A 249,153-nucleotide genomic window follows, 5' to 3' on the forward strand; every position below is an offset into this window, starting at 1 on the left:
ATCAGGAAACTGTAGCAGGGAAAAAAGGAATGAAATAGTGCTGCTCTGGACCAATAAGGACTTGAGGCACTTACGTTCCTTCTCAGTTGACCTCACTTCTCTACTCCCAAGTAACATGCCTTGAAAAGATCATGTACGTGTCTTTACCTCCAATTCCCTCTCAGCCCTTTCCCACTCCCACCACTCTGCTGAAACCGCTTTTACAGGATTGTTAAATGCACTGGACACTGTTCTCACTACACACACCTCTCAGCATTTGACCAACTGATCATTCCTTCCGTCCTTGAAATACTCTCCTTTCTTGGCTTCTATGACATACACTCTTGGTTTTCTTAGCTTAGACTCCTCAAGAGACATCTTCCCAGACCACCTTACTTAAAGTGGCATCTGCCAGTAATCCTTTACCCCATCATTCTGTTTGTTGCTGCACAACAACTACCATAATCTCTAATTATCTTGTATATGTATTTGTATGCTGTTTATTATTGGCCCTGTGCACTCTTTTATTTGCCACCAGGTTTCTTGTCTGCTTCCTGTCTTTTCATGTGAACATAAACTTGGTCTTGCTCACTGCTGGAATAGTGCCTGGCACATAGTAGGCCCACAATAAATACTTGCTAAATGAAAGGCACTGTGGGTGCATGTTCAGCACTTACTCTCTTCCTTCCACATTTCAGCAACACGATGACCTTCCGTGACATCTCTTTCCTTTTTGTTTTCCCACTAAGATTTCCCTTGATGCTCAACTTAGCCAGATTTCAATCTGAATTAAAATGTCAGGCAACAGGGTAACATTTAAATCATGATTTGATTCAGATCTCATGAACTCCCTCAGGGAATGTCCCTTGAATCAAGCTCCTTATTCATCATTATCAATCAGACTGGCAGCCTCTAAACACTTCTTCATCCAGACCAAACCTGTGTTGGCTCCAGTGGAGTACATTTGCAGTGAGCAGAAAGACCACATAGGCTCTGACTTCGGCAGAGATCTGGACTCCGGCAGAGGATCTTAGTACATCTTCACTTCTGCTTTATGATCCAGTTAGCCATGCTATCACAATGTCTATAGAGTACTACTAAAATATATGATCTTTTAAAAGATTTTATTTATTTATTTTTAGAGAGAGGGGAAGAAAGGGAGAAAGGGAGAGAAACAGCAATGTGTGGTTGCCTCTCACGTGGCCCCCACTGGGGACCCGGCCTGCAACCCGGGCATGTACGCTGACCAGGAATCAAACCGGCAACCCCTTGGTTCATAGCCTGTGGACAATCCACTGAGCCACACCAGCCAGGGCTAAAATATATGATTTTTGAAAAATCTTCAACAACAGTTATCTGTCTAGGAGAACCTCCCCAAACTGCAGGCAGTATCACTCACCTAGGGTACTTAACTCTTCTTCATGACCTTTGAACCCAATCATCATGGGAAGGTGATCTACCTACACTCACTTCACTTTTCAGGAGTGTAAGAATATACAAACCAGATAGGTATGTCTGTGCTGATGTAACTCTATGTGTGTAACTGTAAATGAATTCTAAAGATCATTTGGTCAGAATTACAGAGGAAAAAAATTGAGATGCAGAGAAATCAAGCAATTTTCTCAAGATAACATAGTAACAGCCTGTATTAAAATTCAGTTCCATTAACTCTTAGTGCAGTGTTTTCTCCAGTGTAACTCACTGACTCATTCAGTCTGTTTCCTGCTCTGCTCTCGAAATCACTTTCCTTAGTAGAAATCTCTTTATGTTAGTGTGTAAATCTATGTGCCTGTGCCAGTGAGCATGCTTGTGAATGTCTACGTGCCTATCTGCAAGTATTTATAAAGCATATCACTGGGCGTTTATGCCCTTTCTCCTAGGGAAAGCTCTAGGTAATTACAGTTTCTTGTGTTGGCACCAGCAATGGTCAGGGAAGACCTTCTGAGTCAATCGTTAACAAGCAAACTTGGTCCTCTATCCAGTCAGCTCTATTCCTGGGTCTTCAGGAAATGAGGCAAAATAATTAGGGTGGAACCAGACTCTCCCAGGGTCAAACTCGGTTCCAGGGCAGAGAAAACACCTGGAGACAAAGCTGTAAGGGACTGTCTCTTCAAGGAGCACATGCTCAAGCTAACATGGATACCATCTTGGTTTTCAGCCTGATTATTACATCCTATGATGCCAACAAGAAAGGTAAGTGCTTCTCTAGTTTAATATCCTGGAAAATCCACAGAGAGGCCTAGAAAATGTTTGGAGTCTATTCTGGCAGATAGAGGTATAGCCAATACTCAGTAGGCAATGCTTTCCAGTCACCCGAAGTATCTCCTGGCAGGCCTGCAACTTTTTCACCCCAGAGAGACAGCTGTCTGTTTCATGGTGCGAAGTCTTCAGAGAATGTGGTGACTTCTATCTTGTTTATATAACTAACATTCAGAGTCCTTTCCCTATTAGATGGCTTTCTTCCCTGGAGCATGTTGTCACAGTTCCAGTATTATCATCTCCTAAGCCCCCAAGTTCATAGCCTTTCATAAGATGCCATCTTCCTTTTTAAGGTGTTACATCCAAATACATGGGGATGCTCTTGGGAGGGGAGAGCTAAGAAATGCGTGGTGTGGAGGTGAAATGGCACCATTTTCTACTCTTTGATACCTGTTAATTTAAAACATGATTTTTCAAAGTGTTCTAAACATTTTGTCTCTATAATTGGCTCACCAAAGTAAAGGTCAAACACTATAATGTGCAGCAGTGACAAATTGAGCAAATGAAACAAATTCACAACACCCTGTGAGTTAGGTGCCCAAAAGCATGAAAAACTATGACCTATGGTTCCATGAAAAACTGGAAAGATACCTTGTCCAAGGTTACATTTAATAAATTTTCAAAAGTTTTAAAAGAAGAAGACAGAGGAAACAGGAAAGGGAAGAGACAATAATCAGTGTTTGAAGGAAAAGGTTGGCTAGTCTTTCACTGACCTCACTTCTACTTCACTTCCCTCCCTAAAGATAATAGATTGGCACTCAGTTTTCTTTATACTAGTCTGACTCCTCCTGGCCTATACTTTAAAGTCCTCTGGGGGGATTTTTTTTTTTAGTTTATTGTTTCTTATTTTTTTTTATTTTTTTAAAGATTTTATTTACTTATTTTTAGAGAGGGAAGGGAGGGAGATAGAGAGAGAGAGAAACATCAATGTGCGGTTGCTGGGGGTCATGGCCTGCAACCCAGGCATGTACCCTGGCTGGGAATCGAACCTGGGACACTTTGGTTCCCAGCCCACGCTCAATCCACTGAGCTATGCCAGCAAGGGCTTATTTTTTTAATTTAATCTTTATTATATTTGAGGGGAATTTTTATCTTACCAATTGCAAGTTTTATGAGAATGAACTGCATTCTTTTGTATCTCCCTTTCCAGTGCTTGGAATTCTAAGCAGTAAATAGCCAGAAAATCCTGACCTTTTTCTTCCCCCCTACCCCAGAACCCAGAGGTAGCAGTTGCCAAGTAGAAGAGCTCCCTGGGCTCTTTCCAAAGGATGTGAGAAGCAACAGGGGTATGCTAATGCCAGGTAAGGAATGGGCTCTCCCTTCCTCAGAAAATTCCAGAATACTTTTAAAAGAAGCTTGTCTCCCTCATTTCTAGCCTAGATCTCAAATACCCTATCTTAAAGATATGTATCCCCTCAAGAGGCTTTCTGGAAAGCAATTATTGAATTAACTGTTATTACCTAAGGCATGACTATAAAATCATAGAAGGGTATGAAGGAAGAGAAGGAGGCTGCACTCAACATTGAAGAAGATGACCTATGAACATTTCTCTGGGCTGAATTTACTGCAGTCACCTGTATTCATGGGACCCGTGGAGGAAGGAAGAAAGGCAGGGCGTGTATGTTAAGTGCCATAAGCACACGCTGATGATTAAATGAACTAAAAAGGAAAAAAAGTACAGCAGTGGAGTTTAACAAGTCAGTAAAGTGGTTTAGCCATTCAGATTAAGAACCAGCTTCCTTTATTCTCTCTGGCTTTTCTCTCTCCAGAAGCTCAGGCAGAAGCCAACAGATCCACCTTCATTCAAAATCTGACTGTGGCTACCCTGCAGTGCCTTAGCTCTGGGAGGAAAGTGAGACTCAACCTTGTGCATTCAGAGGAAAGGCCAAAGGTCAAGCACACTCTAAAGAACCTGAGAGTCATCGCTGCTCCTCACAGGAACAGCTCTGCCTTCCCCAGCTGTCACCTAACCCTCACATCCAAGTCTCAGACTGGATCCCTTCTAACGGGCAAAGGTGAGATTGGAAAAGGAGACGGAGGTACTTGTGACTTCTGTTTCATAGCCCTGAATTCAGGTAGAGTTTAGTAGCAGCTAATGCCTGAAGGAAATGGATTATCCTCTACGTGGGCAAATCTGTGTCCTCTCTGAGACTCAGTTTTCTAACCTCTTAGGGCCCTTCTACTCCTGACATGCTGCAGTTTTTTAAAAGATTTTATTTATCTATTTTTAGAGAGAGGGGAAGGGACAGAGAAAGAGAGGGACAGAAACATCAATGTGTGGTTGCCTCTTATGCACCCCTGACCTGCAACCCAGGCATGTGACCTGACTGGGATTCGAACCACGACCCTTTGGTTCGCAGGCCCACATTCAATCCACTGAGCTATACCAGTCAGGCTGCAATTTTTGTATGATCTCCATTTTTTGATGGGTCTTCCTCTGACAATGCTTGTTTGAATTTGATTTACTTTGAAAGCACATAGTAAACTATTCAAACCACATAGACTTACAGTTAAAAGTAAATCTTCCTTGTACTCCCACTCTCTCAATCCTCCATTTCTCTATCCCTGAGGGAACCACTTACTGAATTTCCTTCCAGAGATACTCTAAGCATGTATGGATATATATATTTTAAAAACATAATTGGTAGCATACCATACACGCTAGTCAATACCTTGCCTTTTTCCATATCAATCTGTATAAATTTTTCTCATTCCTTGTGACAGTTGTATAGTATTACATTTTACGGCTGTACTATCATCAGTTCCCTATTGATCCAACACCTATCACCAACACCTACTTGGGTGTTTCCAGTCTTTTGTGAATACAAACAATGCTGCAAACAATGATCTTACACATTCATCTTTGTATACCTGCAATTTATCAAAAGAATAAATTTCAAGAAGTAGGAGTGCTGCATCAAAAAGTTTGATGGATACTGCTAAATTACCCCCCACAGGGCTGTTCCGTTTTGCACTCCCACCCACACTGAGGATGCCTATTCCCCCGCAGCTGCTGAGCAAGGGCTCTTGACCTCAGCCTTAAGTTTCCCCGCCTCTGCCCTGCATTCTTTCTCCCACCAGTTCCTTCTGTCGAGTGGTCTGTGAACAGTAAGTTGGTACTGGCAGTTCCCCCTTACGTGCAAGCAATTCCCTAGATGCTACTGCTGCACTGCTGGAAAAATAAAACATGACACTTAAAGAGAAACTGGGGGTTCACAAGTAGAATAATGGGAAAAAAACTTTTAAAATTATAATCTGTTTAGACACTAGAGACTGGGAAATAAGTGGATAGGTTCTTGGGATGTGGCCCAGGTAGAGTACATCATATATCCTTACATGACATGGATGTTTTCACTCCTTTATTATATTTTCTAAAAGTTCACATAGTGAGCATCTTTGTGTGAAAAAAACTCTTAAAAACTTAAAATCCTCTCACAGTATTTGAGGACTTTCAGTCACTCAATGTTAATGTAAATTAATTCAACCAGATTGTTCTCTTCCTAACCTGAGACACCCCCCTTGAGTCAATGGCAGGTGTGACCGGTAATAGTGAACTTAAGTCATTTGGGAGGCTAGAACAATTTGTACAGGGTGAATCTTTCTTGATGTAGTGCTATGCAGTGTTGGACTCAGCAGTTAAGGACACTAGCTCTTAGAGATTTTGGACAAGGAAAACTGGGAGATTAAGTAGGAAGAGAGATGCCAAACATCAATCTGACCTAATTCAACAATTTGCTTTGGGCTAGCCTAGAACCCAGAGAAGGAGGAAGAGTTAAGCCAGTGATATTTTCAACCAGTGTGCCACAAGAATTTTTAAAACATGCAATACCTAATTATTTAGCCTGTGGCACTGACCTCTTTTCCCTTAGAGTGCAGAATAAAAAAATTACAACAATCAACATAACAATAGCAGTCTGCCATAAATGAATCACCATCATATCTATTTTTTGTCAGATCGACAAAAATTACATTTACTGGTATATTGCTAATTTCAGTAATTAGTTTATATGTGCCATGAGATAAAAAATGTTGAAAATTGCTGGTTTAAGCTAATACCTTGACAGGGTGTTCAACCCTTTGGCATCTCTGGGCCACACTGGAAGAAGAAGAGCTGTCTTGGGCCACACATTAACCACACAAACACTGATGAAAACTGATGAGCAAAAAAAAAGTTTTTCAGTAAATTTACGATTTTGTGTTGGGCCGCATTCATAGCCATCTTGGGCCCCATGCAGCCCGCAGGCCAGGAGTTGGACACCCCTGTATTTGAGCTATGCAAGGAGATTAAATGGATGTAGGATTAGTTTGGGGACCTAACCATCAGTCAGGATACATTTCTATGGAACAATGATAAATTGCAAACAACCAGTTTATGAATGGACTTTTGAAATATCTCCCTGTTTATAAGTTTGAAACTGCCTATCCTGAGTTTTAACTTACACTGAGTACCAAGATGTGCCAGACTCCATGTAGGGAGGAAATAAACATTAGGCAAATGGTTAAATTTATGAGGTCCTAAAAGAGATGCCCACTATAGGTAACATCAGTCTGCACCAGAGGCTGTCCCGGAAACAGAAGACAGTTCATGGAAATGTTCCCAGGGCAAAGTAGGAATTTGAAATTGTAGGGATAAAAATGTACTGCAACACAGTCGGTCATCAGAAGATGTCGGTCAACACATAATGCAGAAAAATGTAAGATGGAGACTATTTGCTTCTGTTTATGGGATTTGGCCAAGGAAAAAATCCTCTCTCATAAATATTCTGATATTTCCTTCTGGTGAAAGAGGACTCACACGTCTTCCTATGGTCTCTTTGCCCCATGTGAAACTATGGGAATAGGAGAAATACTAAATAAATATTGACTCTGATAGTTATGGTCACCTTTAACAAGTTACCTGATTTCTCCAGTGCTCGGTTTCTGTAACAACAAATGAGGGATTTGACCTGATGGTCTAATTTCTATGTATGTAAAGTGCAAGTCTAGATCTGAAGGCAAACCCAAGAGCAATATATAAGGCCTCTCAAATCGTTCTTTTGACCTTCTAATATTAATACAGAACAATCTCTAAAAGAGACTTCCATTTAAATGCACCCTAAAGTAAATTATTTTGCAATAAAGCAAAAGCATCTGCTAAATTATCCATTTCATAAATTTGGATTTTTGTATATCTTCTCAAAGTGGGGCGCTCTTGCTCGAATATAATTAGAGAAAAGCTAGTATTGCAATTCCATCATCACCGGGAGTGGAGAGCTGTACTTACGAATGTGCCCCACCTTAACGCTCATTTACCTAGCAGGTGGGATCTAAAGGAGATGGACTGCCAACATGGATGGACACTAACTCAGAAACTATGCAGAAGTGAAAATACACTGACAGATGAAGCCAATTAAAGTAGACTGAAACAGGAGCCCCCAGGACGTAGAGACATGTCAGAGGGAAACACCATCATCCCTGTTGAGGGCTCAGTTCTACTTAGAGGACCACTAGGTTTTTCCTCCTCTTCCAGTCATAGCACTCAGTCTGCACACCTGCTTTCTCATCTTTGTTTGTTTCTCACCTTCATATCACCCCTGTGAAATAGACAGGCCAAGAATTATTTCACTATAACCACCTTACAGACGAGGAGACCAAAACTCAGAGGACTGATGTGACTTGCCCCAAGTGAGATTTGCTTATCTTCATCCCATCTGTCTTACAAACACTTAAGCTGTTGCTCTGGTGAACTGACTGGCACTATGCTGAAAACACTTCACAGAATTCCCTTGTTGTTGTTGTTTTTCCTTTGAACCTGTGGCTCTTTGTCTCTGCCTATCTTTGCCAACACTGTCTTCCTGATTAAAGTGAAATCAAGAATGACTTCTTACCCCGTCATTTCATGTTTAGGGCCTGGTGCTGTGGCCCCTGGCTTCTGAAGTAAAGAACTATCATTTTCACATGGACTTAATCAAGACATGGGAGAGTAATTTAGAAATGTGAAGTAGGACTTACAGACTTTAATAAACAAGAGACCATTAAAAATGGAATAGGAACCACTGTCTGAATAGGATTAGGTCAATTCTGGAGGCAGACTACAGCCAGAATCTGCTTGCATCTCATCACTTCCACAGCTGGTTTGAGTCACCATCCTCTACCATCTGGATTTCAGCAGTAATCTCCTAACAGGTGACTCTGCTTCTGCCCTTGTGCCTCTACACTGCAGGGCCTACAGTCTATTTCAGTGACCATTTAAAAACAAAGAGATTCATCCTCAAAACCTTGTAATGGATCCCCATTTCCATAAGAATAAAAACCAGAGTCCTTAAACTAGCTTACAAGGCCCTCAGCGATGTGGGCCCATTTCCTTTAGGTCCTCACCTCCTACTCCTGTCCCCTGGCATACTCCTCGCCAATCCCACTGGCTTCCTTGCTCTTCCTCTGAAACTGTAACATGCCAGCCATTCTCGGCCTTGGGGCCTTTACTCTAGCTGTGAATCTGCCTAGGTCACTACAGCAGGCCCTTGAATAATGTTTTTTCATTCAACATCATTTCATTGTAACACTGATGAGAAAAAATTGGTTTCCACTGGGGCCACTGTGTGTAGTTTGCATGTTCTTCCCATGTCTGCATGGGTTTTCCTCTGCACTCTCGTTTCCTTGCACACCCCAAAGATGTGCACATTACGTGCAGTGGTGTGTCTACACTGCTCTGGTTTGAGTGAGTACGGGTGTGTGAGAGTGTGCCCTGCAATGGAAGACCTTCCTGCACAAGATGGGGTTGGTATAGACTCTGGCCACCCTCAGTCCTGAACTGGAATAAGCAGGTTAGAAAAGAATTATCTGTCTTGTTTTTATTAACCTTTATTAAATGTATGTGGAGCTCACATTTATTTCAATGTTTAACATTAGAAATGTTTGGGGTCTTTAGAAATTTGGTGATATTTTTGTGAGCAGAAATATGCTGTAGGAACTTAATTCTTGTTTGCATCAAGTAACCTATGGTAAAATTGGTTTTATTACATGTCATTTTGCCTTAAAGTCACAGTTTCCAAGAACCTATCAACATTAGTGAGGACTATACTTTCCCAGGCATCTGCTATGCTATTCCCCTCACCTCCTCTAAGTCTTGGCTCAGTCCTCACCTTCTCAATAAAACCAGCCTATATTGCATGTTGCCAAAACACTGCCCACCCCCACTCCCCAGACTGCTCCCTTACCTTCCTCTACTTTTCTTTCTTTATTTTTGGGGTGGCACTTATTTCCTTCCAACATACCATAAATTGACTGTACTTATTGTTGTCTGCTATCCCCTGCTGCGCCCTCAACCCTCCCTCCTCTTTACTTGTTCCCTTGCTAGCATGTATGCAACTGATGCATCCGAAGTGCTGGAGCAGTCCCTAGCACATAACGGATACTCATTTTTAATTATTCTTTAGACGAATGAATTGAGCTGGGTGGTCTTTCCTTCTTCTCCCAGCTCACCCTGCTTTTCCCAGCCCCTTCTCAAAGTCATTGATTTAGACTCCACCAGACAGACTTGCAGCAGTCATTAAGGCAAATTATTATATTTCATGTTCTTCCTTGGACTTTGTAACCACCTTTTTGAAGACAGAAACTTTGAACAGAGTTACACCCTCCATCCTTATTATTATTATGGCCTTAAGAATGATAAGTAAACAAGGTATGGCCTACTCCTCCATTCTGATCTTACATTAGTCAAAGGCCTCATGGGAATTTTAATCCCTATCTCTTATTAGTATCTCTGTTCTCATTTACTCTTGGCATTATTTGATGCTCACACCCTAAACCTAGGGACAGGTCAACGAGGCCACAATTAGAAGCTCAGTATCACCTCGGTAGAGCTAGGGGTTTTTTGTCAGGTAAAATCATGGGCAGAATAAAGTGTTCTCAGTTGACCTTTCATTCTTTCTTTTTTGTTTTATAGCTTTTTTACCAGGGACCTCCAAATGTAAGGTCTATCCAGCGATGAGGGCTTCGTCAGAGATCTTTCCCACTGCTACCACCTCCATAACTCCAGGGAACAAAGGAGAGAAAACTACAAGTTTTGATGATTTGTCTAGCTCTTTGACACAAGGTACAGGATAAGTAGGGGTGAGACAAGAACAGGAAGAAAAGCATTTTTAGTCCCAACACTAGTCTGGGTCTCCTAGGATTTTCCTGGAAGTTGTGAAGTTATACAAAGTTTCCATTAGAAAATCACTCTCTTATGGAAAGAAGTCACTTTCTGTATAAAGAAGGTCCCAGAAATGTTTGTAGTTTGACATCACCATCAGGTGCTGTGTTAACTACATTTTGGTCAATGATGGACCTACTGTATGAACAACAGTTGTCCCACAGGAGTATAATGGGGTTAAGAAATTCCTGCCATCACATTGTAACGTCAGGGCGTGAGGCATTACTCACACGTTTGTGGTGATGCCGGTGCAAACGAACCTACTGCACTGCCAGCTGTGTAAAAGTGCAGCACATGCAATTACGTACAGTACACAATACTTGGCAATGATAGTAAATGATTGTTACTGCTTTATGTGTTTACTATACTATACCTTTTATTGTTATTTTAGAGTTATTAAGAGTAAAACAGTTTGCTATAACACAGTATGCCATGTTAAGCCAGCAGCCATCTCATACATCCCGTGTTTACTGTGTCTTCTGATTGCATCCTTACCTCTTGTGCTCGATTTAATCTCATATTGCTTTACAAATTTTGTGGAGACTGAGTGTACAGTGTTTACAAAGTCTACACTAGTGTACAGTACTGTCCCAGGCCTTCACATTCACTCACCACTCACTCACTGACTCACCCAGGGCAACTTCCAGTCCTGCAAGCCCCACTCACAGTAAGTGCCCCATACAGGTGTACCAGGTTTTTTTCAGGTGTATCACTTTTTATCTTTTACCTTATATTTTTACTGTACCTTTTCTATGTTTAGACATGTTTTTAATTTTCATTTATTGATCTTAAATATAAATAAGGACATGTTTATATTTAATTATGAGAAAGGGAAGGAGGGAGAAAGATAGAGAGAGACATCAATTTGTTGTTCTGCTTATTTATGCATTATGGGTTGATTCTTGCATGTGTCCTAACTAGGGATTGAACCCCCAACCTTGGTATATCTGGACAATGCTCTAACCAACTGAGTTACCCAGCCAGGGTCTAGATATGTTTAGATGCACAAATGCCAATGTGTTACAACTGCCTACAGTATTCAGTACAGTGACATGCTATACAGGTTTGCAGCCTAAGAATGATATGCTATACAATATAGCCTAGGTGTCTAGCAGGCTACAGCATCTAGGTTACAGTAAGTGCACATTATCATTTACGCACAATGACAGAATTGCCTAATGATGCATTTCTCAGAACATATCCCTGGGGTTAAGAGGCACATTACTGCATTAATAATGCTTTACCTCCAAACAAGTGAGCTCATCTTGTAGCCAAACACGGGGACAGAATAAAATGTATTCATGTGGTCGGCAATTCCAGCCATTGCATTTGTAAACAGCATTTACACACCAATCATTACAGTGATGACAACAACCAAGTGCATGTTTTGTCTGCACTATCTTTAGAAACAGCCTTCCCTAAATTGGCCAGGACTCAAATTCTAAGTTCTGGATGTAACTCAGTTGGGTTACATCTAGTTCCTACCAGGGGAAAGATAAGAGATTAGTAATAACAGGATGTGTATAAGCCATATTCCCCCAAATTTGGCTTATGACCCAGAAGCAATGCCAACTCACCTTTGTTCTTCCTATGGCCCACTGATACCACGAGGATGATTTTCCAGGTAGAGACCCAGACAGGGCTGCTGGCGTAAGATGAGTCTGGAACTCATTGTGCACCCCCATCCCTTTCCCTCCCTCAAGAGGAGTGCAAGATCAGTCCTATTGATCATGGAAAACCCCAAATCGCAGGGAAGGTGACTCACTGGGAAGAGGCCGCCAAGGAGATTAGAGCAAGGCCCGAGATGCCCACCCCACCCCTGACTCTGAGTCTGAACTGGAAATCCAGCCTCTGAGTCAAGCTGGACCCTTTCAGAGCAGAGGGTGGATCTCTTTCCTCTCTCAAATTCTCTTTCTCCCTCTCCTACTGCTCTCTCTCCTTTTAGACACAGACAAGGACCTAGAGAAGAGGTGGAAATGGAGCATTGTGGTCAAATTTCTGATTGCTGTCACTCTGTTGCTCAGTGCATTTGCCATTACAGTGTTTGTCATTTTTGAAGTCCCATGTCCTGTAAGTTTGCTGATGTATTGGGTCCTTGGGCTTGATCTCTATAAACCTCCTTTTCCAGAGGCGGGTTGGCATAGTAATAAAAGCATACACTTTGGAGTTTGGACAGACCTGCAACTCACACTCACTAGCTGAGTGGCTTTGAGAAAGTTGCTTGACTTGTCCAACCTGTTGCCTCATCTTTAAAATGGGACAACGATAGCTGCCTCTTATGGTGGTTATGAAGGCTAATGGAGATCCTGTGTGACAGGTGCCTAGCACATAGCAGGTCCTTGCTAAATGCAAGTTCTTCTGCTGTACTCATACATTCTCTGGGGAGGATAGAGCTAACAGAACAGAATATTTTCTTCAGAAGACATGGTTTTCTTTGAATGGCTTGACATGAAGTTTGGAACACGACCAAATGCATACCAGCCCCCTGAGGTTAATACCAGTCATTTTCTCCCCTCAGAGTCAATGCCTGAGAGCCAGAGAGCTATGCCAATGCCCGCGCTTGCGGAGAAAGCAGAGGGAGGAAGGCCAACAACCTGAGGCAGCTGAATCCCAGCCTGCCTCTCAGCCGGAGAAGGAAAGTGCTCTCTGTGTGGTTTGTGTCCTTTGCTTGGAGAAAATGGGGCTGACATATAAGTTCTGGGGGACAAGGAGCTGATTCAATTATGAAGCAAATGTGGGTAATTCTTTTATGTGTCAGGAAATAGGTAGGTATTTATTTGTACTGTTGTTTTCTTAACAACAGTGCAGCCACAACACAGGTGGAACTTACTGAAAATACAGATTTCTGGGCCCCAGATATAATGAATCAGAATAGCTGGGGCCAGGAACTTTGTTTTTAAGATTTTGAACACACTCCCTAAATAAGAGGTGAATTTACTGTAAAATTAATGAAGCTTACGCTTCAGGACCATGGGACCTTATATTTGATTTTGTATTTTTAAAATTTGTATTACTTTTCTTTAAAAAAAAAAAGCCCCTCTAAAACTGTAAGTGCTCCAGAGCCCACACTTAGGTGTCCATCCCTGTCCCTAAGTAACTTCTACACACACCGCAGTTTAGGAGCCACCGCACTTGAACACAGTCTGACACTTGGCAAAACAGCATCTTTCCTCCCTACCCTTGGGTTTCGTGATGGGATTCTAAATCCATATTGCCCTTCGGTGTCTAGGACAGACACTACCCCACTGGTTGAGCACAGCTGCTTTACATCAAGTTTCCCCAGGAGGAGTGGACTCAGCCTTGGAATACCAGAAATTGATGAGTGCCTTCTCTACAACATCTATAAAGCCCACTAAGGCAAAGAGACAAGGTCTCCAATACTTTTTAAATTAGAGAAGGTGTCCACTTTTGTAGAGTTGCAGCATTGAGAATGGGTCTCAAATATTAGAGTGTATAGGATGGTACACATGCTGCCACCCTTTAATTCTTTTTTTTAAAGATTTTATTTATTTTTTAGAGAGAGGGGAAGGGAGGGAGAAAGAGAGGGAGAGAAACATCAATGTGTGGCTGCCTCTTGCACGCCCCCTACTGGGGACCTGACCTGCAGCCCAGGCATGTGTCCTGACTGGGAATCAAACCAGCGACCCTTTGCATCACAGTCCTGCATTCAATCCACTGAGCCACACCAGCTAGGGCTGCCACCCTTTAATTCTGTTTCAGCTGCACATAACAATAATCAAGCACAGTACAACTAGAAGATATTCAAATAAGTTCTGGAGATCTAATGCATAGCATAGTGGCTAAGCCAATAATACTTTACAATATACAGATCTGAAATGTTCTCACCCCAAAAAAGAAATGATAATTACGTGCCATGATAGAGGTGTTAGCTAAAGCTGCAATAGTAATCATACTACAATATATAATCAACATGTTGCAAACTTAGAACTTACACAATATGTCAATTATATCTCAATTTTTTTAAAGATTTTATTAATTTTAGAGACAGGGGAAGGGAGAAAGAGAGGGAGAGAAACATCAGTGTGTGGTTGCCTCTCATGCGACCCCCACTAGGGAAATGGCCTGCAACCCAGCCATGTGCCCTGACTGGGAATGGAACCAGCGACCCTTTGGTTCGCAGCCTGCGCTTAATCCACTGAGCTACGCCAGCCAGGGCTATATCTCAATTTTTCAAAAACTGAAGCACTCTTTCCACCCATGAATGACATCAGAATCTTTGTTACCATAAAGCCTCAGGTACCCAAATGCCAGCTTATCTGCATCTCTGGTCTAGGACAATACTTTTCATAACTCCATTTTTTCTAATATGGGATGGTGTGCTCAGGTAAATTAGTGTGATTTTATCATGTGGTGTATTTTTAGTTCTTTACTCCAATCTACATTTTCATTTCTGTTGATCATTGGAAGAACAGGCCTGAAGAATAGGACCATAAAGTTTAGTTCAGAATTAGAGGTAGCCATGAAGCAGCAACTCTGAATTTTTCCCATGAACAAAATAAGCTGCTAACCAATAAGGAAAGTAATAGAAATAGTAATTATAAGCAATTTTATACATATACCTTGTTTGAGCCTCATAAAAAACCCTGTGAGGTAGCTAGGGCAGGTATCTACATTTTACTGATACTTAAACTAAAACTCAGAGAAGTTATGTGATTTTACCAAGTCACACAGCTGGTAGAAACAGAACTAAAGTGCAGGTCTTTTAATTCCTATACTGGATTTTTTAAAAAGATTTTATTTATTTATTTTTAGAGAAAGGGGAAGGAAGAGAGGGAGAGAAACATCAGTGTGTGGTTGCCTCTCACGTGCCCCCTATGGGGGCCTGGCCTATAACCCAAGCATGTGCCCTGACTGGGAATCCAATCGGAGACCTTTTGGTTAGCAGGCCAGTGCTCACCTATACTGGATTTATTGGCTCATTCATCCATAAAACTTTACTAAAAGTGACAATTTTACTTCTAGGTACCAAGTTTCCTGACTTCCAGAGGCTTACAATCAATATATTCATAACTGGTTAGCATTTAGAAAGTACATACAAAATCAGATAGGGCTTGGAGTTGGGTGCAGGGAGAGTGGAGTGGAATTAGAAAAAAATCTTTGGGCCAGTGGGACCCAGATCTCTGCTGCTTTTCCAACAGAGCAAGATTGTTTGGTCCTGACTCAAGGAATGAAGTAGAATCCTTGTGCATCTGAGATCCAAAGTAGCTGCAGACTCAGGGCCTTTTCCATTCAAGGCAAAGAGGTCAAGCAAGGGGTAGCTGGCTTCTTTGCTGGTAGGTCCAGCAAACTGTAGATTTCATACGAAGCGCACCTTGCTGACACTTTCTCAGTGTAAGCATAATAACCTTCCCTGGAATCACTGGGTAGCAAAGAGGCAAAACGGTGTGTACTTGGAATTATGTAGGGTTTTATACTTAGCTGTCTGCTTGTTGGTACATAAAGAAATACCCATTTGCATCCTTCTTTATCTCTCCTTTTTCCTTTCAATCCCTAGGTTGGACAAAATGCTCCCAACTCAAGCTCAAAGAAAGCTGCAGGGATCACTGTTATCCACCAGACATACTTCTGAAAAGTTCTGCTTTGCCTCATACTCTACATTCTCCTCATTATTAATCAAGATAGGCAGATTCTTGCCAATTCTACACTCGTATCTTCAGCAAGAACATTACAATAAAAAAGTAATGCCAGGCCAACGAAGGGGGAGCCTGGGCTTAGCAGTCACAAGCCTCTGGGATTTACTCTGGACCTCCACAAAAATGGGTGTCTTCTCATCCCATCAAATGGAAACAGGAAGTCTCCCCTCTAAGCACTGTGAATGGGCCTATTGCTCCCTTTGACAAAAGGTTTAAACACAGCCTCCAACGAACAGGGCAAAGCAGCCACAAGTGTGGCACGGATCACCAGCTGCTCTGTTATCTTCCCTGCTGACTCCGTGCTCACTGGCTCTCAGCTTGGCTTAGGGGGGTTTTCGGTTTTCTCAAGGCTGACAGTCAGTCATAAGGTTTTATGATTTAGCCTCTGCTAAATCACAAGTAACTAGCAACACACTGGTGAAGGGAATGTGAATTTAAGCAGTCTGAATGGCCTCCTCAGAAATCTCTAAAGGCTTAGACACTGCATACTAATAGGACCCAGATGAGGTCTCCTGATGACCCGGAGCTCCTGAAGTGGGTCTGACACTGTACCCTACCATAACAGTGGGCTGCATGCACTTTGAAGAGGATGCCAGAGCAAAAGGATTATGACGATCTTTCTCATGGAGGCACAGGTGCAAGTAAAGTCTGAGCTGCTTAAGTAAGAGCTTGACCAAAAAAAAATAATAATAAAAGTATAAAGAGCTGATGTTAAAGCAGGATTTAGGTTAAAGAGAGAGAGAGAGAGAGAGAATGGTAGGAGGGACAAAATTGTTGTTCTGCCTCTTTTCATAAGGAGCTAAAACCATTCCATTTTGTTCGGGTGAGATGTGCCTGTTTCTAAGTAATTGTTTTCTTAGTTCTCTGGTAAAAACCATATACAACTTGTACCCTTCTTTCATTCACTTCAAGTATTTCCAAAAAATAAAAATAGTGGTTCTCAAAGCTGTACCAACAAAGCAATATATCTTGCCATAAGCCCTGAATTAACATTCAAGCCAAGCCTGGAAGAGATGGAACAGATTCAAAGCATGGATGATAGTAGTTTTCACGGAAGCCCTAGAAATCCTCTAGGCATCCTAAAGTTCTATAGAGCCTGGGAAACATAGCAGGTAAAAATGACAAAGCACTGGCCTTGCACTTGGATAAATGAGTATATTATATGGACCCTTCCACTGATTCACATGACCTCCAGCTTAGCCTGCCACCTGTGGTTCATTCTGGCTATGAAGTAGAAAAAAGAGAATAAAGTTTGTTGCTCCCCAAACCATGAGGGAGGATGATTAGAAGCATTCTATATTCAGAAGCTCGTGGTCCAGGATTGATGTCTATACTCATCCACACCTTCCCCAGCTTCGTCTACCACAGAATGTCCTTCAATCCAGAACAGATTTCTCAGGAGATGAAACCTGGGGCAAAGTCGACATTTATTAAGTCTTCTGCAAGAGTATAATTTGTATAACACTTATAGTGACTTTACAGGAACTCACTGATGGGATCAAAATTATTTATCTTGTTTTGGGGACAACTTGTTTCCGCTGACAAGGCAAGGAGCCGCTGAGGATTCTCTGACTCCCTAATCAGTTAATCACTTTGAACCCCATATTCTCTTAAAGTGAAGACCTTTGGAAACCAAGGGATGGATGGGACACAGAGCAGAAGGGAAGGGAAAACTCCCATGTGGACTTTGGGATGGGTACCTCTGTCTGCAGATCACTTCATGGCAGGACACAGTTCTCCCTGTCACCACTAGAGTGAGTTATAGTCTGGACTTGATGAAACACTGTTTCGATGGAGTGTCAACTATTCCTCTGAGAAGTGACTAGTTAGCAAGGTTTTTATTGCAAATTCTTTCTCATTAAGTTGCCACCCTTTGTTTTTCAATTATTAAAGTACATTCTTGTTATAACGATTTTCAGAAAATACTGAAAAATATAAAGAATAAAAGAAAAAATATCATACCTAATCCCTCCTCCCAGAGGTAATCACTGACACTTTAACTTATAACTCTTTGCCTTATATATCCTTGTATAACTCTTTGACACACATATCCTTATATATAAAAAGACACGTATGTTACACAAATAACATCATATTCTTCATACCATTTTAAAGCTGTCTGCCCTTTTTGGCTAATGTATTAGTACTACCTGCCCAGTTAGCACAAGTATTAAGTTGTGTTTTTTTCAAGCCTTAGAGAGGACTGAAAGTCATTCTACCTTTTCTAAGGGTCTAAATCACCCCAATACGTTTTCATAGATGCAAATATTAAGGTAAGAAGTTGCTTAGGGCAGAGAAGCCACACTCACAGAAAATTCCAATTTAAACTTTTGAAGGTATTGTCAAATGACATTAATAGTTGTGTGTGTTGTGTGTTCAAGCACGACTTGTTCAGTGTAAGGACTGATGTCAATACTCATCCACAATACTCATCCTTTAGATAGACCTGTGTTCTCAAAAGTCAACATGACCTGGGACTCTCTGGACCTCTGAAAGGTCTGAGCAGGCCATTAGCATCCCTCCTTTCCTACAGCCAGGCTAGTGCAAGAGGCCACTGACCACAGAGGGGCTTAAAGGTGGCTCAGGCCCTGATTGTTCTTCTCCTCCCCCTTATGACTAGGGGCTAGGAACTGCCCTCCTCTTTTTTTTTGCCCTGTACAGGTTGACAGTCTTACGGCCCCTCCTCCCTGAACACTTGGATCCTCCACACCCTCTGCCCCTCTCTCAGAAGGGATTCCATTTCTGAGTTCATGGAATGGCCCTCATCTTCCTTGAGTTGCCACTTAGCTTTTTATATATACTTCCGAATAGTTCTTATGCTTGGAGGTTGCAGTGTGTGCTCTACATCTACATCTGTATATCTCTGTATTACTTTGTATCCAACAAAGTACTATGCTCACAGTAGACATTAAAAAAATGTGTTGGTAACATCACACTACTAAATGGATAGCTGAGGATGTCACACTGACTTTCTAGGAGAAAATGAAGTAACTTTAATTTTCACCTCCAAGCTGCTATTGGTTAACTGGATGGATGCAAAGCAGTGAAGGACCATCTGTAACTTAACTGTTGGTAAACACCTGAATTCGCCTCTCCAGACTTGTACGCCTTTCTCTAATATTTCTCTTCTTGTTCCATTTTCCAACACTTTTCTTTTTCCTTCCCTTCCTTTTCTTTCCCTTATTCAGTGACCTGACTTGCCAGTCACCTAATACTAAAAATTTCCCTTAATTTTCATTCCCAGAGGATTTAGATCCATGTTTATACTTGAAGTTCAGGTGCAAAAAGCCTTTTTTCTTCTACTTAACTCGCCTTCACATGGTGCAGTGTAGCAACAGGTGCATGTTGGTCTGTAATTAATGAACTTCCACCAGACTCTTGTGAATTTGCGCCACCCAGTGGTTGAAGTTGCTAACTTCATCCTCTGAAAAAAGCAGTGGGCAAAAATAATTAAATGTAAAATAAACAAATGAGAAGGCTATGTAACTGCCCCAAAGGAAGAAAACTCAATCACAACAGCCAAATTTTATCCTATTTTAAGTTATTTTATAAAACTTAAAATAGGATGAAAAAGGATATGTTCAAAGGTATAGCGTCATTGTCTCCACAGAATAACATGATGTCCAGAAGACTCTTAGGATTTATTCAGGTCACTACCGCTCCCTGCTGCACTAAAAAAGAATAATAAACAGTGCACACGAAAGGGTAAAGTCCTAATTGCTCTCTAGAAGAATCAAACATTCAACAGAAGACACACTAATTTTGAAGACATAAGCTAGACACACAATGATATTAGATGGCAGTTTAACTTATTTATTCCACAATAAATTTTCTTGGACATATCTATGTCTATGACACATGCCAAGGAGTAGAACTCATTGTTCAACTCTGTCAGATCTCATGTGGTTCTCCAAAGAGACTGTAGTAAATACATTCGCCAGCAGTAGCGAGAGTCTATTATTCCACACCCTCCCTAACTTGGGAATCTCAGACTAAAATGTTTGCCAATCTGATGGCTATATAGTCATATGTCATTGTTGCTCTTATGTGTATTGTCCTGCTTAATAGTAAAGTTGAACATCTTTCCACATATGTATTTGCTTCAGGTATTCTCTTGCTTATAACCTCTGCCTTCTTTTAAATCGGGTTGTTAGTCTTTTTAATTGAGTTGTACAGTCTTATATTCCCGCCTATACAGTTGGCCCTCTGTATCTGTGGGTTATGCATCCACAGATTCAAGCAACTGTGGATAGAAAATATTTTTTTAAAGGTTTTATTTATTTATTTTTAGAGAGGGGAGGGAGGGAGGGAGGGGGAGAGAGAGAAAGAGAGAGAGACATCAATGTGCGGTTGCTGGGGGTTATGGCCTGCAACCCAGGAATGTACCCTGGCTGGGAATCGAACCTGGGACACTTTGGTTCCCAGTTCGCGCTCAATCCACTGAGCTACACCAGCCAGGGCTAAAGATTTTATTTATTTATTTTTAGAGAGGGAAGGGAGGGAGGGAGATGGAGAGAGAGAGAGAGAGAGAGAGAGAGAGAGAGAGAGAGAGAAACATCAATGTGCGGTTGCTGGGGGTTATGGCCTGCAACCCAGGCATGTACCCTGGCTGGGAATCGAACCTGGGACACTTTGGTTCCCAGCCCAAGCTCAATCCACTGAGCTACGCCAGCCAGGGGCAGAAAATATTTTTAAAAAAAATACTACATTGTTGTTGACGTGTACAATGTAGTTAGGCCTGCAATGGTTACATCTGTAGTGAACATGTACAGACTCTTTTTCTTGTCATTATTCCATTAGCAATACAGTATAAACAACTATTTACATGATACTGCATTGTATTAGGTATTACAAGTAATCCAGAAATGACCTGAAGTACAAGGGAGTTATTTGCATAAGCTATATGCAAATAGTACACCATTTTGTACAAGTGACTTGAGCCTCTTTGAATTTTGGTAACCAAGGGGTGTTCTGGAACCAATCCCCCATGGATACCAAGAGACACCTGCATTATTATCTACAGTTAGAGATAAAAGTCTTAAAATTAATCCACCATGAAGAATGAACAGGTTAGACTGACAGGATTTCATTGAAAGTATCGATATAGGAATCAGATTCCTTTCTAGTTAGGAAGGAGGGAACTGGAAGGGTGAGCAGTGATACAGGGTAGAGAGGAGGTCAGACGGACTTCCCTAATGTGATGTTGGCACACCAACTGTTGGTTCTGCCAAAATGTCTCTCCCCTGTGCTTAGACAAATAAAAATGTTGTGCAAAGGTACTTTACGGCTTACCTTAGAAAGCTCAGTGATTTCCAGTGGAAAACACACCCAATTTAGAGAGTGCTGCCTGTTGCAATTCTTTTCAACACTATGGAGTCATTAAAAATGCCTAGAAAAACAATACTGAATAACTCATTCTGAAATTGAACCTGTGCGTTACTCAGCTGGTTTAATTTCAGAATAAGACAATGACAGATATCGGTAGTTTTGATATTAGCTGTTTTTTTCTCTTCCTGCTGTTAAGGCCTGAATAGGGTTGGAACATGCTGACAACCTGACTGCATCGTTCTGTCACGTATACGCTGGTAAAGCACAGTCCTTCAAAATGGGAGCCTCTGAAGTCCTTTTAAGAAATATGGTCTGGTTTGTGGGACTTTTAGATGTAAGTGTCAATAGCTTTTTAAATGCAGCCATAGAAGGCAATATGAACATAGATTCTTGGAGGCAGTGAGAGTCCCAGAGTTTGAGAGCCTGACAGTTGCTTATTTATGGGTAAATCTGCATGTTGAAGAATATATTAGAAACACACTGTAGACCACAGTGTGTTTCGCACAGGACTAGTGTTCAGGAACACAGCAGTCCCCCTTATCCATGGAGGATGTGTTCTAAGACCCCCAGTGGGTGTCTGAAACCACAGAGAGTACCGAAACCTACATACACACTATGTTTTTTTATACACGTACACACTGATGGTCAAGTTTAACTTACAAATTAGGTATACTAAGAGATTAACAATAACTAATAATAAAATAGAACAATTATAAAATAGAGTGTAATGCAGGTTATATAAATGTGATACCCCACTGCCCTCACCCTCCCCAACCTGGGATATGCTGGACAAAGGGTCGACTCATGTCCCAGGATGGACAGAGTGAAATGGGGTGAGATTTTACATGGCATGCAATTTAAAACTTGTGAATTGTTTATTTCTGGAATTTTCCATTTAATATATTGGGCCATGATTGATCACCAATAACTGAAATCGTGGAAAGCAAAACTGCAAATAACAGGGAACTAATATACATAATCTCTATTTCTCAGGAGCCCTTGGATTCCCTAAAAAAAACCTGACATATTTTGGCTTTAATCCATTACCTTCTGAAGTTGCATAAAGCGTGGTTAGAGGCTGGGAATGGAAGTTCAAATCTCTACTATGCTGCCTGCTTACACTCTCTGGCCATCAGTTTCTGCATCAGCAAAATGGGAGTAACAATACCTCCCTAAAAAGGTTTTTAAGGACTAAAATGAGAATATACAAACACAGAGCCTTGAACAGTAGCTATTTTTAGTACCAAGTAGGGAGGGAAAACCTGCTGTGCCATTTTGAAGAGTGTCAACCCTAAGAAATAACACATCTGCCAAGGACTCCTTGTGGTTAACTGGTCCCAAATTCATAGCCAGACTGTCACATTCATTGTTACAGAGTCCTCTTGTGCATACTGCATGTCAAAGCCACCCATGAGCTGCCAAGCCTCCTGCACTGTGCTCCTGCCGGCACTGCGCTGCTGTTGGAGCCAACCTTGATAAACTCCTGGTATTGTACTTTTACTAATGGCACTAATACTTTCCCCATCCGGAGTTGTACAGGTATATCCTCATTTGCACATTTATTGAGATATCAGAGCAGCTCCTCAATAACTAATCAGACCACGTGAGACGGCCAAACAGCCACAATGCGGTTTGGACCAATCAAACTGTGTAAATTTGGAGTCCTCATTTGCATAGAAATGGAGTAATCAGCAATGGGGGCAGGAACTTCCTTCTCCATAAGCCAGCTTCCCCTATTTCCATGGAGTGCACTTTCTGCTGCTTGGGGACTGTAACACTTGAGCTGCAACACTAAGCTATAACAAGGGCTACTTTGCCTGAGCTGCTTCACTTGAGTTGTTTCAATGAAGCCATTTCACTCCAAGGTTCTCCACCCACCACACCCCAGGTTGAGAACTCCCACTGGCACTGAATTGGTAGCAGTGAATTTTGGTTGACACGTGTGTCCAGCCCTGGCTGGTGTGGCTCACTGGGTTGAGCACCCACCTGTGAATTGAAAGGTCACTGGTTCGATTCCCAGCCAGGGCACAAGCCTGGGTAGTGGGCCAGGTCCCAGACTGGGGGCATGTGAGAGGCAACCAATGTTTCTCTCCTCTTTCTCCTTCCTTTCCTCCTCTCTAGAAATGAATGAATAAAATCTTTTTCAAAATAATGCTTAAAAAATTGTGTCTGTGAGTGCACGAGTAAAGGCTTTCAGAGAAAACTGTTGTCCTTGGTATAATTATAAATTCCAGAAAATTAATAAAGTGAGTAGACAAACACTAAAAAATGTGTTTGGCTGTGTGTAAAAATAACCAATTACAGTCATCTATGTAAACAGCTTAGCATTTAAGGTCTAATTATCACATAGCCCAATTACATATATCATTAAATACGTACCATATCAACCTTGTTTTTAGTTTTATTACAATTTTAAAGTATTTGCTCTATTCTGTAAGGAATGGTCTTTTTTGTCTTTGTTTTGTTTTTATTTTTAAAAATAATTTACATTTTTTTCCATTACCATTTCGTTCCCTTATATCCCCCACCCCCAGCAACCACCACACTGATGAAGGAATGGTCTTATAGTTAACTGTTCATAATACGTAAGTCTGTTAACCATTTACATTAATCAAATGGGACAGAGCTCCCGGGTTTGTTCTGCATTTGAGGTAAGTCTGGATTAATCACCCCCGACTGCAGCTATGCATCTGCCCTGTGAGACAATGTGCGCTCCCTTCAGTTCTGTGGTGAGGAAGGTGCTAAAGAAGTAGGCAGCAAAAAGGTTCTGTTTCATCACTTGGTGTTCTGGGAGTCCACAGATTTCCAGTAGGCAATTTTTTTATTTCAATAATGACAAAATTCTAATGCTAAGCACTAGCCAACCTGACCTAGAACAACTTCTAAACAAGGCCCAGGGTTATCCTATGGAGCGCTTATAGAATTATAATTACAATTTATTTGACTCCCACCATGAACTAGGACTATGCATACATCATCACAGAACCCTTATTAGGTATTACATATTTTTTATTTTATATATGAGGAAAAAAGAGGCACAGATGATAACTTGCTTAAATTCTTTTAAAAAGAATTTAAAAAGTACTTTTTCCATTATTGCCAAAATGCTTGAAGGTAGTAAAGGGTGCAGACAGGATTCAAATTCAGGAAAGCTGTAAAGTCCATACTTTTTAAATTATATTAAACTGTGCCTGGTTCCTTACAAGTCATATTTCAAACATTAAGCATTTGCTGGCTGCAAAAGAATATAGGCTGCCTATCATTGAATGATGCGAAACATTTTCGGAGGTTGTCTGACAACCAAAAGGTGGATACCCTGTATATCGGGCTGAAATGGACACTGCTAGGCTGCCTAGTGGGCATTTGCAAGTTTTTTGATTAAACAGAGTCCCTCAGCAACAATATACTCCTAGTTCACCTAACTTTTTGGATTCTACCCAAAACCTGGTGACTCATTAGACAGATATCCTGTACTTTTTGCAGATCAAAAAGAAGTCAAATGAGTTGAGGAAGAGGCAGAAGAGATGAGTAGCAAAGGTTCACATTCATGAAAACTCTGCTTAATTGCCATAGCATTATGTGAATCCTTGATTCCTGCTACCTCCTCCATTTTAAATAGTCAGAGGCAGTTTATTAGCTATATTTGGACAGATGTGGTTTTAATTCTGGCTGTGCTACCTAGTAACTGAATGACTTTGGGCAAGTGATTTTACCTGAGACTTATTTTTCCCTGTCTGTAGAGTGGGATGCAACAGGGCAATGCAGCAGAAAATTTCCTCGCTCTTGTTCACCTTTGAGACCTTTAGCTTCCTCCTACTTATGCAGAAGCACTCGGAGCCAAGCCTCACTGGATGGAGAAATGGTTCTGGGTAACCTTACATTTCTTACTCTGCAGACTGATCATAGTTTGGGTGGATCAATTTAAAGAAGCCCTTTAGGAACTTCCTTGAAGGAAAGGGACTGACTCCCTAACTCTTTTGACCAGGATGGCCACAAAGAGAGAAAGACAGAGAGGTGTGGAGTGAAGGGGAGGAGGAAGGAGGAAGGCAACGTTCCTGATGCCAGAGGCAGCAGCAGAGGCCACGGAGGCTAGAACCAGTCCCGAGCTAGGCCTTGAAAACTTAAACCCTTGAGGCATAGGCCTTTGGTGGGGTGAAGCCCTCCCTAGCGAGCACATCATAGGAAGACTCCTTGCCTTGAAGAGCCCTTGTAAGTGGTAAAGGGCTCTACTCCAGGACCAGAACCTCTGGCTAATTCACACTGGGTATATTTTGCAGTTTAAAGGGGAGGAAATTGAAACCTAGAAGGCATAGCTAGACTTTTAAACTTTCTATTTTTATCTATTTGTATACCAAACTACCAAAAGCCACTTTAGTCTGTAAGAAAAATAAATATTAGATGAGATAAAGTTTATAAATTCTTTCAGCACTCTGGACATAGTAAATATCTAAAAATGGCAGAGAATCAGTTCCATAGAGAGGGAGGCTCAGAAACTGCACTTTTGATTCTAATGAACGAAGCTTAGTAGTGGAAAAGGAGTTGCTGGGATATTTTGAACTTAGTCAATGGCAGCCACATCACAGAGCCTGATAGTATAACACAATTTTCCTTGTTGTGTTTCAAGTTCAAAAGTCAACCTCCTAAGTTAACTATGGATGAAAGGGCTTGGAGTGTATTGTATTAATCCGTCCTGAAGTTCTGTCTTCAAAAATATTAGCCTAAGGCCTGGCTGGGTGGCTCAGTTGGTTGGAGCATTGTCCCATACGCCAAAAGGTCACAGGTTTGATTCCCAGTCAGGACACACACCTAGGTTGTGGGTTTGACCCACGGTCAGAGCATGTACGGAAGGCAACTGATCAATGTTTTTCTCTCACATTTTTTTTCTCTTCTCTCCCTCCCTCTCTCTCTAAAATCAGTAAACATATCCTTGGGTGAGAATTTAAAAAATTAGCCCTAACGTAAATTTGTGACTAAAAGCAATAAAAAGTTTTTTTTCAGGTTCCTTTATAGAGGGGAGCAAGACGACATCTCTGCTCTGACAAGTTACATACAGGTTTCACGGGAAGCATGTAAAAATCCACTTAACCCAGACTTGGGGGCCAGGAGAGACGTTCCTGAGGGAGGGATGTCTAAGTTGAAGTTGAGGTACCTCGGCAAAGGGAGCCCGGAAGGAACAGAGAACATAAGGGAAAACCGAGGCCTTTCTATTTGGCTGGAGAATGAAGTGTGAGCTGGGGCAGTGATGACCAGGAAACAGGAGCACACCAGACCCTGAAGGGCCTTCTAAAAGAGGGACCACATAATTTATTGCACAAACTGAGACACTTCTGAGAGTGAAATGAGACAATATGACTAATTATGTGGGGACAACAGGAATGAATCAGGACTGTCCTGAGCAAACTGGAGCTTATGGTCACCCTAGTTATAAGTCATGTTCTGGTGCTTGAACTTCAGTGAAAGCATAGACTGGGTATCTTCTCTGTTTACCTTATACATTTTGCCTGAGTGACTTCATCCATACCTTTGCCTTTACTTGCTCATTTCACAAATATTCGTCCAGGACGCACTTCTGGGCACTGAGGTTACAAAGAAGAAAAGACACAGTGTCTGTCCTCAAGCTCTGTCAAAAGACACACATCCAAAGAAACAATTCTAATACATTCATACAATTTTAGCCCTGGTCTCTCCTCTCAGCTCTAAACTCATTCATATGTTATTTTTATTTAGATTGCAAAATATGGATCTGAAACAGAACTTTTATTTTCCTACAAATCTCTTTTCCTTCAGCTGGTCTTATCATTGATACCACTCTCCACTACATACTGAAGGCAAAAACCCAGAAAAGTGCTACCTGAATCAGTGCTACCCTTCTTACTGGGCCTTTTCATTTCTTCACATCTTTCTTAAGCACAATGACTAAACTGGGGCTTAGAATTCTAAAGCGGGCCTAACATCGGTTAAAGTGGAAGGGTAATTTCAGGGCCTTGAACACAATGTTTGCAATGAATGGATTGTTGTAGTACGTGGGACTGTTTTCTCCACAATACTATATTGATAACGCATATCCAGTTTGTTGACAACTATGATGTCCAGATCTGGATATATGCCCTAGACAGTTTTGAAAAATTCAGTTTAGCCCTGGCCAATAAGGTTCAGTTGGTTGAAGTGTGGTCCCATAGACCAAATGGTTGCAGGTTCGATTCCAAGTCAGGGTACATATCCAAGTTGCAGATTTGTCCCCCAGTTGGGGCCAGTAGGAGAAGGCAACCAAGTCAGTGTTTCTCTCTCACATCGACACCCCCTCCCCCAGTCTCCCTCCCTTCCTTTCTCTACAAAAGCAGTGAAAAATGTCCTAGAGTGAGGATAAAAACAAAAATTCAGTTCAGGTGAAAAAGACATGAAGGTAAGATCTATGTTTGACCCTATCTCCTCTTTGTGGAGGATGTGAAAGCGGTTGCACAGGTGTAAAGGTGTAGGTGAAACACTGATGTTAATAAACTATCTGTTGAACAATTGCTATGTAAAAGGACAATTTATGCTTCAAAGGGCACTTTTAATGTTTTATTGTCTATTCTCCACACAGCTTCCAGAGTAATCACTCTAAAGTAAATCAGATTACTTCTTGTCTCTCAATCCTTCCAAGGCATCACATCATTTTCCAATAAAATAAAAAATCCAACCATGGCTTATCAGAGGATACATGATCTGGATTCTGCCTGTTTCCCAACTCATTTCTCTAACTGGCTGTGCTGCAACCACACTGGTCTCATTGCTTCATCTGCAACATGGCAACCAAGTCCCCATCTTAGGGCCACTGCAATTGCCATTTCTCTTCTAGAATAGATTCCCTCTAGAAAGCCACACAGCTGCCTCCCTCATTTAATTAGAATTTCTGCCTATGTGTCTTCCCTTAAGAGGCCTTCCTTGTCTATCTTCTCTAAAAGAGCATCTTCACATCACTCTTAGCCCTTTAGCCTGATTTTCCCCCTAAAACTTACTACATTACTGGGATTTACCAGAATATATTTAGTAATATATTCTGTTATTCCTTGTTGTCAACCTCCTCCACTAAGAGGCAGACTTTGTTTTGTTCACTGCTGAATTCCCAGCACCTAGAACAATGTCGCTCATAAAATATTTGTTGAATGAATAAACAGATTTTCAGGATACATCAAATATAAAACTACTCCATATTTATTTATGCAGAGGAGAATGTGTGTATATACTTATAGCAAAAAAAAAGTCACATAAGCAGAAAGTGTAAATAAATTTTAAAAGTTGGATAAATTTATGAACGAGACTTTGAAACATAGGTAACAGCATGGTTAAGGTGGACCGGTTTGAATCCCCTTCATCAACACTTCCTAGCAGTGTGATCCCAAGTTATTTGTAAGCCAGAATCTAAATGTCTTCAGCTGGAAAATGGGAATAATAATGGTGCCTATCTCATAAGGTTGTTTTTGAAGATTAAATGAGACCATATATGTAACCTCCTTTGTACAATGCCTGGCATGCAATAAACAATCGACATAGAGTTGCTATTATAATTAGTAGTAATAAGAGTTGGGACATACCTAGCCCTCAAGATTGACATCAGAGTGGGCCACCACATCGTCTCATCATTGCGCCTCAATTTGGGTCTCTGAAGCCCAAAGAGGGGATGGTTCTTTCCAAAGGAGATAATTTCGACGGCCCAGAAGCATCTCAATGAAACGCACCCTGTTCACCCTTACACCATTCAGTCTGGTTAATCCATGAGCAGCACTTCAAGACCCAGATTCCAGAAACGGCCAGAGTCCCTTGGCTTCAATTTCCTTTGCTGCAACAGGGGTGAGAATGTTAAATACACAAAAGCAGACCAGAACAGGCCCGCCCCGCCTCACGGCACTCCGGAGGGGGATCAAACAGCACCACAGGCCGGCACCAGGCGACCCGCAACGCACTTTACGGGACATGTGATTATTGGTCTGACTCAAAGTCGGGCAAGTTGCTCACCCGCATCCTCCCAGGCCTCTGCCATAGGTCGGGAGCGGCACAAGGCGAGGACCCGGCGGGACCGAGGGGATTGTGGCAAGCGAGCCGCACACGGCAGGGCCCAAAGGGCACCGGAGGGAAAAGGGTGGAGACGACCGGCGCGTGGTACGCGGCAGGGAAGGGGCGATCTCGCGCTTGCGCTGCTCGGGAGCGAGCACGCAAACCCAGGAACGCGCACGTGTCTGGCTGCTTCTCGGCGCGGAGGTGGGGGCACGGTGAAGTGAGGCTCCAGGAGCTGCAGGGCGGACGGCGGGGCACGAGCTTCTCTAAAGGCACGAGGAAGAGGTGGAGACCACGAAGTGCGGCGGGGATCGAGGTCAGGCTGCGAGCCTGGGCGGCGGGGAACACGCGGCAGGGGGGCGGGCAGGCGGCGTCGGCCACGTCGCGCTTTGAGGGAAGGCGGGGCTTGACCCCTCGGCCCCGCCCCGCGGCGTCGGGTGCTTGGTGCGGCTCCGAGTTGTCCCAGGTTAGGCATTCCTGTTAGCGCTATGCTGCGCGTAACTGTGCTAGCGACAGCCACTGTGTCGTGCCACTACAGATGTTTCCCATTGAGTTTTCCAGTAGCCTTCCACAGTAGGCATTTAAGCTCCCAGCTAGAGCTGAAGCTGATGGAGGCTCAGGCAAAGTGACTTACCCAAGGTCTTGCAGCTAATAAGGAACTAAAGGAGGATTTGAACCTTGTCAAAAATTGCACAGCCTGCACCTGTCCTCCACACCACACTGAATGCTGTTCTTCACGTACCTTCCGCCCTACCAGTAACATCTTTGAATTTGGTAAATGTTAATTTTGGAGCTAGCATCTATCCTTTCATGGATGTTATTACAATTTTGTGCTTACGATGTGGAGTGTTATCAGATTGTTTAAACATCTTTTACTTAGCCCTATCTAGTAACATCTGTTGAACATGGCGCTGCTATTCACTACCTGTAAGACATTGTGCAGCCCTGGCTGTTGTGGTTTGCTGGATGGAGCGCCGCCAGCAAACCAAAGGGGAACCAAAGAGTCACCGATTCAATGCGCAGTCAGGGCACATGCCCGGGCAGTGGGAGGCACTCGAGAGGCAACCACACATTGATGTTTCTCTCCCTCTCTTTCTCCCAGATTTTTTGACTAATGAATGACCGAGCTCTAACTGCCTTCTATCCTTGTATATCTTATTGCCGGTTCAGATTTCTCTAAGAGATCTGGTTGCTTTAGCTGCTGTGGGGGTTGTAGTTGGAGCATCACAATTGGCAACCCCTCTGAACCGTGTGAAATGTCTGAGAGTCAGTTTCCCAAAGAAGGAGAGAAGTGCTGCTAGACAGAGGAAACCAGTAGTTGTTATTAGAGCTATGTAGCTTTTTGTAGAGGGCTTACCATGGGCCAGGCACCATGGTACATTATTTATATGGATTTTGATATTTAATCCTCAAAACACCTCTGGGAGTTAGATACTATTATAACCATGCTCATTTTAGAGAGGAGGACACAGACTTATAGAGATAAAATACTTGCTTAATGCTACAAAGTTCGGATGTAGTAGAGTTTAGTACATTGCACTGTCTTCTCTTTATCTTGTTCCTTTGAATGATTTCCTGATCTGTGTGCCACTGTTGTTTGTTCATAGGGGATCATCGAGCTTTGGCATTTGTGTCAGCCAGCTCTGAAATCTCCTTGAAGGGGCACTGCACTGAGGAAGATCAAAGCCGCAGTCTTTGCTAATTCAGGAATGGACCGCTTGGGTTCCTTTAGCAGTAAGTACTGTGTGAGCAAGTCTCAGGTGAATAGTAACAGCAAACCGAAGTGGAATTTGCTCAAAGAAGAAAAATAAGCACTTTGAAGTTAAAGCCCTATGAATCGGATCCTAAAGAAATAAGAGTATCAACTCAACATAAAATCAGTCAATATTTATTGATTGCCCACTGAACACATAACACAAACACATCACCCTAGGTGTCATAAGAAAACTAAGGTCAGATGCATAGTATGATTAACCTGCATTTAAATTTTAAAAAGCAATCGTATTTCTCTTTAAAATGAGTAACATATTTGTGATGCCTTCATAAATAATATCAGTGGTAGAATTAAGAAAATGCCCTTCTCCCTCTTTTAGGTAGAACTTAGAGGTAAACCACATATAATAATAACACAGAGAATTGCAATATGTGTGAAATAAACTCAGGCAGCCACACTATGGAGATATATATATATATACACACATACTGCTTTTTCTCTAATTCTGAAGATAAGAGACTTGGCAGAAATAGAAATCCATTGTTAGATGTTAGCTGTGTCCCAATGAGAAGAATCAAAGTGGTACTTTTGGGTGTGTTTCCTCTAGAGCAGTTTCTTTTTTTTTTTTTTTTTTTTTTAATTAAAAAATAAAAAATGACTTTATTTTTTTTTTATTTCAATCATTGTTCAAGTACAGTTTTCTCCCCCCTACTCCGTTCCAGCCATCCACCCAAACCCTCCCCCCTTCCCCCCCATTACCCCCCACCCTAGTTTTTGTCCATGTGTCCTCCAATTTGTTCCTGTAATCCTACCCATTCCCCCCTGAAATTCCCTCTTCTCTCCCTCTGGTCACTGTCAGGACTATCCCCTATTTCAGTGTCTTTGGTTATATTTTGCTAGTTTTTTGTTTTGTTTTGTTTTGTTGTTTAGATTCCTGTTAAAGGTGATATCATGTGGTATTTGTCTTTCACTGCCTGGCTTGTTTCACTTAGCATAATGCTTTCCAGCTCCATCCATGCTGTTGCAAAGGGTATGAGCTCCTTCTTTCTTTCTGCTGCATAGAATTCCATTGTGTAAATGTACCATAGTTTTTTGATCCATTCATTTACTGATGGGCATCTAGGTTGCTTCCAGCACCTAGCTATTGTAATTGTGCTGCTATGAACATCGGGGTGCAAAGGTTCTTTTGTATTGGTGTTTTAGTGTTCTTAGGATAGAGTCCCAGCAATGGAATTAGAGCAGTTTCTTAAAGGGGCTCTGACTGACTCTCATCACACTCTCTACACACATTTAGCACAGAATAGTCTTCAAACATCAGTTTAGATCTCATTTTGCACATGGAGAAAGAACCTAAAAGAATTGTCCCAATGGTGGGAGTGAAAATTGAAACCGCTTCCTCTCCCTTTTAAAAATAACTTTTTAAAAAATATATTTTATTGATTATGCTATTAGTTGTCCCATTCCCTCCTTCACTCCCCTCCACCCTGTACACCCTCTCCCACCCACATCCCCCCTTTAGTTCATGTCCATGTGTCATACTTATAAGTTCTTTAGCTTCTACATTTCTCATACTATTCTTACCCTCCCCCTGTCTATTTTCTACCTACAATCTGTGCTACTTATTCTCTGTACCTTTTCCCCCTCTCTCCTCCTCCCATACCCCTGTTGCTAACCCTCCATGTGATCTCCATTTCTGTGGTTCTGTTCCTGTTCAAGTTGTTTGCTTAGTTTCTTTTGGTTTTGCTTTAAGTGTGGTTGTTAATAATTGTGAGTTTGCTGTCCTTTTACTATACATGTGTTTTTTTAATCTTCTTTTCTTAGATAAGTCCCTTTAACATTTCATAAATTAAGAGCTTGGTGGTGATGAACTCCTTTAATTTGACCTTATCTGAGAAGCACTTTATCTGCCCTTTCATTCTAAATGAAAGCTTTGCTGGATAGAGTAATCTGGGTTATAGGTCCTTGTCTTTCATGACTTGGAATACTTCTTTCCAGCCCTTTCTTGCCTGTAAGGTCTCTTTTGAGAAATCAGCTGACAGTCTGACGGTAACTCCTTTGTAGGTGACTGTCCCCTTATCTCTTGCTGCTTCTAGGATTCTCTCCTTCATTTTTACCTTGGCTAATGTAATTATGATGTGCCTTTGTGTGTTTCTTCTTGGGTCCAACTTCTTTGGGACTCTCTGAGCTTCCTGGACTTCCTGGAAGTCTATTTCCTTTGCCAGAATGGGGAAGTTCTCCTTTATTATTTGTTCAAATACGTTTTTATCTGTTGCTCTTCCTCTTCCTCTTCTGGTACCCCTATTATTCGGATGTTGGAATGTTTAAAGATGTCCTGGAGGTTCCTAAGCTTCTCCTCGTTTTTTTTTTAATTCTTATTTCTCCATTCTTTCCTGTTTGGTTGTTTTTTTCTTCCTTCTGGTCCACTCTATTGTTTTGAGTCCCAGTTTCCTTCCCATCACTATTGGTTCCCTGTGCATTTTCCTTCATTTCCTTTATGGTAACCTGCATTTTTTCATCTGATTTGCGACCAAAATCAACCAATTCTGTGAGCTTCCTGATCACCAGTGTTTTGAACTGTGCATCTGATAGGTTAGCTATCTCTTGGTCCCTCAAAAGGATGAGTTCTGGGGCACTGATTTGTTTTTCTGTTTGAGCCATCTCTCTCTCTCTCTCTTTTTTTTTTTTTTTTTGGTCTGGTCACTCCTATTATGGTGAGGAGCGGAGCCTTAGGTGTTCACCGGGGCTGGGCACCCCAGTCGCTGAGTTGTGATGTTGTATGTGGGGGCGGGGCCGAGAGGGAACAATGGCAGTAGCTCCGTTCTCCTCCGTGGGACCTCAGTCCCTTCCCTGGGATCCTGGGTTGCGCGATCTGCCCTGCTCCACAATCGCAGCCTCACTGGGTCCGCCAGCTGCCCCTTGTGTACTCAGGGGCCACCCGCTGCGATCTTGTGCACCCCAGATGCCTTACGCGCTCCTGGTTGCCTTAGGCGTCCAACTCTCCCTGTTCTCTGTGCTGCTACCTGCGCTGTGACCTGTGCCCGGCTGCTTGTCTTGGCTCCTCCTACCAGTCCAGATGAATGGGTCTATTTCAACTTCTTGGCTATCCAACTTCCATTCAGATAAATTTTCTGTTAGTTCTGGGTATTATTCTGCCTCTAAATTGTTGTTGTTCCAGTCTTGGCTGTGCATGGAGGTACAGTGCGTCCATCTATGCCTCCAACTTGGCTGGAAGTCCTAAAAATAACTTTTAAACTTTTTATTTGGAAATAATTTCAAACTTACAAGAAAGTTGGAAGGTAGTCTTAAGAGTACAAAAAATAACCCATACACCTTTTGTTAACTTTTTACTCTATTTGTGTGCATTTTCTCTCTCCCTCTTCTTCCCTATTAATAGAGATATATAATACATTGATATATTTATATATATATTTATAGATAGACACATACACCCCATATATTTTTTTGAATCATTTGAGGGTAAGAGACATATAGTAAGTCTTCAATGTTGTTGATAGATTCTTGGAAACTGCAACTTTAAACAAAATGAAATAAAACAAAACCAATGTTACCACAGGCTAGTTGATATAAACAAGAGTTAAGTTCCTATGGCATATTTCTGGCCACAAAAACATCACCAAACTTCAAACTAAAGACCCCAGATACTTCTAATATTAAACATTGAAACAGATGTAAGCTATACATACATTTAAGAAAGATGGATAAAAACAAGACAATTGTTTTCCAACCCACTTATTCCAGTTCATGGTCAAGGGTGGCCAGAGCCCATCCCAGCAGCTCAGGGTAGAAGGTGGGAACTGACCCTGGACAGAACACCATTCTGTTGAAGAGCATACTCACTCATATGGGAGAATTTAGACATACAGTGTGCCTGACGTATACATCTTTGGCATGTGGGAGGAAACTGGAGCCTCTAGGGAAAAACCCCTGCAGACACAGGGAGCGTGTGCAAACTCTTTACAGACACGGGCCCCGACTGGGAATCAGTTTTTTTTCATTGACATCATAACAAAATGACATTGAACAAATGAACAGAACATTGTACAAGGGTGTGCTGAATATCATGGCCCTTTACTCCTAAGTACTTAAGTGTTTATTTCCTAATAGGGATATTTTATTACATAACCTCAGTAGAGTTATCAACTTCAGTAAATTTAACATTGATAAAATACTTTTATCTGACCTATTGTCTGTATTCCAGTTTTGTCAGCTGACTCAATAATGTCCTTTATGGTGTTTTCCTTCCTGTACAAGAAACAGGTCAGGTCTTGTATTAAGTTGCTATGTCTCTTTGGCCTCCTTTAAACTGAAACATTTGCACAGCCTTTGTTTTGGTGACTTTGACACATTTGAAAAATACAGGCTCCCCCCTACCCTTTTTTAAAATAGAGGTTTCTCATTTGGGGTTTGCCTCATTTTGCCAATCTCATTGGTGATGTGATTTTCTTTAACTGTTTATTTTTAGAGTTGGGGAGGGGGAGAAAGAAAGGGAGAGAAACAATAGTGTGTGAGAGAAACATCAGTCAGTTGCCTCTCACCTGCCCCCAACTGGGGATCTGGTGCACAACCCAGACATGTGTCCTGACTGAGAATCGAACTGGCCACTTTTTCAGTCTGCAGGCCAGCACTCAATCCACTGAGCCACACCAGCCAGGGCTGGTGATGTGAATTCTGAAAATCCAGGCAAGGTGTCTCAGTTCTCCACTGTATAATCTGTTTTTTCCCTTGCATATATACTAAGTAACCCATAGGGAGATGCTTTCAGGTGATAAAATACTCTGCTCATCAAAATTTTTTCCTAGATTTAACATTCATTGATGATTTTTGCCTGATCTAGTCTTGACTGTGAAGGTTGAAAAAATGATTCTCTGCACCCCGCCATTCGGCACTCTCCACATTAACTGGTTGGCACTTAGCATTCTACTGTAATAAAGAGACTGCCCATGCCCTCTATGTATGTATGTATATATAAATATGTATGTATTATAATACGAACACATGAATTCTTTTCAATGGTTTAGAATTCATTATTATACTTCATTATTTTGGTTCTGAGATTGCTTCAGTTTGACCACCATGAGTCCCTTCAAACTGGCTCCTTGCATCCTCTGACATGCCCACCCCCATCACTTTTTGAGCATCTTCTCACTTTCTGGCATGCCATGTACCAGGTTCATCTTGTACCTCTGCCCCAACCTTGGAAGGAGCCCAGGTTCCTTTTAGAGAGGAATGACATTAAAGACCAAGATCTCATCACTGCTCATTGCTCCTAGAGTATCTTTGTATTTTGGCCCACGGAGCTAGGGAAAATATGTGCATATATGCCTTATACACATATACCTATGTGTGTGCATATGTGTACATTGTGTACATATTCACATATACATGCATATACACATACAGATACCTTTCTAAAGAAATCATTTGTTCACATAGATACCTCTACTTCATCTTCATAGGATTTTCCTTATTTCCCCCGTTCTTTATTTGTATATCCTGTCCTCAGCGGGAACCTTGACTCCCAACATCAGGATATTTACTCATTTACTCAGTCTTTTTTTTTTTAATTGGTTTGAGAGAGAGAGAGAAAAAAACATTGATATTTGTTGTTCCGCCCTGTTATGTATCCCCTGGTTGATTCTTGTGTGTGCCCTGACCTCGGATTGAACATGCCACCCCAGTGTATCCAGATGGCGCTCTAACCAATTGAGCTACCCAGCCAGGGCTGCTGTCTTTTAATACATCCAAAATTATTTCATAATTGCTCTGCACATACCACTACATAAAACAAACCCACTTCAGCACGTTCAGGATTTGTTTGTAATTCTCCCCTGGATCACCCAGGACTGAAGGTGTATTGTTAAGGGTAAGTTACTTGGATTGGTTCTTCTTTTTGTTCCTCTTCAGAGTAGTTATAGCATTCTTTTTAAATACTGTTGGGTTCACCTGTTCATTCTACTTTCAGTTTTCCCTTCCTATATTTCAATTTTCTTTAATTTGTAGAATACATATGCTTCTAAAAATCAAAACTATACAAAAAAGATATATTGGAGAATGAGCACTTCTTCCTATATCTTTTCTACTCCATTCCATTCTCCCTCCCCAATCCTTTGTAGGTATTGATTTTATTGTTTTTAGGTTTATCTTTCCTTTTATTCCCCCCCTTCCTAAATTCTTACAGAAAAGATAGAATCCATACATGCTCTTTTGCACTTCGGTTTTTTTCACATAATAATATCACCTGGAAATAGTATATGAGTTTGTAGAGATTGTTCTCATTCTTTCTTATGGTTGCATAGTACTCCATCATGTGGGTGTAGTAGAGTTTCTTCCACTACTCCAGTGCTGACATAGCTATGTGCTATGTGGTATTTTGCAATTACAAATAAAGATCTAATGCATAACCTTGGGCATATATATTTTTGTTTTTTCAGATATGTATGTTCCTGGTAAATTCCTAGAAGTGGAATTACGGGTCAAAAAATAGATGGATGATTAGTTTTATTTAGATACAGCTAAATTCTCCTCTCTAGGGATGGGGCCATTTTGCATTCCTATCAACAATGTGTGAGAATGACTATCTCCCCACAGCCTTACTAAGAAAGTATGTTATCAAGTTTTTGAATTTTTGCCAATCTGATAGGTGAGAAGTTACAGCTCAGTGTAGATTTTTCTTAATTATGAAATTGAATGGCTTTTGATATGTTTAATGGTCATTTTTATATCTTTTTCTTTTTAAGATTTCATTTATTTAATTTAAGAGAGAGGGGAAGAGAGAGAGAAAGAGAGGGAGAGAAGTATCAATATGCGGTTGCCTCTCACATGCCACCTTACTGGGGACCTGGCCTACAACCCAGGCATGTGCCCTGACTCGGAATCGAACCAGCAACCCTTTTGTTTGCAGGCTGGTGCTCAATCCACTGAGCCACATCAGCCAAAGCTCTTTTTTCTAAATACCTCTTCATGTCTTTCGCAATAGGATTTTGGTCTTTTTTTTCTTCTCAATTTTTAAAAGGTTTTTTTTAGATTTTATTTATTTACTTTTAGAGAGAGGGGAAGGGAGAGACAAAGAGAGGGAGAAAAACATTAATGTGTGATTGCCTCTCATGAGCACCCCCACTGGCCCACAACCCAGGTATGTGCCCTGACTGGAATAGAACTGGCGACTCTTTGGTTCGCATTCTGACACTCATTCCACTGAGCCACACCAGCCAGGGCTAGAAGTTTTTTGTAATATTAGGGATTTTAGCCATTCATGATATGTTTGGAGATATTTTCTTCCAGCTTATTAGTTTTTTTTTTTTTTTTTTTTTTTTTTACTTCTGGTGTTTTTGTTTGTTGGCTTTGTTTATGCACTCAAATTTATTAACCTTTTATTGCCCTTGGATTTTGATTGATAGTAAAAAAAGGCCTTTCCCTACTCCTAGGTTATAAAAAAGTTCTGGTATACCTTTGTGAAAGATACTTTGACTGTATGTATCAAATACCCTCTGTACATGCAACAGTTTTAGTTCTAGGAAAATATATATCCTGAGGAACAAAATGTGAAAAATTTTATATACAGGAACACTGATCTCAGCATTTTTTGTAATAATAAGGAATCAGAAACAGCATGAATGTCCACCAGTAGGGAACCATTTAAATGAGTTGTTTTCAACCTTCTGAGACCCAGTGAAAAAACCCCCTTTACTATTTGGAAGTAAAATACATAGATAATGTAATATATCTACAGTCACAATTTCAAAGAAATAAAAGCAAATAGTGCTCTGTAATAACAAAGGATAAATAAAGAGAAGTAATTTCTAATGAAATAATGAAATTTGCAATAAAATGCGTATTTCAATGTTTAGATATGATTACACTAGAAGACAGTGACTCAAGTGGTCAGACGCTTGCACACATATGCTGACTCACTGCATCCTGCAACCACGTGCACAACGAATATTTCACGTGTGCTGTGTTGGTGACTTAGAAATGCCACAGGGTTGAATAACTCTTTATAAGGTTCTGAACAAAACAAGGTAAAGTCTTGGATAAGAGCACATGCAGTTGCCTTCCTGAAAAATTCAGTGTATATTAAATTTCAGAAATACTTCTTACATGTAATATAGAGTTGGGTTCTAGGTCATGTAACTATGAATAGGTTTTTTACCTACTTGAATATCTGATGGGACATTTGAAAGTTGTACAGGAATATCATTCATCCATTAAAAAGAATGAGGAAGATCTGTGTATACTGTCATGAAAGGTGTTGACAATATGTTCAGTAAAAAAAGGCTCTAAAACATCATGTATATATAGTATTCAGCTTTTGTTCAAATCAGTGCACACACACATAGAATAGAGGTTGGGAACCAAATGTTATTCGAGGATGATATACTTTCAGTGCCTAAAATTTTTAAAACTATAAATTGGATTGCTTTTACAAAATAATTACTTATGAACATAAGGGATTTAAAGCTCTTTACTTTGGTCAGTGGCTGATTTTTCCTTGAGGAACATTTGAGGAAAGAAAAATAAGTTTATATCATTAATACAAAAGGATGATAGCAAGAAGGTAATTTGGTAAAAATTGGCATCTCGCATTTAACATAAAACAATTTTTGTTCTTCTTATATCAAAATTTGAAATGGGAAAAGTAGGGTAGTTGCCGTTCCTCGTATTTATTTTGAAGCTATTGCCAGAAGGATTACATTCCTTTCCCGTCATTTTCCTCCTGGTCTTCATTTAGAAACAAATGAAAAAGCAATAATCACCACTTGTAGGAGAGAAAAGTGCCTAGAAGAGTTTTTGATTTTAGGAAGGAAAATGCTATTACAGAAGGTAAGAAATCCTGCCCCAGGCCAAACAGATAAAATCCTTACATCTGCCTACAAAGCCTGTGTTTTCTTAGACTCCTGCTGTTGATCCGCAGAGAACTGCTTTGCTAGGTTGCCCTGACTGGAGAGAGGCAGTTTGGGGCCTCCGTGTCTGCATTTTTATGACTAAGAGTTTGGTTTGTCCTCCTCACCTTAATACTTCAGAGACATTGGAACTGCTATGTTCTTGGCTAATTGTGGGAGAAAGGGAGGAAGCTTTTCTGGGTTTAAATCCCAACTCATATTTAAAGTAGTATATCCCAGCCCTGGCTGGTATGGCTCAGTGCATTGAGCACTGGCCTGGGAACCAAAGGGTCTCCAGTTCAATTCCTAGTCAGGGCACATACCTAGGTTGTAGGCTGGATCCCCAGTAGGGGGCGCACACAAGAGGCAACCACACATTGCTATTTTTCTCCCTCTCTCCCCCCCTTCCCCTCTCTAAAAATAAATAAATAAATAAATAAATAAATAAATAAATAAAATCTTTAAAGTAAATTAAATAAAGTAGTATATCCCAAGATATACTTAAAAGAGTTTTTTCCCCAACTTTTTATTCTGAAAATTTTCAAACTTATAGAGAAGTTGAAAGAATAGTACAGTGATTACTTGTTGCCTAGATTCAGCAATCATTAACATTTTGTTAGATTTTCCTTATCTATAAATATTTATGTGTTGTGTAGGTATGTGACATTATTTTCCCCTGAAAAAATAAGTTGTGGGTGTGGTGAAACTTCCAGTTAAAATCTGCCTTTGTCAGTTTCTTCGCAGGGGCCACGTCTGCTTTGATGCTGTTTGAAGTGGTAGGTTCACTGCAGTGGGGAACAAAGCTGCTCTGGAATAAAAACAAACATAATTTTGTGTTTTCTTACTTGGAATGGGCTCCTCGTGTCTCCATGAACTTTCCAGCACAGCTTACTGCCTGTGTAGTCGTTTGCAGATTTTCACCCACTTGCCCTTAAGATAATGATAAGGTTTTTTGAAGCTAGTATGTTTTCTTTTTGTTCTAGGTGATCCCTCTGATAAGCCACCTTGCAGAGGCTGCTCCTCCTACCTCATGGAGCCTTATATCAAATGTGCAGAATGTGGGCCACCTCCTTTTTTCCTCTGCTTACAGGTAACTCATTAACCTGGGCCAGTTTTATGGATGTGATAAATTCAGAGATGACTATCGATTGCTTAGAAGGACCATACCTTACTAAATCTGTTCCTTCCAGTCAGTCTTCCAGTACATGCATTACCATTGCAAACTTGGGGAACAAAGCAGATGGACAAGATAGATTGTTGAATACAGGCATATCTCAGAGACACTGCGGGTTCATTTCTAGACCCTGTAATAAAGAAAATATCACAATAAAGCCAGTCACAGTTATTTTGCTAGTGGAGAGTCTTGCCTCCAATTTGTAAAACGCAACATCTGTGAAGTGCAGTAAAGTGAAGCACAGCAAAATGAGGTGTGCCCATATTTCCTATTTCTGTATGAGCCTAATGCTTAACACCATTTTTGCCCGAGGTGTTAAGTGCTGAGACTACAGTAAACAGAAGAGGAGGGTAATGCCTTTCGATAGCACCTATGACACTGTTGATTGTCTTATTGAAGAGTGCTCTTCAGGGCAGGTGACAGACGAGAACAAACTGTCTTGTGGATAATGATGAAAATAGTAATACTAATTATACTCTGTGCCAGGCACTATTTTGAGTACTGTACATGAATTAATTCTGAAATCATCACTACAACCCAATAAAGTAAGTACAATTAGTGTTCCCATTTCATGGGAACAGACACTCAGGCAAAAAAAAAGGATAAGTAATTTGCTCAAGGTCACACAACAAATACCATATTTATTGGATCCAAGGCACTGTTGATTATAAGAAGCATCCCAGTTTCAGAATTGTAAAAATAACTGATGGACGTTATAATATAGTTTTTATTATGAGTCCTCATTTCAGAGTTTTAAATTATGAAAAAATGTGTCTGTGATCCATGGTAAGCATGGATCTAGAATTTTAATATAGGCAATCTGATTCCGGGGCTTATGCTTTATCAAAGGAGTTGCTGTCCTAGGAAAAAGTCCGTCTTTCAGATTGTTTTGTATTCTCTCCGAGGATCACAGAAAAGCTGTGATCATGAATAGAACCATCCTGTGTGGATGCAGACAAGATTAAATGAAGTCTTAATAACTCAGCCTATGAGTAGAATACCCTCAGACTATCTTCTACTTTTTAAGAAAGCATTTCAAAAGGTAGCTTTTTGATAACTTAATTTTCCTCTTTTTTGCAGTGTTTCACTCGAGGATTTGAGTACAAGAAACATCAAAATGATCATACTTATGAAATAATGGTAATGATGAAGTTGTAGGAAATTTTTGCTTATTTTTCCAGTCTTACAATGGGAATTAGTTTTTTTTTTTTTTTCTCCACCTTTAAGGATCTCTTTCCCTTTTCTTTCCTCCTCTTCTGAATTAGGTCATTACTACCCGGTAAGTTTTTCAGAGTTTTATGGATCTACTGAGGCATTTAAACCCCAAAATCATTTTATATATTCAGATTTTTGTTTCAAACTTAGAAGGAAGAAAACACTCTTTGAGATTTATTGATAGAAGAGTTATGCTGCTTTTTAGGTTCATTGATAAACATACAGTAGGTGTGTTGTCAGTGTGTTTTGGCTGATGGTGTTTTCATATGGTTCATGGGGTTAGTGGTGATGCTTACCACTGATACTCTGTCCCCCTTCGGTGGGAAAGTTAGGTACCTTTTAAGAGTTAAGTTTAAAATGAACATAGAGTGAATGATACAATACATAAAGTCACTTTGAAGAGACAGACTGGCTTGTAGGCCAGAGTAAGGCTTGGCTGTAATTTAATTGTATTGCCACCTCTATTGAAGGAATGAGAGGCAGATGTGGATAGGGTACTTCCAAGCTCTAGCCAGAGAAATGGGCACTTTAAAAAGCCAAAGTAAATACCTGGTTGCTTGTCAGGCGTATATATCTTTGTCAAGATAGTTTTGTCAGTTATCAGAGCATAACTTACAGTTCACCATGTAGTTTTTCTTGCAGGAAAGAGCTGCTGGGGCATCTGTTAATACTTGACAGTAGTCGTGCCTCCCTCTTCTACTTTTAAAGGTCCATGTGATTACATTGGGCCCAGCTGGATAATGAAAGCGACTCTTCCTAGTCTGAGGTCGATAGATGAGTACCTTAGTCCCATCAGCAGAGTCCCTTCACGTGAATGTGTTGTTAGTGTGTGGACAATCAGGGGACAGGAATCCTGGGGATGAAAGGGGTCATCTTTAGGATTATGCTTACCATAGCACTATTGTATGTTTACCTCAGTCTCTTAGAAGTTTAGAAAAGGGTGAATCAGCATCTCTGAGTCAGATTATTTGTGAGGTCCTGTTAAGATGGATTTCTGGGTTTACAGTGCTAAGAGTCAGATCCTGTCCACAATGAATTAATGAAAATATGTTCCTTAATAAGAGTTTTTGGCAGCCAACTGGCCTACATTACCCTACCTCTGTCTAAATACTTTGTCTTCTAAATACCTTCTTTGCTAATTTAATTACAAGACTTGGAATACTTTTTTTTATACTAGACTGTGTTTTTTAGAGTGGCTATAGGTTCACAGCAAAATTGAGTAGAAAGTACAGAGATTTCCCATATATTCCCTGCCCCCACAAACACTTCCACTCCCCTACTATCAACATCCCCACGAGAGTTGTACATTTGTTACAATTGATGAACCTACACTGATACTTTGTTATCACCCAAAGTCCATGTTTCCGTTAGAATTCACTCTTGGTGTTGTATCTTCTGAGGGTTTGTACAAATATATAATGTCATGTATCCACCATTTTATAGTATCATACAGAATAGTTTCATGGCCCTGAAAGTCCTCTCTGCTCTGCCTGTTCGTCCATCCCTTTCCTTGTCCCCTGGCAATCACTGATCTTTTTATAGTCTCCATAGTTTTTTTCAGAATGTTTTATAGTTGGACCCATTGAGTACAGAGCCTTTTCATATTTGCTTCTTTCACTTAGTACTGTGTATCTAAGTTTCCTCCATGTCTTTTTATGGTCTGATGGCTCGTTTCTTTTCAGCTGTGAATAATACTTCATTGTCTTCATGTACCACAGTTTATTTACCTATTCACCTACTGAAAAACATCTTAGTTGCTTCCAAGGTTTGGCAATTATGAATAAAGCTGCTCTAAACATCCATGCGCAGTTTTTTGTGTGGACATGTTTTCAACTCCTTTGGGTAAATACCAAGGAACTCAATTGCTGGATCGCATGGTAAGAGTATGTTTAGTTCTATAAGAAAATGCCAGACTGTCTTCCAAAGTGGCTGTACCATTTTGCATTCTCACCAGCAGTGAATGAGAGTGCCCATGGCTCCACGTTCTCCTTGGCATTTGGTGTTGTCTGTTCTGGATTTTGGCCATTCTGATAGGTGTATAGTGGTAACTCATTATAACCGGCATGTCTCTGGTAACTTGTGGAATATCTTTTCCTATCAGTACCTTTTCCCCCTTTTGTTAATTGCAAAATGAGTGAAGTGTGGTCCAAGTAGCTATGGCTTTGAGGGCATTTCACCAAGGTTATCAGATCTTCAGACAGCTGGTTTATTTGTTCCCAAATTCACTCAAGAATGCCTAGAGCCATAACACACTTACTCATTTGAATTGTGAAAAGAATTCCTTAAAGAATATTAGGTATAGGCTCAATAGGTTGATGGTCATTCGCTGTAGGAAAGCTGACCAGGAGTACCCGAGCTGTTCTGGGCACAGTGTCTTCTGCATAATGCTGAAGGTACTGAGTTTCACTCCAGGTCCACTTTATTCTTCTGGTTACATCATCCTTTCTCAGACGTTCAACATCCATACACGCACATTTTAAAATTCTCTCTTTTACTTTTGGGGAGCTTTTGGAGGTTGCGAATATTTTCTCCTTTTTTCTGCCAGACTTATCTACTCCCAGATAAGGGAAAGAAGAATGTCCCTCAGTGGGAATGATGGCCCAGTTTTGGCTTTCTGCACATGAAGCAACTCAAGCTAGATTTATGTTTTATTTTATTTATTTATTTTGCATGTGAAGCCTCAGAAAGCTTTAAATGGTTTTCAGTACTTTTGTCATCTTGAAGTGCTGTATTTTTGGAAGTTACTCATGCTGTGGTGGGTGGTGCATTAAGATTTCTGAGTCCTATGTCTATTTTTGTCTTATAATTCTTAGAACCTTGAACAAGTCAAGGCACCACTTTCTGCCACACCCTTTATACCAGTGATTCTTAAACTTGAGTGCAGAAGGACTACATGGGGAGCTTCTTAAAAAATGGGAATTTCTGAGCCCCTCTGTTAGAGGTTTTGGTTCAGTCGGGCTAGGGTGGGGTCTGGAAATTAAGTAACATTGATAAAACTTCACGAAAAACTGTTATGTCTATTTATTTATTTTTGATGTACAAAGTCTTTCTCACTTATCTTACAGTAAAGTTGATGAGGGCTAATATTCCAAAATACAGTTTTAGAAATAACACAGGCTCTTCAACTATGAGTTGTCATATTTACATGTATTTTTGGCACTGGCCAGGTTGAGTGATTATATGAATTTAATGTAGACGCATGAATTTCTCTCTCTGGTTTCATTGTACCCCATGTGTTAAGCATGTTTACACTACATGCTCAGATAAACATGTATTGATTATTAGTAGTGTAATTTCACAAATCACCACAGTATTTTTGTCATTAACAAAAGATATAACCATTTATAAATGGCTAGGTAATCTGAAGACCTCTTATGTCACTTTTTTAAAAACTCAGGAAATTTCAGACATACTAATATAGAGAGAATGGTGTCTCACTTATCTATTGCTATCTAACAGCTACTGCAAACTTTTGTGGCTTAAAATAGCAACCATACTATCTCCCACAGTTTTGTGGGTCAGGAATTCAGGTTAGACTGGGCATGGTTAGGATAGCTTTCAGTTCCAGTGCTGGAGCTGGAAGTCCAAGGGGCTTTTTTCCACATACCCTGGCACCTCAAGAGGATGGCTTGGATGGGTTGGGAGTTAGCTGGAACATCTTAACTGCCTGAGGCCTTGGTTCTTCTCCAGTAGTCTTAGGGCCTCTCCTTCTCCAAGTTACCTTTCCACATGGTCTTGCCAGCAAAGAGGCTATTTCTGATGTGGCTCAGGAATCCTAAGAGCACAAAAGTGGAAGCTGCTAGGCCTTCTTAAGCAAGTCACAGGTCCAACCGGTATTAGAAGGGACCACACAAGGATGTGAATTCCCGGAGAAGCTCATTGAGAGCCACCACTGGAACCAACTACCATATGTAGTATAATAAATTCCCATGCACTTGTTATTAGCTCTTAAAATGATCAACTCATGGCCTATTAATGTAAATCCCCAACTCTTCAGATTACTTTAAAGCAAATCAAACATCATATCATTTTATCTATAAATTCTTTATTAGACTTTCCTAAAATGTAGAAGTCATTCAAGTCACTTTTCACATTTCCCCAATCAGTTCATAGAAGGTTTTTTAAAAATCTCTATTCCATTCTCCACCTATGAAAAATCACTGTTCTGATTTTTATTACCATAGATTAGTTTTGCATATTCTACAACTACATATAAATGGATTCATACTATACGTACTTTTGTTTCTATTTTGGGGTTGTTTTTTTTTACTCAGTATGGTTTTGAGATTTATCCATATTGTATAGTTCATTTCGTTTTGTTACTGTGTGGTATTCCATGGTGAGACTATAACACTGTTTATCCATTCTGTTGATGGACACCTGGGCTTTGGCTAGTTTTTGAATATTACAAACATTCTTGTTCAAAGCTTTCTGTGGATATATATTTCCAGTTTTCTTAGATAAATACTTAGGAGTGGAATTGCTGGGTCATAGAACAAATGATTAACGTGTAAGAAACTGTCAAAAAGTTTCCTTAGTGGTTGCGTCATTTCACACCCCTGCCCGCAGTGCCTCAGAGCTCTGATCGCCGCGCATGCGCGTCGGCTTGGGACCAATCAGCTTCTTTACTTTAGCTGTTCTGCGGTATCGTAAGTGTACAGTGGTATCATAAAGTTTTTTCCAACGTTTATCATTTCTTTTTTTTTTAAGATTATTTATTTATTTATTTTTAGAGAGGGAAGGGAGAGAGAGAGAGAGAGAGAGACAGAGATATCAATGTGCGGTTGCTGGAGGTTATGGCCTGCAACCCATGCTTGTACCCTGGCTGGGAATCGAACCTGGGACACTTTGGTTCCCAGCCTGCGCTCAATCCACTGAGCTATGCCAGCCAGGGCATTCCAACGTTTATCATTTCTTCTAATTGTGATATAAATAAGATCCATACATTCCAGTTAGTTGCCTCATATATTTTCTATTCCATGGTTCTTCCCTAACCTTCCCTCACTCTTTCTCTCACTCCTTATAGTTTATTTGATTTTTTCAACTGAGTTGTCTTAATAGATGTTAATACAGGCTGAATTTTGCTAACTAATATGTTCCTCTGTTTTTTGTGTTCCCTATAATTTGGTAGTTAGATTTAATGGCCATATTATATTTATGATCATTGTCTAGATCTATTAATTTTTTTTTAAGATTTTATTTATTTACCTTTAGGGAGGGAAGGGAGAGAGGGAGAGACAGACAGACAGACAGACAGACACATCAATGTGTGGTTGCTGGGGGTTCTGGCCTGCAACCCAGGAATGTACCCTGGCTGGGAATCGAACCTGGGACACTTTGGTTCCCAGCCAGCGCTCAATCCACTGAGCTACGCCAGCCAGGGCTAGATCTATTAATTTATTGGGGATTACAAAGTAGTTATCTTTTAATTCTGTTACTTCTTTAATTTGACTTAAATTCTGTAAAAAGATAGTTCATATCATTATCTGTGTGATCACCCTTAGGTAGAGTTTCTACAGGAAAGGCAGGATAAATACTTGATTATTTCCTTTTTTTTTTAAGATTTTATTTATTTATTTTTAGAGAGGGAAGGGAGGGAGAAAGAGAGAGAGAAACATCAATGTGCGGTTGCTGGGGGCCGTGGCCTGCAACCCAGTCATGTGCCCTGACTGGGAATAGAACCTGCGACACTTTGGTTCGCAGCCCGCGCTCAATCCACTGAGCTACGCCAGCCAGGGCGATTATTTCCTTTTTGCAAAAAGATTTTACTTGTTTTTAGACAGAGGGGAGGGGAGGGAGAGAGGGAGAGAAACATCAATGTGTGGTTGCCTCTTGAGTGCCACCAGGTACCCTGCTCACAACCCAGGCATGTGCCCCAACTGGGAATTGGAATCAAACCAGTGACCCTTTGGTTTGCAGGCTGGCACCCAATCCACTGAGCCATACCAGCGGGGGCTTATTTCGTTTTGGGTTTTTTTTTTTCTGGTTTTGAAATAGTAGTTGGTTTCCTGGCACCCCTAGATATTTATAATGCTTTATGTGTTTCAAACCTTTGCAGTGGTTATCCTTTTTAATGCTCAAAATGTTCCATTTTTGGTTAGTGGGAGCCTCTACAGGTTAGTCTCTGAATCCTTTTGACATGACACTTAATAGTCTTTGAGAGCCTCTTTGCTTTCCAGTATGACAAAATGTTCCAATGTACCTTGTACATTTCCTGACCCAAAGCTAGAATCAGCTTTTTCTTCAAGGAGCCCAAGTCCCTTTAGTGGAAAATAGTATTTAGAGACTGCATAGTAGGTAATAGAAGCACTTATTGCTGCTGGGTGGGTCATTGTTTCTAGACCTTCCAGTGAACAAGTGTTAGGAAATTATTCTTTTAATACAAAATACATCATGAGTTTATGCTAAAACTTTCAGTTCAAATATAAGATGAAAAAGTTTTACATAACTTCATAGATCTAAAATCCCACTGCCCAATGATGCCAGCAATTATTTATTTGCTTTACCCCGTAACACAGCCACATGCAATAATCTCAGAGTACACAAAGACTACTAAAAATAGGTTAAGGGTTACTTTGGCAGTTCCTTTTACTTTTAAGGTACCGTTATATCCTACAGATGTGCAATCAAATTATTATTAAAGTCAACTAAGATAGTTGTGTGGTTATGCCTTAAAATTAATTTATATGTTTATTACATTTTGCTTTTAATTCTTATGGTTTTAAAATTTAATAATTATATACAGTATATATGGTTTCAAAGTCAAATCTGCAAAACAGGGAATACTCAGAGAGGGATAGCTTTTATCCCTGTCCTTTCCACCTGCTCTCGTCATCCCTCCCCCATCGGTGACCTTTTCTTTTAAATGTATGGGTTATTCTTCCATTTAAAAAATAAATAAATAGCCCCAGGTGGTGTCGCTTAGTTGATTGGGCCTTGTCCCACAAAGCAAAAGGTCTCCAGTTCGATTCCTGGGCAGGGCACACGGCCGGGTTGTAGGTTTGGGCCCAGTCGTGGTGCAGGGCACATATGGAAGGTGACCGATCAGTGGTTCTCACATCAATGTTTCTCCTCCTTCCTCCCACCGTTCCCCCTCTCTAAAAATAAATAAATAAAATATTTTTTTAAATTAAAAAATAAATGTATATACATGTATTCCCCTCTTAGCTACATGGGAGCATAATAAAATATCTCTACCTTTGTACTAAGTTAAAAAAATATATATGTATGTATATACTTCTGCTTGAGTTACATGGCACTTATGGATGGTAATATTTATTGGAGACCCTTGATTGTGGAAATAGGAATAAGGGCGATAGACCACCATGAGAATAGTTCCTGAAAGAGAATAGGTTTTGAGAAGGACATAAATTAGTATTACAATTGAGTTTTCTAGTTCCATTTCTATATCCATTCTTATGCAAACCTTTTTCTTTCTTAGACCTCAGATTTTCCTGTTCTTGACCCCAGCTGGACTGCTCAAGAAGAAATGGCCCTTTTAGAAGCTGTGATGGACTGTGGCTTTGGAAATTGGTAAGAGCTTGGTATTGCAGCTTCTCCTGCCCTAGTGGGCTTAGAGAAGAAGATGCTCTCAAAGAGTAAAGGGAGGAGCCTCAGAAAGAGAAGTTTCAGATCATGTGTTGGGGGGAGATCATATGTTGCTTTTCTATTGACCCATGACTTAGAGACAAGTCCTCCTGAATGCCTTCCGGGGATATGGGATGTTTCATGGTCTCTGACTGGGCAACCCTGAAGATCATTTTGGATATATCAATAGCCCCAGATGGAGGGAGGTTGGTTATTCCCTCCTGAATATTGGGGCAATTTAGAATCATTAATCATTGCTCCTTTCTGATTCTGTGCATTTTTCTTGGCTGTGGATGCCCTCATCTTTTAACTGAGTCAGACTTGAGGCAATGACCAGAGCTTACCCAAGGTTCAGTTCGACAGACTTCCTGTTCACATTCCCTGTTTTAGCTTTCAAGTATCTGTCTGAGTCCAAGTTGGGCAGAGCTGGACAGCAGTCATTGCTGTTGCCCTAAGTGGCGACAGCACTTAGTAACAGCACCACCACTTTCATTTCTGTCAGTACTTTGACACTGACGGTATCATTTCGTTAACTAGATAGCAGAGGCATTATTAAATATATTTTGTTCACGAAGGATCTGAAGCTCAGGGAAGGGACTTGAAATGGTTTCTCATGATCACATAGCTTGTTAGTGAAGGAGTCTTAACTAGTTCCATTCTGTCCTGCCTTCCTAGTGCATACAGTCTTTCCGGATATTAGTAGACTATATGTTCTGCTGCCTCCCTTATGTCGAGGGCTCCGAAGGAGAGTTGAGTTTAGTTCACATTTTGCTTGTATTTATTCATCCAGCATTTATGAAGCATCATAAAATATCATCTGTTACAGAGAATACCAAAAAAGATAGAAAATGTGAATTTTCATGAGACACTTAGTAGTCATCTTTAGCCTTTTTGGTTTTCCATTTTTTGCTTGTCATTCTGTTGCTCCTAAATGGCTAATCCTCCCTGTCCCCCTTCCCTCTTAGCATAGACCACAAAAAGACTATTGTTTCTCTGTCCATTGTGGGTAAGGCACTAAGCTTGTTGGTAAGGGTGCTAGGGTTACAAATTATGACATCCTGCCCTCAAGAAGCTTATAATCTAGAAGGGGAGTATATATACATACATATGTGTGTGTACATGAAGTGGTCTGTCCAGGAAGTATCCAGCCATGCAATATGAAAAAGAGACATTTATTTAAGAAGATACAAGACACAAAAACATTGTACATAGGGCAATGACACCTCAGTCCCCTTCAGAGTAGGCAACTTGAGACCTCACACAGTTCTCCCAGTTGCCATTAGCTGCCCTGTCGTATTTTCGTGAATCTCATTGACAGTCTGAAATCTCTTCCCTTTCAAAGGTGATTTTAGTTTGGGGAAAAACCAGAAGTCACAGGGCACCATATCTGGGCTGTAGCGGGGCTGAGTCACCTGGTTGATTTGATGTTTCTCAAAAAAACTCTGCTCAAAATGTGATGCATGAGTGGGCACGTTGTCGTGATGAAGCTGCCAATCACCAGTGGCAGCCATAGCTGTGGCTGTTTTCATCAGATTGCATCTTTCAACCGATGGAGAACATTGAGGTAGTATTCCTTATTAATTGTTTAGCCTGGAGTGGGGGCATAGTTGTGATGGACAATACTTCCCTGATCAAAACACGGTTAACATGGTCTTGATCTTGCTGTGACTTTGCTGCACCTTCTTTGTGCATGGAGAACCAGGCAACTTCCAATTGGATGACAGGCCTTCGTTTCCAGATCATAACCATAGACCCACAATTCATCTCCAGTCATGACCTTCTTGAGAAAATCCAATTCATTGGCAGCGGTTTGAATCAAGTTATTAGCAGCTGCAGCACGATGTTCCTCCTGCTGTGGTAGCAGAAGCTGCAGAATGAATTTTGCCACGATGTGTTTCAGGTCAAGATCCTGCGTCAAACCTCATAAAGTTTTTGGAATCCCTTGATCAGCTTGTAGTTCACGCACTGTCAGTTGCTGATCTTTGTTGATTGCCTGTATACTTTCAACATTCCGAGGTGTTCTGCTTGTTGCAGGCCTTCCAGAATGTGGATCACTTTCAACATATTCTCGATTACCTTTGAAGGGTTTGTGCCACACTTTTATTTGTGCTGCACTCATTGCATCATCCCCAAAAGCCTTCTGAGTTATCCAAATAGTCTGCAGAGGAATGTTCAAGCTTAATGCAAAATGTGATGCAGATTCATTGCTCTAGGTACTCATTTTGAATGTGACGGCCACACAGTACACATGCTCACTCAATGGAACCTAGCACCCCCACTGAGTAGTACAGTGAAGTCATCATTGTTCACATATGTACAGACTAGTCCACTTTCCTTGGCTGCCAGGTTACATTGAAGTCATGCAAACTGTTCTCGTTATAGTAACAATGGCTGGACTTTTCCCAGGCAGACTTTTTTATATATGTGTTAGATACAGGGTCCAGCAGAAGTAACGCCTGCTTGAGTGTGGCCGGTAGGCTGCATGAATGTCTCACACAAGATGGACAGCACTTTGAACATTTCAGCTAGAAGGTCATATGGTGGCTTGAGTGTGGTATTGTTATGCTGCAGAATTACATGCTTATGATTTTGTAATTAAAAAGGGACGTTATTTGTGCCGGAACCTGTGTATACAAAATATGTTCATATATGGTTGACGTACACAAATCAGAGCATAGTGATGCCTCGTGAGAAGGACAGACAAAGTGCTGTGGAGAAGAAAGGTTAAGAAGGGGCTTCGGGAGGTTTCACCTCTACCTCTTCATCCTCTGGGCTTGCGGTCAGGAGTCTTGAGAGCAGATTCTGGCTTCATTACTTATGTGCTTCGTGTTCTTGAGCAAGTTTCTCAGTGTCTTTAGGCCTCAGTTTTTCCATCTGTACTTTTGAGATAGTACACCACATAATCAATGGTAGGATTAATTTAAATTATGTTTCTAGCTGATGCTTGGCCTATTGAAAGAGCTCTAGTAAAGAAATGTTTGCTCATGTGAAGTGTTTTGTAAACTGTAAAAAAACATTATGCAAATATAAAACTATACTTACATACATTCTTAGCATTCCAAAGTGGTGTATTATTTATAGTAGTTCTTCCCTGGGGCCAGACTCACAAGGTAATTACAAGTTCTCTAATAATTTTTCCCTTCTTTTGATGGAAAGGAAAAGGCTTTTCAGATACTGTTTTTATATCTTGGACTATCAGATTACACCAATATTAGGCTTATATTTGTCTTACTGTCCTGCTCCATGCTGCCACCTTGGAGGTATCAAATTCCAGACATTACATGGATAGGACTTAAAATTTGGAAAGAACAAACCTTGTTTTTTTTGTTTTTTTTTTTAAAGATTTTATTTATTTATTTATTTTTAGAGAGGGAAGGGAGGAAGGGGGGGGGGAGAGAGAGAGAGAGAGAGAGATTCAATGTGCGGTTGCTGGGGGTTCTGGCCTGCAACCCATGAATGTACCCTGGCTGGGAATCGAACCTGGGACACTTTAGTTCCCAGCCCGCGCTCAATCCACTGAGCTACGCCAGCCAGGGCTACAAACCTTGTTTTTACCACTATGTGTAGTTAAAAGCAGTTTTGCCTTCTCTTTTCCTCACATTCCTCTAGGCAGGACGTAGCCAATCAGATGTGTACCAAGACCAAGGAGGAGTGTGAGAAGCATTATATGAAACATTTCATCAACAACCCTTTATTTGCATCTACCCTGCTGAACCTCAAGCAAGCAGAGGAGGCAAAAGCTGCTGACACAGCCATTCCATTTCACTGTAAGTGCCTCCCTTTTAAGAAATACTTAGGTCATCTTTGGGCCCTGTTGCATGGCAGATAAATAATGGTGTGATGACTTGGACAGCTAACAAATTTATGAAAGATAGAATGAGTTGGCATGGCCATTATTGAGAGTCAGAGCCATAATGGGGCAAGGAGGAAATGTCTCCCAGAGGTCAGAGTTCTGTACTGGATGTCAGAGTGCCTGGGTCCAATGTGTAGTTGCATCTGAGACTCTTTAAGTTTAACCTGTTAGTTAACCTTAATGCCTGCCTCTTCGGGGTGAGATTGCAAAATGAACCAGCCTTTCCATGCTATTGTGAATGCAAGGTGTTTTACAATTCCTTTGGAGTGTTTATGATTATACATATTAGTTACTTAAGTCCAGTATTTGACTCATTATCATCGATTATTAATTATCTTAATGTTAAGTCCAAGAAGCAGTTTGTTATTTTTGTTCACTTGGTTGTGGCAGTAACAGCACACTTTATTTTTTAAACCTCATGTGGCTGAGGGACCCATGGGTCTTCTAACAAAACATAACCAAAACCAAGATGAATTATAAATGGACATCTTTCTTCAATGACTCCCAGAGCACGAGTAATGGGATATGAATGTTTTCCCTTCCTCCCTCCCTTTCCTCATACTCTCCAGAAGCAGTTTCATAGCTGACTGACTCAAAGCCTGATGACACCTCCTGTTTGGATCGTACTTTGGTTTTTTTGTTTTGTTTTTTTTTAAATAACATTTTTTAAAGATTTTATTTATTTATTTTTAGAGAGGGAAGGGAGGAAGATAGAGAGAAACATCAATGTGTGGTTGCTGGGGGTTATAGCCTGCAACCCAGGCATGTACCCTGTCTGGGAATCGAACCTGCGACACTTTGGTTCTCAGCCCGCGCTCAATCCACTGAGCTACGCCAGCCAGGGCTTGGATCGTACTTTGGATGTTGGCGCTCTGCTCCCAAATCCATTAGACCATTTGTTCCTCACAGGAGCCCAGTGAGCTAGGCAGAGCGAGTGCTTCTGTTTCACACACGAGGAAACAGATTGAGAAGCTTCAGTGATTTGTGCAAGGTCAAGTGGGGACTTAGGGGACTAGGGGTGTCGGAGCTAGGACCCAGTTCCAGCCAACTTCCAGATCCAGCGGCTGTTTTGTTCTTGTTGTTTTGTTTTTCGTTTTTGTAGTTTTAGCCTCTCAGTTGGATGACTTTTGTAAATTGAGATTGGCCCTACAGCATAAGGGAGCTGAAGGAGACAGGGTAAAATACTTACATTCTGTAATATTAAAGAAAAGATCCTTTATTTTTCCGCAAGTTAAAAGCAAAAAGCAGAGTAAATTTCCCCACATTTACTTAAAGGATCCCTTAAGTCTTGATTTCCTTTTTAAGAAATCAGCCTATTTCCATAATACTTTATCTTTTTCATTTTTACAAAAATCTTTTGAATTTTATGTATTCTCCCACACACTGTCTGTCTCCAAACAAAAGTATTTCGGAATATTAATGGGGACTATTTCTGTGTCACTTTTTTAAGGCCAATATTTTATAAAGTAAGTAAGAAAAACTCTAAATCCTTCCAGCCGCAGATGACCCTCCCCGACCCACTTTTGACTCGCTGCTGTCCCGGGACATGGCGGGGTACATGCCCGCGCGGGCGGACTTCATCGAGGTAGGAGCGCCTTGTTTTTGTTTCCGACGCGGCTCGTGTCTTTTGCCTGTAGGTGCCTTTGGGCTAAAAAATGATTTTCAAAGCACCGTAATTGGGGGCGGCTTCATGCCGCCACATTTTCTTCTGTTCAAGTGCCGTTTCTCACTTGTAAACATTTTCACATGTAGAATAATAAAAGTTCTTCAGACCAGGAACCTGTTGTTTAAGTTTCATTGGTGTTGGCTCCCACTTTCGTAGTAGGTCTGGGGCGTCTTTAGGCTGGTTCTCATTCCACGCCTAGCAGGTTCCAAGGCTGTGCTATATCAGGGACGGGCAAACTTTTTTTATTAAGGGCCAGATGGTAAATCTTTTAGGTTTTGTAGACCGTAAAGTCTCTTTTGCAACTAAACTTTGCCATTATTATGCAAAAGCAGCGTCGATAATACGTCCACAAATGAGCATGCCTGTGCTCCAGTAAATTGTTCTCACAGGCGGTGGGCTGGGTTTGGTCCACAGGCTGTAGCTTGCTGGCCCCTGCACTGTATTTATAAGGTCAAGAATGACAGATGTACATAAAAACCACATGGTCCTTGTTCAGCCATGGAGTTAAAAAGCCGTGAATGTAGTCGCAAATCTCTCGAATTATCAGCTAATTCACAATTACAGTCCTGGAGGTAAGTTGAAAGTTTAGCAAGCTACAAACAATTTTGCTAGCCACGGCAAGTGATATTACAGAGCTACCCATGGACACTACCCCAGTGAATTGTCCTCATTGAATAGAATATGGACAGATCTACCCATTGAGCTATATGAGCAATATCGATGAATAAAGACAATCCTCAAATGGTAGTACAAAGGTAAATGAATCAATGTTGACAGTTTTCATACCTGAAGACTTGTTCAGAATTCGATTTCCTGGGGGTTACTTTATGAACAGACTACTTTTAATTTTTAGAACAGTAGCTTTGGCTTTGCTCATAAACTTGTAACAGTTCTCATTTCCGCTGTCACTACTGCCCGAAAGCCTCTCAGCTTTCCCCCATGACTTGTTATCTGTGGCGGTGTGCTGGCCTTGTACCCCTTTCGGTACTTTTTAACGAGTGTTAACCTGTGTATTTTCTGCTTGCTTCTAATGAATGGCCACTGGAAAAGTATTACCCTAAGCTGATTAGTTTGGGGCGGGAATTCTTTTTCCCCTAACAGGAGTTTGACAATTACGCAGAGTGGGACTTGAGAGACATCGATTTTGTCGAAGATGACTCGGACATTTTACATGGTAAACAGTTTGTTTCAACAAATGTTTTTATTGATTGCAAGCTATGCAATGACACTGGGTTGAGTCTAGGAATACAAGGATGAATGAACATGTTCCCTGCCCTTAATGGGACTCAAAATCTAGTGACTAAGTTACTGAACTGACCCCGTTCTTGGGTTTTGGCCACAATGAGAAAGATCGTTGGTGCCGGTAGTGGGAGTGTTGGTTGTGCGATATCCCAGTCCTTGCACCGTGTGGTCTTCCTTTTGGCTGAGGTAAGCCTTCCCTGAAGTAACTGGTTCACTGGCCCTCACTGCCTCCGAGGAAGGAAGGGAGGCATCATGAAGACCCTGGGACTTCGGGAGCAACTGCTGATACTTGATGTCCACTGTGATTTGCCACCCCAGATTTCCCATAGCAGGGGAAAAGAATAGAAGTTCTTGGAGGATTTTTAGACCAAGATTAGGAATTTCACATTTCTCAGAACTGTTGAATTTTTAGCGTTTCTGAATTCTCATCTAAGATTAGCTAAGGATTTATGTCAACTCTTGTGTTATAACATAAATGGTTAATGCCGTCAGGGCTCTTAAAAGTGGATGGTTAGACTTTTGTTGAATCTCTTTTTTTTCCCCTTTTTCTATTTTCATTGAACTACATATTTAAAATAATCCCCAGTCTTCTCTTTCTGCTCAGTCCAGAATTGAATCTGATGCAGTATGGAGAATGCTGTCTTGGATTCAGTATTCCCCAAACAGCATCTTCATTGTTTTTCTTAAATCCATATTCCAGGCAGGAAAGGCAAGTGGAATCCTTGTTAAATTATAAATCAAGTTTTCATGTGGCATTAACTGCTGCTCTGTCATTAGAAGGGGAATTTGATTCTTCTCCCCATGGAAGAGCTGCCTAGGTACTTGTTACACCAGATCGAGGACAAAGAAAAAGTCCTCATAAAAATTTTACCTTCAGAATTTTTTTCTCTACATATTTCTTGAGCAGTTTTCTTGCAAAATTTCATTTCTCTTCTCCCACACAACTTTAAGGAAAGTCAGAGTGACTCAGATTGAACTAAAAGAGGAAAGCTCTAAAGCAAATTCCTTTGGCATTCACTAGATTCATTGTATTTGTTCAGGCGTCATGTCAATCTCCTCTTTTTGACCCTGGGTAACTCATGTTACTGTCTTTCTCATCCTGTGTTTTTCCCTTGAAGTTGGTGTGCAGTCTGCCACTCAGTATTTCTCCCTGCATCCACCAGCTTTAATTAAAATGGTATTGTTTCCTGGGCTGTATCTTTCTCTTCCAGAATGAAAAAAACACAACTTTATAAATATTATCCTTTTAGATGCCTTTCAAAAGCAGCAAACTTTTAAAAGTCAGACTCTGTAATGTCAATAATGCCTAAACTATGTAAGAGACTTGCTGAATCACTCCTCTAGGCCCTAATCCAAGGTCTTCATTCTTAAGCCTCAACATTATTAAGAAAACTGTAATAATGGTTGGCATTTTATTTCACTCTTCATTCTTCCTAGAAATGGGATCTGCAATTGTCCTGGTGCACTTGTGCCCCTTTCTGTAATTAAGTGGGAGCAAAAGAAAAAAATCGGAAAGAAGCAATAGACTGAGTAACAATTTTTAAGTTAGCATTTCAAACCTACAATAATACACTGTAACTCTCTGTGCTCTTCTACAGCCTTGTTAGTCATTGGATTCTAGTTCATTTGAACTAGAACTGAAACATCAGTTAATGATTGTTATACATAAGTAGCCTTATCAGAACATAAATAATAATCCCTGCCTCCCCTTCCCTTCCCTGTCCAGTAGTGGACTGTAAGATGTTGAGATGGGTGCTTTTTAAAAGGTGGTGACATTTTAAAGAGGTTTTGCAGCACTAGAGGGACGACTTGCTGGTGCCACAAAGGGATGCTTGTTTGTGGCTCTGAGTTCTTAGCTCCTCTGGCAGCATGACCCACCCTAGCCAGTGGGGCCCGTTGGCCCTGAGCTGAGCAGTTTCTCCCAGAGCACTCTTCGAAGGGGGGCCAGGAGCCCAAGCAGTCTCAGGAAGGAATGGGAAGGAGCACACCTAGAACAGACGGAGGGACACATATTTTGTGCACTGACTCAGCCTTGGACTTGCTTCTAGTCACTGTGTGATCTTGGGCAGGTCCTTTGGATCTTGCTTACTGTTTCTTTGTGTCCCCTGCCAAAAGAGAAGGGGTGACACTGATTTCGTCAGAGAGTGTGAATATCTCCAGTGAAGGATGGCACATAACTCAGGATGATGTAATTACCATTCCATTATACCATTATACTCTTAATATTACTGAGTATTAACAACATTCCTTTTCTGTTCCCTCACTTATAACTACTGGAAGGAAGCAAATTGTTTGGCTGGGTTTGGCTGGGTTTGGCTGGGTGGTTTTTAATCATCCATCCCAAGGCATCTGGAAGATCAATGGGCGCCACCAAGCCCTTTTCCTCACCCAAAGGCTTTTGCTATTGTTCATGGAATCTGTCTAATAAAATGGGTTTGAATGGTTCATTACAGAGACCTGAGACACATTGGAGATATACTAATTCAGGCCATACTGGAAAGCTTTAAAAAAAATTATTTATTTTTAGAGATCAAAGAAAGGGAGGGAGGTAGAATCGGCTGCATCTCGCAAGCCCCCACCCAGGGACCTGGCCCACGGCCCAGGCATGTGCCTTGACTGCGATGAAACTGGCGACCTTTCGGGTTGGCAGTCCAGCTCTCAACCCACCGAGCTACACCAGCCAGGGCCACACCGGAAAGCTTCTCAAATGGGCCCAAAATAGATGCTACACGTGAAGCAGTGTCTAAGGAAGAAAATAAGGAAGATCTGGGATCCCCAAATGACACTCTTTATAATGTTATCGAAGTCAGCAGAAGGTGTGGGCTCAGAGAGACGCAGGAGACTGGTGTGCCGTGGTTATGTTGTGGGAATTTAAGTGCCGACACACTGTAGCTCCCTTTTCCTGAGAACATCGCTCGCCATTTGCTTTGATTTGGGAAAATCTCTCCTAAATTTGTGGACTCCTCTTACCCAAAGTTTCAGAGGTCCTGAAATCCTCGGTGCAATATCTCCTAACCACTGCTGTCTCATAAGCCAAGCAAGCAAGAGGCATTATAAGCTCCTTCCTGTGTGTGGGGTCTGTGTTTTCAACACTTCCCAGAGCATAAACATGAAAACAGTTTATTCTCCCTTTATTTGGAAAGATAATTTCAGCAAAATTTCTTGGCTAGGCATGGATTCCCCTCCACCCCCTGCGTGTGGCCCACACTGTCAGCCTTTTCATCCTTTTCCAATCAGAAGCTCAGACACCCACCCTGGTCTCCATGTACACTCACCCTGTGCAGGCCCCTTCCTTGAATAGTGACTTGACTATTGTGTGCTTAGGACATTTTAGACATAAATGCTATTAATAATAGCTAATACATTTAGCACTTACTGTTTACCAGGTTCCATTTTCAGCCCTTCACACATGTGAACTCATTTAATCCTCACCAAACTCTGTGAGTTGGACACTATTGTTACCCCCATTTTATAGATGAGGAAATGGAGGAATGGAAGTACCAAGTAAAGTGCCTGAGGTCTTGTAACCTGCAAGTGACAGCCGTCTCCAGAGTCTCTGATCCTAACACTGTACTAGTTATCTTACAACCTTAAAATTTGGTTGCTGGGTTGTTTTTGGGGGGATGACATTTCACATTTGTTATCTCCCATGGCTTACCCACATTCCGAGAAGCAGGAATAGGTATTTTCCCGTTTACATTGGAGGCACTGTCCAGAGGAGTTAACTAACTCGCCCAAGGCCTCCTAGTTGCTGACTCTAACCTTTAGGTCATATAGTTGCCTTTCCTTCACAGAATTAATTGTGTAATTTGGCTTTAGCCAAAAGCTTGGGAGTAGGGGGGTGGGGAATGACTAAAGCTTTGCTTCTTGGGAATACCTGAGTCACAGGTTTGTACTCGTGTGGTTGTCAGAGGGGTTTTGATTGGCTTCCCTGCAGTTGAGGCCTCTGACTTGATTTTCGTGCCAAACAAACAGTAAGTGCCTTCTGTCGGGAAAACAGAAACATGTTGCCAGCTATTTTGAACAACGTTAGAAATACACTGCAGTGGGAAGGAGCTGCCTCTGACTTCTGCCCACTTCTTGAAATATTTTAAGGCCAGCCATTTGGAAACTTTGTTATCAGTACTCAGTATAATCACAGGGAGACTGTTCTTCCCCCAAGGCTGAGATTTCAGAGGCCTTACTTACATCAGTGTGTGTGGGGGAGGGGGGCGGTTGGTTGGTTTTTAATGATCTCTGGTTTTTCAGTTGCCCACTTTAGTGGAACCTCCAGTCACTATAAGTAGAATGTGAACTGATGATTCTCATTCTTGGCAGTGTCTGCCTTGTTATTTCTGGTCTGCCTGCTGTGCTGTGGCCCTCTCTGAGTTATTCGTGCAGCGAAGATCTTATAATCACTGCTGCTACCTGAGTGTGCTTTATAAAGAAAAAGAGATAGCTTCAAATATGAATTTTTCTCTGGGAGAAGGACAGTTCTCCTTTCATTTGTCTCCATGTTCCTTTCCTTCCCGTTGTCACCCAGAGCCACTGGTACGTGTTGAAACTGCTGAAATGATCAAGCTGTAGAACCAGTTATCAGCAATATTTATTTATAGATTTTTTATAACACAGTCTCTTCAGTTTTTTTTCTGTTTTAATTAAGTCATTCCCACACAAATCTCAGGAAACAATATGGTAAGTTAGTGTCTTAGAAAGATTACACAAATATTTTGTCAAGATTAGCAGTGATTTCCACTGAATCAACAAGCAGTTTCTTTCCTGTTGAACTCTTCTTATTATTGGGTGGATAAAAGAGATAAGACCCATAAAGAACCAGAAACATGATAAATGCTCAGCTTATTTTAGCTATTTACTTAGCTATTATATTTGCTTCTCTTTCTGCCTTGAACTGTTGACTTCCTAATTCTGTTTGTCATAAGAAATAGAATCCATACCTTAAACAGGAACCTAATCAAAAAACAAACAAACAAGTAAAATATAACCAGACACTGAAATTGAGAGCAGGCTGACAGTGACCAGAGGGGAGAGGGGAGGGAATTTCAGGGGAAAAGGGTGAAGGGTTTGCAGGAACAAGGATAAAGGACACATGGACAATAACTGGGGGCAGGGGGGGTATAAACGGGAAGGGAATGGGGTGGGCTGGTGGGAGTGGGTTGGGGTGGGAGTAAAAGGCAGAAAACTGTACTTGAACAATTAAATTTTTTAAAAAATTTAAAAAATAGAATCCACACTAAAACTTGTATTAGGTTAATACTGTGTGTCAGAGACACATCCTTTCCTCCCTGTCTTTATCTGCCTTCCCGCCACACAGGCGTGCGAAGCACACCTCCGCCAGCATAGTGTTTGAGAGCCCACCGTTCCACGGCAGCCGCTGGAAAACAGTGGCAGGGTATGGGCCCTTCCCCGGTACAGGGGCTTTCCTATGGAACCACCCTAGAAATCGAGAAAGAGTTCACTTGTAGGAAGAATTCTATCTAAAAAAAAGTTTGAAAACCATTGCCATACATCTTGGACCTGATACGATTGAATTATTTTTAGTTTGTGGGCAGCTAGAAAAAAAAAGAAACAATGTATAAATTTTTGAACTTGTTAAAAAAGAACCAAAAAAAAATCATGGTAGGGAATACTTCTTTTTAATACTTAAACTTTTTTAAAAATTGCATTCCCTCACCTCTTCAGGTCATCCAGCTAGAACTTGTTATTTTTAGCTCAGAGCCAAAGGAGAGTGGCCTAGATAAAGTATTTCTGGTCACTTCCCAGTGACTAAAGTTATATGTAGTGCATCTGTCCACAGCCTAGCATGTTGGAGTTTGGTATTTCTTCCTTTGAATATGAGACTGTCCTTAGGGCAAGTGGACAGTGGCGAGTTGGCATGGAGTGCCCAGAATTAGTTTTTGTTCTCTTGCCAGGGCCACCATGTTGACAGTGCCCCCGGACTGTACCTTGCTCCACTTGTGTTTGTTTTCACGTGGGGAAAGAAATGGTGACTCTGATGAGTCATTGTATTCTCTCCTCGTCCTTGTTTGGGTTCCATTTTTCCCTACCCTTTTAGCAGAAGTGTGGGTTTCAAACTGTTCCATGGAGGTGCCCTCAGGGACTGCCGCCAGGAAGGGCAGCTGGATATGGAGGAGGGGGACGAGGCTCCCCTGGAGTGCGCCTCACCTGCCCGTTGGGAAGCACGGTTTAAGACACACTGCTGCAGAAGGCACGGACCCGTGCTGACTCACGGCCCCCATGAGCTGACCTGGAATTTGCATCTCCCATTCTTTGGATAAGATAGGATTGAAGTTTTTGTTTCTTAGTGTTGCAGAGGCTGTATTTGGAATGAAGCTTTCTGTCCTGGAAGAAGAGATTGTCATATATAACCAGATGCTTCATTGCAAAGGCTGGTGTGTTCTTAGAAATTATGTTACCTAACATGTGAAGAACGTACTTTAGCTTTTCAGAGAACACATCAGGTCTGTGTTGTGCCCTGGGGCCTCGTCTTCCGTGGTCACATCCAGTGATTGAAACCACCAGACTCTCAATTTATACAACACTTACGGAGATAACAAGTTATTAGGATAGTTCCAGAACCCACTGAAATGTTTAAATCTTACATTTCCACAGAATTCGTAGATTATAGATGAGAAAAAATGGTTTAATGTAGCATAGCGCTAGGTCATGCATTCCTCATATTTTTTTTCTACAGTTCTTAATGATTGGTCTTTATTTTTTAACTCTAGAGGTCTTCAGACTTAAAAGCCTAGAGAAGTTTTTACTTGTGAAATTTTTAAAAATTATACATTTCATTTTCAGTGAAGCCAGATTTAGGATGTAGGATTAACACAGAAAAAATAAACATGTTGGGCAATTTCAGTGTCTTTCCTACTTAGGGTTTTGGAACCAGACAGTCTGGGTTTGGACCTCTGCTCTGTACTTAGCAGCTTTGTGATCTGGGGCATAGGGCTTTGGGGGCAGTGTAAGAGTGTGAACTCCTGTAAGTGGATGGGGAGCCACTAAAGAATTAGAAGTAGGGAATTACATCATTAGATTGTGCAATAAAACGTTACCGTAGTAGCATTTGAAGGGGATGAATTGTTGGAATAAGGAAGGGGATGAATAGTTGGAGTGAGTAGGAAGGAAGTCATGAAAAGAGTGGACGCAGCCCTGGCTGTTGTGGTTCAGTGGATTGAGTGCCGGTCTGCAAACCAAAGCGTTGCTGGTTTGATTCCCAGTCAGGGCACGTGTCTGTGTTGTGGTTCAGGTCCCCAGTGGGGGGCACGTGAGAGCCAACCACAGAGTTGATGTTTCTCTCCCTCTCTTTCTCCCTCCCCTACCCTCTCTCTAAAAATAAAGAAATAAAATCTTTTTTAAAAAAAGAGTGGATGCTGTGATTGGGTGAGACAAGATTCCTGAATTAAGGAGTAAAATTAGGGGCAAAGAGGAAGAAATGGATTTGAGGGAGATTTATGCATTAAGTATAGACAATATTCACTGACTGACGTGATATGGAGAGGGAGAGAGGGAGAGTCCAGATTGTTTTTTTTTCTTGGATAAGTAGGTGTACTGTAATGCTGCTAACCAAGAGAAGGGTTTTGGATGGGGAAGAAATAGAATACACATTTGTAGCTAAAGACTACATGAAAACAGATACCCAATAGAGTCTGGAGCTTAAAATAAATATTAGAGTTATGGAGGTTGTATATGTTGATGGTACTTGGAACCATGGAACTAGACGAGCTTATAGGAATAAGCTTTGAGAGGTGAAAAAGGAGATGAGAACAGAACTCAGAATTCTGAAGATGGAAAAACTGGCCAAGGGAAGGAAGAAAACCAAAACTACTGTACTGACGAAAACTTTCGGTATCCACTGACTCTTTTCTTCAACTCCCCCACGCCTCTCACAGGGAACTAAAGCCAGGGAAGGCCGGGGACACGGGCAGCCAACCAGGGCACAGTTTGGGGTTGTTGGGCTACGTAATGGAACTCTTCACCACTGAATACAAAACTACTCCCTGAATAGTTGCTGCTCTGCGAGTGAAAACTGCTAAAACTCTGAGAACGTGTCTGTGCTGCACCTTATTCACGTTAGCCTTGTCTAGATGGTGTCCCCTGAACTCACTCCTGTGCAGTTACAGCCAGAACCAATCTTCATTTTCATGACTGCTCTAAGAGATGTAACTTCTAGCCATGTGTTACCGAAGTTAAGACTCTGTGTTGAACCGTAGAGGGCAATGCCATGTAAATAGAAGTAGGGAAAAAGGACATCACCATAAGTGACTGATAAAGAAATTCAGTATCCTAGGATATTTTTGTTTCCAAGAAACAAACTTCCTAGACCAGTGAGTGAGTGTGGAACTGTTAGCAATACGAGGTTCAAAGTTTGGGTAAAACATTTACTTTTGTCTTGGCTTTATCTATGTATGTATTTGTTTATTTATAGCTCTGAAGATGGCTGTAGTAGATATTTACCATTCCAGGTTAAAGGAGAGACAAAGGCGGAAAAAGTAAGTATAGAAAACTTTATCTTGCCTTTTTCCAGCTTTGGACTGTTGACCGCATGCACGTATAGCCCATACAAAAGTTTCTGTCATGGCTTTTCTAGTGACCTTGAGGAAGATATTTACTCCTTGGGCCTCAATTTTGCCGTCTGTCAAATGGGGATAATAATACCTGGCAGGTTTTTTGTTGTTGTTGTTGTTGTTTTACCTCCTTCTCCTTAACCCTTCCTGAGGTATTGATGACGAATGAATAATACGTGTACACTGTTTTAAGGAAAAAAAGGAACAAGGTAAATTCAAGATGTTATTAAGTTGTTACACTTTTTTATTCTCATTCTGATTGCTTGATTTTTATGAGAAGTCTTTTATCTAAAAGGATTTCAAAGGAAATTCTGAACAAGTTTCAGGTACTCTTGGTTATTCCTTCTCTTTGCAACAGATCAAAAAACACACATTTCAGATTGAGAAATGGTAGATCCCAGACCCCTGTTGGATTACAGAGACGTTGACAGTTCAGAGAAGGCTGTGCAGAGGTTGTGAGTGTGCGTGTGTGTGGATGTGTGTGTAGGCGTGTTACTGACAGGTGGTGTTGCTAACTAGAGACACGGTGGCATCATAACGACGAAAAGGAATGGCATGTGGGAACTATCATATGGATGAAATTGGGAGGCACTGTTGGGGGGCCAAGATGTGAGCTAAAGCAACACTTACTCCCTGCGGGTCTGGAGTTAGCTTCCGAGAAGTGCTGATGAAGCTTCCCCAGCTGCTCTTGTGGGAAGTTCGTTGCTGCTCAAGAATACCTCTGGTATAAATCAAAAGCTTCCAGACACATAACTCTGCAGGGTTTACTTAAGTCCTCTCTTGCTTAAAACACAAAATTAGAGCTAGACAATATTGTAGAACTCAACTGTTGAGGTTGCTATTAGATATTATGTTTTATGAAGCCCTTCCATTAAACATGCACAATATTTTTTTCAAATAGTTTCAAAGCGTTATGTGAATGTACAGCTGTAAATGTGGAATGTGTGAGCATGGTGCCCTTTTATGGTTAACAGGTTTCCCTTAAATTTGCTTAAATTCCCTAAGTTAAATAGATTAATACCTGTGATGTGAACATAGATTCCCTTCTATTTCTTCTTGTTATACACATGGGTTTTTCAGTATTTGTAAGTGCTCATTGATTCATTCATTCATCCAGCGAATAGTTATTGAGAGCCTACTAAGCCCATGGAGAGAAAAAAATGTGTGATACTTGAGAGTCTAAAATTGTGTTTTGACTAACTGACCTGCCGAACTTTGTGGGGAGTGATTCTTTGGACCTCAATATTTCATCTCAGAGTGTTTAGGATCGCAAATAAAAGCTGCATGTGGAAAACATTATTAAATGTAAAACTAACTATAATAAACATTATTATGGTTTTCATTCTAGAATTATAAGAGATCATGGATTAATCAACCTTAGGAAGTTTCAGTGTAAGTATTAGATGTTTTCTTTATTTTAAAATTTCTTCCAACATTTAAAAAATATTTTTTTAATTTATTTTTAGAGAGGAAAGGAGGGAGAAGGAGAGGGAGAGAAACATTGATGTCCGAGAGGGACATTGATTGGTTGCCTCTCGCACACTCTCAGCTGGCGACCTGGCCTGCAACTCAGGCTTATGCCCTGACTGGGAATCAAACCAGCAAGTTTTTGGTCCTCCGGACAGCTCTCAATCCACTACACCACACCAGCCAGTGCTCTTCTAACATTATTAATAGTTTTAACTCATTTATGGTAGTAGTTCTTAATGCACGTTTTATATTATCATCATCTAGGAGGCTTTAAAGAATTCTGATACCAGGGTATCACGAAGACTAATTAGTGAAAATCTCTGAGGGTAAGATAGAGCATCCATGTGTTTTAAGTCTTCAAAGAAATAAGAAAATAAGTATTTAAGGCAATTCTATTGAATAGTAAGACTTACAGCATGAGTATTCATGAATCATTTTCTGGAACTGGATAGGGTCATGTTTTGGAACTAGATATTAATCATAACCTTGAATACCAGCTGTGAAAATGTTTTTATGGAAAAGTCAACAAAGTGATTTTTCTATTTTGTATCATAGTACACAAACAAAAAAATGACATTTAGCATTGTATGATGGTGATAATAAACCTATGAGAATTTTTTTTAATGCTAACTTTGACCTCACTGTTTTAAATAATTGGAGAGACCTAACTGGGCAGGAAGAATAGCTGTAATTTTTCTTCTACACTGTAGAGTTTGTTCAGCAAATAAGAACGATGATGTCAGAGTAATTGCAGTATTTAACTTAAAATGTTTATAATAGTTTTATGTCACATTACTATTTTCTGGTAGAAGAATCTAGTAATGACTGTGGTTCACATCCCAGCTGATAGACTGTTACAGTTGGCACTCCGTGCCCCTGGTGGGTGCAGGGCAGCTGGTCTCGGGCTGCCTTTTAACCAAATCATGATCGTAAACGTGGTACTTTTACGTCCTTTATTTTTGTCACTTTCCATCACACATTTTTCAGGTGGCGGTGGTGTTTTGAGGATGTCTCTTGTAACAGTTACATAATTAGATATTTAGCATATTTATATTTTTTAGTCATTAAAAATAATGCCATGATGAACTTGTATGTGAATAAAACTTTGTCTATGTTGAGATTTTTTTTTTTAGGTAGATTCCCAGGAGTAGAATTAATAGTTCAAAGAATATGATCATTAAAACTCCTGACACTTGCTGCCAGGTTGTTTTACAAAAGATGTGATATCAATTTGTATTCCTTCTAGCAGTGTACAGGGTTGCCTGTTTAACCGCATCCTCCTTGCGATTTGTGGGTTCACAGAAATAACTTGGGAGCGATTTCCCTTGCCCTTTCTGTAGACAGTGATTGGTCACCGGCGTTCTGGTAGCCACCGTAGTGGGTTCCTCTGTGTCAGTTCCTGGGCTTTCCGTAATAGGTCAGGGGGTTTCTAACCTTTCTGTATCGGAGACCTTGACTCTTGCGTATATTCTAACCTCTGCTGGTGGGCAGAGGTCAGTTTAGCCTTATTCTTCTTCTAACTCGAGGCTGCTTCTGAGAAGGAAGCAGCAGGCACAGTGTGGTTTCAGAGGTTTTTACTGGCCATCATACTGAATGGACATGTGACCTTACTATGGTAGGCAGAGGTTTTTTGGTTGTTTTATTTTTTTTTATCAAATTTTAAAATTATACTCCAAAATCTTTATTATCCCTATTAGTGAGAGGCGGGGAAGGGGAGGGGACTTTAATAGTGAAAATAATCAATCTGTGGCTGCCCATCAAATTTATAGTTTTTAGTTATTAAAAATCATGCCACGATAAACTTGTTTGTGAATAAAATAAGTTGATTTTTTTATTCCTAGAATTTGTGGATAAGAATGTCTCCTGCAAGAGAAGAGATTCATCTGAAAAGAGGACTTAATTAAAATAACTGTTAGAGGTGGACAAAACTAACCTAGTCACCATTGATTACCGTATTTTTCAGACCATAAGACACACCTAGGTTTTACAGGAGGAAAATAGGAAAACAACTTTTTGAAGCAAAAAATGTGGTAAAATATTTAATAACATAAATAACATAATATTTCACCAGTGTAATGTAAACAGAACTCAGCAGCATTAACAAGCATTATTTCTCCCACATTGGGGGGGGGCGGGTGTCTTATACTCTGGAAAATACGGTATCTGATTGAAATGACCGAGGCTGCTCTGCCCCACCAGTTACTGTTGATGGGTGTTACTTACCATCTCCTTTGCCTACATCTCTGTTTATTAGAAATTTGGTCAGTAATGATCCTCAAAGTTGCTGGCCCTAGCTCCCCTGCACATGTGACCATTTACTGGCATGGTAGTTATCAAAGTATAGCTGCATCAGTAGTGAATTAAGTTGTGGCACTTAGTTTAGTGAGGAAATACTGTATGTCTCACTTGACTAAGTGCAGGTAGGAGGAAGAATTTTGGTGAGGCGTGCAAGAGATCACACACTTTTCCAGACTAATCTCTTCTAGAGGGATTATTGTGTCTGCAGGTCCCTTGTTTTCCTGCAGAAGTTCATATCAGAAAATTTGCCCAGCCTTGTTCCTGAGAGTACATGATCTGCCTTTAATTGTCTTCCTGCCAGGAATTCCTGCCCCTGGACAGATCAGAGATAGTGAGAGGCAGGGAGGTCAGCAGGTGCGCGGTAGTGCGGATTGCCTCCAGTGGTGACAACAGCCCTCTGTGATTGGCAGTGTGATGCTGCTTTTATGATTAGTGTTTTGCATTCTTCGCTTTCCTGTTTGCTTCCTGTCAGTTAGTCATGTGAGGTTAGGGATCATGTCCTTCTGTTCTACCTCTTGTGAAAGAAATGCAGATACTTAGGGATCCTTATATTCTCTCTGACACAGTTACGTTTCACCTTTTCTGTAGTGATGGAACGGCGGTATCCCAAGGAGGTCCAAGACCTTTATGAAACAATGAGACGGTTCGCAAGGATTGTGGGACCCGTGGAGCACGACAAGTTCATTGAAAGCCATGCATGTAGGTGGTTTTCTGCCTTGAGCAAGAGTGTGTGTGTGTTCATATACATAGGAGAGATATTGGTGTGTTTTATGCGAAGTTCTGTAAATAAATACATGAATATTCTTGTCTTTGTTTCCCTTTATTACCATGAAATAAATTTGGGACTTTCAGGGTGGGAGAAAAGAGGTTAAAAAGTCTAATGGCTTTCTGTTTTTCCTGGATAAACAGTAGTTTAGTAGTCTTTCTGCTTTTTATTATAGGAGTTTGTAAATACTGTATACAGAAGCAGAGGTAGTAGTATAACAGACCCCCAGTGTTTATCACCTAGGTCTAACAGTTACCGACACACAGCCAGTCCAGTGTTGTCTCTGCCACTCCCTTTCCGCTCTCAACTGGGTTATTTTGAAGCATTTCCCAAACATTATATTTTGTGCATGAATATTTTAGCATTAAAAATAATTTTTAAAGTGGGGTCAGAATCGGATAACTCTCAGAGATAGTACTTCCATCATTCCCTTGCCTTTTTCTCTTGAAAGCTCTACCCGTTTATCATTCGATTTTTTTTTCCACTATAAAAAAGTGAAGCTGTTAAGCAGGAAAGCCTAGACTTGAAAGAGGTCTGGACGGGGTGGCTCAGTCTCTCCCTTCGTGAGATTTGTGTGTTTGATGTAAGTGTAGTTCCGGAAGGGTGCTCTGCCCACGCTCTTGCCCTGTCCTCATCATGCAGGTATGTCTTACGTGGCGTCATAGGCATTTATCTGAACGAGGCCGGTCGTCCACACCAGACACCCTCTCTGGTTCCATCCTTGGTGTGCTTTATGCTTGGGTGACCGAGCCTTTACTTCCTGTCCCAGTTTGTGCCATCCCTGGTTCATGTGTCACTCCAAGGAACTGCACCCCGTGGACTCTCCAGACATTTCCTCCATCCTCTGTTTCAGAGCACCCAAATTCGAACGCTCTGTTATGTAATAACCCAAGCAGTGCAACCTGATCTGTGTACTCAGAGGAAGCAGAGGTCCTGGGTTTGTGAGAGAAACAGTGCTCTTTTGTTTCCATGGAGAAGAACATTTTCTGGAACTTGAGCACAGAGCATCTGTCCTTCCCTTGCACAAGGGCCACATCAAGTAATACCAGAGGCAGGTGTCATAAAAGAATGTAGTTGTGTGGTAGAACTCTTAACACAGGATAAATAGAGTGGGGCAATTTGGCTGTTTAAAAAAGTGTTACTTCTATAGCTAAATGAATGCAGCCAGTTCACTCTGAGTTTTCTGAGAGACAGTTCCAGCTGCTACTGGAGACAGCAGCTGGAAGGCAGCTGGAGTGGGCTTTTCTGAGCTCTTGGGTAAAATCTCTGATGAGATGTTACCGACAAATAGGATTCCCCAAATGGAATGACGTTGTCTTTTCTATAATGCAGAATTACTGAAAATGCTCATTGTTGTTGACTTTGTTTTTCCCATTTTTCTCCTTCTTTCTTTTTGGGATAAACAGTGGAATTTGAACTCCGAAAGGAAATCAAGAGGCTCCAAGAATACAGGACAGCAGGCATTACCAATTTTTGCAGTAAGTTCGACGTGCTGTATCGGAGGGCAGGTGTCTTCCTAACACGTACCGGAAGTCTCTGAGGTGGCGTGGATTTTCAAAACAAGCTTTCCTCCTTCAGAATGAGATTTTAATCCTTTCAGTAAACTTTCATTTATTTAATCCTTAAAAATACCGTTACATGATTTATCTGAGGTAAAGCATTAAAACACAAAAGAGGCCCTGCTTTAGGTTTAGAATTCTACTGTGGCCTCTTTTTGAAAAAGGATTTTATATTCTAGTGTTCAGCCTCAGCTTTTTAAAATGTAGTGGTGCACGGCTTGGTCATTCTCACTAACCTAGCTTCAGCGGGCTCTGGGTGCTTGCATCGCAGTTACTGGAGGAGTTGACATTAATTACATTAATAGCAGCTAACATCGCATAGAAACGGTTTGCCATGCATCAGGCCCTACCCTCAGCATGTCTCTTGGATCGAGATAGGTACTGTTATTTCCATTTAATGGAGGAACTAAGGTGTAAAATGATTATAATTTTTTTAAAGATTTTATTTACTTTTAGAGAGAGAGGAAAGGAGGGAGAAAGAGGGACAGAAACATCAATCGGCTACCTCCTGCACACCCCTCTATGGGATCCTGGCCTGCATCCCAGGTGTGTGCTGTGATGAACTGGTGGTGATCTTTGGTCCGAAGGGGGGCAGTAGGTTTAAAGGGATTAAAGAGCCGTGACTAGTGTGGCTTAGTGGGTTGGGCATTGTTCTCCAAATGGAGGGGTCGCTGGTTCCATCCCAGTCGGGGCACTTGGGTTGTAGGCCAGGTCCCTGGTTAGGGGCACGTGAGAGTCAACCAAGCGATGTTTCTCTTGCAGGTCGATGTGTCTCTCCCTCTCTTTCTCCCTCCCTTCCCCTCTCTCTAAAAATAAATAAAAGTCTTTAAAAAATTAAATTAAACAAAGTGATTAAAGAGAGAGTTGTAGTAGAGCCAGGTCGTAGGAAAGGCAGTGTATTGTAGCAGTTAGGAGCTTGAGGTCCAGCCTTGGACAGCCTGGGTTTGGATTCTGGCCCTGCTGTGTTCCAGGTCTGTGATTCTGGTCCATTTTCCATTTTCCAAGTCTCTTAGAATTAGTGTGAAGATAAATCAGAAAATGCATGAAAACATAGTACAGTACCAAGCCCACAGTAAATCCTCAATAAACGGCAGTGTCTGCTGTTTTGCCTTTACTGTTGGAATGGTCCTTAGCATTCCCTCCTCCTTCCTGCTGGTTGAAAGCGATCACCCAGTACCCACATGAAGTAACCTTGTAGGTGTAAGTTCAGCCTAGTATTCTTTATTTTTGTTTTTAAAGGATTATATTTGCCCCGGCTGGCGTAACTCAGTGGATTGAGTGCGGGCTGTGAACCAAAGTGTCGCAGGTTCGATTCCCAGTCAGGGTACATGCCTGGATTGCAGGCCATGACCCCCAGCAACCGCACATTGATGTTTCTGTCTCTCTATCTCCCTCCCTTCCCTCTCTAAAAATAAATTTTTAAAAAATCTTTAAAAAATATATTAAGAAAAAGAGTTTTATTTACTAGAGAGAGGGAAGGGAGGGAAAGAGAAAGGGAGCGAAACATTGATGTGAGAGAGAAATACCAATTGGTTGCCTCTCATATGCGCCCTTAACAGGGACCGAACCTGCAACCCACGCATGTGCCCTGACCAGGAATTGAACTGGTGTCCTTCACTATGTGGGACAACGCCCAACCAGCTGAGCCACATCGGTCAGGGCAGTGTGGTTCTTTATTTTTACACCTATTTCAGGTGCAGAACCCAGAACCACCAGTATGTCGGTCGGCCCTGGTAGATTTTCACGGTGCTCCGGGGCTCCGTGGAGCATAGTTTGAAACCAGCTGGTGTGTCACTGTGGAATCTGTATTCCTTTGTATAAAACACCGTGCAGCTTTTGTTTAGCCATATGTATGTAAAGACTCTGAGTCCAGGGTTGGGTTACCTGATACTGGTTGCCTCTGGGAAAAACGGGAAAGGAACAGTACTGGTCAGTGAGGACTTGTTTTTATTTGTTATTCTGATTGCTTTTTAAGGAAGGAAGAGTGTATGCTTACAGCACTTGTGTGACTTTGAAAAATATAGATAGAAAAATAGAACAGGAAGCAAATATAACTATTAAATGTTAATTACTTCTGGGGGTGGAAATATGAGTCACTCTTACTTTCTTTGTACTTTTCTGTTTTGGGTTTTTTTCTCAAAATTTCTTAAAGGTGGAAAAGAAGTAAAAATATTTTAATTTCTTGTCAAAAAAGTGATTTCAAATTAGGAGTAATCTACTTTGTTCTTGGAAAAATAATTGTGGAACCGGTTTTGCAAAGAAACCAAAAAAAGACAAACTGCGGCATTATCTTAGTTCTGCATTACCACTGCAGTTGTGGCGGGTTTTTTTACACCTCCAGGTGCCAGAACCTATGATCACCTCAAGAAGACGCGCGAGGAAGAGCGCCTTAAACGCACCATGCTCTCCGAAGTCCTGCAGTACATCCAGGACAGCAGTGCTTGCCAGCAGTGGCTCCGCCGGCAGGCTGACATGTGAGTAGTTAGTCCAGGGTGACGGAGCAGCCTTTTGGCCTTGCCGTGCACTGTCAGGCATTTCCATGGGCACCCTACCTGTGGCAGAGTCATAATAATTGGATAACTGGAAGAATTCAGAAAATTTTAGAGCTCTGTTTCAGAAACAGTGCAGTACTAATAGTTTTGAGAAACATAACTGGTCTCCTGGAATCCTACTTTGCTACTTGGACTTATTTTTAAAGATAAGTAAATTCCCTCCACCCAGGTCTTTTCTCTCCCTCCATCTCTGTTGGTATCGTTTCCATTGGAGAATCGTGTTCCTGTCGTTGCCCATGAATGGTCTTTGTGATGTTTCTGGCTCAGAGGTCTTAACAAATCCAGCGACCTCCCCTCTGAGAACAGAGGTCTTTTCCGGGTCCGTGCAGTGGGATGACCTGTGGGACTCATGCAGTCTGTCTCGTTACATCTTTTCACAGTAACCGGCCGCGTAAATGGCTAGTCCCATGTGGGCTTTTGAAAATTGCCACCTTCAGGTATGACATAAGTTTATAAATTCCTCTTCTTCATTGTAGTGATTCTGGCCTGAGTCCTTCAGTTTCGATGGCTTCGAATTCAGGTAATTATTTTTTAAGCTAGCGCAAGTCTTGATTGTGAAGTTTTCATTGTAGAGATTGTGGTGACCCAACAGTTTCTCCCCACTCTGGGGGACCGGGGTGCCAGACAAAGTAATGGTAATTACATGTTGTCCCAGTTTATAAACATCAGCAACTCTTCAGAATCTTCATGGCCAGACCGGGACTATCCTCAGGTTTCAAGTACGGAGACCAGGAAGGACAAGCTCCAGAGAGGTGGTTTCCTCATTTTACCAGTGTCTGTGGGCAGTTAGTTTACTGTGGTTAACATCTACCACAGATTTTGAGATTTGTCTCAAAGGGGAAAAAAATAAAGGTTTTGTATCATATAAAATAGATGAGCAGCTCTGATTGGTGTGACTCAGTGGATTGGGTGCCAGCCTGCTAACCAAAGGGTCACTGGTTCAATTCCCAGTCAGGGCATGTGCCTGGGTCGCAGGCTGGGTCCCCAGGGGGGTGGGGGTGCATGAGAGGCAACCACACATTGATGTTTCTCTCCCCCTCTTCCTCCCTCCCCCCTTCTGTCTAAAAATAAATAAATAAAATCTTCAAAAATAAAATATATGAGCAAAGAGGCGTGTTACCTGCGAAAACGCAAGGGTTTCTTTTTAAGTTGGAGAGTTAAGGGGTTCTATTTCTTATATTTGCCTCTTTGGTTATGTCCTATTTTTACTGTAGTTTACAGAGCTAGACAGATTAAGCCATATGCTCTCTGATAATCCTCGGTGCTCCATATGGTAGATTAGCCACTTCCCCAAATCAGAACACACAGACCACCCTGCTGATTAGAAACAGACTGGGCTAAAAGATGACCCATTTGCAGCTTCACTGTTCTTTGGAAGTTCGGAACAGACCTGTGATGATGCCACTCAAATCTCTCAGTAGATTCAGGATCTAGACAGGACTCAGAGGAAGGCCACCTCAGGGATGATTTTTTTAAATTTATTCCTTTGTTTCAAGTAATTATTTTTTTCCATACTTAAAGGAGAAAAGAGTCTTTTAGGGAATAGCCAAAAACAGCAAAATACAAGTCTAACAAGTTTCTTACTTCCGACATCTCCCCACCAGTCTAAGCACAGATACATAAATAACCTCATACTGGCTAATTAACATGAATGGACTGACATGACCGTGCAACTTTGGCATCTGTGTTTTCTGAACCACCCGCACTCACTCAGTCTTTCTTGCTTCCTGGGCTGGCGTTAGCCTTCTTCAGCCCCTATATTTAGGTTAAGGAGACCCCTTGCTCCTCATGTTCTGAGTTGGTCCTAAGGCAGGGCACACTTGGAGACCTGGATTCTTGGTTGTCACTTGGCCTCTGGTAATGTTGGTGAGGCAGCAAATGATTTCAGTCTCCTTTTTTGAGCTTTTAGGGTTAAGGGAGTGCTGTCAGGGAGAAACCTTCATCCCCTTTGTTGTTTTACAACACGCTTCTCTAAGGTGTTTTCTAGCAGAGCAGCCTGTTAGTAGTCCCGCCCCCTTCTCTCCACCACCTAAAAGGCACCACCCGTGAAACTTACATTATTCCACATTTTATTTTGTTTAACTCAGTCTGTCCATCCCTACATGAACAGTAATCTGAAACATGCAGAACAAAACCAAAAATGTTTGCACATCAAGCTTCCCTCCCTGGGCATTGTCCTCATACTTAGGTTCTTTCTCAGGTATGGGAGTTCGCCACAGCCTCTACTTTGCCATATAATAGCTCATTGTTTCTCTGTGTGGATCTTTCCTGTAAACAGAGTTACTTTGGAAGGAAAAGATATTCCCTCACATAATAAATAAGAAGGGCCTGTTGCTGGCCTAACAGTCTGCCTTTGATCTGAAGGCAAATGGCACTTGGTTAATTACCGTGTTTGCCTTGTACTGCTGGCAGAGCGGCTGGTTAGGGAATGTCTCCTGCAGAGTTGTTATTTCCATTCGTCAGCTGTCAAGGCAGGTAGTGTTTGACCTTTCTTAAATGGATGAGATCTGGGCTTTCGATTTTAGAACCTCCTGTTGCTTTCAGAAGAAATGGGTGATAACTACTGTGTTAAGCAGTCGGATTTGATGCTGAGATATGTGTAATTATATGTGTATTTTAGCAGAGCAAAGGACACACAAATTACCTTTTCTGTTTTCAAGTGGACGTTGTGGTACACATGTTGCTAGTTAAACTGGGGCCTGCGGGGCTGGTGGAAATTTCCTATAGCTGCATGGAACTTTGTTATGTTTTACACTTGAGGAACTGTCACTCCTATGAAATGTGTGCCCTTTTCTGTCTGTGTCTGTAGGTAGACGAAGTGCACCACCCTTGAACCTCACAGGCCTCCCTGGCACAGAGAAGCTGAATGAAAAAGAAAAGGAGGTAACAAAAAGAAAGGGAGCTAGGAGAAAGATTGAATTGAGCTGATGAATGATTGAATTGACGTTACGGGATTAAACCCGTTTTGCTCTGTGTATCTCCTGGCAGTAGAGCTCTGGCCTCTCCCGGGAAGCCGAGCGCTACCTCAGCAGGTTCACAGGACTCCGTCAGGACTCCGTTCCTTACCGCCTTGCCACCGGTTGCCTTCTGAGAGAAGAACATATGCTTTGTAAATCTAAATAGTAGCAAATGGCATTTATTGAGCAATTACTATGTGCCAGATACTATGCTAAGTGCTTTATCTGAACGAAATTAATTTTTTACAAACTTAAAATAACTTTAATGTGAAAATGGTTACTTCCTGTTCAGACAGTCACTTTGAGTTCTTCTACACTTGCTCCAACAGTATAGCCATCACTTGAGAGATTTTTGGAATTGTCTCCATAGCATGTTTTTAAGCGTAAAGAAAGGCATTCATTGTCGTATATAGCCGCCACATTAATTTCACTTTAAAAATGGATGACTCACTTTGCTTTTCCATTATGATAATCAGATTTGTCTGCATATTAGTTGTGGCTGTTTCTGAAATTTAAACCCAGCCTCAAAAGAGTCATCAAGTGTTTTCAAAGGAATATGCCGTGGCTCTGAAGTTCACTCCGAGAGTGAGATTCCTCCTTTGCTCCTCATCCGCTCCTTTCACACTTCCCGAGATCAGTGTCCACTCTGCCACTTTGTACCATTGACTCAAGTCAGTATGGAAGAGTCAAGGAGGAAGGACTAGTATTAGCCTTTTATCTTATCCACCAGGAATAGCAAAGATGAGTTTTGGAGTAGAAGGAAGTATATTTTATATCCAGGGGTTATTAAAAAAAGGGGGGGGGGGGTCACACACCATTCTGCTCCAAGCACTGAATGGCCTGGAGTTTGAAGCAGTCTTTACCCTGACCCACACAATGGCGACCTTAGACTGATGGGTTAATGGCAAGTAAACTGGAAAGAACCAGCTTTCTAGCTTTTTAGCAGCTAAAGTGGTCTTTCTTAGCCTGGCCTCCCCCTCCAAAGTAGGAAATGTATCACAAAAGCAGGGGCTAGGACTTGATGAGGATACTAAAAATAATGTGACTCACACTTGGGAATCCAGGTGTCCGCACCCCTCCCCCCACCATGCCCTGTGGCTCTTCCCTGACTGGCTGGGTTGGAATGTGCTGGGCCGCAGGACACGTGCTGGTGTTGCTCCCTGACAAACACAGGTGAGCCGGCCACCACGTGCGAAAGGCTCTTCCAGCATCATATCCCGGCGTTCTCTTCTGGGGTGTCTGTCTTTAGTGGGTATTCTCTTCAAAGAAGAAACTAAATGGAATATAGTCCAGCCCCCAACATCTCCTGAAAATAGTTGGGGGTTGATGTCACTTTTTAAGTTTTATTTTGGCTACACCTGCTGGGTTAAATTATGAGAATGATAGATGTTAATATTTATTAAATTTGCCGTGTCTTACAGCTCTGTCAGATGGTGAGGTTGGTCCCAGGAGCCTATTTAGAATACAAATCTGCTCTGTTGAACGAATGTAACAAGCAAGGAGGCTTGAGACTGGCGCAAGCAAGAGCGCTCATCAAGATAGATGTGAACAAAACCCGGAAAATCTATGATTTCCTCATTCGAGAAGGATACATCACTAAAGCCTGAGGCTCTAAGGACTGGGGATCTGAAATCACAAATTTGGAATGTGGTGGACCAAAGGACAGTGTGGATATTCTTGAGCTGAATTCTCCTTGTAAAAAGAGGGGGAAAGACAAAGGAAACCTTAAAGTGTAACAATGTCTACTTTATTCTCCACCCTGTTTAAACCACTCTTGTTTGTATGGTGCTGCCATCATGTGCTAGATAAGCTGTTATTAGATGTGAGTGAGTGGGGACTCGTTCCCAACACCTCTTACAGCTGAAACAAGAACCACAGTGCCTCCCATCACAGCGCTGGTAGAAGCAGAACTAAACCAGTCAGTAGTCCCAGGGGTCCCAGGGGTCCAGCTCAGACCCTTCTATACTAGAGCGGCTGAATTTATCTGTTTCGCCTTCAAACAATACAGACAGGTTTAAAGTAAAGAGAAAGGTTATAGAGCATGAGAAAGCTCTCTCACTTTTCCTTGAGGATTTTTTAAGTTGACAACTTATGTTTATGAGCAAAGGGGAGGAAGATGTCCTCATGGCGGTCTTGTCCCAAACTGCATTTTTTTTCCTTTATTGTTGACACTATTACATGTGTCCCCATTTTCCCCCACTCTGCCCTCCTCCACCCAGCCCTGCCCCCCGAAAACTGCTTCTTTAACTTTAATGTTTGGCTTTGTACTTTGCAGTCTGTCTGATCTGCAGGAGACTTTTGAGGAGGTGGCATCAAATATAAAATGTCTCTATTATTTTTAGAATTAATAGATTAAAACATTTTGCTGCTTAATTTGTGGGTGTGTCAAATATTCTGGTAGCTAAAGCACATTTAGGGTGTTGGATGCCCGCCTCACCATGCCGCACTGTCTCCTAGCATGTGTACGTCTTGGACTCACCCTGTTCTTACCCTGGGTTTCCCAGGGCACCAGGCCCCTGAGGATGGGGATGATGTAACTCACCTCCCCTTTTCTTGAGTTGCCACCTGAACCCTAATTTCTTAATGGGGAAAGGCTAGCGTGCAATAAAAGCTACTTTTAAAACAAAAGCAAACAGTTTCGTATATGGGACTCGGTAGATAATGAGAGTGAGTAACCCACCACATCTGAAACCCGGTCCTCAAAACTTTCTGCAGAATAAGAAGCCAAACTCAGAGTCATGGCTACCCCGTTTCCATTAGAAGGAGAGTTGTATATAGAAATAACTTCAGAATCTGCACAGATGACCTCTAGTAGCTAATTCTTTAATTCTTTCAACATTTAAAGTATCCGATTAAAATATTACGTTTTGTTGGAAGTATCTGCTAAGACTTTTTGATTGATGTAAATATGCATGCAGCTTGCTGATAGACTTCACCTAGGGTTACAAATGAAAAGGAAACTCTGAGGATCTCAAGGAATTAGAATAATTAAAGACTTTTCAGTCTTTAAAAAGGGTGGCTTGTGGACATGCTCTCTTCTGCATGCTCATCTCTTAGGAAAACGTGTTCCACCAACCACTCTCACCCTCAGTTGGTTACAAAGGGATTGCCTCTTATCCCTGGAAGGCAATTCTGATTCTAAGAATTCTGGGTGCATTAGACCTCAATGTCAGGTGGTGCCTATTGTGGTCTGAAGAGTATTGGTTTAGGAAGGCTTCCTGGGAGAGGTGAGCTTTTTGAGACAATAACGAGATAGAGCAGAGAGAATTTGGCAGATGGAAGTGGGACTGTTTCAGACACAGTGGGTGGAGGACGGGGTGGAGGCGGCGGCGGGAGTAAGGAGAATGGTGCCAAGAGATTTAGTTGTCTGGGACACAAGGGGCAGCTGTGGTAGTTAGGCGTGGGAGGATGGTAGGACAGCCTCATAGAAACCTTGGAACCAGTTGAACTCTGAAAAACTGATTGGGGAATCTGTAGATTAGGTGAGGAAAAACAGCATGGTTGAAAACTGGTAGAAAAATAAGGCCATCCTTTCAAATAACTGGATTTTAGAAAGTAGGATTATCATTATTGTTGTTTTGGTAAATCCAATTTAGCAAAATTTAAGACCTAGAATCCCTAGAGGGGTTCTCAAAGATCTAGCCATATTTTGGGTGAAGAGTGCTTTTGAAAGGAGTCACTGAGTCACTCTCTTTTTGCCTTCATGATGGAAAAGCACTTGATATATTGATGTGGCTGGCTTGAGTACACTATTTTCTTCCATGCTCTTATCACTGAAGAAAGGCCCTTTTTACTCACAGTCTAGAGCTAGCAAGGGCATTCCAGAGAATGTGCCCGCTGCATTAATAGAGGTCTTTAGTCCAGACCACCTCAGAAGAGGAACACTGTACTCTGAAACTCGGCAACATAAGTAAAGACTTTAAAAAATACATTTTTTTTTTTTTTACTTTTAGGGAGTGGGGGAGGGAGGGAGAAAGAGAGGCATGTGCCCTGACAGGGAATGGAACCGGCAACGTGTCGGTTCACAGGCGGGCATTCAGTACACTCAGCCACACCAGCCAGAGCTGAAGTAAAGACTTTTTACTGTTAGGAATTTCTATTGCAATTTAACATTAAAGGTTTTGCTGACATTTTAAGCATATCCTCTTCCAGTGCTGGGAAACGGGGAACAAATGTCTTTCCCTGTAGTGACCCTTTCCCGTGCTTAAAGACCTAGAGTGTCTCTCTCGAGACCACTTTTTTGTGGTTTATCCTTTCTTGGATTCTAGTTTTCATTCCTTTGCTGTTTTCAACCCCTACCCATTTACAATCTCAACTCAGTAGTTAATTAATAGTCCTTGCTGAAAGATAAGAACAAGCTGCCCATTTTTAGTGATGATGTCACCAGGTGGTAGTTAGCTGCAAGGAAGAGACCAGTGACATCAAAAACAAAATAAACAAAATTCCAGTTAGTAAGTCGTTCTAGCTTTAGGAAGTATGTAGATACATAATAAAAGGACTAAAATGTCCAGTGTGAAGAATCAGAGGCCCAAATTACAAAGAGAAGCTTGGGAAAAACTTGTTCACGTTTACTCCGAAACACTTTTCCTCTGGTCCCCACGCAGGAGGGTAGTGTTACGTTCTAAACAGCATTCTAGAACATGGTTCATCCATTTTTAAGGATCTTTGTGGATTATTGTCATCACAAAAAGCTTTTCCACAACTTACACATACCTGTACCTGGCTTTTTATCTGCCTACATTTCTAAAGTTTGATTCAAGAGGGTACTGAACTGGAAGCTTTGCTCTCCTTTCCGATGGGCTCAGACCAGATGTGTTTAACCTCTCCTTGACCTGCCAGAAGGGGCCATCTCTCGGACAGTGGGACTCTGCCATATCTGTGGCCTTGTGTAGAAGAGGTAGCCCAGGTAGGACAGAGGACTCCTCTTCAGTCAGACACACCAACCAGCCTTCCTGAGTGAAATGTAAGTGAAATTGAGCAGGATCTCCGAGCAAGCAAGGCCACAGCACCCTGGATAGGACAGTAATGGTCACGCTGACATAGGCATTTAATTTGGGCGAGAGAACAATAATGGAGAGCATTTAACTAGGGAATATGTTGGAACCTAAGCCTATCCATGAAATATGCATCAGAGCTGCTAAGTGTGCTAGTGTGCTGCTTTTGCTGGGTGGGGTGGAGCAACAGGTGAATTTCTGAGAGGTCTGGAAAGCATGTTTCTAAACCTAATGGGACAGAGTTTTTCTGTTGAGTGTTAGGTGGTGCCTTGGCTTCTGTGAGTCAAGATGTGCTGGGATGAAAGCATTAACTGCCCTTTGATTTGACTGGGCTCACAGTGGAGAAACCTGTATATTTAAGGAAAGGATGAATGTCTTGCATCTGACATTAAAATGCCTTTGTCACTATGAGTAACTTGCCTGGTATGCATTGTACACTGGGCCCCTTCCCTGTTAAGAGTAGGAATAAGGAAGTTGAGATAAGAATGCAGAAAGTAACCCTTAAATGGTTTAAAACCCCAAACTGAAGAATACAAAAAATTTGAATATCACCATACATCATTATTTTGAGAGTCCTGTAGTTAACCTTCGCCAGTCCAGACTTGTTTTATGTCTTTAAGGACTGGATAATTAAATCTGATGCACTTACATTCTACTTTGTAGCACAGGGGATATAGCATCAAACTAACTCAGTCAAATTAATCTTTCCTTCTTAACCAAGCAACACATTTTTTTTTCCAGCTTGCTCTGGTCTCCCTTGGGATCTTATGTGACAGAAAGCTTCCAGGTGGCTTGCTAATTAATATACTGTGATCCAGAGTTTATGTTGAACAGAAGCAGCATCTTAGGAAGTGTGAAAAGAAGACCTCATAGTTTTAAGAAACCAACATTTTTTCTTAATCCCAGCACAAATGCTGAAATGCTGTCATCTTACCACCCTCATTCAATAGTGAACTGACAGCAAAGTGCCAACTCATGACACTGCTAATGCATCTCTGTCCTCCTCCTTTGGAAAGCTACCTGCAAAGTACACTCCCTGTTTCTGAAATTGTTTACAGTGACCTAACCTGCTCATTTCTCCCATTAAACAATAGTAACTGATTTGGATTTTCTCCTTATCATCCTTCATTTAAAGGATTCCTTTAAAACATAAAAAATATATTTAAATAAATTTTTTAAAAATTACTGGAGCCTTGACCCATGTAGCTTAGTTGGTTGAGTATTGCATTGCAAAACAAAAGGTCACCAGTTCGATTCCCAGTCAGGGCACATGCCTGAGTTGGGGGCCTGGTCCCCAGTTGGAGTGTGTGCAAGATGCAGCTGATCAATGTTTCTCTCCCTCTCTTTCTCCCTCCCTTCCCCTTTCTCTAAAAATAAATAAATTTTTAAAATTAATGAAACCTGTGCTATGGAGCTTGATTTTAATGTTCCCAATCAACATCCTCTACAAGAAAATTGATTATGAATTTGGACTAACTCTGATATTTTTATTTCAGTTTCCAGTGGTAGGATATCTAAGATGAAAAGGGCAATCTTCGGAGTAATTTAATACATTTTCAAGAAAAGTTACTTAAGAGGAGTGAAACGTTCAGTAATGTCATGAAGACACTTAGCTCCCCAACCAGGAGCCTTAGAGATGGGGGGCAGGAGGTGCTGATTTGAACTTTGAACTTTGGTAGAGGAGGAGTGGGCAGCAGTGTTGGAACTCTGATACCATGGGAATTTGCTGCCTGCTTTGGAGAGGTGAAACAGCTTTTCCCTACAGTATCCTATTAGGAGCCTCTTACTAACCAAGGTCAAGCTCAGCAGAAAAGGCCATTCTATTGGGGGCAGGAGCCAGAGCCCTATTTTTTGCCTAAAGGAGAGCACTTTGATATATTTTTACCAAAGGGCATTATTTAAGCACTAGCTACAGGTAGGTGACAGCTAGGTCAACCTTACCTGGCAGCCCGCTCTCCCGCCAACACATGAATATCTTTGCCTTGTTTTGAGCATGCATGGTTTCAGATTCAGGACAGCTATCAAATCTAAGCATAGTTTTAACTTCATGATGCAAAGCAAAAACGCATTTGAGAGCAAAATCTCCCAGGAGTGCCTTCCACCCCCAGCAACTACACAAAAGAAGGTGTCTGCCGGGGAGAAGGGTGGCTATAGACGTCATTGCATCTTCCATCCAGATCACAGCTGTGACCTGGCTCAGGGTTTTATAGTTAAAAATAACCATGGCTTAGAGTTAGGGGAAAAAGTAAACTGTTGCATCTCCATGGAAACTAGGAGAAAGAAAAAGGCAAGCCATGGATTCGCAGCAGATGTGGCAAGGTGGGATGGATATAGGGTCTAGGAGCTTAGAGGTCCTCTGGTGAAAGGAGATACTTCCCCTGGTTAGCATCCAGGATGTAGCTAGACATTGTTCCAGGGCTCTGGAGAAACTACCGCCAAGGTTTGTTTGCAGCAACAATGTGTACATCTTAGGTTGGGGAGGATGAGAAGAACCATTTGAGGCTTCCAATTTGCTCTAATACAGATTCGCTACTTTTGGCAGAGCAGATGAGCAATACAGTAAGTTAGTGTTACCTTCTAAACAATCTGGTAACCTCTACAGCCTATCTCCATTCACATTCCACTCTTTCATTGGCATAGTCAGACTTGAGTTGAGGAGCAGAGATTTATAACTAGAGGGGAGTCCTGGCTGGTGTGGCTCAATGGATTGAGTGTTGGCCTGTGAACCAAAAGGTCTCTGGTTTGATTCCTGGTCAGGGCACATGACTGGGTTGCAAGCTGGGTCCACAGTTGGGGGACATGCAAGGGGCAATCTCAGGATGTATCTGTCACACACTGATGTTTCTCTCCCTTTCTCCCTCCCTTCCTGTCTCTCTGAAAAGAAATAAAATCTTTGAAAAGAAAATAGAGGGGAGGTGTTCAGGCTCTTGGACTGACAGGGACATTTACTATGAGAGGTGGCTAAGTCTTGGGGGGAAATATTTCATTTCCCCTTTCTTTAAATGTTTCTTAAAGACAGTTTTGACAGAATGTGTTAATACATTCTAGTTGTAATTTTTTAAAACTCCTCATTTCCTTTTTACATTAAGAGTTTAGCCCCAGCTGGTGTAGCTCAGTGGATTGAGCACAGGCTGTGAACCAAAGGGTTGCTAGTTTGGCTCCCAGTCAGGGCACATGCCTGTGTTGCAGGCCAGGTCCACAGTAGAAGCCATGTGGGAGGCAACCACACATTGATGTTTCTTTCCCTCTCTTTCTCCCTTCCTTCCCTTCTCTCTGAAAGTAAATAAAATTTTTTTTAAAGATTTTATTTATTTATTTTTAGAGAGGGAAGGGAGGGAGGGAGAGAGAGAGAGGGAGGGAGGGAGAGAGAGAGAGAGAGAGAGAGACATCAATGTGCGGTTGCTGGGGGTTATGGCCTGCAACCCAGGAATGTATCCTGGCTGGGAATCGAACCTGGGGCACTTTGGTTCCCAGCCCGTGCTCAATCCACTGAGCTACGCCAGCCAGGGTAAATAAAATTTTTTTAAAAAGTTTATATGCTTGCTCGTTTACCTGTCCAGTATATTGGAAAGATCCGAGTGCTAGTGCCTGTTCTGCTCCTTAATAATAATACAGCCCTGAGCAAGTTTCTCAGCCAAGTTTCTCAGCCCTTTGTGTCTAAATCAGGTGTGCTTGATAATACCTACCCACTGCGTGTGGTGAAGATTAAATGGGACATACCACCTGGTACATCCCTTTCCCACCTTCCTTTCCCTACCCATGGAACCTTTGATATTTTTGTTTAACTCCAGCCAGGTAAAAGCAAGCACTTGGTTTTCCTATACCACACAATTCACAGCAGGGAGAAGTCTCACTGAGGGACACTAAGATCTGAAAGACAGAGCAAATGTTAAAACAGGCAGATGAGCATTTCCAAGGATGTTGTTTATACTGGAACTCTCATCTCTGTGCATCATTGCTATAGCCCCAGGGTTGAATTAAGGGCAGAAAATTTTAGAGACAGATAACATGTTAAATGACCTAGTTATCCTAGACATGTTGTAATATCCCCTTATATAATGCCTAGCTCCAGAAGCCTGCAATCAGATTACAAAACCACGCACACACTATGATTGTCACTGTGTAAAGAAAACTAAAAAATTATGTATAGTAAAAAGACTACAAAGAAAAGATGCTAATTGTTGTTTATTAAGTAGTAAAATTACGGGTGACGTGTCTGTGCTCTCTTTCTCTTTGGCAATGTGACATTTGTTTATTAATGGGAAAATACATTTTATGAAAACTATAAATACTCTAAAAATAGAAGTCTAAAGTATTTTATGTCAATAAAATTTAGTTAATCCTATGATAGCCATATAAAGTATTATGTAACATCTTATAAAATACCACAAGCATTAGACAATTCATGTAGTCAGTGAAATGTGTTTTGGGATTCCTGTCTCCGAGGTCTTTTATCTTTTCCACATTTGTAGAGTTTCCTCCCAGATACCTGGTATCCTCTGTCCCTTTCAAATGTGCCAAAGACAATGGCTTAAAGATTTACTTCTCAGGGCGGGTGCAGTATTGCATTTTAACTACAGATGGGAGGCATATAATCTGGAATCACAGGCACTAGCAAGCAGGGATCTGAGACATCTGTGACTAACAGGACCTGATGATAAACTTCTGTAGACCACAGATCCCTGACCCCTGCTGTTCCCCAGTTCTGAGAGATACATCAAAGCTGCTGTGGACTTGTTCACCAGAGGCAACAATATCAATGGGAAGATGCAACTACTCTTTCTGAGGGACTCATACAGGTCTGATTAATCTAAGGAGTGCAAGCAATTAAGGAGAATATTTTTCAAAAGGCAGACATCAGAAGCCAAGCAGAGTAGAACTTTCCCTCCTCTAGTTAATGTGTCTAATCAGATCAGCTCTCATTCTGGACAGTAGCTGCACTACTCTCAAACCCTGCCTATTTAGATGGAGTCAGGAGTACCCACGTCTCCCTAAGCATAGACAAGTCATACGTTTGTAGCAGATGACATCTAAGATGTTTTAATATTTAAAATAGTTGACACCTATAAAGATACCTATTTCTAGTCTAGTAATGTGCTGTTCAGAAAGGTGGCCACTAGCCAGCTCTATGTGGCTATTGAAATTTAAGTTGATTAAAATTAAATTTAAAAATACAGTTCCTCAGTCACACTAGTTGACATTTCAAGTGCTCAAAAGCCACACGAGGCTGGGGGCTACTGTATCAGTGCAGATACAGAACATTTTCATCACAGTTGTATTGGACAGTGCTGGTCTAGAAGATAATACTTTCAAGTTGCTTTTTTTTTTTTTTTTTTTTTTTTTGGTAGAGGCATATAGAAGCCTACACTTGCACTGTAAAAGCATGAAGCACCTCCCTGCCTACAGGCCTATATGTGCAGTCACTAAGTGATGTTGCTGAATATAGCACTTCTTTCTGCTTTCCTTAATCTCTAGATCTTTACAGCTGCATCACATTCGACACAAAGTCTATGTTAGCCCTCCTCCCCCCTCTTGACTGATGAGGATATGATTCTTCATGGTAGTTTAGTTCCCATAATCCGTGAAAACGCCCTGCTCCTTGTCACTAACTAGAGCTATTCTGGAAACCTGCCTTGTGGGTAACAAACAAGCTTGAATCTGAAGAGGGATGTAGCTATTTGTGCTGCTGAGTCACTGAATCGACTGAAGGAAAGACTGGGGGGTGAGAAAGAAATGAAAGCGACATACAATTGCTTCTATTAGACATTTTGCTATTTTGGTATTGGCATGTCAAAAATAAGTTACTAGACGAATTGATGGTGGAGCAATCTAGTGCTGGGAAGATGCCTTTTCCAGGCAATATTCTCCTGCAGAAAGATTAATTTTGCCTAATGTTAAAGCTTTGGTTCTCTATTTATGATGGCAAAATAAACAAATCTCTCCATCCTAGGCCTTTTTAGCTCCCCTAAGATCATCACAAAAATGCCTTTGATGTTATGTTTTTGTCTGGGAAGCAAACAGAACTTGTAGATATTCCTGTATCCATGGGGTGACTCAGAGTCCGGCTGGGAACTAGGAACAGTATGAAAAAGCCTCAGAGCTTTTTAGTTGGAGATGCCGATGGCAGGAGATATAAACCCAAAATGCAGCCTTTACTCCCCTCATCAACCCCTCCCCCTAAACCAATGACTGCTCGTTTGATTGCTCAGCAGTTCCGATGCCAACGATTTACAACGGTGAGGAGATAGATCTGGCGGTGAGTGAAGGGCTGGGCGTGGAGTCGCGACTCTCAGGTGTCTGACTCACCGCAGAGCCCCGAGGAAGTCGTTTATACCTCCCCTCTCCTGCCAGGGCAGGATTGTGCTGAAAAGTCCGTTTTGCAGCTACTCATTTTCAGGTGGGCCAACCCACATTAAAAAACGACCCTCAGAGTGACAGCAAACAAACCCTCAACGAATCCATGTGTTCAGCCTGGCCTCAGTAGACCCTACATCCCTACCTCCGAGGCACGGGCTATGGGTGGGGGTTGGAGACTCAGGTGGCACCTGTGTTGGTGGTGGTGGTGGGCTGGCGGTCACGGGCGGGCAAAGGATGGCCGTATCTATAGCTACTTTTGTGCCTCGGACAATATAGCCTCCCACAGTTACTGGAAACCGCCCACACCTGCCCAAGCAAAAGTCATCCAACAGTTACCACGAGATTTATTTTCCCTTCACTCTTGGATCCCAAATCCCAGGTTCTCCCGGCAGCATAGAAGGTGGGGGTGGGGTGAGAATCGGTGATTAGTCACTAACTGCAGTCTTCGCCCCTTTTGTAATAGTTTTCTTGCCTTTAACCCTCACACATCCAGAAAGAACCCTAGTACATCCACCCCTGCACCGGGGTCCCAAACCTGGCTTGTAAAAGGTGAAGTGGGAAAGGGAGAGAGACAGAAAGTGAGACAACAGGAGACCCCTAAAGAGGATCTGTGGGGGGCAGGGGAAGCGGGTGTCGCAGAAGCTGGGGGCGTGCCCGGGACTAGCCGCTGGGCTACAGAGGGCGCAGTCCGCATGCGCGCCGCTCGCGGCTCCTAGCGTCCCTCCCTGGCTTCTCCCCCGCGGCGCACTTCCCCCTCCAGAAGCCCCGCCCCCGCCCCAAGTGCCCCGCCTCCACCCGGGGTGAGGGCGGTGGAGCTCTAGGAGCGTGCGCACGGCCCGCCCCGGGCGCGGGCGGAGGTGAGAAGGAGGGGTGAGCAGAGCGGCCAGTCCGCAGAAGCCGGGAGCCAAGCTGGAGGACGGATCGTCAGCCGCGATCCCAGCGGAACCGGTAAGTGGCCTCCGGCCCAGGGGGAGGGCGACGGGCAGGCGGATGATACTTGGCACCAATACGGCTCCAGAGCGCTGGTGGTACCAGGCGGCCAGGGCCCCGCGCGACCTTCGTCTTTGGAAACTTTGTGCCGGCGCCCCCACCTGCTCCCAGGGGTTCTCGCATCCTCTGGGTGGCTGGGAGAGAAGAAGCCCGGGGCCCTCCGCAGCGCCCACTCCTCATCACACTGTCCCCGCCTTGCTGGCTCTCCGCGCGCACCTCCTGCTGCTCTCCTTATTCGGCGGACACCCCGGAGGACCCGATACGGACCCTCGGGCTCTGGCACTAGCATCCTTGTCTGCTTCCCCCGCCCCCCACCCCTCTGCTCTGCGGCCCCGCCACGGCCTCTACCTCCTCACCCTGTCGACGGCATTCGCCCGCTCTGAGCCACAGCAGCCAACGGCGGCCTTTTGCATCTGCCAAAGGTTTCTGGTGCATTGATAGAAGCAACTTGACTTTCAGCAATGCCAAGTATTCAACTTGAGTATTTTTCTCTGCGGTGATAGATTGGTGTGCACAGTGCTAATGTGTCTTATTTTTTCTGAGTACCCTTGCTTCAGAGCGAAGTTGAGTTGTTTGTATGTGAGGGGAATTGCGTGCTGTAGCTGCCTTAAGTGGATTGTATAACAATAGTATTTTATTTAGGTGGATGTTGCCAATGGTACCAGTCAGTGTTATGGTAACTGAGCATCCCAGAGGCGAGGGAAGTGACTTACAAATGCAGTTCTCCTGAGTAGGGATTTATTAAAAACAAAACAAAAAACAACCTTGTACTTTTTATCCAGCAGAACCTCAAGGCATTTAGCAGGTATTAACTAGTTTCTGTTCATTGTAATTTTATGAGCGGGGTAGGTAGAGAGCAGTACCATCCCGCTTTACAGATGTAAAATCGGAGGAAAAGAGCCAAGACCCGATTCTTTACTAACTTTAAAGGAATATGGACCAAGAAATTTAACCCAGAGTTTCCTGGAATTTCTAGTTCATGAGGCCATGAACTAGGGTAACGTTGGAACGTCCTCCCTGAGGTTGTGCAGATCAGTTAAAAATCAAAGAGTAGGGGGCCAGCCTTCTACTCCATGCTAGGGACTGAGCTCTGTCACAAAGTGAAGTGATACTGGACAAGTCACAGCTGCTCTGGTTGTTTCCTCCTCTTTAAAATGAGGGGAACAAAGGTGCTGCTTCCTTTGCAAAGTTGTGTGCTTCTGACTTGAGCTGCATTTGGTGATTGTTACTTGTTGTGGACTCATAAAAGCCCCCATTCTTGAGTTCGCTTTAAAAACTCAGGGACTGAGGCACCCCCAGAATGAATAGCTTCCTCTCTTCGCCAGAGACACCTGAGAACTCATGGCAGGGAGCGCCTGAGGCAGACCCCATCCTGGGTGAGGGAAGAGGGTTGCGGTTCAGTTCGGGAGGTGGGAAGAAGCCCTGCACAGGCGGCTTGACACATGGGCACTATTCCTGCCTCCAGCTCTGACTCATCTTCTGACGCTTGGGGAAGGAGAGGTAGTTGCTTGATATTTTTGGCTTTCCCCCATAAAAGGGGAGATGGTTTCCTTCATTCCAAATCATTTTAACGTCAGTGTGGAACGTGTCTATGCTGCATTCTCATCCAAAATCTTTCATAGTGGTTGAATGCAGGTATGATTTCTATAATATCCTTTCATAGAATGTCATAAATGTATATATTTATATCATAAAAACTGGCCAGGTGAATAACTTCAGGAAATCCTTTAAAACTTTAGCATAAAAACTGGCATTTTTAAATGATGGTCTTTAGGAAGGTATCTGGGTGTGGTGGACTCTTTTGTAATTGGAACTTTATTTTAAGGCAAAGTGGATTAAAATACTTTTCCTAAATATCACACGAAATACTTTTAATCATCCTTTATGTAAAACATTAAAACTTTACAGAAGGTTAAAGCCTTTTGAGCATCTTTTCCCAAAGCACCTGCTGTGTGTAGGTTTATCTGTGTGTATCATTTTAGACTTTTCTAAGCATTTTCATAAATGTCCTTGCACAAAGTGATTTTTTTAATCAAAATGAATTATTACAAAATTAACTGGTCTGTTCAAAGAGATTTGATTTCTATCTAGAACAGGTAGCATGCATTTTAATTACAATTTGGTTGTGAAGTTTTGTTAATTTTGATCACTTGGTAGTCTTTTCCTGGACAATGGCAAACAACCTCTTCTTAACCAACCTCAAAGCAGTTAAATCATTGAGATCCTGGGCATTCCTCTCAGTTGCAGATGAAACTTTACCTTTAGAAAAAAGGACGTCTAGGGCTACTGTGTATTCATCTTTTCTTTGCTTATAAGGAGGCATAAAAGGGGATGGGAGGCAGGGAGAGTCGCCAAAGCAACAGTGCCTGGGTATAAACTTACAGAGCGAACATTTAAGGTGGTAGCTTTAGTTATTTATGAAAGCTTTACTGGGCTGAAGACAAAGAAGGGGAAGTGTTAATGTGGGCACAGTTTAGAGCAGTAATTTCAGATGGGTGAGTTAAAACAAAATTCACATCAAGAGTCTGTGGGTTTAATTGTTAGATAGTTATTGAGGACTGTTGCCACGCCAAAGGCACTTGTGTGACTGCTGGGGTGGAAGGCAGAAAGGTCTCCGGCCTCACGAAGCTGACACACTGGATAGTGACATCAGAGAAGAAGTGCTCTTTCCCAAGATTCGCTAGAATTATACTGGTTACGAATCCCTAGAAATCAACATTGTAGTTATTTAACCCTTTTTAAAAATTCTGAATCGTAGCACACAGAAAAGGGTATAAACGTAAATTTATAACTTGATTATTTTACATAAAACACAATCTAAGGGCCTTGCAGGTCAAGAAGTGCCCCTCATCCCACTTTCCCAGTGACAGCCTCCCTCGCCACATCGGCAACCCAGCCGGCGACCAGCCTTGTTTGTGGAAAGCATTTCCTTTTCTCCCCTCTAGATTTATACCCTAAATATAGATCTCTGAGCAGTGCAGTGTTCATCATTCGCCATTTTTTTTTACCTTCATGCAAATGGGATCAAAGTAGGAATTCTTTTTGTTGTTATTGCTTAGCTTTTATTTCACAAACTTAGACCCTTCCTAGACTGGAAGGGTTAAGGAAAATGTGGAAACCCAGTGAACTATAGCATTCTTTCAAATCTTTTTAAAAATCAATATTGTGTATGTGTAGCTACACAAAGAACACATAATTTTTGTGTAAATTTTTGTAGCATTTTTTAAGACTCATCCATGTTGTTTCCTGTGACTAGAATTAGTTAATATATGTGTATATATGCATATACAGATATATATACATATGCACACACTAAGTTTGTTTTAAATTCTTTTAGCATTACATATTTTATGTTGTTTCATTCATTTGTTACCTGTGACTATAATTACCGTATTTTTCAGACCATAAGATGCACCTGTTTTAGAGGAAATATGGGGAAAAAATTTTGAAGCAAAAAATGTGGTAAAATATTTAATAACAAATAATATAATTTTCACCAGTGTAAATGTAAACAAACTTAACAACAGCATTAACAACCATTATTCCTCCCACATTGTGGGGGGCAGGGTGCGTCTTATAGTCAGAAAAATATGTAGTTCATTTTTGTATGAACATACTACAAGTTATCTCTTTGTCATTGATGGACATATGGGTTGTTTCTGGTCTGGTGCTGGGTCCCAGGTGTGTGTGTATCCAGCTTTACTAGCTGATGCCTATTTTCTGAAGTGGTAATAGCAACTTACATTCCTCCAGTGGTGTCAGCCTTGAGTTTATAATCCATTACATTTGCTGTTTAACCACAACATGTTTGGATATTTTTTCTTCTTCTTTTTTAAAGATTTATTTGTTTATTTTTAGAGAGGGGGGAAGGGAGAAACATAGATGTGAAAGAGAAACATTAATTGGCTGACTCTCACACACCCCCAACTAAGGACCTGGCCTACAACCCAGGTATGTGCCCTGACTGGGAATTGAACTGGCGATCTTAGGGTTTGCAGGCCAGCACTCCACTGAGCCACACCAACCAGGGCTATACTTGTCTTTTAAAGATTTTATGTACTTTTTTAGAGAGAGGGGAAGGGAGGGAGAAACAGAGGGAGAGAAACATTGATTGGTTGTCTCTTACGTGCCCCTAACTGGTAACCCAGGCATGTGCCCTGACTGGTAATCAACTAATGACCTTTTGGTTTGCAAGCTGGTGCTCAACCCACTGAGCCATACCAGCCAAAGTTTTTGTTTTTGCTTTTTTTTTTTGCATTTATTAATTTGAGAGAGGGAAAGAGAGAGAGGAGAGAGAGAATAAATTGGTTATTCCACTTATTCACACATTTATTACTTTTCTTGCATGTCCCCTGACCAGGGGTTGAACCTGCAGGTTGGCGTTTTAAGATGGCTCTTGTGGCTCAGTGGATTGAGCCCCAGCCAGCAAATCAAAGGGTTGCTGGTTTGATTCCCAGTCAGGGCACATGCCTGGGTTGCTGGCCAGGTCCACAGTAGGGGGCACGCAAGAGGCAACCACACATTGGTGTTTCTCTCCCTCTCTTTCTCCCTCCCTTCCCTGCTCTAAAACTAATAAAATCTTGGGGAAAAAAAAGAAAAACAAAGATGACACCAGCCAACTGAACTACCTGGCCAGGGTCTGGATATTTCTTGAAATGAATGAATACAAATCACCTATGTGGACTGATCCCTGTCCCTCATGTATCGTCGCATTTACATATATGTATGTTTAATTGTATGGTTTGGACTAACATACCACCCAAAGGACGGAGATGGTTTTTCTAGTCTGTTTAGTTGACAAATACCCAATAGAACCCTTCCACTGATCTTTTTTTACAAAACAGATGTATAGAGAAATTTAAATATGCAAAATGAAGTATTAAAAATAAAAATATCCAATACCTACAAGTCTTTTAAAGATTTTGGGTGAATCCTATCTCTAGGGCTAGTGGATAGCTTGACTTGTGTCCGGCCCAGAATGTGCAAGCCAGCATTGCTGGCTTTAGTGTGTGACGTGTGTAGGAACCCGGGCCAGTTCTTGTTAAAGCACCCCTGAGGACAGGCACTCACATGCTTGTGTACATGGGCAGATCCCTAAGAGGCACCAAGCACAGACCCTGGTTTATTTTTCCTTTGCAATTTCAAAGGAACCATAGCTTCTTTGCTACTGAATCAATGACTCTTACAATCTTTAAAGTGTACTTTTCTCTAAATCTTTAATATGAGACAGAAGATCTAGTTTAGAACTACCTCTTTTGATATAGAGAATTTCTGTTTTCTGAGTACACAGTTGCCTGGTTAACTTTCATTGCCTGTGTTTGGTGTTGCTAGCTAGATTTAAAGATAGGGATGTGAGGGGGAAGGGAAATGAGAGAAAGAGAGGATATGGAGATGTGGGGAGGTCATGTTAGGACAGTTATTAAATTATTAAATTCAGGTATTTGTTGAGTATCTACTGTGCCTGTATCTACCAACAGTCTTTCTATCCTTAGAGCAGAAAGTTCTACAATTCTGTAGGTTTAGAAAATACCCTCAGAAAGATACTTTTTCTTAGCTGGAGGGATGATGGAAGAACAGTAGCTCAAAGATATGAGATTTTCAAATTCTTTTTTTTAAGTTTTTAAATTTTATTTTATTTTTAAAATCTTCTTATTTTATTTGTTTTTAGAGGGGAAGGGAAGGAGAAAGGGGAAGGGGAGAGGGAGAGAAACATCAGTGTATGGTTGCCTCTCACACGCCCTCTGCTGGGGACTTGGCCTGCAACCCAGGTATGTGCCCTGACTGGGGATCGAACCAGCAACCCTTTGGTTCACAGGCAGACCCTCAATCCACTAAGCCACGCCAGCCAGGGCGATAGCCATTTGTTGTAGTTAATTTTCTTCTGTTCCAAATAATTTTTATTTTTAGAAACTGCAATGAGTTAGAAATTTACAAACAACAAATGAACCAACACTATTACCATTCAAAATTGGTTATACTTTATCACTCTTTTATTAAAAAAAAAAAGCACTATAAAGTTGAGGCTCTCTTGAGTCCGTTCTCTCTGTTCTCCACCAAGACAACCACCCCTATGAATTTGGTAGGTTTCCTTCCAACTCACTTTACTTAAATACAGTCATGCACGCATGACATTTTGGTCAGATGGACCGCATGCTTACTCTATGATGGTGGTCCCATGCGTTTATATAGAGCTAAGAAATTCCTATCCACTAGTGAGGTCATAGGCATTCTAACTGAAGTCACAGTGCCATGCACTACTCATGCATCGGTGTAAACAGACATGTGCTGCTTGTCATAAACGTATAGCACATACAGTCATGTGCGGTACCTAATACTTGATAATAAATGACTGTGTTACTTATTTATGTATCTAGTACGCTATACTTTTTATTGTTATTTTAGAGTGTACTCTTTCTACTTGTAAAAAAGAGTTTGCTATAAAACAGTGTGCCCTGCTACGCTGACAACCCCCTCACGTGTTTCATGTTTATTATGTCTTTTGATTGCATATTTTTCTTGTGCTTGACTTGATCTTGTGTTGTTTTGTTCATCGTGGTTCCTAAGTATACAAAATCCACTGCTAATTTTGCCTGTATGAGGTTACGTTGGGTGATTGACCTGGAAGCAGAATTAAAAGTGATGAAGGACTGTGAAGGTGGGACATCAGTGATGGTTATAGCTCTCTGGTCAGGCATGTCTCCTTCCACCATAGCTACCACCTTGAAGAACAGGAACAAAGAGATGGAAGCCCTTAAAGGATCTGCTTCCTTGAAGGCAGTGAAACTAACTGGTATTCTACAAGGGCCTGTGTTAGACGTAGGTCAACTTCTGATGACCTAGACCGAAGACCAGACACAGAAGCACGTTCCTTTCGGCACCCTTGTGGTAACTGCCAGAGAAAGGAGGTTGTTTTTTCCCCCCATATTGAAAGAAAAGGCGAACCCACGATAATGTTGAATTAACTGCTAGCCTTGGGTGGCTTAAACAATCAAGAATTAATTAGATAATATGAAAGTGAGGGGTGAAGCCTATGAGTGCTCATATGAAGACAGCAGAAGAATTTTTGGAAACTCTAGATAAGCTGATTGTGGAGGAAAATTACTTGCCAGAGTAATATTCGTCATGAATTTATTAAACCTTCCTGTTCTGGAAACAGATACTTGAAAGGACTTTCACCCATAAAAGGCCCAGTCAATGCCAGTTTCCAAGACAGGATAACAGTGTTGCTTGGGGCAGTGTTTTAGGCTACGAACTGAAACCCTCTGTGACCTGGCACAGGGAGAACCTCGGGGCCTTCAGCCTTATCCAGTGAGCACACACGGCCAGCGCATGGCGGGAGCAGGAAGAAATCGTGGGTGACTCAGCTCCCCTTCCAGCGTGCTCTCCAGAAGTGCTGTGCTAGGGAAATGGAGAAGCACTGGTTGAGAATAACAATACCTTTCAAGTATTTGCTAATTGTTGATGATGGCCCCTTGCTGTTACATCCTCCTTTTATTGGTGATTTTCATCCCACTGTCAAAGTGGTGTTTGCCCCTCCAGACACCACCTCTTTGATCCAACCAGTGGAACAAGGAGTTATAGCAGCTGCCTTTAAGGTCTACAGTGTGAGGAGGAACTTTGCCCAGGCTATTGTTGCCACTGGGGGAAACAAGGAAGAAACTGATGCAATTCTGGAACAATTACATCATCAGTGGCTGCATCAAGAATCTTGTTTGAGCTTGGGGTGATGTCACCAAAGAGTGTGTGGATGGCATCTGGAAGAAGACACTCAAGAGGTTTGGTTGTTGGTGACTTCAAAGGATCAAGGATGAGGAGGCTGCAGACGTCAAGAAGACTGTGGCTGAGGTGACAAACACTTTAACCTGGGTGAGGAAGAGGATGACATTGAGGAGTCCTTAGGGGTGGTTCCTGAAGAATCGACTAATGAGTTGTTGGAACTGGAACAGGGATACGTAGCTGAAGATGAGGCGAGAGAAAAGGAGCCTCCAGGAGAAGAAAAGGAAGAACCCCTAAGAAAATTCACAGTAAACTGTTTAACCAAAGCTTTTTCAGACTTTATTAAATTCTGAAAAAGTTTGAAAACGTGGGCTCCCCAACACCAAAGCGTTTTTATTAATAGGGAGGAGTGTTCGGGGCATTATCTGCTCAGCAGCAAATGTATGATCAAACCACCATGGACCATGGACGTAGTACTGAAAAGAGCGGCATGTCCTCAAGAAGAGCCTCAGGCGGGTCCTTCAGGAGTTACTTCAGAAGAAGGCACTGTTACGTGGGAGATGACAGTTCCCTGCATGTTATTCTCCCTGAAGCCCTTCCGTGGGCTGAGACGTGGAGGTGGAAGACAGTGAAATGGGTGATCCTGACCCTGTAGGCTAGTGTGTGTGTGGTGTGTGTGTGTGTGTGTGTGTGTTAGGTTTAACAAAAAAGTTTAAAAAGTAAAAAACATAAAATTTTAAAATAGGAAAAATCTTACAGAATAAGGATATAAATAAATAATATTTTGTATAGCGTACAATGTATTTGTGTTTTAGGCTAAGTGTTAGTACAAAGAGTCAAAGTTTATAATAAAAAGTTACAGTAAGCTAAAAATTTATTGTTGTAGAAAACTGTATTTTAATAAACTTAGTATAGCCTAAGTGTGTAGCGTTTATAAGTCTGCAGTAGTGTAGACTTTCACAGTAAGTGCCCTAAACAAGTGCACCTTTTTAAAAAATATATATTTTTAAAAGATTTTATTTATTTTTAGAGAGAGAAAGGGAGAGAGAGAGGGAGAGAAACATCGATGTGTGAGAGATACATTGATGGGTTGCCTTTTGCATGCTGCTAACTGGGGACCTGGTGCATAATCCAGGCATGTGCCCTGACTGGGAATCAAACCAGCAACCTTCTGGATCACAGGTTGGCACTCAGGCCACTGAGCTACACCAGCCAGGGCTATTTTTTAAATCTTTGATACTATAGCTTTACCTTTTCTATGTTTAGGTATGTTTAGCTATATAAACACCATTGTTATAGTTGCCTACAATACTCGGTATGGTAGCATGCTGTATAGGACTGTAGCCTAGGAGCAGTAGCTATATCATTTGGCCTAGGTATGTAGTAGGCTGTACTATCTCTTATTTAGTTGATTCTTCCCTTTGCTGTAGTGTTCTTAGACATACTCAGTTGCCCTCAAAATGCAATAGGCCTGCTGTCCCTCAGTGTGGAAAGGGTATGTAGCTTCATGAGGGTTCCTTCCCTGCAGCTAATGCAAGAGACTTACCAGATTATATTCTGCTCAGAAACGCTACTGGATGATTATAGATGTGTTTTATTAATAAAGAAAATGGGAAATTATCAATACTTTATGAATGAAGTTAATTTGGTATAAAATCACCAAAAATGTTGAATTGGCCAGGGGTATGCTAACGAAGTTCTTGTAGGGAGAAAGTTGAGACTCACTGCTTGAGTTTTAGGGATTTTGATTCATCCAATGAGAAATTAAAGGATAAGGTGATGAGGTGATGACCAGCTTCTCACTGTTGAACTCTTAGTCTTGTGAACTTTATTCTAATTTATAAATTCTTTTTTGTCTTCCTTAAAAATGAGCTTTGAAGGACTGAGATCTTATTTATGAAAAAATCTGCATTTTCTGAGATTTCATGGTCTTGCTTTTCAGAGGACAGTAGTGACTTTGGCAATTTTGAGGCACACTTATACCCACCTACCTTGGGTATAAATTCCTGACATTTTTTAAGTACTCTGCATCTAGATGTTCTGACCTACATTAATTATAGTTTACCACTTAACCAGAAATCTATGATTCTATTTAGTTTTTAGCACTTGCTCCTTGACAATTTTAAAGTATCATTTATATAGGCTGTGGCACACACTGGCTTCCATTTATTACCAAACAAGTTTAAGTGTGATTCTGGAATTTTGCAGGCATTTTTTTTTAGGTTTATCAGATTTTTCATACCCAAAGACCATCTCATACCACTTGGAGTTTTTAGATTAATATTCAGATTATAGCTAAAGCACAATCAGGCTGACCTTATAACTCCTTGGAGCTCTTTTCGTCGCAATTTCTATATTCTTTCCCAATGAAGTACACATTTTGGTAGCCTTCAGGTCACTTGATCTGCTGTGGTCAGATTGTATGACTGACTAATCAACAGACAGACAACTCATGGAAAGGGGTTCTGGTCCCAGTGGGGTTACTGTGTTCTGTGTCGTCTGGGAAAGCCTCGTATCCTCCATTTACCTCTGATTCCTGTCTGGGAACCATGACAGCAAATGATACTGATCTGTGAGAGGCTGAGCATGCTTGTGTGGTTTAAATAAAACAGGTGCTTGAGTGTACTTCTGCAAGTACAGTGGGACAGACTGAGGCAGATTAATGAGAGCATCGCCTCTCACACTTTAATGTGTACCCGATCACCTGTGGAATCTGATCCCACAGCTCTGGGATGGGTCCTAAGAGGCTGCTGGGTCTTGGATCACACTTTCTGAGTAGTAACTATAGCAGAAAAGAGTTTGTGTTTTCCATCTGGAATCTAAAAATAAGGAGGCTCTTGAAAGGCAAGAATGGCAGCATGTTTTAAATGGAGAGGTGAGAAAACATGATAGTATAATTGTAATCTGACACCTCCCCAAGTAAAGGCAGTCTATTGAATAAATTGTGTTGAGAAAATTGGACAGATGTGTGCAAGAAAAAAAACAAAACTAGATCAACTTACATGCACAACAGTAAACTCAACGTGTATCAAAGACTTAAAACCATAAAAATCCTAGAAGAAAACATAGGCAGTAAAATATGGACATTTCTCATAGCTTTTTTTTTTTTTTTTGCTATATCTCCTTGGGTAAGGGAAACTAAGGACAAAATAAAAAATGAGACTACATCAAACTAAAAAGTTTTGCATGGCAGAGGAAACCATCAACAAAATGAAGACAACCCACTGAATGGGAGAACATATTCATTAATGATACATCGGATAAGGGGTAAATATCCAAAGTTTATAAAGAACTTGTACAACTCAACACTGAAAAGTCACTCATCATCAGACAAATGCAAGTTAAAACCACAGTGAGATATGATCTCACACTTGTCACAATTGTTGTCAATAGATCAACATCAGAAGATGGAGGCGTAGTTAGACACACTGTGCCTCCTTGCACAACCAAAAGGACAACAACAAATTTAAAAACAAAACAACCAGAACTGACAGAAAAATCAAACTGTATGAAGTCCGACAACCAAGGAGTTAAAGAAGAGATATTCATCCAGACCTGCTGGAGGGGCAGAGACAGGCAGCCGGGCAGAGGGACTCACAACAAGGTGGCGGCTGGAGGACGGGGGCAGGCAAGGCGGCAGCTGGTGGACTCAGCGAGGCGGTGGATTGCAGAGCAGGGGTCCCACATTCGAGTGCGGATAAACCGGAGGAGCAACTGGGGAGTGAGACAGACCACACGTCCTGGGTTCCAGCGGGGAAATAAAGCCTCAAACCTCTGATTGAAAACACCTGTGAGGGTTGAGGCGGCAGTGTGAGGAACTCCCAGCCTCACAGGCGAGTTCGTTGGAGAGACCCACAGGGTCCTAGAACTTACCCACCTGGGAATCAGCACCAGACGGGCCCAATTTGATTGTGGGTAGCGGGGGAAGTGACTTAAAAGCAGCAGAGAAGGGAGCAAGTGGCACTGTTCCCTCTCAGACCCCTTGCCCATGTACAGCAACGAGTTTTCCTGCCCTGGCGAGTACCTAAGGCTCGCCCCCTTATGTAAGAGGTGTGCCGAGACAAAAATGGCCCAAATGAAAGAACAGATCAAAGTTCCAGAAAAAAATACAACTAAGTGATGAAGAGAGAGCCAACCTATCAGATACAGAGTTCAAAACAGTGGTAATCAGGATGTTCACAGAATTGTTGAGTATGGTCACAAATTAGAGGAAAAAATGAAGGCTATGCTAAGTGAAATAAAGGAAATATACAGGGAACCAACAGTGATGGAAGGAAATTGGGACTCACATCAACAGTTTGCACCAGAAGGGAAATAAACATTTAACCAGAACAAAATGAAACAAGAATTAAAAAAAATGAGGCTTAGGAACCTTCAGGACATCTTTAAATGTTCCAACATTCCAAATCATAGGGGTGCCAGAAGGAGAAGAGAAGAGGAAAAAATTGAAAACTTACTTGAAACATAATGAAGGAGAACTTCTCCAATCTCGCAAAGGAAATAGACTTCCAGGAAGTCCGGAAATCAGAGAGTCCCAAACAGTTGGACCCAAGAAGGAATACACCAAGGCACATCATAATTACATTAGCCAAGAATGTAAATAAGGAAAGAATCTTAGAAGCAGCAATAGAAAGGAGACAATTACCTACAAGGAATTCCCATAAAGCTATCAGCTGATTTCTCAAGAGAAACCTTGCAGGGCAAGAAGGGCTGGGAAGAAGTATTCAAAATCATGAAAAGCAGGACCTACATCCATATTCCCTCCAGCAAGCTTTCAGTAGGGGGCAGATAACGTGCTTCCCGATAAGCCCAGTTTAAAGAAGTTCTCATCCAACCGTTAGTCTATGTGGGACTTCTCTAGAAGAGATAAGAAATATGAACAATAAAATTGACAACAAATAAACAGTTATTAACAACCAAACATAAACAAAAGCAAACTAAGCAAACAACTAGAACAGGAACAGAATCAGAAAAAAATGGAGATTGCATGGAGGATTAGCAACGGGAGTGGGAGGAGAGAGGGGGGAAAAGGTACAGAGAATAAGTAGCATAGATGGTAGGTAGAAGATAGACAGGGGGAGGTTAAGAATAGTATAGGAAATGTTGAAGTTGAAGAACTTATATGTATGACCCATGGACATGAACTAAAAGGGGGGGAATGTGGGTGGGAGAGGGTGTGCAGGGTGGAGGGGAATAAAGGGGGGAAGATGGGACCACTGTAATAGCATAATCAATAAAATATATTAAAAAATAAGTCAACATCAAGTGCTGGTGAGGATGTAGAGAAAAAGGAACCCTCATGCACTCTTGGTGGGAATGCAGATTGGTGCAGTCATTGTGGAGAGTGGTATAGCATTTCCTAAGAAAATTAAAAATGGAACTGCCTTAGGACCCAATTCCACTCCTGGGAATATATCTGAAGAAAACTGAAACACTACTTCAAAAGAATATATGCACTCCTGTGTTCACTGCAGCATTATTTACATTAGCCAAGATTTGGAAGCAGCCCAAGTCTTGGTAAGTAGATAAAAAAGCTATGGTGCATTTACTCAGCAGTACACTACTGTGCTGTAAAAAGAAGGAAATCTTACCTTTTGTGACAACATGGATGGCCCTGGAGTATTAATGATAAGTGAAGTAAGTCAGTAAGAGAAAGACAAATACCATATGATTTTACTTAAATGTGGAATCTAATGAACAAAATAAGCAAAATAGAAACAGATTCAGATAAGAAAACAGACTGACAGCTGTCAGAGGTGAGGGGGTTTGGGGAGCTTGGAGAAAAGAGGTGAACTTTGGCCTTGAGCAAAAGAAAAGAATTTAAACCCTCACAGACACAGACAAACACTGTGGTGGTAACCAGACGGCAAAGGGGCTGGGGGAGGTCGAAGGAGGATAAATGGTGACGGAAGGAAACTTGACTTTGGAAGGTGAACACATAATACAACACACAGATGATGTATTATAGTTGTACACCTGAAACCTATGTAATTTTATTAACCAATGTCATCCCAATAAATTCAGTAAAAAATTTTTTTAAAATGCACCTTCCTGCCTGGGCCTGTGTGGCTCAGCTGTCCCGTAACCAATATAGTAACTCAACATTTGAGTTTTATTTTTAATGTTCTATCAGAAAGCATTTTCCCTTCATGAAAGATCGCCACACTGTGATTTTTATTTGGAAGATTACATTAACTTTTTTTCCCAGAATACATTTCTGATATAATAATGAAAATAATGAGGAAGCTAATATTTATTTATGACAGTGTAGGCTAAAAGGCTTCTGTGTTAAAAACGGCAACTTCAAGGTTTTCAAAGAACTAGATAAACATTTACTTTTATGGAGAAAATGTGATTATATAGGCTTTTCAAGTATAAAAAATAACCAGTGTAGGCCTCCAGTGTCTCCTGGGACCCTCTGAAATTCCTAAACCTAAAAATATTCTAGCCAGATCAGTTTATACAGTCATCTCCAGCACCACTGTGGCCATTTCTGCGTCTTCAGCTTGGGGTGAAAAAGCAGTGGGTAGATTTCAGTTCTTCACCTGCTGGTTCTTGTGGCTGTTGTGGTTTTAACAATGGGAAGCAGCCTCTGTGGCGCTGGGATGGATGCTCCACATCAGGGTCCAGCACAAATAACGCCCCTTTTTTAATTACAAAATCATAAGCGTGTAATTCTGTAGCATGATATCACACCTAAGCACTCCATGTGGCATTTTAGGTGAAATGTTCAAATTAAAGCTCTGAATCATTACGCCCATATTATTACCCTGCCAGCCACGCTCGAGCAGGCCTTACTTCTGCCGGACCCTGTGGACTGTGACTCCTGGCCGTGATTCCGCGTCTGTTCTGGGTACGGACGCCAGCGCTGCTGTGAGGCTGGTGCCCACATGCCGGGAGCTCCAGTGCAGGGAGCAGCCAGTTGTTAATAGCTTACGCATTATGGAGATCACAGGCCCAATGGGCAGACATTAATTCTTCATTTTGTTTAGCACTTAGCGCTGTGATGCTTATTATTCAAAGAGAGCAGCATCATCTCTGATGAGACATTGCTTACAACTTGTGAAAGAAGCACCTTTCTGGGGTTGGCTTAGGACAGCTCCTTTTTGTCTGTCGCCCCACCTCTTCCCCTTGCCGGAAAAAAGCATTCTTTGCCTGAGGAAGTAAATGCAGCTGTCAGAGCAACGTGGGAGGGGGCGAGCTGAACACCACGGACAGCGACGTGGACGTCCCTTGGCTTTCCCTCCGGTCACGGTGTCCCGGAGGAGACCGTGTGCTGCCGTGGGAGTGTGTGTCACTCACAGCACCTCAGTCTCAGGTCCCTCGGGTGTGGGCCAGTCTTACCCTCCTAACAGATGCCATTGTTCTGTCTTCCAGGGTTCATTGACTGAGTTGATTTTGACACACCTGTGGTATCATACCCATGTTTTCTTCTATTCTCTATGAAGAATCTGCTAATCTTAGAACTGAGCAAACTGAGGCTTCTTATTGTGCCTACTCTGCTCAGGGCCCTCTTCTTGCTGAGATCCCTCTGCTGTCAGGAGGGCTTTCTGTGTCCCGAGCTGTGTGCCTGCTTGTGGCGGTATCTCCTTCCGTACTGTGGGCAGTAGGAGAGACCGGACCAGTGATCTGGGCTGTATTTTCTGTGAGTGACATTTAAACATGTTCTTAGGCAAATCCAAGACCCCCTTCAGGCGTGTTGAGGGCAGTGGGCGGAGGTGTCCGAGTGCTGGGAGGCGGGAGATGAGGACGGCCGCCCCCGCAGTGGCACGGAGAAGCAGGGTGAAGCAGTGTGCGGGCTTGAGCTGGGAGCCCGGGCAGCACCCCTCTTTTCTCCGTCAGGTGCTTGTGCGCTGCGGGTTGAGGTCATCTCACCCTTTCTGCCAAGCCTCGTATTTTCTGATCGGTAAAAGGGGCCGGAGTATTAGGGAGTGAGGATCTGGTGTCTGCTCTCGAGCAGAAGCTTTCCTAAGCCTTGGAGCCAGCAGTGGCATTTTAAGCAGGTTTGTTGGCACGAGACTGACGAGCAGCAGCAGGGAGCGAGCATCACGTCTGTGTCGCTTAGATTCCGCCCTGAGGACTCCCAGTCTGTTTTCTTCTCCCCGTAGCACCCGGTACCCTATCGCTGCCCAACAAGGGAGTGTTAACAGAATACTAGGCTTCCGGCCCACCCATTGCTTACTTTGGCCCTTGGTGAAGACTTCTCTGCTGAAAAGACCAGTGAGCCTGGGGCCCCTGCCTCAGGAGGGCAGGTGGCCTCCTAAACAGAGTGATTAGTTGGGCGACAACAAGACTGAGTCCCTCTTAATTAGACAGTAACTAGATAACCTGGTTAGAAATTTGATTAGCATCTTCCAGATTTTCCACATCGAGGAGGGAGTTATCACCCGCAGTTTGAGAGCCTAATGTTGTGTTTAGTACATGTGACTTTGCTTTTTAAATCCCAGGATTCTGCCAGGGAAAGACTTGGAAGTGGCAAGTCACAGTGCTCAGCTGCAGGACAGGACGTTCCCCGGTAGCAAGCAGTTCTGTCCATGTCCATTTCCATCTAACACCCACATCCGCATACCTTATGCAACCAGCTCCTCGTCCCTCCTCATAATGCGATTGCGTCTCTGTACTTCTCCATGTACCCTGGTATCATAAGTCGTCAGGTGTGGGCCCCCAAAGAGTGGTGTCACCTTGGGTGAGGAGGCTCCCTCTGGACAAGGGCGGCTTCTGGGGAGGACTTGGGATCTCTCAGCACCAGTGCCCTGAATGCCTCAGTTTTGAAGGGGGCTCTGGGTGGCGCCCCGCAGCATCCACCTCCGTGGTGGACTCGGTGTGTTCTCTGACCAGCAGCAGCAGCAGCATCACGTGGGCAGCTCCATTCCGGAACTGCTGAGTCAGAAACGGGGTGGGGGCCCTCCAGTGGTCCTGATGCACACCAGGTTTGAGAATCACTGCATTATAAAGCTGTGACTATTTTTATTTTCTAGGGTTTTGTTTGTTTTTTTGAGGTATAAGTTGGCGTGTAATGTACTAGTTTCAGGTGTACAACATGATGATTTGATACTTGCAAATATATTGCAAAATGATCACCATGATACATGTGTCACCATGCATAGTTATTTTTTCTTGTTATAACTTTAAGATTTACTCTTAGAAACTTTCAAGTACATACAGTACAGTACTAACTATAGCCACTATGCTATAGGTCACATCCCTATAACTTACTTTGTATAAGTTTTTATCTGAAAGTTTGTGTCTATTAATGTCCTTCACTCATTTAGCCTCTCCTCTGGCAACCACTAAGCCATTCTCTGTATCTCTGAGCTTCGGTTGTTTTTGTTGTTGTTTTTAGATTTTACATAGAACTGATACCATACTGTGTTTGTCTTTCTCTGACTTATTTCACTTAGCACAATGCCTTCAAAATCAATCTCTGTTGCAAATGGCAAGGTTTCCTTTTTCATGGCTATAATATTCCACTATGTGTATGTATGTGTATATATAACATATAGTTGTGCAAACCAGCAGGGATATATGAGCGAGATGCAGGGCTTCTGGAGTCCCAGGCTTTCTTTTGAGGGCTGTGCAGAGATCACTTGCTCACAGACTCATCTGCTCTGAGCTCCAGTGTGGAAGAGGCAGCTCAGAGAGCACCAGGGACGTATAGGGAGGAACCCAATAGGCTGGCTTCAGGGCAGGGGCTGGAGGGCCAGGGGGCAGGGTAGATTTCTCTGGGATGGAAGCCCTGTCAGGTGCTGTCCCCCATACAGCTGTCCAGTGCAGAGAGATGCCAATCTGAGTGCTCCCTTAACCTGGCCAACACAGTTTGCCCAGCCCTGGTGATTCTCTGAGACCCCACTCCACCCAACTCATGTGCCTGGCCCGAGCCACTTCCAGCAGGTTTTCCACACAAGTGGCCTGCCTTGACTTGCTCTTTGAACTTCCCTAAAGTCTCTCAGACAAGCGGTGGCTGGCCTCAGCATTCCCTGTGTGTCTTGGTAAGTGGTTCTAAGCCTGGCACAAACAGCAACTGATCTCAGCTTGCACTGTAACTCCCATTAGGTGGCACCAAGCCTGGCATAAGCTGTGGCCAGGGCTGACCTGGAATGGTAGCTTCAGCTAAGCCACAAACCCAACACAAGAGGTAGTTGGCCTCAGCTCACGCTTCGGCATCCATCAAGGGTCCTAAGCCCAGCACTAGGGGCAACTAACCAGAGATCACTTTGAGCTCCCACACAACTCCTGCACAAACAGCAGCTGACCTTGGCCTGCACCAGAGTCCCTCCCAGGAGCCTCCAGAACCAACACACTCACTCGGTGGCCAGCTTCGGGGCACACAAGAGCACCACCCAGACAGCTCCCCAAGTGACACACCCAGAGGGTGCACTCAGCAGGCAAAATTTAAAACTCTAATCTGAAAAGATACATGCACCCCTGTGTTCACTGCAATATTATGTACAACAGCCAAGATATGGAAGCAACCTAAGTGTGCAAGAAGATGTAAATATTACAATGGAATATTATTAAGCCATAAGAAGAAAGCTTTCCATTTGCAACAACCTGGATGGACCTAGAAGGTATTATGCTAAGTGAAATAAGTCAGAGAAAGAAAAATACCATGATTTCATTTACATGTGAAATCTAAAAAAACAAATGAACAATCAAAACAGAAACAAACTCATAGATTAAATTGATGGTCATCAGATGGGTTGGGAAGAGGTTGGGAACATAAGGTGAAGCTAGGTTAAGAAGTACAAATTGCCAGTTATAAAACCAGTCACCAGATGTCAAGTAGGGCACAGGGAATACAGTCAGTATATTGTAATAACTGTGTGTGGTGTCAGATGGGTACTGGACTTTGTAGGTTGATAACTTCATAAGTTATATAAGCTCCCAATCACTGTGATACACCTGAAATACAAAACTGTATGTCAGCTGTAATTGAGGGAAAGAATATGTAAATATGTACAGTCTTGTGGGACCACAGACATAAGTCCTGCTGGCCACTCGAGCTGGCATAGATGTGTGCCGGAGCTGCAGCCAGCCCCTCAGGCCAGAGCTCCAGGACGCGCGCAGAGGCCTCTTTCACAGAAAGGCGGGGTCCGTCTGTGCGGTGCTGGGGGAGTGAAGCCGGCCATGGATTCTGTTTGCTAGTCCCATGGGTCTCAGGAACCCACGTCCTGCTGCACACCAGAGCTCGGCAATTGGCGGGGGGCATGCCCTGGTCAGTAGCCACAGAAGCCAGGGCACCGGACTCACATGGAAGCTCCTCTCCAGGAAACACCTGCGCTCGGGAGTGCAGCGGGGGCGGGTGAACGCAGCGCTTGCCCTCTGTGGTCTCGGGAGAGGACTGCAGTGGGCCCTTACGTGTGTCTGATTATAAGCCTGCCCCATGGGCTGCACGCTATGGCTGTTAATGTTAAGTTTTTTGAAGAAAAACTACAGTGGAACCTCAGTTCTTGAACTTCATTCATTCTGGAAAACTTCGAGAAGTGATTTGTTTGAAAACTGAACCTCCTTGGTCTCCTGAGAGAAGGGTGAGTGATCACAGAGGTATGAGCATGAAAGCATTGTCAGGTGGAGAATCGAGACCCAAAGTTTGTTAGACAACCGAGACGTTTTCCCATGAGCTTGGTCGAGAGCCAAATTGTTCGAGAACTGAGGTTTGACTGTATTTTAAAATGTTAAATATGCCCATGTCATGTGCCCTTCCCCTCCTAGGTATTTAAAATAAGAGAACGGAAGGCGTATGTCCACAAATGAATGTTTGCATCAACTTTACTTGGGACAGCCTGAAGGGAACTCAGTGTCCTCCAGTAGGGGAGTAAACTGTGGTAGGCCGACCTGTACGATGGGATACTACTCAGCAATGAAAAGGAATGAACTGTTGATATCTTCAACAACATGGATGGATGTCAAAATAATTACACTGATTGAAAGTCAGACTATCCTCCCCAAACACTACCCTATGTCGTATGATTTCATTATATAAAAATCTAGAAAATGCAAATTATAGTAACAGAAAACAGATCAGTGTTTGCTAGGGAATAGGGCTAGAGGGGGAGGTAGATGAATTATAAAGGAGCATGAGGAAATTCTGGGGGGGGGTGGATATATTCTGAGGTCAGGGTGTCTCAAGACTATACACATGTCAGAACTCACCAAGCTGTATGCTTGGTGAAGTGATATATCAGTAATGCCTCAAGAGAGGTGTACAAAATAATTAAAATTTAAGTCTGATGGTCCCTGGGAAAGGCAGAGGGACAGGTGGGAGAGGAACACACTTTTAATGACACTCATAGGTGAGCATGATATCATTACACAGATGAAGAAACAAGGGCCACCGTGGAAGGGGGAAAAATGAAATTCCAGATTGCCCCCTGGACACCACTTCCTGTAGTGGGCGTTGGTGGCTGCGGCTGCCCCTGTGGCACGGCTCATGATCTTCCTGTGTCGGGCTGGGCTGTGGCGTCTGGCACACGACAGTCCCCACTGCTGGGCTGACCGAGGGCGCATGGAAGAGACGTCTGTCCTGTTGTGCATCTCTTGCTGGCCCGTGAACAGTGTTTTACATTCCTCGATATGTTGTGGTTTCTGAATCTCCAGCATTTCAGAATTTGTCTGTTATGGCCAAAAACGTATTTATATTTATCACACCACAGGCTATGTGTCATTAATGAAAGCTGATACTTAGGTTGGTATTTCTGACTGCCCCATTCTTTAAAGGCACATCTAGATACAGCTGACATGCTTTCTTCTTCCCAGGTATATTCCAGTCAAACCCAGTTAGTAAAAACCCAGCAGGAATCTTTTGAACTTCTCGATTGGCCACATGCTTCCTTCCTTGTGTTTCTGCAGGTCTGACTTACACCCACGGCGATCAGCACTCGCTCAGGACTTTGCGGATCCAGACCCAGGGCTCCAGCGAACCCTGACCCCTCCCAAGTGAGTAGCCCAGCAGTAACTGTGTCTGCAGAACTAGGGATGTCGTCTCACTGAAATCCCTTCAGGCATCGCAACGTCACCCTGGTGGCGATAAGCACACTTCCCAGGGGACACAGACTGTAAAGCAGTGAGAATTTGCAGGGGAGGGGATTGATGTCTAAAATCTCAGGAAACCAATCATTTTGTTTTCTGTTGTTACTAATATGCACACATCTGGATTCATCGTGGAGCTTAGAATTGGCTGAGGAAGGTAAAGTTATTTAACCAAACCCAGGGTCAGGTTGGCTAAAATGCTCGTTAACTTAGATAAAAGAATTTTTGAGACCATGGCCTTCAAATTGCCCAGGAATATTTCCATGGAAATGCCACAGCACAAGTTACTCACATTTTAGTTGAATTTCCAAAGTGTTCACATGTCACAAATATGATAGGAAGAGCTGTTTTTTAAAGTAATAAAGGGCTAAAGTGGCCCTATGTCCTGGCTTTTCTGTAACTGATCCAATTCAGTATCTTTTCAGTTTATAAATGCAGTTCATTGACTACATTACCCAGGGTGGTTTCGCAAGATCTCTATGTCTAGAATTAGGCATGGAGGTAGGCAACAGTGTATGAGAGAACATGGCAGTGGGTGGGATCAGAATTTCTTTTATTTTTAAAAAAGATTTTATTTATTTAGAGAGAGGGGAAGGGAAGAAAGGAAAACATCAATGTGTAGTTGCCTCTCCTGCGCCTCCTCCTGGCGAATCTGGCTCGCAACTTACGCATGTGCCCTGACTGGGAATCAAACCAGAGACCTTTGGTCCGCAGGCTGGCACTCAACCCACTGAGCCACACCAGCCAGGGCCAGAATTTCTGATTTCTTCTGAATTACTAAGGAACACCACTCTCTTCAAGAGCAAGACCCTGCAAGGTTGTTGTACAGGAACTAGCTGGGCATATTTCGTTTACATTTCCTAAAATAGGATGACTATTTCCATCTAATGCTTCTAAATTTTTTGTTTCCCCATTTTATTTATTTACATTTCAATAAGCTTAAATCCCTGAGGGGCACGGCATTACGCGGATTCTGCGTCCAGTGGCCTCAGCAGGAAGGTTGCTTTGGGACTCAGCACGAGCCATCCACTGTTCCATGAGCACAAGTTCTCTTTCCCCAGGCGACTCTGGCTTTGTTCCGTTTGCCCCCAGGAGTCACTGGGTTGTGCTTTGCTTTGTACACATAAGCACATCTCACCTAGATAGAATTCACTTTCATCTCAAGCATCAGCACCTTCAGTTTTAAGATGAGCTGTGTGCTCCCTCTGGTTCCAGAGTCCCCGCTTATAGCCAGCAAAAATGGCCTTGGACCACAGCCTTCCAGACATACTTGTCCTTACAGAAGTCCTGTTCCCAGCGGGCCTCCACAGGCTCCCAGATAGAAAGAGGAAGGTGAGCAAGTGCCCTTTTTTAAGCAGAAACAGAGTGCTAAGTTTTTATTTTTTTCAGTTGATTTTAGAGAGGGAGGGAAAGAGAGAAGCATCAATTTGTTCCACTTATGTATGCATTCATTGGTTGGTTCACGTAGTTCCCTGGCCAGGGATTGAATCCACAGCCTAGGCGTATCGGGGGTAACACTCTGACCAACTGAGCGAGCTGGCTGAGGCCCAGATGGCTGAGTGTCACATTGATTTTACATATTGGTGTCTTAGGCTATTTTTTCTAACTGATAATCCATAGATGATTTGTCTACATCCTTGAAAGAACATACACTATATATAGATGGGATATGAAAAAATTTCTTATCCCTTTAGCTGCCCATTGCACAGTATTTGCAGAAGGCTGTGGTGACTCATAGCATATGAAGTACTGACAGATAACCTGTATTTTGCAGGAAGGAGATCATAATTTCGGATTCCCCAGTGGAGGAAAACAAAACACTCTGGTCTTGCTTCCAATGACGCAAGCGTGATTGGTTGGTGTCTTCATGGGCTCCAGAGGTCACAGCACACTGCCGCGGGACTCTCATGGCCCCTCGGATGATTTCTGAGGGGACATAGGAGGCATTGCTCAATCACCTCCTCTCTCTTCCTGGCAGAGGCAGTTGTGGCCTCCAACCGGCATCTCCTCCAGGCTCGGGCATCAACGTGCATTGTTAATGCTACCATTGAGATCCCCAATTTCAACTGGCCCCAAATTTGAATACGTTAAAGTGCCTCTGGCTGACATGCCTCATGCCCCCCATTGGATTGTACTTTGACACCGTGGCTGACAAGATCCACAGTGTGAGCAGGAAGCATGGGGCCACCCTGGTGCACTGTGCGGCAGGGGTGAGCCGCTCGCCACCCTCTGCATTGCTTACCTGATGAAATTCCACAGTGTGTGCCTGCTGGAGGCGTACAACTGGGTGAAAGCCCGGAGGCCTGTCATCAGGCCCAACGTAGGCTTTTGGAGGCAGCTGATAGACTACGAGCGCCGCTCTTCGGGAAGTCGACGGTTAAAATGGTACAGACACCTTACGGCATAGTCCCAGGACGTTTACGAGAAAGAGTCCCGACACCTGATGCCTTACTGGGGGATTAATGCCACCAAAGTCTGCATCAGCAGCCCCTTGGGCAGGACCAGGCATCTGCTACATCACCGTTTGCTCCCCTCTTCACCTTTCTTTTCAAATGGTTGACTTTCGGTTCTCCCTGAAGTGTTTTTTACACTGGGTGTTCGTTTATTTTAATGGGTGTGGAGGAGGGGGAAACATAAGGGGAATGCGTTCACTGCTAGTAACATTTTTAAAACTAACATTTTGGAATAGTGTTTATGAAAATCTTTAACTGGCTTTTACTTTTTAATAATTTGAACAGTTTAATGAACTGTTTGGTTATGCTCCATTTTGAATCCCATGCCTTCTGGCATCACGACAGGTGCAGGAGGAGCTCAGTGCAAAAATCACCTTGGGTCCTGGTTAACCCTCTAGAGACAAGCTCTGCCTAAGGCTGCTGACCACCCAAGTGCTTAGAGAAGATGGATACCAGCTTCCGTCTCTATTGGATTAGCCCTACTCTTTCCTTCCCCTTTATTATTTAGTAACTTTGTAAGTCAAAAAACAAAAAAAACAAAACAAAATTATTTAGCTGTTAAGTAATTATAATGAAATCTGCTGCAAAACACCCTCTTGGAATCAATGTGCTCCAGGACTATATCAACATTATTTTTAATAAACCTATCTGCTTAACATATTAGAATTTTTACTGAGAAGGATTTCCGGGTGTGTGTGTGTGTGTGTGTGTGTATGGAAGAAAGATGCTCGTCCGTAATTATGTTAAAATATGGCTCCTGTGACAATGGTGAACATCACATAAAACAGACGTCCCTGCTGAATCATGTCAACATTTCACGTCCTTGCAGATGGGCAGGTATTAGCATTGTTTACAGTGCTGGGACAGTGGAAAACAGCAAAGAGAGTACACTCGATAAAAGGCAGTGTTCAGTTCTCTTGGTAACTGGAGTGCACCAAAACGGAATCCTCCGGCAAAGAAACTGGTTTTCCACAAAAGGTGTGCCTTTGCTGACTATTAACACACACAATGCCCTAAACCAAACGTTAATGCAGGAGATAAGCAAATAACAATAGCTTCCCCTGTTGAAACCTGGACAGAGTTTCAACTGCTCCTAGTAAGCCTGACAATACAACTCACCAGGGACTCGGTGGTTTAATTAGTTCTCCTTTATTCCATTTCCTGAGCAGCCACTGGGCGTTGCCAGGCTGCCCCTTCTTCGTGGACAGCGCAGCCGCTGGGCACAGCACCGCTTCTTTTTTTCTAGCTTCATTTGGCAGGTAGGTTGTGGCTAGCTTATCCGTGGAGTAATTTTCTAGATTTTTGGTCTGTTTTGTCACGAATCCATGAATATAATGCCAGGGGCTGCATATTTATATAAATTATATTTGTCAGATTTTACCTGGTCTCTAGTAGGTGGTTTCCATCCAAATTCTACCTTTTCTTGTTTCATACCATTTGCCCACTTTTATAAACATGCATCATTACTGTCTAAATAAAGTCATTCAAAGCAACAATAAAACAGTCCCAGGGCTGTGGAGTCTGTGGCTGCTTTAGTATGAAGACAAACTGTAAGTCTCATAGTCTCTGGATAAAAGTCCAAAAAAAATCACTGTCCTATAGTAAGAAAACACCTAGTGACAGATGTTCCCAGTAATTAAGGACATTTCCTGCAGAAGTCCTGGCAAACACCACTACTAGGATGTAATAACTAAGCATGCTTAGCCCCGGGGAAGCCTAACACCTTTCTGATCTAAATGTCAGAGTTTATTAGCTGGTCACAAAGGCAGGTGTGTGGCCTAGAAGGTGGTAGAGAAATTTCTGTGGTGATCCCAGGCAGGACAAGCATTTGACATTTTTGTAACATAAAGGCCCTATAATCTGTTCAAAGCTTAAGAACACACTTGTCATTAAATAAAAAGCAAGTAGAAGACATCTTCAAACAAAGAATACGCAACCTCAAAATGCTCAATTTAAAATATGCAACCTCTATAGAGTGCCACAGGAAAAATAAAACATGGATAATATCCTAATATACCCTGTGCCACTTCTACTTCAAGCATGTCCAGACAAAAATTACACACCATGCCATAAAAATTTTAAAGGCCAAAACAATTTTTAAAGAAGGGCTTAATAATTGCCACTCAAGCAGTGGGGTGAAGCTGCCAGCACAATACACCGTGTGGAAATAAGTAACCTTGGTTACTGTTTCCAAGGACACTGGACTCGGCGAACAAGAGCTGAGGTGAAGCTGAATGCAGTGTTGAGTCATTTTAATAAACTTGCATAAATAAATCGGTGCAATGGTACTCCACACTCCCCAAATCCTTATTGGTGGTATCTAACACGACATTTCTGTAAACAGATACTGAAAGTAATGAGTACTTTCCGTAGCGAAGGCCTTTGTTGATGTTTGCTGTATTTTCCTCTTCCTCCTCCTGTGGAGGGACTAAACCGACTGTACTTGGGAAGGTCAGCAGTAATTAGAAATTTAGTCTAAGAAATTTGGGAATATATCTAGGAATGGAAATCAGTCTAGGTAGCAGGTGAGCATACTTTTAAAAACGTTATTGATTCAGGCCATTGTGACGGAATAATCCATATAGCATTGAAAAGCAAAAAGTCTCAGCAGTGCACATTGTGTCAAACTGGGTGATACTCCGGCCAGGGTAGGTTTTGTCATGGTCTATTGTGGCATATACAAAACCAATGAGAAGCCTGCTTGAATCTGGGTGCCCTTCGAAACCCTCGGTGCTGCAAGGCTGAGCTGGAGCACAGAGGCCTCGGGAAAAGCCTGCTAGAAACTGGCCCAGGTGCGCTGCCAGTAACACTGTACTAGTCCTGTGGCGGGCAAAGGCTCTGAAGGTCTCAGTCCTTAGTTGACGGTCATGCTATCAACTAGTGCGAATGAGAAAAACAGACTCATCTCACCAGTACCTCCTTGCATTCTGGCGCACAGGAAGGTGAAGCAGAACCCTCGTCGATCTCTGTTTAATGAAATATCTTCTATACCTTTTTGGGAGAAGATGGGGGTAAAAGGTTGTAACAGAATAAAACACTTCCCTAAAGTTTTGTCCTGAGAAGGGAAGGGGATCTATTAATTATGCAAAGCAGCAATTTTATAGGCAAAACCAAATTTTTTAGTTCACAGATAAAAACAGCCTAGGTCAGAGAGCATAAGTCATACAAAATGAAACATTAGATTCAGAATCTCTTCACAAAGCACACGACTAACCATTCATAGAAATGCGTGTCCTACACGGGCACGTTCTCCCCAGGAACAACACCGTCTTCCCCCAGTGGCTTCCCCCTGATTTCATGCATGTAGCTTGGGGGCAAAATTCCCTACAGAGGCATGAGCCTTTTCCTTCTAAAACTCAGTGCTCTTTCTGAACATTTTCTTCCACTGCTTCTAAGTTCTGTAACCTTTCCATAAACACATCATACTATTTGCCCTCACTAGGCAAGGAACTCTGCCTCCCAAGCCTGAATTTTCAGGTCTCTCATAGAGATGCTGCTAAGGCAGGCAATCCTGGTACCTGTGCAGTCAGTCATTTTTGGAAGTCTGGACAGAGGCCGCCGCGAAGAGACTTCCTTCAGCTGTCTTTCCAAATGGCCTGAAAACAGCACCCAGCCCACAGCCTGCGTGTGAGGGCAAAACAGAAGGTTTTCAGCGAAGGCCCCTTAAGGGGAAGGATATTCATCTTGATACTCAAGGATTTGGGCCTCTGTCCAAACGAAAATCCTCCATGGCTCAGTACTCAGGTCTGTTAGGATGAAAAGTCTTGAAAGTTGACAGTTTTAGAAACGAAGGAAGAGAGCAGAGAACTAACTGGTTCAGCTGCATCAGCAAAGTTAGGAAGTCTGCCCTTACCTATCACTGTTCAATGGAGAGGGACAGAATTCTTTCTGTAAAAAGAACATTTTAATCACAATTTTCCTTCTTTATTCATTTCAGATATGCATACACTAAATGGGGATAAGTGCACCCTACTTCACAAGACAGTACGTGTTCTAGATATAAATAAGCAATGGCTCAGCATTCTAGCCAATTCCAATCCTACAACAATAATTTAATTTCTTCAAATATCAGTTCTTCACAGTTTCAATACTGCAGCAGCAAATTATTCCTTAGATAAAGAAAGTTGTGGTCCCTATTTTAAAACACCTTAGGAGAACTAGAGGTAAGTTAGCAAACTGCAGATGACCTTTGTCCCCCGGGTCCTACATGCAGTTTGGGTATGGCAGTTTACTACAAATCCCAAAGACTGGCAGCGGGACCCAGGGGACAAAGGTCACCTGTAAGAATGACTGAAAGCTACTGCAGCTGTTTTCACACCCACACCGTTGGGGAATTCTATATAAAACAGAGGTGAACTTTGCAGTACTTGCATTCTGTTCATTGGTCCCTGTCACGCATGGGTGTGACCCCCCCTAAACCGCCCCCCACCCCAGAAAAAAACCCAGCTGGTACTTCGTAGTAGAGGAGCTTTTCAGAGCAAGTCAGGCAGGATGAGGCCAGGAGGTTTGGGTTCAACACAGTTGATCCAGAAGTTGGCACAGCTGGCGTGATACTGGTGTCCTCCGTACGCCAGCTTGAAGCTGTCTGTCTCCGAGTTGAACGCCTGCCAGGGACAGACAGACACGTGGAGCACGTCAGGCCTCTGCACCTCGGAGCCGCACGTTCACTTCTCCGGGTCACAGAGGCCAAGGCCAAACTGGCACACACACAAAAGCTGAGCGGGTAGCTATTGAAATCAGGTCAGAAAGTGTTTCACTGCTAACTAAAGGTATAAAAAATCTTTACCATTAAACCCAATTTCAGCAAAAGGCGGCCAGATCTTTCGTGGGAAAAGGCAGAGTCTGGCGGGGGGGCAGGATGGTGTCATGAGAAGGGGAAGTAACCTGCCCAAGGCTGTGGTTAATTTTTATCCCTCGTTGTGAAGAAGGAAGCCTTTCCCTGAAGGTAGCATTTGACTGTAACATGTAATCCCTTAAATTGGTGGCTAATTACAGCCCTATCATGAAAGAAAATGTAAAAATTATAAACTCTTAGGGTCCAATGCCATTGGGAGCTGATAACTGAATCAACATAATTTAAAAGTCCAAATAGGTACAGGTCTGTTAAAAAGATATAAACACAGGAGAATAATTTCCAGATGAATAATGCTTATAGGTGAGTTACAGCCAGCCACTCCTAACTGCAACCACATCCTGGGGACTATTTATAGTGCTTTTTAAAGCATTACAAATAAACAAATAAATAAAGCGAACTCTTAAAACCCAAACAATTTGTTTTTTGTCTGATAACGGCCAAATCCTGAAGCTCTTTGATCTCACTGTGTGTCATTGTAACTTCCGATCTTCCAGAAGTTGCTCGTTCTGTTACTCTGCTCGTCACAGCACCAGAAGCCAATTACGAGACACAAGCATGCAAACAAGACAGAAGTGGATCCACACAGACGGTTAGTTGACTAAATCAAACATGGGAACAAAGGTGACTCAGTAAAGCATCCATGACTGAAACAGTTCGGGATGCCGTGGAATCATCTGATTTGCCTTCCACACTCAAAATTAAGATGGAGACACTAAGATAATGTGTACTGGTTCATACTTTTTAGGATGTTCCTCTGCAGGCTTCTCTTCTTTCTGAAATAACGTTGAAACCATAAGGTCAACAAAACATCCAGAACAATGCCTCTTGCCTGCAAACGACTCCTTTTCTCTTTACCACCCTACTGGGTGCAGCAGGCACAATGCAAACCCCACGCTTCCCCTCAACAGCTTCCCCCACTGCTCTTTTGAAACGGTTATGTCTATTTCTGTGGTCAGATTTCAGGACTTCATAAAATCCCCACCCACCTCTAGGCACAGACCTTGCAGCGAAGTGATCTAAATGGGGTTGTCCCCCAGGCCACGTTTAGAATGCACTTTGCCATCTGCAGGGGAAAGGCGTGTCACTTACCCGGCTCCTGGAGTCCACGTTTAACAGGCACACCCCACAAGCAAGTTCCTGAGCATTTTTAATACCAGGCCGCAGCATACAAGAGGAAAAGTCCAGTGAATTTTCATCGGGCTGTGAAAATGAGATAAACAGGTAAGAACCTGGTAATCCCAAATGCTTTTGGCTTCGTTGCCTGATCACTCTTCCCCAATAGGTCCAATAGCAAATTAAGTAAACTCTCTTACACCATCAGTACAATTCAATTTCCCAATGTTTAGTGAGTATCTGCGTGTTCTGGGCACTAGGGATGCGAGCACGAGCAAAAAAACAGTGCCTGTCCTCTGAGAACTGAGTCTAGGGTAGAAGCCTAGGGTAGAACTCAGGGAGCACAGTGTGATGAAAGCCATACTAGGGTTAAGTACCGAGTGTCAGAGCCCCCGTGTGTGGGGGCTGAGGGGTGGCTTACCTCAACCCCAGGGGAAAGGAACCTGATGGCAGCAAATGCTTCCTAAAACTTAGATACAACTTGGCGGAGTCCTGATGGGTGTATGCGAGGTGAAGGGGATGGGGAGGATGAGTTAGGGGAGGGAAGGACACTTATTCTATGTAGAACAAGCAGCCCGGGCAAAGGATCTAAGCAAAAGATTGGGTATGGGAAGAAGTCTTGGGGGAGGGAACCACACTTACGAAAGGGGTAAGGGATGGAACTGGAGCATGAGGCCTTGAAAGGCACACACGGTGGTGAGGCTTTATCCTGGGAAGCCATAAGGGTCCTAACTGGATCATGGCAGAAGCCGGTGTGTATTATGGACAGATCCCTCTGGTTGCAGTACAGGCAGTGAATTGGAAGAGGTAATCTTTAAGGTACGGGCCTCAGTTACAAGGCTGTTGTAGTCCGGGATACAGACACTGAAAGTCTAAAGTAAGGTGGCAACAGTGGGGAATGGAGAGAAATGGACATATGAGAGCTAGTAAGGCAGTAGAGTTAACAGGTCTGGGTGATCGGGTGATCTATTTTTATGCGAGGAGGGGAGAGGTCTTGGGCAACTGAGGGGATTCACCATAATAAGGCACAGGAGAGCAGAACCAGGTTTGGGGATGGAGGATGGGGGAAGAGCTCGGTTTGGTCCAGGCTAGTGGAGCTGCCTATGGCACAGCCAAGTCCTGATGTTGCATAAGCAGGCAGCGGGAGATACAGCCCTACTGCTCGAGAATGCGAGATCCGGAAGTCATCGCCTAGAGACAGTAACTCTAACAACGGCTAGTAAGTTAAGCTCTTACTTGTGCCAAGTACCACAGTAAACTCTTTACATGCATTATCTACTTTATTCTTTAGAACAAATCTATGAAATATGGAGAGTGTAGCTCCATGAGTAAGGGGCAGGTCCCAACTTTGGGAAGCTGTTTCTTGAAAGTTAAAATATACATTTACTATACAAACTTGCAATTCCACTCATAGACATTTATCCGAGAGAAATGAGAACATATGTTAACAAACATCTTGCACAAGAGGTGTTCATAGCAACTCCATTCTTATTAGCCAAACAGAAAATAGTGTGTGTCTACAAAGAGAAAATGGATTTTTAAAAACCATGGATATTTTCAGTGGATTGCACACAGGCCTGTGAAGCAAAGGGTTGCTGGTTCGATTCCCAGACAGGGCACATACCTGGGCTGACGACTAGGTCCCCCATAGGGAGTGTGCAGGAGGCAACCACACATTGAGTTTCTGTCCCTCTCTTTCTCCTTCCCTTCCCCTCTCTCTAAAAAATAAAATCTTGCCCTGGCTGGCGTAGCTCAGTGGATTGAGCGCGGGCTGCGAACCAAAGTGTCGCAGGTTCGATTCCCAGTCAGGCCACACACCTGGGTTGCAGGCCACGGCCCCCAGCAACCGCACATTGATGTTTCTCTCTATCTCTTTCTCCCTCCCTTCCCTCTCTAAAAATAAATAAATAAAATCTTTAAAAAAACATGGATATTAATACAGTGGAATATCAGCGGCAAAAGAGATCAAGCTGACACATAAAACGACATAGATGAATTTTTAAAACACGCTATGCAGAAGAAGCCAGATGGGCAAAGAACATTATATACATTACATAATTTCATTTACATACAGTTCTAGAACAGGCGCATCCATGGCGCTGGAAATCTAGGGAAAACAGATCACTGCGTGTTTTGGAATCGGATCAGGGGACTGAGTGGGAAGTGACAACATGGAACTTTAGGGTTGATGAAAATACTCCGTGTGTTTGGGGTGTGGACTACATGACTATATGCATTTGTCAAAGCTCATCTAACTATACATTTAAGATCTGTGCATTTCATTGTGTGTAAATTATTCCTCAATGAAGAAAAACACACTTGAAAAGTAGAACAAGCAAACAAAAAACACCACTGAAGGAAAAAAAATGATTCAGAAGAGTTGGATTCTCAATGTGAAGTTTTAGATACACCTAAACTAGTTTATTTTGCTTATATGTGCCCTAGAGCAGGGTTCTCAAACTTGCCAACACTGACATTTTAACTCGGGTAACTCTTTGCTGTGGGGTCTGCCCTCTGTGCTGTAGGATGTAGAGCAGGATCCCTGGCCGGTTTGGGGGCAAAATAGTCCCCCCTCTCTCACCATTAAGCCCTGGCCAGTGTGGCTCAGTTGGCTGGACCTAGTCCCATAAACCAAAAAGGTTGTGGGTTCGAGTCCTGGCTGGGGCCTGTATGAGAAGGCCACCGATGTTTCTCTCTCTCAGCAATGAAGAAAATGTCCTCAGGTGAGGATAAAAGAAAAAAAAGAACTGACTTTCCAAAGTGGAAAAAGTATAATGCACACACGCTTGTTTATTATAAGTGTCACTGATATGAAGGACATGTAGTACACAATTTACTAGTAATAAAATATATAATCATCTTTATTGCAAGTACAATAGCCACTTGATTTGCACAGAAGTCTTTGAGAACTTCTGCCCAACTCCTGGATCCATAATCAACCTACGCTCACACTTTCATGAAAGAGCAGAGTTCTGATGTGAATGTTGGTTGATGTTTTCTTGTCAAGGACTAGGATGAAAGTGAAACAGCAGAGACATATTTCAGAATTTCACTCATCTGTCAAATTTGTGCTCTTTGCTGAATCAGATAATATGGGGTTGGCTAAAAAGTTCATTGATTTTTTTCCGTACAATGGCTCTAGTAGTGCTTAGTTGTCTTTAACTTCATTTGAAACAATTTTGTTTGATTCTATTGTGACGACTGTCATATCCGCATGCATAAAAAAAATTGGTGAATTTTTGGTGCAGCCATTTTAATTTTGAAGATTTAAGAAAATATGCATTTCTGGCGTAATGTGCTTTATTATTTCAAGAAAGGTAAAAATGCAACTGAAACACAAAAGATTTGTGCAGCGTATGGAAAAGGTGCTGTGACTGATCAAATATGTCAAAAGTGGTTTGCGAAGTTTCTTGTACTATTGACATTTTGGCTAAATAATTTTTGCTGTGGGGCTGTCTTACACATTGGAAGATGTTTAGCAGCACCCTTGGCCTCTGCCCACTAGAAGCCAAGAGTCAGAGATAGCCAACATACTCAAAATGTCCAAATCAATAAAGTTATTGGTGAAAATGAAAAATGTATCATTTATTTTACAGAAAAAACTGAACAGACTTTTTGGCCAACCGAACAATTCTCGAATACTGGAGAATGCTTCTTCAACTCTGTTCTAGTCACAGTATGATGGCTCCAGACACACAATCTGCAATCCTAACACTTTCTCTATAACCCTCTTCAGTCTAGACAATCAACAAACAATAAATCAAGCCCTCGTTTGTAGCATTTGAGATTTCCATGGTATAAATACTCCCACCGTGGTTGATTTCAAGCTACCAGTGTGACGTCACTGAACACGGAGTTGAGAGGAGACGCCTGAGACGCCATCAGATGGCACTTCCACAGATGGCTGCAATAGACCGGGATGACCAATCAGCTGGTTTGTGCAAGACTGTTCCAGTTCCAGCTCTGAGGAAACCCTTGGTCCTGAGCAAACCCAGGTAGTGGCTTGTCCTAGGACAGACATAAATGACCTCAAAAGCCAAGGACTGGGCAGATGGCAAAGAAAGTCAAGATCGAAGGGAGTTGATAGGAACCAAGTAAAAGGGTCAAAATGACTGTCTTGTCTTGAGAAGCAAAAACAAGAGCAGTGTAAGTCAAGGGTGAGAAGGTTGGATGGCCACCAGTGTGAGCCCAGAGAGATGCCTGCACAGGTGCTGCGGTGTGGCCCTGAGAACAGTGGCTGGAGGGAGGTGGACACCAGGGTGCCGCAGTGCAGTGGTCAAGGATCTGGGAGCCTGGCATGCTGGCTGGCTGTGTTGTCGTCATGGATACCGAGGTGACCCAGGATGGTGGAAAATCCCTGCCAAAATAATAGCTACCTACATTTTCTATAGTTATTCAAGGCTGAATCACTGAGGAGTTACTACACTGTTTTTATGTTTGCAAAACTATATTATTCTTCCCCAGAAAAAAAGGCTCCTGCCTAGAAAAATGTGTAGCTTATATACAATGCTTCCCCATCCCTTACAAATTTGAAACAATAAACCATGGACTAGCTCTACAAACCTTTCTCAAACTAACCTGAGCTGAATCCACTCAACTCGCACCTGAGGAAAGGAGGGCAGTCCTCGAAGAAGAAAGGGGGAGGGGATGTCTCAGCTGTGGGCCTGAGCACGCTGACCTCGGTGACTGCCGCAAAACTCCACGGCCTTAACTGAGCCAGAGGATGATTTTCCCTTTTTAGCACAGTCGTGGCCACTTTTGTCAAATCTAGAAGTAGGTGGTATTATCATTTGTTTGCTGTCCGATGCTGTCACCTGTAAAATGGTTACATTTCATTTGCCACCCCCCACCCGCCGCCCCAGCCGGTGCCGGGGCCTCAGAGATGCATGAAAGTGCTCTGGGAAAGGACAAAATACTCTGAGTGACTACCACAGTTGGTCACGCTGACAAATGAAACTAACAAGTTTTCTGAAGAAAAACACAGCAGCATCTGAATCTTAAAATTAATCAAATTAACAAAAGCCCTTTAACATCTGTTTACCAAAGGGATAAGGGAAGCAAAAAACAAAAGGTCATATTGTAATCTCCAGTGAAAATTACAACGCTCTGCATAAACTGCCCTGTGGTTAATCTTTCAAATGGTAAAACCAAATGGTTAATCTTTATAATACATTCTGCAAGCAGAGGGAGTGTTACAGCACACAGTAACCATGAGACCCCCTCAGCGGCCGCAGTTCTGTGAGAAGGTGTGCCCTCTACAGGCCACCTTAAGTTAAACATCACTTATTTTAATTGGGAAGTATTTCATCCATTTAGTAAGAGGGAAAAAAATAGTTATATTATACATTAACAAGTCCCAGAAGCAGACTGGGATATGTCATCCTGAATCTTTAGTCAATAATAAATTGCTAAAATGATGTCCAAGAAAATCATTATTAAGGAAGAAGACTTTGGTAGTAATTACTGTTCTTTACCAATGTTCTCATTTCCCTTCCATGACACTAGGCATGACCGTACAACTGGCCATGGTCAGCAGCCTGTGAGCATAAGTCACATGTGTCACTTCTGGAAGGAAGCATTTACGACTAACATGCTACATTCCCTTGATCTTCCCATTTGTGACCAGCTGTATTCCACATGGCGGAGGCTCTGTCAGCCCAGGTCCCTGAGTGAGAAGGGCACAGCACAGAGACCCCTCCAACTTGAGATGGGCATGTAGTAGGAGCAAGAAAAAAGGCCTTGTTGTTTCACATTGCTAAATCAGGGTGTCTGTGCTGGGGGTGGGGGGCGGGAGGACCCTGGTTTGTAATCCAGCATAGCCTAGCCTAAACTGACTGATATAAAACGTGATCTAGACAGAGGTTCCACAAGCAATTGCAGACTTTTGGTTTGCATTACAATGTAACCATTCTTCACTACAATGTATTGGCTAATTTCCCCTATTGCTGCTATAACAAATTTGCACAAATTTATTCACTTAAAACAACATAAATTTACTCTCTGGAGTAACAGTTCTGGCGGCTGGAATTCTGCATTCCCTGGAAATTCTAGGGGAGACTCTATTTCTTTGCCTAGAGCCCACCTGCATACTCTCTGGACCATGGTCCCATAGTCCATCTTCAAAGCCAATGGCATAGCATCTGCCCATCTTTCCTTCTCGGCTTCCACTGTCTTGTCACTTTTTCTCATTCTCACTCTCCTGCCTTCCTCTTATAAGGGTCCTTGTGACGACACTGGGCCTACCTGGATTATCCAGGACAGATTCCCCATCTGAAGAGCCTTAACTTAGTTCCATCTGTAAAGTCCCTTTTTACCACATAAGGTAACACACTCAAAAGTTCCAAGGGTTAGGACGTGGACACCTTTGCGGGGGAGGGCATTCTTCTAACCACACCCACCTTCTGTCAACTGAGAACAGTCCAGCAAGACACGATGAAGGTTCTGTCTCCAAACACTGTGCAGACCGGCAAGATGATAAAAACACTATCATTATTAAAAATAAACTGTTTTCCTGATATGCCACAGCAATAGGGAGGACTCTGAAATTCACTGCTTATGTCACATGGAAAAGAGGCACAAAAGAATTTGTATTATACTGAGGAAAACAGTGGAATCAAAGCACCTGTGTGATTTTCAATTGACTGGAGCCAGGAGAATGTTTTTTTTTCATAGATTTTACATGGCAAAGACAGATTAGTTTTGTTTTCCAGGACTGAGTCTTTCTTTGTTCCAAACCTACTAAACTTCAACACATCTCCACAAGATAAAGCCTTGGATAACAATTCACTTGTCTCACTACAAGAGGTGGGTTTTGCTTTCGAGTTCCCACGCGACCTGGGCCTAGAGGAGACAGGCGTCCACCACAAGAGGGAGTTTGAGTCCATGGGGACTGGGTGTAAAGGAAAGGGGAATATAAAACCGCTGGTACAACTTCCAGCTTAAGTAAACATTAAGGAGCCACGATGTGGAGTTTAAGACTGTGTACGCTGCTCTCCTCAGCCCAGGCACCGTGACTGCAACGCAGCACTAACAAGCTGGGGTTCCTCACCGGAGCAAAGTACTAGACGTCCTTTAATGGGAATCATTACATGAAGTCTTCCTGAGAAGAAACAAGGCTTTTTTAGCGTTCTTAACGCCAGGACTAACAATGTAGAAAGAAGAAAGGACTTTCAAAGGATGACATGCATTCAAATCCCACGTTTGTCCGTGTCAGGCAAGTTTCATCTCTGAGCTGCAATTTCTTCACCTGTAAAAGCAGGGAATATGCTACTGACCTGGGACTGTTACCAGGATTAAATGAGAACAAATGTAAAGCACACAGTGCAATACTTGGCAGTTTCTAGTTGCAAAATAAACAATGACTATTACATTAGCATTACCAAAATCAAAGAGCTGACTGGCAATTTGGTTCATTAAGGAACTTTAAATTCTACCTAAAATGAAGCAATGATGTAAACAGTTAAAAGATTCCTATACAACCTCAATCCTGCCTCCTATTCTGGAAATGAGTTCCCTGCTTTGAGCCTCTAATCCAGAGTCCTTGCAGCATGTAAAGTTTTCTTCCAAGTCAACTGAACTACACAAGTATTGGTTTGTGTCATTAATACTTATGCATCTAGTTTTAGATGCAGTACCTTCTTCCTGTCGTTTCATACCTGATACTTCCTCTGTAGAATGCATGCTGTTCTCCATGCAATGGGCAACTCAAATAAGTTTTATAGACCAAGGACCTACCAGTTACCAAGAGGAAACGACTTGGTATAATTAGGAAAAATACCTGAGCAGAGAATGACTGCTTTCCTGTTACAGCTAACCTGGTGGGGAAAGCAATCACAGAAAAGCATCGGCAGAGAAATGAACACTCAGTGGTGTGTGTGTACAACCTGCAATGCATTCCTGTGCTGTCTAGTTGTAGCTAATTAATGTCTGTAACCTACCTGGTATCTAAAGACATGTCAGGTAAACTCACTTTCTAGACATGGATGCCAAAAACAGATGTTCCCAATGGGAGTCTGAAGGAGAGGGGACAAATGCCAGGCCACTCACCCCACTTTCCTGACATTCTGTCACACGGGGGGACTTAGAACCACCATATGCGGACAGGGCAACACTTCCCAGGCCAGATGGGTGACCAAACCCTAAGGCTTTCTTTGAGATCACAAATCGAATTCTACGGCTTCTTTAAAAAGGCCGAACCAAGTTAATCATTGGTGTAAAAAATCGGAACAGGGGTTACCTCCAAGTGGAGTGATGAGAAAGCAGGAGCAGGAGGAAACTTTCTAGGATGGTGGAATATTCTCTATCTTTACAAGCGCATGGGTTATACGGGGTCAGTCTGTCAAGACTTAGTGACTGGTGTAACTAAGATTTTTGCATTTTACCATATATACATTTAACAAAAAAAAAAGAAGGAAAGAAGAAGAAAGAAAAAAGAAGAAAGGCAGGGAGGAAAGGCAGGCCTGAAGGGGCCATCAGAGCAGAGAAGGCAGACCTTTCTCATGAGCAGCTGTGCATCATGGGAGCTTAGAAGTTTGGGAGGATGTCCAGGGACAAAACTGGCTGCCACCTCCTCGGGAGAGCAGCTGCCTTGAGAAATAAACACGTGACAGCAACCCAGGCCGGGATTCTCCCCAGGTAGCCTTTGTCCCTAACTGAGAAGGCTAATCCATGCTAAACTTGGGTAATGTGCTTGGTCTTCTGTGATCCCCTTTCTTCAAAGAGCTCACAGTGAACAGGGATGCTTTGCAATCACAGTCATCTTTTTCTAAAAGCACCAAAGAGAAGAAATGGGCAGCTGATTTGAGGGTCTGTACCAAAATCTAGTTTTCAAAGTGTTAATTACAATGAGAAATGGATTGCCACCAAAGCAAAGAACCTTAAAATCTAAATGGAAAGTAAAAGGCTTTGGAATTACTTTATAGTCCTGAGATATAAATAGGGGTAAAGAACTTGACTGTTTATACCAAGTTGCTGCCAGAGAGATTCCTGGGGTTTCACTGACTTTGATGCTAAGTACCAACTCACTCTTCCTCAAAAGGCTTTTGCCCATGTCTGGGTTTACCCACCCAGCTTGTGCACTTCAAGGAGGCAATAGAGTGTAATGGTTGAAAAAGCAGAGTTCTGACTTTCACACTGAACCCAGGTCTCAACAGTATCTCCGTGCCTCAGTTCCTTCATCTGTAAAAGGGGTAGAATAAAAGTATCTACCCTCAAGATTTTTGTGAGTATTAAGTAAATAACATCTAAATAAAGAGTGAACAACTGGGTCTAGCACATGGCAGGCACTCAGTAAAAGGTGGCTAATGATGATGATATTCAGGCTTAATCTGGTTCATATTAGCCCCAGGTTATGAAGGAGAAGGTGGATGAATTAGGAGAGACACATACACATACACACTGAGCTCAAGATCCCTAATACTTGGTCTCAGATACCTTTTTGCTATAAAAACATGGAACAGATGGGTTTCGAAGTGAGACCTTGGCAAGACGGAGTAGAGAGGCTCTGATGAACTATAATGTCACCGATGCAAAGGCAGCACACGGAACTCCATGATAAAGGCCGGGTAACACCTCCTTCTTCATCCCACAACCTCACAGGCGCCCTCGCATACCTCCCTAGCCAGTCAGCTTCCTTCACAGCTGGAGCTTAGAGATATTTTAAAAACCCAGGGATTTATCACCCAAACACAATTATGTGATAAACACTATTAGTGTATTACACAAATAGTGTAATAAACACTATTATCATTTTGGCAAATTTCCTTCCAGCTGTGTAGTAACAGTTCTGTGTTATTTCAAAGTTTATCTCCTTTAAAGAACACTTGCATAACATCCAAGTATGAAGAGCCACTTTACTTGACTAATCCTCTAGATTTGGACTTTTAGGTTATTTCCAATTTTTACAGAGAACAATTCGTGCATTTAACTTGCTTCTTTTTGAGAATTTGTATTTAGAAATGTTGCCTTAGGAAGTTTTCAAGTGGAATTACCGCGTCGGCCACTCTGAACGGTGGTAGGGCCTTTAATTCACTCCGCTTTCACTGGGTACCTGCAGAGAGCCTGGCGCTGTGCTCAGATCAAGGACAAAACATAGATACAATGTGGTGTTGGCCCCTGTCCTCAAGGAGTTCACAGGCAGGGGGAAAACATACACATGCCAAACACATTTTCCACAGGGTGGTACCAGTTTATATTAAATGAAGTCCCTAAGGAATGGTCTACATTTTACCACGTCAACCCTGTTAGGATTTGAATAAACCAAACCAAAAACTGATTATTTGCAGGTAAAAATGAAATCTTGTTTTAATTTGAGTTAACGCTTACTATTAGATGTGCTTCCCTTTTTATGAATCACTTCATGTTTTTGCTGATTTTACTGGGATGTTGGTGTATTTCTCACTGATTTGCATGCTTTCCTTACAAAGACATGAGTCTACCATCCGTACGCACTACCACACTTTTACTTAGATTACCATTTTGTCTATTTTTTCCACACTCAGAATGACTTTCACTAATTTGTTCTTGGAGGTATGCCCTTTGGCCTATATTCAGAGATTTCATAAGAAACTACTCAATGAAACTTGTTACTTTATTTATTGAAAGGATATTTAAAGATAACATAGGTTGCATTAGCTTCTTCTCTACAAGAGCCCACAACAGAAATTCCTGATACTAGTACCAGGAATAATTATGCTTCTCGTGAGCAGTGGGTTTGTTTTTATGTTATGAACACAGTGAATCATGGAAATCACCATGTCTTCTTTGTATCAATCCAGGTCAACTGACCAGCTCACTACTAGCAATGTAAGCACTTTAAAAGCACACATTTTTATATACTTAGCTTCATTCCTGGCTTTATCTTACTTCCCTGCTTTCATTTTCCCTATCATTTAATTTAAAATTTTAATCCAGTTACTAAAATTATGACATATACAAAAATGCATACCTAGTTTGAAAAAATGGGAAGGTTCAAAAAAGTACAGACGAAAGTAGAAAGTCCCAGCATACACTGCATTAGCACACAAGGGAGTAAGGGACACAGCTGACAAGCCAGTGGGCGAGGAGCAAGTAAACACACAGCCACCACCAAGTGTGGTAAGTGGTACATGGTAGGGAGGAGTGTGCTGTGGACACACAGAAAGGGCATCTAAGTCAGGCTGAAGGGGTCTCTGGAATGACTTCTGGGGGAACGGATGCAGAGGCCAGAGGGAAAAGCAGTCTCACAGAGAAAGAGGCCCGGGCAGCCCAAGAAATGAAAAAGACCTAACACACTGAGCCAAGGAGGTTTAAACTTGATCCTGAAGATACCAGAGAACCCATTGCAGAATTTTACATGGGACTTAAATGACACAATTAGATTTGCATTTGAGAAAGAAATGCCTAATAGTGGTGTATAAAAAAGATTGATAAGAGATAAAAATGTTAACCAGTAACTCTAGCTATGTGGTCAGAAGTGATAAAGGCCTGAATGATTTAATACATTAAAAAAACGAGCTTCCACTTCTATATTTTCTAACTATTGTTAATATGTAAGAATGCTATAAATTTTTGCCAAACTCATTCAATTTAACCTCCTGAATTCAGATTTCTTGAAGTATTTTATATCACCAAAAATATAACTTAGCTCTTCAAATATTTATACTTCATTTCTTATTGTATTGGTCAGAACAGTAATTAAAAAAAAATTACCCAAACTGTATGATTTTAGGTTAGAAATTGAAAAACGGTCCTAGAGAACAAAATAGAGATTTTGGAAATGCTTTAAACTCTTTAAGAACTTAATACAACAAACCAGAAGCAAGTGTGGAGAGGATAACAATGTGGAGAGGATCCGCCGTGCAAGACGCGGTGCCGAGGCCGCGGGAGCCCACCCACCAGTGCAGTGCAGTGCAGGAAGACTGCTTCCCACCACCCTGCACTCGGATGGGCCACAGAGTTAAATGTAGGAAGAAGAGAGAGACAACGGAACAGCATGTTTATTCCAGCTGTGGAAAAAAGATAAAGTTTGGACTACTGTGAAACAAAGGATATTACCAGAGAAAAACTGAGTAGGTATGAGTATATAAAAATGACACAGTTCTGTCCAGTGAGATGTAAAAGAGCGGAGCAGAAGAGAAAAACATGCTGGTATCAGCTTACTAACGTGTGTGCACATGTGTGCATACAAATCTACTACAAATATGAAACGTGTTTGGTCAGCCATATTGCACTGAATAAATATGGTCAGGTGGTCAAAAGAAACAGACGATCGGTTCACACATAAAGGAAATAAAAATAGTAAACCATCACTTGTAACGTTGGATAGCCTCTCGGGAAACGTGAGAACTGTCAAACACACTTTGAGGGGATCGCACCCTCGTGAAGGAAGAACCTGACAGAGAAGCAGAACACAGTGTGAAGAAGCGACGAGTACGCGCAGCCGGCGCACCGGCAGCTCGCCCACGCGCTGCGGAAAGCCAGGTCATGGATGCGGCCGCAGCTCTGGAGGCGCGCACGCGTGTCCGTGTGCGGTCGCCCGCTCTGACTGCTACCTCCACTGGGAAGAACTATATTCCTAAAGGGAAATACCATTATTTTTGTTTAAAGGTATTCAGAGAACCATTCGTAACAGGAAAAATGAAAATAATCCAAGAACCTAAAAAAGTAAAAAGGCCAAACGAACCATCGGATGGCAATAAGGTGTGCCATACAGTTTTTTAATAAGGGCACATACACGGGCACGAGTCACTAAAAGCACAAAGAAAGGAACTCCAACCAGTACTCTGCAAAACACGCATGTATGTGCGTAGATTAAGGAGGGTGTGGTCAGCAGTGAGTGTTTTCCTGGGAACTATCCAGAAGTGAAGCTGATACTGTTCAACGAGTCGCACCAGTGCCCGCTCCTTCCTTTAACATGGTACGATGCGGCAGGCACCTCATCCTCCCGTGAGTGCCATAACAGGGACAGGCACTCTGTCTGAAAGGCTTACCGTGAGTGTGGCGAGCGACATGAAGCCGATCAGGTTATTCCACACTTTATCGATGTCCTTAAGCAACTGCTGCAGCTTCTCACTACACACTGCAGTGGCTTTGATCCCCAGCTCCACACGTTTGGTCACCCTGTACACCTCCACGACACCTGACAGGGTGACAGAGTGGAGAGTTAGGTGCTGGGAGTGTAGAGACAGAGACGGCAGGCAAGGCCGCACTGCTGCCTGTTGACACCTCAGTTGGAAAGGACTCCGTCTGGACAGAGGTGGATGTGCTGTTCCTTGGACCAACCACCTCTCGATGCTGCAGCATAACTCAATGGTGAGAGTGTAAACCCTAGAGCCACACTGCCCTGTCACTTACTAGCTGTGTACCCTTGGGCAAACACATGACCTCTTTGTGCCTCAATTTCCTCATCTGTAATATTGAGTTAATAACAGTATCCGACCCCACAAAGGATGGTTGAGGGGATTAAATAGGTTAATACTGTAAAAGGCTTAGAACAGTGTCTCTTGAACAGTAGGCATTATGCAAGTATTAGCTATTTTTTTTCTCCCCTTTTAATGAGCGCATCTGTTTAAATTTGGGAAATACCATTAAACTTGCGTAAAATGGGAACATTAAAAGTTTAAAAGAATCTGAATATCAGTATCATCACAAAGAAAGAAATATCTCATTCCACCTGGCTGGCGTAGCTCTGGATTGAGCATGGGCTGCGAACCACACATCGCAGGTTTGATTCCCAGTCAGGGCACACGCCTAGGTTGCAGGCCATGGCCCCCAGCAACCGCACATTGATGTATTGATGTTTTTTCCTCTCTCTCTCTCTCCCCCTTTGCTCTCTAAAAAATAAATAAATAAAATCTTTAAAAAGAGAGAAATATCTCATTCCTATGAATGCCCAATAATTTATACTCTGTGGCTTCATGTATCTTTTTTATACACTAGACAGGACTCAGAACAGTTCTTTTCCTGTGGTTTCTGACGGTGGCTGAACTTTTCCAGCAAGGACAATAGGTGGCAAGTATCCCTACACTAGAAGGACAGCCACCTGATGAACCCCTGACCTGGCTTGAACGGGGAACCCCCGTCCCTGGCCTCTCTGAGAGAGGACTGGAGGACTCCAGGGGGTCTCCGCAGGGGGCATCATCAGCCCTGTGTACAGCACTGTGGCTTTTCCTCTTCCTCTCCTGGGGGCACAGGGATTGTTGCCCAACCTACACCAAATGAGGGGGCATCTAAGACAATCTTTCATGGATACAAGGAGACCTCCTAGAATGAAAGACAGGCAGCCCATTGCCTGGTAAACTCCTGTTTGTGCAGTAGAATTGGGCCTGTCAGGGTAGGAAAGAGGAACTACAGTGAGGCTGCAGGAGCAAAGGGGAGACCACATCCCTTCACTACCCCCTCACCCGGCAAATATTTTTCGGTGACTACTCTGTGCCAGGCATTAATCTAGCTGTTGGAGACACAGCTGTGAACAAAACGGGCCAAAATCCCTCCCCTCTTAGAGATTCATCCTAGTATAAACAAGAACAATAAGTAAAATACAGGGTCCAGCACAAATAATGTCCCCTTTTTATTACAAAATCTTTTATTACAAACTCATAAGCATGTAATTCTGTAACAGAAAAATATCATACTCAAGCACACTATATGACATTTTAGGTAAAATGTTCAAATTAAAGCTATAAATTATTACACCATATTATTACCTTACCAACCACTCTCAAGCAGGCGTTACTTCTGCCGGACCCTGTACATAAGATATTAAAGGTGACAGGCCAGGGAGAAAACCAGGCAGGGAAAGGGACAGGAAGTGTCAGGGTGGGGGGAGGGGATACAGCGGTAAGGGGGTTGGCGAGGAAGACCTCACTTAGAAGGTGACATCTGAGTAAAGGTCTGAACAGAACAGGGTCCAGTGCCTGTGGCTCCAGCCCGAGCCCGAGGTGAGGAGGACAGAGATCGGGGTTCCCAGTTGGATAGGGATGTTTAATAGCTGAAGGTGACCAGGGAGTTAAGGAACCTGTGATGTCATTACGGGGTACAGGAGATGAACGGACAGAGTGTGGTAAAGTAAGGCGCTGAGTGGAGAGCCAATGACTTCATTTTAATGTCTCGCCTAGTCCAGGCTCTGATAAACCAGTAACACAGATGTAATTGTACATTGTTGCCACTATGTTATAACTAGGACTGGGAAACTTGGCCATAGAGACCTTAAATCAAATAGTCAAATAACTGTTTCTGCCTATGACTTAAGTGTCTTATTTACAAATGCAGGTGCTACTTAATAAAGTCATATGTAACTTGGGAGACCTAGATTAAGCTACTTAACATAAGGGGAAACTGAAAATATTTCAAAGTGTCGTGATTTTGAATAAGTAAAATATAAAAGAACATACCTAATAAATATTCCATGCCTTGAGCTGACTGGATAACTTCTGTGCACACAGAACTACTACTGATTCCATTTAAGGTGTCATTTGCTTTCTTAATGACCTACAAGAAATGACATCACATCACCTGACGTAATTAAGAAAAGTCATTGCAAATCAACTTACTATTAGTAGAAAACCCAAGGGAAAGGCCAGGAGGTGTGAAAAAGCATGACTAACTGATGTATGTACAGTATGTATGCTGAAACAAATCCAAAAATTTAATTTTTTAACCTTGAAGAAACAACCCTCCATTTCTTTGGGAGAGAAAAGATAGAGGTTCTTTGGCTCAAATAATATTTTGATTTAGGCAGAGCGAATGATTCCGTTTTCCTATTTCTTAAACACACTGACAGATGAGGGCACAACCGACAAACGAGCCTGTGTCTGCTATCACAAGCGTGCAAGAAGCCTCCCTCAAGGTGCACGACCTTCCACAGAGCTTCGCTTTGCCCAGGCCGCTGAGGGCGGGCTCTCTTTGGTTTTGCTTCTGTCTACTCGCATGCTCTAAGGAGAAGGCAAAATGACACAAGGCAGCACTTGCACAGAGGTGAACACCACCACAGTGACATACTCACTTCTAGGGCGCTCCCCAGGCATCGCTGCCATTCATAGGCATATCTCTCATTCTCCTGTGAATTTTATAGAAAGAACTGGGTTAAAAGGACAAGTCTGGAGTCCTCTATTTATGTCAATTCAGGGAGCACTAGAAGACTTTCCTTTTTATTAAAATCACTCTAGTTCAAGTACACTTTTTTCCTTAGATTTTATTATTTTTAGAGAGAGAGAAGGGGGGGAGAAAGAGGAGAGAAATATAATGTGTGGTTGCCTCCTGCGTGCCCCCCACTGGGGACCTGGCCCACAACCCCGGCATGTGCCCTGACTGGGAGTCGAACTGGCGATCTTTTGGTTTGTAGTCCAGCGCTCAATCCACTGAGCCACACCAGCCAGGGCTCAAGCACAGTTTATCTTATGAACCCACTAGTGACTATTTAAAATTACTGGTAAATGTAACTTCCAATTACATGACTTGTGGATCTGAGGGAAATGTTTTGTATCGGCTTCTCTTTGCAAGTGTCGCTTCATGTGTTCTGGTGATAGTATAAACTTCTGCAAAGGTGCTCATCACACAGATGTCTAGTGTAAGATCCCCTATCAAACTACCAGCTTTCCACAGTTATAATTCTGTGTGTGTGTATGTGTAAGTGTGTGTATGTGTGTGACAAGAGGGGTGGGGGAGAATGGTTAAGTGTTGGCTCTGCAAGGAAGACAGCATGGGACTAAGATATAGCAACCATAAACAAGATTCATAACATTCCCCCTTCTCCTCCATTTTTGATGTTTTCACATTCGCTGAAATGATGAAGTCCAAGTGCTCAAAAAGAATTCCCTTAAACACATCCCTCCTTGTGAAGTCCCACAAATAATTCTGGTGTTAAGGTCACTAACTACCTTCAGTGGATGTCAAATCTGGGAAATATTTTCATCCAGGGCCAATGTCACCATTCTCTCACTTTAATTACATATTCTGTGCCTGGTTCCTTGCGTGTCGTATGTGAAAGCTGCAGGCATTTTTCCTCAGGGCCTCTGCGCTCAGCTGGTGTCTGACCTGGCCCTGTGGAAAACTGCCCCACTCACCTCCACCTCTCCTGTCAGATCTTTGTACTTGTCACGGATGACAGGCAGAGCGGGCTTCTCACTCAGAGTGTTGGAACGGTCCCTGAAAGGCTGCTCCAGAGCCGGAGAAGGAGAAGAACGGCTTATTTCTTTATCACCAAGGCTCAAACTCCTCTTGTGTGATCCTGGGAGAAGTGGATGACATAGTTAAAGGTTTTGATTACTCAGCTTAGTTCAGGCATAGGCTCTTGCTAGCGTGGGCCTCCTCTGTAGATGTTTATGTCACGAGGCATTCAGAAACACCACCCTCATTCCTTATGCCAGGCAAGCGGCATGCCGAATGCTTTCCATTGAGCTCTCTTGCTTGGTTCCCCTGCCTTTACTTTTCTCCACTACTCTTTCATGACCTATCATCATTCTTGCATAATTCTAGTAGCAAATCATTGCAGTCTGGAGGACTAGCATGGCTTTGTAAATATCGGTGCATCAGAACCGTGTTACCTTTCCAGTCTTAGTTATGGATTTGCACCAGTCTCCTATGTACTCTCTCAATCTAATGGAAACCAATGGTTCCTTCTGTCAAGGGGGGCTTAGTGCAGAAGGGGCAAACTCAAATGACTTCAGAGAGCAGGCAAGTGAAGTGAATGACCGGAGTCAGTCAGTCGAAGATCAGAAGTGCTAGGGACTGTGACACTGGGGAGAGTGCACCCCAGTGGTTAGAGGGCGGCACTGCTACTCAGCTCCGGCTGATGGTCAAGGGGTGGGAATGCAGGCCTAATATTGCCAGGTATTACTTTTCAAGAAAAGCTAGAAATCCAGACTGTGAAATATCATGATTTTTATGTGTGGCAACTGCTTCACACATGAAAAAACCTTTGTGGGTCAATAAAACAGGCCAGCAGGCTGGATCCAGATCTGCAGCTACCACACTACGGCCTCTAGATTCGAAGGTACAGTCTGCAGCCAGGGAACCAGAGCGGAGCTAGCTTGCCCACAAGTGGATCAAATCCATTTCTCTGGCACTTTTAACACAGCGCACCTCTAACCAAACCAGCTGAACTACAGACTGTGTGCTTAGCCCGAAAAGCAGTTACCTGAGGAATACTGGTTTGACTTGAGTTCAGTCTCAGGGAAACCCTTTTTTTTTTTTAAATAGCTATCTGTAATAGACTGATTTCAAACACTGGGAAATCTATTTCCCGCTAAACCAGGAACCAACTTTTTATCCTACGAAAGAACATCTAACACCTCAGTGGAAAAAAACCACGATGGTAACAATCTATGCTGAAAGCTACTCACCTTGCACAGAAAGGTCAAAGGTTGCCAGCTCACTTTTGATCATTTCTTCACTGGATTTCATTTTGCTTTGTGAATTGGCCACTAAGAAGTCAAATTTGCTGATTTTGGGCTTTTCACTTTGAAACTCTCCAAAGTCATCTGAGCATTCTTTGGGGGTGTCGTGAGAAGTGCCGCTGGAAGCTGGGCTTGGACACGCGGCCTCTTGGCTCCACTCGGCGGCAGGCAGGTCCTGTCTTGTGAACTCTTTACAGTCCCTGCTTTCACTTTCCCTTTGCTCACTGGTCTGAGGGACCACATCTTTAAAACTGGCAAAAGCTGGGAAAGAGGTCTCTGGAAGAGCATCTTCACCGGTGAAGGTTGAGCCTTTGGACAAAGACGTCATGGTGATGTTTTCAGAACTGCCAAACGAAGTCTCTTTCTTTTGAAGAACTGAGGCAGCTGAGGAGGATCTGCTTCCTGCTGAGAGGACAAACGGAGAGAGTTTTCTGCCCTGAGATGCATCATCCCTGTCTGACCAGTCATAGCTCGTAAGTGTGCTCACTGCAAAATTGCTACTGTAGGTTCCAAAAGCAGCATATTTTAAGTCCTCTATATCTGAAAGGGAAATAAGACCCCACAATTAGAGGCGAGCTCACGATTTAGGCAAAATGCCTTAAACTCTGCAGAAGCAAAATGTCTAGCATATTTGATTAGTTTTATGCTATGTTGGAGTTAACTAAATTTAGAGCTTGTGCTAAAATTAAAGGAGTTGAGCTGTAAAATCTGATCTTTAAAAACCCACATTAGCCTTGACTTGTCATTTATATTTAGTTACAAAGAGTCATTTTCTTTGGATATAAATTACTGGAAAAAAGTTCATCTGCCAGTGTATATATTGTTTGATATGAGAATAGGGTCATTTAATAAATCGTTCACTTATAAACTTTAAAATGTATTTGCAGTATTCCCTGGCTAAAACATGTCTTTTTTGCCTTGGCCTTGGTGGAAAATGTTCCTTTCAAACATGGACATATGAAATGTATATAACAAGCTAATTAAAAATTGACACTTTCTCAAAACTAAAATGAAAATATTGTTATCTAACTTTTAATCAATTATTAGGAGTTTCTGTCTCAAACCAGGCCAAATTTGAGATTTTAATTAAGCAGTTACTTACCTAGTTGTTATTTTGGTCAATATGGACATCATATTCCTGTGATGGAATATGAGGAAAGAAAATCAATCTAATCTATGTTAGCCCCTAAAAGACAGAGTCAAAAGTCTGGGTCCTGTTGGGCTCTTGTTTCTCCTTCAACTATGTGTCAGCCCCTCATTTAAAAAAAAAAGAAAGAAAAGAAAAAGAAAGAAATGCTGGGGCAAAAGACTCATGTTACATTCTTAATACATGTTTAAATAATTTAAGAAGTGGCATAAAGCAGCAGAAAGAATGTAGGTTTTTGATTTACACAGACCTGGGTTCGAATCCCAGCCCTGCCACATACTACTTGTGTGGCACTAGGCAAGCTACTTAACATTGTTTAACCTTGGTTTGTTACCTGTAAGATGAAAACACCACGCACGTGGAAGGTCTGTTGTGACAACTAGCAATAATGGATGTCAAGGACCCAAGTCTCTTGGTAAGCAATACATCACAGCTGTATTTGTAGAGCACAGTGGCCATCAGCCTCAATTTGACATTTAGTTGCCACTTTAGGGGTTAAAATGAAATTATGTCAAGGTAAAAATGAAATGTCGACTCATCATTTTAGTTGTCTTACTAGGGAAATTTTCTCATCCATGTTAGAAAAATCAAAACGAGCTGAGGCTAATCCAGTACACGACAGGCAGCAAGCAGGTGGACAAGCTGCCTTTGTAGCAGCACCGTCCGTTCGGTCTGGCTAGCACACGTTTAGTGTCATCTCAGTCACTGCTGTACATGTGGAAAGGAGGCCACATGCAAGGCTCCCTCTCTGATAACCACGAGCATGGTTTACAAAGAAAATGCTCAAAAGTTTTGTGATCCAGGTTTCCAAAACTAAGTCAACAGGCGAGCCACACTGGGTCATTCTGCGTTTCACTGCACCGCTACAAGAGCTCAGGGACTCCTGACACTTCCACGGCTCTTCTAACAGCGTGCCCCACTTCTCTGCCTCTCTTTTTAAACCCTGTTAGGGAAAGGGTGCTAAATTAATAATAAAGCTGGAACACCCTAGATGTACAAAAAGGCCAACCAATGAAAAGCTAATAGCTTTCACCAAACAACAGTATATTCTAAAATTCTGTAGTACACATGGTACCTTTCAAATCTGGCTTATGAAACATGAGGAGAAAAGGTTCGGGTGAGGAATGTATAATTTCAAATGAATGAAAAAAACTTTAAGCAAAACACTTAGTCTCTGGTGGTAGTGTTTTGTCTTCCCCACTACTTAAAAGGGATCAGAAAGCACCCTGATCCAGATGAGGTGAAATTCAACCAACAGGCAGTTGCAGTTAAACAGAAGACTAGTTTTCCAGGGGTATATTCAGAAGAATGTTTCACATAACAGATATTTTTATTATTAGACCCTACCAGAAAGCTCTTCGGGGAAGTTATATTATGAACTGGTCCCAGAATCTCATCTACTAAAAGAACAGCAATTTTTCTAGATACCAAGGTAAATTTAATGAAAAGTTAAACTCTAGTTTAAACATCACAACCAGGTTGTAATGGCAGTAAAAAGACCCTTTTGCTCAATTATGCAACAAAGAAAAAAAACCCCAGAAATGATTGTAGTGTAATCACATAAAAGGCATTAAAAGAAATAAGGAATTACCTTAGCTGAAAAGTATTTTTTTAATACTACTGGTCTTTAACAAATCTTATATTTTATACTTTAAAAAATAATGAAAAGTAAATATACAGGATATACTAAAATCAAGCCTCAGGGTTGATTTTTAAATTTTACTTTGCTTATTTATCGGTTACTATAGTGTAAAAAAATTGACTGAAGTGCAATTCATTTGAACACATAAGGAAGTAATAAAACTGATATTGGGTTGGCCAAAAAGTTGGTTTAGCCCTGGCTGGTGTGGTTCAGTGGATTGAGTGCCAGCCTATAAAAAAAGGGGTTGCCAGTTTGATTCCTAGTCAGGGCACATGCCTGGGTTGCAGGTCAGGTCCCCAGTTGGGGGCACATGAGAGGCAACCACATATTGGTGTTTCTCTCCCTCTTTCTCCCTTCCTTCCCTTCTCTCTTAAAATAAATAAATACAATCTTAAAAAAAAAAAAGCCTTCACATCACGTAAAAAAAAGTTCATCTAGTAGTGCTTAGTTGTCTTTAACTTCATTTGAAACAATTTTGTTAGACTGTATTGTGACAGCTGTCATGTAAATGTGCATGTAAATGTGCATTTAAAAAAACTTATCAAAATTGGTGAATTTTTGTGCAGTTATTTTAATACTGAAGCTGGAAGAAGATATGCAACATTTTCGGCATATTATGCTTTATTATTTCAACAAAGGCAAAAATGCAACTGAAACACACAAAAAAGATTTGTGCAGTGTATGGAGAAGGTGCTGTGACTGATCAAACATGTTAAAAGTGGTTTGTAAAGTTTCTTGTACTAATGACATTTTGGCCAAATAATTCTTTGCTTTGGGGCTATCTTACACATTGGAAGATGTTTAGCAGCACTCCTGGCCTCTACCCAGTAGAAGCCAGTAGCAGAATATAGGCCAACATACTCAAAATATCCAAATCAATAAAATTATTGGTGAAAATGAAAAATGTGTCTTTGGTTTTATGGAAAAAACCATACCGACTTTGTGGCCAACCTAATACATAGGAATGTGAAAGCATTGTATGTATCCCTCCTACACCTGAGCATTTATAAATAATATGAAAACAGAGTAGTATTTCCCAGCATGGTGAATATTAGTAAGCCATGTTCTAAGAAAATGAGGTAAATCAGTTCACTGAGGGTAGGTTAAACCAAGAAAATTCCCCATTTCCCATGTTAACTGTTACACATTTTCTAGGCAGTCAGATTATATCTATCTGTATGATGGACTTAAAAATATTACAGATTCTGTAAGACCTACAACATAAGTGATGGAAGCTCTATCTGGGAAAAATAATAAGAAATAACCCACAGTTTATTTTGTAATCACTGAAGTTGCTACAGATGGGTTTTCCGTTTGATAGCTGAATTCTGAAAATTGCAAGAGAAAAAGGAGAAAGAGAACAGAGAATGGATACAATAAAATGAACAGAGAATCACTGCTGTATTTCCGATTCTACGGGGAAACTCAGAGTCTGTGCCAGGTTGAACTGCAATTGCACACATAATAGGCCATAGTGTGTGCTTTAATACATGTATTTGTTTCCACCCAGGAATGTCCTATCACAAAGGCCAAAGGAATAAACTGTACAATCTGCTTTTCATCCTGTATCTCAAATCACAACATGGACTTCTCGCTTATGCTAGTAAGTAACTCTATCAGTCTGTTCCATAACCTCCATTAAAAGCCCCTCTGAACCGATGTTGTACATGAAAACAGGCATTTCTTGGAACAAAGAATGTGAGCTGCCACTGCAGGACACAGAGGCCACGCCAATTCCCCTGGACATTTTCTCAAGCTGTGAAGCATATGCCCAGGTGATTAAGAGTTACACAGGCTTTTGAAAAAGGGGTTTGGAAAAAAGAAAGGAGATACATGTGCAAATTCCACTATTCCCTAGTATTTTATAAACAATAAAAATGGTCGATGGACTCAGGAAGGGTCTTTGAAAATAATTATGTATCTTTTAATTTTCAATGCCAATTTAATTCAAATTTCACTTACCAAAGAAAACCATGAACTATTTATACATTTCAGCTTCTTTCTACCCTGGCCCTATTCATATTTACATTCTCTATTAATTACAGAACATGGTCTGATTGGGTCCTGTAAGTCTCTAACACTTTCATAGGTGCTGCTGAGGAAAGCAGGAAAATGCTGTTGTCTAACTGCTTTCCAGTGTTCTTTAGTTGGCACAGCAACCCCCCATGCTTCTTCTGTACTGGCTCACACACGTCTCTGCCATGCTCTGCCTGCTATCTGTACGCACCTTCAGTTTTCCATGTCAATGCTGCAAATTCAATAAAGAAAAGTGGTAATCCTGTGGATATTTTAAGTCAGAGGAGGCCAGAAGGCCGAGAAATGGTGTCAGGACATACAGAGAGACTGCTCATAGTCATCATTAAAAATCTCATCAAAAAGCCCTGGCCGGTGTGGCTCAGTTGGTTGGAGCATTGTCCCATAACCGAAAGGTTGCAGGTTTGATTCCTGGTCAGGGCACAAACCTGGGCTGTGGGTTCAATACCCAATCTGCGTCCATACAGGAGGCAACCAATCGATGTTTCTCTCACATCAATGTTTCCCTCTCACCCTTCCTCTCTCTCTAAAAGCAATGGAAAAAAAAAAAAAGAAGAATGCCATCCCGTAAAGATTAAAAAAAATTTTTTAAACTCATCAAAAACACACTAAATGAGCACAGAAAATGGCGATTACAGTTGGGGCCCTTTGGCTCTGCACTGGAGAGGGCGGCATGCAGGAGACCCTCCCATGCACATGGCCCTGTTGTGCTCTCAAAGATATTAGGCCAGCTTATCAAAAGTATTCAGCTGGTGGAAAAACAAAGCTAGAAGCAGCTCTTTGAAAATAAAATAATATGCCCTAGACGGTGTGGCTCAGTTGGTTGGGGCATCATCCTGTAAATGGAAGGTTGTGGGTTCAATTCCCAGTCTGGGCTTATACGATCCCTGGTCCTGTCACCCAGGGGAGGCAACCAATCAATGTTTCTCTCTTGCATTGATGTTTCTTTTTCTCCCATCGATGTTTCCCGTCCTCCCTCTCCAAAAAGCAATGAAAAATGTCCTCAAATGAGTATAAAAATTTTTTAAATAAAATAATTTGATTCTTTCAGTTATTTTAGGATTTAGCCCAGGTCCTTTGATGTTACCAGTATCTTCGACATGTTCATTTGCTACTTTTAAAAATCAGCAGGGGTTTTCATGTGAACACTAGAGTGATTACAGAATATTCATATTGTACATTTGTATAATTTCTCAGGCACTGATGTATGAAGTCAAGCACTAATGGTATCTTCCTTCACTTGGTACTGGGGTAAACAAAACAGTATTTTCTTATTTGTTTAAACCTAGAGCATACAGTTCTTTAAGGCTTCATTGCAAGTTTATATTATTATATTATTAAAACTCCCCCCCTAAAAGTAAATGTTACCCTGGAAACATTAATTGTTCTATCTGTGGATGTGATTGTATTACATGCAGTTACATTTAGTCATTTTCTGCAGCCTGCTCAGGTAACTGCAGAAAGTAGGTAAAATAAAACAGTCCCGGACAGACCAATCTAGCATTAGATAATTCCACCGACAAGGGACTGGCTTAGTCAAAGCTTCCACAAGACTGGTCTTATATATGGTGCCAGAAAGTCCTAAATTAAGGGCACCTAGTATTATCACTCTAGATGGAGCCTACACCAAAATCTCTGGTGGCCAAATCAGTTAGCAGTACGAAAGGTTTTTGAAACCAAGTATTATTCGACTTTCTAAAGCACTGTGCCCTGGAATACATATTTTAAATGGCAGAACCAGCTTTTCTTAATCTAAACCCAAATGTGCAACTTTTTTCTTTCTCAAATGGCATATTTCAGATAGTACAACTGATCTCAGGAATGCTATTAAAATCCTCATCTTCAATGGTTTAATTTCCTTTCTGCCTCAAATTTTAAAAAAGAACAAAGACCTAAAGCCTCATACTGTAAGAAAAATGTAAAATTTAAATTTTAAGCCATAGAAACAACCCCCTTTTACCAAGGTTTATTGGTCTTGGGTTTCTGGTCTGAATATAATAACACGCCCAAGATTTTTTGCTATTATTATACTCTAATATGGAAAAATTTCCCCCCAAATTTGGCCTATTCTTGTTCATTTTTATGGATCTTCCTAGAATTCTTTTCTTAAAAATGGAAATGTTTAAAGTCTGCTTCTTCTGAGAACCTGCATTATGGACTACGTGACAAACAACTGAGCACGGCTGCACGGCCCATTCTAGAGTGGAAAGAGCGCGCGCCCTGCAATGAGAGGATGCTGCACCCAATTTCCACTCAGATCGAACTCAGCCCTGAAGACTTTCTGGTGCTGGTGCTGAACACTTCCCATCACCGAGATAGCAATTTAAATTCAGCTTACATTTACTGCACTCAGAAGTCCATCTTAATACCACTTGTAATTTATTTTAAATTAAATTTACAGACATCTAATTATTAACAGATGTGTCCATCTTTCCCAACACTCAGCTCTTAGGTCTGTCCCCTCACCTCCCCCCTCTCCTCATCACGGAACTCCTACTGGAGACAGGTTCTGTGATCTGTAGTGACCAATAAAATCTCAGGTTATTCACTGGAAGAAAGGAGTAAATTTTATAATATGTAAAATAGCGTACAGTTTACACTTTAAAAATATTTAAAGTTATATTTTAATTCAGTGCCACGTTAAAAACTTTTATCAGTGGAATCATAAGGGAAAAGGCTAAAATGCACTAGCACTTGTCTTAGGAGACGGGTGTTTGCAGAAACAAAACAAAGAGGGAAAGCCTCTAACCAAAGGAGATGCTATTGCTTTACACTTGATATGGACCAGGGATTTCTTTGAACTAACCCTGAAAAAGTAAAAATTACACACATCCCCACACTTTCAAAATATGCCAAAGAATTATTTATTAACATAGGACTTACAGATCACAAAAGAGTTATACAGAAAAGCTGGAAAAGAAGTCATCAGAATAAGCATGCAGATCAGTATTTGCAGTGGAATATACCAAAGCAAGTTCGAAAAGGCACATTCACACAGAATATGTCTAACTTGAAAAAAAGACATCAGAAAAGCAGGCAAAAAAAAAAGGCGCTGATTAAAATACAAAGATTTTCAACGTCAAAGAGCTACTTTACAGGTAGTAGGTAGGTAGGTAGGTAGGCGGCTACAGAAGTCTTGCTAACCCTTTGAGTGTCACAGATGAAGGCAAGCTCTTGCTGCCTAGGAAACCAAATGACCTTAATGATGGCACGTGAAGATGCTTCCGTGCCAGAGAGATTAAATTTAGTGGGGGGACAAAAGCAATCTACTTGAAATTATATGCAGCAAGGGCTCAAAGGGTTAAATGTAATAATATGCAGAGAAATCAGGCAATGTTATTAGCAGTATCTACCTTCCATACAAAGAATTATAGCAAGAGTTAAAGAGACAGTATCCCCTTCAGAGTTAGGTTAGGGTTTCTAAATAGGATTAGGTCCAGAGACAGTACTGTCTACTACGTTTTATCCTCTCTTCGTGAGCCCACTTCTATGTTCTCCAAAAAGTAACTTTAGCCCTCAAACTAAGAGAGCAAGAGATACTGTGGTCAACATGAGGATAAAGAAAAACCAAATTCCCGTGAAGTCCCTGCCATTTTCGCTCTACCATACATTGATGCAGCAGTTCTGCCCAACGGCAGTACAGTGCACTGCTCAGGCGTCAACCCCTTTAACAACCGCTCTAAAGGGATACTGCTCCTTTCCACAGGTTTACAGATCAAAGGGAGGAAACAGTCTGCTTTTAAGAACATCCTCAAACTGAAGATACTTGGCTTGAACATTACAGGTTCCAAGCTGGGAATGTCCCAAACATACATAAAAGAACATGAGCACAGGAAATTGTTTTAACAGGTCAATCACAACAGACTCAATCAAAAAACCAATCTCCCCTCCCCAAATAAAATGGAAAAAAAAAAAAAAGGAAAAGACATCCAAACCCAGATTAGACTCATCCATAAAGACATCTAGCTTGGCACTGTGAAAGAATATAGATTCACTTTCAGAAAAATAGCTTCTAATTAATAATTTCAGAGTCCAGAAGGCTAGTTTACTTGTTATGAGATTTTTAAATAAAAATCAAATATTGTTCAGAAAATGGAGCACTTTGCAACCAACTATAGTGGCTCAAGAAGCTCATACAAAAAAGAGAAATGAACAGCAGCAAATAAAATATATAGGTAACCACTTGCAGAAAAGTACAAAAAAAAGAAGTAGCCAGTCAGGGGCACAAGGAGCTCTGCAGACAGCCGCTGCACTAGGAAATACCTCGGTAGGTAGCAATGGGAACCACAATGTCTACGATAACTTGCTCCTGACTCAGCACCCTGTTTAAGGATACATCTAACACTGCAATAGCCAAAGGATAGATGCAATTTTGTTTTCTGCCTGCAAAAGTCATAACACTTTACAATTTCTGCCTGAATCTGTAAACTTGGAAGTGTGTTATGCGCTCCTCTCTAGTTAAAAAACAGCAACAACAAACCCTTTATATGCATAATAAATTTTCTAGACTAATACAGTAATACTGAGATATTTCTCATTATTAAAGGCCACAAAATAGGTTTATCTTTCTATATATATATGTATCAAATAACAAAACAAAATAAAAACTAGGACACTTGGGTTTCTAGTTTTTATGACATAAGTTAAACTAGAGAATAAACTGCTACAATACAGGAAAATCCATACAGAATTTTAAGAGGGCTCCCTTGTAGTTTCCAACATTTTATGAGAAAGTGAGTAGTTACTCTATTCTACCATCTACAGATCTGTTACAATTTAGTACTTCCAACAATAGAGTTAACACTGAAAACTTTACCTGAAGTCCACTAACCACGCATGCCCTCCTCTTTGCCAGACCCTGGAGCACAGCACATCCACACACAAGCGCTTTCCCTCTCCTTCTCTCATAGGGACGTGGCAAACTGCAGTACAACTGGCTAGACATTCTTACTTTATTGACCTAACAAGAGTCACTTTCTGTAAACCAAACAGAACACTATATCGGCAGCTGTCAAATATACCCAAGGGAAATAAAAAAGAGAGGGAAACACTGACCTCACTCACAGAAATGGAGGAACATTACTGACATTGCAAAAATCTTTATCAAAATTTCTGACAATGTACAGTTCATCTAGCAGTGGATTTTTATGTGCCTCTGACATCAAGTTGGTGTTAGATTTCAAAAATAAGAATATTTTGGCTATTTAAATATAAGTTCCATAGTATTCATGGTATCCATATATCCAAGTATCCACAGACTGAAATTTAATACTGCTTTAAGGGGTCTGGTAACAAAGATGTTAATTATTAGAAATTCATGAAGGTTAAGAGCCAGAGCCTTACTTGTCTGTGAATTAACACCCACAGAACCATCTTTGAAATCTACGTCATTATCACCAGAGCAATCTCACCAATTCCTCACCTGCAGCAGGAGGATGCTGGCCACTAACTGTTGGTAAATCCAAAGAGCTATCAGACATGACATGTTTAAGATCTCCTCCCACATCAGCCAGTTTCATGTCAAACTGCACAGAGAGTGCATCTTCAGAGTCCTCCTTGCCAACACTACTGCCACCAATGGAAGGGAGATCCAAGGACTTCACCGAAGCAGAGTCTTCTTTGGTGTGCCTGAAAGCCACTGCTTTCTCTCCCAGGGATTTGTCTGAGTTCATGCAGGAAAATTTACTGGAGTGGAAATCGGCAAAATCATCATCACTTTTTCCTGAAGGCGTGTTATCTTTCAGTTCTTCAGTGCCTAGCCCAGATCCTTCCAGAGAAAGCTGTTTGAAGACATCGTATTTGGTGGATGCAGCAGCTGAGTTTTGTCCACTCTTCACTATGTTGCTTGAGCTGCTGGTTAGAGCAACAGGACTAGCTTCCTCTTTAAGGGCATCATATTTGTCTTCTGCCTTTTGCTCAGATGAAACGGAGCTATTACTGAAAGCAATAAAATCTGCAAAGTCATCCTGCTCCCCAACAGATGCTGGACTAGAATATTCCCCAAAAAGGTTGAATTCTCCAAAATCATCAGCCAAACTAGAAGATTTAGTTGCTGCCAACGCCGGCGTGGCTGCAGCCGATCCTATTGACTGTGCTCGTGTAGAAACAGATTTTGATGCACTAAATGCAGGTGAAAAAGACAACAGTTTCTCACTGCTGCAATTAACTGATGAAAACATATCTAAATCTGCTAAGTTCAGAGGAGTTTTCACTTGTGCTTGTGGTTTCTGCTGTATAGCTCCTGAGGGGAAGGTGGCTGGGAAAGTTTTGTCTTTTGTTGGTGGCTCTAGTGGTGATATACTGTCGGCAGTTTTAAAATCGGTGAAACCATCATCAGTCCCTGCAGCTCTGAATTCTGCGAAGTTTTCTCCTGAAAGAAAAAACAGGGTCAAATAACTCAGAATGCTGAGCTGAAAACAACGTGGTGCACAGCACAGTAAATGACAAGCATACTTCCACAGACGTTTCCCTTACTGCCTTGACATAATTTAGCTACAGTCTAAACCCTACCAAATACCCTTTACAAGCTACATATTTGTCTCCACACTTAAGGCTAGTGATATGAAAATAAAAACCAAACCGAGAGCACCTAACAGTGTCATTTCCATTCGCTCCCTTTGGTGTGGCGATAAGTCTCCCGGTGCTGGACCCTTCAGCTGGCCAACAGCACTGCTCGCAGGACTTTTCTCACTGTGGCTGCCCACCAAAGGTGCAAAACAGAATAAAAAGTTGGTGTTGAAGAGTCATACTAAAAGAGTGGCCCTTTAAAGATAAAATGTGTTACATGGTGATCAATCAGGAAAAACACCTCACAGGTACCAATGAAATATTATGAAAAACCCTGCATCTAATATTAAGGATGTACAACCCTTTGTTTAACTTGGCATGTCAAGCATGTGGTTAGATACTAGCTGTCTTGCTCAAGTATATGGAGGAATTAATTTAAAGGGAACTTTGATGAAAACCTTTGAAAAGGTATCTACTTATTTGTAAAACATTCTGGCCAAGGCCACACTGTGAAGCAGCTTCTGCCTATATTCTCCAACACAGAAAGTTAAGCTCACAAAAAAATCTGTGAGAACTTGGGGTTTTTTTGAAATCAGCCACCTCACTGAGCACTTCTTTATTAAAATTCAAAGGGATCTCAATACACACCAACTCTATTATTCTTTAAAACTTTCAAAGAATATGATTTAAACTTTAGCTTATACTGTGCTACTCTGAGGATGGGATTCTGACAGAATTTTTTATTAAATTTTTTTAGAGAAAACAGGTATTAAAGTAGTTCTCATAAATATTTAAATAGATTCAGTTAGGATACTGATAAAAATCTGGAGCCCTGATTCTTATTAGGTTTTCTATTCTTTATTATCATAGTAATGTTATCACTCACAGGTATGAGGCTGGGATGCAAATGATCTTAGTTTTCCAATGGTATCTGAAGATCTTCCATAAAATTTACTAGGTAATACCAGGTAATGAAAACCAGAGATAAACCAAATATAAATATTGCTATACCAATATCACTCATTCAAAAATATGAGTGCCATTTCTAAAGAGTTATAAATTAAAATAAAAGCTTTAATGTCCTCATCCACTTTTTAAATTCTATTTATCCCTAAAAATGAGATACAGAAGTATATAAACTATAAAAATGTATTTAAAGCCAAAATCCAATTCGTAAAATTGTCACTGAAACAACATAGGCTTTAGTGTATCGTGCATGTAAAGTGATATACACATCTATATATCAAGTGGAAAAGCATGGAAAATAATGGAAGCTGGTTTCTTTTCCTAATCTGAGAAATGTAACCAACTCACCAGCAGAACTCATCAGCACAAAGAAATCCATTTAATATCATGAGGGAAACTTTAGAAAGAAAGGAAAAGCTTTCAGAATTCCTCATTTTATGTTCATAAGATGTACCACCAATAAAACTATAGTCAATTTCACAAACTGACAGGAGAAGCAGATGTAAAACTTAAAAAATATTACCCTAGTATTTTAGGCAAATATATCACTGATATTCATATTATTTCTGTAAATGAAAAGGTAACAAGCAACCAATTTTTGTCACAGCCAAGATTTTTAATGTGTTGCTTTGAAATATCTGTGAAATTGACAAGTTTTGCCTTATTATTTTTAAAAAGAAATCACCACAGCAAACTAAACTTACTGATGAATTGTAAAGTTTTCCATTGGAAATGTAAGCTGGGTGAAAGGGTTAAAAAGAATGAAAATGGGTGGGTTTACAAGTTCAAATACAAAGGGGACCTGGGGGCAAACAATTTAGTTACAGTTATTTGAAGCTTGCAAATCAGCAGGTCCACTAAGCATATTACTTCATGGGTAGCTTTTCAGTTAACTTCTGAATCCTCATAAGTTTGCCTCTCTAATTGCCAGTTTTTAGGCCCTAAAAACATTTCAAAAGAGATCACTTTTTGCTAAAACTTCAATAACTCTCACTTATGTATATAAAACATTTTTCTCATTAACCTAATTTATGGTTTAAACTGGAGGGTAGAAAAAAGGAAATATTATTAAACTGTTGTTTTGTAACCTAATAAGCTCCCAGCTCTGAGTACAATACCATAAGATTCTTCATAAAATCTAAGACACTGAGATATTTTGTCAGGCTAATGTATTTGTTTTTTAAATTTTGTATTTATTGATTTTAGGAAACAGAGAAACACTCACCTGTTGTTCTACTTATTTATGCATTCATTGGTTGATGGTTGTATGTGCCCTGACCTAGGGTTGCACCTACAACCTTGGTATATCGGGATGATGCTCCAAACAACTGAGCTACTAGCCTGGGCCAGTGTATTTTTAATGCAAGTAGAATAAAATATGTTCTCCTAAAATAAACAAATTTGGCGTTTCTGCTTGGAAGGCCATAGAGTTAAAGTTAAGATAGGAATGAAAGCAAGCACACAAAAATGGCAACACCAATCTGGGATTCTGTTAACAAAGTACCATAAAGCAGGAATAAGGTGCTGCTTACATTTTGGTGGCACTTCTGTCTTTCCCAGGAATAACATACATATCATATGAGCATTAATAACATACTACACAAAGAACCCTGATATTAAACCATGCTCTTTACTCCAAACTTGCCTTGGCCCAAGAGTTGATGAAAGCATTGCTAAATGACAAATGAACAAGGCAAAAGTTCCTCGGGTTTATCTTTGTACTCCTAGTACCTAATATAGGCATGGAGGAAGAAATAGTTATTACATTGTAAAGGCTTGAATGAAACACAAGGAAACATTTCTTAGAATATAAGAACTGTAAGGGACTGAGTATCCAGAAGAGGTAAGTCTCCCTTTTTAGAGATATTTAAGTAGTACACTTTCTACTTTAACTATCACATATACTTACCTTTCCTATGTTCTCCTCCCACCCCTCCCACTCTCACCCTAATCCCCTAGGCAGAAAGGTGAGAACAACTGGTTGTTGAAGGATATTCCAAATCTGAGCAGAGTACACAGAGGCAGAACGTGGTACTGTTCCCAAGAAGAAATCCTCATTAGAGTATACAAATTTCATAGCATTTGCAGTTAAGCTTTGAAGAACATAATGTGGCATATGGATTATCTAAACCCTACACATCAGGTTTACAGTAGTATTTAACAACAAGCATAACTTTTAGGCTTTAAAGATATGGCTCTCACTTTGTCATTCTACATACCTTTCCACTCTATTTGAGCCCTTCTATCAGAGGTGGAAGCCACATATGCACGAAAACCCTTTCACTTCACCTTATTAAATTATAACCAATTCTGGAAATCTTGAAAAGTAAAAGACTGGTTGCTGCCTTCTGTACAGTCCACAGATCGCTGCACTGCCAGCAGCTGAAGTCTTAGGGACATTAGAGTAACTGGAAGTAGTCACAGCCCTCCATCTGCTACAGGAGTCTAATGTGGCTGAGGGCTTCTGGTGAAAGGGAACACTATCTTTAGAGGAAATCAAATTGCTCTGGGGTTTGACCTAAATTTTAGAAAATCATTTGCAATAACTGAACCACGTGTCACCTCCTTGTAATTTCCAGAGACACAGAAAAAAAAAAAAACCAACAACAAAAAAACCCACACACAGTAAAATAAAGGCACTTTCAATATTACTGAAAGAATCTTCAAAGATCTCTTTTATCAGAAACTGAAATAATTTATTCGTTTAAGGAATCAAAAACTTACCTGAAGATTTACTCTCTGCTGTCTGTTCAAGTTCCCTGAAAGCACTATATTTATCACCAGGCTCTATGATGAAAACACAGAAGCTCAAGTAAGGTTAGGAACCTTGAGATCACAACTCAAGAAAGTAAGGCAGACAGGGTTAGCCGAACATACTTAGCATGTGATATAAGCATTGTACATTTACCATAGAAGGTCTCCACTAACAACAAAGATCTACATTCACAGGTTTATGAATTCACAAACTGCTTTTACCTCCAAATGGAACAGTATTTTCAGAGGGCTTGTCAGTTGCAATTCCTTTAAACACAGCATATTTATCCATTGAAGCTGATGCTTTAGTTCCAGAAAGTGGCATCAACAAAGAAGGGGCACTGAAAGGGGAAAAAGTATTTCTTAATGACGAAAACACTGAATCCTTTCCTTATCAAGTAGGAGCTTAGAATTAAAGTGGCAAACAGGTACCTGGTTAAAACTTATGACTCCCTGCTTTAAAAGTTCGAATACATATACCACAAATGATAAAAATCAACATGCTAGCCCTGGCTGGTGTAGCTCAGTGGATTGAGCGCAGACTGCGAACCAAAGTGTCGCAGGTTCGATTCCTAGTCAGGGTTCATGCCTGGGTTGCAGGCCATGACCCCCAGCAACCGCACACTGATGTTTCTCTCTCTCTCTCCCCTGCTCCCTTCCCTCTCTAAAAATAAATAAATAAAATCTTTAAAAAAAATCAACATGCTTTTTTCTTGGAAAAATATATTAAAACAACACCCACCCAATAATTCTCTTGTTGTTTGAAGAGGGGTCAAGATCCACATTGACCACCTAACCTTTTTAAGCCATAAAAACAACTGGAATGTCATTGGAAATAGATGGTCATAGAATGATGACCTACTGCAATTTTAACTTTATGTCCATAAAAGTGAACTGCTCCAACTAGGTATCCCCAATATTTTAAAGTAAATTATGTGATCTATCCTTAATGAAACTATTCTCTAAAATGGGGTCACAATAAAGAGGTGGAATAGTTGAGATAAAAATCTATTTATGAAATGTTGTTGAAGCTAAGAATGTTGTTCCTCTTTTGATCATATTGCCTTGCTTAATGACAAAAGTTCACACATCTGACAGCAGCAGTAGAGTTAATACAATTTGCATTTTTGCAAGGATCACACAGCAGTTCCCAGAAGCTATCTTTTCAGCAAAACAACAATCACTTCAAAATTAGATGAAGATACTTTTGCTTGTGGTCATATTTCTCCCAGGATGGAAAAACAGTGTAATGAGTAGTATCTTGGTGGGTAATTCTTGGACGGCTTACCACACACTATAAAAGCCTGCTTTTTTCCCTCCCCTCTTATCAGACACAGGCAGCTCCCAGGAAGAACAACCTTTGCATGTGAAATGATTATATTTCACCACTAGTTTGTGTCACTCAATATATCAGACACTGCAAGTTATATAAATGGATTTCTATTGAGTTCTTTGCCCTGGAGCAAAAATCTTTCCACAGTCATTTAAATCTTCTTATCAGTGGCTTCCAAGCAAGGTAAGAAACCCAGCTCTTACACATACATGTTAATGGGGGCCCATAGTGCTTTAGGACTTCTGTTATCAAACATTATCATTTCACATCACTACCAAACAGCTGCTACATATTTGGTCTTGACGAACAAGTCCTAACCTATATGTTGTAGGCGAATTTTTAAAAGTTCCATAAGTAATTAAATTATAATTCATTGAACAGATTGTTACACAGGAATAAAGGTAATTAATGTCTTAGAAAAAAACACAAAGGTGAATGATCTATTTGTTTTACATGACCTGTCAACTTTAGCTATGGTCTTTTAGAGTCCTTTGGTCAAATCTTCTACTAAATGTGACATTTAATTGAATATTATGAATTTCAAAATTATTTTCAGAATTCGAGGAAGAGGATCTTGTTGACTGAACTCAATAAAACAGCTCCATTAAAAAAAAAAACAACCAAAACTCAGACTGGGATTTTATACATATTACAAATAACTCATTCTGGTTCATTTTCTGAACGCTTTATTTAACAAAACAAACTATAATCACCATGGAAATGTTTACGCTAGTTATAAAAAGTAGTTATCTGTTCTAAACATAAGAACAGTTATTCCTACTGTGTAATACTCGGGTACTCAGTGACAGACATATTGTTTTAAAATTAAAAAACCTTCCTTATACTGAAAGATAAGACTGTAAAGAATTTGGCTATGAAAAAAGGATTTTGCTTTTTCTCTAGTGAATCCATTTGTGCTTTACAATTATTCCTGCTAAATACATCCATTTAAAAAGCAAAAAACCCCTAAGCAACTCAGAACTCCTACACCTTAATCCTATCCCATCTTCTTGAGTGCCCCATGTCTGCCTCGCTTATTACACGAGGCCTGACACACTCAAGCATTTTCTGAATGGATAAGTGAATGATGTTGCTGTCTTTAGATCCCTTTTCATGCTGGTGCAAGCACTATTTCTCCTTTGACTTTGCATTCAGTTCAACACTGGCTCCAACCAATTCCTCGGATACACCCTTTTCAGTACTGGTGATTCTAAGGCCCAGAGCACCTCTCACCATCTCACAACAGGATTATCCTGATGGCAGCTGAATTTATCCCCCACACAGTAGCAAGAATCACTTTCACCATGCCACATCTTAGTTCTAAAATGCTTTAGAGATTATGTCACAAATCATAAGACATCCCACAGTTGGTGTTGCCCTTAATAATGTCATTTTTTCCCAGACTAAAAATACTCTCCAATCCAGCCTACTTCTAACAATTTACTTTCCTTTTCATGTTCTCTGACAAATAATGCCCATTTTTTGCTTAAAAATACCACCCAAAGTGGTCTCACCTAGGCTTAGCTATTCATATTGTGATGTAATAAATATCCTTTTAAAATAAACTCACAATATGGAATATAGACTACCATAAACTAGGGAAATCATTATATATGCACACACACACTTAAGGACCAATTCTAAGAGAGTTTTATCACATAACATAAATACCCAGATAAAACTACGCTTCATCCTGGCCAGGTGGCTCAGCTGGTAGGAGCATTGTCCCATAAATCAAAAGGTTGTGGGTTCAATTCCTGGTCAGGGCACATATCTAGGTTATATATTCAATCCCTGTTTGGGGTGCGTATGGGAGGTACCCTCCCCACCCTCTTTCTCTCTCTAAAAAAACAAAAAACAAAAAAACATGTCCTTGGGTGAGGATTAAAAAAATAAACAAACAATACTGAGCTTTTTGAGAGCAGGAATTGTTTTTTGCTTCTGTATTTCTAGTGCCCACTTCAATATCTGGCATATAGCAGATACTAAGTAAACGCTGCTGAATGAGTAAGTAAACAATGATCGTGGATTCTTAAGACAAGAGCAAAATGTTTTCATGCAATGAAAGCATGGAAGTAGTCAAGTCAGAGCTGAGTAAGAAAATCTGCGAAGACTGGCTATGTATGAAAGTAAACTAGGACGGGGAGACAATGCCACACAAAATTGCTAATATCCCACACAGCTCAGGTCTGGCCTCCATCTTAAAACTTTTTATACCTCAATTTTAATTTCATGTACTAGAGGTTTTTTCCCCAGAGGAATGAACCACACATTTGATTACTTCAGTTTATAATTTTCATACTACAATACAATCATCCAACAAACCTTTATTAAGTACGTATAATGGGCTAAGTACTACATATGTAGGCACAAAAGATTGTGTTTGGGTACCTAGTGAGGAAAATAGTCAGGTAACCCAGTAATTATAATTAGGGCACAGATATTCATAAGGTACCTTAACAGGAGAGAGGAAGGGGCCCTTAACTCATCTTGGAGATGGGGACTGACTCAGAGGGGCTAGTAAAAACTTCCTATATCAAACCAATTTTTGAAATTGAACTAGAATTAACCATAGAAAGAATTTCAGATTGAAGAAAACGTAATATAAAAGGCTAGACGCTTGAAAGAGCACGGTGAATCTGAAGTCATCCTGGCATGACCGGAGGACAAGCTGCGGGCAAACGGCAGCGGTAGAGAGAGTAGGCAGAAGCAAGGTCACACACGGCCTTTCCATGCCAGGCAGAGGTGACAGAGCTGGTGGTGGTAAAGAAGAGAGGAGGGAGCCAAATAACATGTTTCTGACTTGGTGACCGGTTATGGTGACATGATTCACTAAGAAAGGAAATGATGAATTAATACATTTTTATTTAAGTAGGAAATCAATGATTTAATTTTTTGCACGCGATTTGAGATGCCTTGGGCCATTCAGGTGTGTTCCAGATAGTAGAACATTGTGTTCAAAGGAAGAGATATGAGAAAGAAATATTCTGTGTCTATCGGGTTAATATGTATGCTGGTATAGAGGGCATGGAAAGCCCTCAGTAGTAAAGCTCTCAGAGTAAAGCTCTCAGTAGTTTAAAGTCACATCCCCTCATATGTTTTTTTTCTATGTGTCATTTACATTTGTCTGATATATTCTTAAAATCAAAATAATTTTTTCCCCTAATTTGTAATTCTCTATAATGCCTATCCCTCAGTTCTTGGTACAGTGTATACGCAAGAGGTATTGACTAAGATATAATCAATTTGTTAAAACAGAAAAGATGAATGGATCTGCACAAATAGGAACATAAGAGAAATGGAATATGTATCCTGACAAAAGCAAGTTCCAAAAAACCTGAAGTAATTCACATTGCTTAATCAAATTCTGGTATGTTCCACTCTGCAAAAGAAGTATCTAAGTATTTTTTTTAAATGTTGAAACGGTACTGAGAATGTACTGAATCAGTTACTGTACCTAAAAGTTAAGCTAGTACATAAAACATCAGAGAAATGTTTGTGCCACTATCTGTGCAAACAAACAGAAATATGAAGGCCTAAAAGTCACTGATGTCAAATATAGGAGAAATGTGAATAATGATATTTGGTCTTTTGAATTATGATTTCTATGGAAAATCAATAGTACACTTATTGCAAAAATATCAAATTACATGCTCTAGTCTAAAAAACTTTTCAACAGTCGAAGACCTGGTTCTAATGTAAGAACTTGAAGTCATCACTGCAAAGGCACATTCTGCTCTAATACATCAGGTTTAGCACAGGCAAAGAAAATATTGGCAAGCAGGTGTGTACCAAGAGGGACTGGAAGGAGTTGACGTCTAACATGGACAATGCAGACCAAAGTCTGAAGAGTAAAACTACGAATAAAGAGAGATTAATCAGGAAAACCATGAGAGTAGAGAGTCCTAATCCTCTTACACTTAGGGTTTTCATCAGGGATGTCTCTCCCTCAATTACTAAATACCATGTTAACTATATTCAACTCTTTTGTACCTGTTTCCATGCTGGGAATTACTTGTTTTTGAAGAAGCAGACAACTCTTGGAAATCACTGAATGAGTCATCAAGGGATCCTGGCTTAGAAGCATCTTGAAAATCTTGGAAGTCATCTTCTTCTGGTTTTACCACCTAGGTTTAAGAGGACATTTAACTAGAAAGCATGAAATTGATAAAATAACAAATCTCCAACTGTCAATTTCTAAGACTGCCTTTTAAATTCTACATTTAGGTATGACTACTTAATATTAGAAGAACACCCTTTAGATAAAATCAACTCAAAGACTTAATTAAGGCAGGAACCTTACATTTTTAGATACTCTGATGTACACATGGTAAAAAGCTGATTTGAAAGGCTAACCTGTACAATTTTTAAATAGCTAAGTCATTTAATAGATTACTGAGAACCTCTCATCCTTCAAAAACCATTTTATACATGTCTGTAAATTTAAAGTGATATAAGCTTGTTATAACCCATCACCATATAAAGTTAACAGTGAAAACTGACTCCAAATCCCATGCTCTGGGAGTGAGTACTGCTTACAGTTCATTGTTTTATAGAAAAATAAACTTATATCATTATCCACTTTAAAATGTAATTAAATGACATGGACAGCTTTTCAATGCAGTATATCTAGATCTATCTCATTCCTTTTCATGATCCATTTACCACTGTAGAGATGAACCAAAATTTATATAACCTTCCTTTTCCTGATGGACATTTAGCTATTTTTATATTTTTATGCTAACAAACAATGCTATAGTAAATATCCTTTTGTATCTTTGCTAATTTCTGTGGGACAGATTCTTAATAGCATGACTGCTAGGTCAGAAGATACAGAATTTTGATAGCTACTGCTGCCTTCAAAAAGGCTGTACCAATAAACTCTTTCCCCTACATCTTCACTGACATTAAATATTATGTTTTAAAAAAATGTTTGCTAATCTGAGAAATGAAAAATAAATGGAAGTGCCTTAATTCCAGGTTTAACAGCTTCCTCAAGAGATACAGCCTAAGAATTTAATTAACTTTATTATTCTGGATGTTTAAAATATGTTTACTATAAAGAACTATGAACTTTTAGCCAAAATTCAAGTATTTTAGGGCTTAATAAATTGTCTCATGATTTTTAAATAATGAAAAACTAAATTTTGTATTGTTTTAATACTGTTTAATTTTTACCTTCAGAGTCCATCATAATCCAGCAGTCCTCTCTGTATCTCTGTTTTTCTTTTAAAATATTTTATTTATTTATTTTAGACAGAGGGGGAGGGAGGGAGAAAGAGAAGGGGAGAAACATCAATGTGTAGGATGCCTCTCTGGCGGTCCACTACTGGGAACTGGGACTGTAACCCAGGCATCTGCCCTGACTGGGAACTGAACTGGTGACCCTTCCGTTCGCAGGCCAGCACTCAATCCACTGAGCCACGCCAGCCAGGGCTTCTTGGTATCTCTGGAAAAAAAGTTGCCCAGATCCACTTTTAGGGATTATTTGGAATATGCAGCTTCTCCATTTACCTGATTTGCAGGGTAAGTTGGCATGAAACCACTGGAGGCCTGGGCTGCAGCTCCCCCCACTGGTCCAACAAGGTTAATGCCCATGACTGGTTGTCCGAGGTTGAGGGGCATGGAGCCTGCAGGGCCTGAAGGCATCCCAGTGGGCTGACTCACTGCAGTAGGCAAAGTCATGGGAAAGCCACTTAAAGTTGGAACAGGAGCTGCTGGGAACTGGTTTAAAGCATCAGGACTTATGGCAGGAACACCCCTCTATACAGAAGGAAAATGAAAACATTTTAGAGGATCGCAAACCACATACAACCTAAATCTGGCAAAGACAGACCAAAACGTAAAATCTGTAGTCTTGGTATAATTCCACTGTTAACTCTCCCAACTCATTAATTTGATACAAGAAAATAAATTACAAGGTTAATGCAAACCTAGTATTCAGCAAAGAAATGGCCAATACATACCAATTCTGACATTTTTACACTCTGACAAGTTTGGGTAATTTACTATAACCAAATCATGATTACATATATTACAAATGGTTTTATAATATGTGAGAAATTAGTGACAGAGGAGAATACTTTATCTATATCTAAGGAATTTTATTGTTATTTTTTAGCCTCACTTTAGTACATTATATGGGTATTGATTTTAGAGAGGGAGGGGGTAGAGAGGGAAAGAGAGAGGGAGAGAAACATCGACTGGTTGCCTCCCATACACACCCCAACCGGGGATCAACCCCACAACCTAGGTGTATGCCCTGACTGGGAATTGAACCTGCAACCTTTTGGTGTGTGGGATGACATTCCAATCAACTAAGCCACCCAGCCAGGGCTCTAAGGAGTTTTAAATAAGGACGTAAAAGGACAGAGAGTAATTTCATCTATTGCTAACTAACTTTCAAGTTCAGAAGGGATATATATAGTCAGGCCAGAGGATTTTAGTGTATTAAACAGTCTTTAAACAAAGGAATATTTTGCTAGTGCTTCATATAAACTATACATTTTTGAAGTAACGTATCTTGAAAATGTTCTAAATTTCAATGTATAAGGACTTCTATGAGGTTGTAATCACAAAGGATTCATATTCTCCCAATTTATACTGAAAAGTTATTTCATCTAACTTAAGAAATTATGTCTACCTGTGTTACTGCTATCATGGCGAGAACAGTATAAAGTTCTTCTTTAGTAAGTTTGCCAGGTGTGGTTCGATTAGCTAAGGCCCATATCTGTCCAAGAGTTTCCCTGGGAAGTCCAGATGACATCAGAATGGGATAAAGTTTTGCAGTATCGATTCCAGTTGGAGTCATTGTGGTTTCCAAGATTTTCTTATAGGCATCTATTAAAGGCAAGACCAGATTAGAAACATAAATATATTTCAGCTGATTGATCTTTTTTGTTGTTATTGTTGCTTACACGAGAATAATCTTAAGTCACACAGCTTTAATAGAACCAAAACCACGTCAGAATTTGAATTGCTGTCAAGATATTCAAGTGCAAATATCTAGCAGACAGTCGAGGTCTAGTACTTAGAAGAGAGGTTGGAGCTGGGTCCTAAAGATGAAGATTTGAGACTAAGGGTGAGAGGAAGTCTTACAATTAGTGGAAGATAGTAAAAACAGTAAGATGTATATGGTACAGGCAGATGCTTTGGAGTTTAAAAAAGAAGCTGTAATGATGGTGGTAATAGTTTGAAAACAGCAGCTGGAAGCAAGATTTATACAAGTACCACCTCTTTCGTGCCCCGATGGCTGTGGGAGGAAACATCATTGGGTAAGGTGCTATGAAAATAGAGCTTTCAGAGAAAATTCAGTTTCAGTTAAGGCGAGGAAGCAGAAAAAAAGGGGGAGCTTTCATAAAAAAATGGAGCTTCAAAAGGACAAAGTGAGAAAGGCTGTCAGAGACAAGGTTGCCATAAAACATACAGGATGCCAATACTGCATAGGATATACTTATACTAAACAATTTTTTGCTGTTAATTTAAAATTTAACTTTAATTGGATGTTCTGTATGCTTATTTGCTAAATCTGACAACCCTTGTTAGAGGAGTTTGGGGGCTGAAAGTGGGTAGGGGAAAGGTAGAGGAAAATGTTTAAAGCAAAAACTTTACACCTATGATTTAAATATGGATTGCAGGTTAACAGCCTGGTCATGACAACACATATTTTGGCGAGGAGATTCTATGTGCACAGATGTTTGGGAGAAAGAAAAACAAGCTGGCAGAAAATGGACAGAACTCCAAAATACACAAGATCCAAATTCTGTCGGGCTTGAAGACAGAGAGGAAGAAGAAAAGATGCAAACTGTCTAATGGGCAGGTGGAAGCAAACCTATTATTTTCATGTACAACTGAAGTCCCATATCAGTTTGGGAAATTAGCCTTTCAATTCATGATTATGTGATTATGATGTAAAGTAGACATTACCGGTTTCTTTCAAAAAGAAGTTCAGCTATAGGGATCTTGCATGAGTTTTATTTAATCAAGTGTGGAACAACTTTAGTCTATAAACAATCTAGAAAACTGAAGATCTGATGAAAGTTACCTTTAGTTTACAAGGGGCTGGCAAAGTACAGCAAATATAACATTACAATTTACTAAGACTGATGAACATACTCTGTTGTAATAGTCATTATTCTATGCCCATCAACCATGGCTTAAACAGACTTTTTCTTTGTATCAGCTGACTACTATGACAAAATTTACCATAGTAAATTTTTTTGGCTCAGCAGTAGTAACGTACTTAAAGAAAAAAGTGAACATCGTCTGCTAGTAGAGAAGAAGATCTGCTACCTGGTCTCTTAGTTCACATGCTATTACATGACAAAAAAGTCATAGGAATATTTTAAAAATATTAACTAATCACCAAGAGTTCAGAAAATTGCATAACATATATTAGTAATACTCTTGATAACTTAATAATCTATAAAAATATTTGATGTCTTTTAAAGCATGATAAATCTAAGAAAAATTTTTAGAAATAAAAGTACATGGTGGTCAATAAACATTAAAGCAAAACATTTGCCCTTCGTTCACATAGTTATTTCATAGATGAGGAAGCATTAAGAAACACTAGACCTATCTAATTTTCTGTACTGCTTCAGAAAAAAATAAACAAGGAAAGTTACAATTCCTTCTGCATATTTTATAACCATGACAGTAGTTACAACTACATTCACAACATTTAAAGCAAAATGTCCAGATGGGAATCTTGGACAAAGCTTTTATTACCTGGAACCAAACTCTCATTGCAAATCCAAGTTGGCATTCTGGGCTGCACAGGATCCTGTGAGGGAAATACTCCCACACCTACAGGAAGATAAGGAACATTATCTCGAGTATATAATGGTCTATTTAGGAGATGCGGGAAGCACACCGAGTCACAGTATTTTATAAAAAGAGCACAGGCTGGAGCCACCAAAAAAAAAGTCACCAATACACTAAAATATTTGGTTTCTAAACAACCTCCTATACATTACTATGTCTTAAAGAGTCTGCTAAAAAAAAAACCTAAGGTGTACCAAATCAATATTTTGAATCATACGAAACTTGCACCATCTCACATGTATTACAAATTAAAAGAAAAAAATAAAATAATCATTGGTTTAAAAATTCTATAGTAAAAAAAATGTAGTTACCTAGGCTTTACTTACAGCTTTTAATGTTTCTTTACATCTGATTTCTTTTTACCTGATTATGACACCACTGCCTTAGATATATAGGATTTTTGCTTTTTATTTTGTCCAATGAAATATCCTGCAAAAGTTTACCTCCTAGGCTGCCCAGATTCTAATTCATGTCTGCAAGCTGAGTTTAGAACAATTCACAAACTTTTGGAGAGCAGTGTATCAGATTTACTTCTGAGAAGCAAAACTGTACTCTCATTGGTGACTTTTCCAGTTAAATTTAAACGTTTCAACCTTTATGGAAGAAGACAAAGTGAAAGAGGGGAAAAAGAGTTTTTATAAAATAAATTTCAGGAATGATTCTGATTTTAAAAACTATCAAAATTTTTTAAAAGGATTAACAGTTTATTGAAAGAATTCAGAGCAAAATCATAGGGGTTAATTGGAGAAAGGAATGCATTAAATATATTTTAAGCAAAATTTTGATTAGCAAAATCAAGCAGCATTCATTTTAAGATTAATGCTTAAGGTGTTAGCATTTGAGCGGCATTTGGTTAAATAAACTTTTTGCTGAATATTTCATGAGCTCACCACTCTCTTCAACAGGCAGGTTTTGTTCGGAAGTCTTTTCTGCCTCTGCAGTGGTGGTGCCACTTACACGTCCATCTACAGCACCCCTGATAGTGGCTGTTAAACTGGGATGGTTCTTACTGGAACCTGGGCCTTGGGCTCTGTGCCCAACTTCAGAAGCATTTAATTTAAGTTGTTCTTGCCCAGATGTACTTATATCACAAGATACTAGGAGCTTCTCCTCCAAAGAAGGGCCTAAACAAACAGCATGAAGGATTATTTGTATGTAACTGCAAATTTCCAATTTTTTCAATCACCCATTTCCACCCCCAGATTCTAAAGGGAAGACCCTCAGTCACTACACATGTGTAGAGGACTTCAGAGACAAAGAGATTTTAAAGAACTTAAACATCATTACCTACTTTGATTCTCAAGAATGCTATGAGAGAGCAGGTAGAATGGTATAGTGGAAGGAGTACTACCTTAGAAGTCTCGTGGCTACACAAGATGTGGACACTCACACTAATTACTGGTGAGACCCCTGGCCAGTAACATCATCATTGGGTCTGTTTCCACCTCTGTCGACTGACTGAAAAGGCTTGGAGTAAGTAAGATCCCTGAGATCCCTCTCAGCACTACTCTGTGTCTCATGGCATGGTATGTGGTTACCTGCCCCAACCCCCATTACTTCACAGTGACAAAACTGAGGTACAGAAGTGTTTAAAGATTCATCTGAGGACAAACTGATTATAAATGAAGAACCTGAACTAGAGAGAGCATCTTCTAAAGCAGCTTTCCCTGGCTCATTTCTCTTAAGAAAAGGATATTAGTGATTTTTCCCAAACAAGAGTAATCTTCTGAAGAAATCTGTTTGTTTTTAAAATTCTAAGGTGGTTTAAATAGTATCTAATTTAGAAGCAAAAGTTTTCAATCACTTTTCTAAAAAGTGAGGCCCTGGAAATTTAAAAATCTAGTTTCTTATTTTGGTGAATTTCAATAGTACTCATATATTCAGGTACATGCTTCTTTGTGAACATCACTGTATTATTCAATGTATATAAGAGAAATAAATAAGCCTAGATTATCTTAAGAATACTTTCATTAATATTCTCGGAGTTACCTGCTCTCTGTACATTGTATAAGGCTGAAGCAGTAGAGAAATAAGGAATTTGTCCAGGGACACCATGTAAGGCAAAAGACTCTAGAATCTGACCTGGAGGGAGAGGCTGTGCTCCAGCCTTCTGTGTATGCAACTGGCCAAGTGGGGTGGTGGGATGGAAAGACTGAAAAGGCTGGGAAGTGGAAGAAGGCCCACATGTGGGAACTTCAACAGGCCCCTGCATAAAGTCACTGAATTCTTCTTCATCAAGAAAGGCAGGTGATGGGGAGACAGTTTTAGAATGAGATGATGTGGGATAATCTGCAAAATGGAAAGTGGCAATGAAACACACAGAAATGAAAATCATAGGGAGAAAGAAATTAAGGTGTAGTACAATTCCAAAAGAATATATCGAAACATGAATAGTGCAGGAGAACAGGAAATAACGTGACGAGAGTCAAATGGACTTACACAACCAATACAAAATACTTCGATGTCTATTCATACACATCTTTTGTCTTTTAAAAAAGAGGTTCTATAGCTATTCTGTATTTTGTTCAAAACCAGAAAAAATATAAAACTCAAAATTTCTTTCCTTCTCTTATTAAGTTAGTACTAATTTTTTCCCGAGATAATTTACATCACCACCAATAATTTACATCTAAGTGATGATTACTTTTGAAACTCCAGTAATCTATTTATCTGGATAATATTCTTTCAAACTAATATACACCAGAAATAAGCAAGTCTATCAAATGCTGCCAAAGACATTTTGAACAGAAACAGACTCTGATGATTAAATTTCATTATGCCAGTAAGAAAGAATGTATGACACATACTTATAATTTTTCATATATCATGTCTAATCCATACACTTTGCATAGTTCACATTTCAGTGAAGTTACCATGTGAAAAATGAAAATTACAAAAGACAGCAAGAACATTAAACACATTGCCAAGGTAATATTTTTTGTGAAAAGCATAAAAATTGGGACACCATAAATTGCTGAGTCAAACAACTTAAGAGTCAATTTAAGAAAGTAAATCTCAACTGACTAAGGACTATGGTTACTTTAGCTCTAAAGAATATAAAGATCACTGTAGCCTTTTACTGTTAAATGTGAGATTCTCTTATGTGATAAACCTTCCTTAACAGGAACAACATTTACTATAAGGCTCATTTACAATACCATCAATGCCATAGTTTTAATTACTTTGAAATGCTTTAATATTCACTGAAGTCTAATGTCACAAGGGCAGTCTTTTTTAAAAAGACTCATCTGAACAATGGGGACATGATATGTTTCTCTTCTGGACATTTCTCCTTTGGATCTGTGAAATAAGATCTGGAAGCACTGAAAGAAAGGTCTATAAAAGATGCCAAATGGGTATGTAAAATTATTGTTTTAATTAGTTTTGTTGAAAAAGAGAAAGAAAAAAAGCCATACCATAATGAATTCCAACCCTCCCAATAATAGTGAGAGCATGGATTTAAGTTTTCAATTTAGGTATAAAGAAGTAATAATGGAAAATAGAGAATGACTACATTTTTTAAATGGACCTATTTATTAGTAATATGGCTGCAAAAGCTAAACCAATGTTTCTTTATCTTATGGGAATTATGTGAATTCTATGTGGTACATATTTTGGCTTATAAATTCTTGCAGCTCTATATATGATTAATAAAATGTAGAAGTTATATGGTCAATACAGTTTATATATTCAATATTTTCAGATAAACAGTCTGTGGGAGCAAATTTAAAGATGCCTTTGGTGGTAAAAGACTGGAAACTCTATATACTTTAGGCCTAAGTTTAAGACTCTAACTGAAGAAGCTCTAAAAATTCCTTAGGCTTGCTCCAGAAGAATCTTTTTCTGGCTAAGCATGAAGCAGTGAACTAGAAACAGCTAACTCCACACATGTTGATTGAACTCACAAGATTATTTGAGTATCAAATCACCAATTTATTATTTCACAATGAGATTGTTAAATGACACCAGGTTGCCTAAAAAGGGCATTTGATATGGGTAGAACAGTGTTAGACCTAAAAGTGACCACTCCTCTCTGCTGCCTTCTCCTTTGTTCCACGTCGGGTCCAGTCTTAACATTCCAATGTCTATTCTTAAATCACTTCTTGGCCAGCTTATTCAACTGATAATTTTCACTTTTAGATATGTTTTTTGAACTCAACCTGATCGCTAACTTCCATTTTCTTTCCAATCTGTGTATACTTTACTTTAGGGCATATTTTTGAAATGATAATCTGAGTATATGATCTAACAGGTGAAATTAACAGGACATAGTCAAAACTGTCCCCGAAAGTTGAAAACTGGTTCCTGTGACAATATTAGAGTACTCCTTCCTGACATCTCCTACAAAAAGAACTATATGAGATTTGAGATAAAATTTATCAACATAATATATGCCAGCAAGAAATAGTACTTGATTGGCTGAATGATTTATGAAAGCGGTTCACCTATTAATGGTGTGTTATTTTTGAAATCTGTTGAGAATAAAATATAAAACATCAAATTTTAAAAGGATACAGTAAATTATATAAAGGCAAGACTCCTTTCAACAGTTAAATGTTCAAAACACATGCAAAAAAACCTATCCCTTTACCCTGCTCTAAATAAGCATTTTTTTATTATCTGATGATAAATGATAATAAAAACTACAAAGAAATGTATTAACGAAACTAAAATTTCATGAGGAGCATTATTAAACCCATGGCTTTTTTAAAGGGGGCATTTAAAAAATTTCTAAGTTTAATCAAATTAAATAAAATCTGAATTAGCTCATAAAAAGCAAAATTCTTTTAAAACAACGAGAATAAAATGATAAACGCCTTAAATGATGATGTTTGCTTTGAGTGAATGGGTTTTACTACTGTTAACATACTCATACATACAGAAGAGTTACAAGTGAGTTGACATACTGGCATTTACTAGAAGACAAAGTTTTTCTCTTCTCAAGGTAGTTAGTTATCCAGATCAGAACTCTTAACCCACTGTAAATTTTAAGACATCCAAATCCGTACTTAGCTTGAAGGAAGAGGTCAGCCCTGGCTCTTCACACATATAATGGTCAATTAAACACACAGGGAACATAAATCACCTTCCAACAAAAGAAAACCTTTAACTTAAAATACCTGGTTTCTTAGGGTGTGATGCTGGGGTAGGGTGCATCTTAGCATCTCTGGAAAACCCATCCAAGTTTCCTTTTATGGCTTCCAAAGCATCGTCTCTGCTCTTCTCTCCTATCTAAGGGACAACAAATGTACTCATATTTCTTCACTTATCTCTCACTTCTAAATACTCCCAAATTAAAAGTATAGATATTAATCTGTTCCCAATGTTTTTACTACATCTTTTTAAAAATATTTTATTCATTTTTTAGAGAGAGGGGAAAGAAAGGAGAGAAACAGAGGGAGGGAAACATTGATGTGCTAGCAATACATCAATTGGTTGCTTCTCACATGCCCCCAACTAAGGACCTGGCCCACAGCCCAGGCATGTGCCCTGACCAGGAATTGAACTGGCGACCTTTTGGTTCACTGGCCAGCATTCAATCCACTGACCTACGCCAGTCAGGGCTACCACATACTTATGATAGTGAATTCTCTAAATCAGAAAAACACTTAGTGTATAAAACAAAGGCATAACATGACACTGTATACTATAGAGTGTATAGAATACTTTTATAGAATATAAAAATATTTTTAAGAACATAAAAATATTAAAAGGTCCATTTATAAATATCTTAGGATGCAGCTGTTATGTTAATACATCAATATTCTATATTAATGCCTCCCTAGAGAAGACTACAAACATTCCAATGCTAGTAAAAAAGAGTTGAGAAGATTGGCTGATAGCTCATTCCCTCAACAACACAGTGTCTTTTACAGGAGAGGAAAAATCGTTTACTTTCGGATTTTGGTAAACTAAAATGAATCAACCACAGCCTCAGCTTGGCTGCTAGTTGACAAGATCTACTGAATGAGTGAGAAGAGGCGCATGCAGGAGTGTGTGTGTGCTGTGGTGGAGGGGTGGCAGAATATATTACCTTGGGTTTCACACTACTCAGAAGTCTGAGCTTTTGTTTCTGTTCTTCAAACTGACGTCTTTTTCTTTCTTCTTCTAAGAGCTTTTGCTGCTGTTCAAATCGTTTTCTGGAGGAAAAACATTCTAGTAAAGCTTCAAGGATTATCAACTGTGTTACATTCATATTTCTACTGACAATTTCAACAATATCATCTTACATTTCTAGAACTAAAAATGTCTCTGCTAATTATATCTAGTTTTTTTATGACAGTCCTATTTCCCCACTATATTAACTTCAAAATACAGGGTCTGGCAGAAGTAAAATGCCTGCTTGAGTGTGGTTGGTAGGGTAATAATATGGGTGTAATAATTTATAGTTTTAATTTGAACACTTCCTCTAAAATGTCATATGGTGTACTCAAGTGTGATAGTTATGTTATAGAATTACATGCTTATGATTTTGTGATAAAAGATTTTGTAATAAAAAAGGGGAATTATTTGTGTTGGACTCTGTCTATGAGTCTAAAAAATGATTTACCTAAACTACAGAAATGAATTTGTCTAATTTGCAAGACAATCTTTTGCATTGAAAAGCAGCGTCAAAAAACAGACCGGGAGGTAGACAAAATAAAAACACTTTTGTTCTGCATTTAAAAAAGAAACTTCCTCTTGGGAAGGCATGTCATATGGGAGAAAGAACAACTGTCTGGGAGTCAGGAGACCTGCCTTTGGGTCCAGGCTTTGCTAGTAACTGTGTAACCTGGACTCACAAATGGCTTCATTTCTCTGGACCTCACTTTCCCCAGATGTACAATTAGAGGGTTGAATCAGAGAATCTCTAAGGTCCCTTCTGGCTTTAAACTTATAGCAAAAGTATTTTAAAGAGTGTTAAAGACAACATGACTATTTGGGTTTTGAATTTGCATTAGAGAACATTTGAAATGTTTAAAATAACAGCTATCATGTTTTTTATCCTTGAATCCCAAGGTCCCTTACTGCTGCTCTTCGGCAAACTGCTTCTGCATGTCTGGAGTGTACTGTGGGCCTGGAGGACGCATCCCCAGGAATGGCGCTTGTCCCAGGTAAGGCATTCCTGCCGCTGGCACTGGTCCCATTGGTATCCCTGCCTAGAAGAAAAGGACGAAGGCTCAAAAAACACAATTTCTCCTTCTAATTACTACAAAGAAAAACTGTAACTTCCATAAATTCTTCTTAATATTTTTATTAATGAGCTATATAAGTGCATTTCAATAAAGGGTTCAAAGAGCATAGGCTAAACATTGAAAGTTCCCCTTAATATTTCACTCCCTTCACTTCCTTCACTGTCCTAGAGACAACCATGGCTAATGGTCTGAGGGTGTGTGTGTGTAAATCTTTCAGGCTGAGTGTGTAGGGAAGCACACATACACCCAAGTTACATTCTGGTGAGCTTACTAATGCCCACTGTTTGAGAAGAGATATATCTTACAAGTCTTTATTTCCAGTAGTAGATAAGAGACTGCTACATGGTAGTTATCTCACAAATGAGATTAAACAAGCTTTTCCAACATGTATGAATAATGAATATTTTCACATTCATTATCACAGGCCTAATATCCAAATTTTTACTGTAAATAAACTGTATTTAGTCAATAATAAATGATACATCAGCCCTAAGTGGTGTGGTTCAGTGGGTTGAACTTCATTCAGCAAACCAAAATGTCATCGGTTCAATTCCAGGTCAGGGCACACGCCTGGGTTGTGGGCCAGATCCCCAGTTGGGGGCATACGAGAGGCAACCAATCAATCTTTCTCTCGCACGTCAATGTTTCTCTCCCTCTCTCCCTTCCTTCCCATCTTTCTATAAAGAAATAAAATCTTTTTTAAAAAGTTACTAACCTTTATAAAAATAATGAGATATCAATGATAATGGAAGGTTAATTTTTACTGAGTGAAAATTCTACTCCTTAACCTCTTCCTTAAAAGATCCTCCCCCCGCCCCCGCCACCCCCTAACTGAAAACCTGGCTGCCCCTGGAAGCCCTCTCATTCGGAGATCACTGCTGCTCTCCCACATTTCCTACAGATGGGGAATATTCCTCCTTACTGCTTATGAACCTTTTCTCCTCTGTCCTCCTTCAAAGACCTGAATACATTTTAATTTCTTGCTATCAGATTTCATCATTTACTATCCTATCTTATTTATGTCATCTACTGATCCTCAGCTACTTCGTTCTTCAGCTGAAGTCTTCAGAACCTTGCTATCTTCCATTCTACTCCTACACTGCACTCAGTGACATTGTGGTACCAATAATCACACGGATGGCTCATCTAACACTGTGGCCTTTCGGGTCTCTGACCTCCCACAACAACCATGTCCAACATACCATTCCAGCTTGATTATCAGACCCAGTTACTTCATCATCTCCGAAGTCTTGATTTTAAGCATCCTAACACTTTTTTTTTGGAAATACAAATTACTTTTAATTAAAAAATAAATAAAAATATAGATCCTTGTTAAACACTTCATTTACAAATATGCAGCCTTATTTTAAAATGTGGTAATGCTCAAAGATGGCAGTTGACTTCACTTATATATGTACCATGTTCTTAAAATATCAGTACATTGGCTTTTAAGTTATGTTCAGCCCTCCAGCTAAATTCTCAAATAATTGTCAAGAGTCATATGTGCTGGGCCCTGGCTGGTGTGGTTCAGTGGATTGAGTGCCGGTCTGTGAACCAAAGGGTTGCTGGTTCAATTCCCAGTCGGGGCATGTGCCTGGGTTGCAGGCCAGGTCCCCTGTTTGGGGTGTGTGAGAGGCAACCACACATTGATGTTTCTCTCCCTCTCTTTCTCTCTCCCTTCCCCTCTCTCTAAAAATAAATAAATAAAATCTTTTAAAAAAAAGAAGAGTTGTATGTGCTGGGATAAGCCCACCATTATGCTAAACAAGGTAAGTTCTAGAGCAAAAGGTGACGTATTCATGAAATACTGGTTTTGATGTGACAGAAGTCACATGAGCACACAGATTTAATGGAAACAAAGTGATAAACTAGCAAATTTGCTTATTTGCTAGTTTACATATACTATTACAATACAATGTACTATTGTATTGTATACAATATACTATTACAGTTGTCCCATTTTCCCCCTCATTCCCCTCCACCCTGCACACCCTCTCCCAAGTACATTCCCCTTTTAGTTCATGTCCATGTGTCATAAGTTCTTTAGCTTCTACATTTCCCATACTATTCTTGCCCTCCCCCTGTCTATTTTCTACCTACCATCTATGCTACTTATTCTCTGTACCTTTTCCCCCTCTCTCCTCCTCCCACTCCTCTGTTGCTAACCCTCCATGTGTTCTCCATTTCTGGGGTTCTGTTCCTGTTCTAGTTGTTTGCTTAGTTTGTTTCTGTTTTTGTTTTAGGTGTGGTTGTTAATAATTGTGAGTTTGCTGTCATTTTACTATACATGTTTTTTATCTTCTTTTTCTTAGATAAGTCCCTTTAACATTTCATAAAATAAGAGCTTGGTGGTGATGAACTCCTTTAATTTGACCTTATCTGAGAAGCACTTTATCTGCCCTTCCATTCTAAGTGAAAGCTTTGCTGGATAGAGCAATCTTGGATGTAGGTCCTTGCCTTTCATGACTTGGAATACTTCTTTCCAGCCCCTTCTTGCCTGTAAGGTCTCTTTTGAGAAATCAGCTTGACAGTCTGATGGGAACTCCTTTGTCGGTGACTGTCCCCTTATCTCTTTCTGCTTCTAGGATTCTCTCCTTCATTTTTACCTTGGCTAATGTAATTATGATGTGCCTTGGTGTGTTCCTCCTTGGGTCCAACTTCTTCGGGACTCTCTGAGCTTTCTGGACTTCCTAGAAGTCTATTTCCTTTGCCAGATTGGGGAAGTTCTCCTTCATTATGTTTTCAAATAAGTTTTCAATTTCTTCCTCTTCCTCTTCTTCTGGCACCCCTATGATTTGGATGTTGGAATGTTTCAAGATGTCCTGGAGGTTCCTAAACCTCTCCTTATTTTCTTGAATTCTTATTTCTTCATTCTTTTCTGTTTGGTTGTTTCTTTCTTCCTTCTGGTCCACTCCATTGATCTGAGTCCCAGTTTTCTTCCCATCACTATTGGTTCCCTGTGCATTTTCCGTCATTTCACTTAGCGTAGCCTTCATTTTTTCATCTAATTTGTGGCCAAATTCAACCAATTCTGTGAGCATCCTGATCACCAGTGCTTCGAACTGTGCATCTGATAGGTTGGCTATCACTTGGTCACTTAGTTGTATTTGCTGTGGAGCTTTGATCTGTTCTTCCGTTTGGGCCTTTTTTTTGTTTTGTTTTGTCACACCTGTTATGTATGAGGGGTGGAGACTTAGGTGTTCACCAGGGAAGGGCAACCCAGTCACTGGGTTGTGACACTGTATGTGGGGAAGGGGGCAGAGAGGGAACAATGGGGCTTGCTCCGCTCTCTGTTGGATTTCAGTCCTTTCGGCCGCTTCCCTCAAGCAAACTAGGCCTTTCTGGTGCTCATTCCCATGTGGGTGGGCTTGTGCATGTTCTAGGACCCCATAGGTCTCTCCAATCAGCTCTCCTGTGAGGCTGGGAGTCTCCCCCGGCACCTCAACCCCCACAGGTGTTTCCAATCAGTGTTTTGAGGCTTTATTTCATGGTGCTGGGACCCTAGGTTGCATGGTTTGTCCCGCTCCCCAGTTTTGCCTGGTTTATCTGCGCGAGAATGTGGGACCGCCCGGTCAGCCAGCCGCCTTGTGCGCAGTGCCTTGCTTCACAATCGCCACCTCACTGGGTCTGCCTGTTGCTGTCTTGCGTGCCCAGGGTGCCTTGTGCGCCTGGTGCCACCACTTTTTTTTCTGTGACCCCTCTCTGCCCTGCTACCCGACTCCACCCTTCCTACCAGTCTGGATGAATGTGTCTATTTTAACTCCCTGGTTGTCCAATTTCCATACAATCCAATTTTCTGTCAGTTCTGGTTATTTTGTTTCCAAAATGTTGTCCTTATTTTGGTTGTGCGAGGAGGCACAGTGTGTCTACCTACATCTCCACCTTGGCCAGAACTCCTAGATTTGCTTTTTTAAAAAGGTGTTAAAATAACTCACTTTAAATTAAGCAACTATTTGGGAATTACAAAAACTGAAAATCTCATCCTTTTCCCACCTATAAGGGAAATAGATAGGTGATGAAAATAATGACTAGTAGTGTTTCACAGTCTTGTTGATTTAACATATAATTCCAAAATGCAAATATTTAAAATGGTGTTTGAAGATAAATATCTACAATGTTAATCTTGTGTATGCTGGGTTAATGTGATTGTTCTATTTACTTAGACATGTATCATCCTGATAAGCTTCCCCACACTCAACCACCACCCCTGTCCTTCCAGTTCATATGCCCCAGCAATCCTCCTGTCTCATTAATGCCTCCCATCCATTAATCTTACCAACTTTCCTGTTACCCACCATCTTCATGACCTCACTTCTCTTCTTGCCCAGTGTAGACTCCAGAGTTCAATATTAAATGCCCTTGCTTCTTTGGCATGGTCCCCTGGGAAACCTCACCTCTGGTTAGAGTCAATTAATGTCCTCTTATCCTAATACCTAAGCCACTGAACCTCACTGATGAGAAAAACCTTGAGGACTCACTTTAAATTTTTCACCATAAATCTCAAACGGATCCCCAATATAGGCCTGTCTTGTGAGGACTACTATATAGGATTTCAGTCCTTTGAAGTTTCTTGAGAATTGCTACAGGCCAGTATATGGTTAATTTTTAATAAATATTTTGTTTTCTTAAAAGAAAGTATATTTTGCAATTTAGGGGTGGGGGAACAGTGTACTATTACCCATTATTCAACCTTGTTAAGTTTGTTTAAACTTATGATTTTACAGATTGTGGATTTGTCTTTTTCCTTGTCATTCTGTCGGTTTCTATCTTATACATTTTAAGGCCAAGTTATTAGGTGCATACAAATGTGAAACTGTTATATCTTTCTGGTGAATTTAACCTCTTATCATGATGAAAGACACCTTTATTGGTAGGCTTTTAAGAATTTCTGCCTTAAAGTATATTTTTGTCTAATTTTCCTTTAGCTACATCACTTTTGGGGGTTGTTTTCAGTATTTATCTATTTTTTCTCTCCTTTAAACTTTCCTGTATCCTTGTGTTTCAAATGTGTTCCTTCTAAGCATTAAGTATGATATTGTCTTTTTAATTTTTTTTAGTTCACTGATTTGAAAGCGGGGGGAGAGAAACATCAATTTGTTGTTTCACTTATTTATGGATTCACTGACTGAGTCTCATATGTGCCCTGACCAGGGATTGAACCCGCAACCTTAGCATATCAGGAAATACTCTAACCAACTTAAGCTGTCTGGCTAGGGCTAGAATTTTGTCTTTTTAAACAAATCCTCTAGACCATTAACATTAATAAAATTATTGATATATTTGGGTTTAAAACTACCTTATTTTATGATTTGTCCCACTTTTTCTATGTTTCTTTTTCTATGTTTCTTTTTTTCTTGTCTTTTTTTTGGATTGGCTATTTTTCCTCCATTCTACTTTTTTCACCTTTACTTGGTTATAAAGTATGTATATAACCTATTGTTACCCTTGAAATTACAGCATACATTCTTAACTTACCAAAGTCTAATGATAATATCTCTTTCTTTCATAGAATCCAATGATCTTAAAACACTAATTCCATTTACTAGCCTCCCCCAAGTTACATACTATTATTACATGTTTTTTTTTTAATTCTTTTTTTTTTTTAAGATTTTATTTATTTATTTCTAGAGAGGGAAGGGAGGGGGAGAGAGAGAGAGAGAGAGAATATCATCAATGTGCGGTTGCTGGGGGTTATGGACTGCAACCCAGGAATGTACCCTGGCTGGGAATCGAACCTGGGACACTTTGGTTCCCAGCCCGCACTCAATCCACTGAGCTACGCCAGCCAGGGCTTATTACATGTATTTTAATTCTCTTTTTTAAAAGTTCATGAAAACATTATTGTTTTTATAGAGACTATATACATTTAGATTCACCACATATGTATCTCTTCCTTTGTTCTTCATATTTTTCCTGCATTTGATTTTCCATCTGAGATCATTTCTTCTTTTGCCTAAGGTCCTTCTGTTACTACTTTATTTAGAATTTCATTTATTGAAAGTCATTCAGTTTTTTTTTTCTGGAAAAAAATGGCTTTACCTTCATTCTTAAAGGCTGCAGTTATTTTCAGTTAGTACATTGAAAACATCATCCAATGTCTTTTGGCTTCCATTTTTTCCCTTTGGCTGCTTTTGAGATTTTCTCTGTCTTTGGTTCCTGCAGTTTCTCTGTGTGTTGGGAGATGAGGATTTATATTTACTTATTCTCACTGCCTGATACTCATAGCCTTGTGTCATAGTCCCAATATAGTCCTGGTGTTGGGGGACATGATCAAGGGTGGCTAGCTTATAAAAGAGACTAGTTTCCACCTTCCTCTCTTGAATCCTTCACTCTGGAGAGGTCCATGTGGGACTAGAAGTCCATCTAAGGCTCCTGCCAACAGCCCGCACTGAACTGCCAGCCACTGAGTGGGACATCTTGGAAGCAGATCCTCCAGCCCCAATAAAGCTTTCAGATGAATGCAGCCCAGCCAACTTCTTGACTAAAAACCTCATGAGAGATTCCAGGCCAGAACCACTCAGCTAAAGCTACTCTCCAATTTCTGGCCCATAGCAACTGAGTGTTGTTTATTGTTGTTTTAGGCACTAAATTTCAGGGCAATTTATTATGCAGCATTAGATAACTAATACAATCTTGCTTGAATTTATTAGGCTATCTGAATCTGTTTATCAATATGTCTTTCAATAGTCCTTGAAACTTCGTAGTCAGTACCCCTTCTTGCTTTCAAGGACTCCAACTAAATATGTGTTAAACCTTCTCACTGTAGATTTAAAATCCCACATACTTTTTATCTTTTAATCTTGTCATACTATATTTTAGATGTTTCTGCTAACCTATCTTCAGGTCACTAATTTTTTCTTCAGCCATTTCTAATCTGCTGTTAAACTCATCCCGAGTTCTTTTGCTTAACACTTTTTAATTCTGAAATTTCTATTTATTTATTCAAATCTGCTGTCATTCATTTATAATTTCACGTTCCCTGTCAAAATTTTATAATTCAGCTTGTATTTCTTAGACCATAGAAAATATAGTTGTGCCACAGTCTTGTCTGCTATTTCCATAACTGATATGATTTTGTGATTGTTGTTTCTGTTGTCTATATGTCCACTGGTACTCATCCTTGCTGTTCTGTTTCTGTGGTTTTGTGCATTGAACACTGTGTTTAGAAATTTATTTGTAGGAACATATTTATGCTAAAGGAATGGTATAATCTCTGAAGAGGATTTTGTTAGATACCTAGCAAAATTTTTACCAGGAGGCACTGCAAAGTTGGAACACTTGAATCCAAATTCAGGACCTGTTTCCCTGGGCCATCAGATGACAGAAAGTCAACTTCAAGTCCATGTGCAAACAGGTTTACTTCCACTGTATTCCCCCTCTGAGATATCACCTCACACCCATTAGGAAAGCTACTATAAAAAAACAAACAAACAAACCAGAAACCAACAAGGTTGACAAGTATTTAGAGAAATCGGAACTTCTTTGTACTGTTGGTGGGAATGTAAAATGGTATAGCTACTGTGGAAAAACAGTACGGAGGTTCCTCAAAAAATTAAAAATAGAATTACCATGTGACCCAGCAGTTCCACTTCTAGGTATACACCCAAAAGAACTGAAAGTAGAGTCTCAAAGAGACATGCGTATAGCCATGTTCATAGCAGCATTATTCACAGTAGCTAAAACATGAAAGCAACCCAAGTGTCCACCAATCTATGAATGAATAAGCAATGTGGGTACATACATACAATGGACTATTATTCAGCCTTAAAAAGGAAGAAAATTCTGCCCTGGCTGGGTGGCTCAGTTGGTTGGAGCATCGTCCTATACACCCAAATGCTAAGTGCTTTATATAATTCCTTCAATCCTTTCTACAACCATATTGCCAAGGTATTATTACTTCTCTGTTTTATAGGTAAGTGACAAAGCTGGGATTTGAACTTGGGTCTGCTACCAAAAACCCATGTTTTGTTCTTTAATTCACCTCCCCTCTGCTGTGGCTGCTTCTCTTCAATCTCTTGTGTTGGCAACTCACTCACTTAAGACTGACTAATTGATTTTAACTTCTTTAAAATTTTATTTTTGAATTATAGTATACATTCAATATTATTTTGTTTCATTTGTTGCCATATACTATGTTTTTAATTTAATTTTTATTTTTTAAAGACTTACTTATTTTCAGAGAGGGGAAGGGAGGGAGAAAGAGAGGGAGAGAAACATCAGTGTATGGCTGCCTCTCACGTGCCCTCACTGGGGGCCTGGCCCATAACCCAGGCATGTATCCTAGACTGGGAGTCAAACCAACGACCCTTTAGTTCACAGGCTGGCGCTCAGTCCACTCAGCCACACCAGCCAGGGCTTAAATTTTATTTTTCAATTATAATTTATTCAATATTATTTTGTATTCATTTCAGGTATATATCATAGTAGTTAGACAAGCATATACTTTACCAAGTGTTCCCCCTGATATTTTCAGTACCCACTTGGCACCATATATAGTTATTACAGTATCGACTATATTCCCAATGCTCTACTTTAGACACTCAAGACTATTTTGTAACTACCAACTTGTACTTTTCAATCCCTTCACCTTTTTCACCCAGTCCCCCAATCCCTTCCCTTCTGGGAACCATTAGTCCATTCATTGTATCTATGAGTCTGTTTCAATTCTGTTTTTTCATTTATTTTGTTCTTTAACTTCCACATGTAAGTGAAATCCTGTGGCATCTGTCTCACTCTCTTATTTGCAGGTTGAGATGCTGAAGGCTCTATCCTGGACTATTTTTTCCATCTATAGTATTCTTTTTTTTTTAAGATTTATTTATTTATTTATTTTTAGAGAGGGGAAGGGAGAGAGGGAGGGAAACATCAATGTGTGGTTGCCTCTTGCATGCCCCCAGCTGGAGACCTGGCCCACAACCCAGCCATGTGCCCTGAGTGGGAATCGAACTGGTGACTTTTCAGTTCACAAGCTGGCACTCAATCCACTGAACCACGTCAGCCAGGGCCCATCTATAGTATTCTTAAATGTTTCTATTCACTCTATAGAATCAATTACCTTCTATGTGTATATGACTCTCAAATCTATAATTTTCAACCCAGAGTGAAAAATGACCAGAGTTTACTTTTTAAGTTGTCTCTGGACAGCCCCACTTGAAGTTTCATGTGTCCTCCAAAGTCAACAATATGTACCAACCAGTAACTGATACCCCAGTTAGTTGCTCATGTGGAAAATGAGGAATCAATTTGATACCATCTCCTTTATTTTCAACAACCAAACACTCAGCAAGTCCAATTGATTTTATTTTTAAGTGGTTCTCAAAACATCCATGTCTCCATCCCTCTGCTACCACCCTAATTTAAGCCAACATCTCAGCTGCTCTCACTACAACAGTCTTTTAATGATTCTTAAATCCACTTTTGCCCCCTTGCCTCCAGTCATTCTCCAATCAGCAGCCAGAATGATCTTTTTGAAATCCAGATCCAATTGTGTCATTCCACTGCTTTAACCTACCTGCTCCCTAATTATCTTAAGAGAGAATTCAATGTGTGATATGGTTAAGCATAAGCAGACTAAAGACTTAGGTTCAACTTCTGGCTGACTATGCTGTGAGCATCCTCACAAGGCTTCAGCTTCCTCATCAGAAAAATGGGGATACCATCTCTTTAAAAAGTTGTTATGGGGTTTAGATAACTTTAAAAAGAAAGCTCTGAGCCTTCTGAACAATGACACTGTTCCTTCCATGAAAGCTGTGCTGCTACTTCTAACAATGCTACTTCATGCCATCAGGTCCCTGGGTTTTCCAAGATATCAGTCTAAAATTCTTCTAAGCCAGTAGTCATAGAGAAGTCACCAGATTTTCCTCAAATTATTTATCTTTTATTTTTTCTCTCTTTTATGAATATATCTTCATTTTATTTTGAAGGAAGCCACCTAACATGTAGACTATACTTATTTCTAAATATAACATTAAAGTCCTAATATGTAGCTATTAGTATATAGACATCTAACAATAATCAATAATTTTGTATACAATCAGCTAAAGAGGCAAGTACCTGCATAGCAATAGGTCCTTGGGACATTTGAGAGCTGTAATTCATTCCTATCATGCCTTGCATATTAGGCTGCATGACAGAGACCATAGGAAATCCTTGTTGCTGCATTGGCATCAGACCTGCTGAAAAACACAAAGGTAGTATTAAAGCCAATGTGTTCTAAAGTGTATTTTCTTAAAACTCTAAGTACCCAAAGGACTTTTTACTTGGAAGGTGGCAGAGTTAGCGGAAAAAGCAAAGGCTCTGGAGTGAGACAGACTTAAGTGTGAATTCCAACTCCATCATACTTAGCTATGTGATCTTGGGCAAGTTATAAAACTTCATCTGCGAAAGGAAGATAATAATACTTGTTTCACAGAATTTTGGGGCATACTTACCCGTGTCATTCCCTCCCACACTGAATAGGGCTGCCCATTATAACAAATAGGATATTGTGGAAATGACAGCTTTGTTCACAAAAACCACTGCAGCGTCCTCTTTGGACTGTTGGATCACCTCCTCTAGGGAAAACCACTGCTTCCTTAGGAGAATATTCAAGCAAGTCCCATGGAGAAGCCATGTGGCCAGGAACTGAAACCTCTTGCCAGAAGGCAGCACAGATTTGCCATCTCTGTGAGTGCTGTGAGTGAGTCATCTTGGAAACAGATCTTCCAGCCCCATTCAACCTTTAGATGCCTACAGCCCTGGCTAACGTCTCTACTGCAATCACTTTAGTCCTGTGCCGAAACTGCCCAGTGAAGCCCCTCCCATAAACCGGACCCCAAACACAGGGTGAAATAATAAAATTTGTAAAGTTTTGGGTTAATTTTTTATGTAGCAGCATGTAACTAATACAATAATGGTTAAGAGCATGAACTAGGGATGCCAACTGAACCATCACTTGCTAGTTTTGGGACCTTGAACAACTTGTTTAACTTCTGTTCCTCGGTTTCTGATTTGTAAAACTATATAATACCTAAGATGCTTAAAGAAATTATATTCCTCTTCTCTTTCACCACAGGGATGTAAAATATATAATGCAATGGCAAGAAAACTATCATGAAGGCATGACTTAGCGTATAGTATATCCCAAGCTTTTCCAATGAAGTACCCCCAAGAGCAGTGGAGAGTAAAGATATATCCCTCTGGAGTTTAATAAATACTAAACACCTACCACATTTTAGACACAGTTCGCTCATCATGTATACTTGGTATACAACAGTGAGCAAAACAAAACCCCCACATACCCTGAACACAGATTTCAATCTAATTTTGCATTTTATCACATATTATATCCATGTTGGTTCTACTGTAAGAAGCTTTTAATCAAATTTTGATTTGAAAAATTAAAGGTCTAGTACAACATACCACATTTATCTGATGTGTTCTGTGAGCCTTTGGGGTTATTTATACATGGTTTAATTTCAGGAGCACGAACATCCACTTTTGTAGGTAACGTGTATTAGTGGTAAGCTATTCATTTATTTATTCAATTATTTATTCAAGTGTTTGAGGGCCTACCCCATGTCAGGCACCATTCTAAGGACACAGCAATGAACAAAGCCAGGTCTTTGCCCTCATGGAACATACATTGCCATCAGAGGAAATAAGTAATAAAAAAATAAGTATACGCTAGGTGGTAATAAAAGGCAGGGCAACAAATAAAGCAGGGTGAGGGGGAAGGGAGAGTTAGGGAAAAGACTGGTTCTGTTTCATAGTCAGAAAAGGGTTTGCCAATAGGGTAGCATTTAAGCAAAGACTTGAAAAAAGTAAGGGAGAAAGCCATGTGGATATTTGAAAAGAATATTCCAGAAAAAGGAACATCAAATGCAAAGGCCTTAAGGTGTCATGGAGAATTATAAAGCACAGGCTGAATAAAACCATAGTCAGATGTTTTTCCTCTTATTCCTTTGGATGTAAAGTTTTATTTTAATTAACTTTATTTAATTCTTGAATGGGTAACTCAGGTAGTATTTGGTACAACATTTAAAGGTATAAAGGTATACAAAGTGAAAAATAAGTCTCATTTCTCTCCTTTCTCCTGTTTACCTACTCATGATCTTATGACTGCTCTTGCTGTCAGTTTCTTGCATATGCTTTCAGAAATAGTCCATGCATAATTTAAAGCCCTCAAATGATCAAGAAGTCCACTCTAACATACACTGTAAAAAGAAAAAAAATGTCTAAAACAGATCCAAATTCCAGAAAAAAAATTTCAGAGAATCTTTTGGGACCTCTTCTTGTCCTATTCCTTTGCTGCATATATAGATTTTTACTTCAAAGTTTATAAAAATGAAATATAAACCATGATAACGAACACATAATTGTAATGCCTTCTTAAAGAACAAAAGATCTCACCTTGGCTGGTGTAGCTCAGTGGGTTGGGCATTCTCTCACGAACTGAAAGGTCACCAGTTCAATTCCTGGTCAAGCACATGCCTGGGTTGTGGGCTAGGTCCCTGGTTGGGGGCATGTGAGAGGCAAACCAAACGATGTTTCTCTCACACACTGAAGTTTCTCTTCCTCTTTCTCCCTCCCTTCCTCTCTCTCAAAATAGATAAATAAATCTTGGGAAAAAAAAGATCTCAAACCATTTTATCTAAATCTGGGACATATCAAATTACAGGTGGCTTAAATAATGCATAATGAGAGTACAATGCAAAGAATACAACTGATCCTTGGAAAAATTTACCTGAAACTCAACCTCCATCACTGATTATTAATGGAAAACAGTATAAGCCACTGACCGCTTGCTACTGAGCAGCTCTTTATCGTTCATCTCTAACAGTGACCTCGGAGTCTGTTTCTCTAGCAAGTCTACCATAAGCAGTCAACACTGGCATCGTGAGAAGGGCCAGTTTTCAGAAGCGGCCTGGTGTGTGGAGAGAAAGAGGGCACAGTGGAAAGAGAAAAGTAAGAAGAAAGAGGGGAAGAGGCAGACATCTCCTCCCTTCCATGTCGTGTCCCGGTGGCACAGCTGTACTCCTTCATTGCTGTTTCCTTGAAGTGAAAGCCAGAACTGATATTGGTGGTCCCTGGTCGGCAACCATGACAGGAGAGAGAGAAATTGCGAGGGATAAAACTGAGACTAAAAATAGTTTAAACAGAATCAGAATATGTGATCTCTAATCATGTATTATAATAAGACCAAATTTATATAGAGAAAATACGGTAGTGAAAAATGCTGAATATGCTAATAAGCACAAGACAGACACATACCCTGCTCAATGGAGCTAACCATCTATGGCAGCAATTTTCAACCAGTGCTGCAACAATGTTTAAAACATGTACTACCTGACTACTTAGTCAGGGGCACTAACCTCTTTTTCCTTTAGATTGCCAAATAAAAAAATTACAACAGCCAACACAATAGCTGTCCAGTGTGAATAAGTCAGAATTATAACTATTTTTTGTTAGAGCAGAGAAAAATATATTTTTTGGTGTGCTGCAGAATTTTAGTAATTAGTTTGTGTGTGCCGTGAGATGAAAAAGGTTGAAAATTGCTGATCTAGGAAGGGACTAGATAGAAGGAAAAAGATGTCATTTAGAGAATTCTTTAATTCTCTCATTCTCAAAGTCTCCATCTCTGTCAACTGTTAAATAATAATCTGTCAATAACATGTTTTTTGAAAGAAAACAAAGGTAGTAAAATCTTAATCATTGCTAGTAACAATATTTTTATCTGACATATCTCCCCAGGCAAGGGAAACAAAAGAAAAAATAAACAAATGGGACTACATCAAACTAAAAAGTTTTTGCAGAACAAAGGAGACCATCAACAAAATGAAAAGACAACCCCACAAAATGGGAGAGCATATTCACCAATACAATTGATAAGGGGTTAATATCCAAAATTTATAAAGAATATACAAAACTCAACACCAAAAAAACCAAAACAATCCAATTAAAAAATTGGTAAAGGACTTGAGAGGACATACAGAGGGCCAATAGACATGAAAAGATGCTCAATATCACTAATTATGAGAGAAATGCAAATTAAAACCACAATGAGCTACTACCTTACACCTATCAGAATGGCTCTCATCAATAAATCAACAGACAAGTTCTGGCTAGGATGTGGAGAAAGGGGAACTCAAGTGCACTGTTGGTGGGAATGCAGACTGGTGCAACTACTGTGGAAAGCAGTATGGAGATACATCAAAAAATTAAAAAGAAATCTGCATTTTAACCCAGCGATTCCACTTTTGGGAATATATCCAGAAAAACCCAAAACACTAATTTGAAAGAACATAAGTACCCCTATGTTCATTGCAGCATTATTTACAATCGCCAAGATATGGAAGCAGCCCAAGTGTCCATCAGTAGATGAGTGGATAAAACAACGATGGGACATTTACACAATGGAATACTACCCAGCTATAAAAAAGAAGATTCACCCTTTATGACAGCATGGATGGATCTGGAGAAAATTATGCTAAGTGAAATAAGCCAGTCAGAGAAAAACAAATACCGTATGATTTCACTTATATCTGGAATCTAAAGAACAAACTGAACTAACAAGCAAAACAGAGACAGACTCATAGACAAAGAGCAAGATGACAGCTATCAGGGTGGAGGGGAGGTTAGGGGGTAGAGGGATCGAAGAAAAAGGACTTGTGGACATGGACAACACTGTGGTGATTGCAGGAGGGAGAGGAACATAAGAGGGCTACATTGTAACGGAAAAATACAATAAAAATTACTAAAAAAGGGAAACACATGTTCATAAAATGTAAAAAACTGGAAAATAATTTTAAATAATATCTTGTTACCTTGTAAATTTATTGAATTACTTGATTAAACAATAATTGGGCCAACTTAAAAAAACTTATTTAGAGAGAGAGGGAGAGAAACATCAATCATTGCCTATCCCATGCCCCCAGCTGGGGACCTGGCCCACAACCCAGGCATGTGCCCTGACTAGAAATTGAACAGGCGACCTTTCAGTTTGAGGGACAGTGCCCAACCCACTGAGCCACACCAGTCATGGCTGTAAATACAATGTTTAAATAAGTTTGGGAGAAATGAGAAATGATTCTTATTAATCCTCAAATTACATAATTTTTGAGAAATTTTAAGAGAAGATATCATATATATTCAAGACTATAGGAAAATTTTACTCTGTTTGGCACAATAAATTCTCTTTACCCACATAATCTCCAAGTCAGAAACATAATAATGAAAAATAAACTTAGCCTGTCACTTACCTTGAGGGGGTCTTATTCCACCTGCAACTGGAAACATGAAGCTGAAAGCAGAACAAAAATACATTGGGATCTTCATATGTACAAAGATTTCAAATAAAACATGCCATTTATTTTCTACATAAATGAAAAAATGTAGATAGGGCCCTGGCATGTATTCTGCAGTACAATATTCAATCATCGCTACCAATAGAGAGTGAAAAATCCACAGGCATCATGACAGGCAGCCTGGTAACAGAGGAGGAAATTTTTTAAACTAGAAGACAGAAGGCCTTGAAGCTAGTCCTGGTGCTGTCATTGTGTGACTTCCCTGGATTCCAATTTCCCCATCCCTAAAATGAGAGGATTTGAATTAGATTCAATTCAGTGCACACTGAGTGCCTACCACATGAAAGTAGTGAATTAACTCACAGTCCTGTTGGAGACAGGTGCAGGCAAATAACTTTATCATAAGACAGAAGGTGCTGAGTGCTGTGAGAGGTCCAAAATACTAATAGGAATAAGAAGAAAAAGACTTAATTTCATGGGCTATATCTTATAAGTTTTGTGGAAGTATCTTTTGACCTGCATCTTAGGGAGGCACACTATATAGTTTGAGCATAAAAGCTCTGAGGTCAGAGCTATGTGTTCAGAGATAAGACTTAAGGTTAAGTACCGTATTTTACCGTATACAATGCACACTTTTTTTGCCCGAATTTCTGAGGGAAAAATAAGGATGTGCATTATACATGGGTAGTATTAATTCCGTATCTATATACGTTTTTAATTCTTTTATTTATGCTTGTGCATTAAAAGTGTAACTCTAGAAAACAATAATGATATCTGTATGCAAGATAATACCCTGGAATATGATCATCGATTTTGTTTTTAAATATAAATGAATAAATAAATGAATTAAAAAATTAAAGTGAAACATTTTTTCCTAAAAGTCTGGGCCAAAAATGTGGGTGTGCACCATACATGGGAGCACATTATACATGGCAAAATATGGTATAAGATACAGAATCAGAAAAGTAAACAGTCTGTAGAAGGCCTTTAAAATGTTTATGTTGAACATTATATAAAGACAGAGCATTTTAAATATGGTAAAATATATATAAAATTTTAGCACTGTAACCATTTTTAAGTGTACAGTTCAGTGACATTAGATACGTGCATTCACAATGCCGTAAAACATGCCACGATCCATTCCAAGACATTTTCATCATCCCAAATAGAAACTCTGTACCCATTGTCTAATGGGTCTAATCCTCCCCCGCAACTCCCAGAAGCCACTATTTTACTTTTTATCTCTATGACTTTACCTATTCCAGCTACCTCATATTAAGTGAAATCATATAAAATTTGTCCTTTTGTATCTGGCTTATTTCACTTAGCATGTTTTCAGGGTTCATCCATGTAGTAGCATGTATAAGAACTGCATTGCTTTTTATGGCTGAATAATACTCCATATATGCACATACCACATTTGTTTATCCATTCATCTGCTGATGGACGCTTGGGCTGTTTCCACCTTTTGGCTGTTGTGAACATGCTGCTATGAGCATTGGTATAGAAGTATCTGTTTGAGTTGCCTCTTCCAATTTTTTTTTTTTGGCATATACCTAGTGTTGGAAGTGCTGGGTCACATAGTAATTTTATGTTTGTTTTTGAAAAACTACCAAACTTTCCATAGCAGCTGCACCACTTTACATTCTCCTACCAGCAAGGCATGGAGGTTCCAATTCCTTCACATCCTCACTAACAGCTGTTATTTTCTGCTTTCTTAATGATAGTCATCCTAAAGGGCATGAAGTGGTATCTCATTGTGATTTGCATTTGCATTTCCCTAATAATCATAAATGTGCTTTAGGTTTCCCTGGTAATAGGGTATGGCAGAGAAGACGATCCCTAATCTTAAAAGAAATGTAAAGGGCCATAACCAGAATAGTGGCAAGGGCAAAGAAGAGGTGAAAGTGATTTAAAAGGATGAATCAACAGGACTGGACAACTGCCAGCATGGGGAACAGTAGTGAAAAAGCAGAATAAGAGCAGAACATGATACTAAGATTTTGAGCCTGAGAACTGCGAGAGTGCTGATGCTGTTGACCGGAGACAGGAAGCCAATGTGAGTCGGTCTGGGGAGAAAGATGGTAGTAGTGTGTCCATGAGGAGCAATTCGGCAGGCAATCAGAAAAGTCACTCAAGCTCAGGAGAAGGGTCTAGGTCAATCTAGCTAGGCTCTTTTAAATAAAGGTAAAAAAAAAAAAAAACCTGAGCTCTAATTGTAGATGAAATAGCCAAGGGAATGTGCTTGTATAGTAACAAGGCAACAAAGGACAACCTTGGAGAATTCTCACAGTGACAGCTGAGAAGGGAACGGTCATCAGGAACTAAGGGAGTTGGTTATAACTGAAGAACCACCACATTTCAGGAAGAAGGAAGTACGGTAAATAATGTGTTAACTGGATAAAATGTTTAAACTTCAAGTTGAAATTCAGAAGTTCTCAGTATTTTTAAAAGTTACTCACATACTGAGATTGATAAATTTAGGAGAAATACAGTTAAGTAATCAACCTGTCGAGACTTTTCAAAATCAGTCTCAAAGATTACAATGACCAATATGGTTCAGTGGCTAAGTAAAAGCTGGAAACTCCGGCTCTGCCATAAAGTGACTCAGAAACTGTATGGAACCCCCTTCACCGTCTTGTCCTGTTGCCCCTCTGTCAAATGAGGGCACAGAATCACAAGTTTCCCAAGGTCCCAGCATAGATGACCAAATAGACAAGAATGGATGTATAAAGGTTACTTCGAAAACAAACAAATAAAAACTAACTTAAGAACATCACTGATGAACATGACTTACTCCAGTAATGATTTAGCAACCCAAACTACTTAGTGACCTATGTATCACTCACATGACTCTCTGAAATGTTTAGACAACTACTGTCAACATGCTTCAAGACTGGTTAGACAAGATAAGGCAGAAAAGTTAGGCAAAAAGCTTGGCACCAAGATAACTAACAATTTGATTTCAACTATTTCTTACTGATGTGCAGTGTGAAAGCAGAACTGTGAGCTCCGCTTGTCACATTCATTCTTCTTGCCTACTTCATTCGCTCTTCTTTGTAGTTACCTTTGCTACTAACCTAGATCAGCCTTCACTCGTCAGGCCTGGACTCCTATGAGACTTCCTAATGGATCTCATATAGCACAGGTGAGGGGCAACTTCCTAAAGGACCATTTAATAACCACTCCTAAGGTTAAAGCTATGCTCTGATTCCCTCTTTCCCTCCTTAGTTTATATTCAAGGACCACTCCAGGTTAGCACAACTTTCTTGTCCACTAGTCATTCCCACCTTTATGACCACCTCTTGACCTCTTCCTCCAAATGAGGCTCTGCGGAAATACTGCTTCTTCTTTGCCTTCAATGTAGCTTGAGTCTACAAATATTTACAGAATGGCTTTTCTATGTGCTAAAATGTGCTAGAAACAGCAAACGATGAAAAGATGAGGAAGCCCTTAAGGAACTTATAAAAGAGCAGGAAAAATACTGACAAGCTTATAAATGATATCCCTAGTAGGACACAAACTACTCAAGACCTTGCAATTCTTTCTATGTAGTATTTGACTTAAAAAATGTATACTTCTTATCTCTTGGGTAAATTCTGCCCTTTATACAACTCTACCATTTATTCTCAAGTAGCCCATTCAGGATACCAATCAAAAGTAGGCTAATATTAATAAAGTTGGAAAATGTCATTGCTTTTTGCTTAGTCTCTTAGAACAGGGACAAATATCTAAGAAAATGGTAAGTTATAGTTCATGGATTTTCTCTATTAAAAGCTAAGAGAGGTTACCTGGTTCCCCCCCCCCAAATATATATTCTTAGGCTACCATAATATTAGCTACCTCATAAAATAATCTCAGCTCTCACCACTACTCTCTAAAAACCACAATATTCTTTCTTCATACAGCTTCTCAGGCTCAGAATTTTGTAATACATGTAACATTTCCCATACATTATTCAAGGTAAGAGTTATTTTAACCACTTTTTCTCCCATATATCCTCTAGAGTTTTAAAATGCAGATGTTACTACAATCCAATTTTACAGAGGAAAGAAATTTTAAAATCAATCATTCTCATTTCTATCACAATACAGGCCATATTAATTTTTTTAAAAGTCTATGCTTATGAATCAATGATGTTAAAATACTATTAATTAAGGTAAATAATCCACTCAACTTTCTTCACCTGAGATCCTCCCACCCAAAACATAAAAAAATAAAAATAAAATAAAAAATAGAACATCCTAGAAAAACAAAAAATAAAAAACCCTGGCTTAGAATACCAAGTCATTTTACATTTATATTATCCCAGAACTTGGAGCCATGATTAATCAAATACTTGACTAAATTAATGCCGCTCAAGAACATTTTAGAAACTGTCATCACATACACAAAAGAAACAGAAATTATTACATATTTGTCTTCCCCAGTCAGAAACTGACTTATATTGAATATCCATGAAAAACTAGTGAATGAGTGGAAATTAGACAACAAAAGAAAGAAAAGTTTTAAATCTAAGTGAAAGATGTGTAGAGGAAATGGGAAACAGGGCTCACACAGGTGGCTTATTGGACAGTGGCTGCTTTCTTTTCTCTAGCATATATATTAAGCACCTGCAAGAGGTGATGACCTAAAGACTACAATTTTGTAGGGTTCATGACTCCAAAATTAAATTATTGCATATCAAAAAATGAACACTTTGTTTCCCAAAGATAATTCAGAATGCTTTGGATAAAACGCTATTAATCGCCAAACGTGGAGGCAGTATGTGTTGGCTAACAAAACAGAATCAGACTAGATCATTTATAGAAGTGTAAAACTTCCTAGAGTGAAATGTTTCCTTAAATGACAAGGTGCAAATGTTCATTTTCCTTACCGTTCTGGGTACGAGAACCACAGCAATTATTAGGTGAATTAGACAGAGGGCAGATTTGGTTAAGGGCTAAGTGAAAGTCTAGAAGCTTTGTTCTAATAACTACATAATGGCTGTTTAACAATGATTTTTTTTTTAAATAAGGAAACAAGCCTTAAAGAGTTACATCTACAAGGGCGCTATTTACTCATTGAAAGGTCTTAAGATTTTCCTGCGGTTTCTGCTATGTTAAAATGAAAAGGACAGAACAATCTACAAGGGAAAAGAACAGTACCACACACATCTTGAAAACAATTGTTCGTCTCTGTGACCAGATTTTTCAGAGCCTCCCTCCCCTCCAATGTCCTGGTCAAGCGCCTGGAGAGGAAGTGTCTAGCCGCTACAGAGCCAGCCAGAGCAAGAAGCGAGGCGCTGGGGTTCCTCCCTTACTCAGCCCAGGCCAGTGCCAAAGCAGCCGAGCGACCCTCACCTTCCCCTCTTCTGCTCCCCGCCCTGAGGCGTGCGCAAGCTCCCGGCACGGCCGCAGCAGCCAGTGCCCCAGAACCTGGGAAATAGGAGCGGGGCACCCGGGCTCCATCCTCCCACTTCGGCCTAGGTGTCCGGAGGCCCCTACTCCCGCACCCCAGTTCCAAGGCAAAAAGGGTCAGAGCTGGCCCCCATAACCGCCATAACCGCCAAACACCCCTCGCTGGTGGCCGCGGGGCGGGTCCCCGCCTGGTTCTTCACACCCACCTGCCTCCCCCGGCGGCCCCGGCGCCAGCTCCCGCGGCCCCGCCGCCGCCGCCAGCTCCGGTCCCCGGCCGCAGCGCCATCTTGCTCCCGGCCTGCTGCCGCCGCCACCTTACTAACAGCTGTCAACCGAAGACAGCCACTTCCGGGGCAAACAGCAGACCCCCACCTCGCCGCAGACCGGGCGACGGGGCGGGACCCTGTGCCCACGTGACCTCCGAGCCGGGCGGAGGGGGCGGTGCGCCCCGTCACGTGATCCGGCCCCCGCTTGGGGGTCCGTCAGGTGCAATTCTAGTTCTGGGGCTGTTTGGGGCGGTGTCCCGCTGCGTTCCTGGGAAGCTGATTCATTCTCTGCCAAGGCTCTTTGGAGAGACACTCTGGCGGTCGAGCTGCGAGGCGTCGTCGGTACTTCGTTCGAAAAACCATAATCTTGGTTAGTGGAAAGAGCAGGTTGAGTCCTGTTTTTTTTTAAACTGGATGGTGGGTACACAGGTATTTATTGTTAGTCACCTTTGCACACAAAGAATAGATGGATCCTCAGTGTTCCTTGGATACACCTTCACAGAGCCGGTTAGTGATCAGCGCTCTCCACTTTCCCCGTGGAACTCAGTGGCTTACTTTTGGTATCCACTCCAAAGCCGAAGGTATTTAAATTTTATTTTAGTAAAACAATAAACCCTAACCACACAAAACCTCTTCTGTTTGGTTCTGCCATCATGCCACCCAGTAATTCGTATTTCATACAGTTTCGCCTCGGAGATACTGCGGTTTGGTTCCAGACCACAGCAGAAAAGAGGGTATCACAATAAAGAGAGTCGTAATCTTTCTGGTGCAGGGTGTGGCCTTCAATTTGGAGGAAACAACAACAACAACCAAACCCGCAACAACTGAAGAGCCGTAAAGCAAAGCACAATAAAAGCAAGTATACCTGTACTTGCCAGCAGGGGCAAAATGGTGGTGTTTAGAAAACAGTTTATAATGCTATGAATCTGAGCATATTTTTACTGTGCTTTTTCCCTAATCAAACTGTTAAGTAAAATATAAAAGTCGAGTATAAACTTTTTCAAGCCCTCTAGTTTGCTTACTAGCAAGTAATGGATTATAATTAGCTTTATCTGTCACTCTTGCCTCAGGGCTTTTACAAGAACTTAGTTTGTAGGAAGTTATCGTTTATTGGGCACAAATCACTGGTCAGGGACTTACTGTATTTTTCCAAATTTTCAGTGTCTCTGATAATATTGGCATTTTACAGATGAGAAAACCAAGGTTAAAAGAAGCTGTAATTTGCTTAGGTCATAAACTGCAAAGCAGCAGGACCAGTATGCAAAATCTGTTGTTGTCCTTGCTCATTTCACTAGACCCAACTACTCAATTATGCATTCTTCTTTCATAATTGTCTACTAATTTCCTTCCTCCCCTTCTTTAGGTGAAACTGATTTGTGTAGCAGATTACTTCCAACTGATATAAAGGTGGTAAATTCAGTATTAATCCATTGACAAGCCAAGGCTATTACAGGTTTATGTAACCACTTTTATTTAAGGATGGGTGGTTACACAAGGGAAAAATGCTAAAAAAGAGGAAGTCAAATCAAATAAAAGTATATCAAGGATCACAGATGTGATACCTGCCTGGAATACTTTGTTCTATCTGCAAGGCTCAGCTCAGGATGTCAGCTTTCCATGACATTTCCAGTGTGGGTCAGATGCCCTCCTGTGTGATACTTGAGCCTCGTGGCCTTATGTCTAACATAGACTTTGTCACACTATTTGTTCCTTTACTTTATCCCTAACCACTAACACTGGAAGGGCAAGAACTGTTATCAAGCCTTATATTCTGAACTAAATATGTTTGTTTAAGGAATATTTGTTGTGAATTTACTACATGTTTTGCACAGGGCTAGGTACTTCTGACCTTGAGACAGTTGGTATTACCCCCAATTTCATAAATTAAAAAAAAACCTCTGAGAAATGAAAGAACTTTTTCAAAGTCATACCGTTGGCAACTGGGTGGCAGCAGCACACTTACCTTCAGAATATAGAGGCAAGGATCTGTTAGAACCAACAAAAAAGCACATGCTTGTAAGTATTTTTGGCACCTTGTAATAATGAAGCTCCATTTACATAAATTCTGAAGATGAACAATTTTTGTCCCATCTTAAATATTCTAGTTGGGAGCCTACCTGTCCTGACTCTGTAGAGTAAAAGGCTAAAAATAAAGGAAATAAATGTTTCACTCAAATGCTGCTGAGAAAATGTTATCTTCTAGAATTATAGTAGTGTTGGTAATAGTAAACTTGAACATTCATGTCATCCTAAGTACCTTACATGTCTGAAGCACATTTTATTGATTGCATAAATTAACCCATTTATTAAAAGCTAGCAGTGTTTCAAATTGCAGAGTTTCTGCTGGTCTTTCAATTCCTTCAGTCTTCTGACAGCAGACTTTACTGTGATGGCAGAAGTGGTGTTGTAGGTCTAGGCACCACTGGCTGCTGTTTGCACGCAGGAGCCAGTGTCAGACCCCCACAGCTCGTCTCTGCATCTTGGTTTCACCACAGAAGGAGCAAGGGTACTTGGCCTGCTGGCTGATTTCAATTTACTTCACCATTTTCCTGAGGGAGGCGCCATAATGGGTCCCGTGTGTACTGACAATTCTGACCTTCTTTGTGTGTTTAGCCACGTTGCATTGCAAGCTAAATTGGAACCCAGAGAGGACTGAAGTTGATTTTTTATTCCAGTGTACAACACTATCAACGGAGAAAAATCTGCTAATGAATAGTCTCCATCACTGCATAACCATAATCCTTTACCTTTACTGAGACCTGCTTACAAAGCCTCAGGAAAGATAAGCTGTAAGAGAATGCAGCCACAGGTATATCATGTAACAGGAACCCTCTTTCCTTATCAGGATAAAACGTTTATCAGTTTTCGAGCAAAGTCATCTTGAATGGAAAGAGACAGGAAAGAGCATGGTTAAATGATGAAAAGTGAAAAAAAGGGAGAGGCTGACCAGAAGCCTATAGTTTCAACTTTACAACAGGTAAAGTGTGAGCTACTTTACCAATGAGGTATAAAGATATTTAAAAGACCAAAGAATTTAAAATCCTAGAGAACTTGCTCTGACTGGTGTGGCTCAGTAGGTTGAGTGTGGTCCCGCAGACTGAAGAGTCGCCAGTTTGATTCCTGGCCAGGGCACATGCCTGGGTGGCATTCTGGGGGCGTGAGAGAGACAACCTATTGATGTCTCTCTTGCATATCGAAGTTTCTTTCCCTCTTTTTCTCCCTCCCTTTTCATCTCTCTAAAAGAAAAAATAAAATCTAAAATCTTAGAGAACTTGAATAACCAGCCACAGAAGAGGCATCTCTTTGTTGTGCTTATACCACAGAAAGCGATCAAGAAATTAAGACACAGTAAAATGAAGAGTAGTAAGTTTCTTTTTGGTAGATAGCCTCTGCTTCTTGTCTATTCAAAAAAAAAAAAACACAAGGTTGAGGGAGGGACATTCAATCTCAAGGCTTTATTTTGAAAATTTGGTTCCAGATACCTCTTCATAACATACATCACACCTTCCTTCACACTTAAAGGGAAAAATCCTTAAGAATTCACCACATTTGGGTGTTGCCATTTTTAGCATAAGCTTTCGTTCTTCTATAAGAAGCATCTCTCTGGATTCAAACCACAGAAATGTTGATGAGTATTATTTTCATCATGTAATTGTTTAAAAGTCATGTACAAATTGAAAGCTGACATCATGCACTGAAAGTTTATGATCATTTTCCACCAGTACTATGTTCTTGTAGTTGATTTCAACTGCTGGTGCAGGCGATTTTCAGATGAAGTATTCCATGAAAACAACATTCATGTTGAGATCATAAAATTATGTTTTTGATAGTCTTTAAATTTTTTTTAACTTTTATCTTCAAGAGCCTTCTTGCTGTTCTGACCAGTGACCTTTTTCCTGTGACAAGGAAAGGAAAGCTGAATCAGAAATTCCAGCTATATGTATTTTCCAAAAGTCTACTAGTTGAATAAACATGGACTGAAACCTACTGTATAAGCAAATATACGAGGCACTAGGAACACAAAGATGCATTAGGTCTCTGTCCTTCAGAAAACCACAGTCACCTAAGTGAGACAGAAAGGTCACAGTAAACTGCTCTACATTACACCATGCTACAAAGGACGATTCCGATCCTGACTTAATTGTAAGAGTTCACAATGATTAAGTGTTAATACTGTTAGGAATGCCTTTTATGTTATCACCTTGGATAATCTTCCTAACTTGGGAAGACGATTCTATTGTTTTCCTCATTTTACAGATGAGGAAAATGAAGCAGAGTGGCTGGGCAACTTGCTGATCATCACATATTGGTAATGAATGTTAGACATGAATCTCACCAGTCTGACTTTAGGGTCTGGTAAGTGTCATCAACACAGGAAAAGGAAACAAGTTTTGAGAAAATAATCAATGCCTGCCTACCATAGTATAGTAACGCAAAGTTCCCACATGTATATTAACTCATGTACTCCTCAGTCAACCCCAAGTGGCAAGAATTGGTATTATTTCCTTCCAGGGTTAGCAGCTGGGCCTGAACGTATGGACGTACGAGTATCAGCATAGAGGTATAAGCTGAGGCTATAGGTGTGGATAGCAGCCTTAAAGGAACATCTATGTTGGAAAACTAAGCTAGAGTCTTTGTAGGCTATGTTAAAAAGTATGGCCTTTAATTTAAATGTAGAAAATTGATAGCACCTCAAGTAGGGGTTTAGTGGCAAAATTTATACCAAGTATCCTCAAAGTCTTAGTGCAGCTTTAAGGTGTTTTTCCTTTTATTGAATTTATTGGGGTGACACTGGTTAACAAAATTATACAGGTTTCAACAGATGCACAAATCCCACACCACATCATCCGACCACTGTATTGTGTATTCACCACCCACAGCTTTAAGTTTTAAGAACCTCACAAGGTAGAAATGCTATAAAACTGACAAAAATAACATTGAAAGTACAGGACTACATTTGCAATTCTAGCTATAAGATCACCCAAAGAACAGGGTTCTAATGCAGGTACAACAGTTCTGATACAGCCCAGCAGAAAGAAAAAAAGTGACACATGTCAGCCAAGCAGAGTGACCGTCTCTACCAATCCACTAGTCTTAAGTGTCACCCAGAAACTGCTGCCACAGAATATTTGAAAATCTGCATTTCCGGGCCATAAGATGCACCTAGGTTTTAGAGGAGGAAAATAGGGAAAAAATTTTTGAAGCAAAAAATGTGGTAAAATATTTAATAACATAATATTTCACCAATGTAAATGTAAACAGAATTCAACAGCAGCATTAACAACCATTATTCCTTCCAAATTGGGGGGGAGGGGTGTCTTATACTCTGAAAAATTTGCTGGGTGGCTCAGTTGCCTGGAGTTTGTCCCACAAACAAAAAGGTTGTGGGTTCGATCCTGGTCAAGGGAAATACCTAGGTTGCAGGTTCAGTCCGTAGTGGGGGGTACATATGGGAGGCAACCAATCAGTGTTTCTCTCACATCCATGTTTCTGTCTCTAATTGTCCCTTCCTCTCTCTAAAATCAATAAACATACCCTCAAGTGAGAATTAAAAAAAGAAACTATTAAGAACTCACAAAACTAAGTACAAATAAAAGGATTACTCTTTCAAATGACATTTTTATAAATTTGTAGCATTTACTCTTCCCAGGTTATTAAAGCTTAAAACTGAACGGAAACTCTGGGACACTCTACTCTCTATATACTTGAACTGAACGTTATTTCCCACAGTCAGTACCAAGCGTCAGGTAAGACTCTTACCCCACTTAGAAGGCAAGTGCATTCCAGCTACCATGTCTTTGTTCACCTTGTTCCTTCTGCGTGCCTAAAGGTTACCTATCCTTAAGGGTTGTTCTACCTCCTTGAAACTTCCTGTGACTATACTAATCCAGAATGATTTTCTCCCTTCTCTAAACTTCTATTTTATTTAACAAATTATTCTCTCTCTCTCTCTTTTGCATACTAATTTCAGGAAACAGGTCTCATTTTACAGTCATTTGTATAACCCACCACCAGCAAGTACTTGACAGGACAATAGATACTCAGGAAATGCCTACATGTCATATATAGTATATATTACCTGGTACTAGTAGAATTTGAAGAGTGTCAGTTTCCATAAATAGCAGAAAAAATAGTACTGTTCAGAATATATTAGCCTACTCCTATCAAAACAAGTAGTTTCCTAGCAGTACTGAGCAAAAAAAGTAGTCCTATGTGTATGCTAAAAATATCTATTACTTAAAACCCTCATTCAACTCAGCAAAACTACTATAAATTTAACCAAGGCATATTTTTAGAGGTTTTACAGTGTGCTTCTGCATAAGTCTAAGATTACACTGAAACCCTGCCCAGAATATGGAGGCTTCAAGGAAAACCTCATCGACATGTATCCTGTAACTACTGGTCTCAGTGTTCTGCTGCAAGCTGTGTGGCGATGGCGGGCAGTGCAATTCTAATTCACAGGGAACTGAAACCCAATTTTCAGAGGTGGAAAAAAAATAGATACTAATATACACATACAGAAAAATTCCAGGGCTGATTCATCCAAGCTTCCAAATCACAGCCAACCTAAGATATATTACTTTTATTATATTCTATAACATATTGTACACCTATTAATTCTATTTCTAAATACCTTATCCTAAGGAAAAATGCCTACATTAACTATATAATGGAGTCAACAGTTAACTTTCTCACCACATACTTACCGTTTACCCTTAGCTTTTTCTAAGAAGTATTTTGGAGTTGTACTAATGCTTTCTCTTTGCAAAGGCTTCTTAATCATCTTTTTCTTTTGTTTGCTGGAAGTTACAAAGATAGGAAAGAATTAAGTGAAAATTTAAAAGGTAAATCTAAACTATAACTATACAAAATATTGTGATTCTTGATCACAAAATTCATTCTTTATGTGCTTACTGGTTTATCCACACTGTATCCACTTTCTGTACTAGATTACCTAATAGCATTTACAGAGGTTAACACAAACACATGATAAATTCAATCAATTTTTAAAAAGGCAGTGATTGTGATTAAAATAAGTCCTTTGTCAACCTTATATTCTGTGCCAACATGCATCAGAGTTTGATTTTGGCCAATTTACTGCTGTATACCAACTTTATGAACTAAAAATCTAATTATATTTCACTCACATTGAATAATTTCTTTAAAAATCTAAACACTTAAAATTTCAAAGATAAAAAACTGGCAATGAAAGAAAGTACAATATACAGGAGTATTTAAAAGGAAATTTTTTATCTTAAAATGTTCTTAATAGTATTGTTAGAACTATAATGTGTAAGATATGAAAGCAAGAATGTATATGCCAAGAGAGAGAGAAAGAGAGCCGGTCTGGCTCTCTCAAAGTTGTACCTGAGCAGTTTCTGGAAGCCCTTTATGTACTCTGGAACAGGACATCCCGCCTGCTGTATGACATTGGCAACGCTGAAAGAGGTGCCCATACACATAAATTTATATTTAATCAAGCTGATGTTTATGAACTTATATCCTCTGTGTAAGAGGGACTACAACTATACAAACAAGAAAGTAATCCAGTAAAGTGTTTTGATGTTATCGATCACCACCAGCTGTCCTCACACTGGATGACTGAGAGACTGTCTGCTGGACTAAAGTCGATGAACTAATGAATAATTTTAGATAGCAGCTATTTCAACATTTATTTCCTCAAGCCCTAAAAAGCTACTAAGGTCAAGCTTGGATGAGACACTGACTGAAGCCAGAGTCCAGCTTAAATCTATTACATGATAGTGCTCGCTGTGGGTTTGGCATTAAGTTTTTCATCTTCACAAAACCCTTTGTAGTAAGTACTATCATTGCCCTCGCTCCTGATGGGAAACTGACGTGCACAGTTACACTGATGGTGGGGGGGTCATCAGATTCACACGCTTGGACTGGCTGAGGAAACTGCTCGGGCACCCAGACTGTTAGGGTCCATACCCCCCTACGCACGCACACGAGACAGTCTGCTCAACGCGAAACGAAGGCTGGCGGAGCCAAAGCTCTGAAGCACAAATCAAAACCTTCGCCAAAATGGACAAACTCAAAGTACAAGCTGCTTTCGGCCATGAATCAATTTTAGTTGTTAGAAATGTGATGTGTTACCAATTATCATCAGCCTAAATTTTCTGTGGGCAGCCAAAATGTAGGAAACTCAGCTTCTATATTAATATCTATGCTGATGTGCTAAATTACAACCCATGATTCTAAAAGTGTATCATGTTATTCAGGCCTCAAGGGGCTACAATGAAATAATATTTGACTGTGTTATGGAAATAATTTTTCCTAGGACTAAATATAAAACTCCATCTGCCCCTAAGAGTAATAAGAAGGATACACTACAGTAAGAGATGATTTTGATGGGGCTAAAGAGACTCGAGGGCTAATTTTAAACTATTCAACTCATTCCAAAACCTTCGTATTACATTGTGAGTAATATCAGCTGGTGGCTATTGGGAGAATTCTGTGAGTTACTAAAATTTGAGAATATCTGTTATTAAAAATAATAATGGAAGGGCAAAAACAAGGCCTTTTGATCATTTTCTCATTGCTGAAATTCGGTTGACTATTACTATAACAATTTTGGACAAAGCTGTTTTGTAATTTATCTGTTAACTGTGTATACATATAAGACCAATGAATTGACATTGCAAACTTAATAAATTATTTTTCCTAATTTACCTTCTTAATAATGGTTTATCATCTTCAGTGAAAAATGTAACAGCTTTTCCTTTATGCCCTGCTCTTCCAGTTCGACCTAAGAGAAAACAGACCATTAAAAAACTTTTGGGGGGAAAGGGACCTTCAAGATTCACATATAAAAGTCACTAGGTTTTTCACAGCACTAAAAAATGAGCAGGGTTGCGGTGAATAGCAGAAGTGCTAAAACGAGGCGTGTAGAGTCGGGGGACAACTCACCTATCCTGTGGATATATTCCACTGAGCTCGTTGGAAAGTCATAGTTGATCACCAAGTTCACACCTTTGAAATCAATCCCTCTGGCTAGCAAAGCTGTACAAATAAGGACCCAGATCTTTCCTGCTCTGAAGCTGTGGACTGTGTTATCTCTCTGTTAAAAGAACACATATTAAATGTTTCAGTGCTACCCTAGGAATGAGTGTAAGTTATGCCAATATTTTAAATTTAGTTGTTCTTTATCATTTTGAAAGTATACATTTGAGTGTACCTGTTCCTGTGTTCTGTCCGCATGAATAACATCCACATTAATACCTTCATATATAAGCTCATGAAACAGTTCTTTAGCCCTTTCAATGGACTGAACAAAAACAAGAACAGGTGGATTGAAACCCTAAAAAAGAAAGGCAAAAATCAGCACACGTAACCCATAATTAAGAATATAAACTCAGTATTTCATATGACTTTAGTTCATAAAGGAACCCAGTTCAATTCAGTGTACTTTCATTGCCAACACTTCCAGGACAAGTGGTCTAAACTGCCTGTCTTCCCTATCATCTGTTCTCTACACTGGGTTCTTTCCAACCAACTTCAACTGTACTCTCCATCTTGTAAATTCCAATAATCTTGTCTAATTAACCCCCTTCACCTTTCTACAGAGATGAACGCACATTCCTTCAAAAAATCATCTCTTGGCCTCTGTGCCTCAGAACTTTTTTGATTCTGCTTAAAATGTAATGACTGTGTTTTTAATTCACTATCTACCCTAATTGTGGGTATTCTCCCAAAGCTTAGTTCTTGGTTCTCAGCTTTCTCAATGTAATATTTACCTTACTAAGTTAAAATCTCAGTTATAAACTACCAGCTCTAAACAAATGATTTCTACATTTACACCCTTTTCAGAATCTCATGAAAGCCATGAAGCTTTCCAATAGGCAACCACACATTTACACAAAATCTAACATACAATTTCAGAGGGTTCACAAACCTCCTAAAGTTCATACATGACTAAAAATATGTAGTGTACAAGCCTATATATCTGTGAAAAACTTCAATTTCCTATTGTCAAGTGATATCCTTGAGAATATTTTTAAAACTAACACATAGTATTTGTTATGTGCCAACCACTATTATAAGTACTACATGTGTATTGACTCACTAATACTAAAACAACTCTAAGAGGTAGATATTATTATCCCCATTTTACAGATAAGGAGACTGTGGAACAGAGGTTAACTTGCCTAAAGCCAGGATTCCAGTCCAGGTGGTCTGGCCGGAGAGCATGCTCCTAACCACTCCTGTGTCACCAGGCACTTGCAAACACCTTTCCTCTCCATCCTCCAACCACTGTTAACGCTCCACCACTAAGGCTGTTACCTTCATTTATTTCCTCCTTATATCTAACCAGCCTAATTTAATAGCATGTTAATTGGGTTCTTTACTTTTAGCCTCTTTCCAATACAATCCATCTTGTATACTACTGTTTAATTCTCCTTAAAAATTATGTGGCCACATTCTGCAACACTCTCCAGTGGTTTCTTTTAAATTGACCCCAGCTCTCCTGTCCAAACTGATCGTCTTTAATTCCTACCCTAAACTCTCTCCTTAGTCTCCAAACACATTCATTGTGCGCACCTCTACCTCTGAGACTTTACTACACCTGCCTCACCTTTTAATTCCACAAATCTTCACGGCCCAGATTAGTAGCATTTCCTCTACAAGGCTTTCTCCAACCAATTCAACTCACCCTGGTGGTCCCCTTATAACTATATGAATGTTTAAGAAAAACACTGTATAGCCTTTTATAGCACTTTACCACAAACTATCTTACACAGTGTATTTATTATAGCCCTAAAAAAGATGAAGTTCTAAGGGCAGGATTTAGGATTTATATTTCTTTTATTACCCATCTCTCCTCACCCAACCCTTCAGTACTTAACCTTTTAACTGTGGCTTCTACTCAATATTTACTGAAGGGATACAAACAGAAAATCCCAGTCATTGTCCTACTCATTCCGCAATGCCCCAGGCTCAGTAAGAAACCAGCAGAGGGATGTGGGAAAAGGCAGAGGGCAGACACACATGCAGATGTGGAAAAGGGCTTTCAGGGCATCAGGTAGGTCTTCTCCTAGCCTACCCTGAGCTAGGAATAGAAAGCTTACTATATCCTAATAGTTGAGCCTCTCCAACTTGGGATAAGAGCTGGCCCAATGTACTTAACAGTTTACCACTGGATTGTTAAATATGATGCCAGAAAGTGTGCAGCCTCCCACCAGTAATATAAGGCTTAGTGAACTTTATCAACATTCAAGACTGTTTTCCAAATATACCTTTTTTATAAGTTCTCTCATGGCTAGAAGTTTTCCAGTCTCAGACCCAACAAAGAGAAGCTCTTGTTCCACAGTCTCTACTGCAGAATTCCTGAGAAGAAAACATACCTTATAGTTTGCAAGAGGCAGTTTTTGCTTCCCTCCCCCCAAAATTCTAAATAAATGAAAAAAGTTTACACATGACTTCAAAAGAATGAACTTTTCCATTGTCAATATGAGTACTTAATTATATATACTTAACCTGAAGTTATTTTTTAAATGTTTTATTGTAGTTATAAAATTGTTAATCAAGAAAGTTTGAAAAATATAGCCCTGGTTGGCTGGAGCATCATCTCACGCACCGAAAGCCTATGGATTCTATTCCAAGTCAGGGCTCATACCTAGGCTGCGGGTTCAATCCCCGGTCTGGACATGTACCGGAGGCAGCTGATTTATGTTCCCTCATTCACACGGATGCGTCTTTCTCTGTCTATCTCTCTCTCTGCCCCCTACCCCATCCTCCTTCTCTAAAATCAGTAAATATATCCTCTGGTGAGGTTCAAAAAAATTTTTTTTTAAGTTTGAAAACTATAGAAAATGTAAACAATAAAATAAATTACCCACAATTCTACCATTTTAGAATACACTTTGACATTTTGTTGTGTTCTAGTCTTAAACTTCCACATCTAATTATTTACTTACAAAATCTTTCTAAAAGTAAAACCATTTGTTAAAATAATGAGAACATTTTTAAGGCTGTTATTATATATAGCTAGATTTTTTCTTTTTATTAGCATTTTTCTTAACAAATTGCAGAGTTCATTTATAGACAGACATCAGGACTGGGGCTTTATTAATGCTCTATAAGCTGCTATACTACATTATACTGTATCATAAATATTTTTTCATTTTGTTGTGTGCCTTCATAATTACAGTTATGATGAATTTGTTATATTTTCTTTTTATATGCAGGAATTATGTTTAAAATAGACAGGGTATTCTTTACTATTCCATCTGGCTTCATTTTTATTCAACATGGTATTATAAGTACTTTTTAATAAAGCTGCAGTCTTCATATTTATCATTCTACTGGTTGTATAATATTCTATCAAATGACAATATCCTAACTTCCAAAAACTTTTTTCTACCAGGGAGCATTCATTTAGCATTAAATGCTCCCCAAAATATTTTTAAAAGGAATTATAAACCAAACCACTCAGTAATGTCAGCTTCCTCCTCTGTGGTCCTACTTAGTTAAGTCATCAAAGAAATTAAATCCTCTGAATGGCCAGAGAACTCATGTTATACTCTGTGGATAGGAAAAATCAATGAAAAGCGTAATAATGGGAATATTAATATAACAATCTTCCCTTGGGTTATTCTAAAATACAAAATCCTTAATCAATCTTGACTTTAAAGAACACATTTCTTTCAGTAAAATTCTCTATTTTTAATCTTAGGCCAAACAACCGACCTTCTTGAGTCTAAAAAAATGACTTGTACTTAGAGAGAGAGAGGGGAAACAATGGGATAGTGCAGAACAAGTACCTTGCTCCAATGGACACCGTGATGACATTGTCAAGATTGAGTTTGCACCACTGCTCCACATCATACGCAAAAGTTGCACTGAACATAGCTCTTCTGACCTTGTGGGACGTGCAGGCCAGGAAAATAGAAGCCAGCTGGTCTCTGAACCCAGTTTTGCCATCTTCAAAGAGTTTATCTGATTCATCTACTATCAGCCATTCAACACTAAGAAATAATAAAACAACTAGTGGAAGGAGTTGTGGGTAGTAAACTGGAAGAATAGGCATCTCACTAGACTATGAGGACACATGAAGTCAAACCGTAATGCTGCTTCTCAGACCCACTTACCACAACACAAAAAGGTACAAGAAAAAAAAGGAGGAAAAAGGTAAAAATAAGATAAATTAGTGTACCTACTCCCTTAGCCTCAAAGATATGAGGTTCCATTAGCAAAAACAAAGCTTCACATAGACTTGATAAACTCTACCACCACTGCTGAAAGATGTGAGAAAGTCTAGGGGGATTCTGGGCTAACTGTTTATTAGAATCTGTAGTTTTCTTCCAGACCAGACAGTTATTTTTCTATAAATTTAATGAAAACCATCATTCTCAGCACCAACACTTACTGAAAGCTGGAAGACAGCAAGCTCCAAAGGGCAACAATACAAGCAACTGAGGACAACATATAATCAACTAAATGAAAGACACACATAAAAGACATTAAAATATTATCTGTACCTTGTTAAGTCTATTCCTGGAGGATCTTGTTTTAATAAGTAGATAAGTCGATTTGGAGTAGTCACAAGAATATCTATAGGAAAAGCAAATGGTATAAATTGCAAAGGCAAGTTTCACGCCTCTTGGACTGGAGAATTAGGCCTCCTGAATTGCAGTTAATAACTGAAGTGGGGAGAGGAGGGGGTGGTTACACTCACACACCAACAACATAAAAGTTCTTCCCTGTCAGGAAGCTAACATACACACTGTATTTTTTCATCATCATAGCACAAACTAGCACATCCCTTCTTCACTATATTTGATCTGCCTTCTCAGCTTCTAAGAGGCAAGAACACTATAATCCAACAGTTTGATTTTAAATTTTGTTTTTAAGGAAAATCCTTTTCAAAAGGAAATTTTATTCAGAAGCTCAAGATAAAAGACAGGTAAAAGCAGATTCTCTGGCTGTATGAGGGTACAGATGTAAGCTATTCTTGTCTGCAGAGTATTTCCATAGCCTTCAGTATAAGGGAGGATCTCTCAATCTCACCACATTGACATTTTGGTCCAGCCAACTCTTTCATTGTAGGGGTCTGTCTTGTACATTGCAGGATGTTTAACAGCATCCTTGGCTTGTGCCTACTATAGATTAGTAGCATCCTGTTTCCAAATATTGCCAAATGTCCCTGGAGGGTCAGGTGTGGGTGAAGGGCAAAAGTGACTTTGGTTAAGAACCACCAGTATAAATTTATATAAGTACCAGGTAAGAGTGGGGAGATCTCTTTCACTTTTTCTAAAAATGAAACTAATGATATGCATGACTACCGTTTAAGAATGCTTAGGTGTCAATTAGGATATTTGTAGCGTCTAGGTCCCCTTCATGCTCTTCCTGTCAAGCATGAATCCCTTACCAAATTTCTTAGATGATTTTGGTCCAAATTTCTTGGCTGCAACTGCTGCTTTGTGGATCATGTGTATCCTGAATCCTGTTCCCTCAGATATTTTTACTAGCTCTCGGTGAATCTGAAACAGAAAATAATAAAAAATATTAGCTGCTAAAATACTTGGATAAGATGTATAGTCTCTTACATTACTAACAAAATAAATCCTTTACCACTCCATAAATATCTGAAATTAAACCTGGATAATGTGTAGATTAACCTGGAATCTCAGCAGTCTGGAACTTCAACGCCTAGTAATATTCAGTAGTTTCTTCGGGTCTAGTAAATGACTTGAGAGATAAAACCAAAACTCTTCTAATCTGTCACTACTGTTTTTAGAATACAATACTGTTATAATATTATAAAACTATTTCATACTTGGCATGTATTTTACACTGAGTACACTGGACAGTGGAGCAAATGACTGTACAGTTTTCTCAAGGACTTAGTAGAGTTTTCATTTTTCTAGGTGACCAAAATAAATTTTAGAGCAACTATGTATTACAGTAGCCTCTCAACTTCAAGGCTTTTATTAGAATATTCCCCCCAAAAGTACAAATGTTAATCATGTTTTAGAAAACGAGGGAAGATTTGCCTGTATGCACTAAGCATGCTCTGTACAGAATACTTGACCACGACAAAAGACACAGGCCTTCCTCTTCTGAGACCTTGTTATGACCCCCAAATAAGAAGATGACTGCAGCAAACACCAAACTTATAGCCTCTTTAGAAGCTATAAGTCATACCTGGCTGGCAAGTTCTCGTGTTGGTGATATAATCAGGGCCCTGAAGCCTTTATTTGCGGGTTGTTTCAGGTGCATTAAAATGGGAATGCTAAAAGCCAAAGTCTTTCCAGATCCAGTTGGAGCAGAAGCCAGAAGTTCTCGACCCTAAAAATGGAGTATATTAAACACAAGGAAAAGTACATAAATTTTTCCGAGCCTGGTCAAATAATGCTACTGGCCATACAAATAACAAATAAAATGGTATGTGATAAATCCACTCATTCACATTCTCATCACTCTTCTATCTTCTCCCGTATTTGCTTCTCTGACCTCATCCACCCTGTCACTACCACCCCAACAGTGCTTCAAGCACTGCCACTGGTGTCCACTTGAACTGCATAAAGAATGTGGACAACTAAAATCCAAAGAGAATTCACAACCTCAATTATTTCTGTTTTTTCCATTGTTCTTTGCCACGAAATTCTTTATCAAAGCAAAATTACAAAAGCAACGTTTTGTCCTGACAACTGTATAGCTCCATCACTAGGGGAGGTTTTAATAAGGAACAAAATGGCTGAAAGAAATAAAAAGTGGTGATAACCTGGGTGACAGAGTAATGAAGAGGCTATAGTCTTCGGTAGGTCACCATGACTTTCAAAGGTTTAAGCTAAAATCATGACAGAAATAACCTGACAGAAATAACACGACAGAAGGTTATTTGACTTAAGTGAAAGTCAAAGCAAATTTACTGAGTCAACATTAATCGAATGTACTTTCACTTTAGTTGCAGAAGAACATGAAAAGGACTGGCACACGGTGTCCTGTGACTACCAGGACTGAAGGTCGTCTTCATTAGGTAGGGAAAAATGTCGTCACTACAAAAAGAAACCTCAGAAAACATAATTTCTAAAAATCTAGGTTGATGCACATATCTATCAATAGGTAGATATGCAAACTGTGATACATTCAATGAGTGAAAGAAACCAGAAATGAAAGAATAAATAATGAATGACTCCACTTATCTGACATTCTAGAAGAGGCAAATCTAATAAATGGCAATAGAAATCAGAACAGTAGTTACCTCCAGGCAGGGGTGGGGAGAGGACAGAATGGAAAGGGCACAAGAGAATTTTCTAGGGTGACAGAAATGTCACACACCTTCACTGGGGTGATGATCACACAGGGTATACGTCACTGAAACTCACTGAATTGTGCACTTAAATCTACGTACTTCATTGCAAAGTATACTTCAATAATAAAAAGTATTGGGGAAAAACAGGTTAGTACAAAAATTCTGTATTTTTGAAATACTTCCTGGAAATTATAAACTAAATCATGGATGAATAAACAGAACATAGTTTCTATCCTCAGAGTGTTTACACTCTTGTAAAAGGAAAAGATGACTATAATTAGTGCAAATACACAGTAGTGTAAAATGTAAATTAATGTTGCAAGAAAAAGAACACACTAAATACCATGGAGACTTAGGTGGTAAAGGAAAAGATCATATACAGCTGTAGTGAGCAAGACAAGTTCTATAAAGGCACAGGCACTGGAGATGGACCTCAAAAATTATGTGAGGATTTCAACAAAGATAAGAAAAAAGGTAGAAAGAAAGATTTCACACACAAAAGAGGATAAGCAAACACAGGAAAGGAGGTCAGAGGCACTCTAGACCTTCATACTCACGTGCAGCATAACTGGAATGGCTTGCATCTGGATTGGCGTAGGTATCTGGAAGCCTGCATTTAGAATGTTCTGAAGCAGTCGAGAATTGATTTTATATTCCTGTTCAAGTTGCTGAAATGTAGCAATTGGGTCAGGAAGATCAGTTCCTTGGATGTGAATTTTGTGTTTATTCCGCAAGAAGTTTATCTGAAAAGTGAAATAAAGGGGTCTCCATGGATATGGTCAAAAATATAAAGCAACAGTCCAGGATAAGCTTTAGTAGTATATGAAACTTTTTGGTTAAATTTCAAGCCCCTAAAGATACAAACATTAGGTACATTTCATGTCCTTTCATAGACCTCAATAACAATGAAACCTAGCTATCCATGCTTTCTTCATATTAATGTATCAATGTTATGTGTTATTCATGTTAATGCGCTGTCCTACTCATGACTTATAATTTTATATAAACTTTTAGAAGGTAGTCATTGTATCCATCTATTTCCTTTATATGGCACTTAGCATACAAGTGCCAGTCCTTTCGGATGCTTTACCCTAAACTCTGTTTATTAAACTGAATGCTAAAAGTGGTGTTGATTTGGTTTGTGAAATTCCCATTCTCTGATTGAGAGAGAGCCAAATTCTAGATTCTGGGTTACTGAAGTGAGCTGAACATTCTCCATGTGCAACACAGCAGGTGTGCAACAGACATGAGAATGGCTCATTTGTTGTTTCTTCTGCATTCTACTCCCTAGTCCCAAGTTATAAAATAGGTTGCCTTGCCGGTGTGGCTCAGTTGGTTGGAACATCATCCCATAAACCAAAAGGTTGCAGGTTCCATCTCGAGTCAGGGCACATGCTTAGTTAGGTTGTGGGTTCAGTTCCTGGTGGGTTAGAGCACAGACGAGAGGCAACTGATCGGTTTCTCTCTATCGATGTTTCTCTCCCTCTCTTCCCCTTTCTAAGTATGTCCTTGGGTGAGGATAAAAAAAAAAGAATAAAAAATAAAATATAATCAGTTTCTTAAGAATTCTAACTCTCAAATCCCTGTCAGAGGAAATCCTTCTAAACCAGTGAGCTTAACATAGGGGAGAAAGGGGGTCAATTTTATGTTCCTCACAAGAGATTAAGAAATTTTAAAAATTTAACTCTACATACATTATCAATCTTAAAACTTACACAGGTCAAGAATTACACAGCATGTAATATATTCTATAAGAATAATATTTATACCTATATATCAAGAACTATATATTTACTGACCTGTTCAAGTTTCAAAATTTCAAACTTAAAAGTGTTCAGCCATAGCACACTTTGCTTTAAGTTTTCATTAAAGTAAAATTCAAATTAATTAATCTTCTACCTTAACAAAACCATACTCACTTTTACCAACAGAATAATCCAGGGATGGTAAAAAAGTCACTAGGCCAGAAATTGGGGCTAAGACATTTTTCTAACCTTTTCTTTTCTGATATGCTCCAGCTTCCCTGAAGTTAGTTTATTTTCTCTTTTAACTTTTTTATCTTCAATCTTTGCTTCCACTGATGATATCCACTGTATAGTAGAACCTTCTTCTTCTGAAGTAATTTCTAAAATATATTTTTTAAAAATTAAAAGATTTTAAGTGCAACATTCTATGGCATAGCAAATAGGTCATCCCTTTATACTAAACAAAAGAAAAGTACTAGTTACAGCAACTACATAAAAGAAAGTAACAGAAAATACAAAACTGGAAAAGGAGAGGCAGGGTCTTTGTCGGTAAAATCAGAGCTTTGATGCTCATTCTCTTCTTTTTGTCATTTTAGCTGTGTAATACATAGAGGACTGCATCCTCGAAAACAAGAGATTAACTGAATAACTACTTTAACAGAAGTTTCAATGATGCAGCCAGCTTTTCTGTATCTAAACAACCAGCTAGAAAATAAATATGATGAAAGAAGAGATATTACTTGTAAGAGCAATGAACATAGCACAATATTAGTATCTACTCAATAAAATAAATTCAGTTCTCACTAAATCTATAATAACATTAGTTTAATGAGAAGTAATGACAAAACTGTTTTGGAAACTGGACTAGCTAACTTTAAAGTTTATATGGGAAAATAAGTATGTAAAATAACCTACAAAATTCTAAGAAAAGTAATGAGCAAGGACTGCTTTTGGAATTTTTAAATTTTTTTTCAACTTGATTGAGGTACAATAGACATACAATATACTTAAAGTACACAATTTGAGGAGTTCTGACACACGTATACACCTGTTAAACCATCACCACATTCAAAGCTATTTCCATCACCTCCCCAAATTTCCTTGTGGCCCCTTGTAATGCATTGCTCCATCGCTAGGCAACCACCTACATGCTGTCACTGCAAATTAGTGTGCTCTGTCTGGAAGTTTATAAAAATGAAGTCATGTAGTATTTATCTGAAATGAAATTTAGTCTGGCTTCTTTCATTCAGAATAGTTATCTTGAGATCCCTGCTAGACTATGTATCAATAATCTTAACTTTTTATTTAGAGGTTGCATTCCATCATAGGAATATATGATTAGTTTATCTTTTACCTGTTGAACATTTACATACTTTCCAGTTTTTGGCTACTGAAAATAAAGCCACTATGAACACATGTATACAGGTCTTTGTGAGGACACATGTTTTCCTTTCTCTTGAGTAAATTCTAGGAGAATAAGTGGGTGTACGCTTAACTTAAAAAAAAAAGTCCTTTGTCAATGTATAACAACAAAGACTACTGGAATTTTAATTAGGCCTGCAATGATTCTATAGATCACTTTAGGGAGAAAATATTAATCTTCCCAATCAATAAACATAGTATGCTATACCACTCGACTGAATTTTGTAAGATGTTACAAGGCCACAGTAACTAAAATAAGCTGGTAATGGTGTATGTATACAGAAATATAAGTCAATTAAATAGAACAGAGCCCAGGGACAGACCCAAAAATACAACAGTCCCCCCTTACCCATAGGGGATATGTCCCAAGGCCCCCCCATGGATGTCTGAAACCAAAGATAGTATCAAATCCCTTATATATTGGTTTTCCTGCCCATACATACTTATGATAAAGTTTAATTTATAAATTAGGGACAGTAAGAGATTAACAACAATAATAAAATAGAACAATGATAAAACTATACTGTAATAAAAGTTATGCGAATGTGGACTCTCCCTCAAAATATGTGGGGTTTTCCACTTAATATCTTTGAACCATGACTGACTGTGGGTAACCGAAAGAGTGGAAAGCAAAATCACACATAAAAGGGACTACTATATATGGAAAGTAATTTTAAAATAAAAGTTGCATTTGAATCCAATAGGGAAAAGATGGATTATCAATGTATTAGAACAACTAGCTAATCATCTGGAAAAAATTACATTAGTTCCTTATTCACTCCTTATTCCATATAAAATCCCAGAGGGTCAAAGATTTCAATACAACAAAACCAAATTACACACAAGAAAACATGAGTGAATTAAAAAAAAAAGTTGTTTTTAAAATTATTTTATTGTTGTTCAATTATAGTTATCTGTATTTTCTCCCCACCCCCTCCAAACACACCTCCCTCCCTTGCTTCTACCCTCCCCCTGTAAAAATAAGTTTTTAATAAAGGAAAAGATAAATTTAATACATAAAATGGAAAAAAGATGAAGATGTGCACAAGGCAAACTAGAAAACATCACTTGTAAGCATAATATGCTAAACATAGAGCTAATTTCCTTCATGTATCTGAGGCCTAATAAAGAGAAACAGATGAACAATATAATAGAAAAAAGTGCAAAATACATGAGGAGACAAATTTACCAAAAAAGAAAACTCTCATATATTGCTGAGGGGTATCACAGAATAACTTTTTTATTTTTTTTATTCTCACCTGAGGACATTTGTTTTCCTTGCTTTTAAAGGAGAGAAAGGGAGAGAGAAACATCGACATGAGAAAGAAACATGGATTGGTTGCCTTCACGTATGTGCCTGGACGGTGGATCCTATGCTCCCAGACCTGGGATCAAACCTGCAACCCATTTCTGTGCCCCAACCGGGAAATCTAACCCAAGAACTTTCCATTATGCGATGATGCTCTAAGCAACTGAGCCACACTGGCCAAGACTAGTGTAACTTTTATTTATTTATTTATTTATTAAAAGATTTTATTTATTTATTTTTAGAGAGAGGGGAAGGGAAGGAGAAAGAGAGGGAAACTTCAATGTGTGGTTGCCTCTTGTGTGCCCCCTACTGGGGACTTGGCCTGCAACCCAGGCACACGCGCTCTGACTGGGTATTGAACCAGTGACTTTTCAGTTAACAGGCCAGCTCTCAATCCACTGAGACACACCAGTCAGGGCTAGAACAACTTTTTTGCAAAAATTATAATTATGCTCCCTTTTATGAGACAGTTGGCATTAACAGATCCAAATCATTACTAATCCACAAGATACTGAATTTTCCAATGACAACTAGTTATGTCTATACACCGTTGTTGCTAAATGGTTATAGAACATATCTAGGTGTGTTTGACTGTCCAACATTTGAATTCTTTTCCTAGGTTTGTGGCAGGTCTATTTTCTCAACTAATCTTGGTAGAAAGCTTTATTAATGTCCTTGCTTCCAGGCAAGTAAAATGACATTTATTGCAACACTACTAATAGAAGAAAAGAAAAATCAAACTACATGTCCATCACACAGGAACTTGTTACATTAGTTATGGATATATAATGGGATACTATGCTGTATTAAAACGATTAACTTCCTACTGATTCCAAACAATTTCCAACACACATAGTTTTTATTTAAAGGTGGGGGAAGGGAGGGTAAGGTTCAGAACAGAACAGCATATAGATATGCTATCACTCATGTTTTAAAGGGAGGTATAAATATATGAGAACAGAATTATCTCTACAAAAATACGTAAGAAATTGATTAACAATGGTTGCCTCTGGAGAAATAAGAAACTAGACCTAAAAGAGTGGGAAGAAGATGTACTTTTCACCATAGTATAACTTTTTAAAGCCACATATAAATATTTACTTTATTAAAAGAGATAAATGGCAAGAAAAATTAATAGGTATAAAGATAAAGATGTCTCTAGAGTACAGAAAAAAAAACCCTGTGAAAAATAGAATAAAAGCAGACAAATTCACAAAAGTTGAAATACAAGTATCCAGTAAAACATAAGAAAAGATGCTCACCCTCACCAGTCATCAAGAAAAATATAAATAAAAGAAGTTTCATTCATTAGATTGGCAACAAACTTATGACCAATAGCACCCAGCACTGACATGGGTATGGGAAATCATTCTGTAATATCTGCTCAAAGAAAGAAGTGTTCATACCCCTCACTCAGTGACTCCACTTGTTGGGATGCTATTACAGAAATAATAGCATCTGTACAAAATTTTTATATATATGCACGTGTGTGTATATAAACAATAGCTGAACTTTTTCTGGATAGGCTATTATTTTTAAATGTACATATCCACGAAAAGTCCAGCCATTGTTAATAAAATAAGAATGGCCCGGGCTGTGTGGCTCAGTGACTGAGTACTGGCCTGTGAACCAAGGGGTCGCTGGTTTGATTCCCAGTCAGGGCACATGGCTGGGTTGTGGGCCAGGTCCTCAGTGGGGGGTGCACAAGAGACAACTACACATTGATGCTTCTCTCCCTCTTTCTCCTTCCCTTCCCCTCTAAAAAATAATGAAATCTTTAAAAATAAATAAATAAAGCAAGAACAGTTTGTACAAATCAATGTAACCTGGCAGCCAAGGAGGGTGGACTGTTCATGCGCATGCATGAACAATGATGACTTCACTGCACTAGTCAGTGGGTGTGGTAGATGCCATTGAGTGAGCATATGTACTGTGTGGCCATCACATTCAAAATGACCGAGTGTTAAGCTTGAACATTACTCTGTAGAAACTATGCATATAATTCAGAAGGCCACAGCTATGGGCAACTGGTGATTGGCAGCTTCATCACAATAATGCACCCTCTCATGCATCATGTGATGTAGAGGTTTTTGTGAAATATTAAATCATCCAGGTGACTCAGCCCTCTACAGCCCAGATTTGGCACCCTGCAACTTTTGGCTTTTCCCAAAACTAGAATCACCTTTGAGAGGGAAGAAATTTCAGACCATTGCTAGATTCAGGAGAAATGATGGGGCAGCTGTTGGCGACTAGGAGAATGGAGTGAGGTCCCAAGGTGCCTACTTTAAAGGGGACTGAGGAGTCACTGTCCTATGTATAATGTTTCTTGTATCTTCTTCAATAAATATTTTTCATATTACATGACTGGATACTGTCTGGACTGTCTGTCTGTGATTGATTGACTGACTGAAGTCATATTTATAATAAATACCTGAAGCAACCTGAATGCCATCCACTGACAAATGACTGTATTGTCTGACTTGTAACCATAAGCCTGTATTATTTTTGTAACTGAAAAAAGTTAAATAAAGAGAAAGACAGAAATCAAGCACTAACCTGAAGTCATCTTCTTCCTCTTTTCTTGTTTTGTTCCCTCTTCCTTTCAGTTAGGTTCTCTTCTTTTTCTCTTCATCTTGGAGCTCCTGATGAGTTCTTGATTCTCCACACTCCCCTGGGACAAACTTCTTGTTTCCAAAAAAGTCCAGTCTCTGTAGCACCTCTGAAGAATCAAAGTCATATTTCCTTTTTCCTACCTAAAACCCCAAAAATGAAAAGTGAAATCTACAGACTGGCATTACATTCACCCAAGCAAGACCAACAGTAAAGGAATAGGTCCAATGACTCCCTATCATTTTTCACCAAATATTTGTTGCACTTACAAACATGTGTGGGCAAATGGAATCTAAGGTGATACCTTTTCTGACTTTATAACAGTAATCATAATAATCAACATTACAATAGTAATAAGGAACAAACATATGCTTATCGGCATAACACATGCTGTCAGGCAGACTTCTAAACATGATCTGTATTAAATTATTTCATCCTTCAACACTATCAGGCAAACAGCAATATTACAAATGAGAAAATCAAGGCACTAGGAGGTTAAGTAACTTGATTTGGACCCAAAGAATCTGGCCCCAGAGTTCAAACTCTTAACAACTACACTATACCGCCAGTCGGAGAATGAAGAAACATACATGTCTCCATAATGTCCCTAGACCCAGTATCAAGGTTGACATTGAAGATTTCCCATAATTGGGCCCCAACTACTCCCTATTAACCACCCCACTACTTCCCTATATACGATCTCCCATTTCTAAATCTCTCTTCTCATTGGTTAATTAACATTCCACGGATTTGCGGGATTAAAAAGAACCATACCAAGTTAAGTGCGTGCCGAGCCACATCCAGGTAGACTATACTGAAATAATCTGTTCTCTCCACTTAGTTTTTTCTGTTTCAAAATTCCTTCCCACTAGTTTCGAAGAAAAGGCTACTTTTGAAAGAAGGATTCCAACTGTATTTCGAATAAACTAGAAGGTGGGGTCAAGCGGGAACGACTCCTGGCCAAACCCAAATAAGTCAACAAAAGGATGTGAAACAAGTTAATACGAAATGCCGGCAGGTCTGCAGGTACACTAAATGCCAAAGGAGGTGAAAATGCCCCCAGCCTGGCCACGGGGTCTCCGAGAGCAGGCTTCCCTATCAGCCAGTTCATTCTCCGGCTCCTGCTCCTCAGTTACTTCGGCTTCTGTCCGCCTGGGCATCGTACCTGGAATCGGGCTGCGTCCGCGGAGAAGCGTCTCACATCGAATTTAGCTCCAGCACCGAGCCGGCGAAAGAGATCGTGTGTATCCATCTTTACCCAGAAAGCTCCGCGGTCCTACAACGCCTGCGCACAGTACTTCTTCGGGGAGGTCTACTGGGCCCTGGGCGGAAGTAGCTCTGGGGGCCGGGCGGGGCTCGGAGCGTGGCTGCTTTGAGCTACTTAGTTCGTTTCGCCCGGTAGTTCTGTCTGTTATTGTGCGTCATGTGGTGCGTCGTAGGGTCTGTCGTATTTTTTGTTCTCTCAAAAAAAAAAAAAAAAAAAAGTATCAAAAGCTTCTTATACAGAATACTGTTCTAGACTTTTAGGGATACTTTGGTGAACCACTTCAAGATCCTCAGGTCACGAAACTTAATATTTTAGTGGGAGCAGAAGATATTCTTAACAAATAAGGATAATTTCTGAAAGTGGAAAGTGCTATGAAACAAATAAAACAGTATACTGATAGAGAAAGTGAAGGGGACCTACGTTTAGGTATATTATTCAGGTTCATAATGATGGAGCGATATTTGAGCAGAGAGGAGGCAGGATTTCCCAGATCTGGGAAACAGCGTTGGAGCTAGAGGAAACGCCTGTCAGCAGAACGGGGAGAGGTCTGGAACATTGGGATATAGAAAGAAGGCCGGGGTGACTGGAGACAAGTTGCAGTGAAGCAGTGTGGTACAGATAAGGTTGGAGGGACAAATATAAACCAGATCTCATAGAATCTTAGAAGAAGGTCATAGTAAGGAATTTGGATTTTCATCTAAACAACCTGGGAAGCTTTGAAAATGTACTGAGAGTGCAACTATATTTACTTTTTTCATTGCATTTGTACTGTACAAAATTATTTTCTTGTGCGTTGCCTCTCCCCAGTCTAGAATGAAAGGCCGTGAGCACAGGGATCTAATTTGACTCCCTGCTGTATCTCTACTTCCTGTGTGCTCTCAGTACGTATTTGCTGAATGGATGAGTGAATGTTTTACAGAAGATTACTCTGGCTGTTTGGACCATAGAAAGGGTAAAAATGGGAACAAGGAAGCTGGTCAAAATAGAAATTGTGATGGTGGTTTGGGCTAGGGTGGTATGCGTGCTGGTGGAGTTAAATGGAAAGATTTGGGATATATTTTGGAGGTAGACCTAAACACATCCGATGCATTTCATGCGGAGATGAGGTAAGGGGAGGAATCAAAGATCACTCCTAGGTTATTGGCCTGAAACTCTGGGGAGATGGCACGCCATTTACTGGGCTAGGGAAGATTAAGGGAAGAACAGCTTTTGGTGGGAAATGAAACATGGAGGTATGTGTGGAATCAATTGTCATGCTTTGGATATGTTAAGATGCCTAGTGGACTGCAAGTGGAGACTTCCAAGTAACTAGGTAGTTGGTTCCCTGAGTCTGAAGCTCAAGGAAAAAGGTCAGGACTGAAGAAATAAATGTAGGAGTCATCAACATATAAATGGTACAATGGAGTCACATCAGACAAGCATTTAACTTACTGAAATTGAGTTATGCATATTCAACCAAAGAAAATAATATAGTGTATACTATAGTATACTCAAGGAAAGCAAGTGTGGAGTGAGCACACGATGGGAATGTGAATCCGCTGTACCCTCAAGATGTATTCAGCCCTGATTCCCTTTTATAGTGGGAGCATCGTGCTGTTGCAATTGTATCTACTGTTTAAAAATGAGTACTTGTTTTTCTAAGTGAAAGCCCCAAGTACTTCATCTATTGCTTAATAAAAACAATTTATCTCAAAATGAGAAGGGAAAAGTTGAATCTTTGAGCTTATTAGGAAATGGAGTGTTGGTCTTTAATTTGGCACATAAACATGACTACATTCATGTATAAAATCAACACGTATGAAAGCACAACTACCATATTTTGTGGGTGACTTAAGGAACGTCCAAGGATAATTCCACTCTCTGAATTCTTTTTTTCTTTATGAGCTGACTTTAGAATCCAGTTCCTATGTAAGTGTGACAAACCCATCTCTAAAAACCCGTATCTCTAAGTGATCACTTAGAGAGGATAGGTAGGGAAGAGAAGGAAACCCCAGACTGACCCTTAGCGTACTGCAACATTAAAGACCAGGCAGAGAAGGATACACCTATAGAGAGTTTGAGAAAAAGCAACTCCTTTGGGTTCAAAGGAGGTTTTTGTTTTTTTGTCTTTGATGTTTTAAAAAGATGGGCACGGGATGTTTGTGAAATGTAAGGAACGAAAAGATGGAAATTGTTGATGCAACAGAGAATGGAGAATAATGGGATGGGTGGGAGTGTTGGAGGGAGTGAGGAGGGAAGAATTGATATGAAATAATTTCTCTAAGAATGGGGAAATGGACTTGCTAGGAAAAGGCATACTATCGCTGGGCAGTATTGCATAGAGACGATCAATTAAAAAAGAGACTAGCCAGCATGATTCAGCTGCTTGGATAAGGGTGTGAGGAAGTTGTAGTGTTGGACTTAGCCAAGGTTAAAATTTTTCCAGGTAAATATGATAGAGGCTATGGCAGAATTTCTCATGCCCCATCCCCATTCCCCCACCCAAATTGGGCCCCCGGGATTGATTGTTGAACAGAGGTGTAGCCTCCTGAGACTCCAGAAATAGGGATGACTCTCCCCATTAAGAATAATACTCTGGCTTGTATTAATAATCCACTTTGCTTCCTTTCTTTCAGTGTTAAATATGTGCTTATATACTTTATTTTCATAAGCATGTAATTAGAGTTAAACAAGTTTCAATTTAAATCCACCCAGCCTCTCCATCCCTGAGTCCTCACTTGATCAGATTAAACTCTCTAGGACTAATTTTCTCATTTGTAAAATGAGGATCATGATAACTACTTCAGGATTGTTCTGAGGATTAAGCTAGGTTTATGGGCCATGGTGTATAGTGGAAAGGATATAGTTTTGAATATTGGAAAGCTTTATGTGGAATCCAATTGTTATCATTTAATAATTTGATCATCTTGGATGGGCTATTTCACTGGTCTGTGCCTCAACTTCCTCATTGGTAAAATAGGGATTATAGGAATATAGTATCTACCTTGACAGCTAGGGGTAGTGTAATAGGTCTCTGCACATGGCTCAAAATGGTTAAAATGTGACAAAGTACTATCTGTCTATCTGTCTATCCATTTGCATCTATCTGTCTATCATCCTAATACATATGTAGTTGTATAAAGCATTTACAACAAAACCTCAAGTATAGTAGGTGCTTAGTAAATATCAGTTCTTTTCTATCTTTCAATCCATTCTCCTGGTACAATGGTTCTTGACCCTAGTTGCACATTAGAATCCTCTAAGGAACTTAAAAAAAAAAGAAAAGAAAAGAAAACTGGGTCTCACCCTCAGAAATTCTGATTTAAGTGTTTTGGAGTAGCAACCTGGCCTATAATTTTTGAAAGCTTCTCAAGTGATTCTAATTGCAGTCAGAATTAGAAGTCACTGCTAGAATTATCTCTCCAAAGCCCAAATAAGACTGTGTTGCTTCTCTGCTTAAAAATCTCCCACGACTCCCCCTTGTCTACTGAGTGTAGTCCGAGCTCCTAGCACATGTATGCCCAGCCCTGAGCTGCAATTCTCAACACTCAAGAAATATGACACACTCCCATAAATAAGTTCAGTGTGGGTTAATTCCCTCTAGCCCTTTTCTTTCCCAGCTATGTGACTTAGGTAAGTTAACTTACCTTCTCTAAGCTTTAATTTTATCATCTCATTACAACTTTGCTTCTTCTAGATATAGGCCTTTGTACATACTTTTCTTTCTTCTTGGAATGTCCTCTCTCATTTTCTTCCCTGGCAAAGTCCTTCAACCCTCAGTTTATTTGTCCTCTCCTCTGTGAAGCTTACTTCAAATGTCCCCTCCTTGACATAGTCCATCCTCTTTCTGTGATGTGTCATGCCACTTTGTAAACACCTCTATTTTAGCTCTTTTCCTATTGCATTGTAATTATGTTTCCACATCTGTTTTACACCAGACTTTAAGCTTTCTGAGAGATGGGCCTGTATCTCATCTATCTTCATATTACGTTTGCCTAGCACAAAGTCTGGTGTATTGACTTCCTAGTAGGAAGTCAATAAACCTTGTTGAATTAATGAAGTGAAATGAAAGAAACAAAGATCTCTGAAGCAGCCAACATTGTGGGCTTAGGAAAGGACCTATGTTCTTTGCTTAGTACGTTGTAATAAATTTTGGCTGAATGAATGAAGTCAAATGGAAACTGTCAGACTTATATAATTTCTTTTCTAAAAAAGTTGTTTAATTGAGGCCTGGCTGGCATAGCTCAGTGGATTGAGCGCGGACTGCGAACCAAAGCGTCAAAGGTTCGATTCCCAGTCAGGGTACATGCCTGGGTTGCAGGCCATGACCCCCAGCAACCGCACATTGATGTTTCTCTCTCTCTTTCTCCCTCCCTTCCCTCTCTAAAATAAATAAATTAAATCTTAAAACCCTCCACTTAGAAAAAAAGTTGTTTAATTGATTTTAGAGAGAGAGGAAGGGGGAAGTGGGGGAGAGAGAAACAATTGATTTGTTGTTCCCCTTATTTATGCATTTATTGGTTGATTCTTGTATGTGCCCTGGCCAGGGATTGAACCCAAACGTGTCAGAACGGTGCTCTAACCAACTGAGCTACCCAGCCAGGGCCATCATTTCTTACCTTGACAATGTCCAGCTGACTCATTAAGGGACCATTTCCTTTTCAGAGCAAAAAAAACAAAACAGTTAAAAACCACCATCAATAAAAGTGACAAGGAATTGAATCATGGGTTTGTATAACTGGAATTTCTCCAAAACCAGTATGGTCTGACTGGCAGACACACATGGTTTCTCAGCTGTAGCAAGTGAGAACAGGAAGTCTGTCCTGCAGTGCAGTGGGAGCTAGTTGGGAATGTCTTGTTATGATCAGAGTGATCATGCCATACCCTCAAAGTATGTTTTTGGAATCTTTTCTCCTCCACTCCCTGTTTATCATTTAACAAAGTCTGTTATTGTTTTACAGTGTGCTTGGCATGGGAGATTTGACACAGTCTTTGCTCTCAAGCAGCTTAAAGTCTATGACAGACAGAGAGCGCTTTACAAACAGAGCAAGAAAATTCTCTAGGCACTGTGGCATATGTCACAGGGCGGAAGGGAGTAGTCACTCTGTGGAGGAAGGATGGGCCAGGCTTTGCAGAAAGTTAAGACAGGTCTGTAGAGAAGAGAAAGCTGGCATACCCTTAAAAATAAGATGTTGATGAATTAGACAAGACAGGTAGAGCTAGGTAAAGGGAACAGTAGCAACAAATGTAAGGGGGCATGAAAAAGTCCCATTGTGTTTGGGGTTCTGCTAGTGATTCAATAAAGCTGAAAGCAAATGATGCAGCAAGAGATGGAGCCGGACAGGTGGGTAAGGACTATTCCCATACACCTTATGGGTATACTGAGGAGTGTGGATTTCATCTTGCAGGCACTAAGAGCCATTAAAGGATGTTAAGTCGCTGATATAAACAGTTTTTAATTTTCAAAGATCACTCGCGCAGCACCATGGAAGAGAGGCAAGTCTGGAGTTAGGGAGGCCAGAAGAATACTACAGTGGTGTCTAGTGAGGAAAGAAGGCAGTAGTGAAAGGGAAGAGGAGAAGGGAGCAGACCTAAAGGACATTGAGGTGATAAAGTTGATAGGACTCCCTCAGTGATTGAAGTAGGAAGATGAGAAGGAGAAACCTAAAACAATTCTCCAGTTTCAAACTTAGGTGACTAGGCAAGGCAGCTTTGCTCATGGAGATGGGGAATATTGGAGGGCTAGGTTTGTATACGGATGACATAATAAGTTTGACTTTGACAAAGTTGAATTTGAGATTTTTCTGTAGGCCACCTGAGTGGAATTTCTAGTGGTCATTTGAACATAGGAATCATTTTTTTTCTTTGCAAAGGGAGGTAGAAACTTTTAGATCACAGCTTTAGGGCCTTAATTAAAATATAAGTCAAGGAGAGGGTGATTGGTTATAGATTTTTAAAAACCCAGCAGCCATTCACACTTTGACAAAAATTTCACTTTCTTTGGGGCTAAGTTTTCAATTTCAAATTTTTAGGATTCACCAATCCAAATCAAGCATTTAAGAAATCCAAATTCTTTACTTTGTTTATTGCAGCATATTAATAGGCAAGATATGGAAGCAACTTGGGTGTCCATCAATAGACAAGGGGATAAAAAAGTTGTGGTGCGTATGTACAATGGAATATTACTCAGCCAAAAAAAGACTGAAATCTTAACCATTTGCCACAGAATGGATGGACCTAGGGGGTATTATGCTAAGTGAAAAAGTCAGACAGAAAAGACAAATACCATATGACTTCACTTACATGGAATTAAAGAGCAAAATAAACAAACAGACTAGAAAGACTCATAGAAACAGTGAATAGACTGATGGTGGAGAGGGGACAGAGGTTGGATAGCTGGGTGAAAAGGTGAAGGGATTAGAAATACTTGGTAGTTAAAAAATAGATGTAAATAAAGTACAGCATAGGGGATGGTCAATAGTACTGTAATAACCATGTATGGGGCCAGGTGGGACCAGAAGTATCGTGGAGAACACTTTTTAAAGCATGTGATTGTCTAACCACTACGCTGTACCAAATGAAACTAATACAAATAATATTGAATGTAAACTGTAATTGAGAAATAAAATTAAAAAAGACAAATTCTTATACTTTTCATATATTTTTTTCCATCAAGTGTCAACAGAATACACCTTTCAGGCCTTAATGTAAGCCATAATGCAATGTAAATACAACTACTTCAACTATTCTTGTAATCGGGACGGATTTCAAGCAGCTTTGCCAGAACCGAAGCTGACCTCATGGTGGCGCTGCAGTACCGGCAGAAGGAAGGGCTCTAAGTGAGCCGTCCACATTGAAGAGTTGGTATTGGTATGAACTCTGGGTCCACAGACCCACAGTTAATTTCCTGGGGGAAATTTACAGGGAAGGTTACGCTTTTCTGGCTTTTCTCTGCCCTAAAACTGGATCAACGATATCGGTGTATAATATAGGGGCATGTCTCCATCCAAAAAAGAATTCATTGGGGTTCAAAACTAAACCAAAATGATATTCCTATAATTTATTAAATAGCATATATTGATGCTACAGTATGCTGAATATGTTCTGGGTACTTTTTATATACGAACTCATTAAACCCTCACAACAGTCCTATGAGATTGATAATCTCATTTTCTGAGGGAAAAAGACCTTAAGTAGCTTATCTCTCAAATCATATAGATGGTAAGTAGCCACTACATTTTTAGTCCACTCTGTATGATTCCAAAACTTGAGCTCTTTACATGAGGCTTCATAACCTCATATTATTGATGCCAAAATTAAAGCAGTAACAAATGGAACGTGGTTGTCTTTGGGTCTAGACTGTTGGCATGACATGGTTTACATGATTCCGTATTTAAGGAGTCTGGTGAGGACCCCAATTGTGAATACGAGGCATCTTAATGAAACATTTTGTCATATCTGAGAAACAGGATGGCCACAAAGTATGTCCCACAGGGTACTTCTTAATTACAAAAGAGAAAATAGTACATTTACAGTGAAAAATCTGGCAGACATTATGCAAACTAAATGACCGAAGTATAAATGATAAAGCAAATACAGTAAATTTGTGCCATAGAGAGATTCTTTCCCTTTCAGGTGGAAAAACCAGGGGGATGGGGAGGATTTGCTGGCATCGCTGGTCGGCAGTGGAGCCTGTCTGTGACCTCTGTCTGCGAAAGCCCAAATCCACAGAGGTTTCCAAATAAAACATTTACTTTCGCAGGGGCAGAACTGCTGGTGAATATAGGCCCGTATGAGGAAGACTCCTAAAAGAAAGATACCAATAATAAAACCCAGGATAGTGTTTTTATACTGAGCATAGACCGCAGAGGTGGGAGTTAGTTGTCCTTAACTTCTGTTTAATCAAGAGTGTCAAATCATATTCATAAAGCATTTTCAAAATGCCTTATAGACTTCAAAGCTGTAAATCTTCTTGGCATTTCTGGGGGTTAATGTCAGCATTTGGTATTCTCAGCCCATGACAATTGCCAATCTGTCTATTTTTAAAAGAATTGTTCTCTTAGTGAGAAGGAGAGGATGTCTGAAGAACCATTTTTTCCCACATGTCGGTGTTTGCATGATTCACAGTGTAATTAACCAGCCCTGTTGCACCGGCAGACCAGCAACCCTCACTATTCATCATGTTTCCAGTGACTTCAGAGCATCAGCTCTGCTTGGGAAGAAATATCTCCTCCTTGGGGATGTAAAAATACTACATCCCTGGCCATTCCCACAAGCAGAATGTGATCCATTCTTATATAGCAGTTGTTTTTCAGATCTAAGGGATTTTCCCTGTTATTTTTGTACATCACTACTCGTGGAGCTAAAATCTAATTAATAAATACACATGAAATCTAACACTGCTTAGGAAGAATTTTGTTATTGGTTGCTTATAATCACAGGAACACATTTGTTAAGGTATAATGGTGCTGCATAAAAGACATACAAAATCTGATAGCTCAAAATCTAAAACAAAACATCTGTATAGACAAATCAGTAATGAACATTATCACAACAGATTCTTCAAATCTCTGTGTTAAAACTTATTAGGTATCCAGCCTGCCTGGTGTAGCTCAGTGGATTGAGCTCAGGCTGTGAACCAAAGCATCGCAGGTTCAATTCCCAGTCAGGGCACATCCCTGGGTTGCAGGCCATGGCCCTCAGCAACCGCACATTGATGTTTATCTCTCTCTCTCTCTTTCTCCCTCCCTTCCCTTTCTAAAAATAAAAATAAAAAAATCTTAAAAAAAAAATTTACTAGGTATCCAAAAAACTTCAGTGTCCACTTTTGGCCCAGTAATCCTACTTTTAGGAATTTACCATAAATATAGAGCTCCAACAGTATGAAACTGCATATGCACAAGGTTAATTATTGCAGCGTTGTATGTATTTGCACAATATTAGAGACAATCTAAATGTGCATGCAGAGGGGACGGCTGGATGAACTTTGGTACAAGCACATAATAGAACACTATACATCTGTAAAAAAAAAAGGATGAGGAAGATTTCTGCAAGCTGATATGGAAAGATTTTTAGCAAAGTATGAAAGAGTATCTAAATATGCTGTCTTTTATGTAAGAAAAAAGAGAAGTAGGAAAATACATTATGTACTTTTTTTTTACCAAAAGGGAAACAGGACAGATAAATAAGAAACTAATGAGACCGGCTACTCACGGGAGGGGGTGGGAGTGAGGTTGAAAGGTTGAGGAGGGTAGGCACTGAGTAGAGGATAGAGAGCGATATTTCTCTTGAATATTCCTTTGTGGGTGGTTCTATCTCTTGGAGACATGTTAATGATTCATCTCCTAAAACAAAACAAAACATGCAAAAGGGGAAATCCTAAAATTGGAATACAAACAAATCAACCAACCCAACAGTTTCAAATGAATAATATAATGACTGAAAAGCAGGTGTGTTTGGGAAGAGGGGGAAATAACCCAAGTAACTTTAGAATAACACTTATTTTACTGTACACTCTCAGACTAAAGAAAAAAATGAACTGCAAATGAATATTAAATCCTAATTGGGTTTTTTTGCAATGGTTGGGGGGCACTTGGGAGTAACGATCTTAAAACTAGTTTCTGTGTATTCTAGAATTGGGTAAATAAGTAATAAATATATTATGGACAATGGGATTCAAGATTCTCACTGAGAGAAGAGAGAGTTACAAATATGGAAGGAGAGAAGAGTAGAATTAATCCTATAGCATTGGATTAGAATTACACATGACAGTATGAACTCATGGTTTTTAATATACATAACTTTGGATGTGTGCATGCATATATATCCTAGCTCTGTTCACTGAGAAAGCCCAGAAGCAACGACACCCCCGAAGCAATGAGTACACCTAGCATGCAGAACCTGGTTTCTGAATTCCGTTTGTACTAAAAGGAACCTGAGTTGCTTGCAGAATTGGCTGATTCTAGAGCTAGAGCTGGGAAAGAATAAAATGAGTCTTGGAGGACTTCTGGCAAGATGGAGGAATAGGTGGACGCACCGTACTTCCTCGCACAACCAAGAACAGAACAATAATTTACAACAATGATTTGCAGTCATAATATCAGAACTGTCAGAGGATTTATCTAAATGGAAGTCGGACAGCCAAGAAGTTGAAATAGACCCGTACATCCAGACTGGTAGGGGACGACGAGCTGAGCGGGGCGCAGGCTGGCGCAGGTTGCAGGCGTGTGTATGTCGGGGGAAATTTGGCGCAAAATCGGCACGACAACAATCGGGGCACAGGAGCACAGCGGTGCAGCGGTGATCCCTGAGTACGCAAGCAGCCAAGCAGCGGCTGGGGAATCAGTGGGGCAGTAATGTGGACCAGGGCAGAGCTCACGGCCCGGAAGCCCAGGGAAGTGACTGGCTCCAGGAGAACGGAACGGTCGCCATTGATCCCTCCTGTCCCCGCTCCCGCCCCTGCCCACATATAATGTCACAATCTAGCGGACTGGGGCGCCCAGCCGCGGTGAACACCTAAGCTCCGCACCTACCATAACAAGAGCGACCAGACCAGAGAAAAAATAAATAAATAAATAAAATAATAGGAGAGACAGGGAAAGACATAAGACATGTTTCCAGCAGAACAGAGCAGTCCCCCAGGACTCATCCTTTTGAGTGATCAGAAATAGCCAATCTATCAGACGCACAGTTCAAAACACTGGTGATCAGGAAGCTCACGGAACTGGTTGATTTTGGATGCAAATTACATGAAAAAATGCAGATTGCCATAAAAGGGATGCAGGAAGATATACGGAGGAGAGCCAATAGTGAAAGGAAGGAATCTGAGTCTCAAAACACACAGTGGACCAGAAGGAAGATAGAATCAACCAAGCAGGAAAGCATGATGAAATAAGAATTCAAAAAAATCGAAGAAAAGTTTAAGACCATCGAGGACACCTTTAAACGTTCCAACATCCGAATTATAGGGGTACCAGAAGGGAAGACCAACAAGTGGAAAAGTTATTTGAACAAATAATAAAAGAGAACTTCCCAAACTGGCAAAGGGAACAGTCTTCCAAGAAGTCCAAGGAGCGCAGAGAGCCCCAAAGAAGTTGGACCCAAGAAGAAACACACCAAGGCACATCATAATTACATTAGCCAAGGTAAAAACGAAGGAGAGAATCCTAGAAGCAGCAAGAGATAAGGGGACAGTCACCTACAAAGGAGTTCCCATCACACTGTCAGCTGATTTCTCCAAAGAGACCTTACAGGCAAGAAGGGGCTGGAAAGAAATATTCCAAGTCATGAAAGACAAGGACCTATATCCCAGATTGCTCTATCCAGCAAAGCTCTCATTTAGAATGGAAGAGAAGATAAAGTGCTTTTCAGATAAGGTCAAATTAAAGGAGTTCATCATCACCAAGCCCTTACTTTATGAAATGCTAAAGGGACTTGTCTAAGAAAAGAAGATAAAGAAAAGACATGTATAGTAAAAGGACAGCAAACTCACAATTATTAACAACCACACCTAAAGCAAAACCAAAAGAAACTAAGCAAACAACTAGAATAGGAACAGAACCACAGAAATGGAGGGCACATGGGGGGCTAGCAGTAGGGGTGGGAGGAGGAGAGAGGGGGGGAAAGGGTATAGAGAATAAGTAGCATAGAATGTAGGTTGAAAATAGATAGGGGGAGGGCAAGAATAGTATGGGAAATGTAGAAGCTAAAGAATGTAGAAGCAGTAGGGGTGGGAGGAGGAGAGAGGGGGGAAAGGGTATAGAGAATAAGTAGCATAGAATGTAGGTTGAAAATAGATAGGGGGAGGGCAAGAATAGTATGGGAAATGTAGAAGCTAAAGAACTCATAAGTATGACACATGGACATGGACTAAAGGGGGGGAACATGGGTGGGAGAGGGGGTACAGGGTGGAGGGGAGTGAAGGGGGAAATGGGACAACTGTAATAGCATAATCAATGAAATATATTAAAAAAAGAATAAAATGAGTCTTGAACATTATATTAAGATAGTAAGAAAAGATATTTATGAATGATATATGTAATAAGAGGTTAATATCAAAAATATATAAATAACTCATACACGTATCAAAAAAACACAGTCTGATTAAAAAGTGGGCAGAGGACATAAACAGACATTTCTCCAAAGAGGACAAAACCAACATAGCAAATGTCCAACATAACCATGAAAAGCTGCTCATCATCACTAATCATAAGGAAAGTGCGAATCAAACCCACAGTGAGATATCACCTCACACGTGTCAGAAGGGTTATTATCAATAAACCAGCCCACAAGAGCTGGTGAGGACCCTGGCCAGGTAGGTCAGTTGGTTAGAGTGTCATCCCGATACACCAAGGTTGCAGGTTCAATCTTTGGTCAGTGCATGTACAAGAATCAACCAATAAATGCATAAATAAGTGGAACGACAAATTAGTGTTTCTCTCTCTCTATCTCAAATCAATAAAATTAAATTTAAAAACCAAGTGCTGGTGAAGATGTGAAGAAAAAGGCAACCCCTGTGCACTGCTGGTGGGATTGTAAATTGGTACAGCCACTATGGAAACCAAATGGAGGTTCTTAAAAAATTAAAGCTAGAACGAACATATGACCCAGCAATTCTACTTCTGGGTATTTATCTGAAGAGATCAAAAACACTAATTCAAAAAGATATACGCATCCCTGTGTTCACTGCAGCATCACTTACAGTAGCCAAGACATGGAAGCAATCTAAGTTCCGCTGACCGATGAGTGGATAAGGAAGATGTGGTACAAATGCACAGTGGAATATTACTTAGCCAAAAAAGAATGAAATCTTGCCATTTGTGACAACTACTAAATGTAGAATGGATGACGGAATGAGAAACTCAATGGGTGAAAATCTGGATAAGAACAGGATCTTTACATTGTAACAAAGCATTGCTCTCTACCAAGATAATCCTCAATTACACAGAGAAAAGTAGTAACTACTACAGAGGAGAAATTTGGCAGATACCATGTAACAAAATGATCTAAGTAAATGATAAAATAGATGAGTTAATACCAATATTTGGGGAATCTTTGTGAGAGATTTACAGAATGTGTTTTTGTTCTATTTTTTACAAATGTTCTATAAGTTTGAAGTTCTAGCAAAATAAAATGTCAAAAATAGAAGTAATGAAAGCATTTCCTAGGAAGATGTTCAGCTACAGAAGGACAAAAGGCTGTATGTAATCCAGTGTACAACAAGTTAATGCCACCTGCCTCCTTAGCAGAACAGCTGTGGAAAGCCATCACTGGGAGTAGGGGGTGGTGCAAGGACAAAAACCTCATTAAATGTTTCCTTCAGCAAATTTAAAAATATACATGTTCTGTTTTCGTAAAGCTGTAAACCTTTGGAAAAGAGTTTTTGATAGTACTTTTTACAAACTCTATTATGCACCAGGAATAAATTCTATGTTCTAGTTATTAAAAAAAAAAAGAGTGGATAAAGATTTCAATCCTAGGAAACCTAAAAATCAAGTAATAAAAAATAAGGAAATGGGATAATTTCTGTTCTCTTCCTAGATGGTAAATTTAAGTAGGAATTTCTAATTATGATGGCAGTTATAAAGTTTTATTGTTACTGATGCGTACCCCAAAACTGTTTTTTTTTCTATCACATAGAGATAAGTGTATGATCATTGAAAGAACTGTCCTGGTGATTTGAAAGGTATCATTCTAAATATCATTCATACATTAATCCACTTCATCTCACCACAACCCTGTGTAGTAGATACTATTATTAGACTCAGTTTACAGTTGAGAAAAACAACGCTCTCAAACTTCTCCATTAATTATGCTCTTACTGTCCCAGTCATTTTTATGGCAACTCAGGCCAAAAGAAATACCTAATAATTTCATTGATTAAGTTGTTAGAATCAAATATCTTAACACATATCTATGATTTCACAATTTAGTAGCCATTGAAAAATACATATCAGCTGAAGGAGAAAATAGTATTCTTCTTTTGTTTTTAAATAATCACCATTACTTGCTAATGGGATGTATGAGCCTGTTGGGCTGCATACATCTCAGACCTTGAACTCAGATTAGACACTGCCATACTCATTTCCTGTTCCACACTGATGTTCATACAGTACTCGCTTTTCGTCACAGCAACTGCAGGAAATCCAGCTTTTAAAAGATATGATGTCACCAAAAGGATAGCATTTTAATGTTGTAACCATGATCTCACATAATTTCAACAAAGGTGTTGCCCTTGAAAATTTAAAATATTTTGTCACCCCATGGGCTTGCTACTGTGGCACCCTGAGGTGCCTTGGGGCACGAGTTTGAGAACTGTGGATCTAACACAGAATTATTACTCAGTTTTGAGGACAAAATTTTTGGAGAAATAAAGATCAGATGGTTATATTTGATATTTAATAATTAGTATGAATGTTAAATTCTATAGAGAGTTATTATTTTAAAATCTTGTTCTCCATGTATCTTTTCAATGCATTTCTTTTTTGGTGTCAGTTTTATAACTTTATTCAACAATCAGCAGTTAGTTCTCATCTACATTAACTGTTTGTAGATTTTTAAAAGTGGTGAAAGGTATGTAGGCAACCAACGTATAGAGCTTGTTTGGTGAATCTTCATCCTCATTACGTTTTCTGGGCAGTGGCACTCACTCGGATACGGTACGAGACATTCCTTGTTCCTGTGACCCAGACGGCTTTGCTGATCCCGGTGTCAGTGTGCACACCTGGAGTTCCCATCTCCTGCACAGCCAGTTTCTGGAACTCTGCCCCGAGGGGCACGCTTCCTGACACCCACTCTGTGGATGTGCTTATGAACGTTGATGATGTATTCTCTGGTTACTGCCTCACTGATGGCAAAATGGCCCTTCTTCTTGACACTTTTCTTTGTGGGAACCACTATGCAGGACCCAAGTCAGGAAGAAAGTAAATACAATGCATGTCTTTTATTCTGTTTTGTCTAATTGCTTTGGAATATACTTCTATTTTACAGATAACAAAACAGAAACATAATCACCTGGCGCGACCAATAAAATATTAATCTCATATAGGTCAAAGGTAAATGCTCGCATTGAAGGAGTGAAAAGCAAGGACAGTACATGATAAATGTTTCAGTGGATAATATGTGTAATAAAAATATAACACCAACTGCATAGGGTGAACTCAAGGAACTTTGCAAGTTTAATTTGACCTCTCTTTTAAGCAAATTTATTACTTGAAATTTTGAATGTTCTAAACTGGTATTCAAGGAACTTGATTGTTTTGTAAAAGAATATTGTTTGATATCCCATAGTACCTTTCAAGTATGATGTGGTTCACTGAAATTAAGATGAATGCCTAAATTTTTTGAACATACTATGTTATGCAATATCTCTTTGTTGTTCACACTGCATTTTGAGTTTTCTGTCTTTTAGGAGGAGAGGAACCAAAACATTCTCCTGATTGTATACAGAGGGGAAATGAGACAGAGAGCCCCAGTGAGTTTATTCAGCACTGCGCAGTGAGAAATTAGAAGGCATCACTTACTCATCTGGGTTATAAAAATTCATGCAACAAATCATGTATAGCATGTTAGTATCTAACAGCTATAGATCTTCTTACAATAAGGTGATGATATATGACAATCAATAAACAAAATAGAAACTGCCCATTTTATATGATCTTGTGTTAGAGTTAGTGTACATCATTTTTGCCTAAGAATTAGTCCCCGTTCTATTGACACAATCAAGATAATGCCAGGATATAGTATCTCCTGAGTGATATGACTGAAATAGGCTTAAAGATAGACAGATGGAAGGAAATGCTCACCCTGTTTGACTGCATAGCCACGACCAATGGTTTACTTTGATTAATGTACCTTCTGCTTATATTAAAAGCATGAAAAATCAAAAAAAGTTTCACTTCACTTTGCCATCAGCATTTTGATGGCAGATTGACAAAACAAAGCTATGGGTCCCAGGGCAATGAGTAAAACACCTCTGAGAGGGATCTTTGCAAAGTTATTTTAGTAACCCAGACTGAAATACTGCGAGCATACTTTCCTTGGGGCCTCTATTATTTTAATTTTGAAGAGAGAGATTACAGAGCATCACCTTCCATAGTCAGTTACATGCACGTCTTCCTCTTTCTTTTCACTGCTCAGGCTGGTACTTAGGACTTTTTAAAGGTAGAAATAAAGGCATTCTTTCTTTGGGCCTTTGAGAAAAGCAGAGAAATCTAAGATAATCCCAATGGAGAGGTGGTCTTTTGATAGAGCTGAATACTAGCTCTATTGTTGTTCAAGTGTCCTGAGCAATTGTCTTAAAGACTGTGAGTCATAGTACACTATCTAAAGTTTCATTTAAGTGTCATGATGAATTGGCAGAAAGAGGATGGGGAGGAATGAGAAAGTGTTTGTATAACAAAGAACCATAAATCATCTCTGGTACAGTGGGCTCCCTATCACTCAGCCTGTGGGCTTGTCAGAGGAGCTGCAGGGAGAAAGAGGAGAGGGAACAGGGTCTTTCAGCTGCAAGGCTATAGAAGCCCCTGAACTGGGAAAGCCATTTATTCCCAACCAAATCCTTCCTGAGGTATCATTCACTTGTTCATTTAGGAAAAAGCTACCAAATGACTGCTGATTATGTGCAAGACACTTCTGTAGATGCTATTGGGGAAAGAAGGGAAAGGAAGGGGGCAAGTAGTACCAAGATGAGTCAGATATGGTACCTGCCTTACTATTTTTTTCCACAAATAGGATTTTTATTGGTCACCATTAAAAGTCCAAATTTAGCCCTGGCTGGCATAGCTCAGTGGATTGAGCGTGGGCTTCGAACCAAAGTGTTGCAGGTTCAATTCCCAGTCAAGGTACATGCCTGGGTTGCAGGCTATGACCCCCAGCAACCGCACATTGATGTTTCTCTCTCTCTTTCTCTTTCCCTTCCCTCTCTAAAAATAAATAAATAAAATCTTTTTAAAAAGTCCAAATTTAAGCAGATTCTTGGACTGGGGTTTATATCCATCAGCTTGTTCAACTTCAGCATCTGTCTCACTCCTAGTAGCTTTTCAAAACTGCTACCTTCACTATTAAGCTCCATGAGTTTTCCCAATTCAAACTTGAGCTTATTCAGTATTCTAAATTTTCTCACAAAGAGATCATGGAGTGAATAAATAGATTGTCAAGCTTTTTCTATGTCTTTTCCAACACTGTTTAGAAGCAATTTATTAACCACTTTTTTCAAATCATTTGTCTGCATTTCTCGGGCCCTGTTTTCCATAATCTTTTCTGGATTTGGTGGACCTGTTGATGCTGAGCATAAAAGGTCTTTTCAAATCTGATTGTTATGTTTTTTTTTTTTTGGTAAAATCAACACCTAACAGATGAAGCAAATACCCATCAGTAGTCTAGACATCAACATGAGCTTCAATCACGTTCTGCCATTTGTTGACCATGGAGCACATTTTGTCCTGGGTAAGATCCACACCATGGGAATTAGTTGGGCTGCTTTTGCCCTGCACATCCTCAGTAATTAGCTTGAATTTTCTAAATGCAGCTTCATCATTGTGCACATCAGCTAAGTTCGCTTTCAAAAACACGACGCTGAGACCATCTGATGTGATTTGGTTCCTTGAGTTCTCATGACTAGAGTATTTCCACTATTTCTTATATTGAACATAGCTGGTGCTTTCACATCACAACAATCTTTCTTTAAAAAATGGGCCAACCATGTTCTTCTTGGCTCCCTCTTTGCTGCCTTCATAAGTCACTTGTTCTTGCTGACAACCGTGGTGTGGCTTAGAGAGTTAAAAGACCTGCCTCACCATTGATTAGACATATTTATGACAAGGACTCTGCCGCTTCTTCCACATAAACATTAATATGTGATTAGGATGTCCCTCATTTTATGAAACAGATGTATTTCTGAACCTTTCTGGCATTAAAGTGACCTTCCATCAAGTGATTTTTCTCTACATTCTTGGAAAGCTGTCTCTGTTACTCTGGGTTGGCATTGGTCCCCTCCTTCCTGAAGCAGTCTTTGCGTATATACTCTGTGTGTGTGCACGTGTGTACGTGCATACCATAACTTCCTCAGTATGCCTTTTTGAGGCAGTAGAATGGAATGTAAAAAAGCATGAGCTGTAGAGTCAAACAGGCTCAGATTAGAATCCAGCCTCACTACTTACTAGCTGTGTGTGATCTGGGTTAGTTTCTTAACCTCTCTAAGCCTCAGTTCCCTCCTCTGTAAAGTGGGGATAAAAATAGTTCCAATTTATTAGAAACTTGTGAGGCTTAAATGAGATAAGCTATGTCAGCATTTAGAAAAATGCCTGGAATATAGTTAACATGCAGGACTGCTTAATCACTCCTCTTAGCCACTTTACAGATGAGTATTTTACAGGGCAGGAAACTGAAGCTCACTTGTATAATGTCTAAAGATCAGCTTAGGAAATTATAACTTGGATGAAGTATGGTACTGCAGTTAACAACTCTGGAGTTATGTATACCTCATGCATGTTTCTTTCCTGCCATTCATTATTTATATATCCCTGAACAAATAATTAAATTTATCTTAACCTCCATTTCTTATTTGTAACATGGAGATGATAATTAACGATAACATCTACCTCACTGCTTATCATGAGCGTTAAATGAGGTGCAGTGTGTAAAGCACTTGGCTCCTGGAATGCACCCAGAACGCTGGAAGCCACTCTGACTGCCCACAGTCTCTCAGTCGACAAGAGGCAGGACCTCGATTGAAATGCAGGGGTCTGACTCTGAGAGCTTGCCCTTTTCTAATAAATTCACCACCAGTTCCCTTGCTCTCTGAGCTAGAATTCTAAAGAATTAGCAGAGGCAATCAATAATTGGAAGGCTTTTCTCAAGTCTGTTAATATTAGTTTATGTTTGCCTTTTGATGATGGCTTTATAGTTTTTCACAAATATGTACTCGCACACCCATAATCTTGAACTAGCCTTTCCCCTCTCAATCAAAATATACTCCCCCCACCAATTTCAGAGAGAATCAGCCAACACGTCAAAGGAACATGCTCCTGCCTTCACCTGCACAGACTTTTCAAAACATGTGCCTTTGAAAGAAATCGTTATCCCAGAGAAAGCATTACAGACTTCCTTGCAGTGAGGATTAGGATTAACACTCAAGTTTGTGGAGTGAAACCCAAGTGAAAGGGAAAGGTAAGAGCTTGTCTTCTTCTCCCAGCAAGACATGCGGTGGAATACTGACCCTCCCCATCCCCAGGAGGGAAGAGACCAGCCGTGGGGTCAAGGAGTGGTGACCAGGTTAGCAACAAGGGCAACAGAGGGAGCAGACAAAAGAACAGAAAGTGGAAGCGGCTGGCTGAATGCCTGAGCATGTTTCTTTGCTGAAAGAGAATGGCGGGACAACGATGCAAACTGAGAGAGAGGAGGGTGGAGGGGGAAGAGGACAGCTAATGGATGGGGTGGCCCAGCAGGGGTCAGAGGTCATCAGGGCACTCAGTAAACTAATTGGCCACTCTGTGCATATTCACTTTCTGCTTCCAGCCTACAGCTGGGCCTTGAGAGAAAGCTCTGGGGTTGAAGCTGCCTTTATTTATTTAATCCCTGAGATTGGAGGCCAGTGGTGGAAGGCAGCTGAAACTGAGAAGTGAGATGAGTACTCTCTCCTCCTGAAACAGCTGACCAGGGGCAGCCTTCTGCAAAGGAAAATGCTAAAGATTCCACTTTATTCATTCATTCATTCATTCATTCATGCATTCCATCATCATTCCCATCATCATCATCACCATCTCTGTATGTTAATTGGATGCCCTAGAAAATGTTATGCGAGGCACATTCCAGATGAGAAAAGATTATAGACACCTTTAGTTTGGAACATGTAGATTATCAGAGTTAGGCCTGGGCTTTGGGGATCATCAAATCCACCTCTCTTGTCTCATACTAAATGCAATGAAGAAAACAATTTGCTCAAACCCACAGAGAAAGTAGTGGACAAGGGAGCAGAATTTAGGTCTTCTCACCTGCAGTTCAGAGATGTTTCCATTACACTCTTCCCAGAAACATACTAGCTTTGAAAACATGTGCAGACTGCTGTGGGTAACAGCTCAGCTTCTGGGTCAGACAGCTGGGTGAGAATGTGGGCTACCAGCTCTGGGCCTTAAGATGGTAAATCTTTCAAAGTGAATCTTTCTTTGCTTATCTGTAGAAAAACAGGGTTATTATGTGGATGAAATGAGGTAAGTGCATGGAAATTGAGCATATGCTTCAACAAATTTTAACTACTGCTATTACTGTTGCTATACCTTTAGAGCCCAGTGTAGACTGTGTTCATGATGATAAACATGTAAGGATGAATGTCAACTCTGTCCTCCCCTATAATCTCCATGGGCAGCCCATTCCAAGATAAAAACTCTCACTCCCCCTCAGGTAAGAGGACTGTGAAGATAGAAGGGAAATGGTGGAGCTCTGTCTGAACTTTCCACAGACGCGGCTGTCCGCATTTGGAATGAGCCAAGGGCTTCGCCAGTGCCGAGCGCATCATTGGCACTCGGAAAGTTAGCCGTCGTTGTTGTTTGGTATTATTTCTGGGAAGGAGGGAGCTCTTTGTTACTGCAGAGGTTCGAGCGTAAGACTGGCTTACCTGTTGTAAAGGAGATTCATGGATCAGATGGAGGTTGGCCAAGATGAGGTCTGAGTTCCGTGAATTTTCTTTTTAATGTTTGTGTAGCTGAACAGAACCTGTTTGTCTTGCTCTTCCCAGAGTTCTGAAACAGCCCATCACTCTGGTGCTGTTTTATGTGGACTCCGGAGCAGATAAAACGATGAAAATTCAAAAGAAACATAATTATTTATGAACACTGGCTTTCCTTTCCCGCAACAGGGCTTTACTTATGAACCCCATCGGGTCACAGAGTGGAGACTATACGCTTTTACCCCAAATTTAATTTTGAAGCTCCCTTCCATCACCTATTCTTCCCACTTCATTCATTCATTCATTCATTCATTCATTATTGAAGTTTAATTTACAAACGACCAAATGACACATCATAAGTGCTCAGTTCAATGAGTTTTGGTAATTGGATACACCCATGTAGCATCCACTGAAAACAAGACACAGAAGTTTATCACCCCAGAAAGTTCCCTCTTGCTCTTTTTCATTCAGTCCCTCAATCTAGGCAAGTCTGGCTCAGTTACCCTAGATTTGTTTTAGGTTTCACACAATTTTGTATCAGGCTCCTTTTGTTAAACATGTTTTTTTGGAATTCATCCACATTGTTTATGTATCAATAGTTCATTCCTTTTTACTGAATACTACTCCAGTGTATGAATGTACTATAACTTATCCATTTTCCCCTAATGGATATTTGATTTTTTTTCAGTTTTTGGGTATTATGATTATTCTCATATATTTTTCTGAGCCCCATTGCATTTACATTTCAATTATAAAACATAAAACAGCTCAGAGAATAATACAGGTATTCATGTACCACTACCCATATTTAGTAAAAGTTAACATTTTGCCATATTCTGTTTTTTAAAAGAACAATTACAGATTTAGTTGAAACCCACCTTGTATTTCTCCTTACTCCTGTTCCTTTCTCGTACTTCAGAAGTAACAGCTTTGCTGAAGTTGGTTTGAATCCATTCTGTGTTTTTTCATGTTTAATAACATGTAAGATGGATGGATATGTCTTCATGCAATATGCTGGATGCTTGGTGGGCCCTTTCCCCCTGGAAGTTATCTTATTTTGAGAAGTTTCTCTTGGATTATTTATCTGAGAATTTCCTCTCGTCAGTTTCCTCTGCTCTCTCTTTCTGAAACTCCTAAATTTAGATATTGGACCTCCCGGATTGGTACTCTTATTTTATTTTCTGTCCTATGCTTTTTTTCTTTGTCTCTTTTTTTCAATTTTTAAAAAGAAAATTTTTCACCTGAGGATATGTTTACTGAATTTAGAGAGAGAGGGAGGAGAGAGAGAAAGAGAAACATTGATGTGAGAAAGAAACATCGATTGTTTGCTTCCTATATATGCCCTGACTGGGGATGGAGCTGGCAATCTAGGTATGTGCCCTGACTGTGAATCAAACCACAATCTTTTTTTGGGGGGGGGGGGCACGGTGTATGAGATGACACTCCAACCAACTGAGCCACCTGACCAGGAAGATTCCTCTTATTAGAATCACCAAGAATGTTACTTTCTTAGGGCAGAATCTTCCAGTAGGTTTTAGTCTCTTTACAGATGAAGAAATGTAGGATCCGAATGTTAAATAATGTCCTCAGGTTGACGTAGGGAGTAAGAGGCAGAACTGGAAGGCGAACCCGGCTCTGGCTGACTTTGGGCCCGCACACCTCCCCTGCCCTACACAGTGTCTGTGGCGGGGCCTCTACCTCCAGAAAGAGCTGCACTGGATGCGCTCCATGTCCTCTTCTGCATGGGACAGAGGCTGTGCACGGGCCACTCACCAGGGAACAAGCATCATCTTCATAGTTATTACCAAAAAATCTTGTTAAAGGTCAAAATGGGTGCTGGATGCTATAACCTGGAATCGATTTTCAAGCCCCAAAGTGAGGGCGTCTGAAAGTAGGAGTAAGTCATCACTGACTTGGGAAGTTAGCCGAAGGGTAAGTCTTAAGACAGGTTTCTTCATCTCGTGTGCAGACTGGCTGATTTCGTTTACTGCTTCTCGTACAGCATTCATACACCAGATCAAACATAAAAATGTGTTTTCAGAATATAAGTCAAGGGCATAGTTCCTACAGAATCTGGGATCACTGGGATGTGCACACATGCGTGTACGGCCACACACACACACACACATCTGGCATGGGCAAGTACACACACCACACTGCCACGTTCTGTGATGAGCAAGCAGTCCCTGGAAGCAAGGGTGCCTCCAGGGGAGCAGTAAGGGCATGGGCCACTTATACCCAGCAGGGGTCTTGGGGAGCCTGCCCGCCTTGAACTGAGTCCCCGTGGGGCAGTCTTTCCAGAGATTCATACAGGGGCCTGGGGACATAGTTCCATCAGGTCTGCCCAACACATGGCCTGGTCTTGGGCTGGTGAAGAAGGCTGGCAGAAATGCCTACCTCACAGCCCCTAGGCAGAGTTCTGTGCTCTGTTTGGGCCCCTGGCCAGCAGTCCTCTGTCAGAGATGCTTTCTTAGGTCAAAGGGAAAGCATTGTTGCTGCTCTGTGGCCAGGCAAACAAGCAGCTGGCTTTGAAGTCCCAGGGGAATTGCTCAGGCTGGAGTTGGGAGGCTGGGGAGAGGCCTGCAAGCCTCCCCCAAGCCTGGCTGTGTTTGTTAACTGGGCCAATCAGCCCGGTCCTGGGGTGTTTGATGTCTCCAGAGAAGCAGGAGGAGGGAGGCAGGCTGTGGGGGCTTTTGAGGGACATCTTTCAGCTCTGGCTGAGCCCACAGTCCCACCTAGGAGCAGAGTGCAGACCAGGCTGAGTCCAGAAAAGCCTGGGACAGGGATGCAGCAGAAGGAAACACCTAGTGCCCTCCCTTCAAGGTGGCCTCCTGGGGTGTGGTCCAGGGCAAACTGCAGGTGTGCTGTTTCCCTTGGGCACCTGTTTTTATCACATGGCATCAGGTAAGAATAGATGTCAAGGGAAGACTGGAAGGCGGGGAGAGGCATCCAAAGGCGGCACTGGTGCCTTTAGCAGCCGTGGGCCTGAGGTTCCCACTTGCAGAGTTCCTCCTTCCCTCCTCATGCTCCACCAGCTGCCCCCCTGCTTCCCGGCTCCCTGCCTCCTGCACACACCTGCCCTCCCCTCTCACCCACCAGCAAAGCAGTTTGCCTTTCTCCAGGGACAGCTCTGCTGTGTGTCTGAGTCGGAAGCTACAGGTAGACCAGAGATACTGCTCCCTTCCCCCCAGCAATAAAATGTACTTGGTGAGGAACACCGAGGGTCAGGGAGAAACTTCTAGAGAACAGAAGCCTGGGTAAGACAATGCTTCCCACTGGGCTGGCTCTCTGGGCTTGCCTCAGGATGTCACTACATTCCAAAGCATGTTTGTGACCTTTCGGGCCTGGCCATAGGGAATTAGGTAGGAAATAGAGCATTATAATTAACCGGTTCAATGTCCCATACAATATTAGCCATGAACAGCTCCGCATGCCTCTCTCCACCCCCCTCACTCCTAAACTCCTTTATCTGCTACAACCAAGTGTACGCATTTCTACTAGGTTTCACCGCCCCCAGCACTGTTCTGTAGTCCGTCCTGACCTGCCCACTCCCCTATCCCTGACATGTTGCGATTGAGAAAGAGCCTAGTTACGATAAGACCTTGAAATAGGGAGTTATAAATCCTTCCAGGACAGCCGCTCTATCTCAGTGCTAATGCTTACGGTGCCACCAAAAGGAGACTCACCTGGTTGTGACCCATCCCCTCTTACTCCTTGGAGTTCACTGCTCCTCCTCTGCAAACATGGGACAATGGGCAAATGGAGTTACCTGTCTCAACAGGTGCTAGCCTGGCCTCACTTTCCTACAGGGTGATAGGGAGGTCACCCTTCAGCCCACCCACTCTGGACATTCCTGTGATTGTAAAACCACCCCCACCCCATTGAAGCTGATCCTCCTGTTGGCCCCCCATGACTTCAGCTGTGGGAGGCTGAGCCCATCTCAATGGCTTTAGAAGGCCTTACTTTATCTACTGAGTCCCCTGGCTATCGGGCAGGCATCACCTACATTGTCTGGGAGGGCCCTGGTGCCGCCTCTGAGCTTTCCTCTGTCATGCAATGGGTACGTCCCATACTAACCTTCCCTACTAAGCATGAGCCCCTTGAGGGAAGAGTTTGTTTCTTATTCTTCATTGAACCCCTCTGCCTAGCAGACTGCACAGAACATAAATATTTAGCAAAAGACTTATGTGAATGCTGGCATACTCATCCCTGGCAAGTATTTTTAGGGGTGTCCTCTGTGCAGTGATTCTGCTAAGTGGTAGGAGGTACAAAGGTGAATTAATTAGACATCTCTCCTACTCTCAGGGGCTTACACTGCAGTCAGGGAGACCAGAGAAGCTGCATTTGTCAGGACATCAGAGGAAGCACTGGTCAGAGTAAACTTACTGCATATATGCCCAGAGACAGATGGTCATTTACTGCTCATCTCCGGGTGTTCCAGAATAGAGCTGTTAACTTGCCCTATTGTGGCTCAGTGGCCTGGTCTCCAAAGTATGAATAAAAGTAAATATATATATATAGTCTCTACTTGGAAAGAATTTCCCAACCCTTTGGCCTTGGAAACAGCCTTGGGGGTCAAGTAAAAATTGCCACCACTGTTTCCCAAGTGGAACTGCACTTGTTAGCAGTGCCCATGCTGTTTGGTTGGGTTGCCTGTGGATTTGAGTCCAGAGCTGCTACTGCCCTCAAGAGAGATAGAGGCATTTCCTGGCTGGTGTGGCTCGGTAGATTGAGTACCAGCCTGCAAACTAAAGGGTCGCTGGTTCGATTCCCAGTCAGGGCACGTGCCTGGGTTGCAGGCTAGGCTCCCAGTAGGGGGTGCTTGAGAGGCAACCACACATTGGTATTTCTCTTTTTCCCTCCTTTCTCCTCTGTATAAAAATAAATAAAATCTTTAAAAAGAGATGGGGGGAATCTGTCTCGAGCTCAGTTCATCCCAACACACCTTCACTGAGTGCCTCATCTGTGCTGAGTGTTGCACTGGCCATCAGGAATAGAGAAAATTATAACAGGGCCACAGGTCTTTCTCTAGGATGGGGCACTTACATCTCAGAGTACCTGGGAGAAGGACAGCAAGTTGATCTCTTGGGGTCCCAGGGTCAGCCCAGATGATGGAGGAGCTGCTGCTTTCTAGGTGAGACCAATGCCATGGTCTCATCAAGAGGGCCTTCACTGCATGGCCAGGGTCTAGCAGCATGCATGGCCAATGCGGGCGCTGTTGATGGTGATCTTTTTCTGCATGGATCTTTTAAGTGAGCGCTTCTCAAACTTTTCTACTTAAGTACCATTCAGAGTTGTCAAGGGGCCTAGGATTTAAGATCACTGCAAACAGGAAATTTCTTTGAAACTCCATATTTTATCTTAAAAATGCTTGTAAATTTTGTATTTTCTACCATGATCTATCGATTTGCTTTCATATAAAAAGACAGTTAGAATTACTTGTCTCTGAATAAAATTGATGCTCCAGGAGTAAAATTTCTCCTGTGGCTTCTTATAGTCCTGGTTCACTGTCCTATGGGTTTGAGAAGCATGCCTTTACATCAGACCCAATACATGCACCACACTCGGGGTACCACCTCAAAGGAGGCCTCTAACACGTTTGCATGGAAAACATCCTTAATCCCAAAACACTCCCTTGGGTCTGTCCTAGGCTGCCCTGGCCACACCCTCTTCTAGTCTGAGCCCAGGGACCATCGCTGCACGTCTGGGCTGATCCTGGCCCCTCCAGCAAGATCTGGATATCAGATGGCCAGTAACACTATTTCCCAAACCCCTGGGGGCAGTGGCTCTAGGCACTTTGCCGTCTCCTTCACAGGGAAGGGGCCTGGAAAGGGGCTGCAATGAGCCTGAGATCCTGAGGGCATTTGAAAGCAAGGAATAGAGTGGGTGCTGACTGAACTAGTTATCTAAAGTGTCCTTGGCTGTTTTGTCCTTGCAAATGGTCTCGAGGGAAGCCAATAACACAAGCTTAGATGGGGCAAGCCCAGGGCCTTCTGCCACTTACTGCTCCTGCCCTTTTATCTTCTGCCCAAAAGCCTAACTACACAGTTAGTAGGTCCTGAACTAAGTTTCGGGGCCATGGTGAATTGCCTGCAACAACTCACAGAAAGGTGGAAAAAAAAAAACCCAACAACCATAAAATTAGAGCCCTCTCCAAGTTCCCCTTACCTGCCCAACTGCCCCCAGAGACAATGCATCAAACCTTAAATATGCAAACACACTCAAGAATGAGGAGATTTAGGGTTTCAATGAATCCCCACATTCAAGCTGTGACATTAATCAGCATGATTCTTCCTCACTTCACAGATACAGAACCTAAGACCTTAGACAGGTGAAGCAGCCCACTGAAGCTCACCTGGCCAGGAAGGGACCGGGGTGGGGTTTACAGAGGAGGTGGGGAAGAGTAGCGCCGGGGGTGTGACTTGATTCTGCTGAACCGTGCCAGGCTGGAGGCCTCCAGTCACTCGCCAGACAGACCCCCACAGTTCTGGAGACTCTGGCCACCACCCTTTGTCTTCCCTCCTCATGGTGTGTGCAGATCGGATGGCTCTCGTGTTAGAAAGCCTGGACTCTAGAACTCAGCTAAGAGCTGTGGGACAATGGAAACGTGGGCTTTGGAATGCATCCAAACAACCCACAGCCCTGCCCCCTCCTCCTCAAAGACTGACCAGTGACCCCTAAACCACTGACTGGATTGCTCCTAAGAAACCTAGCATGGCTTTGGCAACTGCCTGCCAAAGGAGTGTCACCCTTTTCCACCCTGCACCTTTGGAGTACCTTCATCTGTGGCTATACTGCGAAATAAAGGAAAATTCAGCCAAATTTGGAATAAGATATACAGCTAACTATGTTTACATTCACCTTCCTTTGACATTAAGGCCTCCAGGAGGGTCACTGACAAGTCTGTGAGGTCTGCTGATTCCATTGCGAGTGAGGAATGTGTTTATTCCTCCAAGGAGCAAAGATCCCCATTCAAAGTGACGTTGCCACATTGTGTAACCAGGAACACGGGTTGTTTCTGATGTAAACAGGTGGCCAAGGCCAGACCTGCCAGGATCCTGCTCTCCTTTTCCCAGAGGTGTTTCTTATGAATGGTTGTGCCCAGTGAAGCAATTTCCTGCCCTGTAAACTTCTGCCCAGCAAACCACATCTCCTATCCAGTGCTGCCTGGCTCTGGGTCGTAAAACAATGCTCCAGAGCCCAATCAGAGCCCAATCAAGAGTCCTTGAGTAACAGGAAAATTACCTTCCACCTGCGGACGGATGTAATGACACTTTGCAAACTAGTGGCTTTGCAGTTTGTGAATGTAAACATCACATGCCTCACTCCACACCTTACTCTTGCTCATCTGAGGTGTGGGGGCCACGTACTTGCTTCTTAGGCCCCGGTTCACTCCTTGGAGGCACTGGCTGGCTAGTGACCCGTTACCTTGACCTGAGAACCCTGTAGCCTGGAGAACATATTTCACTGTGTCAGATCACGATTTACAGAGCCAGAGTGAAGGAAGGTCAGGCAAGGTCTTCGGTGTGCAGAAGACAGCAAGATGTGGGCTGAAACACTACCAGGAGTGCACTGATTTGGACCCTCACTTTGCATTTTGTGGCCCTTCAGCCTAAAATGTCTCCTCATCTGCTTGTCAAACTGCCACTCATTCTTCATGATGGAGTTCAAGTGGCTTCCAAGAAAACTTTGCTGATTTCTACCCAAATAGAATTTCCTCTATTGTCCTATCACTCTACCTTCTGACACCTACACACTGCACTGCAATCACTTATTTTAAAAAGATTTTTATTTATTAATTTTTAGAGAGAGGGGAAGGGAGTGAGAAAAAGAGAGAGAAACATCGATGTGTGAGAGAAACATTAACCAGTTGCCTCTCACATGAGCCACAACTGGGGACTAGGCCCTCAACCCAGGCATGTGGCCTAACTGGGCACCGAACTGGCGATCTTTCACCTCGAGGGACAACTTGTGGGATGACACTCAGCCAACTGACCCAGGCTGGTCATGGCTGCAGTGCAATCACTTATTAATTTATCTGTCTCCCCAGCCAGGTCTGGGACCTCCTGCAGGGCATCTAAATCCCCAGCACCCAGTACAGTGTGGGTCTCAAAGTCCGTGCGCAAAACAGGTTTCTTGAATGAATGAGTAAATGGGCATCTATTATGTGTCTTAGATGCTTTGCAGTTTGAAAATGCAGAAAAAGTACAGTCAAAGGAGTGAAGACCTGGGTCAGGCTGGCAAAGAGAAGCATAACTTAAGGTTTCTTGTTCTTGAGAAGTTTGCAATCTGGTCATCTTTCTGTGGGTGGTGGGAATATTTGCAGATGAGGTATAGAGATCAAACCTGCAACTGTATGGAAATGGGTTTTCTTGTAGTTGTTGCTATTCTTTATTGAGTGGCAACTCAGAAGCCAGAATGGGTTCTGAGCTGGTCTATCTAATCCTTATACTACACTAGCCATAAAGCATTATGTAGGGCCTCCATTTTATCTCTCCCCTTTCTCCTTATCCACATTCATAAAGGGGAAATACATAATAAACAATGACTTCTTCCTTCTTTTGAAGCTTGGGAGGCCCCAGAGAGTGGTGGTGGTGTTAGGTATGCATTTCCAGAGATGAAACTAGTAAACTCCATGACATATATACACACATTCATTCAAAAAAGAATATTAACCGAGTGCCCAATATGTACCAGGTACTAGGTGCTGGAGACAAACAGTAAATGCAACATCAAGTCCCTGCTCTCCCGGAACTTACATCTAGCTGCGGGGAGACATTTGGTGACCATGGGGGTGGGCCATCATGTTCTCCCATGTTGTAGTCCCAGACGGACTGGGTGCTAATCACTAACACTTATTGAGCATTTTCTTATGTAGCAGGCAAAGGGCTTTATGTACCCTGTTTCTCATTTCATCCTCTTTAGGAAACAGACTCAGAAATGTTAAGTAGCTTTCCCAAGATCACACAGCTAATAAGAGGCAGAGCCAGGATTTGAACCCAGATTTGCCTGACCCCCTCAGCCGGGGCTCTTACCCACAATTCTATACAGTAGCAGTAAATATTTACTAGATGAACAAAGGGGTGGATGAATGGTTAACCCTAATGACAGCAGCAGCCTGTTGTTTTGTCTCCATGATACAAATATGAGCAACATGTTTAAGTTTTTCACGTATCGAGTCAAGCTTCTCCAAAAGGTAGCTCCAGGTGAAAGTAGATTTCATAAAGATTAAGAAACAATCATCTTTCTCGTGACCACCCATGTTTCTTATACAAGGTGAGACAACCTATTTTACCAATGTCATGATGAATTGTAATTGGAAAGATGGTATAAAAGAAATGATCCCCTTAAGTTCTGTTTTCATCATGTGTGGTCAAATGTCCGTATTAGGCTCCATATTAGTCTCCATATGTGATGACCCTAATCCTTGGAAGCTGTAAATGTCACCTTAAAAGAAAAGAGTCTTTGTAGATGTGATTAAGGAAGAGCATCCTAGATAATTCAGGTGGGCCCTAACTGTAATCACAGGTGTCCTTATGAGGAGGAGGAAGAGGCAGATTTGTTAGAGAAGAGGAAGCAATGTGACCCTGGAGCCAGGGACGGGAGTGAAGTGGTCACCAGCAGAAGCTGGAGGAAGCAAGGAACAGATCCTCCTCTATAACCTCTGGGGAGACAGCCTGCCAACACCTTGGTTTGGGCCCAGTGATACTGATTTTGGACTTCCAGTTTGCAAATTTGTTACAGTGGCACAGGAAATGAATATACTCTCCTAGAAAAGGAGGCAGCATGGGGAATAGGTCTTTAACCACTAGTGCAGGTGATTCAGAAGTATACACTCTTGCATCTTTTTAGTCTGGATGCCTCAAAGAAATACAGCTTTGGAAAGCAAGGGTGTAGAGATCCCCCTACCAAAAATGAATCTACCTCCTCCTGCCCTTGTGCCCTTTCTCTGTTTTGTATTGCTTTCTAGTGCCTATCAACATTTGGCACAGTGTGTATTTGTTTAGTTATTGTTGGTTCCTTCCCTGTTGAACGTAAGCTCCACAGACAAAGTGACATTTTAAAAATGGCATTTCTCCCCATGCTAGAAGAGCATGTAGCATAAATAAACACTCACTAAACAGTTGTTGGAGGAGTAATTAAATGTCCTGTTCTTGCCACCTGGAGGTCAGAGATATGATAATAGCAGAACTCACAGCATCACATACTACCAAGATGCTTCCCTAAAGTACCACTTTAAAAAACAACTGAGATAGAATCTTAGTTATGTTCAGGCAATACTCTTTCATTTTCTATAACATCAATTTCTGCTTCCTATTTTGTTCAAGCTGGAAACCTTGGAATCATCTTTGATGCTTCTCTTTCTTACATTCCACAACTAAACCACCAGGAAATCCTGGTGCCCTCAAACACTCAGAATAAAACCCAGCTGACAGCACTCCTTACAAATGGTGACAAAGCCCTATGTCATTCGTCATCATGCTCCAGCACCCTGCACACCTCCCTGACCTACCACTCTCCCTCTCACTCTGCTGTAGCTACTCTAGTCTCCCTGCTTTTCTGTTCCTGCCATGGGGCCTCTGTACTGGCCATTCCTTCTGCCTAGGATGCTCTCCTCCCAAGTGTCCACATGACTCATTCCCTTAGCAACCTCAGGGATCTTGGATGTCTTTTTCTCAGGAGCCTTCCTTGGCTACCCGCTTTCAAACGATTAACCCCGCCACCAGCACCCTCTTTCCACACATATGCACACACACACATACACAATTTATTGCCTTTCTCCCTCACAGACAGTCGTTGCAGCTGACTGGCCTGAGTGAATCCCTCCCATTGATCTGCCAACAGCAACCAAGTCTCAACTACAAGAAGACAGTGTACTCAGTCAACATGAATGGTGCACCTCGAGTACCCAACTTGGGTGACATGGGAGGCTGTGCCACTGGATGCTACAGGACACCTGCTATATTAGGCCACACTACCAAGATACAGAGTCAAAGCAGCTCTACATAATACATAGAAACAAACACAGGGAGGCTGCCAAAATGAGGAGACAAAGAAACATGGCCCAAATGAAAGAACAGATCAAAACTCCAGAAAAAGAGCTACACAAAATGGAGATAAGCAATCTATAAGGTGCAGAGTTCAAAACACTGGTTATAAGGATGCACGAGGAACTTAGTGAAGACCTCAGCAGCATAAAAAATATCCAGTTGGAAATGAAGGATACACTAATTAAAATAAAGAACAATTTATAGGGTAACAACAGTAGAGTGGGTGAAGCTGAGAATCAAATCAGTGATATGGAACATAAAAAAGCAAAAAACAACCCAACAGAACAATAAGAAGAAAAAAAGAATAAAAAAAATGAGGATAGTATAAGCAGCCTCTGGGACAACTTCGAGAGTTCCAACATTCGTGTCACAGGAGTGCCAGAAGAAGAAGAGAAAGATCAAGTTATTGGAAGCCTATTTGAAAACATAATGAAAGAAAACTTCCCCAAACTTTCCTTTGGTGAAGGAAATAGACATGCATGTTCAGGAAGCACAGAGTCCCAAACAAGATGGATGCAAAGAGGCCCACTCCAAGACACATTGTAATTAAACTGCCAAATGTTAAAGATAAAAAGAGAATCTTAAATGAAGCAAGAGAAAAGAAGTTAGTTCCCCTACGGGGGAGTTCCTGTAAGACTGTCAGCTGATTTCTCAACAGAAACTTTGCAGGCTGGAAGGCACTGGCAAGAAATATTTGAAGTCATGAAAAGCAGGCACCTACAGCCCAGGTTGCTCTACTCAGCAAAGCTTTCATTTAGAACTGAAGGGCAGATAAAGAGCTTCCCAGACAAGAAAAAAACTAAAGGAGTTCATCATCACCAAGCCATTACTGTATGAAATGTTAAAGGGACTTATTTAAGATAAAGATAAAAACTATGAACAATATCCATGGCTGGGGTGGCTCAGTGGATTGAGTGCCAGCCTGTGAACCAAAGGGTCACCAGTTCAATTCCCAGTCAGGGCACAGGCCTGGGTTATGGGCCAGGTCCCCAGTTGTGGGTGTGCGAGAGACAACCACACGTTGATGTTTCTCTCCCTCTCTTTCTCCCTCTCTTCCCTACTCTCTAAAAAAATAAAATCTTTAAAGAAAACTACGAACAGTAAAATGGCAAAAAACACATATCTATCAACAATTGAATATGGAAATAACAAACTAAGTAAACAAGAAGAACAGAGACAGAATCACGGATACGTAGAGCATTTTGATGGTTGCCAGATGAAAGAGGAGTGTGGGGAAATGGGTAAAGAGGTGAGGGGATTAAGAAGTACAAATAGGTAGTTACAGAACAGCCATGGGGATATAAAGTACAGTATAAATTCTTCAGAGTAGCCAAAGAACTTATATGCATGACTCTTGGACATGAACAATGGTAGGGGAATTGCCTGAGGGAGTGGGGGTGCTGGATGGAGGGGGACACAGGGGGAAAATTCAGGACAACTATAATAGCACAATCAATAAAATATAATTTAAAATAAGACACAGAAGGTCTTATAATAACTCAGGAAATCAGGTCTGCTTTCCATAGTGTGGAATTATTTTTGTCTTTTAAAAAATTAGCTTTTTTAAAAGCTTCAGTTGTTGATAATTGTGAGTTTGTTGTCATTTTACTGTATGACCCATGGACATGAACTAAGGTGGGGGAAAATGCTGGTGGGGGGGCAGGGTAGAGGGGAATAAAGGGGAGAAAAAATGGGAAAACTATAATAGCATAGTCAATAAAATATACTTGCAAAATAAAATAAAAATTAGCTTTACCTTTTTTATCCTTTTCATAATTAATTGGGGATAATTTAATATAATTGGCTTATTAAACATGCCTGGACAATAGAACACAGGAAAGAAATCTACCTTTTGGGAACATAATAGTACATATCTGGTAAAAGAAAATCAAATATGTGGAAATGCTGAAGAAATATCTTGTATTTATTGATATTGCGTGATCTGTTAGTATGAACACACATATGCAGGAAACCTGCTTTGGTGGTTCCTGCTTTTCATCTTGTCCCCCTCATGTCTGCTCTGCTCTTTCTCTCCTAGTGTTTCCTCGATGTTCCTGCACATAGATAGCACTTTACGCGCACCCAGGAAAGGGTGGTCATCAGGTGCGAGTGAAGTTCTGTACACTCCAAAGATTCATTTATCAAATATACAGTCATGGCATAAATCTTGGCTGACAATCTAGTATTTGCCTAGCCAGAGTGACCTGAGAGAGAGAGAGAGAGAGAGAGAGAGAGAGAGGTAGAAAGACAGAGAAGAGGTTGGGAGAGATAGGTGATAGATAGATAGATGGATAGATAGATAGATGGATAGATAGATAGATAGATGAATATTCAGCCTGTTTGATGTAATTGGGACATGTTGGAAGTGTTAAGACACGGACATGACATATGCCATTGTGGGTTGATTATTGACGATCTCTTATTTTCCAGAGCAGATTTCAATGGTGTTTGTTTGAATCAATTCCTCATTCAAAGGTGACACATTTGCCCTGATTTCCCTTGTGAAGAAGTTCACTCTTGCTTCTGTCCCCCTGACCCACTCCTTTCCTTGCTTCCCGCACTCCTCCTCCATGACCCCCCTTCCGCCCACCTTTAGGAGCACACAGCCCCCTCTAGCCCCAGCCCCTTGGCTCTCTGTGGCCCCCACGCTCATTGCAAAATCACTGCATTC

The 249,153-nt window shown here is 40.7% G+C and overlaps 6 protein-coding genes, 1 long non-coding RNA gene and 3 pseudogenes across 24 annotated transcripts; 4 read left to right on the forward strand and 6 right to left on the reverse strand.

The window, feature by feature from the left end:
- The first annotated feature begins 1,257 nt into the window (after nt 1–1,257).
- Nucleotides 1,258–17,299, forward strand: C8H17orf78 (chromosome 8 C17orf78 homolog). 2 transcript variants are annotated; one of them, XM_028519076.2, is made up of 7 exons: nt 1,258–2,172; nt 3,453–3,539; nt 4,008–4,253; nt 10,163–10,279; nt 12,357–12,481; nt 12,930–13,061; nt 15,927–17,299. In XM_028519076.2, the coding sequence occupies exons 1-7, from the start codon at nt 2,115–2,117 to the stop codon at nt 15,999–16,001; spliced, it is 840 nt and encodes a 279-aa protein (XP_028374877.1). In that variant the 5' UTR covers nt 1,258–2,114; the 3' UTR covers nt 16,002–17,299. The 2 variants fall into 2 exon arrangements, with proteins under 2 accessions (XP_028374877.1, XP_035889526.1); XM_036033633.1 differs by lacking the exons at nt 10,163–10,279; nt 12,357–12,481; nt 15,927–17,299 and having other exon boundaries at nt 12,930–13,947.
- Nucleotides 17,300–20,748: 3,449 nt separating this feature from the next.
- LOC118502190 (wiskott-Aldrich syndrome protein homolog 1-like) lies at nt 20,749–30,037 on the reverse strand. Of its 4 annotated transcripts, none has more exons than XR_004904884.1 (3): nt 28,968–29,492; nt 26,915–26,969; nt 20,749–21,454 (listed from the first exon to the last, which is right to left on the reverse strand). XR_004904884.1 is itself a non-coding variant. In XM_036033631.1 (3 exons), exons 1-2 carry the CDS (start codon nt 29,900–29,902, stop codon nt 29,160–29,162), a joined length of 567 nt encoding a protein of 188 aa, XP_035889524.1. In that variant the 5' UTR covers nt 29,903–30,037; the 3' UTR covers nt 20,749–21,454; nt 28,968–29,159. The 4 variants fall into 4 exon arrangements, 2 of the variants coding, with proteins under 2 accessions (XP_035889524.1, XP_035889523.1); XR_004904883.1 differs by having other exon boundaries at nt 26,881–26,969; XM_036033631.1 differs by lacking the exon at nt 26,915–26,969 and having other exon boundaries at nt 28,968–29,212; nt 29,389–30,037.
- TADA2A (transcriptional adaptor 2A) lies at nt 29,588–79,317 on the forward strand. Of its 5 annotated transcripts, none has more exons than XM_036033626.1 (16): nt 29,588–29,712; nt 31,035–31,161; nt 41,025–41,131; nt 42,296–42,355; nt 49,872–49,963; nt 53,627–53,784; nt 55,367–55,455; nt 56,638–56,710; nt 65,204–65,267; nt 66,691–66,734; nt 69,699–69,809; nt 71,283–71,354; nt 73,777–73,909; nt 74,464–74,507; nt 76,797–76,870; nt 78,366–79,317. In XM_036033626.1, exons 2-16 carry the CDS (start codon nt 31,137–31,139, stop codon nt 78,549–78,551), a joined length of 1,332 nt encoding a protein of 443 aa, XP_035889519.1. In that variant the 5' UTR covers nt 29,588–29,712; nt 31,035–31,136; the 3' UTR covers nt 78,552–79,317. The 5 variants fall into 5 exon arrangements, with proteins under 5 accessions (XP_035889519.1, XP_028376841.1, XP_035889517.1 ...); XM_028521040.2 differs by having other exon boundaries at nt 29,612–29,743; XM_036033624.1 differs by having other exon boundaries at nt 29,640–29,726.
- Nucleotides 79,318–89,089: 9,772 nt separating this feature from the next.
- On the forward strand, nt 89,090–113,960 carry DUSP14 (dual specificity phosphatase 14). The gene is given in 9 exon segments (XM_028521559.2): nt 89,090–89,243; nt 109,851–109,937; nt 111,805–111,982; nt 111,985–112,106; nt 112,108–112,149; nt 112,151–112,247; nt 112,250–112,384; nt 112,387–112,442; nt 112,444–113,960. Coding segments are annotated over 7 exon segments (684 nt in total). The 5' UTR covers nt 89,090–89,243; nt 109,851–109,937; nt 111,805–111,897; the 3' UTR covers nt 112,591–113,960.
- Nucleotides 113,961–115,481: 1,521 nt separating this feature from the next.
- Nucleotides 115,482–190,254, reverse strand: SYNRG (synergin gamma). 10 transcript variants are annotated; one of them, XM_036033639.1, is made up of 24 exons: nt 186,699–187,272; nt 184,449–184,489; nt 179,263–179,384; nt 169,043–169,173; nt 168,069–168,174; nt 167,155–167,266; nt 164,117–164,323; nt 162,925–163,158; nt 161,939–162,016; nt 159,852–160,048; nt 158,723–158,971; nt 157,202–157,335; nt 152,098–152,216; nt 151,846–151,908; nt 147,071–148,018; nt 136,772–137,365; nt 135,494–135,657; nt 134,434–134,487; nt 133,823–133,919; nt 131,420–131,568; nt 118,428–118,538; nt 118,077–118,111; nt 117,152–117,153; nt 115,482–117,087 (listed from the first exon to the last, which is right to left on the reverse strand). In XM_036033639.1, the coding sequence occupies exons 1-24, from the start codon at nt 186,809–186,811 to the stop codon at nt 116,996–116,998; spliced, it is 4,152 nt and encodes a 1,383-aa protein (XP_035889532.1). In that variant the 5' UTR covers nt 186,812–187,272; the 3' UTR covers nt 115,482–116,995. The 10 variants fall into 10 exon arrangements, with proteins under 10 accessions (XP_035889532.1, XP_035889530.1, XP_035889529.1 ...); XM_036033637.1 differs by lacking the exons at nt 117,152–117,153; nt 186,699–187,272 and adding an exon at nt 190,099–190,254 and having other exon boundaries at nt 179,263–179,381; XM_036033636.1 differs by lacking the exons at nt 117,152–117,153; nt 186,699–187,272 and adding an exon at nt 190,099–190,254.
- Nucleotides 190,255–190,345: 91 nt separating this feature from the next.
- On the forward strand, nt 190,346–192,161 carry LOC118502191. The gene is made up of 2 exons (XR_004904885.1): nt 190,346–190,739; nt 190,842–192,161. It is a non-coding gene; the product is annotated as an uncharacterized LOC118502191 (long non-coding RNA).
- Nucleotides 192,162–192,443: 282 nt separating this feature from the next.
- Nucleotides 192,444–192,877, reverse strand: LOC114503820 (annotated as a pseudogene).
- A 717-nt stretch (nt 192,878–193,594) lies between these two features.
- On the reverse strand, nt 193,595–214,810 carry DDX52 (DExD-box helicase 52). The gene is given in 17 exon segments (XM_028520705.2): nt 193,595–194,054; nt 196,866–196,958; nt 197,527–197,598; nt 198,853–198,928; nt 199,090–199,240; nt 199,358–199,480; nt 201,417–201,507; nt 202,944–203,147; nt 203,661–203,733; nt 204,551–204,662; nt 205,327–205,470; nt 206,995–207,180; nt 208,432–208,562; nt 213,470–213,493; nt 213,496–213,537; nt 213,540–213,666; nt 214,689–214,810. Coding segments are annotated over 17 exon segments (1,788 nt in total). The 5' UTR covers nt 214,776–214,810; the 3' UTR covers nt 193,595–194,002.
- A 14,450-nt stretch (nt 214,811–229,260) lies between these two features.
- LOC114503821 lies at nt 229,261–230,863 on the reverse strand (annotated as a pseudogene).
- Nucleotides 230,864–231,209: 346 nt separating this feature from the next.
- On the reverse strand, nt 231,210–232,725 carry LOC114503823 (annotated as a pseudogene).
- Nucleotides 232,726–249,153: the final 16,428 nt, after the last annotated feature.

This window comes from Phyllostomus discolor, chromosome 8 (assembly GCF_004126475.2).
Source record: "Phyllostomus discolor isolate MPI-MPIP mPhyDis1 chromosome 8, mPhyDis1.pri.v3, whole genome shotgun sequence".
Classification (NCBI taxonomy): domain Eukaryota; kingdom Metazoa; phylum Chordata; class Mammalia; order Chiroptera; family Phyllostomidae; genus Phyllostomus; species Phyllostomus discolor.

Bases quoted from the DNA above. Each gene is read 5' to 3' on its own strand.
- C8H17orf78 (XM_028519076.2), top strand. From the start codon at position 2,115: ATGGATACCATCTTGGTTTTCAGCCTGATTATTACATCCTATGATGCC. The intron at 2,173-3,452 runs GTAAGTGCTTCT...CCCCTACCCCAG, and splicing joins CTATGATGCCAACAAGAAAG to AACCCAGAGGTAGCAGTTGC. The intron at 3,540-4,007 runs GTAAGGAATGGG...TTCTCTCTCCAG, and splicing joins CAGGGGTATGCTAATGCCAG to AAGCTCAGGCAGAAGCCAAC.
- LOC118502190 (XM_036033631.1), bottom strand. From the start codon at position 29,902: ATGCCTAACCTGGGACAACTCGGAGCCGCACCAAGCACCCGACGCCGC. The intron at 29,213-29,388 runs GTGAGCAACTTG...CCCCTGTTGCAG, and splicing joins AGAGGCCTGGGAGGATGCGG to CAAAGGAAATTGAAGCCAAG.
- TADA2A (XM_036033626.1), top strand. From the start codon at position 31,137: ATGGACCGCTTGGGTTCCTTTAGCA. The intron at 74,508-76,796 runs GTAATTATTTTT...CTGTGTCTGTAG, and splicing joins TTCGATGGCTTCGAATTCAG to GTAGACGAAGTGCACCACCC. The intron at 76,871-78,365 runs GTAACAAAAAGA...CGTGTCTTACAG, and splicing joins TGAATGAAAAAGAAAAGGAG to CTCTGTCAGATGGTGAGGTT.
- SYNRG (XM_036033634.1), bottom strand. From the start codon at position 186,811: ATGACCGTTCCCTTCTCAGCTGTCACTGTGAGAATTCTCCAAGGTTGT. The intron at 152,217-157,201 runs GTACAAAAGAGT...TTCCCCTTTCAG, and splicing joins AATTCCCAGCATGGAAACAG to TGCCCCTTCTTTGTTGATGC. The intron at 117,088-118,076 runs GTATGAACCAGT...TGTCCCTGGCAG, and splicing joins GCAGAGGAACATCCTAAAAA to GCGTTCAACTCGGAGACAGA.